Here is a 207,577-nt window from a genome sequence, read left to right on the forward strand (position 1 = left end):
CCATCCACTCTCACTGATGACTCCCAACCCAGTTTCCAGTACTGGGCTCTGTTTGCAGGCCAAGTGCCCCTTCTGTTTGTGGTTATGTGTGTCCTTAAAGTAGCCCCCACCCCCACCCCAGATTTAAACTCTCTCTATAGAAGAATCCTCTTAATCACCTTTCACCAGTAGTAATTCTATGAAGGCTTATCATGTACTAGACACTGTGGTACGTTCTTTACATTCATTTTGTCAGTGAACACAGTGTTCCCTCAGAACACTACTTAGGGTAGGTTCTAGTACCCCATTTCATTGGAGAGAAAACGGAGGCTATGAGAGTCTGAGGGTAAAATGATCTGCTGGAGTTCATGGCAGGGCAGGATTTGAACCCTCTGGCCCATGCTTTGAATCACCATGCTTAATAGACACCCCACAGGCTCCCTTCCCCTTATGGAGGTACCCTTTCTACTTTGCCTTGGGGAACTGGTCTCTCCAACATGTAGGCAGTCCCTATTCTAGCAGCTCTGGGTGGGGAAGGATTTGGGCAGCCAGTTGGAGGAAGAATGTGTTGGGAGACCTTTCTAGAGGTTAATCTTAGAATGGAAGTTTCCCACTTTCTCATTTTATGGATGAGGGCACTGAGTCACAGAGAAGGCTTCCTGGAGGAGGTGCCCTTTGAAACCTGAACTATGAAGAGGAGTTAGCCAGACAAAGAGTGGAGGAAGAATGTTCCAGACTGGGACTTCCAGTCTACAAGACAAGAAAGTGTAAGGCTGTCTAGACTGGTATAAAAGGAGTGCTATGAAGAAGTCGGGGACATTTGGGGAGATGAAGAGACAGCCAGAGTCTGAGTCGGTACGCCGCAGGGCTGGGACTGAAGACTTGAACCTGCAGCTAGCTTCTTTCTGGGCATTTCTCACATACCCAGCAACACTGCTGGTACAGGTGCCAGCTGCTTGGAGCTGGGCCCGAGCCTGGCATTTCCGGGGGCGTGGCGCCTCTCCTGAGATTTCCTCTTTCTCAGAGATCCCCTTTCCCCCACCAGGGTTCAGTACTAGCTTTGCTCTGAGAGAGGCATCCTGATACCTTGGGAAGGCGTGGTTATGGCAAAGCGAATAATGTTGGCAATACAAGGCTCGAATATTCTTTGATCCTTGAGTTTTGTCCTGGGGAGATAAGCAAATCCGAAACACCCTTGGATGCAGGCCATAAGTCAGGATAAATTCCCCACCTCCTGCCTGCCTGCTTTGGAGAACTCTTGAGGGAGAGGAAAAGGGGTATGGGGTGGGCCACCCTAAATTCCTTGCATAAGAGTTGGTCCCCTGTAGGCTCAGGGACCCAGACAAAAGCCTTGTTACAAAGCAAAAAGGATCCCTTTGTTTCGCCAAGTGTTTGGTCAGCATCCTTAGGACAAAGCCGGAGGGGAAAAATCTGAATTCAGGCTTGCTTTGAGCCCTGTGACATTTTTACTCCCTCTTTGAGTTATGATTTGCCATTGTTAGGAGGGGAAAAAAAAAATGAGCTAAACAAGACGTGTTTCAGAGTTTTCATTAGTGGAATACCCTGATTACAAAACCCCTTCCCCCTCCCAGTTAATGGGGATTTGGAAAGATTCCATTCCTTTCCTAGATCTGGCTTCCATCAGACAGAGTGCTAAGCCCAAAGAGCACTTAAATTAATGAGCTTCTTCCCCATTTTATTTTTATTTATTATTTTTTAAAGAAGATTTTATTTATTTATTTGAGAGACAGAGATCACAAGTTTGCAGAGAGGCAGACAGAGAGAGAGAGAGAGAGAGGGGAGAAAGCACGCTCCCCACTGAGCAGAGCCGCTGATGCGGTACTCGATCCCAGGACCCTGGGGACCATGACCTGAGCTGAAGGTAGAGGCTTTAACGCACTGAGCCACCCAGGTGCCCCTTCTTCTCCATTTTTAAAATTTTTAATTTTTTTATATTTTAAGTATTTGACAGACAGAGATCACAAGTAGGCAGAGAAGCAGGGAGGGGGGCGAGGAGGCAGGATCCCTGCCGAGATCCCGAGCGGAGATCCTGAGCAGAGATCCCGAGCAGAGATCCCGAGCAGAGATCCCGATGTGGGGCTCAATCCCAAGACTCTGGAATCATGACCTGAGCAGAAGGCAGAGGCTTTAACCCACTGAGCCACCCAGGCGCCCCCTCCTTCCCCATTTTAAAATACAAACTTGGGGGTGGTGGTGACAAGGACCAAACACTCATTCTGCCATTTACATTTATTCTGCTAATTTTTAAGGCGGTGCCATTTTTAGGGGAAATTAAATCCCTAGTGTCTTACTCATTTTACATCAAACTCATCAAGGATGTGGTTTTCGAGGCCCCTTTGAAGTCTGAAGACCAGCCGTGTGGTCAAGGGCCCACAGGCCTCTAAGTGCATTGGAAACAGGCATGTTAATCAGTGTTTCCTTCTAGGCGGCTCTGCTGAGGAGGGCTTCCCCGGGCTGCAGAGGGAAGGCAGATGAGGGAGAGGCGTGCACCGTGGATTGGAAGGGAACTGGGTCTCTCTGGGTTAAAGATCTCTGCAGGTCAGCAGCCAGTACTGTCCTGCTTCCACCCATGTTGGCCCCTCAAAAGTGATGGCCCAGCCAACCCCTGGTAGAAAGGGGGACAAGTCAACTGGAGGAAGTCAGAAAGGGCCTGGTACTGGGTCAAGGTCGAGTTTCAAAGTCATTGAGGTGTTTGCACAAAGAACAGCTCATTCCCACCGCAGCAAGTTCAGGTGCAGAGAGGAGCTGTCCCCTGGTTCTATCCACTGATCAACTGGGAGGTGCACAGATTCCCCTGGGTCGTGGGTGATGTTTCAGGCAGGGGTCCGCTAGGGCAGCCCCAGGTGTGGCCTTGTACAAGGAATGGCACCTCCAGCAGGGGCTGGTCACAGACAGCAGGAGCCAAGACTCACAGCTCCCAGTGAGATTTCGTAGGTGTCTCACAACCACCCCAAGGGAGGCTTGGTCTCAGAGGGGAAGCCACCTCCCCAAGGCTACAGTGCCACTAAGCAGCCAAGCCCACATTCAAACAATACCTGATGCCCAAGTCCAGCTGTGAACACAGACACACTGCCTCCCCAAAAGAAACCAGCCAGACCTCCTGGGATTGAAACCAGCAAGGTCAGCATCACCACACAGAGCCTGGACAGCCCCCCAAGCCCCCCAGCTTGGGGAGTCCTGGAACAGTCACAGCCGGCGCGGGCCCATAGCTATGGGGGCTTCCTCCACGGGGAGGGAAAAGGAGGGAAAACCTTCTTTATTCCCACTTTCCTCCCACCTCCCAGCAGTAAACAAGCCTCCAACCTGACCAAAAAGGAGGTGCCAGGAAGAAACACACAAAAGGACCCAGTCTTCCTTCCCTGCCTTTCCCTCTAAGCCCTCACTCCAGTGGAGGGCCAGGGGCCCAGCGGGGACTTCCTCGGGCTCATCTGGGGAATCCTGGTGCCCTTCCTGCTCCCACAGAGGGATAACCAGGGAGGAAGAGCCTCCACTCTGGGGACAAAAAGGCCAGGGTCTGGGGTCTGCCCCAAGTGACGTGTCCATTCAGCACCTGAGCTGGTGTCAGTATGGCAAAGTGGGGTCATAGGGGTGCCATGAGGGTGAGCAGGAGGGGCGGGGAGAGGTATGCTAAGAATATATCAGGCTCTTCCTAGCAGAAGGAAGGGGCAGGGAGAGAAAGACAAATACCACAGACACACGAACCCTCTGGTCCAACGGCAGTTGGGACGACAGGTGACATTGCTTCTGTTTAAGTAACCCCCCTAAAATGACCCCTTCTCCCATCATCGGGGAAAAAGGCTTTCTGTCCTAGACACTGTGTTGGTGTCCTGGCCAGCGCCCCTTCCCCAGGGCCCTCACCGCCACCTGCCTGGCTGCTGGGCCTCCCCTGACACTCCCCTCCCAGCGGCGCTCACGAAGGGCCATCATCCCTCCTGCAAAGAGAAGCCAGGCTCACGTCAGAACAAGCTGCTCATCTGTGGCAGGGAGAGCTGGTCAGAGACTCGAACCATTTACTCAGAAACAACACCGTCCAAGAACACCAAGGGAGCTTGACGGAGCAAACATTTAATAAGTTATAAGATACAATTTACAGTCGGCATCTGATTCCAGTTTCACTTCCACATCCCAGTTTACAAAACCTGTGGCCCTTTCACAGGGGGCTTCGGGCTGCCCCGGTTTCTAAGAGGGTGGGCTATTGCCAGCACCTGCTCCCACTGCTGCGTCTCAGTGACAGTCCTCTGCCTCGCTCCCCGTCCCACCCATGGAGGCACTCGTGACCAGGGCAGCCACTTCCTCAGGACGGAGCAGCAAATCAAAAAGGTCTGCCGGTCCAGGACATACGACACCCCTGGACCCTCAAGTCGGGCAGAGTCCCCAAAGGCGTTAACTTTATTCCAAAGCCAGCTCAGGTCTGCAGAAAGGGGTGCAAAACGCCTTAAGCCCCATTTCTGGAATTAGGCACCTGCACGCTGCTTTCCAAACAACCTCAGAGGACACGGTCAGGGCCAAATGAACACAGGGCCACCGTCAGCTCCGTAGCTTTCACTATTTCTGCCCAACAACAGAAGACCACCTAGGAGCTGCCGTTGACCTTCCCACCCCCTCTGCCACGCCCTGATTTTGAGGCCAAAGATCAGCAGGAGTTCCATTCTTTCCTGTCTATCATTCTTTTCCAGAAGTGATCCCACAGCTGACTGGAGGTGGGTGTGGAATGTTCTGTCCCGTGACAGGCCTCTGCAGACGAGGGCGCTGACACAGTGACCCACCTGCGGTCTCTTTGAGCGTGTTGGCAAGACTCATCAGACTGACAACGGCTGGAGTGTGTGTTAAGAACAAAGCCTCGAGTTGGTTTAAAAAAAAAAGGGGATCTTTGGCGGGAGGGAGCTGCCTGCCACAGCAGAACTTCCTCGGACCCAGAGACGTCAAGGGCCTTTAAAGACAAAAGCAAAACGTGGCTGCCCAGATGGGGCACATGTTACAACTTTGCAGGGGAAGACTCAGCAAAACGAGGGGAGAGGCACTAGGAGGCACTGAGGGCAGTCTGCCACCGTGTATCACTGCCCTCTGAGACGTGTAAAAAAGGGCACGGGGCAGGTGGGAGTGTGGAGATGAGTCATGTTGGAACAAGAGTCTTCTCTGTGATAGGGCGCTGGAGAGATGAAGCTGGTTTTTTAAGTCATCTTGTTTTCCAAGTGACAGCCTAAAAGTAGGTGGCCTCTTTGCCCTGTCCCTCCCTGCCAGTCTTGTCGCATAAACGGGCTAGCCAATTTCATGCTTTAGGAAGGACAGTCTTGCGAGTGACCTTGGTCTGTCTGCAGGGGGCGATGGGTGCTAGCAAGAGGTCAGATCTGGATCTGAACTGAATGAGCATGGAAATCCTCTCAGCCCATTGCACGAGTCTGTATTTCTTAACAGTCCCCAATGCGTTCCTAAAGAGTCAAGTCTAGGACTTATTTCTCAAGGCACTTTAGAACAACAATGTTTTTGGGGTGGGTTTTCAGACCCATAAACAAGCTGGAGGAAAACTTTGTATAAAACAAGTTACAAACAAGCAACAAAAGCAACCACCAAGAACTCCTCCCAGCATTTGACGAGAACTGTTTTAAGGCACCGTGACGTGGAATGGACTGCCGGGGATGTGTTCCTCTCCCCACTTCACTGCTAGAACGTAATCTCCCTTCTCCTTGACAACATATGTGACGTTGTATTGTTGGTTGCCCACGTGCTTCATGGAGACCTCTTCGCAGGGGGTGGTTGGCCCATGGACACCAATCAGCAGCATGTTGGAACCTAGGATGCAAGGAAAGGTGGTTACTCTATCAGGATGCATCATGGAAGGCAGAGGAAGGGGAGGGGAAATGGGAGCCAAAGGAAATCTACCAACTATTGTCTGCTGAGATTTTGACACTGGGTACTTTGAGAAGTGGGACAACATGGCAGTTACAAGCAGACTCAGAGCCCAATGGCATGGGTTCAAATCCCTACCTGCCACCTCCTAGCTGGGTGACCTTGGATGAGGAACTTTACCTCTCTCTGCCTTAGCTTGCCCATCCGTAAATAGGACACGATCCTAGCACCTCCCCTATGGGCTTGCTATGAGGTTTACAGAAGTTATATGTGAAGCCCTAGCTTGTAGCGAGAGTTATGTAAGTGATCGCTACTCTGATCTCATTCTCATCAGAAACTTAAGAAAGGTGACTTTATAAAGATTCCCATTTTAGACAATAAGAAACTGACTTTTAGAAAATGATTTAGTACCTTTCCCAAGATCACATGGCTAAGTTTGGGGCAGGAAGGAAAGAGGCAAGGAAGGAAGGGAGGGAGGAGGGAAGGGGGCGGGGGAAGAAGTACTGGAACCAGGTTTCCAGCCCAGATGTGCCAGATCCCCGAACCCAGGCAACTAACCACTGACACCCAAATAAATACTCAAGTTCAAACTGCAATTAAAGCAATTATTGGCAGAGAAAGGAGCCAGGTTACCGATTCAATTTGCCCATCTGTAATGGGGATAATGTCACCTTTCCTGTCTACCTTGTGGGCATTTGAAGGAATCGAGAGTCAAAAGAGGAAAATCATCAGCAAATATTAAGTACAGGAGAAGGGGTCATGAACAAGGTTACTTGCAAATGTCTGGGTTGCATGGGCCGGTGGGCAGAGGGTGTCAGCCTGCCTCCACCCTGACCCTCAAGCAGGACCAGGCTACCTACCGGCTTTGCTGCAGTCCACCAAGAAGGAGCTCTTCTGGCCCACGAAGGCCTTTGAGAGCCCTGCCCCCTTGGAGGTCACCTTGCTGGCATCTGAGGATGCCTTGGGGATGGCACTATAGCAGGTCTCTGTCGATGACCTGGTCACAGACTCCACCAGAATGGATGAGGTCTCATTGGCTGAGCCAGGGCTGACCAGACGCTGGCCTAGAAGATGGAAGGGAGGGGAGGTAGAAGTGAATGGCCAGAGGCAGTAGGCCCTCTCAGCTAGAAGAGGCGAGTATCCTGGGGCAGAAGCTCCAGGAAAGTCCATGCACCTCAATGGCTGGATCCCAAAGCTACCATATCCCCACCTCGTATCCCCAACACCTGATTTAAACATTGCCCTCTCCCCATCTCACACCCATAATGTCTTCCAAACCCCTGGGTCCCACCCCACACAGCGTGCAATGACAAATGACAAAGCCTGGAAATCCCTCCCACATAACCCTGTGGCACCCTGCAGAATCTACTTCTTTCCATGGAAATAAAATACCCTATGCATAAACAATGTCAGATGTTGGGGAGAACATAAAATTAACAAAAATGGTTCTCTCTGCATGTGAAAGGATGATTTTTCCATCTGACTCTTTAATAAATTTTTCTGCAATGAAGCTATATATACTACCCATACAACAGTGAACCAAGCAGAGACACGTGGAAGGGATTTACCACAATATTTATGATGATTACCTAGGGCCCGTGGGCTGTGAGATGCTATTGACTGGTATTTTTCCTAGTGCTCTGAAGGAGGTGCATTTTTATAAATTTAATAAAACCTTTTGATTATTTTAAAAGTAAAAGGTTAGAAACAAAAGGATTTTTCAGGTCCGATCTTAACACATATGTAAATTTTTTTTCTGTTCTGTTAAACATTTTTTTCAATCTCGACACTCATCATTTTATAGGGCGATGACGTCAACAAATATTCACGGGCTTCTAAAGGTGTTTACGCTCCTGGAAATGTCCTACCATTTCTTTATGTTCAAGATTCAAAGTAGATTCAACGTATCTAAAATTACCCACAGTTTCTAGTATCAAGTAACTCTGTTGATAATCTGATAGGACACGGTCCACAGGAAAAACAGTAACTTCAAAGCCATTTGGTTGTTACCTGTCACCTTGGCCTTGAATGGACTGCCCACAATGTGGTTGGGTCCGCCATATTTGACACCAATCAGGTAGTTTCCAGGAGCCATGGGCGTGTACATGACTTTGTAGCCTTCTGGGGTTTCCTGGCAATCCATTTTAACTTTGGACGGGCCTTCGATGGTGACAGATAACGTCCCCGGCCCTGCTCGGGTGGTGTTGATGAAAAATTCAGACTGGATACCTGGGAGGAATGAAGAGGGAATGTGTATTGGTTTGGAGGGATGGGGGGAATGTGGTTTGGGGAGCTTTCCCAGGGGCAGTGAAGCAGTGGCAGGGGTCGGGGGGAGACATAGGTTTCCCCACAGAGGCACAGCATCGGTACTAGCTCTGAGCTCCTGAGGCCAGTAACTCCCTTTCCTAGCAGGAGGCAAGAGTGTGGCTGACCTTTCGCCCACCAGCCCCAACTGCCAGGACACCCTGTTCTTGCCTCTGGGAAGGCGTGGTGGCTGAGGACAAGAAGCCAGAGTCTCCGCTGTCAGCCTAAAATGCTGTTTCAGCTGCCGGGGGCTCAGCCCTGCCTCCAGCGGGGTGGAGGATGCGTGGGCCCCTCTGACCTTTCCTTTTTCCCCTGAGTGGACTTGGAGACGCCGAGCAGACCCAGCATCTTCTTCTCCTCCCACAGGCTCCCTGCCTCAGTCACCACGCTGAAGTCTGGGGAGGCTGTTGGAATCTGCCAGTCCTCCCCTTTGCCAGGAGCACCAGCAGGCCGAAACAGTGGCTCCTGCTAACTGACTCAAGCTTCCACAGCTCGGGTTCCAGATCCTACAGTAAGCATCCTGTTACGTACCCAGTGACTCCTGTTCAACAAACAACAGAGGCTCAGGGAGGCTCGGGCACTTGCCGGGCAGTGATACAAACTAGGAACTGGTAGAACTGGGGTATGAACAATTCCATGTGGCTCCAGAGCCTCTTGCCTGGCCCACAGGGGCCTTCTGCACGGACATCTTGCCTTGTGACAAAGAAAAGCTGGGCTGATCAATGCCTGTGCTGCATTCCTGCCTGAGCCAGGGGCCCTGCAGAAGCCTCCACTCCTTCAGGCCCATTTCCCATGCCAAGAGGCAGGAGGTGGTCCGTGAGGGCTGCCCGCGACAGTGCCCTCTACAGGCCATCCCCGGCACAGCAGCCTTGTGCAGGGCAGGGCTTTTCCCCAGAGCCCTGGATGCCACCCCAGCTGGGAACTATTTGGGTTTAATTATAGCTCCTAGGCCAGAGAAAGAATTATTGTTCTGGCTATCAATAAAACAAAGGCGCTGCTATCATGCAACCCCCAAACACAACCCAGCTGCTTCTGGAAGCTCCTGAGGCTCCTCCTGTCCCAGCGCCCCCAGATTATCTCAACCTTGTCTCTAAACCCTGCAGCCCGAGTGAGGCTGTGTGGGCAAGGGGGTGGGGGTGGGGTGGCACACGACAAGGGACGGCATTTCCAGGAAGTAGCTGCAAGGCGACGATAAGGAAAGATATTTTTAAAGTGAAGATGAAAAAACCCGGCTGTAGTGGCGAGAAGCCCAACCCATTTTAACAAGTTGCTGCCTTCTGGAGAAAGATCGAGATCTGTGAATCCTGGCTGTGAGGGCCTGGAGAGACAGGAGACACGAGGTGGGAAAAGAGAAGTAAGGAATGACAGGGTAAGAGCTACGTGGAACGACCTGTGGGGTGGGCTCCCTTATTCTTCCCATTTTACAGGAAGGAAGCGGAGGCCGGGTGAGGTCAAATCCTTGGCGCCAAGTCCCACAGCTGGGGAATGGCAGGACTGGGATTTAAACACGAGACCAGCCAATGTGGAGCTAAGGCACTTGTCTGAGAGAAGTGAGGAAAAAGAAAATCCCCACGCACAGGAGTCCCTCTGCCTACTGCCTCCAGCTAGAGCGTGACAGCCCAAACATCTCTGGGTATCGCGGTCTTCCCCACTGCAGCCCCGTGTGTTCACAGCTGAGTTCCTGTGCGGTGAATGCGTGTCTACGGCAGCCCTTCTCTATTGTGAAGGTGGGCGACGGGGCAGGGGAGGGACGAGAGGCTCTTCTGCTCCACCTGGCGCGCACCGGAGATCTTGGAGCATTTTATCACGAAGACTGGTCTTCCAACCCAGAAAGCATTGAGAACCCCCCGGTCTCACGCCCAACCTCTCAACTCCCTGGCAAGCAGAGAGTCCCACCCCAAATTCTCCACATTCCCCTGCTCCAAAACCTGCAAAATGGCCCATTTAAAGCTCAAGCCAAAAGATACAGCAAGCAAACCCATAAAAACACAGGGAAGTTTGCTTTATTCTGAAGGTCAGGGTGCCAGGCCCTCCAGCAGCCAAGCACAGATACCTTTTCATCCCATGCACACTGCAGCTGTGTTATCTTGGGATGGATATTTGGGAAAAGGCTTGCGAGCGGGAGGGCTAGAAAAACAAGACGCCTTCCCCTTGACAAGAGCAATATTGACACAGCGTTTGAAACAGGCATGCTCTGTACCTCTCCCTCCTGGCTGGGAGTCTCCCTCTAAGACTGGCTCCTTCTCTCAGTGGCATCCAGCCCTTGCAAAGGACAGCCTGAAACCCAAGCTCCCGAGAAGGCATGCCAACAGCCAAGAGGAAGCACGAGAGGCCCCAAACGCAGCAGGTGTGACCCAGCAGGAGGGAAGGTGGCTGCTGGCAGCTGCAGGAGACCTCAGTGGCTGCTATGCAACCCGGACCAAGGTGTGTGTGGCTCCGATGCTGGGAGGACCCCACGTGGTCTTCAAAGGCGGGTGGCCTGCCAGGGACCAAATGCCTGCGCTCCTGCATGGGGACCATTCCAGGCAGCTGGGACAATAGGGGTCCTCATTTAGAATACCCCCCAAAATGGGCAAGGGGTGAAGTCATTATCTGGGGTGAGCTAGCTACTCAGAGAGGCAGCAAAACTCCGGGGTTAAGGGTATAGGCTTTGAGGACAGGGACCCAGACTGATTTTTTGGTTCTGTTACTCCCAGCTAAGTAAGCTTAGGGAGAGACTCAACCCTTCTGAGCCTCACTTTCTTCATCTATGAAATGGAATGGCGTACGGTGAAGGGTTACCATGCCTCTTATTAAGGGCAGGCTGCTGGCCCACAGTTCAGTGTGGAGCTGGACTAGACGGTCTTGGGAGTCCAGAAGTATTTACGCCACCCCTGCGGGTCTTTCTGCTGAGGCCACTGCTTCGACCAGAGCGCAGGGCCGCATGCCAGTCTGTCAGTGACTCCTGTACCCGGACAGGGCCCCTTGGGCCACTTGGGACACAGGCTCCCTAGGGCTGGATCCCAGGAGCCGCAGCCACTCATCTCCTTGCCCAGGCAAGGCGGGTCTGCTTTGTCCAAGTCACCACATCAGCAGGAGACTGGAGCAGAACTTGTACACACAAGGGCCTTGAGCCGGGACCGGGCTGCCTTCCCAAGGCCCAAGGTAACCCCCAGTGCAAACCGTGCCCAGTGTGTCCATGTCTGCGGACAGGCCCTGCAGAGAAGCCTGAGTGGACAAGCTCCCCAGGCTGGCCCTCTCCATACGGTGACCCCCCCCCACCCACCCACCCAAGGCCCGCCTGGAGGCTCACGGGATGAACATGAACCGCAGCCATTACAAGGGGCAGAGATCTGTGTCTTAACACAAAGTTCTCAAAGATGCCAAGTGGAGAACACTGTACAGTAGCACATGCACTAAGATTATTTCTGGAAAATAAAAGCCAAACTGTATGTCCACCTTTCTAACAAACCAACTAGCTAAGTGACCATGTGTGAGGGTGACAGCCACAGGCAGACAGAAGGTCCTCCCCTGAACCACAGGTGGTGTTCCCTCCCGGGTCTAGACGGAAGGAGGGAGAAGCAAGGAGATGGAGTCAGCTTCCTTTACATACATCCCTGCTGCCTCCTTTGCAACCAATGTGCCCCATCCACGGCAAAGACTAAAACCAGACTGTAAGAAGTCCAAAAAGCTCTAGAATTCCTTGCCACCATCTTTTCTCCTCCTCCCCAAGGACCAGAAACTTTAAAATGGGGAGGCAGACTGTGACAGGTCCTACTGCCAATTCAAGGTTGTTTCTGTGAGACCAGGACTGCAGAAGGAATGGAGGGCAGGAGACCTCCCAGGAGGCCTGTGACACACACTGAATCCTTTGCAGGCGAAGAAACCCTCAGAAGCAAAGACAGGACCCTGTCTTCCCTCACCATCGGTGACCTGGCCCTGAAGTCAAGGCACTTGGCCAAGGAAGACAGGCGAAGTGGAACAAACAGTAATGAGGTGTGATAACACAGTCATCAAGCCCTTGCTTTTGGACTGACCGAGGGTCAAAGTACATGTCCCCAAACAATTCCAGAGATCAAGAGCTCCAAAGTGTTGAGCATTGCAGCTTCCCCAGCCTGGCGGGTGTGTGGGGGGTGGGGAGAGGTCAGGGAAGGCTTCCCTGAAGCCTGAAGAGCGCCTGCTGGCTGAGCCCCTGGAGCAGGCTCAGCTAATGATCAGAGACGGAGGCCGTGGGTTACCTGTGGTGCCCCCCTCAAGCCCGGCGCCGTAGGCGGACACCAGGGCAGGGTTCCCCGCTTGTCCAGGCTCCCCGACCCGCACTTTGAAGGGGCTTCCAACCACGTGGCTCCCGTTGAACTTGACGTCGATCGTGTGGATGCCGTTCTCATGGGGGATGAAGCGCACAGCGTACTTGTCTAGGAGAGTAAGCAGAATACAGGGTCAGGCTGAGTATATGCATACGACCAAACGAGGTGAGGAAAAAGGAGGGAGTCCAGCCGGAAACGGTGAATTTTAAATCATTAATAAGACCACACCTCTCCCGGAAGCCTGGTACCCGGTATGTTGGATTTCAAAACCAAATGGGCCTGTTTAGGTGTCCCTCGTCAACCCTTTGGGAAATGCATCCAAGTCTCAAATTCTAGGATTCATCCTCTGAGAACATGGCATCTGCCTTGGGAGAACATGGCATCTGCCTTGGGAAAATATCCAAAGATATTTTTATTTATTTCAGAGAGAGAGAACGAGAAAATGAGTGGGGAGCAGGGCAGAAGGAGATGGAGAAGCAGGGACCCTCCCCCCCCCAAATGGGGCTTAATCTCAGGACCCTGGGATCATGACCTGAGCCAAAGGCGAACGCTTAACCAACTGAGCCACTCAGGCGCCCCGGAAGAACACTTTCTTTATGAAAAGCTCACTTCTCACAAAGTTTCTCTTGAAGGGAAAAGAAATGGTTCCAACTAGCATTAATGCTCCTGAATTAAGCTCTAAAATAGCAACTGCTTCCCCAGGGCAATGGCCAGGTTTTCCACAGTGTTTAGGTCACAGCAGGCAGCAATCTGTCCCATGACCAGCCACCAAGACTATCCATCCTTCACCTCTTTCTCCTTGAAACCCTCCCACCTGGGATGCAGACTAACTGTTTTCCTCCAACCTCTCCAGGTGCCCACCCTTACGGTACACATCATAGGACACATAACAAATGCCCTACAATTCCTCACGTATCGGAGCCCGCATTCCATGTCACTTCCTCTGAGAAGCCCTCGGGGCTCACCAAGGCAGAAACTTGCTTTTCTCTCCTGTTCCCTCATCATTTCATTCTCGGGTTCCCTGTGGTATTGTTGACCACCTGGGGTCCTCCGCAGGGACTGCAGGCTTCCAGCCAGGTCCCCATCCCACTCTGAGCTCCTACTTTGAGGGCAAGCGTCATGTCTTCCTCCTACCATCCTGCCAAGTCAGGAAAATCTTAGACTCATAAGCATACTGAAGTCCCAGATTCTTTGAAATTTACGGATGAACATCAATTAACTTTTCCCTCAGAGTAAAGTGAGGTCAGAGAGTACTTACTTGTGTCGTAAGGTCAACAACATAATAAAAATCTGTTAAGATTTTGTTAAACTAGAAGGAAAAAAACCACAGGGATGCCTGGGTGGTTCAGTGGGTTAAAGCCTCTACCTCCGGCTCAGGTCATGATCCCAGGGTCCTGGGATCGAGCCCCGCATGGGTTCTCTGCTCAGCGGGGAGCCTGCTTCCTCCTCTCTCTCTGTTTGCCTCTCTGCCTACTTGTGATCTCTCGTCTGTCAAATAAATTAAAAAAAACTTAAAAAAAAAAAAAGAAAAAAACCACAATGAATAGAATGTGAACAGAATCTGAAAAACAACAAAAAATAAAACAGTTTGTTAAAAAAGAAAAGAAAAGAGTGCCTCGGTGGTTCAGCTGATTAAGCATCTGCCTTCAGCTCAAGTCATGATCCCAGGTCCTAGGATCAAGTCCCGGAGCCCTGCTCAGCTGGAAGCCTGCTTCTCCCTCTCCCACTCCCCCTGCTTATGTTCCCTCTTTTGCTGTGTCTCTCTGTCAAATAAATAAATAAAATCTTTTAAAAAAAGAAAAAGCAAAGCAAAGCAAAGGAAGAAAGAAAAAGGAAGGCTGTGTCCTAAAGTGTCTTCCTGTCCCTGGCGAATGTTTATGCCCTAATTTGTAAACAGGGCCTGGCAAGAGCAGCAGAAGGGATCTGCAGGCTGGCTGGCCTCGGTGCGGCTGGTGAGCCCTCCGTGGGGGTGCACGTCTGCAGAAACGTGCCTCAGAGAGGCACAGATGCCGGGGTCTGCCCGCCCGCCCCGCTCACCTGGCTCCAGCTCAGACACGTGGCACTCCTCCACGGCTCCTGAGGGGCTGTGCACCTTCGCATCGATCTTGCCTTTTGCCCCATTCAACCTTATAGCAAAGGAGGCTGGCTGGTTAACTTTTAATCCCGATTCCTGGGAATTTAATACATTAAAGATGTTATGGCCCTTGGTGTTCCTGTTCGGTGGCACACACTGACCCGACCTGGGACTCCAGGGGACAGTTCTCATGCAAAAAGGCCCAGGATATTGAACCATACAACATCTGACAACAGAAGAGCAGGTGCCTTCTTCCACACTTCTAGCTTTAATATAAGACAGCAGAGACTCATGTCAGCGTCGTCTAGCACCTCGGTTCGGGCTGGGAGAGAGGGTTACCGGATTTGGAGACTCAGACATCCTCGCCAACAGAACTGTAATTTCCGTATCTCAAACAAGACCAGACAGCCAGAAAACCCAGTGCCTTCCAAGTCAGAAAGGACCCTCTTTTAAGAGGAGCCTGGCAATGGACAAAACCCTGTACTCATCAACATGAACAGTTTTATATCATTGCTATTTTTTATCTCAAGGGTAGGAATGGAGACAACTTTTAATAAACTCACAGAGAAGTATACACCCCAGCAGGACCTGGGGTGACTACCATTTCCTAGGTATGTAAGTGAAGTTGTTCTGCCTTTGAGTCTCAGTCTTCTCATCTGCAGAATGGGCACAATAACCGAATCTACGCCAGACAGCTGCCGTATGAGGATGAAAGGAAGTGATGCATTCCAAGCACTCAGCGCAGGGACTGGTCCATACACAGAAAGGCTCCCAAAGGTCAGCTTATCGTTAAGTATGTATATGAACTCAGAAGTTGTCTGCACTTAACTCCCCGTCTTCCCCCACCCTCTGCCGTCCTGCCCCGCCTCAACAGAAAGAAGTCTAGTGCGCCTAGACTTTTTTTTTTTTTTTTTTTTTTTACTCTTCACTGGTTCAGTTTTACCCTCCACACTCAGCCCTGGAAACTATAGCCTCTCCCAGGAGAAGGGGATTAGAGGTTTAGATGCTTAAGATAGTTTAAAATTGGCCAGTCCTGCCTGAACCACAGGATTTAATTCGTTGGCAGTTTTGTGGTGAAGTCGATCAGCCAGCCACTCCTCAGATGATACCGTAGGGTGCGATCGAAGCACGTGGGGGTCTTGTTAAAATGCAGATTCTGATCCAGCGGGTCAGAGGCCGGGGCGGGGGGTGGGGGGGCACGGAGAGCCTAGAGTTCTAGGATTCTAGTAAACTCCCAGGCAATGCTGAGGCTGCTTGTCCCAGGACCACGTCTCACCAATAAGGCAGTAAAGCTACACTGCTTAGCTGGTAGCCATGAGCCACAGAAGAATATATTTTTAAAAATTTAAATCAATTAAATTAAATTAAATTGAAGACCTGATTCCTCAGTTACATTAGTGACATTTCAAGGCCTAACAACCACGTGTGGCCAGTGGCTACCACGTGGCACAGAGATGTGAGACGTTTCCATTGTTGTAGAACATTCTATTGCACTGTGCTGCACTGGAGGTCACAGGGTGGGGAGAGAGGACTGCACACGAAATTCGGGAATCTTGGATCGCCAGATTGCCCCCGTCCCACCATCCCCTCCTCTACGAAATGCCAGCCGACTTTAATTTTCTAAAAAGTCTTAAAAGCAAGACAAAACAATACATGCCTCTCTTTTCCTAATCAGCACCAGATGTTGGCCTGCAGGCCGCGGGCAAATCTCCGATAAATAATTTACATATCACTCAGCACCAAGTGACCCAGGGTGAGGGGGGAGGGGTGCGGAATGGGACAAAGAGACGCACAGCCCACTGCACACTTGTTCAAATATTGACGACCTAACGGTGATGAGAGGCGACTACAGAAAAGTCTCCTGGAGAGGATTTCTCCAAACCAGGTTTTTTGGGGACAGAACCATTTACATTACCTGAATCCGCTTGCCGCTAAATCCTCAAGAGGGAGATAAACGCCTCAGAAGATCTGAGAGAAATCTTCGAGATGCATGAAGGCAGCTCTCTGCCCTCAACAAAGGCTGGGTTTATCTCCCTCCACAGGTTTTAGTTAAGTCGGCCACAGAAGAAACGTCTGTTAAGAAGCCTTTAAATGAAACACAAGAAAAACATCTACACCACAGCGACCCGGTCGCACCCTGAGGACTCTTGGGTGAGGCCTCTTCAATCCGCCGAGGTGAGTCTGCTTTGGGTTCAGTCTGATGTTTCGGAACAACCAGCAGCACTAGTTCTCCTCAGGATAAGGTTAGAATCTCACATGTAAACCAAGTGTGTGGAATTAGGGTCGATGAGATCACCAACCTCAGATACAGGATTTTCAAAAATGGGGGTGGGGGTGGGGCAGCTGAAGGCTACTGAGAAATCCCACTGATCAGAAATCAGACTGGGGGACTCTGGTGTGATTCTGCAACTGAACTGCTACTCCTGGTTTCTGACACCTAATTGCTTTTCAGTGTCCTGAGTAATGACCCAAAGGCATCCCTACCGGTTTTTAGTCTGGCTGCAGGCTCTAATGAAACCTTGACTTTGACAGCCTGTTGAAGACAGGGGGAAAGTTACACTTTCTGGCTATCCCCACAGGTCGGACTACGTAACTGCTTGCCACTGTGCCAGGGCGGGGATTCACGGGGCCATGGTTAAGACCACGGGTTCTGGAGCCACAGAGACCATCCCTCTGCCTCACGCTAGCTGGTTTCTAGTAGCCGTAACCTCTCTATACCTCAGTTTCTCCATCTTTAAAATGGGGTCAGGAGAAACCTACTCCCCAGGCTCATGCAAGGATTTAATACTGATCAGGTCCTTAGGGGGTACCTTGCACCCTTATAAATAAAGCACCATAATAAAATCAACTGCAATTGACTTTTTGGAGGGAACGGAAGCCTGCAGTAGCCGGCAGAACGCCCCTGGACTGTTGGCCTGGTGTTCGTTCTGTTGGAAAGTCCTCCTTAACCCTTAACCGATTATTAACAGGCCTCCTTTGTTTCTCTTGAATAAATATTTAAGAAACGAACTTGTTCCCAAATGTTGAGGTGTTCTGTTGACTGTGGCCCTGTTTCCGCTTGCCCCAAGTGTCTCCTGTCCTAACCATGGTGGTGGTGGGGGTTTCACTCTGCCATGGGAAGAAGGGTCCTCTACAGCTGGCAGCATCTCTGGTCCCACTGGAACGGGGCCCTTGGCACTGAAGGGAGGATTGAAGCGGCCTCAAGAGTCCAGGGTTTCACTGGTCGGCCTGTGGCCAATGAGACGGATGTTTCCTTGCGTCTCACCTGAAGGCTCATAACAGTGAGGCGGCGGGCGTCGTCCGAGGGTGCGACGACCGGCACCAGGTAAGGGCTGTCAGGGATGTGCTCATCGTTGAACTTGACAGACACTTCGTAGTTACCTGCGGGGGCAGAAAAGTCCCATCATTTCAGAGAATCTGGGAAGGTGGTTCCAGAGCGGCCTCTGGCTTCCTTCCTAGGGCTGAAATGCCTTCCCAGAGCCTCTGCCTCCCCGACCGTCAGGGCTGGTTGGTTGGCTGAGGGCAGGTCACCTAGCTGAGGTTGAGCCAATAGGATTCCTTTAGTCAGGAAAGGGCCGATATTCTTCTTCTTCTTCTTCAAGATTTTATTTATTTATTTGAGAGAGAGAGTGTGTGCAAGCACATGCATGAGTGGGGGGAGGGGTAGAGCGAGAAGGAGACGCTTCGCCAAGCAGGGAGCCTGATCCCAGGACCCCAGAATCATGACCTGAGCCAAAGACAGACACTGAACTGACTGAGACACCCAGGCACCCCAAGGGTCAAGAGTCTTAACTTGGGTCCAAGGCCTCCCTAAGGTCCTGCTTATAGAACTCAGGAGACCTAGGAAACTTGAATGGGAAAAAAAATTACATCTTACTTTCACTAAGTTCAGACTGAAATTTAGCATTTCCTTTCTTTCTATTAGAAAGGTCAACAAGAGGGGGGCCTGGGTGGCTCAGTAGGTTAAGCTCCGCCTTCAGCTCAGGCCATGATCTCAGGGTCCTGGGATGGAGCCCTGCACTGGGCTCTCTGCTCAGCAGGGAGCCTGCTTCCCTCTCTCTCTCTGTCTGCCTCTCTGCCTACTTGTGATCTTTCTCTCTGTCAAATAAATAAATAAAATCTTAAAAAAAAAAAAAAAAAAGAAACATCAGTAAGAAACACTCAAAGCACACATCAGAAGCGCGATTCTGTCACCAACAAAGATCACAGATATTTTCATGTCACTTTACAGTTTTATATATACCTTAACGTATTATTTACTCTCAGCTCTACTTTGAAATTAAGGTCCTTAGCAGACCATTGCCAAATCCTAGGACTTAATGTATTCAGGAAGAATGTGTTTATGTTACTATGTTACACATTCTCCTGAAGATTTTGATAACTCCATTTTAATATAACTGATTTCTTTTATAACCCAATGCATTTTATTTTGTATGTTTAAAACATTATCCTGAGAACAGTCCCTGTAGGCTTTATGAGATGCCCAAGAGAGTCCACGGCTCACAAAAGGTCAAGAGCTGCTACTTGAGGGAGCTCAGAGCCCTGAGCCCACAGAGCCAGTGATCAAGGATGGGAAGAGAGCCTGGTCAGCGGGAGGAAGGACAGGGCTGAATGAAGGAATGAAGGAGAGGCCAACAGAGAGGTACCAGAGAACCACACTTCCTGCCCTGAGACCCGACTGATTTCCTGCCATGGATTTCTAGAAGGTGCTCCCACGCACCCATACAGATAAACTCCATTGACTTGAGCTAGCTGGCCAGGCTTCCGTTCCCTACAGCCTAGGCATCCCCCAACAAGGAACACATCCTCAGCTGGCTCATGATTACATACCAGGCTCCTGGGCAATGTAAGACACACCACACGATCCATTTTTATGGTCATCGAATGTAATCTCAGCCTTACTAGGGCCTTCGACAGCAATGGACAAGCCACCAGCACCTGCTTCCCGGGTCCAGATGCTGAATTCGGCTAAAGCAAAGAAACACTTGGTTAGCGACCAAGCTTGGGACATACTCTCTTCTAGCTCACATCTACGATGCTGGGTTCCATCTGCTCCCTTTTCTCTCCTTTAAGGCCAGGCAGAGCCCCAAGGGAGGGCATCACCGATGTTTTCGGAGCATCACCCACGAGAACATGAAGTTTGTGGGAAATCAGGCATCTCTGAACATCTCTGAAAACGCTCAGCTTTGTCCCTACAGATTTTCCCACCAGCAACCACCACCACAATGGGTTTTGTAGAATTCCAGTGTCTTCCACCAAATGTCAACGCTGCAGGATGGTCTGCAAAGAGCTTCCTTAGCCTGCGTCCCTCTTAGATGCCCCCCCACACAGTTACAGGCTCTGTGGGTCTCTCAGTAAGCTTGTTTATTAGCTTTGGGTAAGTGGGCAATTCCCAATCACGTGTAGCCACAGAGGCCTTGTTTTAAAGAATGCCCCTCAATACCACCGTCAGAATCCCATACCCGTGAAGAACGTGGGGTGCTCACACCTGTAGGGTCCTCCTGTTCTCAAGTCACGAGCCCGCCCGCAAGCTCACCTGGGACCCCTGCTTCTCCTCTCTCCAAGCCAGGGCCTCCCGCACGGACCTTGTGGGCGCCCCCCTCTCCCAGTGGCCCCACGGTGAACTGGAAGGGGCTGCCGGTCACGTGCTGGCCGCGGTACTTGACGCTGACTGTGTGAACGCCCATCTCCTGGGGCACAAACCGGACACAGTGAGAATTCTTCCCCACGGACACGATCTCTGCCTCGGTGATGCGGCCAGAGGGGCTGGTGACATGGGCTGACATGTCACTGCTGTTGATTTCTGAAAGGGGGCAGAAGTTTGGGGAGGAAGAGAGCAGGGTTAGGGTGAGGGACCAAGGCAGAGCAGGCCATGCAGGGCAAGCAGCAGAGGGCAAGGCAGGGCAGAGGGCAGCCCAGGGTGGGATATGGGGTACTCAGGCTTTCCTCCCACTCGGGCGGGATGCCTACCCTCCTGTCTCCCTCAAACCCTGGGTTGCTGTGGCCACCATGGAGATGCCAGGGCCCCTCCAGCCACGCAGTGCAGAGAATGTTGTAGGGATAGTGACACTGTCTGCCCCACCGACTACTTTTATAGACTTCCTAGCTGGCATTAATTCCACACAGCGGTTTCAAACCAGGGCCTGGAGCTGGTAAGTGACAGCAGGTAAACAGAAACCATTATAACAGATCAGATGTTCCTAAGCCAAAGGTGACACGTGCCCACCCATCATGCTTCCTGGGGCTCTTTTCCACGGGTAAGTAAGGGGAGAAAATTCAAGAACTGTCACCCCGTACCTTCAAGAAGACTTGGCATTTCTTTGAGGCAACAAGACAAATGCATTTAGAGAACAAGTGAACCCACGTTGGTCACAACCACAAAGGGAAACCGTGCGTGAGCCAAGCTTTGAGCGAGTCAAATACCAGAGGCCATGCTTTCAGAAGAGTGACGCCTCCGGTCACCGACCCGGGGACGCAGACCGCGTCTGCCACACCCTCGGCGCTCATGCCGTGCCAGTGACCGTGCTCACACTGACGTGGTAGAGACAGGCACACCGCATGCTGGGTGACCATGTAATGCCATCACCTAGAGCCACATGAAGCTGCGCTCGCCAGCCCTACAACGACCTCGGCTGAGCAGCCATGACTTTGAGCCCTGAGGACAGAGAAAGGAAGGGCAGTTGAGGAGAGGGTCGCCCCACATGGCCTGGGTCCAGAGGACATCTGGAAACTGATGAGCTGTCCTCCATTCTAACCGAGGACAGAGGCTCGTTTAGGTAATGAGGGGGGAAGCGAGTCTCACCCAGAGTCAGCCGGCACTGAGAAGGACCTGATCAGAGAAAAGAGGAGCCAAGAGCCAGGGAGACCTTAGGGAAAAAGTAACTGACCTGCTAGTTCCTCCGGAAACAGAGAACTTGCAAAATGAGGAATGTAAAGCTGACAAAAACACAGTCCATGTCACTAGGGACCCGAGAAATGGAACTGAAAACCAGATACCGTATTTTTCCACTGGATTGGTCAAAGTGAGAAGGAAACACTGCCCAGGGCTGGTGGGGAAATGGAGAGATGGGCATGGATCCTTTATCAGGAGGGCGGTCTGTCTGCCAGGGTGGGGGAGCATTCAAATCACAGCAGCCGCGCCTTCCCACCCCGGGGCAACCATCCGACGTGCTGACGGACCGAGCACACAGCGGAGAACGTTACAGAGCCCCGGCTGTCGGAATCCGGGGATGGAAATGAGTGTGCGTGCGCTGAGACTACACAAGGAAGGACAGTGCATCAGGACATGGAAAGGAATCTTATGTCGTCACTAAAAATATGATGTGGAGGCGCGTCTGCATGGCTCACTCGGTCAAGCGTCCACCTCTTGATTCGGGCTCAGGTCATGATTTCAGGGTGATGAGTTCAAGCCCTGTGTCGGGCTCCACGCTCAGTGTGGAGTCTGCTTGTCCCTCTCCCTCCGCTCCTTCCCCCTGCTTGCTCGCTCTCGAATAAATAAGTGGATAAAATTCTTTAAAAAAAAAAAATGATGTGGGACTATCAATAGATGACCACACTCCAGCGTGTGAGAAGTGCACAGATGCGACTGGAAAGGGACCCCACGTGTCCAGGAAGCTGGAGGCGACTGGGGTCCAGCTCTGTGCCTCACATGTGAGCCACAACCCTCCTGGCTGATCAGAGATGCGATGACACTTCCTTTCCCGGGGATGGAACACCTGAACTTTTCACGATCATAATGCACCAGCGATTTTTAATAAGTGATTCCATATGGATGCTGCAGTAAGGAGGCTTTCCCCGCATTCTCACGTGGCCAGCGGTGCAGCCACATAGGAAGATGCCACTGAGGACCATGGGGGAGGCAGAGTAGGTAGAAGTGGGGCATGTTGGGAAAGAGGGGAAGAGCAGTGGAGGAGAAGCAGCCTCTTCTCCAAACCACAACCTGAGCGTGATCTGAAGACTGTTTCCATTTTCTGTCCACACGGATTTGTGCCACAACACAGCCTGTGCCCGCTTGTGGGCATAGGACCCTTACACCTGCATTCACTGTGATGGCTCTTTACTTTTTATTTATTTGAGGGAAAGAGAGGGAGAGAGTGTGCACAAGCAGGCAAAGGGGCAGAGGGAGCGGGAGCAACAGACTCCCCGCTGAGCAGGAAGCCTGATGTGGGACTTGATCCCAGGACTCTGGGATCATGACCTGAGCCAAAGACAGACGCTTAACTGACTGAGCCACCCAGGCACCCCGGGGACAGCTCTTTACAGAAGGAACCTGGGCCATATTCAGACAGATTGAAGTGTCCATTTACACCATTCACGACGAAAAGGCCGGATGTGGCCCACCCACCCAGTCTCCATTCTCACTGTAGGGATGGAAGAAATGCATCAAATATTAGAAGGATGCCATTGGGCTGACACCTCTGAAATACTTCCAACTATTGGCATGGACAGGGCCAATTCTCTCACTGACATGACTCTATTCAACGGATAGTAAATTCAAATCTAAAAGCCTATCTGTTTCCCCGTCATGCGACACAATAAAAAAATTTTCATTTGGAAGAAGAAAAAGGGAACAGGTAAACAGGTATTTTTTCCTTGGCTGGGACTCTGTGAAAACAGTATGAAAAATACAAACAAATACACTGCTTACTTACTTACAAATAGTCACCCACAGAGCACTTAGTACGTCCCAGGCCATGCCCAGACATGGCTCCCAGGGGTGCTCGCCGCCCTGACCCCCACGTTCCTCACGCTCACCTGGGATTTTCAGGTTCAGGTCACAGATGCTCCCGACAGTGGCCACAGACGGGGCCCGACTGGTCCGAGTGATGCTCTCCTTGACTCTCCCCTCCCCGCTGATCTTCACGGTGAACGGGCTCCCTGCGAAAACCGAGAAGGCCCTGGTGAGCAGCCCTGAGGCTGAGGCACGGCACTGACAGAAAACCCAAGCGCCACACAGGGAGGGCAGAGGGGGCCAGACGCACCAGGTACGTGCTCATCAGCGAACTTGGTGGAGACAATGTAAACGCCGGGCACAGTGGGGAAGTAGGAGACCTTGCAAGTGCCATCTTCCAGGTCCTCTGTCTGGATGTCCACTTTGCTGGGGCCTTCCACTGCCAGGGATATGCCACCATAACCTGCAACACGGTAGCCCGGGGCTGATGGCACCACAACTCACTGGGGAGGGGGAGCGCGACGCATGCAGAAGGAACGGAAATTCAAGCTGTTATTTCCAGATGGTGGAAAGATAGAAACGGCAGGCAGCCCCCATCAAAGAGCCTCAGGCAGGGGAGCAAGTGAAATCCCATAGCCAAAAACCTCTGAGCGTGGCTTTGACCACAGCTCCTGTCAAGGGTATGTATTAACATCCCACGGAGCCCCTGTCCTACAGAACCTGCTGGGGAAGACGCTCTGACCACACGCCTCCAAGAATGGCATGTATTCATCACCAGCTCCAGGTCTGAGAATGTGAATGTTCAAACTGCGCCCAGGTGTCTCCATCTAGCCGGGAAACCCCTAAGGGAGCAGATCCAAAGGTTTAACAACCTGAAGAATCAAGAGGGAGCATCGGCCCACCAGGACAAAAAATTCTCGAGCTCTCTCCCCTGGCACTGTCACTTTGTCCCAAAGCCACCAAAATGGACATGACGCAAGAAGGCAGACAATGAAGATATATATGGCCACATGGCATAGTGTGAAGAGGCCCGATCCAATTCAAGCCGTTTTTAAAACTTAAAGAGGAAACAGGAAGAGATTCCACATTTCCATGAAAGCACAGCTAGGCTGACATGATCTTGGCCAGCTGGCCAACCTCCTCTGCTTGGGATGAGCCCAGGAGGTCCTGGAAAGCGGCCGGTGAGGGTGGGAGTACCCATCATGACAGATCTGTGACTTGTTTTGGCTCTGGATTCAGATGCCAGGAGCAGACAGGCTGTGCACTTATGTAAAGCCTCACTTTCTTCCTCTAGAAATACAGGTAATACCCAGTTCACTGGGGGTTGTGGGCCCTAAATGCTGATGCAGGTACAAGACCTACAGCTTGAAGGATGCTCAGAAAGAAAGCGGAGGTGGTAGGATGAAAAGACAAGCAGCCCGAGCAAAAAGAAGACCGTTCCCACAAGCCTTTCCCCAGGAACGTCTCCACACACCTGCATCCCTTGTGTCCACGATGAATTCAGACATCTCGAAAGTCCGGCCTTCCGACAGGCCACGGCCATAGACTTTGGCTCTGCGTGCATCACCGATCTCGGACTGGACCACCATGATGGACACGGGGCTGTTGGCCACATGGTTGCCGTTCTTCTTGATGCTGACCAGGTGCTCGCCCACCTCCCGGGGAATGAAGGAGATGCCTGCACCGGAGCATAGACTGGGGTTGGTAAGGTCCAGAGACAGGATGAAAGAGAGGAAGCGGGAGGGAGACACACGTGCAGGAATGAAAATGGACTTCCCTCCTGACTCTCCAGCAGCCCAGAGTGTCCAAGAGGATGGTCAACAGCTCAATGCAGAAACGCATGCGGACTCAGCATGTGCAACCCAGCTGCATGCTCTCATGTGCTATCAGGTCCCCAGGATGGGACTGGAGGAAAGCCCGTCCCCCTCGATCCCCTGCCCCAGCCCTAGCCCCAGCCAGGAAGGCAGCCTGGGCTCACCAATGTGGTTGTTGGGCAGCCTCTTGAGGAGACAGGGCTCGTCGCGGCCGGATGGTGCCTTAATGCTGGCCGTCAGGGTGCTCAGGTCTGTCTCGCTGATGTCAAGCAGGAAGTCCGCGGCAGAGCCCAGCTTCACCTGAGAGCAGCGTCTGCTGTCGTCTGGGAAACACCCCCCCCCACCAGGCAACTCGGGTTACATGTGGTTTCCCTAGCCACACACTGTTTACGCAGGAGCACGGAGAATGAGTTACTCGGAGTTCAGTGAAAAAGCCCGTCTGGGACCATGAGCAGACCTAACCAACGATGAGTGCTGGCTGATGGTGTCTGCGAACTGGCAGGAGACTCGAGGCTTCACGGGCCACTTTCTAAAGGCCTTTGCCAGCAGGAGGCACTTGTCACCCTCCTGCCTTGGACATTCCTCAGGCACAAGTACCTCATGCTCCACGTGGGACTGCTGACTGCCCACGGACAGGTCTGAACACCTCAGGGTCAAGAACCTCGCCTTTCTTATCTTCTTTATGACCTCCTGACAGCGTAATATGAACACAGCCAGCACAACAGATACTGGGAGTGTGGGCTTTGAATCACATAACCTGGGTCTGAGTCCCCGAATACCCACGTTATCAATTTGGCTAAGTCACTATCTCACCCAGTGTCAGTTTTTCCATCCAAAAAATGGAAAGGAAATCTATACAGCAGTGATGCTGAAGATAGTATCTTCGAGTTCATGTATTTACGTGAATCAAGGAGTATGTGAATGCCTCTACCTGAGGGCCTGCTACTGGCATGCTATGGCCTGACTAGCACCAAACAAGGGCCTTCAGACAGGTACTGTAAGCTTTCCCTTGGATTACTGGCTACTGGAGGAACTGGGCCAGCCCGAAGTTGACTTTGCACCCCAATTCCTCCCCAAGGAGTCTGGAAGTAGAACCTACACTTAGATGCCTAGCCTGCTGCTGCAGGTCTGATGGGGAGAGGGGCTGTCCAGGCAGCCACACCTCCCTGTAGGCAGCCTCTCCCACCCGCCTACCCCCCAAACGAGCCAGGTAATCCTACCTGTGATCTTGGCTGTGAAGGGGCTGCCAGGGATGTGCTTGTCATTGTACTTGACCAGAATGCTGTAGTCCCCTGGCAGGGTGGGCAGATAGGTCACGGTGCATGTCCCATCTTTGTTGTCAATGCAGCTGATTTCAGCCTTGGAGGGTCCCTCGATAGCCAAGTCTAGGCCACCTGCAGATGGGAGGGAGGAGGGCGAGCCCTTAGAGAGAGTGTGTTCCCTTGTTTCAACAGAGATCACAACTCATCCAGGGTGGTCCCAACGCTGGGAACAAGAGGCTGATGCACGCCACGTGGGCCACTAAGGGGAATGTCAGAGCAAAGCAAATGACATGCCAAATCCGCCCACTGGAAAGACATTTCACCAGCTGAAATATTCACTATAAGTGACCTTCAAGATCTCTCTATTCTTCGGGATACATGGGACGTGAAAGGCGTCCAGCACACAAGCCACACATATAGGGGAGCCACACATAGGCTGTTCCTGCTGGTGGGGCACCAGGTGCCATCATGAAAATCTAGTAAGGACCACACATTTAGGGGCACCCGACTGGCTCAGTCAGCAGAGCATGCGACTCTCGATCCTGGGGTTCTGATTTTGAGCCCTGTGTTGGGTGTGATTACTTAAAAAGAAAATCTTCAAAAAAGGACCACAAACTGAGAAGTCTCCATGGTGACAAGGGGCACAGGCATGGAGGTGTATCTGGAATGGGCAGTAACTCAGGCAGTCTTCTAGATACATGTACACGTGCAAAAAAGAACAAAAGAAGAACATCATCTACCAAAAAACATGCTTAAATTTCAGGCAAATCCCGTAAAAACATCTCACAGCATCAAACGGATTTCCATCAGAACACAGAGGACCTCAAAAGTTCTGCCTTGGGTGAAGACAGAGCAGCTCTACAGAAGAGATGGAGGGGAAAAGACAAGACAAAAGCTACCACTCAGCAGTCTAATTTTTAAAGCTGTCCCGGAACTGTGTCCACTCAACTCTCCAAACAGATGGCCGGAAGCACAAAACCCACAGAGACGACACAGTACCTTCTCCTGCATCCTCGGTGACGATGGTGAAGGTGGCGGTTTTGTTGGCCACTCCATACACCAGGCCTGGACCGTACGCAGAGACGCTCCCGCTGTTTGGGTAGTTCACATAGAACTGGAGCGGGCTTTCTGGGTTGGCAAAGAACACAAGATCAAGGGGGACTCATTGAGGGGGAGCATGCATCCCTTGGATATCCAGTGTCTTTTTTTTTTTTTTTTTAAAGATTTTGTTTATTTATTTGACAGACAAAGATCACAAGTAGGCAGAGAGGCAGGCAGAAAGAGAGGGGGAAGCACGCTCTCTGCTCGGCAGGGAGCCTGATGTAGGGCTCCATCCCAGGACCCTGGAACCATGACCTGAGCCGAAGGCAAAGGCTTTAATCCACTGAGCCACCCAGGCGCCCCAAGGACACCCAGTGTCTTAACATTCCCCTTAACAGCAGGCAAGGGTGGGGTCTCCCACACAGGGGCAGAAATCCAAAGGAGACTCCAGGACAGCTGACCATGCTGGGATACCCAAAGGGTCTACTCATAGTGCACAAGAAAAATAATCCCAAAGGTTGACCAATAAGGGAAGAAACAGCTGACCATGTGAAGAAATGACTCACTACTGGATGGAACACAACTGGAGAAGTCTTTTGGGAAGGCCATTTGCTGCCCCTTTCAAAATGTAAGGCCCTATGAGAGCCCTAGTAATCTATCCCACACCTCAGACCCAGCCCTGTGCCAGGACTTCCACTTCCACAGTGCTCAGATCCAAGTTAGGAAAAGACTCCAGTGTCCAACAACAGGAGGCCAGTTAAGTAAACATGGGTCTACTGGTAGGTCGTTAAAAATAATGAATGAAGGGGAGCCTGGGTGGCTCAAAGTGTCTGATTCTTGATTTCGGCTCAGGGCATAATTTCAGGGCTGGGAGATGCCCTGAGATTCAGCCCTGTGTCTGTCTCCATGTTGAGCGTGGAGCTTGCTTGAGATTCTCTCTCTCCCTAGCCTTCTGCTCCTCCCCCCCCTTTGCCTGCCCACATGCAGGCACATGCACTCTCTTACAAAAAAAAAAGAAAAGAGGGAGATCTGTGTGTATTAACTTGAGAGATTATTCATAACATGTCATGTTAAAAAGACAAGCTGCTAAATAATATTAATACAATTATCTTATTTCTTTGAAGGAAAAAACCCAACAAAATTATATGCATGTTTTGTAGGCACAGAGAGAAACATCTGAAAAGACTCATACCTCAGCAGTGGTAGTAAAAGGGAAAGAGAAAGACATTTTTTACTTTCTCTGTATCTGCATCTTTAGAATATTTAGATACAAGCAGATAACATATTTTTGCTTTAAATAAATATTATGCACACATGTATGTATGAACTACAGCAAACATCAAAGTGGAGAACTATTTGCGACTTGTATCACAAAGGACTAATCTCTCCAGTATTTAATTTGCTCTCAGAAAGTGATATGACAAAAGCCAATCACCCAAGAGAAAAACCTGGCCAAGGAAACAAGCACTCAGTTCACAGAGAAAGAAATACAAATGGTACTTAGACATATAGAAAGTTGCTCAGTCTCATTTGCAAGAGACATACAAAGAAACACAGAGATACTGTTTTTCTGAATGGTCTGGCAAAGATCCAAAACCTGGTAGAAAGCAGGTGCCCATCTACCTTGTGGTGCATGTGTGGATGAGGGAAGGCAATTGTCCAGATCTATCAAAATGACAGTTGTCTCACTCTTAGTCTCACAGAACAAGCTGAGGGTTGCTGGGGGGTGGGGGTTGTGGAGAGGGTTATGGACATTGGGGAGGGTATGCGCTATGATGAGTGCTGTGAAGTGTGTAAGCCTGATGATTCACAGACCTGCACCCCTGGGGCAAATAATACATTATATGTTAATAAAAATAATCAATTCTCAAAAATGACGGTTATCTCTGTGGCCACAATACGTGCCTTGGGAATTAAACCTCACAGCTGTACCTTTGTGAGTGTGAAATGATGGATACAAAGGCTATTCACTGCTGCCTAATGACAGCAAAAGGCAGGGGAGACCCTCAATGTCCTCCAGTGAGGGTAATGGTGGAATATACCATGCTCACCCCAATAGTGCGACACCACAAACATGCTCTATCATTCAGAGCATAAAGCTCTCCCAGATACACTGTCAGATGGAAAAGGACGAGCTCAAAATGATGTGCAGACTTTGCTATTAATGCACGAATGGGAAAGAGCTTAAGAATCCATATTTCTCATTTGTCTGTAGGTCTTAAAAATATTCTGAAGTCCAATGTAAAAAGTTAACAGCAGTCAAGTTCAAGGAGAGGTCAGGTGGGTGATACAGGCAGGAAGGAAACCTTGCCCCGTACTGTTTTTTAAACCATGTGGATATGTTGCCTCAAAATATTAAATTAAAAAACAAAACTATTTGAACATTTAAAAAAAAAGAAAAAGAAGAACAAGAATAACACTGTGTTGGTTGATGGACATGAAATCTGAGCTGAGTTTCCTTGTCAAGGTCAGTGTGAACATAAGGCAGCTTGTCCTCTCCTTCCGCCCCAAAACCCCACACCACACCAGGCTCTGCAGGCCAGGCTGGAAAGTCCCTCCGGGCGCCTCACATTCTTCTCCCAGCATATTCTCTGACCACGCTCGGCATAGTGACAAAGACAAACAATCATAGACCTAAGGGCGTGAACTGTGACCCAGGACGCTAGGCTGTGTTGTCCCTTCTGGAAAAGTAGCTGGATCTGCTGGGGTCACAGGCTATTTGGTTTCATAGTGACCCCCACACTGCATTCCTGATCCTGCCACTGAGAAATATTTCCCATGTAGCAGCTAACTACACGTCTATGCAAACCTCCCAGATACCAAGGCCCAAGTCATGCCGTCCTGTGAGCATGCTGCCCAGGTGCAGAGCCCGACTCACCAGGGATGTGGCTGCCCATATATTTGATGTGCATTTCATGCAGCCCGACCTCAGTGGGGGCGTATCTGACCGTGACCGTGCCATCCTTGTTGTCCACAATCTCAGGTGTGGCCGTCTTCCCGGAAGGCATGTGGACCTCTCCTATGGGAGGACAGGCAGACAGGGCAATGAGCACCCCAGGCACTTCCCCTGGAGAAGCTCAGTGCAAAGTGCAAAGGTGGCCTTCAGATCAGAGGGCACTCCCTGCTGCCTAAAGCATCCAAGACAGGACAAGGACAACAGGAAAACAGAGACATGTCTACCTTTATTTTGTTCCCTTTTCCTTCCACAAAATGCAGCAGGCAACTCCAGTAAAGGGTTTTCTACCTTTGTACTTGCAAGTGAGAAGCTCAAACTAGACTAGAAAAGACCATGAGCCAAGTAGCAGAGTCAGCTCAAAGAGAAATGGGCATTAAAAGGAGGCTGGGAGAGAAAGGCAGGCTTGTACAAGAGACGTCAGTAGGAATGTCACCTCTGGAAAGGTGTGTGAATAAGACAAGGCAGGAAGAAAGGTGGGACAGGAACCTGACAGTCGAGAGGTATCTAAATACAGTGGTTCGTGACCTGGAGAGAGTGCCTGGCCTTCTCTAGGATGTGATGCAAGTCCTAAAAGAAGCAGCCCCTTCAGAGACACACATATATACAGTGAACATTCTGCCGTCTAGGGGCTCATGGACCAATCCCCTACAGCAAGAAACAGGGATGCTAGGTTCAGGATGGCAGGTATCAGGGACAGGTGGGACCACCGCCCGGGCAACGTTCTGGAAAGCTAATGCAATCTAGGGAGAACAAGGCAACTTTCGTGACTGTGCTTACCGGTAATTTCCCCTTTCCTGACCGCAAACGGAATGACCAAGTCGAAAGGCTTGAACCCCAGGCCGTTCATGTCACTCACGGGGACATAGGCCTCTTCGGTCACCTAAAAACAGGAAGCAGTTGTCACTGGGTAGAGCAGACCATGGTGTGGGCTGATGAAGCAACAGAGGGCAGAGAGCTGGGAATCCTGCAAGCCAGTGTAGCAGGGATCTGGGGATGTGGCTGCCGTCCACGTGGGATGGCCTCTGTCTAACGCCCCGGGGCCGAAGCAGAGCCTGGGGTACTGGAGAAGTCATGCTGACCAATTGCTAACGATCGCTAGGCGTTCTGCTTGCAGAATTCCCAGCAGGGCTCATGGGGGAATAGGAAAGTGAGAGAGAGCAATGTCTGTGGGTCCCAAGAGGCTCCACCTGGAAAGGTTTAGTTGTGGCCTGGAAAAGAAGGTGCGTTTTAAGTGGCAGAAAGTAGCAGCAGGTGGCTCTCCCCTAACAGAAACCAACTGTGCAAGGGGCGGCTGTGCGAGTCAGCAGGAGGGCTGAGGACAGTCCGTGTTTCTCCGAACCGCAGAGACAAACGACACCGAGCGTGATCACAGACATGACGGCTGGAGATTCGTGGAGCGCAGACGATGACACAGGTGGGTCTCTTTACAGAGGAAGCGGGGGATCATTGTGACGGACTGATCAGTGGGGGCGGGACAAACCAATGACCAGGACACCCAGAGGGCTTAAGCAATCCCCAGAAGCAGGCTGCAGCTTTCTGAAATGAAGGCTGAGTAAACACAGAAATGCCAAAAAGGGGGGGAAAAAAAAAAGTGTACCCAGGGCCTGAATCCGGGGGAACAGGCATTTACCGGAGCCTCCTCCACAGCCTCGACTTCCCCATCCGTGGCCTGGTTGGTGGCAAATGGAGATTAGTCGGGAATCATACGGAAGGGACGCTGGTACTTTAGTAGGTCCTACAACATGAGGGCCGCTTCCTCCCCAACGGCTCTGTCTCATACAGCAGGAACCACTTGCTCTAGCGGGAGCCTGCAACCTTCCTCGCCTTTTGGAGAGCAAGCCGGCATCCCTCCTTCAAATGTCAAATCCACATGCCCTTGAAACCCATGACCCCACTTCTAGGAAGCTGGCCCAGAGATATGCTAGCTGGAGAGTCTGTGGTGATACGTGCAGGGTTCTTTACCGGGGCTGCTTATGGTCCTGAGAACTTGGAGGTACCTAAAACACCTGCCAGGGAGTCTGCTGATTATGCAAACCTGTACTTAAAAAAGCTACGAAGTCCGATGAATGAAAGGGGAAGGGTACCTCTGACACTCGGAGGGACCGAGACAAGTTGTAAAGCACTGGGTAGGAGCTGCCCCGTGCACAAAGCTGATGGCTTTGTTGTGCCAACAGCGAAAAAGGAACACCAGTCCCTTCCGCGGCACAGAACTGGGAAAGAGGTCTCCTGTTACTTGATAAGTGCCCATGGTATTTATGTTTTAGAAGTCTTTATAAATTCATTTTTTTTTTTTTAAACCACAGACTTCACATTCCTGATCCCATCGACCCGGTAAGGGAGGGCTCCCCCTCTTCTCCCCATCATCAACAGCAAGAACTGAAAGACCCTCCCGCTGGGAGGAAGGCCAACATGCCTGCTTCACTCCTCTTTGTGTATTTCAGCATCTGCAGAAAGAGAGCATCACCATTTGGAACAGCCCTACCCCCACCTCAGGACTCTCTCACGGTGGAGCTATGCAGGGACACACTAGTCAAAGATCTTTCAATGGCCACTCTATGGCCTTCGACCCAGGACTTCTCAACGGGGACGAGATGAGCAGAAACACCCCTAGACCCGTGACTGTGTGATCTATTTAACTGAACCAGCCTGCTGGGGCTCCTTGAGACAAGAGCTCTGAAGGCAGTACTGGGTGCTTATGTCCTTCTGGCCACAAGTCTGTAGAGGGAGGCAGGGAATCCACGTGTAGAGAAAGTCCACCAGGGTAAGGCTAGAGAGAGCTTAGAATGGAAGAACCAAACCAAAAAAAGACCCAAACCAGGTACTAGAGGTGACCTCCCTGCTGAGGGGACATTTATTCCCACTGAATCTGGTGGCCCCCACTTCAGGTCCCTGACTCAGCAGCTAAAATGGCCCTTGGTATTTCCACACTGACTTTCTCACTCAGACCCGCCTCACCCATCCTAGCTCGTTGCACCTGCAAGGCCACGACCTCTGCTCGGGGGCCGCTCCTCCATGCTGCCCTGTTCCAATTAACCCCATAAAACCCATTATAGACTAAAACAGATTCTTAAAATTACACCTGGGACCCTTCTCGGGAAGTAAGAACGACAGAAACTCTCTAGCTGCCTTTCTTTCTGCCTTCAAAGGAGAACACTCCTGAATGAAGTGTCAAAGTTGAGAGGCACTTACATCCTTGAGACAAAAAAGAGCCTCCAGATCTCTGCCAGGATGTTTACAGATAAACAAACATCTATGGAAAGGGAAAAAAGCTACAACAAATGAGAGACTGCTTGGAAGGAGGCAAGGCACAGGCTTCTGTTTGGAACAGGGTCTCTTCTCTGTTGCTGCATGAAGTGAAATCATCCAAAGGGACTCCACAGGCTGTGCGTGGCGCTAGGTCACTGAGGCCTAAGGACTTTGTGGTCAAGCATGGCTGCTGCCCATGGCATCGAAGGACACTGTGTAAGGGGCCCTCAGTGGCTGTCCACAGCAGGCACGCTGGGCACCGTGAACTTGAATCTGGACCCTCTTCTCACACCTGACCTGCAAGAGGGCCAATGATGCTTGGCTTTAAGGGTCAAATGAGGTTTCTAATCTTGTCCTGATTGAAGAACCTTCATTATCAGAGGGGAGTCCAAGAGTCACTTGTTGAAAACTAAGAAGCCTCACCGTTCTGGCCCATAATGGTGTCCCTTTCTTCTAGATGTTCCTATTTCCTAGGTCTATGCAAAATCTCTGTCTTTCCCAAACAAAACTGGAGGCACTTTGTGTCCCGGGATATGGGTCAAGTCTCCAGACATAACGGCATCAGGAACCTCTCTCCTCCAGGCTGTGGAGATGAGGAAGGAAGGAGGAGGAAAAGCTAGCAGAATAAAAAAACTGTGCTGTCTTACACGCAATTTTTTTTTTTTTTGGTCCGAGTATATCTTTCTGAACTGGGCTTTGGCCAGGACATTGCCTAAGACCCTTAGCCTGATGGATACGTCGATGGCCAATAAGATTCCTTAAAAACTCTAACAGCCAAGAGCTTCCGGATTTCTAGAGATTACTCTAGGACTCAACAAGGTCATGACTGCTTAGGAAAAAATTTTTAAAGAAAAAAAAGTGGAAGGGGATGTTCTAGCCAGGATTTAACAGATGGCAGCTGTTAGCTTTTCTGTCAGACCAAGGCGCTCTAGGGAAGGAATGTGGCTTACCATGACAGTGAAGGGGCTGTTGGGGATATCGACACCGCCAAAGCGCACGTAGATGACATAGGTGCCTGGCTTGGCGGCTGTGTAAAAGATGTCGTAGGTGCCATCCTCATTCTCAATGACGTCGGCCTCAGCCTCAGTGCCGTCGGGGGTCAGAACCGTGCAGGTCACCTTCCCTTTCCCAGCGGTCTTGGCATCCACCACAAAGCCCACTTCTTCGCTGGTTTTCACGGTGGAGGCAATTCCAGGACCTAGAGGACAGTTCCGGAGAAAAGACTAGAAGCTCCAGCCACAGAGAGCCGCCCTGGGGACCCCAGAACAAAGCACGCATTGGTGCAGAGTCCGCATCTGTCCATGCCAGATCTTCGACGGCCACCACACACAGGGTGGTCCTGGAGACCCCTGGGGGTTGGAGGAAGGGGCTGCTCCCCGTGGGAGTGGGGGGCGCTCTAGTACTTAAGAGACAAGCTGGGAGTGTCAACCGATGTCAGACCCAGCTTGCTGGCATTCAGGGGTCAGAGGGGATGGTCAACTTCCGCAAGCAGACATACAATGGGCACTTCCTTGAGGGCCAGGTACACACAACATTGAACCACACACAGTCTCTGCTGTCAGCTGTTCATTATGAACAGGCAGATGTTTGCAGGCCAGGCACCAAGAACGATGGCTCAATGTGCCATGGGAACACTCAGTTATAGAAAAAATAGTCAGCCATGCTTTAGAGAAGTGTCCCATAGCACATTTCTTGAAGTTCTATGACTTTGTATCCCAGCATTGCCACACTGATGGGGGCGAGAAAAGGGGAATGGCTGATTCTGAAGCACAGGCGTGGCTGGCTAGAGGAAACTTTCCACCTATGCCCCCGAACCATGACCAGTCTCTCTCTGTCTGACTGGGAGCAGCCTTTACACAGGTTCCACATCAGGGAGTACAGATGAGTGAACCAAAAAGCATGCTGGCAAGAAAAAAAAAAAAAGGCAAGCAAGGGGTGTAGAAGCAACAGCGAATGCTAAAAACATATTGTTCAGAGCGGGAATAGTAGAAGGGAACCTGGGGCCAGTCCGTGGAAGGCCCTGAACGACAGAGAACAGTGGCCTCTCGGAGCCCCCAGGATGAGCGAGTGTCCTGTTCAGGATTCTGCCCCAGCAAGGGACAGAACAGAGCCTGGAGAGCAAGGAGTCAGTCCCCACCCAGTATTATCATGCCCCAGGTTAGTCACGGCAATCCAGGCGTTCCTGGCAGATAGCACAGACCTAGGAGGTGGTGGATTGGATTGGCCAGTGATTCAAAATTTCCCAGCCTTTGAGCCCCAACTCACCAAGCTGAGCAGTTTACAACTTGCTCTGAAAGCCAGAAATTTTTCCTCCGTTCAGAACAAGCTAAGATATGAGAGAAACAGGTCCATCCAGGTTGGACCTACGCTGAATTTAAAGAGAAGCCAATCTGTTTCACTTCAGAGATGGGGATTCATGTTTTGAAATCTGCTGGAACAGCGTCAGGGTAACAAGAGCTGTTCTTAGAAATGAAGGGCCTGTGATGGTCTCGGTCACATCTCAGAAACAGAAGGAAGTGTGATGTTCAAGTATTTCTGGAGACATTCTGAGAGACGTAGGCACAGGCTGAAGTGCTGAGGAAAAACCCAGATCCTCGAATGCATTTCTCTAATGCTGACCTGAAATGCTCTCAAATAAATCTTGAAAAATTAAACCATCTCCTCATGAAAGGAAAGGCATATATTTGCAGCTTTTCGTGGGACCTACCACCACAGGTGAGATCTCCACAAAAGCACCCACTTCAAAAGTAACATAATAACAGCTTCCATGTGCCTGCTACCTTGCTAAACATTTCTCCTACCTGACCTCATATAATTTTGCAATAAACCCGTGAAACAGTCTCTGATCCCAAGAAGAGTTTCTTGAATTCAAATGTTCTCAGAAAGAGCTTCCATCTAAGTTTGACCAAAGCTCAGAGTGGCTAAGCAACTTGCCCTCATCACACAGCCACTGAAGGGCAGAGAAGGATTGGCCCCTGGCTTAATGACTCCAAAGCCCACACTCACCCGTGGCCAGGCACTTGCTGGCATCTCCTGTCTGTGTGGCCCGGATGCGGTAGGGAGACAATGGGATGTCGTCCCCCCCGTAGGTGACCCCAATCATATAGCGTCCAGTCTTGTCAGGGATGTAGGTGACAGCGTACGTGCCATCTTCATTGTCATGGACAATGGCTCTTTTGGGTTTTCCCTCTTGATCCTGTGAAGCACCGAGAAATGCTATTTAGGGTTTTGTCATCAAGATGTAGAGACCACTCATGGGAAAACAAGACACATTTTGCTTATTCATTGGTGCCTCTATTCCAGAGGAGACAGAATTAATGGCTTAACACAAACTTTTTTTTTTTTTTAAGATTTTATTTATTTATTTGGCAGACAGAGATCACAAGTAGGCAGAGAGGCAGGCAGAGAGAGAGAGGAGGAAGCAGGCTCCCTGCTGAGCAGAGAGCCTGATGCGGGGCTCGATCCCAGGACCCTGGGATCATGACCTGAGCCGAAGGCAGAGGCTTTAACCCACTGAGCCACCCAGGTGCCCCAACACAATCTTAATTATAATCTTGTTTTGTGGGGCCCCTGGGTGGCTCAGTGGGGTAAAGCCTCTGCCTTCAACTCAGGTCATGATCCCAGGGTCCTGGGATCGAGCCCCGCATCAGACTCTCTGCTCAGCAGGAAGCCTGCTTCTCTGTGATCTCCGTCTGTCAAATAAATAAATAAAATCTTAAAAAAAAAAATCTTGTTTTGGGGGGGCAAGGAGGGGAGATGGTCACACCCTATGGACATTGTCAATTTTTAGGAATTCTACGGTCAAGTAAACAAGAACTGATTCAGCTCTGAATCCAACCAAATTCAGGGAGACAAGGGGGACAAGGTCCCTGCTCCTATATCACCACATCCACTCTCCTTCTTCCCTTTAGTAAAAAATTCCCAGTCCTTGACTGGAGTCAGCTCCCACTTGCTAGCAAACTCTTCCCCTAGGTATGGTCTTGGGACTTGTGACAAAGTGCCAGTAAATAAATGAGAGGGAAGTGGAAGTCACACAGAGCTGGTCAAGACCATTGACTGAGTTGAAGGTCCCCTTTCCCCTTCTGCCCTTCCTTCTCTTTGTGGCCTGCCACGTGCATCAGTTTGTGGTCCAGGAGGAAACCTCAGGACAGAAGCCACACGCTAGGACCGAGGAGCAGAGAGCTGGAGCCGGCTTCCTTGCCGAGCCACACAGTACCCAGGTGGCTTGCCTCCGGGCTTCCTTCAACAGAGATTAATCCCATGGGTCGGAGCCACTCTCATTTGCGGGGGTATTGTGATATACAGCGCAATCTAGTCTTAACTAATCTGATGAGTAATTTAAAACATTTTAAAACAAAAGCAGAGGAGCAGATAGAGTAGAGATCAAAGTACGCGAGATTCATCCAAATGTGGTACTTGGAGCCACCCCTTCAGACTTCTCATTCAGGCAAGCATGTTTGTTTTCTTACACAATGACCGGTTCTCTGGTGGGGGGTTGGGGGAGATCATCAAACATTTGCATCAGGTCAGAAATTGGTCATTAAAATCTTATTCTTATCCCTGATCAGGAAGTGAGGTCTTCATTAATCGAATTTGACTCTAGAAAATAACTCAAAGTTACCGTGATCTGAACAGCAAGCAGGCCTTCCCCAGCATCTCTGGCGTCAATTGCAAACTCCACAGGCAGACTGGCAGGCACACCATAGGAACTGAGGCCAGGGCCACTGGCCGTCACTTTGCTGGCATCATATGTGGGAAGGACCTTGACCTTGAAGGGACTTGAAAGACACATACACATCCTGGGTGAGTGCCAATACCATCAACCATCTACATTTGATCTCTCTTACACAAAGAGACTGGGCTTGAGAGGGAGGATTTCTACAGAAAGTAAGACAGCAAGTGCCTTATGCACCTGAAGTCTAACAGAAATTTACAAGCATGTAACCATCATATGCTTTCCCTGAGTGCACTCCATGGGATACACACTAATCCTCAACTTGGTTTGGGAGACACAGTTAACTTGCTTTTGTCATGCTGAGAAAATGGTCACCAAAATGGGAAGGGACTGTTGGAATTAGGATATAATGTTGGAATAATTAAATTAATGTCTTATCTCATCCTCTTCTATTTTCAGCATGCTTTAGATGGTGAACTCCTATTAGTAAAGTAATACATAAATGTAATTTATAAATTATAGATTTCTAAATACCTAGAGCTATATGTGTATCTCTACATAAAACATATATTGGGGTTTGGGTAAATTCTTTTCGTCTTAAGGAGTATGAAAAGAATCCCTTGGAGGCTGTCCTGACAGAGGAAGAGTATAGCAACATTTCATATTAATGTGAATGAGGAATGACGTTTCTATCCAATACCTTCTGGGAACATACTGTCAACCAAATCCTTAAGTAAAGAAGTGAAAAAGTAAAAATCTTTGTCCTCATCAGAGAACTACTTGTAAGGTCACCAGAAAGACAACGTTGATGAAATAACACATTCCTTGTTTCTTCAAAGATTCCAACTCCTTAATTTCAGCTCATCTTTAAATTCAATATGGCCAAAAGGAACAAAGCAGGAGGATACAGGATATCAAGAGAGAAGCAGCCACAGGTATCAAGGCTAGTATGTTCTAACACCCGTGCACAGATAGCCTACCGGTTCTCACTGATACCTGCTGATGAGGAAGTTGGGTGGGTAGATGGATGGGTGGATAGATGGGTAGATGGTTGGTTGGAAAGATGGACAGATGGACGGATGGATGGACAGATGGATGGTTGGATGGACGGATGGACAGACGGATGGACGGATGGGTGGATGGATGGGTAGTTGGATAAATGAATGGCTGAATGGGTCACCAGGACAGTGCTGGCCAAACCTTTAGAGGGCTGGAGTTCAGGCTGGTTCTGACCCCCTTCTGTAAGTGTCAGAAGCTTACCTACGAGGTATCTCTTCATCAGCATATTTTACTGAGACCATGTAAGGCCCCTCCTGGGATGGCGTGTAGGTCACCGTATGTGTGCCATCCCCATTGTCCACTACGTTCACCGGCTCCACCAGGCCTGAGAACAAAAATGAGACATCTGAGGAACTGCACAGACTCTCCTTCACTCTACCCTGGGCTGAGTTTGAAACAGAATCACATTCATCCCAAGACCTATTGGTTTCCAATGAGGAGAAACATAAAGGCATGGGAGGCCATAATCAGTGGCCCAAGAAATCACAGGAGACAGGATCCCCAATTCATGGTTGCAGAAATGACCCCAAGAGACACCTTTAGCTTTCTGCTGGCTGAAGTACACTCAGTCGGCCCTCGAGTGCAATTAAGGAGACTGCCATGCTTGCGTGAAGATGCATGTTGCAGACACGCTATCCCCTTCCAAGCTGGTGAGGCATGCTTGGGATGTGGCCATTTTACTCTATAGCAGAGGAAGGGCCAAAGAGACCACAACTCTGAGAAGCAGAAGTTAACCAATGGACTGGCCAAGCAAATGGATGGCTACCTAGAGCACAGACCAGTAGGATGCCAGCAGGCTGAGTGTTAGGTGCAGGGCAGGTGAGGGTGCCCATTCCATGGGATGGGGGGGGATCTTCAAAGTGATGCCTACAGGGGTCAGCTAGAGACTGTGTTAAAGCTAAATCAAGGCATGCATTGCGTTGGTAGATTCTAGATCCTAGTTCTGGCCATGAGTATCGGGGATGGGTCGACTGAGGGTAGGCTGCTTATTAAGCAAAGCAGATGAGGCAGGAACCAGGCAATTTTGGGGGTGAGGACAGCAAGAGGCATTCAGCATAATTAGAGCAGCAGCCAATAGGAAAATGCAAACCTGTCTCCGTAAAGTCACCCTTCGGGTCACCTTTAAAGAACTCTGAAATGGCTTTCAAGGGGCTGCGCCAAGACTGGGAATCCATCTCATCAGCTAAAATTAAAAGGCTGTTACTTCCGAGTCCTCCAGAATAATATAATAGCAGTAGATATCTAAGTAAAGCCTCCCTCCGTCTCTCTCTCTCTTCCACACACACACAGGTCTTAAAGCTCAGTAACTATGCAGAATCAGATTCCAGCCCCATGACCTCATTTCCCTCAAACCACATCTGCCCTGAGCTTCAAAAGGCATAACCTCCTGCTGAACCCCATTAAGTAGAAAGTTCTTCTTCAAAGAAGGAAGCCCCCATTTGCTATGTCTATAAAGCCAAGAACACATCACCAGGGAAAAATCCAGATAACTTAAGAAATTAAGAGAGAATGGCTCATTTTCAGTGCCAGAAGAGGAAATGTGATTGCCTGCCAAATAAGGTAAATCTCAATGCACTGCAGGGCTCTGTCCCAAAATGGCCTGCTAGTCATACCAAACCCCAGTTCTAGCCTGCCAACAGGGCAGGCCGAATTGTCAACAGAGGCCATTTCCCAAGAGACCCTCTCCCTCCAGGAAGTGGGGACAATGACAAAAACCATGTCACATGGGTTGCGAATCTGTCATTTCCAGAAAAGGCACGTCAAAGAGAGTTATCATCTCTAAACCCATCGCCCACCCAAACTCCAGACCTCAGTCACCTCACAAAGGCTGAGACACGCAAATACTACTTGCCTCATCTCATTACTTAAGTGAAAACTGAAAAAGACATTTAGAGCCGCATTATTAAATGGGGGAAGAGACCACTAGAGAAATAGGATGTCTGCCTGCTTTCTAAAAGCAGCTTCGCGGCATCTGAATGGCTCAGTCGCTTGAGCATCCAACTCTTGATTTCGACTCAGGTCTTGACTGCAGGGTCAAGAGAATGTTCTGTGCTCAGCACAAGTCTGCTTGAGATTCTGCCTCTCCCTGTGCCTCTGCCCTTCCCTCTCCACTCACAAGTGTGCACATGTAAGCATGCATGCGGACACTCTGTCTCTCTCATAATATATAAATACAATATTTAAAAATAAATAAATAAAAGAAGACACTTCTCCTGTTTAGTTAGAATATGGAGCAATAAAGTAATTTAACAATTTAATTTTAAGTTCATGACCAAACTCAAAAGTCAAGTGCCCCTGGGTCCAGGCTGCCCCCACCTGTGGCGAGAGAGTTGGCAGGATGCACTCACCTCGTGGGCCCAGGACCCTCACTTCCAGAGGAGCCAGGCCGGCCTTGCTGCTGTCCACTGTAAAGGACTGTGAGATGCGGGCTCGGACACCAGAGCCCAGCCCAGGGCCAGCAACCTTGACCTTGCTAGGGTCCACGACATCCTTCACAGGAACTCTGAAGGGACTGCCTGGAAAAGAAGTCACAGGATCCTGAGCACAGCTCTCCTACTGACAGATGACCTGCCTCATGTGTGCTCCGAACTTCCCCCAAAGCTCCCCAGGGGCCCTGCCTGGCTGTGTGTGCTCCCACACGCACCCACCACATGCAGCATCGGGCCGCGAGCTGGGCCCAGAAGGCTTCATGGCCCTGGAGGAACCCACAGTGCAGGAGAAGGTGGCAAACAGGCAGCTGTGACATCACATTCAACAGAGGCCGGGGCCATGTACAAGCATCAGTAGAACACTTAGAAGGCAAGGAATCTGGTCTTCAGGGGGCCAGAGGCAGCTCTCCAGGGACAACTAACCCGAGACAAGAAAGTGAACAGACAGCACCCAGGGAAGCAGATGGAGGGGGTTTCAAGCACAGTGATGGGGGGGGTACAGGGCCCTGGTGGGGAGGGAGAGCACAAGCTGTCAAAGATGCTGAAGGAGGATGCTCAGGGGTGGAAGGAAGGAGTGAGTGCAGGGGGCTGCAGAGGTTGGGAGCCCTTCCAGCCCGCATCTAATACCCTCTCCCCAAACCTCTCCTGAGGCCTTCCTGGAGTCCTTCCCCTACAATGTAGCCTGCTCCTTCCCACCATGAATGGCCTGCTTGGTTCCCTGGCCATTGGGTGACGCCTTGCTTTCTCCTGACCGTCGTCAGCTGTGGTCCTCCTGCATAGCTGACCCCACAGGTGGCACTGGGGTCTCCGACTCTTTGAGGGTACTGTTTTTTGTTTTGTTTTAAAGATTTATTTATTTATTTGACAGACAGAAATCACAAGGAGGCAGAGAAGCTGGCAGAGAGAGAGGAGGAAGCAGGCTCCCTGCTGAGCAGAGAGCCCGACGCGGAACTCGATCCCAGGACCCTGGGATCATGACCTGAGCTGAAGGCAGAGGCTTTAACCCACTGAGCCACCCAGGCGTCCCAAGGGTACTGGTTTTAAAGACCAAGGGTAAACAGGGGCACCTGGGTGGCTCAGTCAGTTAAGCATCTGTCTTTGGTTCAGGTCATCATCTCAGGGTCCTGGAATCGAGCCCCACATCAGGCTCTCTCTCCCTCTGTGCACTTGCACACTCTCTCTCCCAAATAACTAACAAAATCTTAAAAAAAAAAAAAATCCAAGGAAACAGAAAATGCTGTGTGATCAGGATTTGCAAGAGAAGCACTAAAGAGAATAACTAGGGCTGGACCAGGGTCCCTCCTGGGATTCCCCCACCAAGAGGACTAAATAAGACCTCTGAGAGGTGAGCTGGAAACAGGAACCTCAGGATCCCCAGCACCATGCCTTCTTGGGCAACCAAGCCCATTGCCAAGGGGCAACATGTACCTCTTGCTGTGAGCAGGGGTCCTTGTGCTCCCAAAGAGACTGGGAAAATCAATGACTTCTAACTGACACACAAACCCAGGTATCTTCTGCTTTGCATCCCCCCAAATTCATCTGTTGTGGAATACAGTGGCAAATTACAAGATCGCACAAAGAACAGAGGCCTTGGCTCTTTAATGACAGCTGGGTTTCAGTGGCATCCAGTTTTTCAGCTAACTGAAATAAATGGCTGACCCGGCCAAGACAAACATCACCCTCCAGGCTGGGGTTTAGGGAAACAAACGTAAGGGAGCTTCATGTCACAGGGGAACGGTAGAGCATCTCAGGTCAGCAGGTGGTGGCGATGGACGGCCTCTGAGGCCGATCTCCAAGTCAGAGCTTCCACTGGAAGGTGTCTGAACACAGCATGAGGGCATCCAGAACTAGCAAGGTAATTTTAGACCCCAGGTGACAGATACCAAGCGTTCCCTGCTACCCCGTTCCGGGGCCCAAGCAGACACCAAAAACCGCCACAGCGGCTCTCTCTCCTGATGTGCTTTTCCCGGTGGATCCAGTTGATCTAAAAGCCACCACCGGCCGACCCCAGCTGGCCCAGCAAGGGAAACCAGTATGCCACAGTGGGGAGGACAGCAAACCTTGTCAAAAACAGCCCCACTAGGGCTTTGCACCAGGCCAGGAAACACTGGACTAATGTTTAACCGGTGAGAATTCCCATGAAAGCAAATGAGAAGCCAGCAGGTTGCCGAGTGTTTCACAGCAATACCTCACGAGTTACTTTACTTACTAAGAAGCCCAAACTAAGACAACCAACCCACACTTTACTAACTAACCACCCAGGGAAGGGCCTGGGATCTGGGAGAAACTGCCATTACGCTCCGAGTGGCTACAGAGAATCTGAAACATGGACTATCATCTACCTCTGATGAGAAATGGGTCAAGAAATGGGTCTCTTTTTACTGGACTTCTCAAAGATGGCCATCTGCTTCATGCTCCCAGGTCAGTCATTGGGGTCCAAACCCTCACCCTCTTGTGCGAGGGGAATTCCCAAGCTGAAAGCATCAGCCAGACCATCCCAATGAAGTTAAGAACAGTGTTGTCATCTCCATGAAGAGAGGCTCTTCTCAATGCCACCTGCGGGCTTGCAGCCACCACGTCATCTTTCCAGACAGCAGCCCTCCACCTGTCCTCTGCGCTCTCCCCTCCCGTCCCTCCTACTGCAGAACTGTCACGCTCCCCCAAACACCCATGGCTCTGTCCTCTGTCACTGGGCCCTGTTCTTTCCTGGTAGCAGTCATCACAAGAAGCTCCATCAACACCAGCCAGGAAGTTACCGGAGCACAAGAGCTCTGACTGTCTTGTCCTTGGCTGAATTCCCCTTGCCTAGTGCTGACAGGGATTTAAAAATCTGTGATCAGGGGCACCTGGGTGGCTCAGTGGGTGAAAGCCTCTGCCTTTGGCTTGGGTCACTGGGATCAAGCTCCTCATCGGGCTCTCTGCTTGGCGAGGAGCCTGCTTCCCCCCACCCCCCGCCTGCCTCTCAGCCTACTTGGGATCTCAGTCTGTCAAATAAATAAATAAAATCTTAGAAAAACAATCTGTGCTCAGCTGCAAAGACAAGTTGGAGGAGAAACTCACCAATTTAGTTTTTCTTAAATGTGAAGTCTTCAAAGAAAAATCTAAGCCTTCATAAAATTAAGGCTTAAATGATATCTGAGTAGCATTCATTTGAGCTCAATGTCTGGGTTTTCTGACCAATGGGAGAGCAAGAGTGAGTCTGTGGGCACATAGGCATGTCATAAGGAGGAAATGTCTATAGATTCAGGAAAGCGTTTGGTCAATGCACACACTCCAGCTTCTGGGAGTCATTCCAGAAACCCAGAATCAAGCTCCTCAAGTCTGTTCCTTTCTCCTCAGTGTTATCCTGGCTTATGGCTTTGGGGGCAATAACCCTGACCCATCCGAGGCTCTTCCTGCCCCAGGAGTCCTCGGATGGGGTTCTGCCCCCTTTCTCACCATACCCAAGACAAGGCATAGGTGGACTCAGAGGCAACCCCCAGGGTCCTTGTATCCACACCATAGGGGCATCGACCCAGCCAGATGTGTGTGGAATGGCAACTGTTTCATTAAATAAACAGACCAGAACCGATGGAGAGTCTTCCCCCTAAAGCACGAAAGTTGGAGGGCCCTTCGCTACTTAAGTCATGTATTTCGCATTGTTTCAATCAGTATAGCAGTGGTTCTTAACTAAAGGTGATTTTGTCCCAGAGTGGACACTTGCCAATATCTAGAGACATTTCTGGTTGTCCCAAAATGAAGGGGGTGGTTTGGAATACTACTAAATGCCCTACAATGCACAGGACAGCCCCCCTCCTCCCAACAACAAAGAATTATCCCATCCAAAATGTCAGGGTCCTGAGGACGACAAACCTTAGTTTTGTTTAGTTTTGTTTTTTAAAGATTTGATTTTTATGTAATCTCTCCACACCCAATGTGGGGCTCAAATGCAAAACCCCGAGATCAAGAGCTGCACGCTCCACTGACCGCGCCAGCCAAGCACTTGACAGACGCTGCTTTGAAACAGAAAAGATATTAGTAAGTAAGAATTGGAGTTTGTGGGTCTCTTTCGTCTACCAGGACTATCCACGAATAGCAGAAAATAAGAGAACAGGTACAAGGTAAAGAAGAATCAATCACAAAATAAAGTGGAGATTTTCAGCTTTGTAAAAAAAAAAAAAACAACAAAAAAACCCACCTCTCCCTTAAATTAAATAGCGGGTCTTCAACACGTGAATGATTTCTAGTCCAAATGCCAAGCCAAGGCGTTTTGCCAGTTACCAGCCCTCCTGGGAGCTGGGATATTCTTGGGAGACGCAGCCATAAGGAGAAGTTCTCCCTCTGTACCTCCTCCCAAGTATCAGACTCTCTTTCCCACTCAGACATGAGCAGACAAAACCTGCTTTCATGCCAAATCCATTATGCTCTGGACACATTTCTGCGGGATTGCTTACCAGGGATGTGGGCTCCTCCGTATGTGATGTTAACGTCGTAATCCCCCGGAGCAAAGGGGATGTACTCAGCGCTACAGCTTCCATCTTTGTTATCTCTGCAGTTGATCTTGGACTCTGATGGTCCCTCCACGGTTATGCCGAGCCCACCAATGCCTGCCCCTCTGGAAAGGGTGGAATAGAGCGTGAAGTGGGACAAGTGCTTCATGCTAGTCTGCTGATTGCCAGAATTACTTAAAATCTCTCTATAAATCATCCCAGGAAGCCAATCTGATTCAACTGCTGAAAATTTCTCAACGGTGTCATAGACAGATGGCTCCGACCCCTCCTTTTCAATGCTTATCCTTCATTTTCACATCTGATTGCATCTGTGACCCATTGTAGCAGGACTACTTCCAATAATTCACTTAACCATAAAATTGGCTGTATGCTTCTGCATTATCAAGTTAAGGAGCTGCCATCTCGTTCTGGTTTGCTTAGCCATCTTATGACTGTAACCAAGGGGTTTCTGGTACTTCCTGAGGTATACTCACCCTCTCTCTGTAGCATAAAAGTCTCTACAAAGCAAATGCCTCCTATACCATGGGGGGAAAAAAAAAAGCCTCCCAAAGTTGGGACACCAGGACACATATGCAATATATACCCATAAAACTCCTTTTGAGGGGCACCTGTGTGGCTCATTCGGTTAAGTGCCTGCCTTCTGCTCAGGTTGTGATCTCAGGGTCCTGAGATCGAGGCCCATATCAGGCTCCTTGCTCAGCGGGGAGTCTGCTTTTCCCTCTGCCCCTCCCACCACTCGTGTACTCTCTCTTTCTCTCAAATAAATAAATAAATTCTTTAAATTTAAAAAACCCAACTCTGTCATTTTTTTTTAAGAAACTTTTCAAACATTTTATCTATTGATTCAGTAGAGAGAGAGAAAGAACAAGCAGAGGGAGCAGCAGAGGAGGAAGGAGAAGCAGGCCCTTCATTCAGCAGGGAGCCTGATGTGGGACTCAATCCCAGGACCCTGGGATCATGACCTGAGCGGAAGGCAGACGCTTAACCGGCTGAGCCGCCCAGGCACCCAAACCAACCCCTTCAGATAGGGGCATGAAAGAGGGCACGTGATATAATGAGTACTGGGTACTATGAGAGACTGATGAATCACTGACCTCTACCTCTGAAACTAATAATACACTATATGTTAATTAGCTGAATTTGAAGAAAAAAGAAAAAAGCAAGAAGGCAGAAAAATGAATAAATAAACAAACACCCAGGGTTACTCCTTTCAGAGTCAACACACAGATCCCAGCGCCTTGCTCACCTGGTAACTACAGTGAAGACATTGGGTTTGTTGGTAAAGGCCTCTTTCAGTCCAGGTCCTTGGGCCTGAACCCGAGACGGCTGGCAGCCTTCGGTTACAGCCACTTTGAAGGGACTATTTGGGATGGGTACGTCATCATACGTCACCTCCACTATGTGGAGACCTGTTCAAAATGACAAACAGAAATTATATGCACAAGAGTCACCTACCTGTGGAAAGTAAGACTCTCCTGCCAGGTTTCAAGCAGGGCTCACACGGACCCGCCATCCCGTGTTACTGGAAACAAGCAGTTTAAAGAAATAGTACAATATTGGTATGATCTGATTTTTTTAAAAAAATGTACCTATTTATTTAATGTTTTCTGTTCACCTGGCAGCCACACAGCCCTCCCTCCCCAACAGATAACATATGCAGAGGGCCTCTCCCCCAAGCAAGTATCACGAGGTCTGTACTGAAGTTAGTCATCTTGTGCTCGCTTCGGCAGCACATATACTAAAATTGAAGTTAGTCATCTTAAATGCACTATTCTGATTTGGAAAAACTTCCTCCTGTCATTAGCCAAAAGACAAAGGGAAATCCATGAAACACAATATCCATGCATCTACATAAAGGGATTGACTATGTCTACACTGGAATACTTACAGGAATCATATACCCAGGTAATGAAAATATATAGTGCTTTTATTTTTTCCTTTAACTTTTCAAGATTTGTCAAATTTTCAAGTCATTTCTAGAATTTTAAGAAAGAAATTATGTAAAAAAAAAAATTGATACAAATGGGTGCTATGCCATGATATCAGCCGTAAGCTGCTCAGAGGAGCATGAGGCTAACCTTGGCCACAATGTCTGTCACACACCAGGGCCAGCTTGTCAGGCACTGAGCGCTCAGTGGCTCTGCTGGGGAGGGAGATTTCCACATGTCCCTGTCACTCTGTCCGTGCCTTCATGGAGACAGGCCAGACTCATGGGGCAGGAGACAGCACCAGTCACCCAAGGAAATGGCCTGGCATAGCTCTGGATGATGGTCGTGTCCAAGGAGAAGTCAGCTCACCTTTCTCGAAGGGTGTGTACTCCACCTGGTAGGTCCCGTCAGCGTTGTCTGTGACGAAGCACTCGGTAGAGGCCCCCGAGGGGTTGGCAATGTGGGCTTTGATGTGGTCGCCCCCCACCTGTGTCAGGGGCCGTGAATCGACTGTGAAGTCGGTGGTGGCTTCACGAAACACGTCTGCGGAGCAATCACACAGAGGAGAACGTCACCAACGCCTGGAACCTCAGAACATATCCAAGAACCAGGATTCTCGGCACTTGAGGTACGTTATGTCTAAGCTCGGTGCCAGCAGATGGGTGTTTTTTTTGACTCTCCAAATCAAGAGTGTTCTTTGTTGTTGTGTGTGTGTGTGGTTTTTTTTTAAGATTTTATTTATTTGAAAGAGATCACAAGTAGATGGAGAGGCAGGCAGAGAGAGAGAGAGAGAGAGAGAGAGAGAGAGAGAGGCAGGCTCCCTGCTGAGCAGAGAGCCCGATGCAGGACTCGATCCCCGGACCCTGAGATCATGACCTGAGCCGAAAGCAGTGGCTTAACCCACTGAGCCACCCAGGCATCCCCAAATCAAGAGTGTTAATGACCACCTCCTCCCTGCCACCATCCTGCAAAAGCTGCTTCTTCCCACGAGGGTGGGCTGCAGAAGCCCCCACCCTGTGACTACACAACTCCTTGCACACTTTCTGGACGAAGGTGGAGTTGACTCTTTGACAGGGTAAAGCGAAAAGACAGACCTGCTCTGCAGCAAATCTGGTAATAGCATCCACATTTTAAACCTTTTCAATTAGTGCCAAAAATAAAGATCTTGAATTTCCACGTAAAAATCACAATTTCTGGCTTTGCCAGAAAAATATGAGCATCTGCCAGCAGTGTTGGGCCCTGTCCCCCCTAGAGAAACGAAGTGAAGCTTGGGCAGCAGAAATGTCACATGCTCACGGCTTTGCTGTGGTCCCTCTCTTCCTGATGCTGAGACCACAGGAGAGTGCTTTCTTATGTTCCACGTGGCCTCTGGGGGTACATCAGTTTGCACATCTACTCTGAGTTTCTGGGGACCCCTATGTCCTAAGTTATTTTGCAGACTTTTTAATGAAACCCACCTTTTCCTTCTATTCCTGGCCCAAAGACTTTGACCCTGCTGGTGTCGACGGCGGGATCCACCTTGACCCTGGTGGGGAAGTGAGGCACCAGCTCACCGCCATATTTCATGGTCAGAGTGTACATGCCGGCAGTCAGGGGCACGTAGGTCACCGCGTAGGTGCCGTCTTTGTTGTTTTCAATACAGACTTCGGCTTTCGCTCCCGAGTCTGAGACAGCTTCCAGGCCCAGGGCCCCGGGGCCTGCTTCCGAGCAGTCCACGCTCAGCAGCCCGGCTTCGCCCACCTTCCCGTGCTGGAGACCCGGTCCCGACGCCACGACTTTAGAGGGGTCGAAAGGCATTTCAACGTCGGCTTTGAAGGGAGAACAAGGTATGTGGACTTCTTCAAAGAGGATGTTGACAAAGTACTCCCCAGGCTTTGTGGGCAGGTAAGAGACAGAGCAGGTGCCATCCCCATTGTCAGAGCATTCGATTTTGGCCTCGCACGGACCTTCCACGGTGAGGCCCAGACCTCCAGTGCCTGCTCCTTTGGTGTCGATGGTGAACTCGGCAGGCTTGCCCACGAGACCACCTTCAAGGCCAGGGCCATAGGCCTTCACCTAGTTCAATAGAAAATAAAGTCACACTCTGCCTAACACTGGGGTTGCCGCTCGGCCAGCCCTGCTCACCACCCCAGCCTGCACTCGGCGCTGAGCTGTCTCAGCGGTAGAGGGGCCCTTCTCCCTCAGGCCTAGCTCGCATCAGACAGACACTGCCATGGAGCCACAATGCAATCATCCCAGGCTTTGAACGGCTAGCTGAGGGAGACACACCTGTGAGCTCAGTCAACTCGGAAAGCCACAGCACTGAGGCGTGGCCCTCCAGAGCCCGGGGCTTGACTGCCTGTCCGGACACGCCCAGCGTTTCTGAACCGCGGGCCAGAGGTGGAGACCTAACGTCTCCTCTCTCTCTCTCTCTCTCTCTCTCTCTCTCTCTCTCACACACACACACACACACACACACACACACACGCACGCGCGCGCAGGGCTGAATGCTCATAGGGATGGCTTTTATGGACCTCTCTGTTGCTTGGACAGCTACGCCTCCCTCAACAAATTCCATGTAATAAGTCACGACCCTGGAGTGGTGGGTATATGTCACGGTACATTTGTCCAAACCCGGAGAATGCAGAGCCCCCAGAGCGAACCCCCCCTGTAAACTATGTACTTGGGGGTGAACACACTGTCAGAGCAAGTTCGCAGTATGAACAAATGCACTGCTCTGGTGGGGGATGGCAATAATGGGGAGGCTGGGCACCCGCAGGTGCAGGGGTAGGAGGGAAATCCCTGTACCTGCCTCCACGTTTTACGACGAACCTAAAACTGCTCTGAAAAACTGATTCTGATATAAAGATTTATATAAAAATTCTGATATAAGGATTTAAAAGCAAATGAGTAAATGAAACTGCTTTTACACGAGGGAGGGGACAGGATTTTCCTCTCTGATTCAACAAATAAGACCATTTTATAGGATTCGTGCTGTTCTAAAAGCCTTGATTCAGGGCTACCAGGAAGCAATGAGAAGGAGATGGATATATTTTTGATACTGAGGGATAAAGTTCCTGCAGGGTGAGCTAACCCTTATGGGTTCACTGTGAAGCGAGCACTGTTTGTCATGCTAACAAGTGAAGGGACAGAACTCAGGGACGAGGAGTCCCTCACCCAAGCCTCACTGCCAGAAAGGAAGAGGAGGAGCAGTGTGGGGAGGACACCCAGCCACCCAAGGGTCCCCTCGGGCTGAACTGCGGGAGGGAAAACAACTGTCAGCCGCTGAGAATGGACCTTCCTCAGAAAAGGATTTTCTACAGGCCTTGGTCAAGCAGGATCGGTGAAGGACTACAGTGTTCTATTTGACAACAGGAGACAAGTCCCGGCACAGGAACGAAAGCTGACCTTGGTGGGATCTGGTGGCAGTGAGGCCTCCACTGTGTAGGGGCTCCCAGGCACGGGGTGTCCATCGTAGGTGACGTCGACGGCATAGAGTCCCTCCTCCCGAGGGATGAACTTGGCCGTGCTGCTCTCCCGGCCCACCACGGGCGCCACCATACAAGGCACAACCTTCCTCGAGGGGCTTAGGATCGTCACATCCAGCTTCCCCTGGCCTCCTGCCCCTTTTGTGTCGATGGCGAACTCCTGACCCTTCCCAACTTCGACTCCTGGAAAAGGGAGACACGCCCGAGTGATCAGCTCGCCCTTTTCAGCAGCAAGAGTGGTTGACAGCAGACCCGTGAGGGTTCCCTGGACATGAGGCATTATCTCAGTCTGGGCCACAAGCAAGGGCAGATACCAAGGACAAGAAGCAAGACTAAGTCAGGATAATCAGCATCTACCTAGATAACAAGCAGTTGGAGAACAGCTACTAGCTAACCATAGATACTCTAGCAATGAGAGCTGACACTTCCTGATACTATAATGATCAGGGTTACTTAAAAACCAATAACAATTGATCACTCAATGACTGCATTTCTCAGTATAGCACATGGCCTCCTTTAATTTTTACCACAACCCTAGAGTGTTATTTATTAGTTACCAATGGCTTTAGGAAATGGGAAAACAGTGGCTCCGAGGTCAAGGAATGTGTCCAGGGTGTCGTACGCAACAGACCACAAAGGTGGGACTCACACGACCTTGTGATCTGCTCTGCCAACGAGGAATTCATAACCCGACGCTAAGCTCTCTCCTTTATTCACTTCTGGTATTAACTTTATATCAAAACATTCCCAGAAGCCAATGTTTTATTTACTAATTCTTGGCAGCAAATTTAATCCCACAGCCAACAAGGCAAAAGTCAGAGAGCTAGTCAACGCAGGGGCACCAGAGCCAGTCCAAAGAATGGACTCTCTATACTGCACCAATATTTGAAAGATCCCTGCAAAGCAGGGCCTCAGAAAAACCGTGTGTTGTATCTGACAAAAAAAAAAAAAAAAAAGGAAAGGACTTTGAACCAAAATGACAGCACTGGGAGCATAGGGCTCCCACCACAAGCCAGGGAAATTCTGACTCTAGGGCAGTAGGAGGCTAGATCAGCACCTCCAAACCACAAGCAAGGAGGCCTCAGAGCACCACGGCCCAAAGGCTTTTCCTAATCGGCATCGTGTTTCTCCTGTTCTGGAACTGAAGCCGTAGGTGTCTTAGAGGAAGCAGCAACGAGGAGACCCACGAAAGGACTGGCCAGTGACTTTTACACACTTGGAGCTGACCAAGCTTCAGAGAACCCAGAGCTGGGAAGTGGCCTCATTCACAACCTGTGCGTCTGAGTCCCAGGTCAGTGAAGGTGCTCATCGATGGTCCACTGAGACCGAAGAGGTCTGCTGGGGACTGGGGATGGGGGGATGCACGGAGCCCCGCATGACCCCGAAATCAGGTTGAGTGTGTGCGACAGAGGTGTGACCAGGCTTCAGCCGTATGGCAGCTCATGCAAGGCAACACTGGTGCGAAGGTTCTCCAAGATGCATGGCTCACGTCTAAAGGCAGGCTGCAAGCATATGGGCATAGCAGGAGAACACTAACGCAAAATGAACACTGCCCAACATTTGCTGCTGGCATGTATGCAGAGGGAGAGAGAAGATCGGGAAGGACCGAAACTGATGGTAACTTTGATTCACCCTAGGAAGAATAAGAGGTGATGCAGACAGCAGAGTTTAGTCTCAACGGTGGTGCCTTTCTTTTTAGGTGAAAATGGATTTACGCATTACTTTGCGTAAAAAAAAAAAAGAATTTCATGATTATGTGCTGAACTTCTGAAGCTGAGTGGGGAGTACGCCAGTGTTTATATACTACTACTGTGTTTACGTTTTTATGTTTGGAATTTTCCCTAATACAACAAATGAAAACATTTTAAAATAAATGAGATGAGCTTATACTAACAAGATACCCACCAAGCTAAAGGAATATGGGGGTGGGGTGGGGGCTGCATCAGAGTCATGGCTTCTGAGTGCCAGGAGCTGGCTTTTACCCTTGATGGTCCCTCCTCATGTGGATCCAAGGCCAAGGACAGCTAGCACGTACAAGTCACCAGAAGATAATGCATCCCAACTTCTCTTTGCAGTGAAAACATCCCGCTGTGAAGCCAGCAGTTACTGAGGGCTGACGATGTGCCAGCCCCTGAATTATGAGCTCATTTACCTTTCAAAATATTCCCACGAATGTCAAGTGTTCTTAACAGTGTTCCCCCCGCCCCCACTGTACAAATGAGGAGACGGAGGTTCATGGAAGTTAAGCACAGGTAAGGTCACAGTGCAACCCTGCTGCGTGGACCCAGTTCACACCCATGTCTGTCCCATTGCAAGGTCTGTTAGGGTGGAGTTTGCTCTCCTGCCTTTGGGTATCTGTTTTTCAAGATTTTATTTATTTATGTGACAGAGACACACAGCAAGAGAGGGAACAGAACAGGGGGAGTGGGAGAAGACGCAGGCCTTCCGCTGAGCGGGGAGCCCAATGAGGCACTTGATCCCAGCACCTTGGGATCACGCCCCAAGCCGAAGGCAGACACTTAACGACTGAGCCACCCAGATGCCCTCTGCAAACTCTCTTTTGAAAGGCATCTAACAGGCAGCCCCGGTGGGGGCGGTCGTCGGTGACCCCGTCTCCCCTGAGTCCACCCACTTACTGTTTTCCAGTCCATTAATCTTGATCTTGCTCAAATCCAGTGGAGCGGCCACGCCCACGGTGAAAGGGCTTTTAGGGATGGGGTCGCCGCCATAGGTCACCAGCACCTGCATAGAGCCCTGCAACGAGAGGACAGCAAGTGCACCTTTGGGCACCAACATCTAATGTGCTATTTATCTTTATTTCATTTTTTAAAAATATTTTACTGATTTATTTGTCAGACAGAGAGCACACAAGCAGGGGGAGCAGCAGGCAGAGAAAGAAGCAGGCTCCCCACTGAGCAAGGAGCCCGATGCGGGACTCAATCCCAGGACCCTGAGACCATGACCTGAGCCAAAGGCTGATGCTTAACAGACTGAGCCACCCAGGCGCCCCCTAGCTTGTTGTTTAAACCCGCCTTCTAGATCTTTCGTTCTTCCAGAGACTCTGGACCCTTCACTCCAGCGGATTTAGAAACCCCACAGACGTATTTCTCTAAGCTTCTGGCCCCATGGTAAAAACAACCGAGAAGTCAGATAAAATCAGAGCTGCTAAGAACAACAGGGGAGACTTCCTAAGCATACTGTATGCCGCGCTTTCAAGCATTTCCTTGACTCAATCTCCAAACAGTCCAAAGGGGTGGTTCTCACTGCTGTTCCCATTTTTTCAGGAAAGGAAACTACAGCTCAGGGAGGTAGAGGCACTTGCCCCAAATCACATGCCTGGTAAGTGCAAGAGCTGGACCTCATACCCATGGCACCCGGACCTCTGTCTCACCTGCTGGGCCACACTACCCCCTGCCCAGCACACACTGGCCCCTGGCCGTGGGTAAAGCTGCCATCTACGGGAGCCTCTCACTGACCAAAACCAGCTTTTTCTATGTCTCAGAAATCAGTTTCAGGCCTGTAGCCTGTGAGAGGGATTTGCTCACTACAGCAGCCTCTAAACTCCCACATCTATGTCAAGGAAAGGAAAGTTGCAAGTGTGAAGGGAATCCCGCCTGTGGGTTTGGCAGGCTGCTTCTTCGCAGCCCCGGGTCTGTGGGAGCGCCGACTATATATGCACAGGGCGTTTCTCCTCCGGTCCGTGCAGCCCACTCCCTGCTGGCTTCCCCTCTCCCGTCGGCTAAGCATCCCCCCAGCTGCCAAACCCAGGCTCCGTGAAAGCCCACGGCGGTCTCCGTAGACGAAGCTCTCCCTCACCTCAAATACCCCAGGCATACCGTCAAAGGCTATGGAGGGAGAGACGATATCCCCTAAGAATCTGGGTTGGGGGAGGGTCACCAGAATTCAGGCTTTACTGAAAGCTGCCGGTGATCAAGTGTTAAAGGGTGTAGCTTTGGGTCCACATGTATTTTCTCGTGCTGCCATTTTTTAAAGACTTTATTTATTTATTTGTCAGAGAGAGAGAGAGAGAGAGCACACAAACAGGCAGAGTGGCAGCAGAGGCAGAGAGAGCAGGCTCCCCACTGAGCAAGGAGCCCAATGCAGGACTCGATCTCATGACCCTGCGATCATGATCTGAGTCGGAGGCAGCGGCTTAATAACCAACTGAGTCACCCAGTCATCCTTCACGTTGCTTTTCATAATAAAAAAAAGGGGGGGGGGCAAAAGCTAAGAAAAGAATTGGCTACATCAGTGAAGGAGGGAGGACCGGATCCTCCAGGATTTGGGGGGAGTGCACAATGTTCATGGTAGAATGTGCACAGGTCCGACCCAAAAGAGCTCAGAGCCAGCCCAGGACAGGACAGGTCTCCTCCTTGTAATAAGGAAGTCGGGGAGTGGTTTGTGACTTTCAGCCACCATGGCATCCCCATCAGGCCAGCAACTCCCAAGCTTCCATTTGACCACAAGCCCCTCACTCCTTGCGGGAGAGGCCTCACGGCTGACCATGGGTCATGGAAAACCCTTCTCCACCAGCCCTTTAAGTCTGAAATAAAGTGTGTTCTCATCACCAGTCATTAAAAACAACAACAACAAAAACAAAAACAAAAACCTCAGAGAGGAAATAAACTCTACTTAAAATAATCTAACAAGGGGGAGGAAGAAATCTTAAGGGGCTTCCACCTGGACCGCTTGTAGCACTTAAGGTTTCCTCTGGGGCGCAGCTAAGGAACGGACTGTGCTTGCCCCCCAGAGGGGGGTGACATGAGGAATGTTTGAGAAATGACCACTGGTGCATTTCACGACGACCTTGCTGACTACAGGACAGTTTTACTCTCTCCCCACTGCGCCTCTGAGACCTTAATCCCACCCTGCAAACACACGAATGTAAGACTCTGACCCAAGAGCTCAGGTGAGGACAGAATCGAGTGAGCTACCCACAGCCCCCTCCTCCTCCAGTGACCTCTGGGACAGGCAGGGAGATCAGTGAACCCCCAGGGTCTCCTAAGGCACCCCTAGAAGTGTGTGGGGTTTATGATTCCCAGTGGCTTCTGACCTGGTGGGTCACAGAGCTGTTGCCACCGGCTTCTCAAAGCACTTGCTCTTTGTGAGGGAATATGGGGGAAGAAACCCAAGTCCCTTGAGGTCACAGAAAAACGAAAGCACAGAAGGCAAAATCCTTAGGAGAATATGGCATGGTGTGATCTCCCTTCTAGTCTCCCTCTGACCATCCTCAAGCCTCAATCCAACAAGTGACTCCACCAAGGCACAACAGCTGACCACTGCTTTCCGACAAGACCGTGACTGGTGGGTCCCCTGCAGGTCAGCAGGGATGTTCAAGCTGTGGCTCAGAGACCCTGAGGGGGACAGCTCCTCACACAGCATGGCCTGCATGCTGATGGTGACACGGTCTCCCTGGGCCAGGAGCCACTGCCCTCTCTCCACACACACACTCAACAACTTCATTTCTGGAAAATTCCAGTCTGTTATCCCAAAAACCACCACGAGAAGGTGCACTCCGAGTATGAGCCCTCAACGTACACTCCCTGCCTCCATATTGGGCAGGGCCTTCTGGGCTGACCCAGGCCTCTTAACCACATCCAAGGGCAAAGCTCAAAAGGCAAGCTTATTTAACCCAATCTTGAGCTGTATGTCGCTCTTCAGAAAAGAGAGATCAAAGGTGGACAAGGATGTGTTGGCCCCACTGTCCCTACAAAGTTTTTCTGTTGTCTCTGCTTATGAGTAGAGAGGCTCAACCTTGTGTATTCACACTTTATGCCATAAATTCATGTAGAGACCCTACACCATCAGGCCCTGTGCTCAGACTAGGGCCAGAAAGATATATATACAGGACATACTATCCCATCGCTGGGGAACTCACCATCCAAGAGAAGAAATTCAATCTGCTTTCTCTGCCACAGAGAAATATGCGAAACTGCACGTTGCCCAAAAAATGAAACCATGACCTTTGTTCTAGACACTAAACAAGAAGAACCAAAGAGGCACGAGGTGAGCTGCTCAAACTGGAGGTAGTGACCGACACCCAAGACGGCCAGGCTCCCTGGGTATATGACCAGCACCATTTGAGCAAAGCCCCATGCGCCCATGGAGCCTGCCGAAAAACCTGCTGTTCTCCAAGAACTGCATGAACTTGACCCTGGGGTGACTTCGAAGTAAGAAGCCTCCCTCTCTAGCCTCCACCTCTGCCCCAAATGGCAAGAGGTTCTGAAGCCCTGGGGTGCAGGCCCAAACCTGATTCTGTCTTGATGTCTGCAACTTACTTTCGAGTGGCTCAGCCAGAACCCAATGAGGTTTGTAGACAGACGAGAAAGCAAGATGTTTTATAGGAGTCAAAGACCTTGTGACCTTGACCAGTGTGCATGGCCATGCTTTCTGGTACCCTCTCCTAAGGAATGTGGAGAATTGGCAACACGGATGATGTCACACTGGTGCTCCCAATGGTGAGTCTCCTGCCAGCCCTTGGAAGCATCAGGAAAATAATTACCTACGTAGCCCTGAATGCCCTGATGCATAAAGAGCATCCTACCTACAAAAGTATTTTTACCATCACTAACAAGGAAGCCCTCCTTAAGGTCAAAACAAAAACCACAGGAAGGACAGCTGGATGTAAGAGGCCACATCTTTACGGTGGCACAGAATTCACCCCAGAGAACCGCTCCCACCGTCAAAGAGTCCATCTCCAAGAACATGTAGCCCCTAAGGCAAGGGGACATGTGCACCACCCCCTCATCCTCACCATACCCGTCGTTCCTTCCCACTAGACTCCGGGCAGCTCCTCACTGAGGGTCAGGCAGGAGTGATGCTTGTCTCTTGAGTGGTGTTGATACAGAAAGCATCACCCCCGTTCTCCTACAAAAGGTACCTCACACAAGGCAGACTATTTTCCTCAGGAAAGAAGAAATCTGAGAGGTTCAGGAGGACTGTGTAGAACACTATGTATAAAAAATAGTAAATCCAGGCTTTTCTTCTGAGTTTTCTGTTCCTCACATCCCAGATGTGTGGCCATGAAGCAAACTCCAATTTTGAACAAATTAACATGAATTCACACAGAGAGGCTGAGAGGTCATTTTTTAGGTGTTTCTTGCCTAAAATAATCAGAGCAAAGTGGCCTGGATCATAAGATCCTGTGTACATTCCTGGATTTTGTAAAAGAGGACAATCTGGGGCCCTAGATAGTATCTCAGGCCTAAGGGACCAAGGGCTGAACTGGGTTTTGAGAGAGACCCACTCCACCACCTTGTAAATGGGACCAGCAAGAAAACACAAAGGGGTCGCCCTTCCTACCCTTGGAGTAAGTAAGAAAAGACTGCGTTTAAGGGCAGCTGGTAAGAATGGGAGAGTGTGTGGATTAAGAGGAAAATACTAGGTTCCGAACTTCAAGAACTCGCTGTTTCTGCTAAAACCCAAAATGGAGGTGGGAGCTGGGGATGGGGAGAGACAAGCTAGCTTGCCCTTGTACTTAGGGAAACCTTCAGGCCTCTCTCACAGAACCAGCCAGGCCTCTTGCCAGCCCTCCTGGAGAGGCTCAGAATGACAGGAACAAAGAGCCTGTCACCCACAGAGGAGCACCTCAACAAAGCACCGGTCACAGCCTTGGTGTCCAAAGTGCCCAGCACAGCACTGAGAGGGAGAGGGCCTGGGCCGGTGGCAGCGGACACAGGAAGGACCCTACCTGCTGGGTGGGTGTGTATTTGACGGTGTGGGAGTAGTCGTAATTGTCAATGATGTCCAAGTCCTTCACAGCATCTCCGGGAAGGGGGCTACTGAACTGCACGTTCAGTGGGGCTTTTCCGGCCCCTTTGGTGTAGACCGTGAAGTGGGTTGGTTTCCCGTTTTCCACACCTGGAAGGACAGACTGTGAAGTGAGGAGACAGGCCTGGCTGGAGTGGTTTCACTCTTACAACCCGTCCGACGGGTTCATCAGCCCCAGCCCCAGCAAGGCAGTCGGTGACAGGGGCTGGTACTCAGGAGCACTGCCAACAACTCGGCAGAAGCACCGCCTCTGCTGAATGGGAACCCCAACAGGACCAGCCTTTCGAGGAGACAAGTCCCTCAGGGTCCCCGGACCCAACCTGCCCATGGCCACTGGACCACAGAAGGTCTCCAGGATGGCCTCTCACGGGGACTCTCTTACCTGCTTTGCTGAGCCCTGGGCCTTCTGCCTTCACTTTGCTGGCATCGTGGGAAGGGTCAACTTTCACTCTGAAAGGGCTGGCGGGGATTTCCTGTAGGGGAGACACTATCTCAGTAGGAAAGCCCCTGAATCTTCTGCCAGAGCTTAGCCTTCTGCCCAACGTGAAGGGGAGACCTCTGTGACTCTGGCAGGCAGCAGGCTAATCCCCACGGGTCAAGTTTTCGTACTCTAGCCTAAGGTAGGGGCCATCGGGGGTCATTCATGAATGCCTGGATCCCTCCATCACAGGCTTTGACCTGCTGCACAGCTGAAGGAAGGTTTCCTCCAAATGAATCGGAAAACTCTGAGCCTTTAACACCAAAAGTTGAGTTCTTAGGATGCAAAAAATCCTACCAAGAATAAAACCCAAAATGACAGTAACAAAAAGGATTGGGCTAAAGGACAGGCCCTTAGGTACAGTTCAGAGCTAAGGTTTGGGGAATGGGAGGAGCTGATCAGAAACAGGATTGTAATTCTTCACAAAGAATGGTGCAGATTATCAGAATAAAGGCAGAACAGGTTAATGGATGACATCAATTCAAGACCAACACCTTCAGGCAGAGAACTTTCTTTTGAGATTCCATCCTTACAGGAGGTTAATCTGAATCGCCAGGATTCAGATTCAGTTCCCTGTTTTAGGTACCACTCGCCTTATCTTCACCTATCACAAATAAATAGGAGCTCAATTTGAAAGGTCAAACCTCCTCTCCCTATAGAGGTCTAAGGGTCAAGGCCAAAGCCATTGCTTCAAAGCAGGAGAGGTAGAACACGTCCAGAAGTTCATTATGTTTCAGTCAAAAACTTGACAAGCATTTCTAACAAACCAGTCTCCTTCCAGAGCCCTGCTATAACCAGTGAAAACACTGTGCGCCTCACTTTAGTCAGAAAGTGTTAAAAATTTAGTTCTGGGTGTTTTTTTTTTTTTTCCCCCTTACGGTTTTCAGGAACCAGAGAGGAAAACCTGAGAATTCTCAAGACACTGCCCTATTGCTAAAAAACAAAATAAAACAGAAAGAAACAAAAAGGAAATATGCACACAGGTGGCCAGAAAGAACCCAGGCCCAAACACACACCTGAGATGCAAAGAGAACTTTGATAGTGTATCGCCCGGCGGCAGGAGGCACATATTTGACCGTAAACGTGTCGTTGGCGTTGTGAATAATGTCAAAGTCCACGTCTTCCTCATCCTCACTTAACACCCGGGCATCACATTTAATGCCAACGCTGACATCACCTGGAACAGACCAGCTTATGAGCGCACCGGTGTACAAGAAACAGCATGTCCCGTGCAATCACTTCCAGCTCATCTCAGCTAACACCCCAGAAAAGCAGCTGGGAAGTTTCCAGTGACAAGCCTGACAAAGGGATGGTGCTAAGTCAGGGCTTTGGAGGAGGAATGGAGGATTAGCAAAGATCACCAAGGAACTGCCACAGACGCTTATTAGATGAACAATTACCTATTCAGGTGCACTATTTTCTAGCTCAAAGTTCACTGCCCTTCCAACATTAGGAAAAGACCATTCTTCCTCAAGAAGCATCAACGACCTCAATGGGGGAACCCTCCACTCACCTTCCCCAGCTTCAGTACAGTCCACCGTGAAATGAGTAGGCTCATTTGCCTTCAGTCCACTTCGCTCCACGCCTGGCCCAAACACCTTGACCTTCTGGGGATGGCTACCCTGCCCGATACTGACCTAAAAAGAACACAGTCCAAAGTTATAACCAAGTTTTCCTCCACTTGGACCCAGTGAAACGTTGCTAGTTAGCATGGAGCGCAGACCCGTCACAGGTCTTGGCTTTTTCGTAGAGTGGCCAGGATTAGGCATCTCAACCTACCCTATAGGGGCTGCGTGGGATGTTCACGCCTCCCCAGACCACAGCAATGGTGTGCTTGATGGCCTTAACCGGGGTGTACGAGCAGGCGTACGTGCCGTCCATCCGGCTCTTCATCTGGATGTCAATGGGCTGGCCTTCCCCATCCTGCAAAAGAGCAGGGGCTAAGAACAGAAACTGGCCTTCACACAGTCTTCATCAAACAGGGCCACCATGGCTTCCCAAGACCATCAAGTCACCACCCGTCGAACAAAACATGGAACAACTATGATATGCCACACTTTCACAATGTCGTCACCACAGGGGACAAAATACTGGCTGCACTTATTTGTTTTTTTCATAAGAGCAAATGACCCTGCTAGAAAGTCATGACCACTCAATACCTCTTAATTTGGGGGTGCCTGGGTGGCTCACTCGGTTGGTTAAGTGTCCCAACTCTTGATTTCGGCTCAGGTCATGATCTCAGGGTCGAGAGATAGAACCCCTGCACTGGGCCCCATGTTCAGCAGGGGTCTGCTTGAGATTCTCTCTTCCTCTCTGCCCCGCCCCTCGGGGGTGTGCTTACACATGTGCACACTCTCTCTCACTAAATAAATCAATCTTTTAAAAAATCCTCCTTAATTTTAATTCCTGCATTTAAATCCCTGGGCCAAATTTGATTAAATTAGATAAACATAGTCAATAAACACTTATTTACAAACCTCCGGTGAAGGCCTAGGTAGCTTTGGCCAAACTGAAGGACATGTACAGGGGAAATCTGAAATCAAGCCTCGTTTCCAAAGAATATAAATCATAAAAATGAGAAAAGCACCTTGCTTTACATATTAGAATCCCATGTAATCTGCACATAACCTCAAGAGATATTCTTCTTATTCCCAGCGTGCGGATGAATAAACTGAGGGTCAGGTGAACAGAGCCAAGTCGCCATTACAGCGGCAGAGCATGTCTCCCGATGATTGCCTGCACAGATGGTCCCTGGAAACGTACCTGAGCAAATATCTTCAAGGGGGCTTTTCCAGCATCCTTAGGATCCACGGTGAACTCACACAGGTTGTTGACAATGCACCCAGATTTCTCCAAACCTGGCCCGTATGCTTGGACCTGGGGCAAAGGGCCAATAATGATTCTCCTTCTGTGCAATGCTTGAACGAAACCCCTACATAATGACCAAGGACCCAGGAACAAGATAACAAAACCATTGGTGTCTGGTTTCACACTACCTATGTAACAGGATGGTTAGGGAAGGAAGAAAATGCTCCAGCAGGTTGTAACCCCAAAATTACAAACAGTATCAATAACATCCTAGCAGGAGGAAAACTCCAAAACCAGGCCCCAAACTAGCCTGGGGCTCCTTGCCTTGTTCTGAGCAGACAGAGACAACTTCTAGTACCCAGGGCAGGGATCTCCTGTCATGTCTGGGTTCAGCGTTTCCACACAGAGGGGACTCAGAACCTTTACCACAGACATCCCAAAGGTTTATAGCTCTAGAGAACAAAGGACCAGCCACTGGCCAATGAGGAAGGGCAACTAGCCCAGACCGCCTCCAGGCTACACATGGCTCCCCGTGTGGGCCAGGGCAGCACACGTGGAGGCTTGGAGGCTTCCTCCTGGCAGCCAGGCCACCTCATACTCGATGCTTATCTGCAGCCTAAGAGTGTGACAGAAGTGCTTAGAAATACTGCTCCCATTTAAAAGAAGGGAGCTGGGGAGAAAAAGAGCAGCAGTCCCCATGACCCCCTGCACCGGCCAGGCACTGGGCGAAGGGCTGTCTTTATGCACGTTAGCTCCTTGAATCATCCCAGAAACACTGGGAGGCAGACAGGGCCATCATTCCCACTGTAAAGAGAAAGAATCTTTTCTTTCTCGCCCAGCATTAGAAAATTCTGGAGTGGTGGGCGCCTGGGTGGCTCAGTGGGTTAAGCCGCTGCCTTCAGCTCAGGTCATGATCTCAGGGTCCTGGGATCGAGTCCCGCATCGGGCTCTCTGCTCAGCGGGGAGCCTGCTTCCCTCTCTCTCTCTGTCTGCCTCTCCATCTACTTGTGATTTCTCTCTGTCAAATAAATAAATAAAATTTAAAAAAGAAAAGAAAAGAAAAGAAAATTCTGGAGTGGTACTACCAGGGTTCCGACTGAGATCAGCATCCTTCCTAAGCTCTACACGGCTCCTCACTGCCATCCCTCAACAGGCTGGTTAGGGTCACCCTCTGTGCACCCCAGAGAGGGCCAGGAGCCAGGAGGAGAGCACAGAAACGTTGACAGGCTCACCAGATCCGGGTTGTAGTCTCCTGCGGCCGGGTGGATGAAGGCCATGTATGGGCTGTCCTTGATGTCTTCGTCATCACACATGATGTGAACGGCGTACTCACCGGGCTCCTTGGGCCAGTACTTGACATCACATGACCCATCGTTCTGGTCATCATACTCAATCTTTGCCTGGGAGGGGCCTTCAATGGCAAACCCTGGGAACAAGGTGAGAGGGACCCCTGGTTGCATCGGGGAAAGAACCTATTCTATTGGCTCATTCCCTCAAAGCAAGTATTAGCCAGAAGACTGAAATCTGTTTGTATCCCTTTCTGACAAAATCAAGACTACTGAGTCTTCACTAGATATGGAAGGTTGGATTTTATACCATGGGGTTTTGTTGTTGTTGTTGTTATTATTGTTTTAAAAACATCAACTAACAGGGAAGGTCAACTAAAACCTTAAACCAATGCCCGCCCTTTGCCCCACCAAATCCGATTCTGGGCTCTTGTCTAAAGGAAGTAATCAAGGCTATACGTAAACAGAAACAGTCTATGTACTCAGCATAGGAAAACCGTGGAAGTAACCAGAGAGCCTAACAATAGACATATCCATGCAATGGAATTCCAAAGAAGCCAAGGCCTATCTTTAGCTGAGGCGGAAAGATAGAAAGATTACCCCTAGGTATTCTTTGTGGCAGATGAATGTTTATATGTCCATGCATAGAAAAAAAAAAAAAAAAAGCCTAGAAGGATATGCCAAAAGGTTTAATATCATACCGAAACATTGATTCTCTCTCTAGAAGGAAACACTAAAGGTGATTTCTTCTTTTTGGCCAGTTTGCTTATTCTTACTACCTGAAACAGTTGGTCATCACACTATGGCTAGTACACCTGTTTCTGTACATAAGGCTTTGCTGGGACACAGCCACACTCCTTCACTTACCTCCCTTCTCTGGCTGCTTTCATGCAACCACGGCTGCAGTGGGGAGAATATGGCCCACAAGACTAAAATATTTGCTTTCTGGTCCTTTTTAGAGCAGGTTTGCCAACCACTGTTCTAAAGTGATCCTATATACATCAGAGGTGTGTTTAAAATATACTGGTCTACTCCGAAGAATATTTTTTCTCCAAATTTCAAATTTCAGCCAAATTCATTCATTCATCTAAACTAAAGAATCAGTCAACATTATTTGACGAGTGCCTCCTACGTTCCAGGCACTGTTTCAAGCACCATATCCACAGGAAACCTCTACCTTGAGGTTTAGCAGATGAATGAATGAAGAGGCAAAGGGCAACTTGCAGGGCAAGAGGAAAAGGAAAATTGCAATCCCACAGCGGTACCAAGAGTTGGACTTGTGGGGTCAGGAGGCTGGGGGAAAAGGGGAGCGAGGCTTGGAGGAGGCCCGACTCTCAGTCTAACACTGGAATCAAGCCTCATGTCATCTCAGCCCCCCAGGGCTGCTGGCGGGCTGCTTCCACCTACCCAGAGACCCCACTTCAGAGCCAATGGACTCCACCACGAAGTCCGCCGACCGCCCGACAATTCCGCTGTGGAGGCCAGGGCCCCACGCACGAACTTTCTGCATGCCTGCTTCAGGGCCAACTTGAACCTCAAAGGGGCTAGGAGAAAAGGAACAAAAAGCATTAAAGAAGAGCAAAGAAGGAACTAAATACAGCCATAAGCTGTTTTTTCTACTCCTTTTACCTGGAGTCCCAGTGTCCAGACAAGCCCTTCCTCCACACAGGTGCACCCACAGCCATTGTTATGTCAACAATATAAGTACTGTGGCTGCCTTGGGGCACTCAGGTGGCCACTAGGTGGGCTCTCAAAACACCCTGCCTCACACTATCCTTCCCATCATTCACCTTTTGAGTGCAGGGCTCAGCAGACCGCGAGCTCGGGAAGGTAAGAGTGTGCCTGCCTTCCTATATCCTGCTTATATTATATGAGTAAGGGGCACCTGGGTGGTGCAGTCGGTTGGGTATCCAACTCGTGGTTTCAGCTCAGGTCATGATCTCAGGGTCCTGGGATGGTGCCCTGCATCAGGCTCCATGCCCAGCATGGACTCAAGCATGCTTGAGATTCTCACTCTCCCTCCCCCTTTGCCCCTCCCACCTGTGCTGCCTCTGTCTCTCTAAAGTAAATAAAAGCTTTTTTTTTTTAAGATTTTATTTATTTATTTATTCGACAGAGATCACAAGTAGGCAGAGAGGCAGGCAGAGAGAGAGGAAGGGAAGCAGGCTCCCTGCTGAGCAGAGAGCCCAATGTGGGGTTCGATCCCAGGACCCTGAGACTAGGACCTGAGCCGAAGGCAGAGGCTTTAACCCACTGAGCCACCCAGGTGTCCCTAAAATAAATAAAATCTTAAAAAATATCTTGTAAGACAAAAAACCAAGGTGAACAGGCTTTATCTCACACATGAACAAATGAGTTTTTTCTTTTCTTTCTTTCTTTTTCAAATGAATGAGATTTAACTTTAGTATAGCAGAATTAAAAAAAAAAGCAAAGGGGATACCTGGCTGGCTCAGTTCGTAGAGCAAGTAGCTCTTAATCTTGGGGTTGTGAGTCTGAACCCCATGTTGGGTGTAGATATTGCTTAAATAAATATACTTAATTTTAAAAAAAGATTTTGTTCATTTAATCATGAGAAACAGAGAGAGAGAGAGGCAGAGGAAGAAACAGACTCCCTGCAGAGTGGGGAACCCAACATGTTACTCGATCCCAGGACCCTAGAATCACAACCTGAGCCAAAGGCAGATGCTTAATGGACTGCTGCTCAGGCACCCCAACTTTTTTTTTTGAGCTTCATGAGTTTATTTTTCTATTTTTTAAAAAACTTTTCTAAACAGGCACCCCAACTTTTTAAAAAAATCTTTAAAAAGTTTGCTGAGATTCTCAGTACCCAATTATGCCCAGATTATTTCTCAAGGTAAATGGAATTTATTCTTTTCAGTCTAAAAGTGCCCCCAGGAGGGCTGGGGAGGATGAAGAGGGGAGGGTAACTGTGATGCCCACAGGCAAAGCTGTAGACCGCGTCCCTTGGCTCCTGACTGCACTCACCTAGAGAATTTTAATGTAAACCATGGCAGATTTTACTCCCATGGCATTCCTGAACAGAGGCACACATTGAAAGAAAGAGAATCTTAGTTTATATAAGGGTGTATAGACACACAGCCCATTTGCTCTCTATTACTGCTCCTTCTGGCTTCCCTGCCTCCCCCCAGCCCCAGACCGCCAGCATTTGATTTAAAGCAAGGCAACCGAAACCACAGTGCTGCTTTTGAGAACAGGCCAAATGTCTGCGTGCTGCTCTTTAAAAAAAGAAGAAAAAAAAGAAAGAAAAACGTGTTCAACAAAGCAGATCTCTTTCCCTCCTGCAGCCTGGGGAAGCAACCTCCCTGAGCCTGCCTGGAGCCGAGCACGCCCCCAGAGAAGACGCCAACTCCAGCTGGAGACTCACCTCTTTGGAATGTGGTGTCCCCCCCACGTGATGGCGATGCTGTATTTCCCCGGAGTGCTGGGGTAATACTCGAATGCATAGACTCCATCCAGAAAGCCTTTCTGTTTCACCAGCTCCTCCAGGCCCTCTGTGGGAAGAAAACACACCATTTGTCCAAAGCAATTCCAGGCTCCCAACAAGAATCCAAAAGACAAGAACAGAAAGATAGCAATATCCACAAGATGTAAGTCATAGAGGGAAATGGGCTGCCTTAGAATGAGACCCCCTCAAAACTTGGGAGATTAATCCAAGCCTAAAAATAGACCCATCTCTGCTTCTAAGTGTGGGGAAAAGGAAGATTTCCCACCTTACCAGCTTTCGAAAGCTCAGAGAACCTTCTACAGAGGTGGGGGCCAACAGGTCCTTGACCTCCTAGTCGTATCTTAATTTTTCCTAATGATCATCGCCAGCTGTCTTAGCCTCTCACGAAACGGTCGAGGGACACTGAGCCCTTACAAGTATTTGGCATGGGTTTCCGCTTACTGTCCTGGCATATCTTTCAGCAGCAGTGAGAAAGCTCCTGCATGCTATCTACAAGAGAACAGGTTTCAGATGCTCTACCACAAACTCCAGGTTCAGCCATCAGGTAGAAACTTGTTTTATGTTGTGCCCTGAGGTTTGGCTGGGAAAGCCACTTAGCCAAGCGAGAATCCAAGGTCGGGGGGGAAAAAAAAGCCTCCTTGGCTCCTGTAGCAACAAGCCAGCAGGGAGGTCAGCCCCAGAGCAACTTGGCTCCAGGTCTGGGCAGTCTAGAACCTTGGCCACCCTTTGAACACAGCCTTCCCCACAGCTTGGTGTTCTGTGATCAAATATTAACTTTCTGGAGCTCAGAGCACTCCTGCCCCAGCCTGTTGGGGATAGAGAGGATGGGAGCAACACAGAGACCACGCACATCCCCACAAGGCAGAAACCCATGGAGGGCTGCTACGCCTACAGCCAGAAATGCTGGGGCAAACGCAGACGGAGCAGATCCTCGTCCTCGTGTCTGCAGTCTCCTTTCCCGAAAAGGGAAGAAGAAGGAGCTGCAGAGTGCAACCCACCCCTCCACGATCAGCATTTATCTACAAAGAAAACTTAATCTCAGGGAATTTTATTTTCCTTCTATAAGCACTGATCACAGTAATTAGGTACTTGGCATAATTTCATAGTCTATAAAATGTAACCTGGAGTGGAAAAATTACTGGCTTTGGAGACTGTGCTTGCATTCCAGCTCAGATGCTTACAAGCTGTGTGACCTTGGGCAAGACCCCTCCTCTCGAGCCCACGTTTCCTCAAATAAAAAGTAAGCCACTTCAGGTTGTCGCTCCAAGGACAGCACTTTCCAAACTCCATTACATCACTGCTTTTTCTATTCCCAGAAGCCTTAAAATGGGGGAGGCTGTCAAGCCACCACTGGTCCCACTGCACCCAGGGCAGACGTTACTAATCAATCCCTGCCTCCTTCCCCCATGGCGCTCAGGGCACCTCAATTCTTTTATACCATTCTCTCTGGGATCGATCACAACTGCCTTTGGCATGAAATCCATACACCAGGGCTGCAAAGCCGGCCCAGGTCACACCTGAGATGGGGAAACAAAGGAGCACTTACTAGGACCCTTCACAGTGACAGCGAGTTCCCCGCTTCCAGCAGCCTTGGTATCAACCTTGAAGTCTGCAGTCTCCCGGATGCGGATACCTTTGGGCTGCAAGCCTCGGCCACTGGCCCGGCAGGCGTTTGGACTACAGGCTGCAAACAGAGTTTTGACATCAATTCAACCTTTCATTCGTTCGAGTTGAGCAAGCCAAGGTAACTTGGAGCCACCCGCCAAGAAAATGTTTGCTCTGCACAGAGAATCTGCAGCAGCTGCCCAAGGCCAAGGGTCCTGTTCAGGGAGCACACCAGGCTAGCAAATAAGGACACAACATAACTTTGTCCAGCCACACTGGGGTGAGGGGGCTGGGGGGTAACTTTGGCAAAGAAAGGAGGAGAAGCACAGCCTGCATTCGCTGTGCTCCTGGAACCCGCTGAATCCTGGCGTTTATCCTCTCAGTGGTGAAGGAGAGTTAAATCTCATTTCCACACTCAAGGGCCCAGTAATTGGGAAGACCCAATTTTTTCAAGTCTACTTGGAAAATGTAGCACTTGAAAACATCTGACCGCGTTCCAAACTTTGGATCAGCCATTTTTAAAAGCCGAAATGTGATCATCTTTCGCATGGAGAGCCAGGGGATAGCTAAAAAAAAAAAAACCCATTCAACACCCCCTCAGCCAAGGCAGACAAACATTTTACTGCTGTCAGCAGGTAGTCGGAATGTGGGTGGCTATAAATACAACAATCAGCAATAAACACCCCTCCTCATTTGATTTCTGGATCTAGTTTAAAAAACTAAAGTCAGAAGTCTAAAAATTAAGGACCGAAGTAGCTTCTAGTAATTTCTTTTTTTTTTCTTTTTTCTTTTTTTTAAATTTTTTATTTTTTATAAACATCTATTTTTATCCCCAGGGGTACAGGTCCATGAATTGCTAGGTCCACACACCCCACAGCACTCACCAAAGCACACCCCCCCCACATGTCCATAACTCCACCCCCTTTCTCCCAACCCCCCTCCCCCCAGCAACCCTCAGTTTGTTTTGTGAGATTAAGAGTCACTTATGGTTTGTCTCCCTCCCAATCCCATCTTGTTGCTTCTAGTAGTTTCTTACATGAGAGGTCCACAAAACTACCATTCCATGGAGGTCATCAGAAGGCTAATAAAACACATCCCTGTACCCCAGGAATTCTTTGCCAACATAGGAGACCTTTTTAAGTACAGAAATGAGAAAGCGGGGGTAAAATGTCATGTTGTTGACTAAGTAGCTTTTCCTTTCTAAATTCAGCAATGCACATTTGACAGTTTTCTCTATGCCAGGAGTGGGATCACAGACCCCAAAGGATGAAACTCTTTACTCCATAGAAAGAAGATAATGCCTCCTCTGGTCCCCCCTCCCTACAACATCCTCAGCTGGCTGCTTGGCAGACAACTATTTCTGGAAGAGACGGACCCACACTCTAGGAGTCAGAGAAGATTTTAGGTGGTTTGTAGACGAATATAAGTTGATGGCCACATTTTATGGCAAGTGACATTAGTTTTCCATTGTGAAAGGGGGATGAAGATTCTTTTTAATATAAAATCAGTTAAGTAGGAGAAGTACGTCAAAAGAAAAACCCAATCAATTAAATTCTAAACAGTACAAGTGACAAATGGACAACGTAAGAGATGAAAAGCATCATCCATTAAGTGAGAGGAAGTCAGAGAACAGTATCAGAACAGGAAAGCTGTTAAAAAAATGCTTTCTTGCGTTTGTCAAAGAGAGTTTTGTTTATGAATATGTTGGGTTTTTTTTGTCAAAAGGAGAAAAGTTGATCATACCAGAAATAAGTCACAACAGGATGACAGGACTTCCCGTGGAGGGTTTTAATGTGCCTTAAAAAAAAAAAACCACCACTCATGGAAATTCTGAACATGGGTATTAGTCTCAACATCAAAAGGGTAACTGCTCAGTTCATATAAACATGAAATGGAGCTGAAGGAAACCACTGAATTCTCTACCACTTTGAGATGTTTTAGACAAGTTTCAATGTAATGAGTGGGCTTGGGGTCCAGCTGGCCAAGTGATGCTGACGTGTATACTGTCATGTCCTGAGGGCACCAAGAGCACGGGCCCAAGGTGACGTGTGCGGGAAGCATGGGAACTGGGAGGAAAGTCCCACTCAACCAGCCCTTACCCAGCGAGGAGCCTCTGGCCCAGTGCTCTCAGTTAGGAAGCCAACAGCTTTGGGGTCCAGGCTGACCCAGAGGCAGGATTCAGAAGAGGAAGCCAGCTCTACAGACGCAGAGACAGAGGACAGAACAGGGAAAGGCAAGTATTGGTTAGAAAAGGCAGCAGAGTTGGAAAACAAAACAAAACACAAAGAACAACCAAGTCAGAAGGAAAAGGAGTCTAACATTAGAGAAAAAATGCATGCTCTGGCTGCAGAAGGGGTTTAGCAGCAGGGTTAAGGAGTTGACGGAGACCTGGGTTCTCCTTGTGTACAGATGCCTGGTCTGTACTCACTGATGCCCTAATGTCATCTTCGCCTTGGTGTCTCCACCTGCAAACTGGAGAGGACCCCAGCACCTGGAACACGCTGGCTGGGGTGACGGTTACATGCGGTGGTGCTGAGCACGCGGCAGCCAGTAAAGGCCAAGCAGCGGAGGCCGTGGGGCTGTCCCACAGCTGCTGACGTCAGCCACAGGAACCAATGGCCTACACAGCCTCAGTCCTGCAGCTCTCGGTGAGGACAACCCTCCTGTATGAGTGTTTTGGGGAGGATTTAGTCAGTTAATACAAGTGAAGCACTTGGGTCATTGCTCGGCTCCCAGGAAGATATCAATATGAATACCTTGAGGACAAAGCAAGCCACTTCCCACTGCAGGAGCCCTGGCAGAAAGGGGACAGGTGCAATCCCAGCATGGCCCCCACTCTTCTCCTGGCCTCAGAGCTCAGCTGTGAGCACAGTCAGCCTCAAGGCCAGAAGCAGGGATAGCTGGCCACCCCAGCACTCACCTTCCCCGACCTGCACGACGAAGGGACTCTTGGGAATGGTGTCCCCCGCGAAGGAGACCTTGACCACGTGCGGGCCGGGTTGCACTGGTTTGTACACACACCGATACACCTGGTTTCCTTTATCTTCCACCAGCAATTCCACAGAGTTCTTCCCCTGGGGATCCTCCACCTCAACACCAATGTCTCCCACACCAGCACCTGGAATAAAACAAGCACTCCAGGAGCCCCCGTCACCTTCTCAGAACACTCGCTGCAGATCAGCACAGGTGCAAAGTGCAGACGGGAGGAGACAGGCACTTAGAAGGTCCACACCGAAATGCTAACAACTGTTTTCTGGTTTGGCCAGGAGGGTCATAAACTTTCTTTTTTCCCCCCTTCTCTATTTTTAAAATTTCCTACATTGAAAGAAAGGTGACATTTCATGAAATGTATCATTTAAAAAAAAAAAGTGTGTGTGTGTGTGTGTGTGTGTGTGTGTATGTGTGTGTGTATTTAAACTGTTCTATCATTCTTCTCCTCACCCCCAAACCCCGTATAGAATTTGGTCTAGTCAAGATTTTTTTTTAATCTTATTTATTTATTAGAGAGAGAGGTAGAAGCAGATGACTCCCAGCTGAGCAAGGAGCCTGACATGGGGCTTGATCCCAGGACTCTGACCTGGGATCATGACCTGAGCCACAGGCAGATGCTTAATCAAATAAGCCTCCCAGGTGCCCTTAGTAGAGGATTCTTAAAACTTAGTTTCTTTGGCATAGTTATTTAGCTAAGGCAGAAATGTGTACAGAAATTGATGGATTATTAATAATCAAACCCAAGCTTGAGTGTTAAGATCTTAAAGAAAAGCTGGTTTGGGGGGAGCACTTGGGTCGCTTAGTCAGTTAAGCATCTGCCTTGGGCTCAGGTTATGATCCCAAGGGTCCTGGGATTGAACCCCACGTTGAACTCTCTGCTCAGCAGGCAGCCTGCTTCTCCCTGTCCCTCTGCCTGCGCTCCCTCTGCTTTTGCTCTGTCAAATAAATAAATAAAATCTTTAAAAAAAAAAATCTTAAAAAAAAAAAAAAAGAGAAGATAAGCTGGTTTTGAAAATCTATAAATATAACCAATACACTTGAAAAAGGGTACGTTTGTTGGCAGCGATTTGATTTAAAATATAAAAGGTCAGGCATCCCAAGCCTTGGGGTCCCCGAGGATCATCTCAGGCTCTGGAAGAAAGCCTGACCCACAATACCTGCCGTGTAGATATCAAAGTAGGTGGGCTTATTGGCGATGTTTCCGGCAGCTTCCAAGCCTGGGCCTTTTGCAGTGACTTTACTGGCATCTCCCTGTGCCTTGTCGACATTCACTTCAAATGGGCTCTTGGAGATGTGCTGTCCTGCAAAGAGGACTGTAACCTACAAGTTGAAAGATAGATGCAGTATAATCACTGCTCCCTGCCCAGGGAGACCCCACGTCAAGCCACGTGCACTGACGATCTCCTCTTCCATCCTCCTAACTCTCCACACAAAGGTGGCTGGAAACAGGAGCCCTACTTAGCCGGAGTGGGATCCCCACCTGGCTCCATCCACCACACGGCTGGGCCTTGGGACATCATGTCTTTTACTGAACTAAAAATACTTACATTGGATACAGGTGGCCTCTGTTAACAGAAGGCGAACCAACACTTCTAACTGAACCGGTAGACACTGGATCCTTTAAGACAGTTGCAGAAGGGGCCACGCTCACCCACCCCGCCGGGATATAAGGCACAGTTCCAGGATTTCAAACTTACAGTCAAAATGTCTTTCAAGGGACCAAGATCACTCATGTGAGAAACAGTATAGATTTTCATTTAAAATTTGAGTCAGTTCTCATCTTTTAAAATTTAAGGGGTATGGAGTTGGATTTCATATGAACTGAACAAAATAATTACATCATACATGTTCCCTTTAGGATTTTTTTTCCCCAAATTCCTGATGTCCTAAGGGTATAAGAAAAACTGACAGTCAGGATTCCAGGTGACTTCACTAAAGGCCAAGGTGGTAGTAGGTATGATCTAGGTCTCAAAATATTGGCATGGTACACAGGGATTGACCTATGTGTGCTGTTGAAGACTTTCTTTTGGGGAAAGCTATACTCTTGGATCACCCTACTCTCTTGCAAGACTCCCTGGACCTCTGTCCTATAGGCCAACTAGACACTACTCAACAGAACTCAAAATGTTGCTGAGACGAAGGACCTGGGGGTTAGACCCCCATCATTCCTCCAGGTGCATAACTGGGCCACTGGACTCTACTCAGCTGGCTCTCAAGCTTCAATATGGAGAGACCCTCCAGAGCACCCCACGGGGGATACTCAAGAAAGCACTGAAGACAAAGAACCCATAGCATCTATGGTCCAGGCATGTAGCTACAACCATTTGTTACCCAGATGGGAGTTGAAAACCACCTTACACTGCGAAGAACTGAGCAGCATTCAACCTTCCTAAGATACCCTCTCACATACACAATGACGCAAGCCTAGAAGAGAAATCCAAGCAACGGCCATGACACCTCATCTTACTTTGTGCAACCCAGTGACCTTGGGCAGATACTCCACAGAATATGTCTTGTTCTTGTCACTATCAGGGGTCACTTGTGCCTAGGACAGAAAATGAACAATAGTTAGAGAAGGTGCTGGGTGTGAGTAAAAGTACGCTATGCCAGCCAAGGCCCTGCAGTGAGCTGCCAGGTCAGGCGCTGTCCTGGCTCTCTTCCTGCCCCATTGCTGCTGAAGGATGCCCCAGGAAAGCAGCAGCTGAAAGTCACAGAAACAAAGTCACATGGCACAAATGTATAACCACGTCACAACTCCCCACTGTCTTAGAGCTGGAACTCAGCAGATGAGAAGGACCATAAAGTCAGTCACTTCAACCTTTAGTGGCTCAATAATTATGAACAGCTTATGAAAGACCAGGCCTGGTGTCAGGAACCAAAAATAAAACAAATCAAGCATAATCCCTGCCCCAGTGGGAGAAACAGACCACATTCCAGTAAACAGAATTTCAGATGGTACTAGGCACTAGGAATAAGTCTTGAGAAGGTAAGAAGGAAGAATGCATGTGCAAAGGCCCTGAGGGAGGAACTAAGTATAGTCAGCCTGGGAAGAGAGGAGAGCATCAGTTTTGTTATTGTTATTTCGGTCATCAGCATCTAAAACCTCAATTCACAAGGCCTTTGCTAAATCCAAAGAATCTTTTATTTTATTAAACATTGTTAAAAAAAAAAAAAAACACTGTGTCCTTGGGTATCAATTTCTATTACCTTTCAAGGCACAGTCCTTGGGCAATTACTTTGACTACTCTAAGCCTCAGGATCCTCTTGGTAAAAAAACAATTTTTACTGTGAGCTTTAATGAGGAAAATGGAAAGCACAGACCCCGGGCCTGCCACAAGCCCCCAGAGCTCCATGGAATGGCAGCATCTTCCAACCTACCTCCTCTTTGTTCCCTTCTGGGTCCTCAACAAACACCATCACGTCTCCTTGCCCAGCACTGATGGTGTCCACAGTGAACTTGGCTGGCTGCTTCACCATGTTTCCTGTAGGCTCAATTCCTGCCAGGTTGACACAAGAACATTACAAGCTGCACAGGGCCTTGACAATGACCATTACTCACCATGTTTCCTTCAGAGAACTGAGAGAAGGGACCCAGCCCTGCAGCTGCCATGTGGGAGACAGGGACACCTGGGACAGGATTATCGAACAGGTCGAGAGCCCTAAATTTGTCCTTGTTATTTAATTTAATTTTTTTAAGTAGGCTCCACACCCAGTACAGAGCCCAGTGCAGGTCTTGAACTCACGACCTTGAGACCAAGACCTAAGCTGAGATCAAGAGTCAGTTGCTTAACTGACTAAGCCACCCTGGCACTCCTGCCCTTGTTATTTAAACAATATCGGATTCTGGAATATTCAGAGCACTTCAGTCAGAAGTTTATAAAACTGTGAAAAATGATACAGTAATCATCAGTGGGGTCTGCCCCAAGGGAGGTAACACAGGGGAAGGAGGCATGAGGTGTGGGAGAAGGGCTCATTTTTCATTAAAGACCATTTTCTATTACTTGAAATGCTTAAAAATGGCCTTGGATCAATATTTTTAATTACACTATTCATTTTGAGCTGACTGAGCGAATTATTTTGAGATACTCACATGCAAGTGAAAGAAGTAATATCCTTTATCCAGTTCCCCAAGGTTACCTCGTACAAAACCCTAGTACAGTATCCCAAGGATCCTGGCCTTGACACCGTCAGGACACAGAACATTTCCATCACCACAGGGATCCCTCATGCTACCCTATAGCCATACATATTCCCTCCCCACCCTACCCTCTCCTTACCCCAATAACTCCTAATCTGTTCTCTATCTCCACAATTTTATCACTTCTAGAATGTTACATAAATGGAATCACATTATGCAACCTTTTCAGTTGGTTTTTTCCACTAAGTATAATCTTTCGGAGGGTTCACCCAGATGGGTGCCTCTAGCAATAGTTTTTCTTTTATTGCATATTCCATGATACGAATGTAGCACCATGTGTTTAACCATTCACCCACTGAAGGACATCTGGGTTGTTTCCAGTTGTCTATTACTGATAAAGCTGCTATAAACATTACTGTACAAGGCTGTGTCTGACCCCAAGATTTCATTCCTCTGGGATAAATTCCAGGGGGTACAACTGCTGGGTGGCATGGTAGTTGCACATTTAGTTCTTTTATTTTTTTAAAATATTTTATTTATTTGACAGACAGAGATCACAAGCAGGCAGAGAAAGAGGAAGGGAAGCAGGCTCCCCGCTGAGCAGGGAACCCTATGTGGGATTTGATCGCAAGATCCCAGGATCATGACCTGAGCCAAAGGCAGCCATTTAACTGAGAAAGCCACCCAGGCGCCCCAAATGTGTAGTGATTTTAATTTGTATTTTTCTCATGGCCAATAACACTGACCATCTTTTCATGTGCTTCTTTGCCATTTGTATACCCTCTTCCGGGAAATGCCTGTTAGCATCTTTTGCCTATCTTCTAATTGGATTTTTTTTACCTGAGTTTTGAGCATTCCTTATATATTCTAGATACTAGTTCTTCTTTGGATAAAGTGGCTCTCAAATATTTTCTCCCAGTCTTAAGCTTGTCTTTTCATCCTCTTAACTACAAAGAGTTTTATATTGCTTTAAAAAGTTTGAGAGAGTGAAATTCAACGTTGTCTCACTAGGATTTTGAGTTCCGTTTGAGGTGGTGTCCAGGTGGCCTGAGGGGTGAAGGCTGCGGTCTCTTGTCTTGCAAGAGAGCAAGGTGGCCGAGTAGTACACCTTCACTGTGAGAAAGCAGTCCAATCCCCCTCTGCCAGGCCATGCTTCGGGGCACACTGAGGGACAGACCATGCTTCATGACATTTTTTTATGTTCTTAATTTTGGTGAAGACCAACACTGTATTTTTCCCTTTAGGGATCACGCTTTGGTGTCAAATCAAAGAACTCTTGGCCTCGTCCTAGATCCCAAAGTATGTCTTCTATGTTGTTGTTGATTTTCTGGAAGTTTATAGTAGGATATGGTCCACTTTGGGTGAGTTTTTCTAGAAGGTGTGAAACTTACTGTTTCTTTTCCTTTTTTTTTCTTTCCTTGGCCCAATTGCTCTGGAACCATGCATGGAAAAGGCTCTCTTTCCCCCCACTGAACAGCTTTTGCACCTCTACTAATGATCAGTTTGCACAGCTGCAAACAGTTCTGGATTCTGTTCCATTGATCCTTGTGTCTATCTTTCTACCAATATCACATGGTCTTAATTGGTATGCCTTGATGAGTCCTGAACTCAGGTACACTGACTCCTCCCACATTTTTCTTCTTTTTCAAAAAATCACTTTCCCTACTGTAGTTTCTTTGCCTTGCCATATATGACTGATTGATTGACTGATTTTATTTTTTGCCATATATGCTTCAAATAATAATCTTTTCTATATCTGTGAAGACTCTGGCTGGAATTTTAATAGAAACTATGCTAAACCTAAATGACAATTTGGGGAAAACTGCCACTTTACTCTCATACTTTTTCAATCTATAAAAACAGTATGTCTCTTCATTTATGTACGTCTTTTCTTTGGTATCTTGTGTTTTTTGTAGTTTTCAGCATAAAAAATCTTACACATTTTATTACATTTACACCTATTTCTCAATCTTCTGACTGACTGTCAATGATATGGGATTTTTGAATTTTGATGTCCTCATGTTCATTGTGGTAAGCCTTTATGACAGACATCAGAGCATACAGAAGTACAACTGATTTTTGTACGCCAACTTTATAACCTGAGACCTTGCTGAATTTACTTATTCAAGGAGAGTTTTGGGGCTTTGTTGTATTTGATCTTCTTTTGTTATAGATTCTTCAGGAATTCCTACACACACAATCAAGTCATCTATAAACAGGGACAGCTTTATTTCTCACTTTCCAATATGTGTGTCTTTTATTTCCTTCGCTTGCCTGACTGCACTCACTAAAACTTGCATCATGTTGTTGAATGGTGGTTAAGCATGGACATCCTTGTCCTAGTCCCACTCTTAAGGGGGCACACTCAGTCTTTTGCCATTAATTATCATGGTAGATGTTGACTTGTGGTAGCTACTCTGGATCAAATTGAAGAAGTTCTTCTCTAGTTCCCCTTTTCTGAGTTCTTATCATGGATGCCTGTTAAATCTGGTCAGATGCTTTTTCTGTACCAATTGATGTGATCGTGTGATTTTCCTTTTTTAGCCTGTTAAGGTAGTAGGTTGTTTTCACTGATTTTCCAATAGTGTGCCAGTCTTGCATTCATGGAATAAACTCTGCTTGGTCATGATGAAGAATTATTTTCATATATTGCTAAACTCTATTTGTAACTGTTCTGTTGTATGCTTTATTTTTAAATTTTTTAAGATTCTGAGTAATCTCTACACCCAACATGAGGCTCCAACTTATAACTCCAAGATCAACAGTTGCATGCTCTACTGAATAAACCCACCACATGCCCCTATAGTTTTGTATCTATATTCACAAGGGATATTGATCTGTAGCTTTTTTTGGGGGGGGGATCACCTTTCTCTGATATTTAGAGCAACACTGGCTTCATAAAATGAACTGGAAAAAAATAATAAAATAAAAAAATAAAATGAACTGGAAAGTGTTCCCTCCTCATACGTTCTGGAAGAGATTGCATAGAATTAGTGTTAATTCTTCTCTAAATGTTTGCTAAAATTCTCCAGTAAAACCACCAGGGCCTGGAGATTTCTTTTCCAAGGGCTTCTAAACTATAAACTTGATCCTTTAATGGTTTCAGGGCCACTCAGGTTATCCATTTCATCTTGGCTGAGTTTTGGAAGTTTGTGGTTTTTTTTTTTACAAAACATCTATGGTTGTTATACCTATATTTTTTTTATACCATGTTCTTTCTTCCTATAATTCAAAGATTCCTTTTTTCCTTGTTCCCCTGCTGTCTAAGATGTAGCGTGGTGTGGATTATTTATTTATTGGTGGCAGTGGGTAGGTAGGGGTTTTGTCCTGTTTGGGTTTAGCTCAGCTTCTTGATTCTGTAAGTTTATGTCTTTTGCCAAATGTGGAAGTTCTCTGCCAAATTTGGAAGTTTTCAGCCATTATTTCTTTGGGAGTTTTCAGCCCCGCCCTCTTTTTCCTCTCTTCTGGGTCCCCTGTGACATGAATGTTAGATGTTTTGTTATTGTCCCGTAAGTCCCTGAGACTTTGCTTGTTTCTTTGTTTTTCAGTCCACTTGCTCTGTCATTCAGATTGGGCAATTCTTTTTTTTTTTTTTTTAATTTTTTTTTTTTCTATTTTATTTATTTGAGAGAGAGAGACAGTGAGAGAGAGCACGAGCGAGGAGAAGGTCAGAGAGCGAAGCAGACTCCTCATGGAGCTGGGAGCCTGATGTGGGACTCGATCCCGGGACTCCAGGATCACGCCCTGAGCCGGAGGCAGTCGTCCAACCAACTGCGCCACCCAGGCGTCCCCAGATTGGGCAATTCTTATTCTCTTTTTGTCCAGGTCATGGATTCTTTCTCTGTCCTTCCATTCTACTATGGAACTAATCCCCTGAGGTTTTTTTTTTTTTTTTTTGAGTTAGTTCATTTTTCAGTTCTAAAAGCTTCATTTGGTGTTTCTTTATATCTTCTATTTCTTTGCTGAGACAGTCTATGTCCTTGCTGAGCTTTTCAATTTTTTGCTTGCTTGACATAGAGTTGTAAGCGCTTGTTGAAGTCTTTTTATAACAGCCGCACTAAATCTTTATCAAATAATTCTAACAGTTGTATCATCTCAGCGTTGGCATCAATGGACTGCCTTTTTCATTCAGTTTGAGATCTTCCTGGTTCTTGGTGGGATGAGTGATTTATTTTAAAAACTGGGTATTATGTTATGTTATAAAACCTGGGTTTTATTTAAATGTTCTGTTTTAGATGCCTTTTATAATGCTGATACATCAGGGGAAGGGAGAGGGCATGCCTTGTTAGTGTCATTACGGGGAGGAAGTCCAGGTTCCCTATTCAACCTCCACTGACACTCGAAATGAGGGGGGCTCCTCATTACTGGCAGGTGGAAGTGGGAGATGCAGCTCCCCACTGGGCCTCCATCTGTGGTTGGAAGGGGTAGGAAGGAGCACCTCATTGCTACCGATATCATCTACTGACATCTCCTTACCGCTAGACTGTGCTCAGAGTCTAGGCTCCCCACCTGGCTCTTACTGGTCTAAGTGGGGGCTGAGAGGTCACAGTTTTTCCTGGGATGCTTGGCTATAGAAGAGCAGTTAGTGTCTCACAGGCTTCTGTCCTGCGAGGCTGCCCTTTCCTGTCCCTCTGGCCAGAGAGAGCAGGAGTTTGTTTTTGCCTTTTGTGTTTCAGGTACGTGGCTTCCCCATACCCAGTCATATACACGGGGGGGGGGGGTAAGCCCAGGGAACTCACTACTTTGTCAGCCTGAGATCTGGAACCCATTTCTCCTATTCCCTTTCAGAGTCTCCTTATGTTTATCTTATATAAAATGCCCAGGAATTTTGTACTCAGCAGAGGCAATTAGGAAAAGTATTTCTACTCTATCATCCCAGAAGAAGAAGTTCAAGGAGTCCTATTTTAAAAGTTATTTTCATGGGGTGGGTGTGGGGTGGTGGTGCCTGGGGGCTCAGTTGGTTCAGCGTCCGTCTTCAGCTCAGGTCATGATCTCAGGGGCCTGGGATCAAGCCCCACATATGGCAGGGCTCCCTGCCCATGGGCAGTCTGCTTCTCCCTCTGACCCCCTGCCCCCACTTCTGCGCATGTGCACTCCCTCACTCCCATGCTCTCACTCCACTATACAGACACAGAGAAGGGTCTACTGAAGCCCCGGGTACCTATCAACTCGACGCCACAACTCATGGCCAGTCCTGCTTTACATCTTCACCCCAACCTCTTCCCTCCTCCTGTACTATTTTTGGTACAAAGCCTAGACCTCACATCTTTATTTTTTAAAGATTTATTTTAGAGGATGGGGGGAGGGGCAGGGGAAGAGAATCTTTAAGCAGACTCCCTGCTGATCCTGGAGCCTGATGCGGGGCTCCATCTCATGACCCTGAGATAACCACCTGCGCTGAAAGCAAGAGTTAGACCCTCAACTGACTGAGCCACCCAGGTGCCCACAGACCTCCTATCTTTAACCTATAATCATTCACCATATATCTTTAAGAGATGTTTCTAGAATATCCACATCAAAAAAAATTAATAATTCCTTAAAACCATCAAATATTCAGTGTTCCTATTCCCTAGGACCCCTCACAAGGAAGGGTGCGGATGGCGGGCTCTGCAGTGAATGCTTCACAGAACATGGGTTTTAGGAAAGGTTTCTGCTTAGCTCACAGAGGCATGCTTTCAACACACCTCACCTGCAAGCGAGCCCCCGACAAGGATCTGCTTGTGGCTGTAGGTCTGCCTCACTCCAGCCCTCCGGATCCTTTCAGGGAACGGGTCTCAGAAAGCAGATCTGTTAAGTGCCAACCAGCCGCTAACTGTAATCTGGCCGCCGTCCAAAAGATAAAATGAAGAAAACCTCTCAATCCTTTCAGAAACTAGAGGATGAGGTGTGCTCTATGCTCTTTGGTTCAGTTGACAAAAATGAAGCAACTGTGGCCACACGAGAGACAGAAAACTGCCCCTGCCCTCAGGTTCACCACAGGACAAAGACATTATCATAAGGCCCTACCTATGTAGCTTCATGGGTGGCCCAGTGGCCTAAAATGACACTTGATCCTCCTACTTAAGAAGAAAAAAGGGGCACCTGGATGGCTCTGTAGGTTAAGCATTTGGCTCTTGATTTTGGTTCAGATGATGATCTCAGGGTTGTGAGATCGAGCCCCATGTCCGGTTCCACGCAGGGCATGGAGCCTGTTTGGGAACCTCTCTCATGGAGCCTCTCTCTCTGCCCCCTCCTCGCCAACACAGCCCTCCTCCACTCATACTCATTCTCTCTCTCAGAAACAAAGAGAGAGAGAGAGAAACAGACACAGAATTACCATATAATCCAGCAAAATCCCTTCCAGGTGTAGACACAAAAAACTGAAAGCAGGGATTCAGCTACTTGCTTATCACGATCGCAGCAGCACTACCCACAGGAGCTAGAAGGTAGGAGCCATCCCAAAGTCTACTGACGAAGAATGGATGGGCAAGACTTGGTATATCCACGCATTGATGTGTACCATTTGGCTTTAAAAAGGAACAAAATTCTGACACATGCCACAACATGGATGAACGCTGAAAACATTACGCTAAGTCAAGTAGGCCAGATACAAAAGTACAAACAGTGTAGGATTCCACTTATGTGGGGTACCTGGAGTAGGCAAATTCAGAGAGACAGGAAATAGAATGATGGTGGCCCGGGGCTGGGGGAGCGGGGGGAGGGAAGGCTACGGTGTGATGGGATTTGAGTTTCTGTTTGGGAAGATAAAAAAGTTCTGGAGGTGGATGACGGTGATGGCCACATGACACAGTGAATGTACTTAATGTCACTAAGTGGTACATTTTAAAATGGTTAAAATAGGAAATGTGTTACGTATATTTTACCACAGCAAAAAAAAAAAAAAATGTACCTATGCATACATACATATGGAGTGCGTATTTTTTTTTTTTTTAAGGTGTGTTTCCTCCACAAGGACACAACACTTAAAAAAAAAAGAAAAAAGACAGATGAGGGGCACCTGGCTGGCTCAGTCACTGAAGCATGTGACTCTTGATCTTAGGGTTTTAAGTTCAGGCCTCATGTTGGGGTGTAGAAATGACTTAAAAATAAAAGCTTTAAAAAAAAAAAAAAAAAAAAGGCAGATGAAGGAAACGGCAATGACCAGCCACATTCCTGACTGTAGCAAACAGTCATTTTCTAGAAAACAGCATCGTGAAAGGAAACCGTTTCACATTAACAATGGGGAAGCCGGACAGCCAGTGATAAGATGACTGCAAATAAGCATTTTATGCCTCGATGAGATTTGATCCACCTAACCAGTTTTGTGGACGAGAGGTTTTGTCGACAAGAGGTTTATTTGGCTATTCGAAGCTTTTTTTTTTTTAAGATTTATTTATTTGTGAGAGAGAGAGAGAGAGAGAGAACAAGGCAGGGGAGGGACAGAGGGAGAGGGGATTCCCACTGAGCAAGGACCAGCACCCCTCCCACCCCCCACATGGGGCGCAACCCCAGGACCCTAAGATCACGAACTGAGCAGAAGGCAGATGCTTAATCAACTGAGACACCCAGGTGCCCCAGCTGTTTGAAGCTTTTTGCCATGAAGGAAGCATAACCTTGAAAAATCCGAGATTGCTTACTCTAACCATGACCTTTGGCTCAGAGTAGGCAGGTTTAAAGCAAGCATGGACGCGCCAACCTTCCAGGGAATGCTCCTCAGGAGAGGGCCTCCAACAACGTCCCCAGGCCCCACACAGAAACAATTGCCCGGAAGCACCACCTCCATGCCCAAAGGAACCTCAAACGGGATTGTTCCAGAACTATCAGGCTGTCTCCGCTGTTCTAAATCATGCTAAAAAGACAGATGAAAAGACCCTGACTACTAAGACTGAGAAACACACACAGCACCACTGCCCTGGTGGGGAAATGCTACCTTCAAAGGCAATGTGTATGGGATATCCTGTTACATGACATGTTTCTGAACCCTTCAGAAAGTCAGTATTATTTAAAAAAAGAATTGCGGGCAGGGGCGCCTGGGTGGTACAGTTGATTAAGTGTCCAATTCTTGGTTTCGGCTCAGGTGGTGATCTCAGGGTCGTTGAGACTGGCCCCTGCATCCGGCTGCTTGCTCAGTGTGGATCCTGCTTAAGACTCTCTCTCTCCCTCTCCCTCTGTCCCTCCCCACCTCCCTAAAAATAAATAAAAAAAATCTTTAGGAACAAAATCTTTTTTTTCAGGGAAATCATTCCAGATTACAAGAGTCTAAAGAAACAACAAATATAATATGAGAATTTTTTTTTAAGATTTTATTTATTGAAAGACAGAGAGAGAATGAGAGGGAGAGAATGAGGGGCTCAATCCCACAACTGCGAGGTGGAGACCTGAGCCAAAACCAAGAGTCCGACGCTTAACCCACAAAGCCACTCAGATGCCCTCAGCAGCATCATCGGAGCACTCAGATGAACCTTAATCAGATCCCGGTTTATAAAACCACAAACTCTATAAAAGATGATTTTAGGACAAGAGTGAAATGTTCATATAAACTGGATATTAGCTGGTATGAAACTGTTAATTTTCGTATGTGTGATCATGAATATTGTGGTTAGGCAAGAGGCTACCCTACTTTTAGGAGAGGTCTGCTGATGTACCGTCATGGTGCCCGCACTGATTTTCAAAGAATTCAACAACCACACACACACACACACACACACACACGAGAAGGGCTAAAGAAAACTGTTATGTTAGAATGGTTAGCATCACAGAGTCTAGCAGAGGAGATACAAGATGTTTTGTGTCTCTAAATGTCATCCCAGCTGTGGTTACAAAAATTAAGAAAGAGAATGCATTCCTTCCCTTCTCCATAAAAAAGGGAATCAACTGTATCTCACTATGCTCCTCTTTACCAGAAACCACACTGGGCTGAAATGCAACTGTTCTTTAAAAATTGTTCTTTAAAAAGCTGGTGTGCGGGGCACCTGGGTGGCTCAGTGGGTTAAGCCTCTGCCTCCAGCTCAAGTCATGATCTCAGGGTCCTGGGATCGAGCTGTACATCGGGCTCTCTGCTCAGCAGGGAGCCTGCTTCCTTCTCTCTCTCTGCCTGCCTCTCTGCCTACTGTGATCTCTCTCTCTCTCTCTCCGTCAAATAAATAAATAAAACCTTAAAAAAAAGCTGGAGCGCTTGAAGCCAGGTGCCAACCATGACACCATAAAGCCTCAGCATGCCTCAACCCACCATAACGTTCTGAACAGAACAGTGCCCCGTGGCAGCCTTGGTGATCATAAACAGGACATCTCAACAAGGAAGTGTGTGGAGGTCCCAAGAGCTCCCTCCCCATGTGAACCCCTGAAGCAGCAGGAGCATGACCAAAGCAGAAAGGAATCAGTAGCCACATGACGCAGGCTCTGGTCCACTCCCATCACTGACAGTGGAGATCTGGGGTAAGCACCCCCACCTCCAGTGGATTGGGCCTCTGATTCCTCAACTGAAAAGTGGGAAAAAATAATCCTCTCCTCAACCCGGGTTACTGCATTAAAATCACAATGCTACAAACTCCTCGCTCTCCATCGGGTTAAAGCGCAGCGTTTCTCAGAGTCTAGACTCATGCAGCAGCAATGTTAGTCACAAACAAATGGACCCTGGGGCACCTGGGTGGCTCAGTCATTAAGCATCTGCCTTCAACTTGGGTCATGATCCCAGAGTCCTGGGATCAAGCCCCCACATTTAGCTCCCTGCTCAGCAGGAAGCCTGCTTCTCCCTCTCCCACTCCCCGTGCTGTGTTCCCTCTCTCGCTGTCTCCCTCTGTCAAATAAATAAATAATATCTTAAAAAATAAACAAAACAAAACAAAAAAACCTTGAACTAAAAAACAGCTGATAAAGGAGGCCTGCTGGGGGTCTCAAAGATCAGGCCTATTTTCTCTCTGGCTGCTAAGAATCTTCCCCCTGAAGCCACAAAACCATGTCTAAGACTAAAGGACAAGGCTCAAACCCAACCAAGACCAGTGCTTACCTCGGCCATAGGCCCTGGCTTTCTTCGGGTTGAGTTTGGGTTTAAGAGGAGCCCCGGGCTTGAGCTTGGCTTTGGGGAACTGGGACAGGTAAGTCATCACCGAGTGCTCGTCCACATCTGGATGAATAATTTCTTCAGGAGTGATGACCTAGAATAAAGCATGGTAGGTGAACGTCCAGAACAACTCACTGGTAACTGTCAAGGATTTGCAAATGTGTCTTAGGCCAACCACTACAAATTGAAGAAACTGAGTCAAGCTCTAAATTAAGTGAAATTACATTAAAACAACATGCTAACGTCAGTGTTTTTAACCTTTTAGAGGTGTCGCTCTTCCTTTTGGAAGCTGAAGACCCCCTCCAGACAATTCTACATGTAATTTCCAGAGGTGCACACCCTTCCCTGGGAAAAAAACTCACTCATCCCCCAGAGAAACTTTCCAAAAGGGGTAAGCTATATCACATGAGAAGAAACAAATACACATCAGATTGGAGCATTGGAAAAGCACATAAATTGTCCTTTTCCCCTGTTCATCTTTTCATTGCCTCCATCTCTATTAACTCTGTTACTAATAAAAAATAGTCATAAAAACATAGACAACCTGGCAACATATTAAACTTGCGGTCTTGTTACAGACTTGGATGTTTGTATCTTCCCAAAGCTCTTTTTTTTTTTTTAAAAGATTTTATTTCTTTCTTTGACAGAGACAGATCACAAGTAGGCAGAGAGGCCGGCAGAGAGAGGAGGAAGCAGGCTCCCCGCTGAGCAGAGAGCCTAATGTGGGACTTGATCCCAGGACCCTGAGATCATGACCTGAGATGAAAGCAGAGGCTTTAACCCCCTGAGCCACCCAGACGCCCCCTCCGAAAGCTCTTATGCCTAAACCCTAACCTCCAGGATGATGGGATTAGCAAGCTCGGCCTTGGGGAGGTGAGTAGGTTTAGATGAGGTCAGGAGGATGGAGCCCCCATGATGGGATTAGTGCCCTCATGAGAAGGGAAGGAAAGAGCAGACCTCTCTGTCTGGCCATGTGAGGACACAGCAAGAAGCCAGAGGTCTGCAAGTCACCAAGAGGGCCCTCCTCACCAAACACTGAATCTGCTTGCACCCTGCTCTTTGCCTTCCAGCTTCCAGGTACGTGAAATAAGCCCCTGCTGTTTACACCATCCAGTCTACCGTATTTTGTCAAACAGCAGCCTGAGCTGACTAAAATGGGTTTCAGGACATTATGAGCTGTCCAAAGAAATAGGGAGGAATTAATTTCTCCTGAATGTAGCCTAGGAGCAAGATTATGCTCATGCTGGACAGGTGGCCCCCCCAGAGGCATCAGCCTCAGGTCCACCACCTGACCCAGCCCTAAACAGTCACCAAAACATCCCTCTGCCCCCAACTAGGGTGCTGAGGAGCTAAGCGCTACCCCTCAGACCCAAAAGAAGGCCCTGTCTCATGAACCAGGTTAACCAAATGCAGAGGAACAACTTCTATACCCTGCTTCCCTCACCAAACAGGAAAACAGAACAAAACAAACTGCCAGAGAACATTCTGGTAGTTAGCCTTCAACTACAAAACAGCTACTTGGGTTTGAACAGTTGCCTTCACCCATTCCATGAAATGTAAGATGTGCGTTGATTTGATATTTCTTCCAGAAAGCTCCTTCAACAACTATACAGTGCCAACATCACACGAACGTCAAAAGGAGATGGTTTTAGGTTTAAGAGGAGATGAAAAACATACCACACCACTTACTAAGGATGGAAGAGTGAAGAAATGGGCCATGAAGCGGAGACATGATGTCAAAACCAAACCAAAGAAATACAGGAAAGCTTTTCTCCCTCCCGAGGGATCCTATTACAAAAGACATGGAACTCCGCTCTGAACACCAACTTAGACCATCATGTGACCTGGGGTGAGGTCATCCATCCATGGCAATGGCTCCCTACAACTGCTCTTGACCAGGGCTTCAAACACGGGAGTCTCGGGGAGTTTTTTAGCTTCCTTGGAAAACCCTGGAAGACGGCACCTCAATTAAACAATGTGGCTACTGCTGAAGGTATCCAAGAGTTGCTCAATCTCCCAAGTTCTCCTGTTATGTTCCTGTGATAGGATTATGAGCAATACAAATTTTTCCACAATTTCCAATAATGGTAGGTTATCCCGGTTTAAATTTTTTTCAAAGTTCTAAGTCCTGTGACTTCCCCTAAGAGATCAGATTTTTTTAAAAAAAGACTTTTTAAATATGGAAAAAGTGGTCAAATATTGGCTATTCCTACAGTACAACCCAATCATTAAAGTCTACATTTGCAGTCTGGTGTCCCAAGATAGTCTTTAAGATCTTTGGAGCAAAAATACTATAAAATTTGCCACATGTGACAAAGAGCGATATGAAGATTTTTGAACAATCTACAAGCACCCAAGACAATGAGGACCTATTATCATGGGTAAACTGAGGAAGACGGGAGCGTGCCAGAGGCAGTACTCTTTGAAGGCTCATGCGGAGGAGGTGAGACCGCCTGCCAGACCCAAACAGGCATCCATAGAGTGCCCGAACAACCAGGATGGAAATAGCCTCCGGGCACATGGAGCTGCTTGTATGCCTACCTGTGGGACCCCCAGCCAGTCGTCTGCTTGCTGCATAGCTTCCCGTGCATTATCCACAGGCTTTCGTGGATCCCACGATTCCCAGTCTGGGCACAGACCTGTTAATGTAACACAAAAGATACCATTAGTATTAGCTGACAGAAGAGATTAAAGGAAGCCCCGTGCTTAAGTTAAACCCCCTGGGTATCTTAATTCAGAGAACAATTTCTTCCAAAAATCACAGTCAATTAGATACCTTAAGGGCAAAAAGTATCACAGATAGGAGTACGCCAAACTATTCTGAAGACTAAGCTGAGACTTCTCTTTCAGGCCGTTATTTTCTTGCATTAACAGAGAGATTACCCATTCCTTTAAGGTGTGGTAGATATTAAAAAAAAAAAAAAAAAGTCTGTAAAACTCCTTGGGCCTGGTGCCTTTTTGCAGGAATTTTTTTTTTTTTCCTCCTACCACCCCAGCTGGATAGCCTACAACTAACTCAAATCTGACATTATCTACATGGAGACAGAGTCAGATCCTGCAGGTGAAGGGCTCAGGTCCTTCACCTTCAGGTCCAGCACCTCCATCCTCCACTTCGGAGGTCAACTCCAAGTCCAGGTTCTCACCTGGGCTTCTAAAAGACCAGCTATAAATTGGAGGTTCCCACAACCTTTCCTCAACTCATTTACTAGGGTCGCTCACAGAACTCAGGAGAACAGTTTAAATGCTAGATTACCAATTTATTATAATAGGATACAACTCAAGGACAACCAGATGAAAGAAATGTCCATGGCAAGATATGGGAGAAGGGGTATGGAGCATCCACCCCATCTCAGCGTGTACCACTCTCCTCGCAACTCCATGTGTTTACTCCATGTGTTTACGAAAGCTCCCCAAAATTTATAGTTGGAGAAATTTTATGGAGGCTTCATTAGGTGAAGTAGACAAGGATTGATTAAATCACTGGCCGTTTGTGGTTGACTCAACCTCCAGCCCATCCCTTCCCTGGAGATCAAGAGATGCGACCAAAAGCTCAAACCCTCTAATCACATGGTTGGTTCTCCTGGCCCCATCCCATGCTTAGGGGCTGTCCAAAAGTCATCTCATTAACACAAACTCAGGTGTGGTTGAAAGAAACCATTATCATGGCTCTTATCACTTAAGAAATTCCAAGGGTTTTTGGAGCTCTGTGCCAAGAAAGGGACAAAGACCCCAATATCCATTTCTTATTCTAAGTCACAGTATCACAATCCAGTTCCTAGATACATCTAAAAAGACTATCTAGCATCTGTATAATTCAAAAATCCACACACTCAAAAGCCCAAACACAGAATCATCTGAAAAACCTTTGTAAGCACAAGAAGTATAGGACTGAAGTAAACATGCACCGGTTCAAACTGGTGAAGAGGTATCTTAAAATGTGTCCGTAGGTGGAAGCAATGGAAGAAGGTGCCAGGAAACTAAGGCTGAGCTGTTGACTTCGTTCTGGATAACACCAGCTGAGCGCCTTTACAGGAAGAGTGAGGCCTGGAGTCCGTCCTCCCTCCCTATCCAATACAGACCAGCCAGCTCTGTTCACAGCATGGTAAGAACGACTAGCTTACTAAAAATGAATATGAACAGCATATATATGGAGTTTTCATAAATGGAAAATATGATTATTAAATTTTTTATTAGAAACAATTCTGGTGGTGCATATAAAGACGGGCTGGTTATTCTCTTGACTCTGTACCAGCAAACTCTACCCATCAATCTAAATGCTCCAGGGAGGATAACTACTATGTTGGTGTACGCTCAACCACTCAGAAAAGGGTGGGAAAACCTCCAACTGGATGTTGACCAAACACTATTTCATAGCAACGCAGAAAGAAAAGGGTGGAGAGAAAGCCATACATGGTCAACCCAGCAGTCGGTAAAAATGGGTACTTTCCACTCAATGGAAGTTTTTGGATTTTCATGCCAAGTCAACTAACAGAGCCACGTGTTTCTGCTAAAGTCAATGGGAAACCCGGCACTAACTGTGGGAAGAAGCGGGACTTTGGATCTGAAAGCTAAACCAAGGCCCGCTCCAAGAACTTCATTGGGAATTTGGGTAAATAACTGAGCTCAATGTTCAAAAAGTCCATGGATACACCTAGAAGATAAACAGAGCCATTTTTAGTTCCCTTTGCTCTTATAGTGGGCTAAAACTAGGAGAATACACTAATTCCAGCAAACTCAGCTTTTCCAATGGGAAGCCAAGAGGTTTGAGGCCCACAAACCCCCATCCTGAAGAGAAGGCTTAGGCAGCCTCGGACACTTACCTGGAGCACAGCTGTCCACTAAGGCCCCTAGAGCCTTGCCATCCTGCCAGTTCTGGTTAAAGTTGGTGATGGGCAAGTAGGGGATCTTGTTCTGAATCCACCCCAGCAGCCTCTGCTTTGGTGTCTGCTTCTTGGCATCATCGTCCCCTTCATCCTCCCACACGGGCATGGAAATGGAGTAGTGGAGGATCAGCGTCCACACCAGGCCCAAGATGAGCTTCAGGTTCCCATCCACGATGGCTTTGCTATCTGGGGAGAGAGGCACAGGCTTGAGATGGCACATTCCTCTGGGCTGTCAAGGAAATTCTCATCTGTTAGAGAACCACACACAACCATTTCGCAATGAAAGGATGTAGTGTTAGGGGCTCCAGGGTGCCTCAGTGGGTTAAGCCTCTACCTTCAGCTTGGGTCATGGTCTCAGGGTCCTGGGATCGAGCCCCGCATTGGGCTCTCTGCTCAGCAGGGAGCCCGCTTCTCCCCCCCAACCGCCGCCTGCCTCTCTGCCTACTTGTGATCTCTCTCTGTGTCAAAGAAATAAATAAAATCTTAAAAAAAGAAAAAGGAAGGTTGTAATGTTAGAATTTGCTTCAGAATACTTGAGGATGGGAATAGATAGAAAGTGAGATTCCAAAATGTTTATCAGTGTCACTGGATCATGTGTACATGAAAATGCATTACACTTTCCTCTCTCTGCCAAACCCAAGTCCCCTTTAGGGATCTTCTAGGAATCTCAGTGCTGCTGGTTTCTACCTTCTACTCCCTTGGCTTCTCTGTGGCCCTCTATCCTCTGTCCTCTTTCCAACCTCTACCTACATCCATCAAAACCCAAACATTATCAACAAAATCTCCTCTCTTATTCTCTCCTCCTCTACCATCCCCCAACTTCCCCTATCTATCCCATCTCTCTCTTCCTCTGCCTCTCCCCACACTTCCCTTCCTCTCTACTCCATCTCTCACCTCTACCTCCTCCCACACACCTCCCCTGCTAAGCATTCACCCACCTCCCCAACTTCCTTCACCCTTTCCCCACCAAACTCCCCTGCTGCAATCCCCAATTCTACCAGGACCCCAAACTGCAAACATTCGAGTCATCTTAGACTTCTCCTTTAAATCCCAGGTGGTTGTTTCTACAACACATCAATTCCCTCTCTACCTACATCTCTTGGCAAATCCTGTTCTCCACCTTCCTAGTAAATATGGACCCCCCTCCACCCCAAATTCTCGACAGCCATGAAACTTGAACCCTGTTTGCATAACCTTAGAATATCTTTCTGCTCATGGGATGTGTGGGTGGCTCAGTCGTTCAGCATCTGCCTTCAGCTCAGGTCATGATCCCCGAGTCCTGGGACTGAGTCCCACATGATGCTCCTTGATCAATGGGGAGACTGCTTCTTCCTGTTCCTCCCCCTACTTGTGCTCCCTCCACCACCAGCCCCCCGACAAATAAATAAATAAAATTTTAAAAAAGAAGAACTATCTTTCTGGTCAGGTACCACTGTGCTTCCAAATTCACCAATGGTCCCAACTGCCCACAGTTGAACTCCTTACACATACAACACCCTCGGAACCCCCAAAGCCAGCCTGCTTTTTCACCCTTGTCACCCCCGCCCACCACAGTTCACGCTGCAGATACACAGACCCCTCACTCCTGGACCACATCCTGCTTTGAACCCCTCGCATCTCTCCATGTGTTCTGTATTCCCTTTGATGAAAAGACCCTTCAACCACGCCCTCCTCTGAGACCACCTCGGGCTCCTCCTTCAAGGGACAGATCCAACAGTGGGTGGCGCTTTGCTCCCATCAGCATGTGGGTGACTGTGCCAGGGCCCTCTCAAGATGAAAACCAAGCCTCCGAGCCCCCCCAGAGCCCACCAGACTACGAGCCCCTGCAGGAGAGTAACTGAGCCTCTGTCATCTTGGAGCTAGCTCCAAGATGCTGTCCCATCCACCCATCCACCACAAACCACCTGCACGTCGGTCAAACACACGCCAGATTGCACTTCATGAAACCCAGCTACGACCACATGAGAAATACACACATGCTCATAAGGAGTAAACGGCTCACCACTTAAAACCTGGAGGCTTTTTTCTTTTTTTAAATTAACCTGTTTATTGTTAGTCCTCTTACAAGAAACGAACCTCGTAATAGGGCACACCCAAACCCACAAAAACCAAAGGCAGCTTTATGGTTGCAGATTTAATCATAATAAAACTTGATCCTGTAAAACTGTGCAGAGTAAAGATTATCATGAACTGGCTGGTAAGACTGTCTAGAATTTTAAATTTTTTTTTTTGGTCAGAGAGAGAGAGGAGCAGGCAGAGGGAGAAGCAGGCTCCCTGCTGAGCAAGGAGCCTGATGCAGGACTTGATCTCAGGATGCTGGGATCATGGCCCCAGCCCAAGGCAGACACGCTGAGCCAATCAAGTGTCCCAAGACAATCTAAATTTGAGCAATCCTCACTCAAAGTTAAGGCGCCCAGAGATTTTCTATGTAATGAATTGTATAAATAATAACTTTGAAGCAGGACAGTCCATGTAATTCAAAGGGCCCAGCAACAAATGAAAATACAAGACTCCTTGTCCAAAAGTATTACATAAAGCAAGTAGAGAAGCCTTCTCAGGGCGAGGCCCTGTTCTGTTGGCCATGAAGTGCCCTCTGCCTCTGAGGTCCTGTGGTCAATAAGGTAGCAATGAGATGCACAAAACGCTTGACCAGGCACAGAACTTGGACATCCAAGGAATGCATTCCACCTTATTGACTATATGTTTCTCCAGATGACAGCCCTCAACCGTGACGGAATTTTTCTGATTAGATGTCCTGTTACAAGGTTGTCTTTGAAGTACTGCTGATTACTGAGTCACTACCTACCAACTTTAAGAAATTCCAGGTCAAACAATTTTCCATGCCAGCTACAACTACAGGGAGAAGAACAGTCCTCAGAAGGGTGGGAGGCAGGGGCAGGAAGGACACCAAGTGTGCACACGCTTATCGTTAGGGTACTGGTGGTGGACCACGTAGGGTCTGGTCTTGCACCAGGCAGAATCGGAATGGGCCTACAAGTCTCACCCAGCCACAAGCATCGGACAGCAAAGTTCAGCTTTCCTGAGTTATGTGTTAAATGCCTTTCAAATGCAAACTTACAGAACTGATCCATAAATCAAAACACAAAACCAGCTTGCTCTATTTTTACCCAGCTTATATTACACATGTTGGTCTAAAGGAATGAGACAGGAGTCTTTTTCGAAAAAGATTTGGGGGGAAATATGACCCAGTAAAAGTCTGAGCCAAATGTATGAAAAATACAATGCCCAGAACTTCTGTTTCCAATGAATTCAAGGTGGGTGTCCAAACGGGAAAGCCCCCATTAAGGTCTCATTGGGATAAATGATACTTTTGTTCTGCTAGTCTAAGAAGCTGGAGAAAGAACAGTCCTCGCTCCAAAAGTGATTTTGACAGGTGAAGGTTCAAATGCTTTACCGAACTCTTGGAACAATAAAAAGATGGCAGCTTGCCCAAAAGGTCTCCCCCTTTCCCACCCCCATGAAACAGGAGACTCCCAGCGCCTTGAAAATGAAATGCTACAGAGCATCCCAGTGCCGACATCAGACCATCAGAGCCGACGACGGGTTTTTCAAATGTGTGTGCGCTCTGTGATGTTTATGTCGGGTATAAACATGGAACAGAAATGTAAAAGGAGGAAAAGGCCAGGTCAGCAGGAAGCCTCCCTGGAAGGATTCCACCTCATTGACAGACTCTTTCTGGAATAAAATAATAAGCCAACGCCCGCCACGCCTGCAGGACCTCCTAGAATTGACTTAGATTGCCGGTAGGTTGGAATCTGGCCACAGGTTTCCCCTCCCCAGAGCCAACCAATCCCAATTCCCATGGAACTGGGCCTGGCTTTGGACAGCGTGACCCTCAAACCACACACCCCCTCTGGAACTACTTAAAATTACCCAGCATTGCTTCCAAGGGAGGGCCGTGGCTTTTTTTTAATTATTATTATTATTTTTTTTATTTTTTAAATAGCTAGTAAGTTAATTTGAGCTACTGCAAGTTCCAGGACAGAATGTTTTCGCGTACCTTCCCTACACCAGTTCCCCAGTCCTCCCTGAGCAGCAATTGGGAATGGGCAACATTTATGGGGGAAGAAACCAGCTATTTTTAGGCGTCTTTGGAAGCACTGTGGAAACATCAACTGTGTAGACAAGATCCTCCCAGAAGGGCGATGGTAATCTTTCCTTCTCTTCTATCAGGAGGGCAGTGTCCAAGCAACTACCTGCGTGCCTGCCACAGTCCCCATGCCGGCCTACACTATTACTGAGGGCAGCGTGGTGGGGGCTGGAAGAGGCCTGAGCGAACACCATACCACAGTTTTGCTCTCCTGAGTCAGAACAACAGGTCCTCCATTAACCACAACAGATCAGTTTGCTGCTAGGTGAGTAATAGCCCACACGGGGCTACAGGTTCAAGGAGACGAAGTTTCCGAAAAACTCCTTCGTGTATGCTTGGGGAAGAGCACGCAGGCCATGCTCCAACTATGACTGGGCCGTCCGGAGAAGGGTCTGCCACACACGCTGCTCCTCACCCTCTCACCTCTGTTACCCTCGGAGAGGCCGTGGGACACGACAGCTGGAACCAGCGACTCAACTAGACATGTCACTTTGAACAACCCATCCATCCTCGCTGGGCTACAGAACACCAAGAGTTGAGCACAAGGCCAGGTACAGGGTGGGTGCTGAATAGTACCTCCCTCCCCTTCCTTACTGCTTCACCTCATACCTGAGTACCAGCTGTGTGCCCAACACACTTCCACAAAGCCGGAAGCCCAGAAGCTAAATCCCAGGTTTGCAGGCAAGCGGGAAATGAAAGGAGAGATAGTACTTTGTGAATTAAGAGGAGGATGAGGTGTTCCATGTGTCACTTCTCTGGGTCAAGCAATTCATTACAAGGGTCGTGAGTCTCTGAGGTCCCTGATCTCCTGTACTGGGAGGAAGCTGACCCACAAACTGCGGTGAACCCAGGACACGTGAGGTCAGTGTCAGGGGTCCCTTCTTGGGCTGAGTGCTTTAGGGAGACCCACACGGCCTGAGATCCCCAGACAGAAACCAAGAACCACCAAGGAACCCAACTATGGATCATTTATCAGACCTCCCTGAAAGAGAACACCTTACAGATAGCAGCCCACAAGAGCCCGGGGTCTGGCCCCTTCTTGACTTCCCAATGTCACATTGCCCCAGGGGTTAACCTGGGGTTAACCTTGGGTTAAACTTGATCTCCGGCCTCCACGCAGGCTTACTCTGGGACTCCTTCCCCACCTCTGCTGACCTGGTTAATGCCTCTTCTACATCCAACTCTGCAACCCTGGAATAGGTCCCTGGTCCAACGTGCCCTCCTCTTCCAGTGGAATGGCTGCATTGGCCTCCCCTGCTCAAAGCACCAGCTCTGCAAAGGCGGGAACAGGCTCTTCTGCTCCCTGAAGCATGGACACTTGGCTGTTTGGGGGACAGGCTGCCACATGCACAGCCCTCCCCCTTGGGTGCTCACTGAGACACAGCTGTTCTCACTGAGTGGATGCAGAAGTCCACATCCAGTCTTTTAGACCGAATGCTAACCTGCTCCTGATGGTAACCACCTCTGCACCCCCAGCAGGCAACAGAGCATGTGGCACAGAAGACGGCTGGAGGGGCGGTGGTGAGCAGCACTACACTGGCCATAGAGCTGTGGCCAAGTGATCCGATCCCAGAGTGACTCAGTGACCTTCCCTGGAAGCTGGGGACAATGCTGGAGCAGGAGTACAGAGGGGCTGGGAAGCCTACACATGGGGTCACACGTCTCCAGCACTCAGACCCCCCTCCCCCACTCTCAGCTGGCACTGAATGCTTGCTGATATTATTACTATTATTCTTACACCCCTGACTTCAACATGCTTTTATCAACCTTGACCCCAAAAGAACAAAGGCCAAAGGAAAAAGTGAAAGCTTAGCCGTTTCAGGTGGTGACTTCCACGTCTGCCCTGGGGTTTCCTGTCAGCCCTGACAGCTTGGGTGAGCCAACCACAGTGGCATCCTGTGCAGGGCTGCCCCACGGTAACCCCACATGGCAGCGCTCACAGCACCTGGGCCCAGGAGCCAGGTGGCGGAACTGGGGCTCACGGGCCTCCCGGGTTGGCTTTATGGTTTCTCCCCATCCTTCATTCCTCCCCAGCCTCAACCAACTGTGGCTAAATTGTTGGCCTCAGCTGTGCAAAGAAGAGGACACCCTCAACTGAAAGAAGGCAGTTTACCATGGTCCTCAGTTTCTCAGCTGCCACCTGTTCCTGAGGCCACGGTGAGGAGGGCCATCTCAGTCCACTGTCCAGCGCCGGGGTGCATTTCCGGGAGCCCGACAGTCCTTCCATCCGTACAGTGGGCGGCAGACTGTATGTACCTCGGCAGGGCTATGTACCTGCCCAGATGGCTCTGGGCAGGATGAAGGGGCCAGGCCAGCATCTCTCCTGCTCAGGCTTCATCTACAGCCTGAACCCATCCCAAGGAAAGACAGACTTACAACACGGTGGCTCATACTGCCGATGGTTGAGGGGTTCTGCAGTGAAGGCCACCAAAATCCTTCTGCCCCTTTTCCCAGGCATGCAGCAGCCAGCGGACGTCCCTTCCCAGCCTCCCTTGCAGCTCAGCAGTAGGCTGCCCCGCCAATGGACGGTGAGCAGAGGGAAGTGCGCTAACTAACACTTTAGGGCCCTGGGCTGGGGTGCCTCCTCCAAGCGCTCCCTCCTATGGCCAGCCAGAGCCTCTGACATGACCATCACTCAGCTCTGACCTGCCCTCAGGGAGGCCAGCCAAGGTGATGGAAGGAACCTGGGTCCCAGATTAGGGTGTCCTGACAACTGAAGACTGAAAAAAGTCACCATATTTGGGGTTTGTCGTCGTCGTTTTTCAATCTCTGTTACAGCTGTTTAACTATAACAAGAAGATGTTCTGGGCCCTGAGGCCCTGGAGTCACAGACCGCAGTAAAATAAGTGTGGATTGAGGTACTCGGGTCAGCTGGATTTCCGATCCTTCTTCTAACTCAGGAACTCTCAAAGATGACAAAGGAGCTGTCTGAGTTAACAGCTTTCACACATCACTATGTCAGGGTTCCATTAATAAAGAGTCCATGTGGAAGACCTTTTTAAGTTAGTTAATTTTTCAAGAGATGATACCACAGACCAGAGGTGGCAAATGGAATCGGCATGTGAAGTGAAGACCCTCTCAGTGTGCTCAGAATCGGAAAGATTCTGAGGCCCTATCTGGGGTCAGCAGGAGAGAAAACTGATTACCGATCTCTGTCCTGAACAGGCACAGGGAATGGAGGCTCAGGGAGGCAGAATTGTGCAGATTAGCCATGCCTGCCCTGGGCACAGCATGGGGAGTAGTGGCTGGGTCTCTACAACAGAACTAAGTAAACACTGCCAGATCCCTGATTTGAGATTTCTACTATAGGCCCATAACACATTCCTTATGCATAACCTCAGACTTCAAATTTCCTACTTTGCCAACTATTCCTTCTGTTTTCTCTCACTAGCTGGACAACTTTTGCCTGGAATAATTGGAACAAATTATTTCATAAATACCTTACTTTTATTTTGGTGAAGAGTTTTTGGTGGACACTCAGATCACAGATACTATGACAGTGTCTTGCTTCCTAATTTATCCCAAACCTCAGATTTTCTGGTTAAGAGGCATCCTTTATTCAAAATCGGTAATTGCATCCCCGAGCGGGCTTCCAAATGCCACTTTTGAAAAGTGCTTACCGCTTCTGGGAATTACTTTCTGTCCAGGGACAAAGTCACACAGGACTAAAATGCAATAGGTATATGAATGGGCCTAGAACTTAGTAAGTACCTTCCAACCAGTATGACTGGGACAGCCTTAAAAAGTTAGGACAAGGATTCTAGCCTTGTTATAAGGATTAAAGAAAGAAGGAAAAAAAGACAAGACACTCCAAAATGGTCAAAGCAATGTATGCCACACTAGGTTTTTGATCTTGAAGCCACAGGCCTCTAAGTGAGTAGTAGGATGAGGGCCCCAGCGACCCCTGAGCCTGGATAGGGAGTGGAAGAGCCTGGAGTCCAGCCACTGGGAGGCAACAGGAAACCCCAGTGTGAGCTCCCAAGTTCTCAGCATGGCGGTGTCTGTCTCTCGCTCCTCGCTTCCAGCCACCACAACTCTTGAGAACATGGCCAGCTGAAGTAATAAACGCGGGCTGTGAATGGAGGTATCGGCTCTGACTCCAGCTCTGGCTCACCTGAAACAGTCCTCCAGCTCAGTCTGTCATGTGGCACGGCCCCCTCACTGGAAACACAGCTCACGGCCCACCCTGTGCACAGGAGCGCAGCCCACAGGGGAACCCTTGGATAAAGAGTGTGACCTCAGGAGGAACCATGCCAGGAAAGATGGCTAAGCCCCTCTCCTCTTGACATCAAGAACAATCATATGGTGACAGCAGCTCCCTCTCTTCCAGACCTGACCCCTGGGCCCAGCCCTGTGCCACATGCATCACCTTCCATGACCCTCCCTGTGACTCTACCAGGGCAGCTTTATGGTTCATCTCGTCTTACACATGAGATGACAGAGGGACACAGAGGCACTGGCCAAAAGTAACACAGAGGAAGAACCTACATTTAAACCCAGTTCTCTCTGTTGCATGAGCCCAAACCTCCCTACTTCCCTGAATGCACACTGACAGCTCCATTTGCTGAGTGGAACAGGACACACATTTCACTGATGAGGAGGGGACACACCCTTGGGACCCAATGCCGGTGAGCTGTGGCCTTGGGAGGGGAACCCAGGCAGGGCCTCTGACCCCGTAACTGCCCCAGTCATTCCCACAGTCCCAAACTGTCAAGATTCTGGCAGTAAAATGTGGACAGACAGCACAGAAAGTGACAGCACCAGGCCTGGGTGGTGCAAGCAGGAGTCAGACATGGATTATTTCAGTCCCCGTGTCTCAGGCATGACTCAGCCTCTACTACACCCTAGGAACTGGGGATTCCAATATCCCAGCATCTGGGAGGTCCGCCACACAGGCCCTCCTGCTCAGCATGGGAAGTTGGGGAGGATGGCAGAAGACACAGCTCGGCCCTCATTTCCTCAAACCTGCTCAACTGTCATTTCTCTGGAAAATAGAAATTAGGGTCACTTAGCTACATGAAAGCTCAATTTGTTCTATTCATGTGGTCTCATACCCAACAAATACATCCTGCCTACCAAATGCCAGGCCCTGTGCTGGCTACAAATTGTATTTTTATCTAAGGACAATAAGTTAAATTGGCTTTAAAATGCTCTACAAAGAGATGACAACATTATTATAATGAAAACCATCCGCCATTCCCCTAATCACCCCCCACTCCTGCAACCCTGCCCCAGGGCAAGACATTGAAGATTTTTTTTTTTTAAAGATTTTATTTATTTTTTTAATAGAGAGAGAAAAAAGGAGAGAGAGAGATCACAAGTAGGCAGAACAGCAGGCAGAGAGACAGGAGGAAGCAGGCTCCTTGCTAAGCAGAGAGCCCAATGCGGGGCTCAATCCCAGGACCCTGAGACAATGACCTTGAGCTGAAGGCAGAGGCTTAACCCACTGAGCCGCCCAGGCACGGACACTAAAGATCTTTTAAGGAGAAAAAAGAAAAAAATTTTCTCTTTTGCCTTTTGTCTTTCATGCTAAGCTATATGTCTTGAAGTCGGGTTTTTTTTTTTTTTTTCCTTTTATAATTAAGAGTAAAAGGTAAAAAATAATAATGTTGATGACTAGGACAGGTATTCATCCCTCCACTGCTAACATATAAAAGTTGAGCCTTGTTACAAAAAAGATCAAGGTAAGGGCACCTGGGTCGCTCAGCTGTTAAGCGTCTGCCTTCAGCTTGAGTCATGATCCCAGGGTGCTGGGATCCAGCTCTGGATTGGGCTCCCTGCTCAGCAGGAAGCTTGCTTCTCCCTCTCCCACTCCCCCTGCTGTGCTCCCTCTCTCGCTGTGTCTCTCTATCAAATAAATAAATAAAATCTTAAGAAAGAAGAAGAAGAAGATGATGATGATGATGATCAAGGTGGTTTCCTTGGTTTGAAAGGGGAGAAATCAGTTTGCATCCCCCCTCACCTCACCCCCCATAGCTCACCTCATGTTACAACTCATATAAGCCTGTTCTAGAAATGGCAGCCTGCCCAAAGATTATTAAGTCATAAATAGAACAAAACTCCCAATTTAAAGTCTTGAATAGGAACCAAGCTGAGGGAAATTCCAAATAATTTATAACTGCTGGCTCCCATCATATCATCATTACCAATAGAAAAAGGATGAGGTTGGGAGAAGAGAAATTCTCGAAGGACAGATACAGGGAGGGGCTTTACCTGTATGGGCACTTTTCAGACAGTTGCCCCACTGGCGAGTTTGTACCCCCAAATTTGAATCTTCAACCCAGAATTACATGAGGAGGCCTCTGGACACACATCCACTGTGCCACAACAGAGTCCACTGGGCCCAGACCCAGGGTCCTCCCTGTGGGTGGTGTTCTACACCACCAATATCCCCCGGTAAAGAGTATGGGGCAGGACAGAACCCACTCAGACCAAGGGGAGCTCCCTTGCTAAAATCTTTGGTAGCCAGGTAACCCAGAGGCCAGGGACACAGACGTGGTCAGTCACAGGGCAGTCAGGGTTCAGAGAAGCCTGATTTCCCTCCCGAGCCTGGCTAGCGAGTGACCGTGGGACAGCGATGGGTCACCTGGAGGCTCAGAGTCAGAACCGAACTCACCATGTGAAGTGCTTGGCAGACAATACAGTACATCAGGTAGTGCTCTGCATTCTGAGGGGTCTCCCCTATCAGCAGAGACCAGGACAGCCACTACTGTTATTACTGTAACATTACAAGCACACACAAGTTCAAGGACTCACAGTGCCCCATTAATATCGTGAAAGATTCAATGCCATTCAATTCTGTTTCAGGACTCCCCAGAGCCAAAGACCCCAGAACTGTGCCTTCCAACACAGACAAGCATTCCATCTGCTAACGACCACAAGAGCCAGCCCCCATCAGGGACCCGGGATTAAGGCTGATAGAATCAAGATGTTCTCTGCTCAGTGAGCTGCCTGAATGAACTTGCACTTTGCTAGAATCTGCAGGCCACCCCAACTCCTCCAGCAGATTCCTGAGCAGTCTGCAGGGGCCAGCTCGGGCCACTGTTGACAGGAAAGTAAATGCAAGGTCAATAAATTCAATGTGAAGCACAAAGTATTCAAGAAAGTTCCCTAACGGGATTCCTTTCTCTAATGGGGGGAGGGGGAGCTTTGGATACTAAAGCGATCTTTAAACAGGAAAGCAGCTCATTACCATCACACAATGAGGGAGTAAAACCGAAGGAAAAAAAGAAAAAGGAAATGCCTATCGGGGAATAAATGGTTAAATAAATACAGAACATTCCGCTGCGAAAAGAATGAGAAAGATATGTTTGTTCCAATAGGGACAGGCCTTTGTGATACATTAAGGAACACGACCATTTGTAGCAAAGCATAGAATGTGCAATTCTGTTTTGGAAAAGGCGTGACTCTGCATCTGAACAGAAAAATCTGGAAGCTTGCACACCCAACTGTGTTCACTGGCTCTCCCTGGGAAGAAGACTTGGGGTGACTGCAAAAGACGAGCTTTCTCTTTTATTGTTGTGACAACTCCCATATTGTCTGAATTTCTTTTCTCAGTTTAAGTTACATGTGCTACTTTTACAATAAATTGTGACATACACCTCCCCAAAGAAGAAACAGTATATGTGAAGGAACTCCTCACTGAACAAAATTGCCTGTCGGCATCCAGAGGCACTGATGTGGGAAAAAGTGACAGGGTTTATAAAATGATGAAAGCTACGTGTGCCGTAGGTTTGCATATGAGTAACGGGGTAGACAGAGAACGGCATGATTGCGTTCAGATGGGCACAGAATACCTCTAGAAAAGATAAGACGCTGTTCACCAACTGCATCTGCTTCTGGGTAGAGGAACAGGGAAAGGGGTGAAGGGGAGTGTGAGGGAGCCAGTCTTATCTTTGTACACTACATACGATTCTCACAATGTTTATTGTCGCCTGTCAACAAGGGACCAAAAAATCCGTGGAGGCCTTCCAAGATGGGGCAGATGTCCTTCTGGTGACCACTTCTTGCTCAGTTGTCATAGAGGGGCCATCCAGATGCCTTCCCAGTCCTTAGCACACACCCCCCCCCACACACACACACATACTCTCTCTCTCTCCTGGACAAGCCCCCCTGCCTCAGAAGATGGCCTCTGCCATTTCCATACAGCTCGCGGGATGAGTGGAAGTTGTTTAAGATGACTTTGTGAGAAGATGGGAGTCTGGTTGGTTGCCTTTGGGCAGGCTTAACAATCCAATCCCATAAAAAAAAAAAAAAAAAAATCAACTCTCCACCGTCCTGATCCCTTCCTACCTGACAGTGTCCTTCCCAAGTCACAGAGGCTCAGCACTCAGTTTTATGTGAGGACCGAGGGCCCAGGCCCAGTGCAATGACCCCACTGGATTCTTACTACTGCTTCTGGAAGGACCCGATAGTCCCATTTTCCAGATTAAAAAACTAGTAAGCAGGGGTGCCTGGGTGGCTCAGTGGGTTAAAGCCTCTGCCTTTGGCTCAGGGTCATTATCTCAGGGTCCTGGGATTGAGCCTTGCATCCAGCTCTCTGCTCGGCAGGGAGCCTGCTTCCTCCTCTCTCTCTGCCTGCTGTTCTGCCTACTTGTGATCTCTGTCAAATAAATTTAAAAAAAAATCTTAAACAACAACAACAACAAAAAACTAGTAAACAGATAAACCAAGCCCAAAGTCACACAGCTTGTAAATGAAGGAGTGGGATTCGAATCTAGGCCATCCGGCTCCAGAACCTGCTGCAGACCACTCCACCTGGAGACCAGGATGGGGAGGCAAGGAAGAGGCTCACACCCGGACAGAATACTATTTGCAAAGGCTTTCCAAACCCGCAGAAGCCGAGGAGGAAGTCAGGGCTGAGGCTTACATCATCCTCCTAGAAGAGATTTATCGCTGTGTCCCTGAACTCTGTCCCACGATAAACCGGCCCCGGCCACGGCCACTGGCCACCGCAGTAAAATAAACGGCCCAGGCACAGAGCAGATCAGCTTCTCTACAGAAAGGGGAACAAGTTCCAACATCCCTGAGACACAAGCGAGTGACACACACCGCCTATCCACAGCCACGCCCTAGCCACAGCTGCCAGTGACTGGAGACACGTGGTCCGGGGCCGAGCGTCTTCACCACCACTTCTTTATCTCTCTGTCCTGCGCCTGAGCTGGAAGTCGCTTTCTGGCTCAGCAAAACACCCGCTCTGGTAAACCTGGCCTTGAGAAAGATCTGTCTCTCTGGCTGCACTCACAAACCTGGTCCTAACTTAGACCACTTACCAGCGGTGGTTGTCCTTAAATCAATGCAGATTTAAAAAAAAAAAAAAAAATCAGTTTGCATTTTCTTTTTCCCTAGGCCTACTTTATTTATGTATGTATACACACACATACACACACACACATACACACATGAATGGTGCCCCAGTCACTTTATTTTTAAACTACATGTGAAAATACCTAACAGTTACAATTTCTAAATGAAGGTTGCGTAACACCTGCAATCATCTTGTATACCATAGCTTCGAAAAGACGTTAGCTGGTTTACCAAGACAAACTGCTCCTGTGGACAAATAAGGTGGGGTTATATAGAATTGAACAGTTTTGGGGCACCTGTGGGTGGGTGGCTCAGTGGGTTAAGCCTCTGCCTTCGGCTCTGGTCGTGATCTCAGGGTCCTGGGATCGAACCCCGCATCCAGCTTTCTGCTCAGCGGGGGATCCTGCTTCCCCCACTCTCTCCCCCTCCCCCACCTACCTCTCTTCCTACTTGTGATCTCTCTGTCAAATAAATAAAATCTTTTTTTAATTAAAAAATAAAACTTAAAAAAAAAAAAAGAATTGAACAATTTTAAACTCCTGCAGGACTTCTCAGAGCCTTTAATATGCAAATGCACGCTAACAATCTCTAAGAGCTCTAGGGTGCCACACAGCATTTTCCAACTTTACTGGATTAGGGAACTTTTTAAATATCCTCTCAAAGGACTTCAATAGTGTACAGAAGATACTTCGGGGAAACTCTACCTTAAACTGCCTTTTAGATCTTCTACAAACCCTTTTCCTAAACACTCCCATAGGTCTGGAGATTATGTTTTATAAAACTGGTAGAGGGGAGACAGGCAAGAGGCACAAAAGGAGGATGACAGGAAATAAGTTATCAAGGCTTTCTCTGATCTACAACTATTTTGGTGGCAGTGATTATGAATCTAGAACCTTGTTACTTGGAACCAATGAGTTTGGGAGATAAAGGGTAATAAAAGCAAATTCCCGAAACATGGCTTCTAGTGAAGCCATGATGTTTATGAAATTCTGGTGATAACCAACTCACTTAAAAACCACACTAAGAAACAGGTTATTGTTCCAGTGCAAACTGTAATTCTTAAACATGGGTCATGATTTAGAGGGATCCCGGCCAAAAGCAGCCTCCTCCTTTCTGGTTCTGCTCAAGAGCTTCTAATGCCAAAATTTTCATCCACAGACAATGTATTGCCAAGTGGGAAGAGTCAGAGAGAAACCTGGTAATTTGGACCACCACTTCATGCCGCAGAAAGAGGGGCGTTGTCCTGATGGGACCAATTGCAATATCAAATTACATGAACAGAGGAAGTTTTCCAGAAGCTCCACCCCATGGCCACTCAGTTCTAAACTTACTATAATGGGGTGGGGGTAGGGGGCTTTAGTTAGTAAAAATTATTTATATAATTAACTGAAACATATCCAAGTAGCATTCCTACTGCTGTGTAAGGATGAAATCCTCATACGCATACCAACAGAGCAATGAGCCACACAGCATGAGTGCTAATTAACTCCACTCTCTAAACTTCTGGGTAGCACTGGATCCAAATCTGAGACTCCGTCGACTGTAACGCAAGCATCCTACAGACAAGCCATGGACTCCGTCTCTAGCATCGTTGTGATTCTACTACCTAGCAAGATGCTGATCACGTAGTAAAAAGGAGAAAAGCAAAAGGAGGCAGGGCACTTACTACCTAACCAACAACTACCCACTCATCAATCCACCTACCAACTAACAATCAACCAGACAACCAATAGTTACAGACCTACGAAACAGACCTACCAAAACCACCACCCACTTAGTCAACCAACTATCAAACCTGAGTAGACTCATCCTCCACCACCCTCTCCCACCACATCCCTTCCTTCATTCAGTCCTGCTGGCCATCGCTAAATTGATCTCCCGCCCCACCACCGCACTCAGCTAACGGCAGGTCCCCTTCACTGGCCACTGTTGTCTCAGTCCACACATCATGAAGTCTTAACTCTTCCCAGATCTTTCCATGGGCCCCACCCAGCAGGGCCACCCCATAGCTCTGAGGCACAGCTCCTTCTCAGAGACAGGCAAAACAATCTCGAAGTTGGGGGGCCAAGAGAAGAATTGGTTCCAAACAAAACACAAAAAAATTAAAAGAAACTGAAGTTAAAAAATGTTTTATTAAGTGCCCGCCTTTAGCATTGTGTCTTCCTCACTAACTGCAATCTACGGCTGACATCTACAGAGATTTCACTGCATGTGAAAATGGCTTACAGGTTTGTTTTCTCACATCCCGAGAATTCCAAAGTATACATTATAATTGCTGTGAAATCAGTTAACCGTAAAATAGAGGAGAGAGCCATGGCCAAATAATGTAACAGAACACAAATATAAATAAAAGCAAAGGTAGTCTTTGAAAAATCTTTCCAATTATTCCATGTAAACACATGTAAAAACACCCCCCCCCTTTTTTTTTAGTGTGAGATGGGTGTATTATATCATATTTGATAGGATAGGCTCAGGCCCTAAGGTCAGAAAAGACCTTGGCATGCCCTATGAAGTCTGAACTCCCTATCAGTGTCCCAAGGCTCCCACAGTTGGCCTCTGCCTGTGTCCCCAAATGGCTGGCCCTCCGCACACCCTGGCCTGTGCTCCCACTGCTGGCGGAACCCCGGGCTGCTCCCCCTATTTGGAATGCCCTCCTCTCCCACCTCTCACTCGGGGGCTTTCTTAGTCACCCTTCAAGATCCAGCCTTTCAAGTTCCAGCCTTCTTGGATACATTCCTTTTCTCCTTGGCGTCATGCTTTCTAACATCTAAAGACCCTCTCACAAAGTGGACAGAAGTGGAACTTCCCACATGATCTTACCAGGAAGCCAAATGTCTGGGACAGCTGGCAAGACAAGCTACCATCCTTAATGATGACATCACAGCTTCCTACTAGGGAGGAAGTCAGGGAAGAGTCAGGGACTGTTGCAGGGAAGGTGGGTCCGGGGCAGAGACTATGAGCTGGAATAGGAAAGAAGTAAAATGGTGGTCTTTGGTGACCTCCAACTAAATGCAGCATATTGTTCCATAATGAATGTGCACCATGAAACACAAGTGTATGAGAAGCACCTGTGGTTTTGTCAGCAGCAAAATCAGATCTTCGCCCATCACATCACCGTGTTGGCAATATCTCAAAATATCCTGCACATTCATCCCTACATCAAAATCATGGCAGTCATGGGACTAGTCGCTAGATCTTATTAAACATCTAAACACATATGTACATGTATTACTGTCACCAAAAATTTATCTCTGATAAATGCATTTCAATATCACAGTTTCCTCTGGAACCCCGTGTACATGATATTATGCACAAAGAGTCAGTCTTCCAGGAGCCAATGGGATTCAAGACACACAACTTAACCAGGCTGCCTGGTTGGCTCAGTCAGTAAAACATGCAACTCTTGATCTCAAGGTTGTGAATCTGAGCCCCCATGTTGAGTGTAGAGATTACTTAAAAAAATAAAATCGTTTAGGGCACCTGGGTGGCTCAGTGGGGGTTGAGCCTCTGCCTTCGGCTCGGATCATGATCTCAGGGTCCTGGGATTGAGCCCCGCATCGGGCTCTCTACGCAGCAGGGAGCCTGCTTCCCCCGCTCTCTCTCTCTCTGCCTGCCTGTCTGCCTACTTGTGATCTCTGTCAATAAATTAAAATCTTTAAAATAATAAATAAATAATAAATAAATAAATAAATAAAATCATTTAGGGCACCTGAGTGGCTCAGTTGGTTAAGCAGCTGTCTTCCACTCAGGTCATGATCCTGCAGTCCCAGGATCGAGTCCCACATCGGACTCCCAGCTCCATGCAGAGTTCTGCTTCTCCCTCTGACCTTCTCCCCTCTCATGCCCTCTCTCACTCTCTCTCTCTCAAATAAAGAAAATCTTAAAATAATAATAACAATAATAATTTTAAAAATCATTAAAAAAAAAATTCCTGGCTCCAATTAGTGAATTTTTAGAACCAAGAAATGAAAGGGCTTCAGTAATCGGTGTTTGGTAAATGGGGCATGGGTCAGTGAAACTGCACCTGCCAGGGCATGGCACTGGTCATCTCTCATGAGGACCTCAGGAGGTCACTGTGACTAGGTCTCCCAACCAACATGGCCTACCCACCATCACTGAGCTATCTTCTCAGGCCATGAATACAATCACTTATGCTACTCCCAGAATGAATACCTTCTGTTACTCCCCACGGTCTGTGGCTGGGGTCAGCAAACATGTTCTGTAAAGGGCCACGGGGCAAGTATTTGGGGTTTACAGGTCATATGGCCCATTCAGATTTACTGCGGGGAGAAAGCAGCTACAGGCTATACATAAGTGAGTGGGTGTGGCCTGTGTCCCAGTGAAACTCACTGACCAAAACAGGCAGGGGGCCAGATCTGGCACCACTGCCTATGTAATTCTGGGATGATGGAAATGTTTCTATATGCTGTCCAATTTGGTAGCCACAAGCCATACTGCTGAGCACTTGAAATGTGGTGTGACTAAAATGCCAAATTGTACCTTTTATTTACTTATTTATTTTTACTTAATTTAAATTTAGCCAGCCAAGAGGTCTACGCAGCCAAACCCAAGCCTTTTATCATCCCTTCTGAGGTTTTTCATAACCTGGCCAACATCACAACTGATGGTCCCAGCCTCCATAAGTCCGAAGCATTGAGGCCAATCAGGGGGTGATGTACCAAGTGTTCTCACCTTCCTGCACTCCCTTCCCACTCCCAAGCAGTTCTGCAGGTCAGAACGTCCTGTCTCCTGAATCTGCCCCCTTTAAACGCCACTATTCACCAACCCCACTCTTGCCACAGGCCTTCCCTGACATCCCAGATGAAAACTGTTGCTCTTCATGCCCTGTAAGAACCTTCTCCTACCAAACATGCCACAGTGACCTGTGCACTCCTTCTCTGGCTTTCTCCCCTTCACTCTAAGATACTAGAAGTTTCTGAAACCATGTCCCTAGCACAGTGCCTCTATTACTTTTTCCTTTTTAAAATTTATTTATTTTAGAGGCGCCTGGGTGGCTCAGTCGTTAAACATCTGCCTTTGACTCAGGTCATGATCCCAGAGTTCTGGGATCAAGCCCTGAGTCGGGCTCTCTGCTCAGCAGGAAGCCTGTTCTCCCTCTCCCACTCCCCCTACTTGTGTTCCCTCTCCTGTGTCTCTCTCTCTCTTGTGTCTCTTTAAAAGATTTTTTAAAAATCTTTTTAAAAAGTATTTATTTTACAATGAGAGAGAAAGAGAGTTACAAGCAGGAAGGGTAGTTGAAGAGGGAAAGAGAATCTCAAGCAGACTCCACACTGAGCACGGAGCCTGACTTGGGCTCAATCTCATGACCCTGAGATCATGACCTGAGCCTAAAACAAGAGTCAGATGCTTAACCCACTGAGCCACCCAGATGCCCCAGCACAGCCATGTTTAAGGTTAATAAGCATTCACTAAATTTGTGACATGAATGCACTTTCATTATAGTTAAGTACCGAATACAAACTGTCTTTTAAAAAAAATTCTTTTTGAAATTAATAGATTTACCTAAAACCTGCTTATCACATCTTTTTAAGGGATAGAATCTAGGTTAAAGTAAAAAAGCCCAGATGGATTTCCAGTCGGCAGTACAGAGGGATAAGACCACTTGGTCAACATCCCATTCCACTACCACAAGATCTCACCCTCCTGAAGCCTCAGTTTTCCTCATCTGTAAAATGGGTTAACAGTGGGGCCCCTGGGGGGCTCCGTCGGTTAAGTGTCTGACTCTTGTTTTCGGCTCAGGTCATGATCCCAGGGTCCTGCTGCTCTGATCCTCAGAAACGTCACAGCCACTACACACAAGACAGTCTGGAAGTTGTGATTTTTGGAGCTTCTGGGGCTTCTCTGAATAGATAAGAAAATCCAGCCAGACCACTTGTTACTCTGGTTTTTCTGACCCAAGGCCCTATTTCCCCTCTTACTCAGCTGCTTTACTCACCAGGCTGGGAGCCAAATGATTGGACCTTTGTTAACAACCAGACCCACCCTCAGACAGGATGAGGGGGAGCAGCATCTTGTGACAAAAGTGGCTTTGAACTCCAGCAGCCTTGTCAGAAGAAGTTCTTAATCTGAAGGGATCTCAGCCGCCTCTCATGTTGGTACTGATATATATGGAATGTTCTTTCCTGATCCTCATCTATCTTCCCAGAGTTATAAAACATGCCATTACAATCAATTCAAATTATATGTAAAATAGATATAAAATAAATTGAGTCTCTCCCCACTGATAGGCTAGGGTTGCCCTGCTGTTAATGGTGGTCATGACCTTGGTCCCACCTCAGGCTTGGCATATCCAACCTTCTTTTTTTTTTTTTTTTTTTTTAAAGATTTTATTTATTTATTTGTCAGAGACAGAGGGAGAGAGAGCGAGTGAGCACAGGCAGACAGAGGGGCAGGCAGAGGCAGAGGGAGAAGCAGGCTCCCTGCCGAGCAAGGAGCCCGACGTGGGACTCGATCCCAGAACCCTGGGACCATGACCTGAGCCGAAGGCAGTGGCTTAACCCACTGAGCCACTCAGGCGTCCCCATATCCAACCTTCTTCTCAAGCCTCACCACCTCTGTTGCTCACAGAAATCACTTGAGCTTCAGTGTGCCTGGGTGGCACCTGCCTTTGGCTCAGGTCATAATCCCAGAGTCCTGGGATCAAAACACACATAGTCGGACTCTGCTTAGTGGGGAGTCTGCTTCTCTCTCCCTCTGTCTACCACCTCCCCCTGTTTATGCTCTCTGTCAAATAAATAAATAAAATCTTTTTAAAAAAGAAAAGAAAGAAAGAAATCACTTGAGTTTCAACCCTGGCTACACAATGGAATCATCTGAAACGCTTAAAAAAAAAAAAGAAGCAGTCGCTCTCCCCACAAGAAAACAAAATGAGAATTTCTTTATTTTTAAAGCTTCTGAGTAGGTACTAAGGGTTCAGAATCGCTGTTGACAACCAGACCCCATGGGAATCCAACTGTCCCAAAACCCCCGCCAAAGAGGCCAACCTTTTTCTCAACTGGGAAAGGGCCTAAGGCAGACAGACCCCAAGAGAGGTGAACGGGGAAGCAGAAAGGAAAGTGAGTGCACCCAGGAAGTCAGGAACTCAGTGCCCAAAGCTACTGCTTCAAGCCTCCTTTCTCAGTCACCATGAGCCACTTGTCTCAAAACAATGAAGCCACGGGGTGCCTGGGTGGCTCAGTGGATTAAGCCTCTGATTTCGGCTCAGGTCATGATCTTAGGGTCCTTGGATCAAGCCCCACATCAGGCTGTCTGCTCAGCAGGGGGCCTGCTTCCCTTACTCTCTCTCTGCCTGCCTCTCTGCCTACTTGTGATCTCTGTCGGTCAAATAAGTAAATAAAAATCTTTATAAAAAACAACAAAAAAACAAAAAACAAATAATACCGAAGCCACATTCCAACAAAGACAAGGAGGACTCTGCCGGTCCCTTGGAATAAATGGGCTGCAGTGGTGTCTTCAGAACTGTGTTTCGACTTTTCTTTCTTTCTTTTTTTTTTTTTAAAGATTTTATTTATTTATTTGACAGAGAGAAATCACAAGTAGACAGAGAGGCAGGCAGAGAGAGAGAGAGGGAAGCAGGCTCCCTGCTGAGCAGAGAGCCTGATGCGGGACTCGATCCCAGGACTCCGAGATCATGACCTGAGCCGAAGGCAGCGGCTTAACTGAGCCACCCAGGCGCCCATCGACTTTTCTTTTTTAAAAGGATATCCACCAGTACTGGACGCTAACACAGTGGACCAGAGCTGCTCATTGGAGAGGAGCTGCTCATTGGAGAGGCTTTTGCCCTTGGTTCCTGCGACAAATTCAGGCACTCCATGTTACAGATGGATCAGAGAAATGGAGAGGATCCCAAATGATGAACGGCCAGGCGTACTCCACAGTGGTTCAGGCTCTACCCTTTTGATGACTTCCTCTAATGTGCCCAGTTAACATCAGCCACCTCCTAAGTAACAGCTCAGAACCTGACGGCCGGGTTGCAACACTTCACGTAGGACAGGCACACGCGCTGCCCACTGAACAGCTGCCCAAGCAGAGGCTTCGAGATGCTCCGGGACCTGCGGGGCGGCAGGGTGTGGGGGCACTGCACCAGTGGTGGGGGAGCCCCAGGGGAGGGTGTGGAAGAAAAGGAGGCCCAGGAGAATCTGTCCCAGCCTTACCATTATGGGAGCCAATCTGGAGACTCGGGGGCAATGCTTCTACATTCTAACTAGACCAGAAAGCCAGATGGGATGGAGGCTGGACCTTCAGAAGCGGAGCTCTGAGCCTCTGCCTTGCTCAACACAAGTCTTCCCACCTGGTCAAGTATGCCTGCTGTTACCACTGCAGCTGGGCAGAAGTGCCCCGCGTAACGGCGTAACTGGGACCTCCAGCAGGCCAGACAAACCTAACAGCAAACCCCAGCCCTGAGCTCAGAACTCTCACCCTAGAGCCCCTCTTTTCCCAGGAGGTTTTATGGGAAATTTCAAATAAAATTTTAAACGGCTTTATTTACCCCGTTCAGCCCTTGATTTAAGTTGGGTCCCCTTCTGGTCTGACAGCCTAGCCACGCACAATAAATTAGCCTTTAAAAATAAGAAAATTTAAAAGCGTGCTCTATTTCTTCCAAACAACAAGGTAAAACAGGGTCTTTTTGAGTCTAAATCCAGACAACTCGACCCCTTCGTCCAAAGCCACCCCCATCCCCCATCCCCAAGTGGAGGGACCAGATGGTATCAAGTATGCATTTTCTAGAACTACTCTGAGCAGCATAAGGAATACTTAACCACATCAGCCTCCCTTCCTCCCCAGTGTAAGAGCCTATTCCGAGCCACAAAGCAGTCCTGACACCCCCTTTTACAGCTCCTGGAGTGTGCACGGAGAACAAACCAACTTTTCCAGGGCACTGGGCCAACAGTATAATCGCACACCACATTAGAAGCTTCTGGTTGTTCATCAGAACCCAGAAACTTGGCTGGGGGCTGCACGCGCCAGGAGGCTCCATCAGGCTTCCTGTTGTAACAAATTCCCCCACACCCCACCTGTGAAAATCCATTTCCATTTATTACCAAACTGGAGCCCTGTCTTGTCCAGCTTTTTTTTCCTGAGGCCTGGAAGCTGGCTTTTCCAGCTGATGATGTCACTGACAGGATTCTGACAATGGCTCCCGAGAGCCTAACCCTCTCGCTAATACCTAGCAAGAGCACATTCCTCCCCGGTGAGGTCATGGTTAGCTAATTACTAATCTGGCCCCTACCCTCGGGCAGAAGCCACAGCGCCATGAGATGCCACTCCGGTTCTCTCCTAGGGTGTTCCTGACAGTGCAAATACCACCCCACAGTGAACATGAAACCCCTGAGCAAGCAAGGGATATCTCCAGCCCCCATATTTTGCAAATAAAATACAGGATATCGAGTTAAATATGTATTTAGAGAAACAGTAAATAATGTCATGTAAGTGTAAGTGTAATTTAAGTGGGTAAGTATAGCCCATTCAAAGTGTAAGTATACCCCATTCGATGCTTGGTGTAACTATATCCCATTTGATGACTTCTAACAACAGCGAACTGCCTGCCCCACTTGGAACATACTTCTACTAAAAGTTGTTCATTGTTTCTCTGAAATTCAAATTGAACTGCTTTTTCTGGCAACCTGGGAGGACCACAGGTGACTGACTCTCAACCCTTTCACTTTGTGGGACTGTTGAATTACATGTGGAAAAAGTTAACCACAAGAAATGGGGGGAAGGGAAGAGGGAACAAAAATCCAGAAGGTTTCTGTACTCACACTATTTCAACAAGTGTCCTTCCCCTACCTTAAAGATGTCAATGCTAGATAGAAATGAGACGATACATTCTGAACATGGTTTATGCCTCCGGGCAACACACCGTCAGAAAAAAAAGTCCTTATCCTACATGAGAAGATGGGTGATCAGCTTCCGCCTCTGGGTTCCACCAGGCAAGACCCCATACCCTGGCATTGGAGGAGCAGTGCCTGGTGACAGAGGAGAAACTCGGGTGATTTTTGTGGAATGAATCTCCCTGGTTAGGACTTTATTTCTAGAATAATAATGATGCTGAAAGTGGCCAGTGGTAATCCATTCACTAGCACCCCATCCAATTTGGTAGATCAAGCACCAAAAAGAACAAACATGTATAACTTAGTGATTTCATTTCTTAAAGGAATGCAGTAAATCAAAACTTTACACACACAATCTCTGATAATATGGGCTCAGACTTATTTACTGAATAAACGGTGACAGACAAAATCAGGAACATGGGTGTTTGGAAATAATTAACCAGTAAATATATCATTATAGGTTGTTGTTGTTTTTTTTTAAAGAATTTATTTATTTATTTGACAGAGAGAGATCACAAGTAGGCAGAGAGGCAGGCAGAGAGAGAGAGAGGAGGAAGCAGGCTCCCTGCTGAGCAGAGAGCCCGATGCGGGACTGGATCCCAGGACCCTGGGTTCATGACCTGAGCCGAAGGCAGTGGCTTAACCCACTGAGCCACCCAGGCGCCCCTCATTATAGGTTTTAAATTAAAATAGATTTAACCCTTTTAAGGACTTGAAATTCATTCAATCAACATGCATCATGCATTCATTCAGTGTGTACCAAGACCTATGTTAAGCATTTCAAGCGATCATCTCCTTTCATCCTTCCAACAAACCTATGAAGCCAAGACCCATTATTATCCCCACTTCACAGACAGGGAAATTAGGGCTCAGACACTTGCCCAAGGCCACAGTGTTGGTAGAAGGTGGGGCCAGGACTTAGAACCAGGTCTTTGGCTCTCCATTGGCTTTGAACACTCTCCAATCCTAGTCTTTCTACCTCCAGGTCAGCACAGTGAGGGATCTGGACTGATTTGTAAAACTGCCAAGCACCCCAACACTCACTGGTAAAGAATCCTCATTTGGAAATCTCTCCTCTGCAGTTTCTTAGGGGCTGAGGGCTGGGTTGGGAGAACATACCCTAGAGCACCAAGCCCACCAAAGACACCTCTGCCAGTGGCCCCCACTCAAATACTCCCTTCTAGGCCTCCCAACTCTGTTTCAATCAAGAAGAATAACTTGTAACATGTAAGAACTGTCTGTCCAGTTTAGGAGAGTCATTTTCTGAAATCTGTGAGATATTTAAGAATCACAGTTGTGGTCCTAGCAAGCAACTTCAGGAGGTACTCAAAAATTTAATGGATTTTTTTTTTTAAGACACCACCCCACCCCTGGGTGTGGGATGTAAATACTTCTCGTGGGAATCATACAAAACAGGACTGTAAAGCTTCCAAATTTGGGAAATGTAAAAGCCAATGTTTACAATACAAATGGGAGGCAAGCAGCCACTAGCTACATTTAAAAAACAAAAATTACTCTCATACACACACAATTAATTGCTAATAACATTAAGAGACATACATTGCCAGTAAGAGATTATTATAACTCAAGATGCTTCTCCCAAAAAAAGATGATTAATGGGTGGAAATTGTTGCAGTCCAGGATATTGATGCAATCTCAATGGTTACTTTATTATTTTTTTAAAGATTTTATTTATTTGACAGTGAGAGAAAGAGCAGGAAGAGGAGCAGGGGGAGTGGGAGAGGGAGAAGCTGGCTTTCCGCTGAGCAGGGAGCCTGATGCAGGGCTTGATCACAGGCCCCTAAGATCATGACCTGAGCCAAAGGCGGAAGCTTAGCTTAAGGACTCAGGCACCCCTCGTTGGTTACTTTAAATTACAATAGGAGGTGAACCATGAGACACTATGGACTCTGAAAAACAATCTGAGGGGTCTGAAGTGGCGGGGTGGGGGGGGGTGGGGGGGTGGTGTTGGGGTACCAAGTGGTGGGTATTATAGAGGGCATGGCTTGCATGGAGCACTGGGTGTGGTGAAAAAATAATGAATAATGATCTTCTGAAAATAAATAAATTGGAAAAAAAAATTACAATAGGAAACCGGTGCCTGGCTGACTCACTTGGAGCATGGGGCTCTGGATCTCAGGGTTGTTAAGTTTGAGTTCCACATTGAGTACAGAGATTACTTAAAAATAAAATATTTTTTTTTATTTTTTTTATTTTATTTGTTTATTTGACAGAGAGAGATCACAAGTAGATGGAGAGGCAGGCAGAGAGAGAGAGAGAGGAGGAAGCAGGCTCCCTGCTGAGCAGAGAGCCCGATGCGGGACTCGATCCCAGGACCCTGAGATCATGACCTGAGCCGAAGGCAGCGACTTAACCCACTGAGCCACTCAGGCGCCCTAAAATATTTTTTTAAAAAAGATTTTATTTATTTGATAGGGAGAAGGAACACAGGCAGAGGGTGTGGCAAAGAGAGGGAGAGAGGGAGAAGCAGGCTTCCCCGCTGAGCAAGAAGCCCAATGCAGAGCTCAGAGCTCCTTCCTAGGACCTGGGATCATGACCTGGGCTGAAGGCAGCTGCTTAACCAACTGAGCCACCCAGATGCCCCCAAAATAAAATCTTTATTAAAAAAAATTACAGTAAGAGAAAGGCAGCATTTCAGTGGAGTTCTGGCAAACACTGTTTGAATCAAGAAATGGCACTTAGCTTCACTAATAACAGGACAAATCAACATGATGTACCTCCTGATGTGATGCAACGGGACACATTCATGACTTCTTTCCAAGGGCACTTGCCAAAAATGTTGGACTTGAGTTAATCACAAAGAAACAAACAAATCTAGAATATGGATATTCTATAGCCTTGCTACTCCAAATGTGGTCTGCAGGTAAGTGTGGTCTAGCAGGCTTCACCTGGAAGCCTGCTAGAAATGCAGACTCAGGGGTGCCTGGGGCTCAGTGGGTTAAAGTCTCTGCCTTCGGCTCAGGTCATGATCTCAGGTTCCTGTGATGAGCCTGCAGCCTGCATCCCGCACTCTGCTCAGCAGGGAGCTTGCTTCCCCCCCTCCCCTGCCTCTCTGCCTACTTGTGATCTCCATCTGTCAAATAAATAAATAAAATCTTAGAAAGAAAGAAAGAGAGAAATGCAGACTCAGGCCCCAGCAGTGGCTTCCCGAATCATAATTTGCATTTTACAAAGACCCTTCCCACCACCCTGTGTACCCCCACCACTCCTCACCCTGTCAACTCTTGTGTACATAACATTTCACAAGGCAAATGGCCTAGCTTCTTCAAAAATGGCCATGTCAGGGGCACCTGGGTGGCTCAGTCGTTAGGCATCTGCCTTCTGCTCAGGTCATGATCCCAGGGTCCTGGGATCAAGACCCACATTCTGTTCCCTGCTCTCAGCAGGAAGCCTGCTTCTCCTCCCACTCCCCCTGCTGTATTGTATTCCCTCTCTCTCTCGGTCTCTCTCCCTGTGTCAAATAAATAAATAAAATATTTTTTAAAAAATGGCAATGTCAGAAAAGACCAAAATCAAAAAATGTTAAGATAGGGGGGGTGTTCTAGATGAAAGGTTAGGATGAAGTACCTCTGAAACAAATTTCAATTGAGTAATCTTTGTTTCCTGAAAAAACAAGCAAACAAACAAACAAACAAACAAAAAACCCATAAAGGACACTTGGTTGGGAGCATTTGGGGAAATTTTCTGCAAGGTATTATTGTATCAGTGCTAACCTCTTGAGTATGCAGTGACACTGTGGTTAGGAAAATGTCCTTTTTCTTGGAGACACCTGCTTAAGTATTGAGGGCCGGGGGTGGGGCGCGAAGAGTGGTGACTGGTCATGACCTGTGCTAGAGACTTTCAAATGATTCAGTAAGGGATAGGTGTATGATGTGTATCCTTAGAGAGTTACAAAGTAAACAAATGTGGCCAGACTTTAACAAGAGGAGACTCCAGGGGAAGGTTATAGGGGAGTTTGCTACACTGTTCTTTCCTACTGGAGGACTAAAAGCTGCCAATGAATTTGGGAAAGGGAAGGAAAATTACATTGTTGCAAAATTTAAATTTCTTAAAATATTTAAATTTCTTAAAATAAGTCAAACTCTTGGAAAATAAATGTAAGACAGAAGTTCATTACAACCCTGTCTCTTGAGAATCTGTATTAATTAGCATGTATTAATACTCTTGGCAATACAAGAAAGAACATACATTCTTCACAAACCAACTCTTCCCCCAGGTGTCAAAACATCTAAGTAACGTAGTAACTACTTAGGTTCAGGGAGGCTGAGAAGTCTCCCATTTCATCTCCAAATGAAGAGAGTGACTCCCCAGGAGAAAGCTTACTAGGCAAAGGAAAATTTTACAGCTTTATTTTCAAATTCAAGCCCTGTATAGGCTTGATTCCCACATTTGGCCGTAAAAAGGAATGAAGGATGGATACAACATGTTTGGATCTTGAAAACATTTTACTAAGTCAAAGAAGCCAGTCACCAGAGACCACATGTTCTATGGTTCCACTGTATGTCCAGCATCAGCAAATCCACAGAGAAATAAACCAGTGGTGGTGGGGAGGAGAAGGGAGTAGGGGTGTGGTAAGTAACTGCTAATGGGTACAGGGTTTCTTGGCGGGGGAAGGGGTAGGGACGGGGATGGGATAAAATGATCTGAAATTATATAGTGGTGATGGCTACATAACTCTGAATATACTAAAAACTGTACAGTTCAAAGGGGTGAATTTTATGGAGTGTGAATTATATCTCAGTAAAGTTGGAGGGTTTTTTTGCTTTTTTTTTTTTTTTTTTTAATTCTTTGTATTCCTCCAGGCTACAAGCTCCGTCTTACTCTTCTTAGCAGAAGGCAGTTACAGTACTAAGACAAGGCATGACCTGGGACCCAGGAGGTCTGGGTTCTAGTCCAGCTACCACAACCCCCTCTGGGACCCTGAGCACATCCTGTCTCTCTCTGAGCGTTTCACTTCCAGACTGCAAATTCAGGGCTGGACCTGAAAGCATTTCAAGGTTCTCCAAGACATTCGAAGAGCCGATTACAAGTCCTCTGCTGCTATTTTAAAAAGCACAGTTACTGAACTTCCGGGGACCTAATAATAAAACTTCATTCAGTCCACCCAAGATGTGAACTGCGTTATTTTCTTGAGATGATCCTGAGGTTCAGTACCACAGCAACCATAAGCACCCTTAATATTTCGACTCTGTTCAGAAGACATCAACGTGGGGGAGAGAAGGCATTTTCAACACTGCACAAGGATTTTTATACAAGTGTTTCCTCGACACACTTTCAGGATTGCGTTTAAGCGAAACTCCAGTCCCAAGTGGTAATGCCAAAGGAAAGGCCAGCCAATGACCCATGAATCTGCTAATTAGGGTTTCTCACAACTAGTAAAGGTCAGGATGGCAAAGGGACTCAGCCCACACCGGGGCTCATCCCTACACACTCACGTCTCATCTTCTGGGCAGCCCAAGCCAGACACTGCAGCCACAATGGACAAATCCCTCTACGGAGCCAAAGGCAACACGCTGGAAGTAATCAGTGCTGATTAGCGTTTGGGGAAATCCTTGGCCTAAACGTACTCTTTGATTCAGATTTTCCAGTCAAAGCCATCCCGAGTCATGCTGACTGGGATCTGGAAGGAGGAAATTCCCATTCATGCCTCTCAGACAGTGCTGTCTCCTCTGCAGGAAGCAAGGGCCCATGCTGGAGCAGGGAGCTGAGCTCAGAGAGGTCCCAAAGCACTGATCCTGGGCACCGCTTTCCAGGCCGGAAGCAGGCTCCCTGGAAGGCGTCGTGTAGCTGGGCTGAAACTTCATCTAACATTTTCCTAGCTTGAGACAGAGGCCCTTTATTATCAACATCTTGACTTAGAGAAGGCTGTCAACCAGATAAGAAGAAGCACCTATCTGTCACTTCTGGACCATGGGGACCCCACACAGCATCTTCTCCAAGAAGAGGCTCCGCCCACCCAAAGGTTTCTTAAAGGGCCCAGTCTCAGAGCTAGGCAGATGATTCATGGGGGTCTAAGCAGCAAATCTTGGGTCTCGTATGGGAGCTCCAGGAAACAGGGCTATGCTCACCAACTTCATTTTCTCTGGTACCTGGCCGGGCTTAGGTCTGGGAGGCCTAAAGGCCCAGAAATGCAGCGGCCATCCTGCCATCAGTCCTGCTGGGACCCCCCAGCAGATACAGTGAGAGACTAGGAGAGGGATCAAATTCTGATGGCCTGTTTGAGCCTCGACACCCAACCATGCCTGAGGGTTGCTCTACTGTAGAACTTCTCACTGGGCCAGGTGGCTCCTTCTGCTGTCTTTAGGTGGTTTCAAATGGGTTTCTACCACCTGCCACTCAATCAAACCGTCTTGATAGATCCTCCCTAACAAAAACTAATCTTCCACACGTAAGCTAGTTCAAGTGAGTTTCTCTCACTTGCACTTGAAGCATGGTGCATAACAAATCGCCAAAAGGACTTACCCAGTCTCCACGGCTAGAGTTTAAGGCCTATTTTCTCCAATTACCCAATGCTACAGAGAAAAATCCATGAAATCTCCCAATTCCTTTCTGTTCCATCAGAAGAACTGACGAGAAGCCTACTGACCTTAGTCAACAGCACAACGTGGTCCAATGGTGGGCCTCCTGGGATTAACTCCCTGCCAGCACCAGGCTAACCACCATAAGCATTCCCAGCATCACAGCACCAACAGGGTGAGAATCTGAGATCTCCCTCCCGCCAGGAGACAGAAGGGAGGATAAACCTACAGATGCTAGTGCTCCTAAAAGGTGAATAAACAACAATTTATGAGCTCCTCCCATCAACAGCAGGCTTGCAAGTCTGAGGCTGACCCAGTGTGGACGTGGACGAGGAGCCCCGGGCAAGTGGGAAAGCCAGGCTGGTGTGAACAGGGGACTGTTTAGGAGTCTAGAAGGTTTGTTCAAACCAGGCTACAGAAAATTCACACAAACCAAACACCAGCAGCTTCGCTGAGAATGCAACACAGGCCAGCACCTGAGCCGATCAGTCCGTGCCCCCCCCAGCCCCCCAGCCCCGCCCCAAGAGCAAGGGGAAGGATGGGCTCAGTTGGGAAACTGAAGAGATGAAATGGTTTGCCAAACTGGCCACAGAAAGAATCTCAAGAATGCAAAATCTCCAACGTCTATCCAACCTCTAACGAGTCTCGAGTCTTGGGGCTCCCTAAAAAGAAAGCCATGAGGGCACTCAGCACAACCCAGGTGGGGAAGCCGCCTCCTGGGGCTGCCTGACAGTGTAGTCATGTGGCTGGGACCACCCACAGGTTCTGGCCAGGACGGGCGGGCGGTCAAGGCCTCCGGAGGGAAGAAGGTGGCAGAGGCAAGCCAAGCAAGGATCATCGAGGGAGGTTTGAAAAACACAGCCCGTGACCCCACTCAATCCAGATGCTCTACAGCCTCCGCGAGCTGACACAAGGGTCTGCCGATCCCGCGGTCAAGGCCAAGGCCGTTTGGCTCAAGGTACAGATTTAAGGCAGGTATGTTTCCCAGACAACTGCTTGAGATACCAGAGCAATGGGGGTGGGTATGTTACACATTATTTGGAAACTAAGTTAGGAATGAAAAGGCTGCCTAAGAGCTCACCAGCTTGCCCCACAGGGGGTATGAGTTGGGGGGCAGGGAGGGCTGCTCAGGAAAAGCAAGGAGCCCGCCCAGACGTGCCGCTACCCCACTGAGGCAGGCTAGCAGCCTAGCCTGACAACTTATCCTCTGGCTCAGAGACTCACTGAGCACACCCGGGGGCACCCCGATGCCCGACAGGGAGACACAGCTGACCATCCACCTTTGGAGACCCCTGTCCACATGTCTTTTTATTTGAATAATAATAACCTGGATGGCCTTTCTCCTGAAGATCAAGTATCCAAGCTCATTCCACGTATAAGTAAAAAGATACTGAACCAAGTTAAATCTTTCGGTCCAGAAAGACACCACACAGAGCTCTGGTTTCCAGAGTCACCTGGACCTGCTGCTAGTCCAGGCACAGCCGTTGCTTACCAGTGAGGTGACTTTAAATGGAGCCTCAGGGGGCGCCTGGGTGGCTCAGTAGGTTGAAGCCTCTGCCTTCGGCTCGGGTCATGATCCCGGGGTCTTGGGATCGAGCCCCATATCAGGCTCTCTGCTCAGTGGGGAGCCTGCTTCCCTCCTCTCTCTCTGCCTGCCTCTCTGTCTACTTGTGATCTGTCAAATAAATAAATTTAAAAAAATAAAATAAAATAAATGGAGCCTCAGGGGCACCTGGGTGGCTCAGTTGGTTAAGCGACTGCTTTCGGCTCAGGTCATGATCCCAGAGTTCCGGGACCGAGTCCCGCCATCAGGCTCCCAGCTCCACAGGGAATCTGCTTCTCCCTCTGACCTTCTCCCCTCTCATGCTCTCTCTCACTGTCTCTCTCTCTCTCAAATAAATAAATAAAATCTTTTAAAAAAATAATAAAAATTTAAATGGAGCCTCAGTTTCCTCATCTGTAAAATGGGGGTGAACACCATTCCTCAGATCTTGTGTGAAGATGAACTGAGATGTGGCAAAAAAAATAAGTAAACAAGCCACCTGGGACATACGAGGAGGCCCTTGATCATTATAGTTAGCACTCAATATCTCAAGTTTCTGTAATGTTTTTATTCTGTAAAATATTCTGTGAAGTTTTTTTTTTTGACAAGCATACACCTATTCTGTGATCTAAAAAACCATTGAAAATGTACAGAAAAAAGGAGACAAAAAGAACAGATACATTTAACCTCCACATAAGAACAGGAGGGAGGAGGGATATATTTTAGAGAAACTATGTCCTCAGCTCTAACTCCCACCCCATCCAGGCTTGCAAGCACAGGCCAGGAACTGCCTAGTCCCCTAAGGAGAAGGCCGATGGCTCCCTAAGAGTGGACTGCCAGCGGCCATCGGGTTGCTGACCAGAGGCCAGCTCCACGGGTAGCCTGGAACTGTTTACTCACACTCGCCCTGCGGTTTCAGGGCCAGTCCTGTTTGCTTTTGCTCCCTGGGTCAGGGTGTATTATTATTCAACAAACACGAATCCTGCGGGAGAGCTGGAGAGGTCTGTCGCTGCAGCCAGGGCAGGGGAGTTGCTGGAGCAGCACCCCCAAGGATCTGGCTTGCTTCTGCACAGCTCTTCACAGTGTGTCACCTGTCTGCAGGGAGTGTGTCCCAGGCTTCAACCACTGCCAGTGACTCCTGAAGCTCCCCACCCATCACTAAAACATGGCACCACTCTGGGCAGAAAGGAAAACCAGCAATCAGATGACTGGCATGCTCCCAAGAGCAAACCAGAGCATTCTGAATCCTCTGCGAGGAAAAAGGCCTTGAGAAATTCTCTTTCCAAAGCCCAAGAAGGTTAGTTCTGCTCAGTCTAGTCACTGTGCTTCTTGTTTGTCACTCAGAAACCTGAACCACAGCAGAGCAAAGGTCTAGGAGATGCAAAAATGAGGCACAGAGAGGTAACCTCGTCTCACCCCAGACTCCCTTCCAGGTGAGTTGTTAACCTTGGAGCATCAGTGTTCCCGTCTGTGGAATGGGGTGCCTGCACCACCAGGTCTTCCCTAGATATTCCCAAAGAAAAGACTCCTAAGACATCATTTTCCCTAAGATTTGCTCAAGGGTGGAATTACTTTTCTACAAGATTTTTTCGCCTATCAAATACTAATCCAGGGGCGCCTGGGTGGCTCAGTGGTTAAAGCCTCTACCTTCAGCTCAGGTCATGATCCCAGGCTCCTGGGACGGAGCCCCAGAGCTGGCTCTCTGCTCAGTGAGGAGCCTGCTTCCTCCTCTCTCTCTCTCTCTCTCTCTTTCTCTGCCTACTTGTGATCCCTGTCTGTCAAATAAATAAATAAAATCTTTAAAAAACAAAACAAAACTAATCCAGCAAAGCAAGGAATCTGTCCTACCAGTCAGAGGCAGTGAACAAACAGAAGACACATGTATGTGATTTTTCACTCAGTGGTTCTGATGATTGTTACACAATTCTTACTTTTTTAAAAAAAAATATTTCATTTATTTATTTGACAGAGGTCACAAGTAGGCAGAGAGGCAGGCAGAGAGAGAGAAGGGGAAGCAGGCTCCCCACTGAGCAGAGAGCCCAATATGGGGCTTGATCCCAGGACCCTGAGATCATGACCTGAGCCAAAGCAGGGGCCTAACCCACTGAGCCACGCAAGCCCCCCTACAAAATTCTTACTTTTGACAGTACACAAAGGAGCTATGTAGGAGGCTGGGATTCCAGTATCCAACCTTCCGGAGTCCTGCCTCTTCAGGCGCTGGACCCCTGCTGCGAGTCAGCATAGCCTTTCCCCAGATGAGGCCGGACAGAGCAGAGGAGTTAGGTGGTAACTGCTAGGGCTGCGTGGTTCACACTGAATCATTTTCTGATTCTAAGCAGACCTCCAGGTCAGAGGCTTCAACAAGCTTTTCCAAAATTTAGTAAACTTGTTTTCATTGATTTCACTTTTATAGTTACCTCTCCCTTATGGCCAGTGATAGTGGCTTTCTATTGATGATTATGTTCTATAGTTTCCAATGCATAAAGAAAAAATATTCAGAAAATAAGTCGGGCAGAAATCATGATGGTTAAAAGGAAGGAAGGAATGGAGGAATAAAAAGGAAAACAGAAGAGAAAAGAAGGGTAGGGAAGGAAAGAAGAAGGAAAGAAAAAGGAGGGAGAAATCATGATGGTAATGCAAGAAAGCCAAAGAGCCTGGAGGCTGGTGTCTGATAGAGGACTATGGTCATCAATAGGATTATGGCCATTTTATAAGGATTATAATTTTATGTGTACACTGCTGTGGGAACACAAGAGAAGAAATGACTAATTCCATATGGGGGATTTGAAGAGGATTCTTTTTTTTTAAGCTTGATTTATTTATTTTAGAGAAAGAGAAAGAGCGTGAGGGGCAGGGCAGTAGGAGGGGGAGAGAGAAAATCCTCAAGCGTTCTCCCCACTGGGCAAGGAGCCTGATGAAAGGTTTGATCCCACAAATGTGCATTTATGACCTGAGCAGAAATTAAGAGCCAGCTGCTCAGTCAATGAGCCACCCGGGTACTTCCACACAGGAGATGCATGTGAATTGGTTCCTGAACTACATGAAAAAAATAAGTGGTTCAGCGGAGGGGAGAGCACGGGCCAAGGTATGGGGGTGTGAAGGAGAGGAGTCCCATCAGCAGCGGGGGGGGGGGGGGCAGCAGACGTGATGTGAAAACTCTTTGAGGGGCAGGATTCAAACCATCATATGTAAAGGGGAGTTCAAGTTCATGTAGACTCAGCAAGACAGTAAATGGGTTTTATCTCAAGGACCAAAGGGCAGCCTAGGGCACCACATTGAAAAGGATTCCAGGGTGCCTGGGTGGCTCAGTTGGTTGAGCAACTGCCTTCAGGTCAGGTCATGATCCTGGAGTCCTGGGATCGAGTCCCACCTCGGGCTCCCTGCTCTGAGGGGAGTCTGCTTCTCCCTCTGACCTTCTCCCCTCTCATGTTCTTTCTCACTGTCTCGCTCTCAAATAAATAAATTAAATATTTTTTTTAAAAAAAATTTTTTTAAGAAGAAAGAAAGAAAGAAAAGGATTCCAATGCCCAGTCTGGGCTCAAGGGAAAAAAACAACAAGACCCCTTAGTGATGTCTGCCACGGAGAGAGACAAGTTCAGACAAGCTGACAGGTATCAGCTATTTATAAACCCTGATTCTCGATCAACACTCACAGTTCCCAGACCAGAACAGTGAGGCCCAAAGGAAGAGCTCATGAAGAGCACAGATGAAAACCGCGTTCTTCCCATTCTCTGCTCCAGGATCCCCTTTCACCTGAGTCAGAGCATTTAAGGCCATGGATTCATTACAAAGAAAAGCAAATTTGCTCTAAGCCTTGAGTCAATTCATCAAGAGGCTTACATTTATGGGCCCAAAACAATTAAGCTTTGTGGAGTAAGGGCAATGGTGAGATCACCAGTGGGAAAACATGGTCTCATCTGAAAGTGCCTCCTTATAGAAAGTCAATCCCAGTAAAAAGCTTTCCTATGTTGCCGCCCCAGGCCCAGTTATGTTGTGCTGGGCCAGACTTCACACATGGTCGGCTCATCTGTCCAGCAAATAGGGGGCGTCTCCTCTAGTGGGGGCTGTGAGGAGGGGCCACTCTGACTGTCCAATGAGGAATTCTTGAAGCTTCCACCTTCCTCCTAGCAGAACCTTCCGATCTGGAATAACACTCAAAATGACAGAGGCTGCTGGTTTGTCTGAAGTCCAAGCCCCATAACCACGATCTTTTTTTAGTTTTTAATTGGGGAGCGTCGCTGTGGCTGAGCTACATTTTCCTCTCCTTCAACATGGACCCTGGAAGGCCATCAAACCCCCTATTCTGCACACTTTCATTCTTTCTTTCAACCCGTCCTCCTAGAAAAGGGATTGGGTGCCTCTCCCTGTCTCTAAGCTGCCATTTTGCTTCCTCTCTGCATAGGGATCCAAGCCTGTAAGACTGAGGGACCGAGGGAAGTTACCTGATATTTTACCATGGAAATTACACCACTTCAATTTGAAGTCAGATTTTATTTTATATCCAAGTTAAACTAACAGCTTTTAATTATATAGACAGCTTTTAAGAACCCTCAAGCATCCTACAATTTACGGGTTGATTTTATTTTTTTATTTTTTTTTTTCTTCTGTTTGATCTGCCCCTGATGGGAAGAGGTAATCCCACTTCAAGGTGGGGAAGGAGGTGATAACCTAAGTCACAGATTATGTAATACTATAGCCAGTGGCACCAGACTTTTCTCAAGACCCAACAGCAACCTAGGACAGCAGTGGTTGGATGTGAGAAGCCTCCCCAGATCCACTCTTTCAGCCTCTTCAGTGTTCTGGGCTGCCGAGCGGAGAGGGCAGGTAGGACAGGTGATCTAGGTGAGCCACTCCCAACAGCCAAACCCCCTGAGCAGTGACCGGTAGAGGAGAAGACAGGTGACCCAGGCTGGGCTGACCCCTGTGAACCCCAGGGCCTGCCTTCTTCCTCAGACAGGAGCAGTGTGGGCATGGCTGTGCAGCCCGAAAGACGCCAGCCTGTCAGTGAGCAGAGACAACAGAAAACAGAATCGTAGAGAAACAGATCCAGGGCTCTGACCACCTCAAAACCTCTGGGTCAAAGGCACCTGCAGCCTGCCTGAGGCCTGGACTTTGCAGCTGCAGGAGCCAGTGAACTTCCTGTCTGGAGAAGCCAGGATAGTGGGGTCTCCTATGACGTGGAGCCATATGCAGCCTAACTGATCCGTTTCCTCTCAGAGTCTGTCTCTTCTGCTTCCTGGCCATGCAGCCAATCACGAAAGCTCTCAGTGCCTCAGTATCCCCACCTGCAACACCTAAGTAATACCTACTGCCCAGGACCACTAAATTAAATGAGATAGTTGACATAAGGCACCAACGTGGCGCGGTCCCGGCACACGGCAGATGGCAGCCCACACCCCCATCCCTGAACGATGGCCCGTGAGAGACACTGTTTCCAAGAAGCACCCCGCACTCTACCAGTCAGCCAGTGTTAGCACTGTGGGGCTTCCTCCTAGAAGCAAACCAGTTAGTCACAGCAGCTGATGACGGTGGGAACGAACACTGGCGTAGAGGACAGAGAAATACAAACTGGTCAGAGCCACAGTTGCTTTCACCAACCTGCTTAAAGAATCCTGTCTTTAAGAAAACACCACTTCTTGGGACGCCTGGGTGGCTCAGCTGGTTAAGCAGCTGCCTTCGGCTCAGGTCATGATCTCAGCGTCCTGGGATGGAGTCCCACATCGGGATCCTTGCTCAGCAGGGAGCCTGCTTCTCCCTCTGCCTCTGCCTGCCTCTCTGTCTGCCTGTGCTCACTCTCTCTCCCTCTCTCTCTGACAAATAAATAAATAAAATCTTTAAAAAAAAAAAAAAGAAAACACCACTTCTTACAGCTAGGATATGTGGAAACTATAATTCAAATACACTGTTGGTCAAAATGGAAACGTTTGGCAGTTTCTAAAAAAGTTAATTAAATACAGGGGGGCCTGGTTGGCTCAGTCGGCTAAGCGTCTGACTCTTGATTCTGGCTCAGGTCATGATCTCAGGGTCGTGAGACCGAGCCCTCTGTTAGGCTCTGCTTTCAGCAGGGAGTCTGCTTCCCTCCCTCTCTCCCTCTGCCCCTCCCCCTGCGTGCTCTCTCTTTCAAATAAACAAAAAGTTTTTTAAATTAAATATACACCTACTGTATGATCCTACCATTCACTCCGGAAAAAAAAGAAAAATCTATGTCTACACAGAGACTTGTACAATGTTCCTAATAGCTTTATCTGGAAACAACCCAAATGTCATCGGCAGAAGAATGTATAAACAAATTATGGTACAACCATACAATGAAATATTGCTCTGTAATCAGAAGGAGCAAACTGCTGATACATGCAAGAACAAGAATGACAGGCAAAGCATGAAAGGAGACAGACAAGAAAGAGTACACGCTGTAGAATTCCATTTACACGAAGTTCTGCCACATGCGAACTGAACTACAGCAGCAGAAAGGAAATCAGTGATTACTTGGGGACTAGAGGGGCAGGAAGGATGGGAGGGAGGAATCGCAGAGAGGCTCAAGGAAACTTCTGGGTCTGAACAGGTATGTTCGCTCTCTTGGTTATGATAACAATTTCCCAATGTGTGTTTGTGAGATGTTATGTGTGTGTATCTCGAAACTTAGCAAACTGTACACTTTTTAAAAATTATTCCAAGGGCACCTGGAAGGCTCAGCTGTTAAGCATCGGCCTTTGGCTCAGGTCATATTCCCAGGGACCTGAGATCGAGTCCCACATCTGGCTCCCTGCTTCAGCAGGAAGCCTGCTTCTCCCTCTCCCACTCCCCCTGCTTGTGTTCCCTCTCTTCCTGTCTCTCTCTGTCAAATAAATAAAATCTTAAATAAATGAATGAGGGGTGTCTGGGTGGCTCAGTGGGTTAAGCCTCTGCCTTCAGCACAGGTCATGATCTCAGGGTCCTGGGATGAAGCCCTGCTCTCTGCTCAGCAGAGAAGCTCTCTGCTTCCCCCTCCCCCTCTGCCTGCCTCTCTGCCTACTTGTGATCAATCTCTGTCCAATAAAAATAGTAATAATAAAATCTTTTTTAAAAAATGAATGAATGAATGAATGTCATTCCGAGACAGACTCAGAAAGACTCCTCCTTCAGAGCAAAACTGGGAAAACACGGCACATGACTGAAGTTTAGAACTTGAGATTTTACTTAGCTCAGTCAAGGAGTCCCCCCTACCTTTTCTAAAACACTTTTATATATTGTAAGAGGATCATCAGAGGAAATCTAGCTAACATCTGTTGACACATGGTGATACATGGTGTCAAATTTTTTTCTTGTGGTAACTTTTAAGATCTACTCTCTAAGCAACTTTCAAATAGGCAATATAGCAGCATTAACCATAGTCACGATGCTGTCCATTATACCCTAGGACTACTGATTAAATATCTGGAATTCTGTTTCAGGTATAAAACCTTTTTTTTTTAAAGATTTTATTTATTTATTTGACAGAGAGAGATCACAAGTAGGCAGAGAGGCAGGCAGAGAGAGGGGAAGGGAAGCAGGCTCCCCGCTGAGCAGTGAGCCCGATGCGGGGCTCAATCCCAGGACCCTGGAATCATGACCTGAGCCAAAGGCAGAGGCTTTAACCCACTGAGCCACCCAGGCGCCCCAGGTATAAAACCTTTTGATCCTCTTCCCCCATTCTGCCCACCTCCCAGCCCCTACTTCTGCACCAATCTATTATCTTTAAGATTCTACAGATAAATGAGATCAGACAGTATTTATCTGACTTATTTCATGTAGCACCATGCTCCCAAAATCTATCTGTGCTCTCACAAATAACAAGATTTCCTTCTTGTTGATGAATTATGCACAAATACACACACATACAGACATACACACACAGAGACATACACACACACACACACACACACTATCTTTATCCATTCATCCATCAATAGACACCTAGGTTATTTCCGTATCTTGGCTGTTTGTTGGAGGTGCATGTATCTTTTTTGAGTTACTGCTTTCTTTTGCTTTGGATGAATACCCAGAAGTGAAATTGCAGCACCGTATGGCAGTTCTATTTTTAACTTTTTTAGGAAACTCCATACTGTTTTCCACAGTGGCTGCACCATTTACAGTCCTACCGACAGCTCCCCAGGGCTGCCTCTTCTCCACATCCTTGCCAACATTCACTATTTCTTATCTTTTTGATACTAGCCATTGTAATGGATATAGGGTGATATCACCTGGACTTTTGATTTGCATTTCCTTGATGATGAATGATGTTTGAGCCTGTTTTTCTGGACTTGTTGGCCATTTGCAGAAAAAATGTTTTAAAATCCTCTGCCCATTTTTTGAGCAGATTGTTTGGACTTTTGCTACTGAGTTGCAGGAGTTATTTATATATTTTGGATATTAACCTCTTATCAGATACATGATTTGCAAGTATCTTTTCCCATTCAGTGGATGATTTTTTTCATTTTGTTGATGGTTTCCTTTGCTGTGCAGAGCTTTTTAGTTTAATGAAGTCCTACTTATTTTTGTTTCTGTTGCCTTCTAACACTACACTTTTACTTTTTTTTATTTTTTTAAGATTTTATTTATTTATTTGACAGAGATCATCACAGGCAGGCAGGGAAGCAGGCAGAGAGAGAGAAGAGAGGAGGAAGCAGGTTCTTTGCCGAGCAGAGAGCCCAATGCGGGGCTCAATCCCAGGACCCTGAGATCATGACCTGAGTGCAAAGCAGAGGCTTCAATCCACCAAGCCACCCAGGCACCCCAACAGTACACTTTTAAATGTGTCCTTTGTTGTACGTCAATTATACCCCAACAGAGCCATTTTTTTAAAAATTTAGTGCTTCTGAGCTCCTATGTTCAGGAGCCTGGGAAACCAAGACACGAACCATCATACGACAAAACAGACAGACTTGATTCTGGCCGTAATGGGAAGGTGTTCTTAAAATGCAATTCCGTTAACACTCATTCCACTGTGAACCATCACTATCAGGGACTTTCACCCACTTTTAAGGACAATGCAAATATTTCAGCAGTCCCCTGAGGTATCTCCTTGAGAAATATCTCCTTCCCTTAGACAAAAAGCCATTGACTGGAAGTACCCAGAGGCAAATGCCTGAAGCTCTCTCCCTCTGCCTTTGAGAAACCCAAGCCTGCCATGCTCACAAGCAACAGGACTGCCTTACATTCTAAGGTTATTAGCTCAGGAGTTTCAACACACACTTGGGGTGTGGGAGGAAGAAACCCTCTAAGAGTGAATGTCTTTTGTCTTAGTACCATCCTGACAGGGGCGCCTGAGTGGCTCGGTCCTTAAGCGTCTGCCTTCAGCTGAGGTCATGATCCCAGGGTCCTAGGACTGAGCCCCATATCAGGCTCCCTTCTGGGAGAGGAGCCTGCTTGCTTCTCCCTCTCCCTCTGCTGCTCCCCCTGCTTATGCTCTCAGTCTCTCTCTGTCAAATGAATGAATAAAATCTTTTTTTTTAAGATTTTATTTATTTATTTGAGAGAGAGAGCGAGAGCGAGAAAGGGAACACAAGCAGGGAGAGTGAGAGAGGGAGAAGCAGGCTTCCTGATGAGCAGGGAGCCCAATGCAGACCTTGATCCCAGGACCCTGGGATTAACAACCGAGCCACCCAGGTGCCCCTAATAATATCTTTAAAAATATATATAAATATATCATCCTGACATCCTGAGGATGATCTGTTTCCTTTCTTACAAGCTGGGGGGCAAGCTTGTCTTTCAAACAAACAAACAAAATAATAAAAGGATACTTTTATCTCCTTCCCTTGGTCAAGCTCATTAATGCACTGTAACCAGCATTAAAATGAGATACTTTCTGTAAGAGTCGTTATTTCCAACAAATACACACAAGGAAAGGGGGACAGAAAGAACAATATAATAGAAGCACCATGCAACCAACAGAACAAGTAATATGTCACAAAATATTGAGAGATGCTGCACCCCCCTTCACTGGCTGTACCCCCCATACCGCCTATAGGCAACCACAATCCAAAGTTTGGGAATTGTCATTGAAGTGAACATATGTGTATTTCTACTACATATGTAAAACTTTATATATAAACAGTATCACAACATAGGTTGTCTTTTTGCAATTTGCTTTTTCAGCTCAACAGTTTGCAAAACTGACCAGGGTGGTATGCTTGGTGATTCCACTCTTGCCTACGTCCATCCTCTTTCCTGGCCCACTTCTGATTTCAGCCACAGTAACGGCCAGCAGTTCTGCGCCAGCTCAAACCATTCTCTAGGGACCACCTACAGACCCCGGCACACACCTTTTCTTTTCCTTTTTGCCCCAGCAGAGCCAGCATGCATGAGCATCCAGCCTGGAAGCTTGAAGAACGAATGCCTCCCTCAATGGGGAGCAGGAGCCCATGGATCTCCAGCTTCCTGTCCTTCTCCAGGCAGACAGGTCCTGAGGCATTCTGTATGTCCGCTCCCCAGGAGGCCCCAGCAGAACTGTCCACAGCAGTGACCTCGATAACTCACCCTAGTCCTGGTTTCTCCTCCTTCCCGGTATCACTCCCTGTTCATCTTTCCTGCTTCCCAGGATCACCTCCCCAGAAAAAGGCATCTCCACATGGGTGTAGGTCCTCAGGTCCAGCCCAGTCTCAGGAGAACACAAACTGAGCAGAGTTCCGGTTTACTCATTATTACTCTGTATATTCCATTTTTATTGGCCTAATTTATTTTGAAAGACTCTGCCCTTTAGGATGGAGTGTTACAAGAAGTCAAGCTTTTAAGCGACACTTGATAGCAGAGAAATGATCATCATAGGAAGGAATACCAAACTTCACGCAGTCTGGCTCCTGAGCGGTTTATACTGTGCTGTGTACACATGTGCAGACACAACTGAAAGGGAGGCTAGCAACTACTTCGTTTTCTCTGGACGGTGAGATTGGAAGCAAAGTTTCTTATTTTATTATTTTTATGCAATTGTCCCATTTCTATGTAAAAACATGAATCACTCCTAAGGAGGAAAAAAAACAAAGTCTATATCGATTATCTACAGTTGACATCAGTAGGATTCCTACAATGAATGACTCAGCCTAGAGCAGAAGAAAGAAGGGAAGGATCCAGGGTCCAGAAGAGGACGTGTGAATGGCCCCTGGGTAAAGAAGAGAGGGGCTGGGGAGGTAGAGAGATGGGCAAAGAACAACAGTTACCGCCAGCATCCATCTCCCTCTGCCCTTCCTAGAAGGGTCCTGAGAGGATTCTAGAGCCTCCTGCCCCCACCACAGCCCCAGTCCTCCAGAGAAAAGACTCCACCTCCAGCTCTGGAGAAGACCTCACCCGTCTGAGGGTAATTGATCTCCCTTACCTGGTACTGGTTCAGAAATCACCATGTGGTCCAATCTAGGCCAATAAAATATAAGAAGAGGTCTGTTGACAACTTCTGGAAAAGCTGTTCTTGGCCCGTAAGGAACTGCCAGGAACCCTATCTCTGCCTCATGGGAACTCTTTGCTACAGGAAACCACAGGGGAATGAATCAGCCTCAGGACTATGGAAACCAAGAGAGCAGAGACCAAGAGAACCTGGATCCTTGAAGACAGAGCTGCTGGGACCCACAAACCCATCACCCACTCTGTGCTTGCTGACAGGAGCCAACCAATTTCCTTGTACGTGAGCCAGTTTGGGGTCCCACTCCTGCAGCAAAAAAGGATTCTAATTATCCCAACTGCCCCTTTGAAGGCTCTTCTGGCTGTCCATTTCATCCTCATTTAACCCACACACGTTGTCATAGGGGTCATGGCGCCCTTTGTCCCAAACCTCAGATCCCTTCTGAATGTCCTGATGCCGATCAGCAGGATCTAACCAAACCCCAAACCTGACATACCCCTTCATCTCACTCACTACCAGCCTAGAGTAGTAAACACCTGAGCCTTTCAATCAGAGAAGTGTGGGATTACCTGTTAGCGCTTCCAAAATACTTCCCATGTGGCAAGTACTTGACAAAATTTAGCTCATTAAATCTTCACACCCACTCTTTCAGGCAGAAACTATGATTATCCCCAGTTTACAGGTGAGAACACCGGGCACTAATGCTCCAGAGAACTCCTGTAACTCAATCCTAGGTCACACAGCAAGTCCCAGATTCAACCCCAGAGCTGCCTGACACCCCTGTCCTCATTTTCTTTTTAAAGATTTTATTTATTTATTTATTTATTTATTTATTTATTTGAGAGAGAAAGAGTGCATGGAGAAAGGCAGAGAGGGAGAAGCAGACGCCCCGCTGAGCAGGGAGCCCGGAGGTGGAGCTCAATCCCAGGACCCTAGGGTCAGGACCCAAGCCAAAGGCCGACGCTTAACCGACTGAGCCACCCACATGGCCTGTAGTCCTCATTTTAAACCACAACTTCCCTCCTCCCAGAAACCCAAGAGACGCAGGTGTTGCCCTTGGCTGGCAGATGGACAGAAAAATCAGACTCAGCCTCAACTCTACTACCTCAAAAAATACCATTCATTCCTGGACACTAGCCAAAGGCATTTCAAAGGTCCAATCATGGGATATATCTTGCTTGCAGAAACTACAGGACATGCTCATCTGAGGGGGTAAAAATCATGTCGTAAAAGGCGTTATCAGGACATCTTGTTTTTAGCTATTTACAGTGGACATAGGACTCCAAAAAAGCTCAAAACTCCAATCAGGCTTTAGGGATCTAAGGTAGGTTACCACCCCATAAAGGGTTAGGATGGATCATTCTCTTGGGGTGCCTGGGTGTTTCTCTAGAATCATTCTGGACTGAAGTGGGTTTATTGTCCATTCAAAAAAAAATTTTCAAATTTAAAGAATCATTTTCTTTTTAGAAATCATTTTCTGAACTCTTATTTGTAAAAAACCCTTACATGCATGACAGAGCTCAGTTCCACGATTTTCTTACTGTAACTTCTGTGGCCTGCCCTGCTCTTCATTAACTTTGTTAACCTACTCCTGTGGCACACACCTCTCCCCCCGACACACACTTAGACCCTCAGTGAGCCCCCTGAGGCAGGTGACAAGGCCCCAGTCCCCTCTGTTCTCCTGACCACTAGCCCAGCTCCTGGCACAGATCCTGGCACACAATGAACCCTCTAGAAGTATTTATCGAAAAAGCATCTAGCCGTGAAGACTTGGAGCTATCAGTGACCCTCTATCAGCCTCCCTTCATCACGGAGACAACATTCCTCTCTTTCCAATTCTCTATCAGTCCTTCTGGCTAGGTCAGGGAGAAAAGCTCAGTGTGATGCTAAGTTTCTCTGAACACCTATGGCTCCCTGGCTAATCTTCCTTTTTAACCAAAAGAGTAGGCCTCCCGCTAAGAAGAGGGATCGAGGCTAGCTAGAAGTTAATAACGCCGCTTTGGGTTTATCTATGGTTTACCCTGATTTACCTAGTGACACTGCTTTTCTGTTATGACAGTGACACAAGTCTCCTTTTCAAACACATTTGTTTTAAAAGTGAGTCAGCCACAGCGGGGAGAAGGGTTAAGCAAAAACGAAACAGAGGCAGCCATGGGATCTGGCAAAATGAATACTACAAGGGACTCCTTTACGTATGACTGAAGTCTGGGAAACACAGACCTGGTCCAGTTCTCTCCTTTGACAGACAGGGAAACCGGCTGAGAGACAGAGGGAGGCAGGGCCTCTCCTCGGGGGCCCCAGGGATGCTGGAGAAAGGCCCAGGTCTTGCCGGCTCGCTCTGGGCCTTTCCCAGGACCAAAAAGCGGTGAACATCTGCTGATCCTACTGATAACGCCTGATGGTCAGCTTCAACTGCTGGCAGAACAAAAGCCATTGTGCAAGTGTTTCAGTTTTTGCCCTGTCACATGGAAACAGTGCCCAGGCTGACTCATTCCTTCCCATCATTAAAACGCGAAGATCTGCATTAGTCATCATCACTCAAGCATCACCCCCATAAATGCTACCTCTGGGAAAGGTGTTGGGTGTTCCCTGCCCCAGAGAGAGACAACCTAAAAATGACACGCTCCTCTAAGGGACGCAGCCCTGGAAATCTGGCCCAACCAGGGAAACAGTGGGCAGCCTCGTACCCAAGGAGCAACAGAAGGAACCAGGTAGTTCGTTACACAAGACACACACAGATCCCTTCCGCCTGGCAGGGCTCAGGCCAGTGAACCCCTGAAAAGAACTGGGAATGATGCTTTCCACCCCTTCCATCCCTGCACAACCTCCCACATCCTTCTAGACTTGGGAGCCACAGAACCTGCTGCTGTCAATCTCCTCCAGTCACGCAGCAAGCCTGACGCTGTTTGTACAGGGTGTGATCCCAGGATTCCAGTTTCCAAGCACTACTGTAAAAATATTGTCACTAGCTCCACGGCATGGGTTTGGGTTGTGCTGGGTTTAAGACCACACCCAGGGCAGCAGAAATCTTGGCATCAAGCCCCACCATGATCCCAGGTATCAAAGCGCCAGGTTTAGAAGGGAGAGAAAACAGTGCCCAGGGCCAAGGCAGAGCCAGGCCTGGCTGGAGGAGGGCAGTCGGTGCACGCCCCTTTGTTCCAGATGGGAAACACACAAGGCAGTGAGCACGGTCTCATCTCCAGCGTGGCTGCTCCCTCTTCGTGCTTCTCAGCTGAGCCCTGAAAAGGATAAGTGGGAGGTGCGGGACTTTCTAGTAATAATGCTCCTGCCAGCAATGCGAGGGCAGCAGCTGTCAACGGTCACTGCCCATGACCAGGAGCGATGCTAAGGGCTTTAGATGCACATTCTCTTTATACCTTAGAACTCAGTAAGGCAGAACATTTTATTTTATTTTTTATTTACTTATTTGATCTAGAGAGAGTGAGCACAGGCAGGGGGTGCAGGAGAGGGGGGACAATCCCAGGACCTTCCGATCATCATGACCTGAGCCAAAGGCAGGTGCTTAACCAACTAAGCCACCCAGGCATCCCGAAAACAGAGCACTTCATTATCGTATTCTGTATGGAAGACAGGCTCCTAGAGGTGAAAAAGCTTCCTGGGGTCAGCCAGCTCTCAGAAGGTCAGAGCCAAGGCTCAGACCCACCCCAAATGCATCACTGGGATGGTGTCACAGACACTTCCACAAGAGCCAAACCAGGAAAGAAACGGGGAGTGAATCTAAGAGACAAGGATTAAAGGAAAAAAAAAAAAAAAAAAAAAGAAAGGCAAAAATGCTAGTTAAAACAACAGATCCATTAGCCACACAGGACAAAAGGGAAAGTGGGGGAAGATGTCAAGAATAGTTGGCACCCATTTTCTGTCCTTAAGGAAAGCTTGGCTAGAAGATGAGGAAGTGTCTCTAGCCCATGGTTCCTGCCGGCAGCTACTCAAAACCCCAGGTCACCTCTTCTAAAAGCAGCCCACTAGGTATGAGGTACCCTGGACCCGTTTCTGGGAGTATTCCCACCTACCTCTCCCCTTCCAAGATAATCAGGTCACTTCTTCCTCCAGCCCAAGGGGGCCACCACAGGTCAAGGAAGGAGGAGGGGGAAAGGGGAGAAGGAGGGCAAAGACCACCATTCAGGTGGCCCATATTATCTGCCACGTGCTTTGTAAAGATTGTGTCGTTTACTCTTCAACAACGCCAACAGTCGGGGCACTGCGACAAGCCTGGGACATTGAAGCTCAGAGAGGTCCAGCAACTTCCCCTGAGTCTCCCAGGCAGTCAGCAGCAGGGGCTAACTGACCCACAGTCGCGACCACACTCAGGAACCTAGTTCAGTTTGAATCTGGAAGTGGTTTCCTTCCCTCTCCTTTGCTTCGAACACAGGTAAAACAAATGACTCCATGGACCAGGTGTCCAGAGGGCTGTTAAGGAAATGTTTCAGAAACACCAATATCATGAAGACCTTAGGGCTGCATAAAATACTCAGACTTCTAAAAGCTCCCAGATGGGTAAGGGTGAACCAAGCTGCCAACGACACTCTGTTAGGCTCATACTGGAGACACTGAAATTGCTAATGGAGTCGAGCAACTAAAAAGTAGATGAATTTCCATGCTGGGCTTCACCATGAGACAAGGGCATACTAGTTACCAAACATAATAACTATTATTAAGAGACCTTGGCAATCCCAATAAAAGTTGGTCCTAAAAACTTTTAAGAGACAGAAAATAGCTGGAACACCCCCACTCTGTGGTTGACCATAACATATTTCAAGACCAAGGGAGACTCGCAAACCATGAGCCTCAACCAAGACCACCAATTTTAATGCTGGCCCCGGTTCTGCAGTAACTCAACAATGAAGCTTGTTACAACAAGCAGTATGATCAAATGATTTCACAAAACATTTCCAGTCCAGTCTCTTTTCTCCTGAGACAATGCAAACTTCTTTCCCCATTCTGATCAAAAAGCAGCTGTTCACACAAAACTCCCCAAAAGGAGAAAAAAGATTTGTTAAGATTCTCCACAGGTGATATTTTTTTCTTTGTATTTCTCTACATTCTTGCAATTTTCTTCTAAGAACTACAAATGCAACTTCTTAATATTAAAAAAAAAATACTTAAAGGGAATTCTGAAGACCATGCTGATGGCTCTCCTTTGAGGAAAGGGTTTGACTCATGGTCAATACTCAGTGTCTGATCTGGGATGTTTCCTCATCTGTATAATGAGGATTATAACAATAACTACATCCCAGGGTTGCAATTAGGCTTTACTTAGCTATTAGTGAAAAGCATCCTTCACAATTTTCTGGTACAGGTAGGTGTTCAATATATATTCACTATTATTAGTGAAACTGTGATTATAGTGACTCTCAGTGGATCCCATTTATATTCATTTTCTTTTTTCTTTTTTTTTTAAGATTTTATTTATTTATTTGACAGAGAGAGATTACAAGTAGGCAGAGAGGCAGGCAGAGAGAGAGAGAGAGAGAGAGAGGAGGAAGCAGGCTCCCTGCAGAGCAGAGAGCCCAATGCGGGACTCGATCCCAGGACCCTGAGATCATGACCTGAGCTGAAGGCAGCGGCTTAACCCACTGAGCCACCCAGATATTCATTTTCTACAACTCACATGGCCACTTGGAAAAGGCTTTATTCTCTAACAGTTGAAGCAAATCACCAATGTTCAGAGAACGACAACAAAGTTGCTGAATTCTTTACATCAGCATCACTGTCCCTCAAATGAGGGTGTTCTACTGGGACCCCAGACCCAGAGGTCCACTACACAAAATTCCTCTTCCCAATATGGGCTACAAATGATCCCATTTTGCATTTTTGAAAGCAAATATATTGCAGACCAATGAATGCATCAGACTTATTATTCAACCCATCTATGTTGGAGGCTGTGTATTTATTCAATAACTTCTTATATTCCTACTAGGTGCCAAGCCCCAAGCCCCAGAGATGAACGAGAGATTCAACACCTGCCCCTAGAGCAGAGGGGATCCAGTGGGAGATCGAGAAACAGGCAGGTCAAGAGACCTACAGAGCTCAGGAAGTGATGACAGGAGACCGCACAAGGCAGGAGGAGAGCAGCGAGTGTCCCTCCAACCTCAGGTGTGACCGCCCATGGTGTCAAACAAGTGTGCCAAGAAGAAGGGACAGGAGAGGTCATTATGGTGATGAGAGATGCATGCCCGACAGGAAGCGTAATGTGACAGCCTGATCATTTCCTGTAAAGGACGCGGGCACAGGAGAGGCATTCCCCAAGCGCCCGCTAGCCTCTTTCTTCAGTGCCGAGAAGGAACGTGACAAGCCACCATACAGGTGTTTGCCGGCCAAGATCCCTATGGCTCCTGCTCTTGGCACGCTTTCTGGATTCTGCCCCTAGACCCCTGGAGGCTGCAAGCTCCTCTGAAAGGCCCCCAGGCGCCCCAGGAGCACACGCTTGGTCTTCCAGCCTCTGCCTCTTCTGCCAAAGGAATCTTATAAATAGAACCCAGGATTCTGCTCAATTACTACACAGTCAAGTCACAGAGGCTGCACCTGTGGTCCCCTGGAGGGTGGCACCTAGTCCCCCCCACCCCAACCTCTGGCCTGCTTTCCCCCAACCAGGGAACAAATCACTCTGTTCTTACAAGGAAGCAGCCCAGGCCCAGCCATGCTCTCCTCAGACTGAAGAAGGCCAAATAATCCTTGTTTCCCTGGAATATCTGAGAAATCACTTCAGGGAGGTACAGGGAAATCGGGGTGATTCACACAAGCAGCACAGCACCAGCATGATAAGAAATTGATTGTTTTCTTGGGGGCAGCAGGGGAGATGGAGGAATCTGATTTTAGCCACCGAGAATGTTTTCAGACCCTAGCCTCCACGGGAGGCTGCCTCTGCCTCCCTAGCGGGCAGCACGGGGCGGAGAGTAACACCATTCTTGTTTGTAGATGGAAAGCTGACTGCTGCTTGCTTTTTTTTCATCTTAAAATCTGAATTTATGGGCCGCAACAAATTTACATATGCCGGCCACAAATCCCCACCCATTTCCCTATAGCTCAAAAGCCCAAATTCCACACTGTGTTCTCACTATATCTAAACGGAAATTCCAGGGAAGTCGTCTGGCATGGCAGAAGCTGACCAGCCTTATGAAAATACCCAGAAAGGTGACCCATTTAGTCAAAAGAGCTTTCAGATCTCCGTGAGAAAAGGAATTCACGCTAGCATAAAGGGCCTTCAGAGAGGGAGAGCAGGGGTGTTGTGTAAACACCCAGACCTTGCAACTAACCAGCCCAGTGGTTTCTGGGGAGGCTGAGCACTGAGTGCCCCCCCCCACCCCCAGAGCAGCTTCCTCTCTCTGAAGTGCTGCAGGAGATGCCCTTGGGGACACCAAGTTCAGCTCCGGAGCAGCTCGCCAGAGCTACGTGCCCCTGCTAGGGGCCCTTCACAAGGCTCCCCAGGAAGAGCGGGGGCTGCTGGCTTGGAGGGGGGAGTGGGCAGCTACTTGTGCCAGAGCAGCCAGACTGATGAAGGCCAACACTCCCGCCAGGAGAGAGAGGCTCTGGTCAGCAGCAAACACAACCCCACACACCCTACCGCCTGTTTTTTTTTTTTTTTTTTTAAAGATTTTATTTATTTATTTGACAGAGAGAGATCACAAGTAGGCAGAGAGGCAGGCAGAGAGAGAGGAGGAAGCAGGCTCCCTGCTGAGCAGAGAGCCCGATGCGGGACTCGATCCCAGGACCCTGAGATCATGACCTGAGCCGAAGGCAGCGGCTTAACCCACTGAGCCACCCAGGTGCCCCAACCCTACCGCCTGTTTAAAGGTAGGAGGAGGGGCGCCTGGGTGGCTCAGTGGGTTAAGCCGCTGCCTTCGGCTCAGGTCATGATCCCAGGGTCCTGGGATCGAGCCCCGCATCGGGCTCTCTGCTCAGCCGGGAGCCTGCTTCCTTCTCTCTCTCTCTCTGCCTGCCTCTCTGCCTGCTTGTGATCTCTCTCTGTCAAATAAATAAATAAAATCTTTAAAAAAAAAAATTAAAAAAAAAAATAAATAAAGGTAGGAGGAGAGGATAGGGCTTGGGGTCCTTTCTGAGAGCAACCCAACAGGGACTGTGACAGAGCATCTCCCGGCACAGTATGTCTCCACCCCATGAGGTGGGCACCACGAGCCCCCCAGCTGCTACGAGGGCACCTCCTCCTCACCCGTGGCTTCTAGGCCCCACCAAGAAAGCCCTGCCTGGCCGCCCAAAGCAGCCTTCAGCTGCTCCTCACTGTCCAAACCCTGCCCCAAATAACCAAATAAAGGCAGGGGAAGAACTAGGGTTCCTCCAGAACTGAAGAGAAGGCCCCAGTTAAAGAAAGTTCAACAATGCTGGGCGAGGCAAGGCAAATGGGCCCCCCAAAATTTTGTTTTCTAGAAGAACGTTTCAATTGCACATTCATCAAGGTCAAGTGAGTCAAGTTGCACGCAACACAGAAACGAGCAGAACTAAAGCTGTAGGAAATCTCTCACTACAGTGTATCTATTTTACTTTTTCTATTTTACTTTTAAGGGTGAAACCAAACTTTGAGATTAAAAAAAGAAAACACTCAACAGTTTGATGCAGGCAAGCATTGTGCCTGGCATGTGCAGAGAGGCTGATTTGGGCCTCAATTTTCTCATCTGCAAAATGGAAATGAATACAAAGCCACTTTGCGCGCTCCACGACGAGGATGAGAGCAATAAAGGTAAGGCACTCAGGACCATGCTTAGTGGCTAGCAGGCACAGGAATGCGGTAGACATTCTGCTCCAGGATACGTGTGCACATCTAACATTCAGTACACCAATGTCTCATCAGCACGGATCCTTGGAAAAGCCAAGGAACATGCAGGAGGACGACAAGTGTTCTCCCTACCAAGCCATCTCTCCAGGCCAAGCTGTGATGATGACGGAAAGGAGGAAGCCAGATCTCTGTCAAAATAATTCCGACTAAAACCAGTTTCGGCTAAGTGAAAAACCAAACTGCTTCTTTGCTTCTACTACAAGAAAATCTTAATGAAGGACATTCTACTGCACAGCAACTGGTCAAAGGGGGGATCGGGGAAGTTAAAAGTTCTTTGCTGTGTGTTGTAACCAGACAATGAGTGAAAGAAAGCAAATCCCAGGAAATTTTTTTTAGAACTGAACAGTTTGCAGAAGAGTTACAGCAACCATCTACAATGTTTCAAACGACTGTATTTAAGGCAAGTGCTATAAGGCTCTTAGAGGAAAGGCAGCATTGGAGGTATAGCTCAGTATGATTTTGAAAAAGAAAAATCCTGATGCTAAGTAGGTAGAATTAAAATACCCAATAGTAAAACAACAACAACAAAACCAATAGTTCCATCCTTCATACTGTGTATAACTTCTCTCAGATACTGCTTTATCATTTTGGTATAAAGAGCCATTTGGTTTTCTAATCATCGTTCCCAAAAAACTCTCTCCCTAGAACAGGGACTCCATTTCCCAAGAAAAGCAAGCAAGGCACTTAAAAGCTACTTAAAAGGCCACTTTCCAAGCCCCCGCAGAGGGAAAGTGCTGTTGTTCATTACACAGTAACCTGAGCCAATCTGGTGATTATTGAGCATGTTTAATGGATAACTAGATTTACACCAGTAATGTAAGGTGGCTTCTCATAGACTGTCATGAAAGGCAATTTTCATCATTGTAAGAGCACGAAATAGCACGCATTTAGACTGAAATGGCTCATTCCATTGCGTTTATTCGTTTGGTTCAACTTGGGGGAAGCGGACAGAATTAGAGAACTACCTCCTCCTTCACTGAGGACAACTAAAGATCAAAACTAAATGCAGAATAGCAACAGGAAGGGGGAAGGAGAGATGAAATGCAGAAAAAGGTCCTCGGGGGCCTCCCAATGGGCGGCCCTCCACAAGGGCACACAAGAATGTCCATTAGAACACAGGAAAACTAAGCTTTACTAATATTTAATATACAGGCTGACAGTAAGATATGTATATAGCTTGTGAATTTGCACATATGAGAGAGGGACACGTTAAAATTGTTTGACTGATAGGAATGACTGCAGTCACAGTCAAGAAAGCCCCAGAGTGGGGCACCTGGGTGGCTCAGTGGGCTAAAGCCTCTGCTTCGGCTCAGGTCATGATCCCAGGGTCCTGGGATCGAGCCCCGCATCAGGCTCTTTGCTCTGCAGGGAGCCTGCTTCCTCCTCTCTCTCTGCCTGCCTCTCTGCCTACTTGTGATCTCTGTCAAATAAATGAATAAAATCTTTAAAAAAAAGCAAGCAAGCAAGCCCCAGAGTAGATGATCTATTTCAGTTGGGTTCACCTACCCCACACCAAGTACCCTCAAGGAAGATGCCTGGATGGCAGCCTCCAGCCTCAGAAGACCCTTTGTGAGACAGCCCCTGCCTACCTCTGTGTCACCCACTCCTCTGACCTCCAGCTGACAAAGCCTTCTGCTGTGCCTCACCTGCCTAATTCTACTCAGGCTTTAGGTCCCAGCTTAACAGTCCCTCCTTCCAGGGAGTCCTCCCACTACCCATCCCAGCCTCAGGAAAGGCACTCCTCCCCACGAAAGCCCCCACCCAGAAAGCCTGCCATCTTGATCCTCAAACCCACAGCATGGCAGGCAGCGGACAGTAGCTACTGGGAGCGGGCTGGAAGTAAAAGAATTTCAGCCTTCACACCTGACCTGCTCTGTCACAATAACATTTTTTTTTTAATTTAAAATTTTTTTTTATTAATTTTTTTATTTTTTATAAACAAATAATGTATTTTTATCCCCAGGGGTACAGGTCTGTGAATCACCAGGTTTACACACTTCACAGCACTCACCATAGCACACACCCTCCCCAATGTCCATAACCCCACTCCCTTCTCCCAACCCCCCTCCCCCCAGCAACCCTCAGTTTGTTTTGTAAGATTAAGAGTCACTTATGGTTAGGGCGCCTGGGTGGCTCAGTGGGTTAAGTCGCTGCCTTCGGCTCAGGTCATGATCCCAGGGTCCTGGGATCGAGCCCCGCATCGGGCTCTCTGCTCAGCTGGGAGCCTGCTTCCTTCTCTCTCTCTCTGCCTGCCTCTCTGCCTGCTTGTGATCTCTCTCTGTCAAATAAATAAATAAAATCTTTAAAAAAAAAAAAAAAGAGTCACTTATGGTTTGTCTCCCTCCCAATCCCATCTTGTTTCATTTATTCTTCTCCTACCCCCTTAACCCCCCATGTTGCATCTCCACTTCCTCATATCAGGGAGATCATATGGTAGTTGTCTTTCTCTGCTTGACTTATTTCGCTAAGCATGATACCCTGTAGTTCCATCCACGTCGTGACAAATGGCAAGATTTCATTTCTTTTGATGGCTGCATAGTATTCCCCAAAACCACACTAACATTTTTAACAAAGTCGCCAGGAGATCTGTGTGTGCTTGAAGGTTTGAGAAGCACACTCCCAGGTTACTCTCTCCTCTGCACCAAGCAGTGTATGAGGCAAGCTCAGGGCCTGACTCTCATTATTGCTGTGGCCCTAGCACCGGGCCTGGCTCAGCGCTGGTCTCTCCTAGATTGACTGGAATGAGGAAAGGAAGGAAAGATCTTAGGAGGCATCTTCGACAGAGGTTCCAAACTTGGCTGGGGGGTGGGGGACGACTACCTAACACACCAGATGACAGCGGTAATACATGCCAGAGAGTAGATGGAAAACGAGACAAAGTCCCAGACCTGGGTTCAGAAGCACATTGATAATAATAATGATGATTATGCCAACATTGTGCTATGAACATACACTGGCCTCAGCAACTAAGACAGGAACTATTATTCTGCATTTTACAGATGGGGGACACTGAGGCTCCCAAAGGTGAAGACAGTATGCCAGAGCTGCACAGCTGTTAGGGAGAGAGTGGGACTTAGCGTGTTGGCCGCCTAGCTTCAAGCCCATATCCTCAACCATCCACCTGGACCCAGTTTAACCGAATATGTGCTGACCAGGAGGCCATTTATAGAGAAAGCAGGGTGATGTGGTACCCTGGCCACGAAGCCACGGCCAGCACGACTCAAGGCTCTGAGCCTGGGCTTCTACTGCCCAATGAGCAGGGCAGCCATCCTCAACTACCCTGTGCACCCACCTCACCACACAGAACCCAGGATCCGGGCAAAGAGGGGAAGGGAAGGGCCCAGGAGACCAAAATTTGGTTCCAAATCAAAGCCCTCCTTGAGCACAGACTCTCCAAGAACGAAGGCAGCTGCTGATGGCACGAGGGCTCAGCAACCGCAGAGCCCAACTGCCATCTGGAAGTGATTTGGCCCAGAGATTCCTGAACAGGGTGGAAGGCTGGAATGACCGGCCACCCGGTGCTCCGGTCCAGGTCTCAGAAACAAAGCCGGCATGAATGGGCCCCGGAGGCAGCCGTAACCTAACCAGGGGTCCTCCCCTTCCAAGGAGGCCAGTCCACAGCCCTATTACAGCAAAGCAGCAGCAACACGAGCCAACCAAGCTGGTCTCCCCAGTGTGGCACTGATTTTAAACGTCGTTTCAGTGTGCAAACCCTCCAGCAGTGACTTTTGAGAATACTGGTGGATGGTACTATATTTAGTGAACAATCACATAGCACTCACTTATGTGCCATAAACTTTTCCAAACATTTTTAAGAATATTAACTTGTTTACTTTTTATTAACAACCTAGGAAAGGAGGTAGTTATCACCTCCATTTTAGTGATAAGGAAACCAAGGCACAGAAGTTTCTTAATGGCTACTTAGTGCCAAATGGAATTTGAACCAAGAATCTTTGCTCTGAACTACTATAAGAGCTTCTTCTCATTCTGTTACTTTGTTGCGAATGGTCCAGACCTTGTTAATTCTAACCAGCACCCTACTTTGCTACTTTAAAACATTCTCTGCCACCTAGACACACTGGAATTTGCTAGGTAGTTCAAGAAAGAACAGGATTTAGGATTACTGTATTTGTATGTTATTTTGGTGGGGGGGGGGGGAACAGGAAGGAAAAGGGGCTGAGTGCCGTGGTGACCCACCACCCTGGAAACCCTGCCCAGTGACCCAAGGTCTTGGGAACACACACCCGCCTGCTCTGAGGCACTGGCCTGGCACAGGCACCTTAAGTAAACATTAGGGTCAGACCGCATCCTCCGAAAAGGAAAGAATTCCTTTTTCTAAAGGATCAAACCAAACCATAACACCCAAACTTCTAGGCAGAATTGATTGTCATTCTTGGGCTAGGAGACCCCTTTTTCTCCAAGTTGGCTGAGCTGCCCACTGTCAAAAAGGTTTTTGGAAAAACAAGTAAATAAAACTGCCAGCTCCTGGCAGGCAACTAGGATTAAAAATGCCGAGGCCTCACTATGAACTGCCCGAGACCGAACAAGAAACTGAACAAACTCTTCAGCTCTTGGATACAGCCTAGAATGGGCCCACCTTACAACAACTCACAAAGAGGAATCCACAGCCAGAACTGTCTTCCAGTGAATTCTAGGCAGAAAAGCAAGTCCTCTGGCAGCTTCTGATCGTCTCCTGTCTCTGAGCTGGGCGCCTGTCCACAACTCCTAAGATTCCAGCAATGTACATGGTTGGAAGCTAGCGAAGTCCACAAAACCCTGTATCCATTCAAAGATACCTTCCCAGATTATGGAGTAAAATACCATCCATTAAGTAATAGGAAAACCACATCCCACACCCTTCCCCCAAGAAATCAGTTCAGTGAACACGGGGCAGCCACCCCCTCCACAAGTTCACTGTGAAGATGCAAAGTGAATCTGCTCAGGTCCTGATGTGACACTCACCTCAGGGGGCCCTCATCCTGCTACTCACCCAAAGTCTTGAGATCCCTGCTTTGCTCAAGACCAGAGGCTCAAAGTGTGGGCATCCAGCTGCCCCACCCCAACATCCCAGACTTGCAAAACTGGTGTTAACAGGGGCTCTCTGGTTAGGGGAGAGGGGCTGTGTTGTACTCAGAACACTGAACAGCGGGTCAGTTAAGGGTCAATTTCACAAAGGGACAGGCCCCGCCTCCAGTCACCACTTACAAACTGGGTGACCTCTGCAAGTTACTTCACTCCTGTTTCCTCACCTAAAATGGACAACAGTAACACTAACAACCACCACAGAATAACAGCAACCATGTTCTAGGCACTGGGCAAAACTAGGGCAAGCCCTTTAGCCTCCCCGTGATTTGCTAAGGCAGATCGCTATGCAGACAAGGAAACCGAATCTGAGGACTCAAGGTGGTGATCAATGGGATGATGAACAGAACACATTCAACAACGAATTGCAGCCCGTGTCTTCCTCAGCACAATGCAATACAGCATAAGCCGTGGTACTTGAACTGAAGTCTGAGCTGGATGTGACTCGTTATCTCAAGGGCCGTAGGGCCGGTCCCCAGAACACCCCCAGGCGCAGGGGGAAGAGGCCTCAGGCCTCACCCCCACGGGAGTTCTGGCCCTTGGCAAGTCTCCCTCTAGGCTCTAGAGGCTGGAAAACCTGTTTACGGTGAGATCCTTCCGAAGAGCAACAAGGCAGCCAATGACAGGAGTCATAACTGTGGCCACACTCTTCGACCCCGGAATGCCACCTGGGGGAATATCATCCAAGAAATCAGTGAAAAGGAGAAAATAAAACAAAACAACACTGCCTGTGGTGGGAAGCGGTCCACAGCAAGAAGCTGCCAACAGCCCATGGGCCTGCAACCAGAGAAGGGGAGGCTAGCCCTGGAATGTCAGGACAATGGAAGATACTATGTCCTGGGGGAGTTCAGAAATGACAATCATGAGGGTTGAGTAGGAAAACGGGACCAGACAAAGTCTAGAATGAGACCCCCAAGCTCAGGCACAGACGACAAACCACGCTGCGAGCAGCTGCAGCCTCTGTAAACAGTTGGTAAATCAGGCAGTCCAGGATTTTGAGGCTGTGGTTTCATTCTTTGGTTTGTTTTTTAAGGAGATTTCATGTCATGTTTGGATACTCCCGGTTTACTTTAAGTTTCTTTGTTCACTTAATTAAATAAATGCACACTTTTAAAACAAAGACGAAGTGAGCCCAGTTGAGCTCAGCCAGGCCTTCAGATCCCTCAGTAGCAAAAATGGTTTCTGAAAAGGGAAAAATCCCAGGATGATTCTAGGGTGCTCCTTTCCCAGTGGTAGGAGATGGCCCCTACCACTGTAACAGGCAAGCATATTACACAGCTCTGCAGAGAAGCCAACACACCCTCTGCCGCCGCCACCCCCACCCATGGGGTGCTGACTGGGTGGTGACAGCTGCCTGGGCCCAGGAAACAGGAAGCAGCCCTACCTGCCAGGACAGGTGTGGGGGAGGGAAAGGACAGAGGAGACTCAGCTTAGAGGGAACCCCTTTTACTCTGGAGAAAGTCCCAGCAGCCACACCCACCGCCCTTCCTTCCTAGCACAGAAGTCACCAAAAGGCCTAGTGTTCTCAGGAAGGGACCCCAGATCTTGGCCTGCGTCAGCTCCCCCAGCAAGACACTCCCCTGGCAGCACAGGCACACACACACAGTGTAGGTGCATACACTTTCTCTACACACCCATGCCGTGTACACACATGTTCTACACATATGCTGTGTATCCATACACACTCTGCACACATACAAGTGCACACACCCACCCACCCACACTGTACACCTCTAGCCCCTACAGTCACAGCCCATACCCTCAGTAGCCTTGTGACCTTCCTGGAAGCTTTCAATTAGCCCAGGTCACAGTGGAGACCTGACCCTCATGCTCTCCCGGTCTGGGGAGAGGAACCTGACACCAACTCCCCCGCTACTCACAGGAAGACCCTGGTGTGGGGAAGGCAAGGAGAGGAAGGCAACATCTCCATTCATTGTACCCACTTCCTTCAATTCTCAGCTAGACCCTTCCTACTTCCATGACCTTGGGCACCTCCATTAACCCTCTGGACCCCCTTGCCTATAAGAGAGGTCTAAGGACACCCCAACTCACAGGATGTGTAAGGACAGAACCTGGAAGGCTGTTAGCACACAGCACCCACTAGTTTAGGCTCCCTACAAAATAGTAGTTACTATACCACCACTGCCCCTGAGTGATCACTTATGCTTCAGAGCTGGCTCACCCTGAGGCACCCGGCCACAGCTGAGCTGGGAGCAGAGGGAACGAGAAGGACACACCCCCGCGGCTCCCCTTCCCACCTCTGGGCCCACACCCGAATCGGAGACGCCCCACCTGGGCGACGAGGCCCCAGGCTCGGAGACCTGTCCCTCCCCAGGTCTTCCTCGGGGCATCAGAGCCAACGCCCGTTGGTCAGCCGCTGGGCGCATCGCCCTGGGCGCAGCGGGGCGAGCGCTTCGAGGAGCATCTGACCAGGAACCCCACTTCTACGGACCGCAGATCAGAGGTTTCCAGCTCCCCGCAGGGACGCCCCGGGTGCGGCGAAATGCTATAGCCCCACCACACCCCGTACAGCCCCAACCCAAGCCCAGGACCCACAGCCCCCCAAGAATGCATGGCGAGGGCCAGGGCGGGGAGCTATCATACGAAATCCTAGCCCAGAGAAAAGCACGGGAAGAGGGCCTAGGTCTTCGGCATCCCCATGCCCTGGAGGACAACGCCCCCCGCCTCAGCGCCCACACGCCGCCCGCACCTCCTGGGCGCGGTAGGGGTGCTCGGCAGGGGGCCCTAGCCTTCCTCCCCACCCCACCCCCGGCCTACGGGCGGAGACCGGAGGATACACCGCGGCTCCTGGCCGAGCCAGGGCACTCACCGATGGACACGAGCTTGATGCTCTCACGGTCCAGAAACTCGAGCGCCACGGACACATTCTCCAGCTGCATCTGGCGGAAGGTGGGCCGCTGGTGGTACTTGCGGTACATGCGCTTCTGGCTGAGCACCTCGAGCAGCGCGATGAGCCGCAATCCATCACTCAGGTCGGTCTGCAGGTTCCCAATGCGTTTGTTCACGCACTTGAGGTGCTCGTTGCACCAACGCGTGAAGGTGTTTTGCTGGATCTTCTTCCACGGCGCGTCCTCCGCCAGGTCCTTCTCAGTTACCGGCATCCTGGCGGCGGGGAGTGCGCAACGCGCAGCTACTGGCGGGGACTGGCGTACGGAGGCCCACGGGCCCGGAGAATGAGAACCAACGCGGAGCGGGAGCGGGGCTCGAACTCGCTGCTACTGGAGCCGCGGCCGGGACTACTCTGCCGCCGCCTGCCCCTGGCCCCGCGAGGCGTCTGGACCGGCGCCTGCGCACTGAGCCGACCCGCCCTAGAGGCCCCGCCCAGTCCCAGCCCTTCCGCGGGAGTTCCCGGGCCACGCTCGCCCCCTACGGTCGTAAACGTGCACTGCACCCGCGGCGTCCAAGGCGTCCCGGGACCCGGTGCTCTGTGCTCGCCACCTAAGCAAAAGGAAGGCAGTGGGGAGACTTTGGTTTAAGGAAAAGGTCATGCATCCGGTCCTGGTCGTGGACCCGGTCCCGGAGTAGGGGAGGTGCAGGAGTAGGACCGGATGGACGGGGGCGGTGGCGGCGTGGGTCATGGGGCTGGGGAGGAAGGCGGGGAATACTTGATCCACCTATAGGTTTAATGAGGATTTTTATGGAGCTCCTGCTGTGTGCCAGACACGGTGTTCAGCACAGGAGGACACCTTGAAGGAATGGACTTTTTACTCTTCATATTAATTAAACTCATTTGAATTACACTATTATCATTTGAAGCATTTATTGAGTGCCTACTGTGTGCGAGGGCCTCTTAGTACCTGAGAACTAATATAAATAAGACAAACTTATTCCTAGACCTTGAGGAATTGCTAGAGTAATGGGAGAGAAAAATACAAATCAGTATCATAAACAGCTTAGTAATAGTAACAGAAACGAAGAACAGGGTCACCTGGCTGGCTTCAGCCAATAGAACATGCGACTCTCGATCTCAGGGTTGTGAGTTGGAGCCCCATATGGGGTGTATAGATTACTTAAAAATAAAATCTTTAAAAAACCAAAACAATAATTTGTACAGTGTATATCAGTCTCCCAATGCTGCTGTAACAAATTGCCAAAACTTTGCCTTTAAAAAAAAAATCACAAATTTATTATCTCACCGCACTGCAGCTTAGATGTCCCTCATGGTTTCACTGAGCTAAACTCAAGGTGTTGGCAGGATGCATTCCTTTCTGCCGGCTCTAGGGAAGAATCCATTTCCCTGCCTTCTCCAACTTCTAGAAATTTCCCGCATTCCTTGGCTGTGACCTCTTCCTCCATCTTCAAAGCCAGCAACATCAAGATGAGTCTTTCTCATGCTGTCATCTCTCTTGTTCTCTATACTCACATCTTCCTCTCTTTCTCTCTCTCTTTTTTGGTAGGCTCCACACCCAGCATGGAACCCAGTTCCGGGCTTGAACTCAGCACCCTGAGATCAAAGCCTGGGCTGAGATCAGGAGTCAGATACTTAATCAACTGAGCCACGCAGGTGCTTCTTCCTCTGTTTTAAGGACGCTTGTGATTATCTGGCCCAGTTGGTTAATCCAGGGTGTTTTAAAACAACTGATTAGGGGTGCCTGTGTGACTCAGTGGGTTAAAGCCTCTGCCTTCACCTCAGGTCATGATCTCAGGGTCCTGGGATTGAGCCCCACATGGGGCTCTCTGCTCAGCGAGGAACCTGCTTCTCCCTCTCTCTGCCTGCATCTCTGCTACAAGTGATCTCTTTCTCTGTATCAAGTAAATAAAAAAACTGATTAGCATTCTTAATCTCTTCTGCAACCTTAATTCCCCTTTGCCATGTAAGATAACATTGACAGGTTCTGGAAATTAGGATTTGAACATCTTTAGGGACTGTTCTGCTGCCTACCAACACCATATATTGAGTACCCACTGTATACTCATGTAAGCCCTGTGCTAGGTGCTGGGATATGGCAGGAACCCAGGCCAGACCTCTTCTGGCAAGAGCTGAGTAATTATAAAAGTAGCAGCTAGCATTTCCTAAGTACCTGCTCTGTTCCTGTGCCAAGAGCTTTGCTAAACAGTTCCTTTGCAATCGGCCCAGTTTGACAAGAGTTAACTGAGAGGTGAAGTGACTTCCCAAAGGCACACAGTACAGACAGAACTGGAACCTAGGTGTTTATGGGCACAGAGTGTCCTCCACCTGAGAAGGGACACATACCCTAGGCTTAGAGAGGGTCTTCCTGGGGGATAGGAGTTGGGCAGGATGGAGTTGCACACCCTGGGAGAGGGAGAGGGTTGCGCAGGAGTAGCCAGCAGATCTGTGGTTATAACATTTATACAAAGAAGTCATTTGCATATACCACTGAAGTGCTTTATTCAGACAGATTGGCTTACTCATTGTAAAACAGCCTGGGGGAGTAGGGATGGGGGGGGCATGTATTACCTGGCCCTGGCCCATAATAGGCATGCAATAACTACAGGAAGGACCATTCCACTCCTTAGCGATTAAGTGAAGAAATTTGCTAGAGGTCAGGTAGTAAGGACTAGACAAAGCTGGACTTGAACCCGGTTCTAACTCAAGTCTGTACTGTATCTAAGGGATCCCGGAGAACCCCGTTCTCAAGCCTGGGTTTTGCCTTTGTCCACACCATCTGAACAGCAGATACACCTGAGGCCCTGTTGGTAACCTTTGCCTCCCCCCATACCCTGAGGCTCCTGGTTCCTCATGCTTTCTCCATCTAAACTCATCCATCACAACTTATCAACAGGGTGTCTCAGGTGTCTCACTCCCCGAGGGACCTCCTCCCTGCCAGGTGAGACGGCAGCGAGCTGACTGCCCAAATAATTCTGCATGTAAATATCTAGCTCATTTCACCCAAGGCTTAGAAACCCCTGTGTTTTAGGACAAGTCCTATGATTCTCTCTACCCAATCAGACAACACTTCAGAGTTTTCCAGGGAGCAATTCGTTGGGGGGTGGTGGGGGGGGAGGACTAAGCAGTCACCGTGGAGGTAGGGGGTCACCAGCCTCAGAAACAAGGAGAGGAAGGGGACGAAGTCTTCAGATCAGTGCTTGTTAAAGGATGAAGGCCGAACCACTCAGGTAGGCATTTCCGCCGAGTGGTGTCTTAACCAACACAAACATTCCACAGTTTTGCCTGACAAGGCCTTCACTTAAGAAATACCCACTCCCTGTTTTCTAAATTCTGTCCTGGGCGTCTCTGATTTCTTGGAAGAACTGGGCAGTTCCCAAACCCAGGCTTTGGGGGTGAATTTTGGCTGTTCTGGCTTTGCGATCTTGAGCAAATAACATCCACAAGCTTCAGGCTTCTCCTTTAGGTGATAATGGAGATAGCATGTCTCTTCGGAGGGTTTTTACATAACACAAGCAAAACCAGCATAGTGCCTGGCACACGAGAAGCATTCTATAAATGTAATTAGAAACCAGGCAAAATGAACGGACTTCCCAACCAGTCCCTGAAAAGTCTGGAACAAGCAGCATTTTCCCTAGCAGACTCTAGCCTGGCTGTGGAAGGAGCTGTGGCTCCCTTCCATGTCTGTTACAGAAGTTGACAGCAGTCTGCTGCTGCCCTGAGAGAGCTTGGTAAGAATCAGCTGACACACAAGCAAATACCAGCAGAGCAGGTCAGTGTGGGTAAGGCTGGACCGCGGCAGGTGCACAGACATCCACAAGGAATCGACCGGCTGAACGTGAGCATGAACACTGGGTAGAAGTCCCAAGTACCATGCGCCTACTTCTCAAAGTCATACAAGTTGCCAAATCAGTGGGATTGGAAAGGCGTTCCTCTTTCCAAGCAACTGTGAGAAAGTTCACCTGATCACCTCAATGCCTTTGCTCAAACAGTTCCCTCTGTCTAGAATATCATCGCCTCTGCTCTCCAATTTGGGAACCCCACCCCCAGCCTTCAGTCCCCTCATTCTCACAGCCTGTGCGGTCACACCATTGATTTTTATGCTAAGCTTTCTTTGCCGTGTTTTGTGCCAGTTGCTGAAGGACGGCATCTGTCACCTCTGTTCCCTGGCAGGATGTAGGCTGGGGTTTAAGACCTAATAGAGTCTGTACAGTCCAATGAAGATATAATGAGAGCCACACTATGATCTCTAATTTTCTAGTAATGCTTAACAGTTACTAATTAAATGTCACTTAAAAAGAAACAGATGAAGGGTGCCTGGGTGGCTCAGTCGTTAAGCGTCTGCCTTCGGCTCAGGTTGTGATCACAAGCAGGATGGGGAGAGGGAGAGAGAGAATCTGAAGCAGACCCCCTGCTAAGCAAAGAGCCTGATGCTGGGATTGATCCACAACCCTGAGATCATGACCCAAGCTGAAACCAAGAGTCAGATGGTCAGCTGAGCACACCTCCCAGGTGCCTCACTTACAGCAGGTCTGAATTCACACTAGGCACATTGCCAGTGCTCAAGAGCTGCCTTGGGCTACTTACTGAGAGTCACCAGATTGGACAACGCAGATATAGAGAGATACTTGATATTGAAAGAAACCCACTAATACACAGGAGACGCATAACACTCTTACCAGGGTCCTGACCTTAGGACCTCACCCTCTATGTGAAACCTACCTCAACATTTCAGGAAACCCAGCTCTGTGAAAGGGGTCCCACGTGAACCTACACTCTGGGCTTTCTTGGCATCCTGGGGTCCCCAGCTATGGTAGCATGTCAGGATATTACTAAGAGCAAACATAGTAAAATAATCAATAATAACAAAAACCTCCATTTCCTGAGTGCTGCCATTTCCTCATTTAATCATCAGAACAACCCCAGGTGATGTTACTATTTATTTATTTATTTTTAGATTTTATTTGTTTATTTGACAGAGAGAGAGCACAAGCAGAGGGAACAGCAATTGGAAAGAGAGAGACATAGACTCTCCTTTGAGCAGGAAGCCTGATGAGGGGCTCGATCCCAGGACCCCAGGATCATGACCTGAGCTAAAGGCAGATGCTTAAGCGACTGAGCCACTCAGGCACCCCTATTAATTATTTTATTTTATATTTTATTTTATTTTATTTATTTGAGAGAATGAGAGAGAGAGAGAGAGGAAGAGATCTCACAAGCAGGGGGACGGGCAGGGGCAGAGGGAGAAGCAGACTCCCTGCTGAGTGCAGAGCCCGAAGCAGGACTCAATCCTGCGACCCTGAGATCAGGACCATAGCTGAAGGCAGATGCTTAAACGACTGAGCCACCCAGGTGCCCCCCAAGTGATGATGTTATTTCCATTTTATAGGTAAGGGAAGGAGCTGAGAAGAAAAATCCTATGCCTAAGGTCACAGAGTGACAGACTAGATCTTCAGGAAGGGCTAAGAAGGCAAAAGTCAGGACTGAGTGCAGGGGACTGGGGCTTTGTTTCCTTGCCTGTAACCTACATTAACCATACACCTCAGAGGATGGGATGTTCTGACAAATGAGAAGCCATGGGTAAAGCACTTAGCATGTACCTGTGAGAGAACCACTGCTATTATTACCATGATTATCGTATGATAATGTCATGATAGTGCCATGATTATGGTACCAGCGGACATCAAAGAGCAGAGACTGAAAGTTTCCGAAGGGAACAGAGATGGAGAACTAGGACTTGCGAAATGAACCCCTCCTCCCCAGTTGCATCTTTGCCCCAGGGTGGGGGCCTTCTCAGTTGTAATTTTACACCCGATGTCCACACCCTGCTGGAAAGAAGGAGAAAGAAACCCTAACTGAGAGTATTGGCTCTGCCTCCAAAGAGGAGTTTTTTCAGCAGCAGCTGGAGAGGTGGGAAGGCTGCAGAGATCCTGGGTCCATGGTGGTGGTGGTGGTGGGGTCCTGGGGGAGCAAGTCTTCCCCCCACAAGAGGTGCCAAAGATCAGTTTGAAGGATCAGTTTGAAGGATCAGCTAGCTCTGACCTGAAGTAAGGTGGGGGAGCTGGTAGACAGGATGCTCGGAGAAGGCACCCCGCTCTCCCACTCACCCACCCACTAAGGTGGAGCCCAGAATGGACAGAGCGTTCGTGAAAGCCGGTTTTTCCCGGACTCACACCCTGGGCCCCATGACTGATTTTATCGACTTTCTCTCCTTGAATCCTACAGGTGCAGCACACCCTGGAGTGCCCAAGCCTCTCCTGTCTGAGAGTTATCTTTTTTCATCTTTGCAAGAACTCTGTGAGCTTGGTGCTATTATTATCATCCCCATGTTACAAACAGGGAAACCGAGGCTGCAAAAGAAGATCGGATCACTCGCTCAGGTCCCTTTGGTATTCGGTGCCAGAGTCCGGATTCAAACCCCGGTTTAGCCAGCTCCAGAGGTCAGTTCGGAGTCTGAGCTCTCAGTCCCTCAGAGGCCACAGCCCTGACTGCCAGAAGCAGTATGCCTCCCACTGGTAAAGGAATGAACGGTCCAGTGAGCACCGTTCACTGGACATCTGGGTGTTCACTCTGCAGGGGCCTGGATTCTCTCCCTCTGAGCCTTCCCAGCCCAAGGTGGACCTCACCCAGAGCATGCCCCACCCCCACCCCACTTGCTACAATCACCAAAAAAAAAAAAAAATTTGCAAATGACTGGGCTCTCTTCCTCCACCCAGTTTGGCCGGCCTCTTTGGAAGATTTATGTGTGGGTCTGGTTTGTTTTTTTAAAAGTGCAGACAAATGGCCACAGAGCGCTTTTCTGCTAAAGAAAACCCTGTCTCGCCACTGCTCACCTGGCAAACCTAGACCGCCTTCCAGCTGGAACAGAACTGCCTTTGTCGTCGGCAGGACAGCTGACAAAGCCGTTTCCATCCTTATCTGGTGGACTCTTCTCTCCCCCAGTTCCCTGCACACCAGGATTAAAATTCTGACTCTCAGAGCACTCAAGGACAGGGACCGTTTATCTTCATACCCAGGGTTTAAACGTTTGTGACCGGTCACTGAATTGCCAGGGAGGAGGGACCTGCTCACGGTCACAGTTAGTGTCAGGGTTTCTGAGGGCTTCTGGCTGGGAAAGCCTAGTGCTAGGGCTCCTTTTGGATACTCAAGGATGTTTGTTGCAGCCCAAAGGTTGCTCACATCTGGGTCCCTCACATACGTGTAGACTTGCTTCGCAAAGTGTGGTCCCTCCAGCAGCTTGGTCAGCACCTGGGAACGTGCGGAATCTCAGGGGCCACCCTGACCCACTGAATCACAACCTGCAGGTTAATGAGATCCCCCAAGGGGATTCACACGCTCATTACAGTCGCTAAGGACTACATTACAGTTCGCCCATCAGACTACCTCGTACTTTTTACCGAAGGGTGTGATGGATCTCCCTAAGCTGATAGGAAAATATCTCAATTGTATTGTTTAGTGGGGAAAAAGAAAAGCAAGTTCCAGACCAACGTGAACTTGTACAATTCAATCTGTTTATTTTTAAAATAAAAATAATACTACTGGGGCGCCTGGGTGGCTCAGTGGGTTAAGCCTCCACCTTCGGCTCAGGTCGTGATCCCGGGGTCCTGGGATCAAGCCCCGCATCGGGCTCTCTGCTCGGCAGGGAGCCTGCTCTCCCCACAGCCCGCCTACCTCTGCCTACTTGTGATCTCTGTCTGTCAAATGAATTTTAAAAATCTTAAAAAAAAATAATAACACTACTATGTGTTAATATATGCACGGAGCTGATGAGCCCTGGCAGCCCGGCAGGGTACCAGTCTTGAAGGGGAGCCCAAGTCACACGGGCCTAGAGCAAAACATGGTGCCAGTTAATTCCTGTTTTCACCCAGGGCTGCCCTCCTGTAATCAGTGGTCAGGGAGAAACAGCATCCTCTGGGGGAAACTGGAATACTCTATTCAACACTAGGGGCAACTCTTGACTGTGCCACTAAGCCAGAGTCCAGCCAGGTGACAGTTCTCCCAGGTCCTTGGTCATGTCAGCTTATCCTTGGTCAGAGCCACGTGCTGCCCTGAGACCTTGCAGTTTGTGACTATGTCACTTGAATAATGTGCCATTTATAGTTTTTATTTTTATTCTATTTTTATTTTTTTTTTAAGATTTTATTTATTTATTTGACAGACAAAGTCCACAAGTAGGTAGAGAGGCAGGCAGAGACAGAGGAAGCAGGTTCCCCACTGAGCAGAGAGCCCGACGCGGGACTCGATCCTAGGGACCAATCATGACCTGAGCCGAAAGCAAAGGCTTTAACACACTGAGCCACCCAGGTGCCCCTATAGTTTTTATTTTTTAAAGAGATTTTATTTATTTATTTGGGGGAGAGAGGGAGAACAGAGAGGGAGAGGGAGAAGCAGACTCCCCGCTGAGCAGAGAGTCTGACATGGAGCTCAATCCCAGGACCCTGAGATCATGACCTGAGCTGAAGGCAGATGCTTAATGGCTGAGCCACCCAAGCACCCCTCATGTGCCCTTTAATACAGGCACCAAGGAGCAGACTGCTTCAACAGCTACAATTCCAGGATCATTCCAAATAAGTTTAAAAGGCAGGGTTTCATTCTGTGTGTGTAATAAATCCTTTATTTTGAAAAGAAAGAGGAATGATCTATTTTATTATCAGAAAAATTGGTTTCTCCACATCCTGCCTCAGTAAATTTTGGACAACTGTTTTTAAAATATCAAGTTGACAGGATGCCAGATGATTGGCCCGCCCAGGGCACCTCTGTGTCTCCGCTGGATTCCGTATGTGGATAAAGAAAACACAGAGCCCTGGAAGGATTTATAGGGAACAGTTAACCAGGCAATCACTAGGAGGTGGTATTATAAGAACTTTTACTTTCTGCCTGAAAGGATTTTCTTTCTACCTTAAATGGGTCTCTCATGTTTTGAAACAGACATTATTGGTAGGAATGTAAAATGGCACAACGCACTTTGGAAAGGAGTTGCTTCAAAAAGTTAAACCTACACCAACCATATGATCCAGGCTTTCCACGCCTAGGTAATTAACCAAGGGGAGTAAAAGCCTGTGTCTGTAAAAAGACTTGTACTTGAATGTTCATTGGTACCAGCTTTATTTACCCAAAACTTGACACAACCCAAAGGTCCATTAACAGGTGAATGGATGAACTCAGTGCCCTGCATCTGTACAATGGACCTGGTAGCGCTGGGCAGTAAAAAGGAAGGACGTACAGATATCCCTAACAACATAGCTGAATCTCAAAAGAATTAGGCAAAGTGAAAGGAGCCAGACGGAAAAAGAATACATACCGTGTGATTCCACTTCTACAAAAGTCTAGAAAATGCAAACACATAGAATGATGGAGAGCAGGTCGGTGTGTGCCTGACTGCTGGGGGTAGGTGAGAAGAGAAGAGAGGGACAGATTACAGAAGAGGACGAGGAAACCTTTAGGCGTGATCCAAGGCCTCCCCGTTTTGATTGTAGTCATAGTTTCATTAATGTGTATGTACATGTGTGTATATGTAGAGGGGGAGGTATAAACACATCAAATTGTAAACTCCAAATATGTGCGGTTTACTGTCAAAAAAGAAAAAGAAAGAGGGGCGCCAGGGTAGCTCAGTGGGTTAAAGCCTCTGCCTTCAGCTCAGGTCATGGTCTCAGGGTCCTGGGATCAGGCCCTGCATTGGACTTTCTGCTCAGCGGGGAACCTGCTTCCTTCTCTCTCCCTCTCTGCCTGCTTCTCTGCCTACTTGTGATCTCTGTCAAATAAATAAATAAAATCTTTTTAAAAAAAGAAAAAGAAAGAAAGGAAGGAAGGGACGCCTGAGTGGCTTAGTTGGTTAACCTTTGGCTCAGGTCAGGATCCCAGGGTCCTGCCACCGGGCTCCCTGCTCCGGGAGCCTGCTTCTCCCTCGGCCCCTCCCCCTGCCCATGCTTTTTTCCTCTCTCTCTCTGACAAATGAATAAATAAACAAAATCTTAAAAACAAAAAAAGGAGGAAGAGAAAGAAAAGACAAAGAGGGGTACCTGGGTGGCTCAGTCAGTTAAGCATTGGCCTTTGGCTCACGCAGAAGTCCCTGCTCAGCAGGGAGTCTGCTTCTCCCTCTCCTTCTGCCTCTCCCCACTCCTCCCCCACTCATGCTCGCGCGCTCTCTCTCTCTCTCTCAAATAAATAAATAAAATCCTAAAAAAAAAAAAAGAAAAGAAAAAGAAAAAGAAAGAAGAGAGAGAAAGAAAAGGACAGAAAAGAAAAGTCTTTTACTTTAGGGGGCAGAAAAAAGCAGTAAGGATACATTTGAAGGCACACCCACATAAAAATGTGTGCTTTGACTACGTAACATGTTTGTCTCCTAAATCTAGTCTCCCCTGCCCATCACTGCAGAGAGTAACTGCAGTGAACGTGCTCTTGTATTCAACGTTAAGAGGATCTGATCCTTTCTCTCCCCCCGTGTCCCCCATCAAGCGTGAACTAGGTGGGATCCTGCTGAAATGGAGTCAGATAAGATTTCCTCATCACCCTTGCGCCATGATGGCCAGAGCTACTCCCTGTGGAGGTTACAGGCTGTGAGGAATGTGATGATGTGTTTACTTTGGAGCAGACTTTGGACCGTAAATACACTCTCTGCTCCGACCAAAATCAGCTCCTGATAGGAGATAGGCTCTTCCAAAATAGCTGGAGGTCAGTCCTCCCTCCAGAGGCCCTGGGTAGGTCTTTAATTGAAGGGAGGGAAGGGTTTAGAGCTCACGCAGAGCATTTTTCCTCGGTATCCCGAGAGTCTGAACTGGGAACACTGTTGACTACAGAAACCCATCGAGAAGTACACGAGGACAGTTAGGACATGATTGGCTGGGCTTTATGAGGTCTCAGAGGGGGCCCTGTTCTCTAGGAGTGGGAGGTTTGCACCTTTGCTGGCCTAGACGCTGACCAGCCATGTGACCTCAAGTTGGTTAGGACCAGAGGGAATCCACTGGAGCCTCCAGAATGCAAAACTTCTCCAGTAACAACAATGATAATCACAACAATAACTGCCCCATGTACCAAGCAAGGGTTTTATGTCTGTCGCCACACGTAATCCACACACCCTCTGTGAGACAGGAGCACCCTGACTCCAGAGCCTAACTCTGAACAACGGTGCCCTACTGCCTTCCAGGAAGCCATGGGACATCCCAGCATGGCACAGATTCTCAACTCAGATACAGGTTCAAGTCCCCGTTCAGCCGTTGAAGAGCTGTGTGGGAACAACAGTAATACCCCCCTCACCCCGCTGTTCTGTTGGGCTTACGAAATAATGTAGGTAACATGCACTGCGCACACAGTAGCTGATCGAGACATGGTAGCTATTGGGTCCCCTGGCTGGCTCAGTCAGTAGAGCATGCAACTCTTGACCTCAGGGTTGTGAGTTCAAGCCCCACATTTGGCGTGAAGCCTATTTAAAAAGAAAGAAAGAAAAAGCCTATTTAAAAAAAAAAAAGAAGTATATTTATTATATACTTCCTGTTCATTATTAGCATCATCATCGTCCAGAAAGATCTTCCAGAAAAACTTCCCCTCATTTGATCCTCCTGAGTCTTACCTGTGGACATTCACATGATTCACTCCTTCATGTCCTCAAATCTGTACTCAAGTCCCGCTGTGAGGCCTTCCCTGGCCCGCCATGTAAACTGAAACTCCCTCATCTCTCCCTCGGCAACTCCCCAACCTCCTTTTCTGCCTTATTCTCCTTCATACGTATCACCTTTGTGCATAAAGTGTATCACCCACATACACTATATATAACTTATTTATTTTGTTTATATTCTTTCCAAATAATTCATGAGGACACCGCTGTCTAGAAAACGCCTGGCACGGGCCAGGTGCTCAGTAAATATTTGATGTTGAGTGAATGGATGAACCCTTGCTGGAGGTTTCAAGTTGGAGTTCAGGTTCTGCTTCTCTTCAGTCTTGTAACATTCATCAAGGAATTCGGCTTCCCGGAGCCTCCTTTTCCTCAGCAGCTGAAAAAGAGCCATAGCACTTGTGCTCCTCAGGGCACTGGCAGAGGCTAAGCGAAGGGCAAGGCCCTGCGTGGGAAGGAATCAGCTCCAAAGACTCCAGAAACACTGACCGAGCATCGGCTCCACGTGAGGCAGGATGCCAGGCTCTGGGGGGTGCAGACATGCCGCTGGAAGCCCCAATAAATACTTAGGTATTTGTAACAAATACATACAGCCTAACGGCGGGAAGGGCTCCGTCTGTAACAACTACTCATCAAGCTAAGTACTTTGCCTTAATTGTCTCAGGTAATGCTCTGAGCGGAGTACCACGACCAGCCTCGTTTTAGAGACAAGGAAACTGCAACAAGAAATTAAGTAACAGGACACCTGGGTGGCTCAGTTGGTTGAGTGACTGCCTTCAGCTCAGATCATGATCCCGGAGTCCTGGGATCGAGTCCCACAATCAAGCTCCCAGCTCCATGGGGAGTCTACTTCCCCCTCTGACCTCCCCTCTCATGCTCTCTCACTCTGTCTCTCTCTCTCTCTCAAATAAATACATAAAATCTTAAAAAAAAAAAAAAAAAAAGAAAGAAAGAAATTAAGAAACAAGGGCTTGTTCCACACCTAGATATATACCCAAGAGAGACAAAAATGTGCACACAGTGACTTGCGGCGAATTATATAGCAACATGATTCATTCGAGCCGAAAGGCAGAAACAAGGCAGATGTCCACTACTAGATGAGCGGATAAACAAAATGTGGAACATCCGTACGATGGAATATAATTCAGCCATAAACAGGTACAAAGTACGGACACGTGCCTCCGCTTGGCTGAACTGCGAGAGCATCTTCAGTGAAGGAAGCTAGACACAAAAGTTACATCCTCTACAGATGACTGTGTGTGATGTGGCCAGAGCAGGCAAATCCAGAGATGGAAAGGAGATCAGCGGTTGCCAGGGAAGGACTGGGGCGGCTGGGCATGTCACTGCTTAACAGGCCTGGGGTGTATTGTGATGCGATGAACAATTTTTGCACAACATTGTTAACATCCTAAACACCACTGAATTGTGTGCTTTAAAATGGTTCGATGCATGGTGTGTGGTTGTCACCTCGAGGCAAAAAGAAACAAGGACTAGGTCCAGGCTGACCGAGGACCCGCACCCAGCGGTGCCCCAGAGCCTGCGATCCACCTTAACCACGGCAGATGTCGAATCCAGCATTGTATCTTCCAGTTCTGGGACTTCATTGGATTCTTTTTTTTATAGTTTCCAGTTTTCTGCCGAAATTCCTGTTACACCATTTCCTGAATGCCTTCCTCCCAGTTATTTGAGTTGCGCCTCCAGCCTGGGGCGGTTAGCAAGGTACCATGACCACGAGCGGGGGAGGGGGTTCGTGCACTCTGATTTTTTCTTTTTTTAAAGATTTTATTTTTATTTATTTATTTGACAGGCAGAGATCACAAGTAGGTAGAGAGGCAGGCAGAGAGAGAGGGAAGCAGGCTCCCAGCTGAGAAGAGAGCCGGATGCGGGCCTCAATCCCAGGACCCTGGGATCATGACCTGAGCCGAAGGCACAGGCTTAACCTGCTGAGCCACCCAGGTGCCCCCACTCTGATTTTTGTGGCCCCAGGCCTCCTGACATCAAACCTCTGCCTGCTTTTCAGCCTCCTACCTGCCCTAGTCAGCACAAGCCTTGAGGGCTCAAGGGGAAGAGCAACTCCCCATCTCAGATGCCTTTTCCTGGGCCTTTTCTAGGTGTTCCTGATGGGAAGTTTGACCTGATACTACTCACCTGCCAGGGGGACAAGCGGGAAGCATGGGAGCCCCACCCCCACACACCTCTTCCCCTGCTGCCCTTCTGCCAACAAGGATACAGACTTCAAAATTAGGGGTGCCTGGGAGGCTCAGTCAGTTAAGCATCTGACTCTTGATTTCAGCTCAGGCTATGATCTCAGGATCATGAGATCAAGCCCCACGTCAGGCTCTACGCTGGGTGTGGAGCCTGCTTAAGTTTCTCTCTTCCTCTCCCTCTGCTCCTCACCTCCCCTTCCCCCTAAAAGAAAAGAAAAGCTCAGTGAAATCATGATTTTCAAAGTTTTGTCATTTATTTACTTATTTGGGGGCTTTTTCTATTTCATTCTAAGACATACAACACAATCTAATTTCCAAAAGAAATAAATGACATGAGCTGCTATTTATTGAGTACTTCTGAAGGGCTTACTGTTTTAAGCATTTTACGTGTATTAACTTACTTACTTCTTACAAAAAGCCAAAGAGCATGTGTTTCCATCTCCACTGCCATAGGTGAAGGAACCAAGGCCCCGAGAGGTAAAGATATTGGCCCAAGGACACCCAGCTTCTGCCACATGGAGCAAAGACACAAACCGAGAAGTTGCCAAACATTCTTTATGAGTGAGGAATGAGTAATTGCAATGAATTAGAGTATCTAGACTTGAGAGGGCAAGGAAGCCAGAAAAAATGAGGACACCAGATGGAAAATGGCTAAAGGAGAGGAAGCAATGTTTGGGGGGCAAGAACAGAATTCTGTTCAGGGGGCTTGAGCTTTGAGGACGAGTAACTGGACCTCCAGGGCCTCAGGATTTTCATCTGTAAAATGGGACTGATAAAGGCACTGACCCCTGGCCTGTTCCTAGGACTCTTGCACTCAGTCCCTTTCCCTGCTCCTCTCTCTCAGTGAGGCAGGCGAGCTTCCCTGTTGGGGAGGTTTGAGTCAGGGAGAGGAACACAGGGATTCAGCTTCCGGGTGGGGTCACTCCTGCCTTGAGTGGATCCTATCATCCTCCTTTGGAAGGAACCTTGGACGTGGTTGCCAAGGCCTGCAGGTGGGGAGAACAGAGAGAGAGTACTTTCCCCGGCCCTACGGGCCCACAGGGAAGGGAGGCCCTTAATACAAAATCACCCCCAAACCTAAAGAGAGTACCAGAGCCCTCAATATTCAGTTAGTTGGTCAATGTGTGTTCACTGAGCAACATCTATCAGGCAGGGCTCTCCTGGTGGCCAGCGGCAGAAACTCAGCTGAAACTCCTAAAGGAAAAAGGAGAATTGACGGGACGCTGTAAGCAGACAGTGCAAGGTGGGAAGGGAGGTTCAGACATGTCTGGACTCAGGGCCCTAGTGACCCTACCACGATCTGCCTCCCTCTGTGAAGGGCCCCGCTTTTCCCTCTGTCGGCTTCCTTCTCAGGCAGGCCCACCCACATGGTGATAAAGACGCCCCCCAGCCATCCAGGCTGACCTGCTTTCCCAGAACTTCTAGCAAAAGTCCAGGGCTGAAGCTATCTCACTCTGGTAACTGCATCCCAATCCCGGGATATGGGCCTCACACTGGCCGGCCCTGGACTGCATGCTCTTCCCGCGTGAGCCCTTGATATAAAGAGGTGTAAACAGATTTACTGAGCCCTTCCTCTGCGAGGGATACTGTTCCAGGAGCTGCACAGGTATTTAAACCTCCCAGAACCCCTTGAGGTCAGTAATTATGTGTCATCGCCATCAGGCAAGTGAGGAAACTGAGCACAGAATAGTCAAGTGACTTGCCCTGATCGCACAGCTGGGAGCTAGCAAGGCTGAACGTCACACGCACGCATCACAGAGCCGGTTCTCTCCGCCGCTGCACCACACGGTGTCTGCCATTTCTCCCTCCACCCCAGTCCTCTGTCCAGACTGAATCACTTCAGTTCCTCAAATGGCTGAGCCTTCCCCTGCCTCCTGGCCTTCGCACGCACAGCTTCCTCTGTCTGGCCCCATCCTGTCCTTTCCCTCCTGATGAACTTCTACTCACCCTCCCGCCTCTGCTGAAACAGCTTGTGCTTAGGGCATCGTCCTGACCCCTCACACAGAATATTCAGGGCCCTTCGCCGTCCCCCTTGCCTGCATCTTGACGATGTCCCACCTTGACGATGCCAGGTGACAGCCCCATGAGGTGGCTTAGGTACTGCTGTCACCAGGAACGTGCCACAGCTGGGCAGCAGTGGGAGATGCGCTGTGTCCCCCAGCGGTTCTAACAATGCCCTCCAAAAGCAGAGGCTTAACAGAACACAAATGTGTTCTCTGTTGGTTCCGGAAGCCAGAAATCCAAAATCAGTTTTGCTGAGCTAAGACCTGGCTCCTTCTGGAGGTTCTAGGGTAGAATCCGTTTCCTTGCCTTTCCCAGAGTCCAGAGGCCACCAGCAGCCCTCAGCTCCCAGGCCTGTCTTCCATCCCCAAAGACAGCAGTGCTGCACTCCGAAGCTCTTTCTGTCCCTCCGTGTCGTCATATCATCTATCTGAAAGGACACCCTCTTATGAGGACTGTTGTGATGGCATCGGGCCCACTTAGATAATCCAGGATAATCTCTCCATTTAGATAATCCAGGATAACCTCTCCATCTCAAGATCCTTCACTTAATCAGGTCTGCACAGCCTCTTTTGCCAGAGAAAGTAACAGTCACAGGATCTCGGTGGTGACGTGGAGAGGGTCTACTATCTGGCCTACCACAGGGATGAAGGGTGAGGGCTCCAGGCCTGGGGGCCCGCTCTTGAACCAGAGGATGGTTCAACCTCCAACTTGTGGTGTGACCAAGGGATTGAACCTCCCTGTGGCACAGAGGGCAGGGGCCAGGTGGTGAGCACTCTGAGGAACTAAGAGCACTTCAGGCTGGAGGATGGGTCATTTGGCCTCAAGCCTCAGCTCTGAGTCAGTTTCTATGTCTGTGGAATGGAGAGGATAACAGTCCCTTCCACACAGCCCTTCCTCACAGCCCTGGCTGTCATGGGATTAAATGAGTCAAGACACGGGAAGTACTGAGCAGGGTGCTTGGCACAGAGAAAGTGCTGGATAAACACTGGCAGTTAACTGTCTTCATTAGGTTTCCGCAGAAGCAGACTCAGAATTTTTTTTTTTAAGATTTTATTTATTTATTTGATAGAGAGAGAGGCAGCGAGAGAGGGAACCCAAGCATGGGGAGTGGGAGAGGGAGAAGCAGGCTTCCCACTGAGCAGAGAGAGCCCCATGCAGGACTCGATCCCAGGACCCTGAAATCATGACCTGAGCTGAAGGCAGACGCTTAACAACTGAGCCACCCAGGCGCCCCATAGACTCAGAATTCAAACGCAAGGTATTCTTTCAGGAAATGATCCTGGGAAGCACGGGGTGGGGTGGGGGGTTGTGGTGAGACAGGTAAGAAAGGAAGCCTTCGGAGGGCATGTTAATGAGGGGGTTGCCCCTGTGAAGGCTGAAGGGGGAGGGGCTGGGAGACAGGCCCTCAGTGTTGGGGGAGCAAGGCTGCTCCACTGTGGCTTCCGCGCCTACCCTGTGTGCAGGCAGAATGTAGGATTGTCCTGACTAAATTTAGTCCTGACTTCATTCATGATAAGCACTCACCCAGCAACTAGGTGACTGGGGAGCGACTGGGCAACAGGACTGGCCCAGGCTGAAGGGGTGTGTGGGTGGACCCCAGTGTGTGGTACAGACATCACACGAGGTGGTCTCCACCAAGCCTGGGTCCTGACGACTGTCCACGAAGTGGCATTCCCCAGAAGAGTGTGGCTCCTTCTGCCTTGGAAGAGGGCAGGCCAGGGCCTGATCGTTTTGGGCCCCGCAGAGAAGTTAGGAGAGGCTCTTACTCACCATCATTTACTTTCTCCAAAATGCAGGTGTTGTCCAGGGCAGGCTGAAGTGTCAGCGCTAACAGATCTCCACAGTTCTGGGGGAAGTCTTGCCTGCACACGGCTGACAGGTGGGGTGGGCAGCCTGGGGCCCCAGAGGCTGACAGGAGGATGATGTCTGTGGGTGAATTCCCGGGGCACCCCTTGAGGCTGGAACACCAGTCAAGTCAGGCCCGGGGAGGGGTCAAATGGTGAGGACAGGGAGGAAGATGACCTTCTGAAAGAGTATGGAGTCCTGGGTGGAGGGCAGGACTGTCTGACTTGCTGAGGTCTCTCAGACATGGATAATGCTCGGGTTACAGGGGTGGACACAGAAAAGAAAGTCGGAGGTGGGGGGGACACGCGGATGGCTCAGAGGGTTAAGCTTCTGCTTTCCGCTCCGGTCATAGTCCCGGGGTCCTGGGACTGAGTCCCACATCAGGGTCCCTGCTCCTTGGGGACTCTGCTTCTCCCTCTGCCTCTGCCTCTCTCTCTGTCTCTGTCTCTCATGAATAAATAAAATCTTAAAAAAGAAAAAAAGAAAGTGGTGAGAAGTCTCAAGAGACAGGGCAAACCAGCCGATCTGTAGCAGCTGCCCTTTAATGCCCCAAATGCCCCTCCCCCCAGCGGTGAGGGAGGAAGGTTATCTCCCATTTCAGGGAACCAACAGTTACCTCATGGCAGAAGTTGGGCCCACAGGAAGATCATTGGTGTGGACGTTAGGCCCCACATCTTCCCAGCCCCCTCTCTGCCCTGAACCCTGCAGGAGCCCAGCACATAGGAGGTGCCCAATTACTCAGAGCCTGGGACTCAGGACGGACCTTGAGCTCATCTGAGATTCCAAAAAGAGGTCTTTTTTTTTTTTTGAGGTGCTTCTGCAACCCTAACACTGCACACCCCCACTCTCCAGGCTCCATCGTCTGTAGATATGACCTCATCTGTCCTCTGAAAGGTAGAAGAAGAACATTTAGTGTTACCTGTTAGTCTCCCTGATTTAAGAGAGCCTGTGGTTAAGGGTTGGAAGACTTGCATTCTGATTCCAGCTGTGCCATTCACCAGCTATGTGACCTTGGGCAAGTTACCTGACCTCTCTGAGCCCCCACGACCTTTCTCTCAGTGAACAATTGATTTGTTTTTTAAACACTCTTTAAAAAAAAAAAAAAAGAAGATTTTATTTATTTATTTGAGAGAAAGAGAGTACAAGAGCAGGGGGGAGGGGCAGACAGAAAGGAAGCAGCAGACACACCGCACTGAGTGGGGAACCTGATGTGGGGCTCCATCCTAGGACCCCGAGATCATGACCTGAGCCAAAGGCAGATTGTTAACTGACGGAGCCACCCAGGTGCCCTGTTTTCTTTTTTCTTTTTTTGAAGTAAAGATAATTGGGCTTAAACTCCTCACCCCAAGGTCAAGAGTTGTATGCTCTAACAACTGAGCCAGCCAGGCACCCCTTCAGTAAATGGCTGATAGGAGCAGTTTCCATCTGATAGAATTGTGACGACTAGACAAGCTGGTTCTTGTCCAACACTCAGTAGTGCCCAGCATATAGGAAACTTTCGGCTTCTCTACCTAATATTTAGTTCTGAAGCCCCTCGCTGTTTCTGCCCAGCACCCTGTACGTCCCACCAGAGCAAACCACCTTGCTTTAATGGATGATAACTTTCTGCTAACTTTTCAGACCCCTCCCTAGAAGCTCCCTGAGCCAAGAATTAATTCTATGTTGCTTGCTATTTTTCCCAGCACAGCACACAAATATTTTAAAAATGTTGATTTTGAAAGTATTCCTGTTTTACAGACCAGGAAGCTGCTGGTGGAGGGTTTCGGGGACATAGTCATGATTCCCCAGTAATGGGGGGAATCCAACATACAGAGTCCAGCCCGTGCCATCCTGTTCCATCTGCAATTCTTGAGCGCCTTCTGTTAGTCAGGCCGTGGGGTAGGCATCAGAGAAAAAGAGAGAAAAGCAGCTCCCTCAGCCCTGTCCTTGAAGAGCTCCCAGTCTCGTGGTGAGAATAAATTCATGAAAGTCTACAGTACACAGGGCATTACCTGTGGGGATTCTCCTGTTTGGTTCAAGCTGGGTCCCTACATTTTGGCACGTAGTTGGTGCTCAGGAAATAGTTGCTGAATCAGTGAATAAAATAAGACAAGGAAGTTACCTCAGGGAGTGGAGTAAGAGTCAGTGACAGGTGCTGGGCTATGACCTGGTGCAGGCCTCACGGCGAGTGTATCGCAGCCTCATTGGGTCCTCACAACACCCTACCTGGTCAGCGCTGCTACCGCGCCCACTTCTGAGACAGGAAGAATAAAGCTCTGGGAGGTGCGGAGACCCCCTGAGGCAGGCAGCTGTGGAGAAGCGTTTGAACCGGGACTGCCGTTGGAATCTGCAGCTGACAGTGGCCTCAACTAAAGGTGAGACTTTTTATTTTTTTTTATTTTTTTATTTTTTTTAAAGATTTTATTTATTTATTTGACAGAGAGAGATCACAAGCAGGCTGAGAGGCAGGCAGAGTGAGAGGAGGAAGCAGGCTCCCTGCTGAGCAGAGAGCCCGATGCGGGCTCAACCCACTGAGCCACCCAGGCGCCCAAGGTGAGACTTTTTAAATGGTGCTGAGATGAATGTGGGCATTTCAGGGAGAGGAAACAGCATGGATGAAGTGTGGAAGGGAGAAAAAAATGGTCAGGGACTCCCGAGGGTTCTTTTTTGAGAGGAATGAGTGAGGAGATCAGCAGAGGCTGAAGAAAACAGCTTCAAAGGCCAGGCAGAACAGCGTGAAGATTAAAAGTACAGGTTCTCGGGGGGCCGGGTAGCTCAGTCAACCGAGGTCCGCCGACTGATGACCAGGGAAAGAAAATCTGCATTGGACTATTATTCAGCCACAATAAAGAAAGACACCCTGCCATTTGTGACCTCATGGGTGGACCTCGAAGGCATTATGCGATGTGAAATATGTCAGAGAGAGAGAAATACTGTGTGTTCTCGCTTATGCGTGCAGTTGAACACAGCTGAGCTCATAGAAATGGAAAGCAGACTGGGGGCTGTCGAGGGCTGGGGCGCGGAGGAAATGGGGAGACACACTTGTAGCTATGGGATGAGTAAGTTTTGGGGATTTGGTGCACAGCATGGTGACTATCATTAACACTGCTGTATTATCTACTTGAAAGTTGTTAAAAGAGTAGATCTTCTAGGGGCACCTGGGTGGCTCAGTGGGTTAAGCCTTTGCCTTCAGCTCAGGTCAAGATCCCAGGGTCCTGGGATCGAGTCCCGCATCAGGCTCTCTGCTCGGCAGGGAGCCTGTTTCCCTCTCTCTCTCTGCCTCTCTGCCTACTTGTGATCTCTCTCTCTCTGTCAAATAAATACATAAAATCTTAAAAAAAAAAAAAGATTTTCAAAGTCATCACCACAAAAAAAGAAAGAAATGGTACTTACGTGAGGGGACGGTAGTATTAAATCACCACAGGGGCGCCTGGGTGGCTCAGTGGGTTAAGGCCTCTGCCTTCGGCTCAGGTCATGATCTCAGGGTCTTGGGATCGAGCCCTGAATCCCAATTCCCCCTCTCTCTCTCTCTGCCTGCCTCTCTGCCTACTTGTAATCTCTGTCTGTCAAATAAATAAATAAAATCTTAAAAAAAAAAAAAAATCACCACAGTGTGGCAATCATTCCCCCGCACATACATGTATCAGATCGACCCATCGTACACCTTAAACTTGCATATGTCGTATGTCAATAGCTCCATAAAGGTGTGGAAGAAAATGGTGATCATAGTACCTCCCTCACAGGGGCTACCGTGGGTGAAATGAGCTCTTGACCACCCAGCAACTGGCGCAAGGCCCAGACAGGGACAAGGGCCTGGTAACCAGATCTGGTCTTGGTCTGTGGGCCTTTTCTTGTCCTCTTTACCTGAAGTGTCCCTTTTCTCCCCTCAGTCCCCCAGGCCTGGCTAACTCCCGCTGAGCTGGGTTGTCACCACCTCCACGAAACAGCCGGGTGCCCCAGGCTGTCTTGATCCCCTCTTCTGGGTCCTTGAAATACTCCAGGGTTTAGATGTTAGTTCCCCACACCGGTTCAGTTCCGGGTCAGAACGAGGAGGGGCACACGTCCATTCCAGCCCCAGCTGCATCCCCCTCCCTGGCCCAGGGTCAGCCACATAGTAAATGCTGAGCGGATACAAGGAACACATGAGTGGTTAGGTGGATGGATAGATAAATGGATGAATGGATAGATGGACGGACGAATGAGCGAGCAGGTGCCTGGCTGAAGGGCAGCCGCGCTTCACCCTGCAGCCTGTGAGTAGAGGTGGGGGTGGGGCATCCCCAAACCTGTGGCCTCGAGCCTGACCATTCAGGCCCAAAGAATCTACATCCTGTCCCTGCCCTGGGCAGGGTGTTTGCTCTACTCTTACTTCCACAATGCAATTAACTGTAACACCCTTAGTCCAGGGAGACAGTTTCTAGAAAGTCAAACAGCCCTTCCCTCCCTGACCAGAAAGAGAGTGACGGGGTCTTGCCATCGGGATCTTGCTTCGGGATCCTCGAGATTGTGTTCCCCCAAAGCTCATGGCCGCGTCTTTTTATTTTTTTCTTACATAGAGAGCAAAACATCATACTCACAAGTCTTCTATTTTCTCTCAGGGCTTTCTAGCTTCCTGTGACCTCTTCCGAACTTTATTCCCCTGAAAGATAGCATCCACCCAACAGAAATCATATGTACTCTGCACTTGACATATTACTTTTCCGTGATACCAGATACTATTTATTTGTGTAACTGCTGGTGGCCGTGGCCAGGCCCTTGCTATACAGTAATGCAATTTACTTAGCCATCCGTCACGGTCAGACAAATGGCTGGTTTATAGGGTCTCGGTAGTCCAAGCAACGCTGCGGTAGGCTGCAGAACAGTGTGGCTCGTGTGAGACCTTTGTGTACATAGGTGGAGCAAAGTGTGTATATTTACTTGTCTGGGCCTAAAATACTTCTGGAATGATTCGCAAGAAAATGGAGACATTGCTACTTCGGGGGACAGAGATGGGGAAGAGACTTTGCACCTACAGCCTTTGGCATCTTTTGCATTTTAAACCAGGAGTGTGATAATTTTTTTAAGACAATTAAATTCACATTTTAATACAAATCAAGGTTTCCTCTTGGAAGCAGAGCCTAGTTCCGGCCCTCTTCCCCTCTAGGGTGGCATAGGCTTATTGATTCACTTCCAAAGAGCAGAGTCTGGAAGGTGAAACACAGCAACTTCACAGTGGAGGAGCCCAACGGATACCACCTTGACCTCAAGTTCAAGGTGAAGCTCACCGATGGTGTCCTGTGCATGTCACAGCCTCTTGATAGGATGTGGTAAGAAGGCAACTCACCTCTGCAGAGTTCTAAAAACCTCTAGTTCTAGCCTAATGAGAAAACCACCAGATGAACCCAGATTGGGGGATATCCAATAGAACACCTGCCTGTCCTTCTCAGGATGATCCAGATATGAAAAGCATGGAGAAACTGACACGGACTAGACTGGAGACATGAGGACTAAGTGCCACGTGCTTCCCTAGACTGAATCTTGGAACAGAAAGAGAACATTAATGGAAAAACCAGGGAAACCCAAATCATGTCTGGATTTTAGTTAGCAGCAATGTGCCCACGTCAAGTTCTTGGTTTTGATAAATACACTACAGCAAAATAAGACATTAATAATGTGAGGGGCGCCTGAGTGGCTTAGTGGGTTAAGCCTCTGCCTTTGGCTCAGGTCATGATCCGCATCACATCAGTCTCTCTGCTCAGCAGGGAGCCTGCTTTCCCTCCTCTCTCTGCCTGCCTCTCTGCCTACTTGTGATCCCCGTCTGTCAAATAAATAAATAAAATCTTTAAAAAATAAGACATTAATAATGTGAGGAATAATGCTAACCTGATATTAATGTTATAAGATGTGAATACTGAGGGGAATAATGGGTAAGAGAACTCTCTGTATTATCTTTGTAACTTTTCTGTAAACCTAAAATGATTCCAAAATATGAAGTTCCCTTAAAAAAATAAAGGTTTCCCACGTTCTCATGAGGAATGAAATAAAACAGGTGGCCCTACCCTAAGCCTTTTGGAAGAAAAGTTTGGGTGCCCTTTTTTCCCTTCTCTGGTGCAGGAGCTCTCTGTGGGCTGAGTCAGGGAGGAATGGGGACACTTCCTTGTTGGAGATCCGATTCGGGTCTGGTGTTTGTCTGGGGTTGGGTGAGTCTGTTTTAACAGGAGAAATTGCTGTCACAACAGTATAAATAAAATAAATTCCCTTGATGTTGAGGTTTGAATCATTTGTGCATTCAGATGGTGTCCAGGTTCTTTCTTTGGTGGAAATAGCTCCAGAAGGAGGGGGGTCTAGAGGCCAGAGTTTTGGGGTCACAGAGGCTAATGGCCAGCAAGGTGCCAGCTCCGGTGGGGAGTTTCTGAATCTCAGTCTGCCTAGCTATAAAATGGGACAACTTCTCTCTCTCAAAGAACATGTGAAAGCACTTTGCAAATGGTATGGTAGGTTCAAAAACAAGACCTCAAACCTTTCTACCAGTGGGCCTAAGGGCAGGATGGATAATGAGTGTTTGAGGGTGGGGGAGGGGAGGGTGTAATCCAGAGCAATCATCCTCAAGATCTGCTCCTGGGGTGGGGATGGGATCTCAGATTTCATGACAACCTGACATCTAGCCCATGTTAGGCATGCATGAAGGGCCAGGGTCAGCTTCACAGGCATGTGGGCCCATGCAGGTGACCAGGTGACGGGGTTCTGTGCTCAGAAGGGCCCAGGACTTAATTTAGTGCTCTGCTGTCACCATCTCGAAATTCTTCGTAATTTCTGGACCAGGAGCCCTGCATTTTCACTTTATACCCAGGTGTTACAAATTATGTCACCAGTCCTGCTGATGGCACTCACTCAGTGGGTACCTGCGTGTGAGGGCTGCAAGCCACCTGGGCTTTCGAGGGCAAGGAGGGAAGGAGAGGCAGAGGGGCAGAGAGGAAGGAGGCTAAGGCCTCCTGATATGGGGGGATAAAATTCCTAGGGAAAGAGCTGGGAGGGGAGGTAGGATTCTGTTAGTTTTCCTCTACTAGGAAACTTGCCTTTTAATTTCCTAAGAAACCTTCAGTAGAACTTCCATTTCTAGTGGTGGGATGGATTTGTTTCTGGAGGGAGAGTGGGTCTGAGTCAGGACTGCGTCCCACTCCACGGCATGCAGGGAGAGGATGGCCAAGAACGTGTACTTGGTGTGCCCTGTGTACCAGCTGCCATATTGGAGGTGTTTATCCTGAGAGAAGAGCAAACCAATAAAGTGAGTTGTAAGGGCCCCCACCCACTCTCCTGTTCCAGGCTGAGTCGGGGTGGGGGGGAGCAGGGGAGGTGCGAGGTGGGAGGGTGGGGTGGAGGATGGGGGTTGGGGGGGTAGGATCTGTTAGTTCTTCAGGTCTCCCAATCCTGGGATTTGGAGTGGCAGGGACCGTAGTTTCTACTTGAGAACCCAAGTCCTGTGGATCCCTGAGGGAGGAAATCTGGCTAACAGGAAAAGAAGGGGGCATGGATGGAGGCCTGGGCCTCACCCTCTTGCCTTGGGCCTGAATTCCACAGGAGGCTGGCCAGCCGCTGTCCTGCCCCTGACTGTCCCAGCACCGCCTCTAGCCACGCCCGCTGGGCCCCACCCAGACCACAGCGGACCTTTGCCCTGTGCTGAAAGCCGGCCTTGGCCTCTCCCAAAGCACCGGTCCAAATCTTCCCTAGTCCTCAAGGGCCAAGGCCGGACCTTACCTCTGCAGGCTTTTCCAGCACACAGAGCACAGTGGGTGTTTGCCAGCCCACTGTCTCCAGGTCCGATGTATTGGGTTTCCACCTGCCCCCGGCCCCGTGAAAGTTCTGTGGTGCCCCATGAGGGCAACGTAGCAAAGGGCTAAGGGTGTCGGCACTGGAGTCAGAGGGACCTGAGTTCCAACGCTGGCTTCACCAGGGTGATCCTGGGCACGGTACCCAGAGCTCCTGAGCCTCAGTTTCCCCTCCTCTAAGGGGAGGATGGTGGCCCGCGTTTGTTGGGAGCACAGTAAACTTGGCTGCTGGTGTGAGTGCTGTGACTGGACGGATGGAGGAGGAAGACCCTGGACAAACACAGTTAACACAGTGGTCAGTAATAGCCCGTGTGGACCTCTCTGTGCCGGGTAGGGGTCTAAGTGCTCTATGTAGGACTCATGTAACCCTTACGAGAACTCCCCGAGGGTGGGATTATTATTTCCCCTGTTATACAGAGGGAAACCAGAGATCCTCAGACGCTTACCCTGTGATTTGCACACGTTAAGGTGGAGCTGGATTTGCACCCTCTTGTACCTGCACCCACTAACTAGGCCAGCCCTTAGCCCCCATCACACTCCGCCTGCCCCAGAGCCTGGGCCCGACCACTGCCAGCCTCTTCTGACCTGGGGCTGGGAGCCCCCACTGCCTAAGGAGAAAGGCCTTTGTCTTTTAAATACTTTTCGCTTTCTGGGTAGCTAATATTTACTAAGCAAAACCCACGCCCCAGGAATTATGCAAAAGATGAAACTGTTTCATTTAACCCGCAAAAGCAACCCTGAGTTAGGCTCTCATCGTTAACCTCCATCTCAACATAGAGATGGGAGCTGAGCTCAGACGGCTTTTATGTAAGCTGCTCAGGGTCACGCACTGGACATGGCAGGGTAGGGACTGGAACCCAGATTTGGGTGGCCCTCCTCCCCCAATGGAAGCAAACAAATCCCTTCCAACAGCCGGTCCTTGGGGCCCACTGGACTCTCCTTCTGTCTGGAAGCCGGTTCACAAATCACAGCAGCAGACTCTGGGAGGCTGGACAAGAAATGGTCCACCTTCTCCCTGGCTCCAAGAATGTGATGAGGTCAGGATGAACTGGTCTCGGCTAGCACCTCCTAGCTCTAGCTTCCCCCCAGGTTTCCCGAAAGGCGGGTTTTCCTAGAAGGCAGGGTGAGGAGGGAGCTGCTTCACTTTCCAGTGACTAGCAGAGGGTGAGTCAGCCCTGGGCCCGCTAGGTGCTGCCCTGCTTGGAATCTGGGGGCTGGACGAGGTGACAAACTTACAACCCCAGATCAAGAGTCTCATGCTCTTCCAGCTGAGCCAGCCAGGTGCCCCCTTTTTAAAAGTATTTTAAGCAAATCCCAGACATGATGTCACTTTACCCCCAAATCAGCATTCATCTCTTACAAAGTGGGGGCACATCTTCACGTGTAACCTCCATTGTACTGATCATACCTAATACAATGAACAATATTCTTTTTTCCTTGGAAGATTTAAAAATTATACCTGCAGGTCCTCGTAACACAGTCATACCCCGTGCTATTTTTCACTTTCTACTCTACTACAAAGGCTATTATGTGTATTGCTTTTCTTCTGTCGGCTTCCATTAGACTATGAATTCTACAGAGACCGGAGTCTTTGTTCGCTGATGTATCCTTAGGCTTAGAACAGTGCCTGGCCTTATACTGGATGACTCACTAAATCCTGGCTGAACGAATGAGGTTATGAATGATTTAGGGCAATCTGAAAATATACCTGCCAGCAATTGAACAAGATAAAATAAATTAAAAGTAAGCAGGAAAAGAGAAGATGAAATGAAAATCAGAGTAAGCGGCGGCCAGGAGAGAGGCTAGATCTGGATTAGTCCACTGAGACTGACTGACTACAGAGGGGTCCCCAGCTTGGCTCTGAGCTGTGATGCATCCATTTTTGATTTTTTGGATTTTTCCTGAAATGAAGACTGGGGACACCTTTCCCATCAAAATAAAGAATTATTTCTTGGGGCACCTGGGTGACTCAGTGGGTTAAGCCTCTGCCTTCGGCTCAGGTCATGATCTCGGGGTCCCGGGATCGAGCCCCACATCGGGCTCTCTGCTCAGTGGGGAGCCTGCTTCCCCCTTTCTCTCTCTGTCTGCCTCTCTGCCTACTTGTGATCGATCTCTGTCAAATAAATACATAGAATCTTACAAAAAAAAAAAAGGATTATTTCTTCTTAGAGAACAGAGTTATATATGTTTCAGAAAAGTGTTCCTCTATTGTCCTGAAGTGGGTGATGGCATCAGGCAAAGTTAATACTGAGAGGAGCAGGAATGTTCTAGACGAGACTCCAGTGCCTGGTCCTTTGTTTCTTTGTCCCTGGAAGCATCCCCTCCCCTCACCTGTAACAACTACCTCTCATATCTTTGCTTCTCTTCTTATTAAAAACCAAGGAGATACACAACTATTGAATTATTATGTTGTATGCCTGAAACTAATATAATGTTATGTCATTTGTATCTTGGTTAAAAACAAAGCCAAACCCAAGGAGGGCTCTTCCTGACGGCCACCACGTTTTCTAATCCAGCTATCAACAGTCTGATTTCCGGCATCAGGTGGGTGTCACATATGGGTAAAAATGGTAGTGAGGACACAGGTTTGGATACCAAGGGGCTGGGATTTCTGGGCCACTGGGAAGATTTATGCAGATGGTGAGAGAGAATATTTGAAATCAGGAGAGTTCCAGAAAAAGGGAGCTGGGCAGCCGCTGGAAGAGTGGGGCATTGCTCTTCCAGATTCTTCTACATGTGATTAGCTTAACACACGGGTAGAGACCAGCTCAACTCCCTCCTTCCTCCCTTAAGCCATTCTAGTTTCTTACCCACTGATGAGATGTATGCTTCTGGTGAGCAGACCGTGTTCAAAACTCTAGTCAACTCCCTCCTAACCAGCTGGGCATTGGGCTGGAAGCCAGGCAGGAGGGTGATTTCTCCCACACTGGACTATTGGGACTTACCAAGGGGCCACCACGTGCCCAGCATCGTGGCTACTACTGTTAACTTCTCAGCTCCCCCAGTACCCGAGTGCACAGATGAATCAGCTCGATTGAAATAGCAGCCAGCAATGGGAGTACTAATGAGTAATAAGAGTAATCATAGTAGAGTAATAACAGCAATAATGATAATAATCCATTGTATCAAGTTCTTCTGTGCAGCTCCTACCTGTTTCTTGTGTATTGGCTCATTTAACCCTCACCATAATCCTGTGATATGGGTACTCTTATGGACCCCGTTTTACATAGGAGGGAACAAGGCATAGACACTTAAGGACCCTTCTCCCAGCTCCCTTCATGTCTAGAAGATAGAGGGAGAGCTCAAACCCAAATGTGGCTGATTTTAAAGCATCTGGGCTCGGGGCACCTGGGTGGCTCAGTGGGTTAAAGCATCTGGGCTCTTCAGGGCCACATTAACTACAGCGGTCATTTTCCCCAGCTGCATCCATTGTCCAGCAACCCATCCTTCACCCCAAAGGCGGCCCCAGCCTCCCTCAGACAGAGCCTTTAAGGAGCCCCAGCATCTGGTGGGATAAGAGCCGCATTGGGCGGATGCTTAGTGCAAAGCAGTTTCACACAAGAAGCACATGGTGTATAGGCTGTCCAGGGGCTGGGGACTGCATGAAAACCCTCTCGCCTTGTCTCCTGATGGAAGCGGGCAGAAGGCAGCCCTCTCCCACTCTGGGACCTGATATGGGGCCCCCAGCTGACCCTAAAGGTCACACATTAAGTCAGCCAGAGGAGAGTGGATGCCCACTGGTGGGATGGAGGCAGAAGGGTCTGGAGGGGAGGGGGGTGGAGCTTGGGAGTCAGCCAGACTGGGTGTGTGTGTGTGTGTGTGTGTGTGTGTGTAGAGGGGTTAGTATGCAGCTAAACAGAAATAGAATGCAGCCAACATGTCATAGACATTTCCCACGTGCCAGGCACTTCACATGCGAAGTGACTGTGTCCTCACCGCCACCAAAGTAATGATGTACTATTACTGTCCTCATTTCACAGATGGGAAAGCTGAGGCACACAGGGAGGCCGCAGGTCGCTTGCTGGAAACGGGCAGAGTTGGGACTCGAGTCTTGATACATCTGAGCCTAACCCCTGTGTTCTTATGCACCCCACGGACTCTGCTGCCTTCTGGGGCCGAGAGCTGGGCCCTGGCAGGGTTTAAGAATCAGGGAGACATCGCCAGGCACTAGACTTTCCTGCCCCTGTGAATAATGGGCCAGTGGACCTGCCTGCTGGTCTACCTAGAGCAACTTTTTCTCCCCAGCACCTCAGACAACAGTGACTGAGAAAGACCTTGGTGCCGGGGCCGGAAACAGGGGTCCACATGCTGGATCCCCACCCCCCGCCCCGGACTTTCTGCTTTACAGCTCCTCCGTCTCTTTGGGGCAGTTCCTGGCACAGTATGTGCTCAGCAAATATTTGTCAAAGGGATGAGTGAGCGAACTAAAGAAGGAAAATATATAGCCTTTTCTCTCAACATCACCCTGGGGTTTTTTTTTCTCTTGTATTACCGTATTTCCTATTTTGCCCATCATAGGAAGTACATTTTCCACATTTTATCACCTGAAATTGGGTCAATAAATCTCCCAATAGCTGTCGGCAAAGTGACAGTCGTGATAAAACTGTCATTGCCTGAAAAATGTCTCGATCCGTTTATTTCAACTACACTTTCCTTTTTATGTACACAGAGAGGATAGGTCAGGAGATAAAGGAACTCTTCCAGTGAGGAAATAGATAAACATCCTAAGTGAGAATAGCTTTCTGTCAGTTTAAATGGCACAGTTTTGTTTTTTTTTTCTTCGCGGCACAGGAAATAACGATGAGTTCTTATGATCCAAAACATTTTGGAGTCAATGACACACAGCATATCAGGAACATCTCAGTCCTGAGGATGAAAACAGCTCACAAGCACTGAGCTCTTTCTAGGCCTTACATTCACTCTCAAATGATCACCTCGATATTACTAGGTTCCCATCTTACCAGTGGGGAGACTGAGGCACAGAAGAGTCAAGTAACTTCCTCATGGTCACCCAGCCAACGGGAGGCAGAGCCAAGTCTCGGCCAGTAGCAAATTCCTACCAGAGCCTGGGTGCCAACCACGGGCATCCCCTGCCCACCCCCGACTGCACTAGTGAAGAGAAACAATGGGGCTATCATTTTCTATTTTTAACACCTGCTGCAGTAAAGCATCAGTCTGTCAACATTTATGGAGCACGGATGTGCGGAATGAGCCCTGTGCAGGGCGGCCATGGGGAATCCCAGGGAAAAGACCCCAAGCCTTTCTAAGTGTAGAAGGTTGTTCTAGGTGGACAGAACTGTCATACACCATACTAACTTACACACCCATGTAAGTAATGGTCACAGATGATTTCCATGCAAGCTGGGTATTCTAAGTACTAGTAGGAGTAGAATGGAGGGGCCAGCCAGTGGGAGGGGCCAGCCATTACTGGGACAGCCCAGTAATGTTTCATGGAGGTGGGATTTTAAATCTGTAAACCTCCTCTGGGTTCAACAGTGCAGCCGCCTGCCCATGAGAGGAGGCAGATTTCACAGGGAGGTGGTGCCCTTGCCCACAATCTGCTTTGCCCCTGTGTAGCTGTCCCAGCTGGTACTTCAGCCCAGACCTTGGCCTTGGCCCCTCTGCTGAGCCAAGCAGGCTATGAGTCAGGGGAACACAATGCCTTGAGCCTCCTGAGGGGCAGAAATCCAGCCCAGCTGCCGTGTACTTTCTGGGCAGCGACAGTCACCAAGTCTCAGATCCTGACAGAGAGGGTGGCTTCTCCATGTCAAGGCCACTGGCTCCTCCTTGGCCGGCCCAGATCAAAGACTGGTCAGTTCATGCTGCCTGATGACCGGTGTAGCTCTGGGTTCAAGTTCCAGATCAGTTATTTCACAAGCGTGACATTAGCTTGCCCTGCTGAGCCTGCTTCCGCTTTCCTAGAATGGGATGTTAGTAGAACAGACTTCGCAGTATTTCTGGGAGGATGTAGAGAAAAGGCCCACAGGCCCCGTGCTCAGCACAGTGCCTGGCAACAGGCAACACTTGGGAATGGGAACTGGCTGATGGTGGGAGATGGCTGCAGGGGCCAGAGTCAGACTCTCAGTTGCCTGGGAGGAGCCCACAGATGACCTGCTCTGAGCCTCAGCTGAGGCCCAAAAAACGGGGTCAGAGCAGGACTGTGGTGATGCGGTAACAAACTCGCATACCGCCAGTCCTTAATCTCACGTTTTGTGATGATCTTGCTCGGCTCTGGCAAATAACTCCTAATTGGCTCCATTTTGCAGAAAGGAGAAAGCACAAAGAAGTGGAGGTCATCCCCCTGAGTCCTGGGAAGGCCTGACTGAGGGTCTTCAGGCTGCACTGTCTTTAGTGTCCCTGCCTCCTCCCACGCCCCAGCTTTGATGAAGAATCAGAGTGTGCACATGATAAAGCTCAGGCTGTGACAATGGTCTCAGGTGCTCCAATCAGCTCACAGTACCCAGGACTTCGGACTCCTTGTCCAGTGTGTCTGCTGACTCAGCCTTCCTCCATGTGGCTGTCCTCCCTGAACAGGTCCTTGTGAGCTCTGGTGCGAGTGCCTAGGGGGACAGTTGCCCCCAGGGTCCCTCAGTCACTAATGAGTGAAGGGACAGTGAAACCAGTGTGTGTCCACCACATTAGTTCTTTTAAGCCTCATAACCCCCTAAAAGCATGTGTCAGGCCCCATTGTATACAAGAGAAATCCAAGCCCCAGAGAAGTTAAGAAATCTGCCTGAGGTCACCCAGCTTGGACACAGCAGCTTCAGGCTTCTAACCGACCAAAAGGGGAAAAGCAAGGGAAGAAGGAGCAGGAAACTCTGGGGTTACTGAGTGTGCCCTACATTGCCTGGCCCCTTACCATTTCAGTGCCCGCTGCCAGCTGCCAGGACCTGATGTGCGCTGGAATTAGCACCCCTCCACCCTGGTGTCCTCAAGGGTGTGGAAGGGAGATGCCGCATAAAAAGTCCAGCTCCCAGGTCCCCCCACGGTACTGCTGAGACTCTACAGTGCACAGAACAATCCCGACAGTGAAGGATTACCTGGTCCCAAATGTCAAGAGGGCTGAGGTTGAAGCTCCCTCACTATGAACTAAGACACTGAGTGGCCTCTTCCTGGTGATAACCCTCCAGCATCCTAGCCCGACCAGCATGGCCTCCAAAGGCTGGGCGTGCAAGGTCTAGATGGGCAGGGCCAGCCCCGGGCACCCCCTGGCTTTGGCGTGGCTTCACCTCTTCCCCTTTGACCTCCCATCCATTCCGGGTGGTTCTGCCGCTTTCCCGACCCCACAACAAGATCCAGTGCCAAGGTGGGCAAGGAAGGCAAGGCCGGTGCAGTCAGGACGCCACGCCCCCAGGTACTGATGCGCTCAGGGAGGCACGTGACTGGACGTGAGCCAATCAGAGCATTCTCTGGGACGCTTCTGCCACTCTCTCTGCAAAGGCCTAGGGCTTTTGGACAGGAGCAGGGGATAGGACAGGGGCCCCCGGGCACCCCGGACACCTGCAGACAGGTGGAGAACCCCGCAGACCGCAGACGGAGGGGGAGCAGAATGCTGACGACAAATGGGTGCTTCAGGGAGTGACTCAGAGCCTTCCCTCTTTTGGAATTGCTTTCTGTCTTGACTAATAAGGCCTGTCTCTCCCACTGGGTTGGGAATTTCCTGTTCTTTTATCTCCTCCCCAAGCTCCCCGCCTGGCCTCCTCCCCTTCCTTGACCCCACACACAGGGTCACCAAGCCACTCATTTGTGAACTCAGGTTACTTACCTACTGTCTGGCTGGTGGGGACCGCCTGACCTCGTGTCTCATCCCATCACACGCACGAGAGAAGGGTGGCTGGGACAGAACCATGTCCACCCTGGGAGGGTCCCCTGGGGCCGTGGTCAATGGCTGTGGTCTCTTCAGGCTCCTTGGAGGACCTGAGGTCACCTAGAGACAGCTACATCGGGGTTCATGACACTCCTGATGGCCATTACCTGCCCTTACATGGCTCCCTTTTGGTTTTTCAAGGGAGCTGCGGATGAATCTTGGACTGGGTTGAATCCTGAATCTGCCACTTCCTGGCTGGGTAAATCCCAGCTGGGCACGTCCTCCCTCCGAGCCTCAGTCTCCTCCTGTGCCCAAGGTGAATGCTGAAACCCCCCCCCCCCACGGGGCTGTACCAGGTGCCGTTAAAGGCGTCGGTGCAGGCAAAGCCCTTGGTGTTTGGCACTTAGCAGGCAGTCAACACTTTTTGGGGAAAACATAATATTCTGGAAATACTTTGTTTGAAAAATAACGAAGAGATGCCTTGGGCCACCCCTCCCATCCTAAGCTAGCAGGGCATGGAAGCCTCCTCCGGGAGACTGGGCTGGCCGGTCAGGAGGTGGGTGTGGAGGCCGGACACACTCCCACCGGGGACCTCCCTCCCTGGCCAGTCGGTGTTTGGCGGTGCAGAGCCTGGCACTGGCCACCTCCCCCCCTCCCACACCCAGCCCCCCACCCCGTGAGTCAGCCCCACTCCTTAAGCCACAGCACGCCGCAAGTCACTTCCTGGCGGCCCCAAACAAAAGCCTAGAACCCGCAGTCCAGGAACTAGCTTCTTATCGCTCCTCAGGCCTGATAAGAAGGGCCGTAGGGTCTGAGTCAGCGGGGAGTAGCTGTTTCAAGACTGGCCTCAGGCCCGCTCCCAGCCCAACCTGGGGGCTCAAGCCCCTCCACTTCTACCCTCTCCCCGCACAGTCAGGCTGCCCAGGGCACATCTCCTGAAGAAACGGACTGAAAAGTCTCTTAGAGCTCGGGGGTTTATCAGATAGGCAGGCTCCCTGGGGCCCTGGGAGTGGGGCAGGGGCCAGGAGCAGGGTGAGGAGGAAAGGAGAAGGTAAAGGGAGGGGTGGGCCCAGGCCCTGGGGCTGCAGCACTCCTCCCTAGGAGGAGCTCCAGCCGCAGTCCCTTCAGTGGCCCCTCAGCCTCCCACCCAGCCCCTCTCTGGTCCAACTAGCATCCACCCAGCAACTGGAACCACCCTTTTTTGAGCCACATCTGCCTGTTCCTGACTCCTGGTTTTTAGCTTAGGTCATGATCTCAGGGTCATGAGATCGAGCCCCACGTTGGGCCTTGTGCTTAGTGCAAAGTCTGCTTAAGACTCCCTCCCTATACCCTCCCCCTCTCAAATAAATAAATTTAAAAAATATATATGGGGCACCTTGGTGGCTTAGTTACTAAGCATCTGACTTCAGGTCATGACCCTTCCTCAGAACCCTGCTATAGCTCCCTACTTCCCCTGGAGGTAGGAGCCAGGTTTTCTTCTGACCTCTAAACCTCACTCTTGGCATGCTCCGGATGGGACTACTCACAAGGTTCCTGGAAAGGAACTTCTCACACACCTGGGTCTCTGCTGCCAGAAGCCAGAAGTGGGGGTTATCTGAACTTTCTAGGTAGGTGGGTGGAGGTATGAGGGAAGGCTTCCTGGAGGAGGTGGCATTTGAGCTGTCCCGGTATATTGGCAAGAATGAGAGAGGCAGAAGGAGAGCAAGGCAGGTGATTCCCAAGTAAGCCAACAACTCCCAACTCACCCAGCTTCCACCTGAGCCAAGAGCCTGGCTTTTGCCCAGGCAGTGGGTTCCAGTGGAAAGAGCAGAAAGCTCAGCACGTATCAGTTCTCTGATGCTGGGTAAGTGTCCATCCCTGATCTCCCTGTAAAACTGGCTGAGGCCTCCCATCAGGGCCATGAGGGGAGAGGAAAGCCTGCAAAGTGTATAAAGGCCAGTAAGTGCTCGAGCCTTTTGATCTGTGAGGACATTTTCTCTGGGGCAGTCTCCTGGTTGCTTCTCTGGTCCGGGTCAAGGGAAAGGGCCAGGGTAGGGGAAGCGGGGGCTGGGGCAGGGAACCCAGAAGCCAGGCCAACCCGGATTTTCCAATTGTTCCTGGCTGCTTGTTTGCTCCTTGCTGGGGGTGGGGGGAGGAAATTCTGTGCACAAAGACAGGAAAGCAGAGGTGCTCTGTGGCAAAAGCAAAGCTCAGAGGGGCGCCTGGTATGATCCAAGGTTCTCCGGCACCTAGAGACCAGCCAGGGGAGGGTGTGAGAGTGCAGGCTCCCTCTGCATCAGCTTCTCCCCCACTGTTTTTCAAGTTCACAAGCATTGACTGAGGACATTCTGTAGAGTCTCAGAAGATAATAAGTACTCTCTCACTGATTGTGGTTTTAAAAGAGAGTTCCTTATCGATGTGTGTGTCTCTGTGTGTGTGTGTGTGTGTGTATTGTAACAGCTTCGTCGGAGAGTAATGTACCTGCCACACAGTTCACCCCCGGTAAGAACACTGTATGATTAGTGATTTCTACGCAGCAGTCCAGCCACCAACACAAACCAATTTTTGAACACCCCCGTCACCTTATGTGCCCATCACCTGCAGCCTCCAGGCAACCACTGGTCTGCTTTCTGTCTCTATAATTTTACCTTTTTATAAATCTCTACCTTCTTAAAACAAAAAAACAAAGTAAAACCCCCCAAAGAACCCCCTGTCTCCCAGGCCTCAGGAGGGGAAGACTTTGAGAGCAAGACGGCTGTGTCCACCAGGGGGCCTGGAGATGTGTCCTTGAAGGCAGGGCCTGGCCTCTCGGGGTTGAACTCTGGGAACTCCCGGGGGAACTCAGAGAGGCCTGGGTGGAGCAGGGCCTGCATGGTCCTGCCCATGCCGTCATTCCTCAGATGGTAAGCAAAGTGTCAGCAGCAACGGTTCCTACTCAGGGCCTGGCCTGGCCCCCACCCAGGAAGAAAGGACAGGTCCGGATGCAGACACTCCCCGAGGACCAGCGTGCGAGATGCTCACTCAGCGCAGACGTCCTGTCCCGCCCAACTTCAAAGGTGAAGGCCAGGCCCAGTGTGCCCTCACAGGCCCCTAACCTGACGTGCTGGGCCCTGGGTGGTGGCCGGTGGCGCTGCTCTCTTGGCCTGGCCCGTTCTAGTTCTAGCCAGAAACGTCAAGTTCCCGACTTTTGCCTCTGGGCCCCAATCCCCACCCCCAAGCTCACTATGGGTTATGAGTGTTCAGAAAGGAAATCACTAGCTGAACCGCTGTAGAAGTGACCAGGAGACCCAGAGTAAGTAGCCAAAAAAGAGCTCATTCACAAGAGCAGGGCTAAAGTTTGGAAGCAAGGCTGGGGGCTGGCCTGGCTTTTAACTACAAATCACCTGGGTAGATGAAAATCAGGTTGGGGGACCTGAGGGGGGCATCTTTGTCCTGATCAGGGACTTCTACTGTGTTTCCTGGAGACTGGAGGCAGCCTATTAATGTTTTCTTTCCGCAGTGACCAGGCCCAGGAAGGAAAGGGAACTTTCCAGTGTCTCCCATAGGGTAACCGCTCTGATCAAACAGGAGCAAAGCTGTCAGTCTGGGAGCCGGGGTGATTAGAATAATAATGCTGGAGGCACCTGAATTGCTGGGTTGCTTAGGCTTCTACTCTTTGTCTCAGCTCCAGCATTGATCACAGGGTGGTGGGTTCAAGCCCCATGTTGGGCTCCACACTGGCTGTGGAGCCTACTTAAAAGAAGATAAATTAAGGGGTGCCTGGGTGGCACAGTTGGTTAAGCAACCAACTCCTGGTTTTTAGCTTAGGTCATGATCTCAGGGTCATGAGATCGAGCCCCACGTTGGGCCCTGTGCTTAGTGCAGAATCTGCTTAAGACTCCCTCCCTATACCCTCCCCCTCTCAAATAAATAAATTTAAAAAATATATATGGGGCACCTTGGTGGCTTAGTTGTTAAGCATCTGACTTCAGTTCAGGTCATGATCCCAGGGTCCTGGGGTCAAGCCCTGTATCAGGCTCCCTGCTCAGTGGGGAGCCTGACTCTCCCTCTCCCTCTGCCCCTTCCCCTACTTGTACTTGCTTTCTGTCAAATAAATAAATAATCTAAAGATAAAAATTAATTAATCAATTTAAACTAGAATAATAGTGATGATAATAATAGTAAACATTTATCCCAGCTTCATATATACTGTTCTAAGTACTATCTTATGGGGTACTAAGTATCTTATGGGGTCTGTACCACCGTCACCCCCCATTCCACGGATCGGAAGACAAAACCAAGGCCCAGGGATATGAAGAGTCAGTCACACACTTTTGGAGGAATGTGGAGCTGGGAGCCGAACCCTCGGGGCTGGCTCTATTTTGGCCCTGAGCGGTACCGACTTCTGTCCAGGGAAACACCTGGCCCTCCCCCGAGCCTTGTTAGCAGGTCGACACTCCACCCTAGAACACTCCCTTTTAGAACACCAGAGAGCAGGTGCCGCTGACACCTGTGCTTCTGCTCCTTCCAGCGCCCCTTCCTGCCGCTGGGAAGCCGGGCGCCGTCATGCTGACTAATGATAACTGAATGTGGCAAAGTACTTGTGAGAAGTTGAACTGCGTCCCCCAGGAGGGGATGTGCAAGTCCTAACCCCCAGTACCTGGGAGTGTGACCTTATTTGGAAACAGGCTCTTGGCAGATGCAGTCAAGGGAAGATGAGGTCATACGGGATGAGGATGGCTCTGAGTCCAGTAACGGGCGTCCTTATAAGGAGATTCGGAAACTGAAGAAGCACACACAAGGGAAAGGCCGTTTGATCAGAGGCAGAGCGTGGAGGGATGTGTCGACAAGCTAAGGAGTAGCAAGGATTGTCAGCAGCTACCAGCATGGAGGAGAGAGGCGGGGGACAGGGTCTCCCACGGAGCCCCCAGGATGAACCAACCCTACCGACCCCTTGATTTCGGACTTTTGGCCTCATGGACTGGGAGAGAATAAACTTCTGTGGGTGCAAGCTCCCCAGTTGATGGTCATTTGGCAGGGCCGTCCGAGCAGACTAACAGAGTCACTTTCTCAAATTCTTTCACCCCGGTTTGGCAGGTGGTCGCCCTGCAGGACAATCCCTTGGAAAAGCATACTTTGCCCCAGCAGCCCCTGGGCTGTCATTCACCTGACTCTGTCCACTGTCCGGTGAGCAGTGTTCCCCCAGCTGCCCATCCCCGGGGTTCTGGGCACTGGGAGGATCCCGGCGGAGCCCCCGGCTCCCCATGGATGGTGGGCCACACCTCGACGCAGCCCTCTGGCTTGGGTCATTTTTAGCAGCTGGAGGGAGAGCCAGCCCAGCAACAGAAGGCTGAGAGGTGGAGGACGGTTGACCTTTTCCAATCTAGCCACATCCGAGGAGTGAGGCAGAGAAATCACTTACAAGCCCACAGCAGAGGTGCTGGGGCAGGGGCTCAATGACACAAAACAGACAGCCCAACAGCTCGCTGAGGACAGTGAGGTCATTGTGAAGCTGACTCAGTCAGATTGGCAGAGAGGAGTGAGCAAGGAGGAAGTCTGCTTCCCCTGCACCAGAAACCAGCGGGGGCACAGAGTGGGCCTGGGAGGGGGCGCGTGGCCCTGGGTCTTCTGGGTGAAGGCATGTGGTGGGAGATGGGCTACCTTGTCTCCCTCATTCACTCACAGTCTGATCAGGAACAAGCATCTGGCCATCGGTTGCCTTTTCTGGAAGATGCCCCACTTTTCCTATCGGTTCCCAGGAGGCCTCCATGGACTCAGGATGAGAAACCCCCTAGCACAGGGCCTGCCTGGCATCTAATTGATGCATTCAGGCAAAACAAATAAGTTTTAAAAATTAACATTAAGTCATTCTCAAACACAACTCTCTTAGTTTTGGGGGGTAAGTCACTGAGCAGGACTAAACCTGCTAGACCTCCATTTTTTTTTTCCAGAAATGGAAAATGTATTTTAATTTTTTAAAAACTACTGCATCCCTTCAATTCTAAGATTTAAAAAAAAAAATTTTTTTTTTTTTTTTTTTTACACTTTAACATCTCAAAAACCCAGATGTGTCTTACTAATTGGTGACAGGTTAATTGGTAGCAGCTTTCCTTTATGGTACTATATAAAATAATGGTGTCTTTCAATCCGTGGCGTCTCAGGCTTATGAAATGTGGTGTGAAATCGGTATGCGCTCACTGTGTAAAGTTTAGACACACCGAAGTATACATAATAAAGGTTCCCCCCTCCCCCGCACTGTGTTCTCCAGAAAACACCCGCGCCCTAAGACAGCACAACCGTGTGAAAGGGCCCACTGCTGTTTTCATTCCCTTTAATTGCTAGCAAATCTCCCCCGACCGGTCGCCCACACCTCCTCCGGAGCGCCAGAGCCAAATTAAGACTCGCCTAAAGCCGGCAACACGTTACAAATTCGGATTTCGTGATCAGACACCTTCTGGAACCCCAGCCCCACTCGGCATGGCTGGCGCCCTCCCCTGCTGCCCAGCCCCGTCTGCAGCGCGGGGCCCTGCGCCGACCAGAAGGTGTGGGGCTGACTTCAGCTTTTTTTTTTTTTTTTTTTTTAAGGTATGTGCGGTGCAGCTTGTAATTTTACTACTTGCAAGTGACAAAAATCAGGGAGGTGTGGGGCCTGAAGAGGGAATGCCTTGGCAAATCAGAAACGTGTGTCTTCGGAAAGGGCAGGCTTTTCTACCCATGACATGATTTAGCAGAACCCCCCAGGGGCCCTCCGGCGCAGCAATCCGCCAACGTTAGTAAGCAGACTGGGTAAAAGGAGACGCGCAGAGTGGCACTGAGAAGCACACGTCGACTCTGATGAAAAGGGGGCCGCTGTCAGGAGCCCTGAGCGGGGAGAGAGTCTGAGAACCACATTTTTCAAAGGAGAAGGGAAAGTGGCCAGCCCAAGGTCAGTTGACTGGTGGTCAGCAGAACTAGCCAGGTGCCCTCTCTAGTCTATCGACAAGCAAATCTAGGGCTCTTCCGGCTGTGCCACGCGGCCCTCCCGAACCCCCAAGAGCAATGAACAAAATCTGCTTTGGCCTGAGTCTAGCTCCGCCGCCTTCTGCAGATTACCACTGCCCTGGAAGACTGAAATGAGAGGCGAGGGGAGGGAGGCGGGAAACACAGCAGCCTGGGGGCCCGCTGGCTATGAATGAGACTTCTGTTTGCCTGCCCTGTGCGTCTGGAATTTTGTATGAAAACAATGAACTGGAAGGAGGTGAAAGCATGTTCCCCAAAGCAAGGCTGCCACACACCCCTCCCTCGCTTTATAAAAGACCTGCTTTGTCTCAAGGAAAGCCAAGGAGAAGCTGGGGGGATACGCTTAGGTTCGGGGGCGTTCCGGCGTTTGGGGTCGACATGCCAACGCCGAGGAGGAGGCAGCTATCCGAAAAATCAGGAGCCCCACCAGAACCTGGGATTTCAGGCTCCAATGATCTTTGTAAACTGCTCTCGTGTTTGTGTGAGGCTTTATACAAACTTGCAAAATGCTTTCTCAGACGGTTTCTCAACAGAGCGAGGGCTTGGGGAAGGACAAAGCGCTCTTCAGCCTTCTCTCTTGCTGTCTGGTGGTCGTGGCACGCCCGCCACGCACTGCGGAGTCGCCTCTCTGTCCACCACTGTCCCCAAGCTCAGGAGTCAGGCAGGCTGAGCGGGGGTCGTGGCTCCCGTGCCTGCTGGCTCAGGACCGCGCGTGAGTTACTGGATCATGGTGCCAGCCGCAGAGGGGAGAATGAGAGGGGCTGCTGGAGAGACGGCTGTGAGGACTGGGCGAGCTCCTGCGGTAGGGGCCTGGCTTACAGCAAGACCTCAAGTGATGGCGGGCCAGGCTGCTGGTGAGGCTGGGCGTGTGGCTTATCATGAAAGCATCAGGGGATGTTGTCTGGTGTGAGTGCCGTCCAGAGAAACAGGATGTGGGGCGTCATGGGTCAGGGCGGACAGCATCACACCAGGCAGGCTGTGGACTGAGTGGTGCTCCAGGTTGGGGGGTGTGTCATAGGGTTGGGAGGCACTGGTTGACAGAGTCCAGGGAGATGTGCCGCTGTTCACATGGACACGACACACAAGCACTGAGGTCTCCTGAGGGGAAGATTATAGCATAACTCCTTTCCCTCAGCTCTCCCTCGGGTCCTCATCTCACTCAAAGGAATAGCTACAGTCCTTCCAGGGGCCAACTGTATTGGGCCCCCACTACCATTCCGACCTCCCCTTCAGCCCCTTTCTTCCTTACTCACCCTCCTGACCACAATGACCTCTTTGCTTGCCCTCAGACCCAGTGACATGCTCCTTCCCCCAGGGCTCTTGCACATGCTGTTCTCTCTGCCAGATAATTCACACAGCTTCCTCCTTTCCTCCAGACTTCTGCTCAGATGCTGGCTGTTCCAAGAGGCCTTCTCTGACCACTTGATACGCGATAGCCACCTGCCAATGGTGTCTCCATCTGTAGTACCATGCTGAACTTTCTTCTGGATGGTCTACTAGACCATGACATACTTTATCATATATACAAGTTTGTTAACTCTCCTTCTCCCACTAAAGCATACGTCCCATGAGGGCAAGGATTTTGTTTGGCTAACTGGCTAGTACTTAGCACTATGCCTGGCATATAGTGGGTGCTCGGAAGAATATTTGTTGAATGAATAAACCACTATTAAGAGAAAAACGCTGGCTGCCACACAGTGGTATGGCATGAGTCATTTTTGGGTGTCTAGAACGAACATTAATTGGCAATTGCTTTGTGTCAGGCATTGGACTAAGCCCTTGACCTGCATTCGCTTACTTGACCAGATACTATTACTATCCCATGTCGTGGAAAAGGAAAGTGGCTCTCAGAGTTTGGTCCCCTTCCTCAGGTAGTAATGGTAGAGCCAGAAATAGGTCTAGTTCTGACAACCCCAGGTGGTGGATTCCTAGCTACACACATTTGTTCCAAGTCACCAGGACTCCGAAAGGACAGACACGAGAACTACAACAGGCTTACAGGGAACCTGTGTCCTTTTTTCCTATTTGTTTACATTTATGATTTTTTTTTTTTTTGCAATAGCAGGTATTACTTTCATAATCAGAAAAAGGTCGATCTGCCTATCCACGGATCAACCAGGCCTCACCAAAAACATGGGGCTGCTAAAAATGGAGCGGTTGCCCACAGCCTCCCAGGAGCCTCTGAATCCTGGAATCTCTGGGAACCTGGTTGAGAGGAGGGACGTGGAGCTCCCCGCTGCAGAGGACTACGACAGGAAGGCAGCTTCCAGGCCAGCGTGAGGACGGCGACTACCACTGGAGGCAAGGGCTGAGATGGAAGAGAAACCTGCCTCTACCAGCGCCGCTGAGCCCCTCCTCCTGGCCTCTGGCCCCACCTAGACAGCAAACACACAGCGAGGGCTGAACGGTTGCCACCTTCCCTAATCACGCCTGGCTTCGGTGCTGTGCGGAGGCTCATATTTCCACCCAGAAATGACAGGCAGACTTTTCCAAGTCACAAAGATGCTCCGGTCCCACACCTTGGTGTGGGCTTCTGTCACTGCAGAGTCTAGTTGGAAAGGGACCGCTGTGACAACTGTGCAACTCAATTCTTCAAATCCATGAGAACCTCCCCCCCCCCCCCCGGGGCCATTTCTCAATAAACACCTGTCAGGGCCAAGAAAACGGTTTACATTCCTGGTAAGGAGTACAAAACCAAGTGAATGTCCTTGTTTTTAGAAAATACACACTAAAGCTTACTGGGGGAAAGAAACACGACGCATGAGCTGACTTTCTCAAGCAGTTCAGAAAAAAACAAAATGTGTGTGTACAAATACACAGAGTGATAATGCAAATGGGGCAGAATGTAAACAACTGGCCGATCTGGGTGAAGGGTACATGTGAGTTCCTTGTGTTACTCTTGCAATGTTTCTTTAAGTCTGAAGTCCCACGAAAGTAAAAAATTACAAAGAAAAGGAAGTACACCTGTGCTTAATTAACGAAGGCTCTCAGCTTGGTGTCTGGAGAAGCCAAGCAAAGGGTGCAATTCCTTTTCTTGTGCGGAACCACCCAGGAACCAGAGAAACTTGTGATCACCTCATTCCTTTTCCCATGGGTCACTCTGGACCCTCTTAGGCTTCCTGGAATGAAAAACATCCTGCCTGGACAAAGAGCTTTGATTGGAGAGATGCAATAAATGTTCTGCCTGAGTCTGGAATCTTTGCAAGGGACTCTAGGGCATAATACAGAAAGGGAACGTGGGTACCTCCCCATGGGGATGCCAAGGCAGGGCCAACATGGAGGAAATCGGAAACTCACAGGATATGCTTCCCGGGGCAGTGGGAGCTGGAGAGCAGCGAGGGGGAGTGAGGCACAGCCCTGCCATTGGAGGTCACTGATGACCGAGGGAGAGAAGCTACACTCAGGGGACTCCTGCGACAGGAAGTGCTTGGAGGAAGAGGGTCACAGAAAAAGTCCCCCAGGGGCTGAGAGCAGGAATGCTGCCTCAGGACTTTTTCTTTTTCTTTTTTTAAAGTAGGCACCATGCCCAGTGTGCAGCCCAACACGGAGCTTGAACTCACGACCCTGAGATCAAGACCGGAGCTGACAGCAAGAGTCGGACACTTAAGCAACCGAGCCACCCAGGCGCCTGCCTAGGGAAATTTTGAAGGACACGCACCGGCAGGGACAGAGCGACAGAAGCAGAAATGCCCTGTGGTATGGCTTCGTGATAATTTCTCTTTTCTGCTTAAGCTGGTTCGCCGGCTCCTCACAACCAAATGCACGAATCCTCCCCTGCAGCGGGGCGACCTCGGCACCATTCAGGGGCACACCCAGGTCCCTCTGCTTCAGCCACTTCAGGCACCTGAAAAATCTCCTCCTCCTGGTGTCCTCCCAAACCCTGTTCCTCCAGGGAAGCTCCAGGCTACTGGAACCCACTCATACGCTTTCCTGCCTTCCCCTTGCGATCAGTGCCTTTCTGGTACGGCCCCAATAAAATCTTTCTTGTCTTTCAAGCCCGTCTGCAAAGTCTTGCCCCCCTCCAATTTCTCAAGCTACTCTCCCAGAGAAGTCATTTGTTCCTGCAACAATGTGAGCCATCGGTATGATCTGGTTGTTCAAACACGTAACGTTCCCTCCTGGCGCGTGGACAGGAAGCTATGTCCAACTGACCAATCCCACCATGCTCTACAGTTCAGATCCCTCTGGGAACCATTCTTGAAAACCCCGACGGACCACCTTCGTTCCAGAAGGCACTGAGCACATGGAGGGTAACTTTGTCACTTGAGAAAGGAGGGAACCAAGCTCGAGGGGCCTTGTGACAGCTTGGAGAGGTGCGTTCCAGTAATGGAAGTGCCCTCTTGAGAGGAGAAGCGAGCCGTGGGTAGATCGGAACAAGAACCAATGCAGCTGGAGATACAAGGACCTAGGATTCCTTAACAAGGAGCACTTGCCATTCTAAAATGCGGCCACAGGAGGGAGCCAGACGAAGGTTGGGGAAGCATGGAAAGCTCTGTCTTGGCTTCCATCAGAAGCTCCCAAATGTCCAACCAGGAGAGCAGTCTCCAGAGCTCTAGGGTGACCTGAGAGAGAGGTAAGGGCAACATGCTAAGGTTTTCATAAAGCTCGTCCTTTTAGAGGACTTTCCCTTTTTTGATACAGGTCCACAGTCCAAAAAGCTCCAAAACCAGGTTTTTCAGTTTGGCACCAAAATTCATTTGGCAGGAAATCCTGTCCTGAACTGACACGTGGTTATTTATAGCCTTTACTGATTCCACTTCATCTAGTATTCATATGGCTCACTGCAGAAATTTTACATTTTATTATGGGTTGTTATGTGTACCATACTACCTTTCAAACATGTAAACAACGTTTGATTCCAAAACGCATTTTGCATCCAGAGTTTCAGAAGGAATTGTGGACCACTATTAGGTAGGTGAATCCTACTTTTTAGGTGTATAATGGCCTTTCTTTAATGACATGGTTAAAGTAAATAGTAGTTTTTTTTTCCTTAAACAAAACAAAAAATGTTATTGTTCAGTAAAATAAAAAGTTGGCATAAATGTTGCTTAGCTGTGTGCTCGCTTCGGCAGCACATATACTAAAATGTTGCCTAGCTGCAAGATTTCTGGAAGATTTTATTGTTCTGTGAAGTCCAACTCTGGCATAAGGTGCTTCTAGTTCTTTATGAATCTAGTCTTCATTAGAACAGAGGTTGCCAGCTAGGAGCCCCACTGGCCCAAGGGATCCTGCACACGGGTTTTGTTTGCCTCACACACTATTCTTCCCTCCTCTTCAGTCTGGATTGGGACCATGACATCCAGTGTCCAGTTCCTCCTGAAAATGCAAAAAATCCTTTGCATTTTCCTGCATGGTGTACCATCTGCTGGGCCAAGAGGCGGACAAGGCCTGTCTGCTTTCCAGCCAGCCCCGCTCTGCAGACAGTGGGGCGCCCGCAGCCTCACCGCCACTGGACGCACAGGCAGGCAGAGGCTGCTCTTCCTGGTTAGGAGGGCGGGCCACCCCCTGCGTGCAGGACCCGTGTCCCAGCCAACACCTCCCCACAAAACAAGGAGACTGCTGCTCCAGGGAACGCCCAGGAGGCCAGAGAACCTCCAGTGGTTTGCCTGGCTCGGTGAACTCCTTGGCTGACACCAAAGAATTCGCTTAATGGGGAATTCCTTCTCCTTTTCAGGGAAACTCCTGAGTAAGCTGCAATTCTCAGGAATATTGTCACAGCCTGCCTGAGGCCGAGCTGCTGAAAGCCTGCGTGTAGTATGTCTTTCGTCCATAAGGATGGCAGCATTCTGAAGAAACAGCTTCAAAGGATGGTATAGTGTATTTAAAACACCTCTTTTTTTTTTTTTTAAGGCACAATATCAAGCAAAAAAAAAAAAAAATAGATAGTAAGCTTTGGTCACTCAGCTGACACCTGCCTGGGCCAGAGCTAGCTAGCACTTGCACAGGGAAAACAGGCTTCTCTTTCTTACAGAGACAGTCTGCTCAATGGAAATAGCAGAACTCTTCTTCAAATGCAAAGCATGGAACACAGTATAAGAAACAACCATGTACCTACCTGTCATCAAAAATGAACCTTTCTTTTTCTTTAAAGAAATAAAGGACCCATTTCAGTTAGAGCTGGTGTCCTTTCTCTTTCTCCTTCACGTTTCTGAGTCTTATTTCCCTTCCATCACCATCCCGGAAGCAAATATACCAAGTTAGTATTTCTTTTTTTTTTTTTTTAAAGATTTTATTTATTTATTTGACACAGAGAGAGAGATCAGAAGTAGACAGAGAGGCAGGCAGAGAGAGAGAGAGGGAGAAGCAGGGTCCCCACCAAGCAGAGAGCCTGATGTGGGGCTCAATCCCAGGACCCTGAGATCATGACCTGATCCAAAGGCAGAGGCTTAAGCCACTGAGCCACCCAGGTGCCCCAAGTTAGTATTTCTACTGTCACAGTTACATTTTTGCTACTTAGGCGACGGAATGGTGGTTCTCATTCAATATTGTTTGAACCGTAGCCGAGTTGATACACAAACCCATTCATTAGTTGTTAACAGTTAATGTTGGATAGTGCTCTTTCACACAGCCACAAACCATAATTTATGTTTCCTTATTGATGGACATTTAGGTTGTTTCTCAGTTTTTGCTATGATCTATAATGCTTCCATGAACAAGGATCCTTGCACACATACATACACATGAGTTTCCCTAATATATATAATCAGAAGGGGGATTGTTGGTCAGTCTCACACATTTTTTTTTTAAAGATTTTATTTATTTATTAGACAGAGAGAGAAATCACAAGCAGGCAGAGAGGCAGGCAGAGAGAGAGAAGGGGGAAGCAGGCTCCCTGCTGAGCAGAGAGCCCGATGCGGACTCGATCCCAGGACTCTGAGATCATGACCTGAGCCAAAGGCAGCGGCTTAACCCACTGAGCCACCCAGGCGCCCCTCACACATTTTTTTTTTTTTAAGATTTTAATTACTTATGTGACAGAGAGAGAGAGAGCACAAGCAGGGGGAGCAGCAGGCCAGGGGAGAGGAAGAAGCAGGCTTCCTACTGAGCAGGTAGTTGGAAACAGGGCTTGATCCCAGGACTCTGGGATCCTGACCTGAGGCGAAGGCAGAGGCTTAACCCACTGAGCCACCCAGGCGCCCTCATTGCATAAGTTTTTAACGTTAATATAGTAGAATTTATTTTTACCTTTGTAAATTAACCCAACACCAAGGTCAAACAATTACTTGTCCCACCCTCTTTTTTTCCCTAATAATGTGTCTTTAATTTACTTGGCATTTAATTTTTTTTTTTTAAGATTTTATTTATTTATTTGACAGAGAGAAATCACAAGTAGACGGAGAGGCAGGCAGAGAGAGAGAGAGGGAAGCAGGCTCCCTGCTGAGCAGAGAGCCCGATGTGGGACTCGATCCCAGGACCCGGAGATCATGACCTGAGCCGAAGGCAGCGGCTTAACCCACTGAGCCACCCAGGCGCCCGGCATTTAATTTTTTATATAAAGACTGGCTTTTATTTTTTCCATACAAAAACTCAACTGTCCTCAAAATATTTATTGAATTATTTCTCCATGGCTTATGATGTAATGAGATCTATATTACAACGTACCAAGATCCCACAGGTGCTTGATTTCTGAGCTCTTTTGTATGTGGATGTATGTGTCTATCTCTGCTCTAATACTGTGTTCTAAATCATTATAGCTTTTGGGGCACCTGGGTGGCTTAGTTGGCTAAGTGTCTGCCTTCAGCTCAGGTCATGATCTCTGGGTGCTGGGATCAAGTACAGCATGGGGTTTCCTGCCCAACAGGAAGTCTCTGTCCTTCCCCTCTTCATGCTCTCTCTCAAATAAGTGAATAAAATCTTAAAAACAAAATAATGATAAGTCATTATAACTTTCTTGAAGCCTTGAAGTTTGATGGAGCAAGTCCGTCCTTTATCTTTTGCAGAAGTTCTTGGCAATTCTTAAAACTTTAAATTTCCTCAGAAATCTATCAGTTCTTTTTATTTATATTGTCAAAGAAAAATCCCACTGGAATTACATTTATAAATTAATTTTGGGAGAATTGACATTTTTAGGATATTGAGCCTAACCCTTCACAACCACAGCATATTTCTCCATTAATTCAAAGCTTTACTCCAGGTAGTTCATAGTTTTTTTTTTTTTTTTCTCGTTTTGTTTTGTTAAGATTTTATTTATTTGACAGAGATCACAAGTAGGCAGAGAGGCAGGCAGAGGGAGGAAGAAGCAGGCTCCCCACTGAGCAGAGAGCCCAATGTGGGGCTCCATCCCAGAACCCTGGGATCATGACCTGAGCCAAAGGTAGAGGCTTTAACCCACAGAGCCACCCAGGCGCCCCGGTAGTTCATAGTTTCTGATGCTGTCATACGAAGGCTCTTTTTTCCTATTATATTTTTAAAACTAACTGTTACTGGTATTTAGAAACACTTAAAAAAATATTTTATTTATTTGACAGAGAGACAGAGAGAGATAGCAAGAGAGGGAATACAAGCAGGGGGAGTGGGAGAGGGAGAAACAGACTTTCCGCTGAGCAGCAAGCCAGATGCGGGCCTCAGTCCCAGGACCCTGACCTGAGCAGAAGGCAGACGCTTAACCAACTGAGGCGCCCCTAGAAACTCTTGATATTTGTATGTTTGTCTTATACTGAGCAACCTTCATTCTACTCCTGTGAGTCCTAATAATTCATAGATGCTTTTGGGTTTTCTGTACAGATCAGTAAAAGATCTGAAAATGACAAATTTTATGTTTTCCTTTCCAGCCCTCTGTTGCATTTCTTATCCTGTATAGCATTAGCTAATACAATACCAAAGATTTGGGGTCAGAATGAATATTAAGTCCAATTCTTGACTTTAATAAAAATGCTACTAAAAAAACACACTTAAAAAATTATTGTGGGGGGATGCCTGGGTGACTTGGTCATTAGGCATCTGCCTTTGGCTCAGGTCATGATCTCAGGGTCCTGGGATCAAGCCCCGCATCAGACTCCCTGCTCAGTGGGGAGTCTGCTTCTACCTCTCCCTCCTCCCCTGCTTGTTTCCTCTCTCACTGTCTCTATCAAATAAATAAATAAATATAATATTTAAAAAAATCATTGTGGGGGCACCTAGGTGGCATAATTAGTTAAGTGTCTGACTCTTGGTTTCTGTTCAGGTCATGATCTCAGGATCGTGAGATGGAACCCCGAGTCAGGCTTTACTCTCAGTGGGGAGTCAGCTTGAAGGATTTTCTCTCTCTCTCTCTCTGTGTCCCTTCCCCGCTGCTTGCACTCTAAAATAAATAAATAAATAAACAATTCTTTAAAAAAATACTGTGGGAAATTTCAAACATACATAAAAATAGAGCAAATAGTATAAAAAATCTTTGCTTGCCCTTTCCAGTTTTACAAATGCTGTTAATCTCTTTCATCTACTTTGTATACTTTTTTTTTTTTTAAAGATTTTATTTATTTATTTGACAGACAGAGAGCACAAGTAGGCAGAGAGGCAAGCAGAGAGAGACAGGAGAAGCAGGCTCCCTGCTGAACAGAGAGCCCGATGTGGGGCTCGATCCCAGGAACCTGGGATCATAACCTGAGCTGAAGGCAGAGGCTTTAACCCACTGAGCCACCCAGGCGCCCCTACTTTGTATACTTTTTAAAAGAAGATACTCAGGACTCCATTGATCATACAGAATACATTTTTTAAAGACTATTTTCTGGGGCAAGTTTAGGCTTACAGCAAAATTGAGTGGAACAAACCAGACACTTTTTAAAAAGCCCTGAGAGAAATTCCTATTAAGTTCCCATACATCTCTATAATTTATTATTAATCTTATGGACATGGACTGTGGTAACTGATTCAGATTTTGTCTTGGTTATTAGAAAGCTTAGAGCCATACATGCAGGGGAGCATAGAATAATTTCTCCCCCTTCAGTTTTCACTCTACTTTATATCCTCATTCTTTATTTTGTTCTTTCCCCCCTCCCATATTCATTTCAACCATGCTATTCCTTATCTTAGGTATCTGTATAGGCTACTTCAAAACCTCATTGAGACAAAGCAGGGGATAAGTGCATATTCAGTGCCTTTCTGGTAATTCGTGAAAATAAGGTCCAGCTTTTCTCACTGTAGTAGTGTTTAACTGTACTTGAAAAAAGGCCAGGGATGCCTGGATGGCTCAGTTGGTTAAGCGACTGCCTTTGGCTCAGGTCATGATTCTGGAGTCCATGTTGGACTCCCTGCTCAGTGGGGAGTCTGCTTCTCCCTCTGACCTTCCCCCCCTCTTTTGCTCTTTCTCATTCTCTCTCAAATAGATAAAATCTTAAAAAAAAAAAAAAGGCCAAAAATCTGTGAAAACAAGACCTTCTTCTACAGTCAAATTTACATCCAGGGGAACAGAAATTTTGCTGCGACTAATTGATTTTATTCCATACCAGTGAGTACAACATCACACTATCAATGGCTACCAGTAACAACTAGAAAAGTAGTGTTTCAAGTCCACCTGAAGATAGCTTCTACTTCCTTTACCCAACAAATATTTATTGAGTATCTAATATATGCTAGGCACTGTACTAAGCTCTAAGTATACCAAAGTGAGTAAAGACCCAGTAGTAGCCCTTGGGGAGCTTCTAGTCTGGGGATGGTGGGAGGCAGAGAGAGAACCAGCAGTTAACAGCATAGGGGAGGGGTAAGCTGTGAGGAGAGGTGCACCTAGCCCAGAGAGTCCAATAGAAACTGTTTTCTTAGCTTTTCACATAATGGTTGAAGGACATAGTTTAAGAGATCTACTTTGAGAAATCTTGATAAAACCTTTTGAACTTAAGTTGTAGGTATGACAGTTACCTTGAGGAAGCACAAGCTTGAAAATTTGTCACCCAAAGAAATGTACTTCCTAAGTGCTCTCATTTTGGACTTTCTACATTAATAATGATACAAGGGAAAGATGTAATTCTTACAAGTCTTTTTAATTTGTCCATTTTGATATTTTTTATAAAATTGAGTCTGCCAATAATTCATGTTTCCTAGTGGGTTAGGCGAGGAACCGGTCTCCAAACTGGCTCCCAGTGATTCCTGCTGCCTCTCGGTATCCACACCCTTGTACCTGGGTTAGTCTGTGTAACCAAGAGAATATAGTAGAGTGACAATATATCACTTTGGAGATTCAAAAGACTTCCATCACTGTTCTGGGAGAAGCCAACTGCTGTGTCTGAGCAGCCCTATGGTGAGAAACTAAAGCCTTAGGCTGACAGCCGCCTCAAAGAGCTTGTAAAGGACTCCTCCAACCCCAGCCTGACTGCAACTTCATGTGACCCTGGTCCAAAACCGCCCAGCTTAGCTGCTCCTGGATCCTCAGAAATTGTGATAATAAAGGTTTGCTATTTCAAGTTGACAGATTTGGGGATTACTTGTTATATGACAACAGATAACTAAAACAACAGGTTTTAAGGATCTTGCTATAAAACTAGAGCAGAAAAATGAATGTATTTTAAGTATTCAGACAGATCACTTGGACATACAGAAGGTACTATTTACCCCAGGTGCAGTACTTACTCATTTTCACTGATAATATGGGCTGTATGTGGACACAGCACATATGTAATTCTACCACCTAATTTAAAATACAAAGCTTTTTCCCTAAAGTTACATCACTGAATAGATTCATGGATTCTCTAAGAAATAATGGGCCTGTTCATATCGTTTTCTCAGAGCAAGAAGGTCCATTCCTTCAATTATGAGTGGTGCAATGTATCAAGACCAGAAGCATTTAAAGAATCATTCAGGAGATGCTGGCTATGTAGTATTTGGAGTGATACTTTTGCTGTGAAACTCTTACCACCTTAGTTTATTTCTGCAGATTTGGAAATGCTACAAATGACCTTGTAAGTAAACCATTTTATGTATGCAGAGAGAGATATGGAGAGGGCGGGGAGAAAGAAATGTTCTGAGAAAATAACAGGGTAAACATTTCATGGTTTTGCTTTTTGTGGTTTTTTTTTTTGTTGTTGTTGTTTTTGCATCAAATGTTTATTGAGCTCCCCTTAAGACCCAGAAATGGTGCTGGACACCAGGGATCTACAGATAAACAAAATTCAGCCTCTGCTGTCGAAGAGATTGAGACCCAGCAGGAAAGGCAGTTATGTAAACAGTAAGAGTATGGAGCAAGCCATGGTTCAAAAGGCACAAAGGTGGAACCCAGGAAGAAGTGCCCATCTCTGCCTGGGAGCATCAAGGACAGGCTCCAGGGCAGAGCATACACTTCCAAGGAGCACTGACCCCAAAGTACAATTTTTTAAAAAAGATTTATTTTCTTGAGAGAGAGAGAGAGAACAAGAGCATGAACAGGAGGGGGAAGAAGGGAGAGTGAATCTCAAGCAGACCCCACACCGAGCGCAGAGCCTGCCATGGGGCTTGATCTCACAACCCTGAGATCATGACCTAAGCTGAAACCAAGAGTCAGATGTTTAACCAACTGCACCACCCAGGCGCCCCCACAAGTACAATTAGAACACCCATCTCAAACTGCATGAAACTTAAGTATGTTGAAAATCAGACCACTATCTGACATTGGGGGTTAAACATTTACCTGGTGTTGTGTGGATTAAAACATGTACATGCTGAAGTACTGAGAAGAAAAACATTTAGTGTGTTAGGATCAACTAAGAGGGAAATGGGGCTGTGGGGAGGTGCAGAGGTGGCCCCTCTAATAGGCACTGGCTCCCACAGTTCCAGTCATGGTTTTTTCAAAAATGTGATTTTATGTCAATCAGAAAAAGACAATTATCATATGCTCTCTCTGATATGAGGAATTTGAGAGGCAGGGCGGGGGTTCATGGAGGGAAGAGAGGGAAAAAGTGAAACAAGATGGGACCAGGGAGGGAGACAAACCGTAAGAGACTCTTCATTTCAGGAAACAAACTGAGGGTTACTGGAGTGGAGGGGGGTGGGAGGGATAGGGTGGCTGAGTGATGGGACATTGGGGAGGGTATGTTACAGTAAGTGTTGTGAATTGTGTAAGACTGATGATTCACAGACCTGTATCCCTGAAGCAAATGATACATTGTATGTTAATAAAAAAATAAAAACTAAATGTGATTTTATTAACTACAAGAAGTGCTAAGTTAGAATGTCCAACTTTAAAACGATATTAAATTTAGTTTGTAGAAGAAAATGTGATTAGCTTTATATATACCGACTTTATAAGGAAAATAGAAATTTGGTTAAAAATATCCTATACATGTTAACTCTTTATAGTTATGAAGTACACGGTTGGGGATGGGGAGAGGTGTGCGATGGGGTGGTTAAATGAGCACCCCAGGCTAATTAGTTCAGAGCAAGTTTTTAGCCACAACTAGAAATGGCATAATTATGCGAAGATTTGATCAACAGTGCAGTAATATACAACAGCAACCTGGGGTTCAAAAAGTGGAAATGGTTGAGGTTTTTAGTGCCTTTGATGCTCCTTCCTTGGCTGCCTGAAGAGCCCACCACCAAGAAGTGTTCTCAGGCTCTCAGAAATCGATCCCTGCCAACATAAAAGGGACAGGAATGCTGTTCAAGCAGGCATGCCTGCTTCAAATTCTACGTGGAACAAGATGATGGGACATACATAAAAATTCAGGATAAAAAACTCCCGTGGTCTGTAATTTTATAGAAGAGAAGTCTGAATCTCTGCTAAATGAAATCTGGCTACCTAGATGTACTTGGGCCAATTCGAGAGGTCAAAATGAAAAGCATCTGTAGACAGCAGAAGCATAACCAGCAATAATTCCTTTACTCCTCCATCCCCATCCCCCACCCCAGACAATTTTGCTTTTATTTTCAATGTTCTTGTCTTTCTCATAGGCTTGATCTCAGTGTCCTTATATGACGAGGGTAGTAAATGATGTATTACAAGATATATCTGGGCTGAAACATGCTGAATCTTTTTTTTTTTAAATTTTATTTATTTGTCAGACAGAGAGCACAAGAGTGCAAAGCAGGGGGAGTGGCAGGCAGAGGGAGAGGGAAAAGCAGGCTCCCCACTGAGTAGGGAGCCCAATGCATAGCTCATCCCAAGACCCCAAGATCATGACCTAAGCCAAAGGCAGATGTTTAACCAACTGAGCCACCCAGGAGCCCTGAAACATGCTTAATCTCTGGGAAGAAATATGCAGCTGCCTCATCTCCTGAATGAGCAGCACTATAAACACATGCATTAAGATACAGTGAACACATGACTCCATGCGCAAGGGACTTTTGGCTCCACCCAATCCATGACCCAGCCCATTAATGGGAGAATCCTTTCAAAGAACCTGTCTGCTTATGACACTTCACTGGCTTAAAAAAAGAACCTAAAACACCTTAATTTTAACCCGTTACTTGCAAAGTACGGTTCAGACTATTTAATAGGGCAAAACTCCAAGACAGACCATAAAGCCTTAGAAATGCTCTCCAGAGGCACCTGGGTGGCTCAGTCAGTTAGGCATCGGACTCTATTTCAGCTCAGGTCATGACCTTGGGGTTGTGAGAATGAGTCCCAATGGGGCTCTGTGCTCAGCAGTCTGCTTGAGAATTCTAAGAATAAATAAATAAATCTTTAAAAATGCTTTCCTTGGGTACCTGGGTGGCTCAGTGGGTTAAAGCCTCTGCCTTCAGCTCAGGTCATGATCCCAGGGTCCTGGGATCGAGCCCCGCATCGGGCTCTCTGCTCGGCAGGGAACCTGCTTCCCCCTCCCTCTCTCTCTGCCTGCCTCTCTGCCTACTTGTGATCTCTGTCAAATAAATAAATGAAATCTTTTAAAAAATAAAAATATAAAAAATAAATTAAAAATGCTTTCCAATCATAACGTCTCTTCTAGGAAAATCAATCTCAGATCTTATTGGTTTGCAAAGCCAGGTACTTCGAGAGAAACCAGTCCTGTTACCCTGACCTCCTATAAGGGAAACTTACCTTTGGCTCCACAGCCAGGTGTCTCTGGCTTGGGTGGCTGGGTGGCTGAAAGTGAGAGGAAATGTACCCCTCTTCTATGGTCCCACTGGCTCTTACATCTCCCTCTCCTACTCAGTACTGTAAATGCCAACTTCCTTGCCTGTAGTTCTCCTCTATACAAAAGCTCTATAACGACAGGGACTGAGTAATGTCAGGATCCAGTACAGCGCATCTTACCAGTCACTTCAGTAAGTATTTGTTAAATGAATGGATATAAAACCATTGAATCCTGGGAAACAGTGTGATGTAGCAAAAGACAAAGTAATCATTGTAATTCTCAACTTTTTAACAATTATTCTTACTCTGAGTCAAAAATTCCCTGGATTTTCTTCCCTGATAGGCAAAAAGGTAAGCATGGATAGTTAAAGGCTCTTCTAGAATTCTACGTACACATATGCACAAAGCATGTTTAAAAGTGTAAGTCCAATTTTGAAATGAACACACTAGAATACATTAAGGGCAAATGAACATCAGTCCCTTTAAATGTAGGTACTCTGACAAGCTACTTACTCATTCAATTATGGAAACCAATTTGGAATTTTGCAGAATACTTTTTGTTTGTAATTTAAAGTAAAACAAAAAAAACTTTAAAAAATTTACAAAAGCAACATATATTTACTACAAAAAATAAATCAGGAATTATAAAAGGTGAAGATAACCAACCCACCATCATACTGACAGAAGCACTACTTACTTAGCCTGGGTATAAATCTGAGTCCTCCTGCTTTTATAAACATATTCTATATGTCTGCATTTTTTTCTTTAAAACCAGGGTTATTCTATACCAGAAACTCTTTTACCCTAATATACCTTATGAATATCTTTCCAAACACTTTGTAAGCACAGTCATCTGTAAGGTGTCAATATTAATTTATTTAACCAATGACCCACTGCTGGATATTTAGGTTATTTATCCATCACTATTAAAACAAACAAACAAACAAACAAAACAAACAAAAAACCCCACCACATTAAATGTCCTGATAGTCAAAATTTAGTGCACATAATTATGTTTTCAAAATTTCTAGAAGTGAATTTTTTGAAACAAGGCTGTACGTTTTTATTAAAGTTGTTTTATTAAAGTTATATGTAGCTTATTTAAGTTATTAAAGTTGTATGTGGCAGACTTCCATCCTTTTGACAGCAGATATAATCACTGGAAGAAGCCGAGAAACACTGGGGGTCGAATCTGGTGATTAAAGCGAGAGATCAAGCGAGGCAATACTATTTTTAGTCGCAAGCCTCTGACTGTTCAGCAGTGTGACTGGTTTTCATATGTGACCCAGAGTGACTCTGAAGGAGTTGCAACAAGAATACCAAACTGTTGTAAGCCTTGGCTCGTTATCAGACTAAGCATATTACTTCCTAAAGACACAGTCATGAAGGGGATGAACAGAGCTAGGTGACGATGCTTTCTCAGGATTTATGATACTCCAGTTACGTCTAATTCACACATGTAGAAAGTCTCAACAGTTGAGTTACCCAATTCATTTTAAATAGCTGTACTGGTTCTCCTGAAACTTAAATATGTGCAGTTTTTCCAGTGTGACATTCTCATAAACATTTATTTACCACTCGAATGACACCTCACATGTTACTTTTTAATTTTCATACTATGATTAGGCATCTAGATAGTACTCTCTCCGTTTTATAAATGAGGAACCGGAGACTCAAAGAAGGTAAGTGATTTGCCCCCAAGGCAAAAGCTGCTAAAAGGCACAGCCAGGAAGCTAGGAAGGATCTGTTTAGCTTCGGTGCCACGTTCCTTTTCTGAGCCAGCCACGCAGTACCTCTGGGTAATTCTTAAATATATCATTATACAGTTGTTCAATCTTAACTACTATGATTAAAATTTCTTAATGACTATTACTACCAGTGAATAATCCTACTCTTTATTTAATCTGGAAGTGAACTGAATGAAACTGGAGGTATTGCTTAT

At 48.4% G+C, this 207,577-nt stretch overlaps 1 protein-coding gene across 3 annotated transcripts; it reads right to left on the reverse strand.

Moving 5' to 3' along the window:
* Positions 1-4,049: 4,049 nt before the first annotated feature.
* On the reverse strand, positions 4,050-150,870 carry FLNB (filamin B). 3 transcript variants are annotated; one of them, XM_044253311.1, is made up of 47 exons: positions 150,432-150,870; positions 90,951-91,199; positions 88,672-88,769; positions 86,077-86,224; positions 75,332-75,450; positions 74,421-74,498; positions 73,111-73,273; positions 71,883-72,080; positions 68,904-69,041; positions 67,277-67,403; positions 65,299-65,435; positions 63,838-64,031; positions 62,561-62,674; positions 61,577-61,720; positions 61,311-61,434; positions 60,814-60,974; positions 59,702-59,792; positions 59,240-59,409; positions 54,186-54,303; positions 51,470-51,732; positions 49,540-50,137; positions 48,452-48,625; positions 47,401-47,563; positions 46,098-46,258; positions 41,584-41,751; positions 40,326-40,418; positions 39,437-39,560; positions 38,123-38,279; positions 36,508-36,697; positions 34,452-34,699; positions 31,853-31,924; positions 31,033-31,135; positions 30,178-30,318; positions 27,258-27,386; positions 26,217-26,390; positions 25,161-25,319; positions 24,657-24,860; positions 23,493-23,645; positions 23,266-23,388; positions 20,048-20,314; positions 19,342-19,479; positions 17,777-17,892; positions 14,475-14,607; positions 12,369-12,545; positions 7,858-8,076; positions 6,708-6,911; positions 4,050-5,790 (listed from the first exon to the last, which is right to left on the reverse strand). In XM_044253311.1, exons 1-47 carry the CDS (start codon positions 150,721-150,723, stop codon positions 5,603-5,605), a joined length of 7,902 nt encoding a protein of 2,633 aa, XP_044109246.1. In that variant the 5' UTR covers positions 150,724-150,870; the 3' UTR covers positions 4,050-5,602. The 3 variants fall into 3 exon arrangements, with proteins under 3 accessions (XP_044109246.1, XP_044109244.1, XP_044109245.1); XM_044253309.1 differs by lacking the exon at positions 40,326-40,418; XM_044253310.1 differs by lacking the exons at positions 31,853-31,924; positions 40,326-40,418 and having other exon boundaries at positions 150,432-150,869.
* Positions 150,871-207,577: the final 56,707 nt, after the last annotated feature.

This window comes from Neovison vison, chromosome 6 (genome assembly GCF_020171115.1).
Source record: "Neovison vison isolate M4711 chromosome 6, ASM_NN_V1, whole genome shotgun sequence".
Taxonomy (NCBI): domain Eukaryota; kingdom Metazoa; phylum Chordata; class Mammalia; order Carnivora; family Mustelidae; genus Neogale; species Neogale vison.

Bases quoted from the DNA above. Each gene is read 5' to 3' on its own strand.
- FLNB (XM_044253311.1), bottom strand. From the start codon at position 150,723: ATGCCGGTAACTGAGAAGGACCTGGCGGAGGACGCGCCGTGGAAGAAG. The intron at 46,259-47,400 runs GTGAGCAAGGCG...CACCCTTTCCAG, and splicing joins GTCTTCACTGTAGTTACCAG to AGGGGCAGGCATTGGTGGGC. The intron at 30,319-31,032 runs GTAAGCACAGTC...GTCCTCCCATAG, and splicing joins CAGGAAAGGGGAAATTACCG to GAGAGGTCCACATGCCTTCC.